Source organism: Lissotriton helveticus, chromosome 8, assembly GCF_964261635.1.
Source record: "Lissotriton helveticus chromosome 8, aLisHel1.1, whole genome shotgun sequence".
Taxonomy (NCBI): domain Eukaryota; kingdom Metazoa; phylum Chordata; class Amphibia; order Caudata; family Salamandridae; genus Lissotriton; species Lissotriton helveticus.
Window position 1 is genome coordinate 306,430,921 of NC_136069.1, and position 288,358 is coordinate 306,719,278.

General features: G+C 44.7%; 1 protein-coding gene across 1 annotated transcript; it reads right to left on the reverse strand.

Annotated features, from left to right (window-relative positions):
• Nucleotides 1-30,736: 30,736 nt before the first annotated feature.
• Nucleotides 30,737-192,984, reverse strand: GJA3 (gap junction protein alpha 3). The gene is made up of 2 exons (XM_078655977.1): nucleotides 192,880-192,984; nucleotides 30,737-32,240 (listed from the first exon to the last, which is right to left on the reverse strand). The coding sequence occupies exon 2, from the start codon at nucleotides 32,221-32,223 to the stop codon at nucleotides 30,922-30,924; it is 1,302 nt and encodes a 433-aa protein (XP_078512103.1). The 5' UTR covers nucleotides 32,224-32,240; nucleotides 192,880-192,984; the 3' UTR covers nucleotides 30,737-30,921.
• Nucleotides 192,985-288,358: the final 95,374 nt, after the last annotated feature.

Genomic DNA, 288,358 nt, shown 5'->3' on the forward strand with positions numbered 1-288,358 from the left:
CTCTCTGAGTTTTTGGCACAGTCATTCGAGCAATTGCTGCTATTCTTTCTGGGGTCAACCTTCTCCCTTCTTTTGACAATAAGTGACCCAAGTAAGTTACTTCTTGGCAACAATATTGCAGCTTAGAAGGTGACATCTTGTGATGTAGGTTACATAAATGTTGCAATAACGACACTGTAGTAGTTTTACAAATAACCTCGGTATCAGCAGCCACCAATAAGTCGTCAACGTACTGAATCAAAGCCGCACCCGTCGGTAACTCAAACGCATCAAGTTGACTCTTAAGGGCTTGACTGTAGATTGAAGGACTCTCACAGTAGCCCTGTGGTGCGCGTTTAAATCTAAAACTGCGACCACCCAATGAGAATCCGAATATGTCTCTGCTTTCTGCAGCGATCGGAATACTAAAGAAAGCATTCTTTAGATCGATCACCGTAAACCAGGAGGCAGAAGCTGGAATTAGGGTCAACAAAGCCATGATGTCGGGAACCACAGGAAACTGTGGGACCACAATTTTATTCACCTCTCGCAAATCAATCACGAAACGATACACAGGAGGTTTAGATGGATCGGTTCGTTTCAAAATCGGTAACACAGGACTATTACACACATTACCCCTAGTTTCTTCAATGACATCTTTCTCGATTAGATCATAAATGATCGCTAATAGCGCACGCTCACCATCAAGAGAAATACGATACTGAGGTATACGTGGTAAGCGCACATTGGTTTTCAACGGGACCACATAAGGTGGAATGTCTAGCAGTCCCACATCATTGGGACCCGTGGCCCACAGGGACACAGGAAGAGAACTCAATTCCGGTGGGAACTTATCGATCGCCACGTACATAGGAGAGATTACTCTCTGACCTAGTGTAAGCTCCACTCCCGTAGGAGAGCAGTACAAAGTCGCATATAACCTTTTTAACAAATCCAAACCCAAAAGATTCTCACCACAACCAGTGGATAAAATCAATGGGGCCTCTAGCTCACGTGGACCAATCGTAAGGGACAAAGGGCGAGAGACAGGATTGCTAACAGGGGCGCCAGAGAATCCAATGGAAACATTCGTTAAGCCAGACAAAGGTGCGCCAGGGAGTTTAGAATGCATGATGGAACTTTTTGCTGCACCAGTGTCCAACAGAAAAGGCTCAACTACGCCAGATGTAGCAACTGCGACGTAAGGCCCCTTCTGATCAACCGGAACTGACACTACTCCCTCTCTTTGTCGGTGGCTGTCCTGGTAACGGTCATCTGCAACAATCTCATGTTCAACGTAATAGTCGTCCACATGATACTGTGCAGATCTATCGGACCTCGTGTTTCGCTGGTCAAAACAATTATTCACATCCGATGAAACAGGAGTACGCTCATTTTGATTTTGAGGGGCGCCCCGACCTCTACCTCGAGACGTCTGTTGGGAACCACCACGACCACCTCGTGCCAAAACAGGGTTATAGCGGTCTCGTAAAGCAGGACAATTAAATTTAATATGGCCTTCTCCCCTACAATATGCACATTGATTATACCCAAGCATAGATCTAAAGTCAGAGGAGTCAGAGCGTGACTGTATCCTAGAAGACTGTGCCTGCGGTCGATATTGATGTTGCGAATCATTCTGATTCGAACGCGGAGGATACGCTTGTTGCAACAAAACCTTAGTTTTAAGCTCTTTCGTTTTCTTATCGGAACGATCACTTTCTTCTTTTTCCCTATTTTCGTAGTACTGAGCCGTCGCTAGAATTTGAGCAGTGGTTGAAACAGCCCATGCACTTTCTGAATTTTTCAATTTGTTGCATAGCTCAGGCAACAAATTTAACACGAACTTATCAACGAATAACCGCTGACCTCCCTCAGTGCTCATGTCCTGACCACTATGATCGATGAATGCTTCCTCAAATCTAGTAAAGAAATCCGAGACACTCTCGTCTTTCTTTTGCTTACAAGCCGATAGTTTGTCCCAATTCACCCTCATTGCTGGCATAAGCGTTTTCATGAGCGTGATTATTCTTTGGGGCAGATCCGTAATTAACTGCTCAGGCTTAGCCCCACCAATTTGTCGTCCATCAGCCGCAATTATTGTAGCCCAGTCGCCGCCTAATTCAATTAAATGATTCTCTTGGCGAATTTTCGCCCAAATTGGTTGTGGCACAACATTACCAAACAGCATATCGATATCAGCAAGGTTCATAATAGAAGCCTCCACCAATTGGGACAACTCCTTATAATAACCTGCCGGATTCTTGCGCGGATCAGGCAAGGATTGCTTCACCTGCAAAACTTCTGATCGTTTCCACGGGAGGTGTATCCAAACTCTTTGGAAATATGGCGGAACCACAGGATTAGCTTGCGGATCACCTGGCATCCAAACTGGCGGAACCTCTCTCATAGGATACTGACCAGCGCTTGCTTTCGGGGTATCGGAATCATCATCAAACGACACTCGAGAAGGCACTGTGGACCTAAAAGCCAACAATCGTTCTAATGCGCGTCGCACATCTCCATCTACTATCATACCATTCGAGAATTGACTCTGAAGTTCAGCCATATCAGATGGCACGTCATCTAAATCATCATTATCCCACTCTTCTCTCAAGGAGTTGCACATTTCTTCAAATACAAATCTCTGTGTTGGCTCATTAAACTGAGAAAATGTATCAAACTATGCGCGGGGTATATTTAGCAGGGTGTCTAACCCATTTACGCGCCATATTTTCCAACGTCGCTCTCTCTCTCCCACAAGGGATTTGACTTCGTCTTTGAGAAACGTCAGAGATATCGGATGGAAATAACGATCCAGAAAGTGGAGAATAGAGGTTAGCAACAGAGTTAGGAATACGATTACGAACGGAAGGAGAAGAAGAAAGAAGAACGGGAGCTACAATATTAGAAGTAATCGTAGAAACAGTTGGAGTAGCAGCAGGAACAATAGACTGAGAAGATACAGGCAAAGAAACAGGAGGAAGAGGAGCAGGTAGAGGAACAATAACAGGACCAACAACAGGCTGACCAGCAGCCGCTAAAGCAACAGGAGGAACTACAGGAGCGGTAGCACCCTGTGCATAAGGAGGCGGTGATTTCAACAGATACCCTAACAAAGGATCCTCTTGTAAATCATCATCCTTTTTATCAGAAGTTGAAGATAAAACCGGATAACATTTATCCCCCCACATGTGATGCAGTCTAGTTGAAACTTCCCTATCTCTTTCTGCATTACCTTGACGATGGTGCTCTGCATCTCGCATTATCGTAACGATACTACTGTCCTTCTTATCTTTCTTTTGCTGTTTGATTTCTTTCTGCCTGGCTTCTTTGCGCCATAACCGAAAGGAATCGAACATAGCTGGCCTAGCTTTCTTTTTAAATAATTTCGCTTCAAGATTATCTAAAATCTCTGTGTCATAACTTCCATGTGGTGGCCAACTGAGCACACCATCATTTTTTGTATAACAAATCCAGTATTCGTTATATATAATAGGGCCCACACCATGTCGACTATAGAGCTCATATATCGGAGTTCCAACTGGGGGTATCGGACACGAGTCCTCCAGCCGGGAATCCATTGTATTACATCTGAAGAAACTAAGGAAACTACTATGGCCAGGCATCGTGCACACTAACCTAGTATCAAACTTCAAGGGTTATCGAAGTACAAAATCTTCGTGAAATACAAAACCCTCGGTTTTTGGCAATTGCAACTGTCAAATAACAACTTATAACCAACAACTTAGGACCACAAACGTAATGGAACCATGCATACAACTTAGCACCAACCACAACTTAGGACACTGGGAGCGACCCACCGAATACTTAACTGAGAGCACAATGGCGTCACCAGGAAGGCCCGTCTATCGTCTCGCCATACAAAGGACTACGCCAGGCGCCAAAACAGGTCGACAGTCAGAGCATCGGTCCGTCGCAGCCGTCAGGAGGCGGGAATCTTCGCAGGAAAAGTCTTCGGACCACTTATTTCGACAACTGGATCGATGAAGCGGGGTGCACCTTCCCTCGGAGATTTCACACGAAGTTCCTCACGATCGTCAGGCTTTGGACCGGTACCACTGATGTCGCCCCACGTTGGGCGCCCACTGAAGGACTGGGCTACTTAAGGCCCAGCGGTGCCAGGGGACAACACCTAAAACCTTCGTGGGATACCTGTTCTGGCGTACAATTTGACAGAGACACGGGAGACTTCCTTCGGCGTCAAAGATCAGAGTTTTATTACTGCAGGGATACAGAAGTCACTCGAAGTACAACAACGTGTAGGTTCTGAGAGTCTGCTTCAAATTGCATATGTGGATCGCTCCTTTTATACAAGTTTTCGTCATAGAATAACATTACGAACAAAAGGTTACAACTCGGTTCCCACAGTAAACTTTAAAAGGCTTCATTCATGGCGTCGGAAACCCGGAACATAATTACAGTAACATTTGCCGGTTCCCAACTGTAAAAGCACATTATCCCTTCGCTAGGCACATTCCGCTCTGGTTGTAAACAGACGAGAGGGAGAGACAGGAACAGGTGCAAGGAAGGCAGACAACAGTAGAGGAAAGAATGTGGGGGTAATATCGGAAGCATGATCACAGGATCAAAGGATTCAAACTTAGCATATGCAAGGCTGAATCAATAGCCCGCCGTGGCACGATTACCCTCGAGCGGAGCCATCTGCCTTTGCAGTGACATCCTCCAGTGTCATAAAGGACGCACCAAAGGGATATGCTTCATCCGCAAAGCTTGGGAATCCCAGGGTCATAAAGCGAACATTTTCACTTCGCTGGCTACGTGAGGGCAAGAAACAAAATGGATGCCGTATCTAAAATGGAACCCAAGGGTTCAAATAAAGAAACACGAAAATAAGACGAACCCTTCCAAGTAGTGTAGCGAAAATGCGTACACTCACTAAACTCGTCATTTACGGTTCGTAGATACCAAACTCGTCCACATTCGTACTTGCCCAAAACATCGTATCGGTCCTTACAGAACCTCAGGACTAAAGTTAGTTCCTGGTGCTGAAAATCCCATTCAAATCAATTATGATGTTTCTATTGATGTTGTTGATAATTCTGAAGAGAATGATGTTTCATCTTTCAAAACAAACATTTTAAGTGAATTTTCAGATGTGTTCACAACACGCATTGGTAAGATCACAAAGGTAGAGCATTTTATAAAACTAAAGGAGAATGCTATCCCCATTGTACATAAGGCCAGGCCCATTCCTTTAAGCGTGAGGTCTGATTTGAAGATCTTACTTGATAAATTAGTAGAAGAAGGGATCATAACTCCCACAGACTCCTCTGAATGGGTGAGTCCCATTGTTATTGTGCGCAAAAAAGATAATTCGATTCGTTTGTGTGCTGATTTACGCTCACTGAATAAAAACATACTAGTAGATTGTCACCCATTACCGAAAATTCAAGATCTTTTATCAAATATTTCTGGTGCCACTTGCTTTTCCATTTTAGATTTAAAATCGGCTTATCCCCAAATTCCTCTTTCCACTCCTTCCACTGACCTCACGACCTTTATAACACCCTTTGGTGCATATAAGTACCTCAGGCTGCCTTTTGGCTTAGCCTCTGCGGCTAGCGTCTTCCAGAGGTTCATGGATCACATGTTGGCAGGTATTACTTCAGTTCAAGCTTACCAGGATGATGTCCTGATTTTCTCTAAAAATCAGAATGAACACATCATTACTTTAAGAAAAGTACTTGAGAAGTTTAAAGAATTTGGAGTTACACTGGGTGCAGATAAGTGCAAATGTATGGTTCAATCACTAGATTATTTAGGACACACCATTTCAGCTTCTGGAATCAGTCCCAAATTTTCCCTCACAAAGGCTATTGACGAAGTGGTGGTTCCTCATACCAAGGATTTACTTAGGTCATTTCTGGGTATGACAGAATACTATTCTAGATTTATATCGAACTATGCACTGGTTGTCCAACCACTACGCCTTTTACTTAAGAAAAATGTTCATTTTACATGGAATGATGATGCACAAAGGGCGTTTGAATTAGTGAAGAAATTAATTATTCAAGCTCCTGCTTTGTCTCCATTTTCACCTGGTTTTAAATGTTTATTATCAGTGGATGCGAGCCAAAAAGGACTGGGGGCAGTCTTATCCCAATGGGTAAATGGGAAAGAGAACACTGTGGGTTTCTCTTCCAGATCTCTCTCTATTGCTGAATCTAACTACAGCACAATAGAGAGGGAGGCTCTGGCTTGTACCTGGGCTGTTGAAAAATTTAGAACTTTTATTTGGGGCACACAGTTTGAAATTTTCTCAGACCACAAACCTTTAATTCATTTATTATCAGGAAATGGCACAGGTAAAGCGTCATCAAGGCTGGTAAGATTATTGTCTCGCTTGCATGAATATAATTTTATTATCAAGTATATACCAGGTGGTCGTAATGGTAGAGCGGACTGTTTGTCTAGATTATCATTAAAAGATAGCTACTTGCCCACAAGGTTTGATGATGTAGAAAGTGTGGTTGCCACTATTGAGGATGTTATTTCTAACCTTCCTCATGTAACAAAGGAAGATTGGTTAAAAGCTTTTGTAGAGGATTCTACTCTTCAGGCTGTTAAGAACATGATTGTGACTGGCTGGCCTAGAGAAAGGTCCTTACCATCTACTTTGAAATCTTTTGCACAAGTCAGTGAAGAACTTTCTAGAGTAGGAGGTTTAGTTATGCGTGGAGATTTGGCAGTACCCCCTGTTTCTTTACGAAAAAGGATTTTTGACATAGCGCATGAGGGCCATTTAGGCATAGGAGCAACGGCTAGAAGATTAAAAGAAAGTTTTTGGTGGCCTGCTCTAGAGTCTAATGTTACTGATTGGATAAATGCCTGTGGTACATGTCTTGTCTCAGACAAGCACTGGAAGATTGCGAAACTCCCTCTACACAATGTACCAACACCTGAGGAAGCATGGGTGAAATTGGCTCTAGATTTTGCAGGCCCGTTTGATCTCCTTCCTAATGATAAAAAATACATTTTGGTGTTAGTAGATTATTACTCAAAATGGGTGGAATTTGAGTTTTGTTCTTCAGCCTCATCTGCTTCTGTGATTAACTTCTTGACAAGAATTTTTATGACTGAGGGTTTTCCCAAAGAGTTGGTCACGGACAATGGTTCACATTTTACCTCATCTAGTATAGAACATTTTTTGTTGTCTCATGATGTCAAACATTTAAAAGTTGCTTTGTATTCCCCAGCAGCCAACGGTTTAGTTGAACGCATGAATAGAGTCATAAAAGAAGGGATACAGACAGCTTTAACTGAGAGAGTTCCTGTAGATATTGTTCTAAAAAAAAAACTTTGGGCATATCTTGTTACCCCACACACAACATCTGGAGTTTCTCCCTTTAGACTTTTGAGGAAAAGGGAACCCAATGGTACTCTGTGTCCTTCATGGATCAGGGATTTGAAGAAAAGTGACAATTCATGTTTAGTTTGTAAAGATAAAGAGAGGATGCTCAAGAATGTTGCTTCCAAACAAGCTGTTCAAAAGAAATATTATGGTGGCAGGAAATGTAAAAATGATTCTGATTTTGAAATTGGAGATTGGGTGTTAATTAAGTCTCCAATGAAAGTCAAGAAGGGTCTCTCTAGGTTTTCTCTTCCTGTACAAGTTTTAAAAACGTCAAAGGGATCTTTATTCCTTGGTCAAAGAGGCTGGTGGAGTAAAAGAGTTTTGGTGAGGTTGACACCAGATCAAGCTAAAAGAATTATTGAAAAAAAAGAAGTGTTACAAGATGATTTACACTTTTCACATTTCTTGGAAGATTTAGGCATACAAAGTGAGTTTCATATTGAACCGGTTTCCCAAAACACAAGTTTGCAAAATAGTTTAGACTGTCAGGTTCAACCTGCTCCTCCTCAGGATCAGGAGTTAGGAAACTCTTCAGTTAATCCAACAATTTCAAGTTCTTTAAGTAATGATCTGGAATGTACTGAACAAATAAGACCCACACGTAATTGCTCTTTTCCTTCAAGGTACAAAGATTTTTATTTATCTTAATTTTTGTTTATTTGTGATGTGAAGGGTGATGTAATATGTATACATGTACACGTGCAGTTGCACGCGCCATTGTTTCCTTTCAATTCCGACTTCATGCGCACACTTCTGTTAGGTGCGCATGAAGTCTAATGTTGTTAGCATTGTATTATTATTGTTTAAAGATGCATTCTCGTGAGGGCGCCCTGACTCTCTGGCATGGACGGTTGTACTTGTCAGTTACCGTTCATGCTCCGGAGAGAAAGGACGCACTCCCGTGATGTTCAACAAGCTACTGGATTAAATCTACTATTTTACCTGAATACTCTCTGTGGATTATTTCCTGCCTTAAACAACACCTCTTTACACCCACGGATACAGCCGGGCAGGGGGAGAGGAGCAGTGTCAGTGGTAGCGGCTCCCACGAAGGCCTATCAGGGGCCGCAGAAGTCCTCTAGATGCCACCGGCAGTGGTAATGGCAGACACCCCGCCCGTCTCCAAAGACATAAGATGGCGACGGGACAAGCGACCCGGGGACCGGATGTCGGGACCAGCGCTCTTCCGTCCCCAGAGATGCCTACAGTCCAGGAGGGACTCCGCCACTGAGGGCAATCGTCGGGCTAGGCTCTTACCCCGTAACAGCAACCGCCAAACAGGGCCGCTCCAGGGCAGCAGACACACAATGGCTGGCACCTTCCTGCCAGATGCCGCAAGCAGTCTCTCCCCAGGACTCCGCCAGGAATATTAGTGCGGGCCCACCACAGGGCCGATTCAGCCCCCGCTCTGCCTTTAATGCGCCCGGGACTAAGCTGCTACTGTCCGTCCGCCGCCCTCCAACTGCAGCCGTACAGGGAGCGCTCCAAACTCCGCTCCACAAAATGGCAGGCACGCTCCCCTGAGTCGAGGCTCTTAGCTTCTTTCACTGCCTGCACCTCGATTCACCGGCCAGGAGAGTCCACGGAGATCCAGGATGTGGCCAAGGCTTGTCTGCAGGCAGTCGCCCCCAGGTAAGATCTCACCGGCGCTAATTCCAGGCTATAAATTGCTTATTCCGCCAGCAGCAGCCCGGAGCCCCTAAAGCGTGCGTCTCACTCCATCCGCAGCGAGACCACGCCCCCTCCTAATATGTATTTTAAAGCACATCGGGTCATTAATCCCTTGGCTGCTGGGGTAATTCCCCCAGGGTGCGGGGGGGGGTTCGCGGGCCGCTGTGCTCATGACGAGCTCAGCTCGTCACAGACCCGCCCACTGATTAATTCTCCCGCACAGGCGGGGAATTAGCCGGGAGGGCTGCAGCGGTTATGACGAGCTCAGCTCGTCATAAGCACAGCTCCAGTGTGACTCATGACGAGCTGAGCTTGTCATGAGCATGGAACGGGTTAAAGTTGGTTAACCCTCATCGGGATCATAAAAATATTAAATGGTATTGTGCATCTGCCCCAAACCCTATCTCCAAACAATTAGTTAACGTTGGGACAAATGTCATATTTAATAGCAAACTTGATCATCAACATTGAACACAACTTGAACAACGTTTAAATACAATTTCAAAACGGAGCTTGTAGGCACTTACATAACGAACTGTTAGGAAATGATGTGGTAAAGTGTGCCTTTTGAAACCCCTTGCTTCAGTTTAAGAGTTCAAAATTGTGTAGGGGTCTTTATCAGTAGGGTAGCCAGGGTGTCAATTGCCATAGTGCAAGGAAAGAAATGCCCCCCACAGCAGCTGTATGACATAAAATAGAGCAATAATCAGGGTTGAGTGGGCCTCTGGGCCCTGGTGCCACTGTGCCTGCTGCAACCCTGGTCTTTGTATGGTCTCTCCTTGGAAGTTAATGGTGCATTGTAAAATGCAGGACTGTCAAATTGCTCTCCCTCCCATGATTAAACTCACAGATGCTGACCCCTATAAATTCCAGCCCACCAAAGTACCGACAAATAGGCTTAGCAAGAAGAAGGGACGTCCTGGAAAGGAGGGTTGCATGTAGGGACCCCAACAAAAACCTGCGGCACCCTTCTCGCCCCTGTCGGATTCTGCCAACACATGAAAGCCGGTATGCACCAGTCCTATGCACCATGTCTGTGTGACCCCATTAAGGAACTTCTCAAGCGTGACAGCCCATTGAAGCCCAATCAGACACTGTCCAGCTGAGATGTCAAGCACCTAATAATACCTGTCCACGTTAGACCACCAGACTGACCAACATTGGTCTGTCAAGGCAGTCTCTCTTGGACAAGTTTGACTCGGACGTCATGTCACTTCTAGTTTGTATGCTACAAAAACATATAAAGAATACGATGAATGCATAATTTGTTAGTTGTGGAATCGAAAAACAAGTTTTTGTTTTGCAATTTCCTTGCTTCACCATAATGTATTAGTCTTCACAATTTATATTTTCTGTCACCCCATCGAAGGCGTCGTCTGATAAAATTGTGAGTATTTAGTAACAAGGTGATTTCAAGCAGTAAGGTGCGAAGCAGAGTTTTGACCGGAGCATTCACAGCACATCGCCTCCCTCTTCATACCTGCTCCGACTCCAGCTGGGCTGAGCCGACTCGGATCCCCGACAACGGAGTGGAGTCTGGACTGGACCTCTGAGGGAACATCGTTGTGACAGTAGAGGAAGGGCTCAGCTGACTTTGGACGTCGCATGGGCACGTCGATCTGTCCCGCAGCGGATTCATCTTTCGGCGGACCTGTCTTTCAGCGGATTTGTCTTGATTGAGCCCACGGATCCACACGGACCAAGCCTCCTCACACAGGGGCTCCCCCGGTCGAAGCCGCAGCCTTGCCATGCCCCCTCGGGCATGATTCACTGCAGCACCTATACAATTGCTGGGGTCCTGCATGTGGCACTGTATAGCCGTGGCATTGTGATTTGTCCCGTAAGTATAAGCGAGGTGCGGATGGGGCCCGCAGCCCGTATCTGCCCCCATCAGGCCTGATAGCAGCGTTAATGCAGCCAGCATCGTATCCGCATCGATATGCTTTGTCCCATACATGGGAACGAGGTGCGGATGAAGCCAGCAGATCGACTCCGCACCCCCATGCACAACTGACAGCGTAGAGGCATTCCATGGGATCTATTGTTATCCTTTGGATATGTTTTTTTTGGATATGTGCACTTGTGAGCGAGGTGCACTCCATTTGGCACCACTTTTGCTATCTTCGGGCAGCATCTGCTTTGAGATCCAGATCTGCAAAATGGCGGCCCACATAAATACCATTGTTTTGGGGTATGCCTCCAGCTTATTGTTGCTCTAGGCAGAGAAATTTATCGACAATCTAAGGAATCACAGGATAAAAATTGAAAAGGGACTAAAAACTCCAATAGAGCCACTGAAAGTGAAATAGGACTATGTTGTATATTTATCCTTCTTTTATTTCTTTTACTCCACCACAGTTCTTACCTGTGTCATCCATTCCAGAATGTATATGGCTCTGTCTCCTTCTAGGGTTCTAGCTGGTGACAGTTTGTGCCTGGCCAGCTTGTGTTGAGGTTGCTCCTTCTGCTTCTCTGCAATAAATCCTTATTGCTGCATCAGTGGTCTTCACTTCATTTACCACAATTTCTGGCGACGTTACTTGCTGGCCAGTACCACCAAAGACCTCATCTTGATGTCCAATTCCAAGATTTGTGATGGAGAACAGATTTTAGCGTAATTTCCTCAACGAGAAACGAACCTACAGCGTGCTGGTCTCGTCGACATCCTTTTGGTCTCCTTCCGTTTTAAAAAGAAGACACCTGTTGAGGTAATTTACTCAATTTATCTTCTTTGGAGACTGCAGCTCGAGCGCACCAGCGCTGACGTCATCCAAAACCAGCAGGTCGAGCCCGGCGCATGACGGACTGGTGAGGTAGTCACGAGAGTTGTCATTGTTGTCAAGGGGACGCCGGGGGAGTCTACGCGTCAGCCGAAGACCTCGAGTGCTGTTGCCTGGTTACAAGCAGAGTCGGCGCGTGAGTGCAAGACGCCAAGGGAGACGCAGTGACGAAGAACTGTTACCTCGTTACCAGCGGAGTCAGCGCGTCAGCACCTGCTTACCAGCGAGGCGCCGAGGGAGACGTAGAGACGCACCAGTGGAGTCAGCACGTGAGTCAGTGAACGCGCGTGCAGCGTTGTTGACTCGCGTAACCAAGGAGACGTCCCTTTGTGCGTTTCAAGCCTCACTTTCAAAGCACCTTTAGCCTCGTTTTCAGCGGCGGCCATCTTATCCTCTATTTGCCATTCAAGCCTCATTTTCACCGCAATCCAGCCGGCTTGGGCTATTTTAAAGCGGAATCTTTACCGTTTTAAGTCAAACTCCTGCCTTTCCATCATATTCAGCTGTTTTTCGTCATTTTTAAAGCGGATTATTTCTCTTTCAAGCCAAAATCCTAGTCCACAATCCTGGTATCGTTTTGGACTTTTGTATAACAAGAGGTATGTTACTTTAATTCCATACTGTGTTCTGTTGTAGAAAAGCAAGGTTATTTTACTATTTTGTCTTTCCTTTTCTGCATAATCAAGTCAACATGGCACAACAATTTATAGTAACTTTGCCTCCTCAGTTTCTACCTGAACCTGGTGTACCTGAGATACCTTGGGAGGATTGGTACATCATGTTTGACAATTATTTGGAAGCGCTTGATGGACAGGAGTTTTCACCCAAAAGGAAAAAGGCTATCCTTTTGAGCACCTTGGGCAAGGAAGGGCAGAGAATTTTTAGATTCCTTCCTATCACACTTGGTGCTGGTGGACATGATTTTGATGAATTTAAGGAGGCAGTTGATCGTCTGGAGATCAGGTTTGCAAAGGAGGAGAATCTGATCATGAACCGCTATAAGTTTTACACACAACACCAAAAAGAGTCAGAAACCATAGATGACTTTGTGGCCAGACTCAGAGAACTTTCTATAAAGTGTAAGTTTGGTTCTATGAATGACGAGCTCATAAGAGATCAATTGGTCGTCCAGTGCTCAAGTAAGAAAATTCAAGAGCGGCTATGGGCAGCCAAAAATCCTAACTTGAAAGACGCCATTGATCTGGCCAAAGTAATTGAGGAGTCTAGTAAGTGCATGAAGGTCCTTGATTCGCACAAGTCTACTCCTCACCAAGAAGTTTCTGTAGTCACCGACAAAGGTAGCGTTGTGGGTTGTGAACATTGTTCTGGAGACAGTGTTGCGGTAGTAAAAAACAGACCCAGACCCTCTGTCAACTCTGTCAAGAAAACCTCAGTGAGCAAAGTCTGCAACAGGTGTGGCAGCAGCAGCCACTCTTCCGACGCCAGGTTTTGTTTTGCATCAAACAAAGAGTGTTTGAAGTGTGGGAAAGTTGGACATTTTTCCAAGATGTGCAAGGGCAAAGCTAGACAGAGAGTGAATATTGTTGATGACTACTACGCTGATGATTCCAGAGTTGAACCTGACAGACTCTTGGTCATTGATGATGTTGATGTCATTTGTGATGATCCAAGACAAACCAGACCCAAAGCCATCTTCAAGATTGACTCCCACGAGGTGTTGTTGATGGTTGACACAGGTTCTCGACATACCATTATACCCAAGTCTACGTTCGATGCCTTTTGGGAAGGGGTGAAATTACAGCGTAGTGATATCTCACCTAAGGGTTTCAATGGCCAGAAGATTGAAATCCTGGGTTTCTTTGAATCTGAGATTGTTTTTGAAAAGAGGTCCATTTTTGGGAAAGTTTATGTTTCCATTGATGGCCCGCCTATTCTAGGTTGGGTACATCAATATGACCTCTACATCGTCATTAATCCTAGGGCAAAGAATCAGATTATGGTAGTTGACGATGACTCTATTGAATTCATTTTGTCTGAATTTCAGTCTGTGTTCAGGGAGGAGTTGGATGAACTTCGGGGGTATGCCCATCTCATTAAGTTAAAGAAGGGTAGTCTGCCTGTGCAACATCGGGTAAGGAGAATTCCCATTTCAATCCGGAGTGAGGTGAAACTCTTGATTGAAGAGATGCTTCAGTCTGGAGTAATTGAGCCTACAGAAGCTTCAGCATGGATTTCGCCCGTCGTGATTTCTAAAAAATCAGACGGAAAATTGAGATTCTGTGTGGACCTCAGGTCCCTAAACAAGTGTGTCGTTGCGGACACCTTCCCTTTACCCAACATCACGGAGATGGTTTCCACTCTTCAGGGGGCGAGATATTTCTCAAAACTCGACCTGAAGAGCGCCTACCATCAGGTTAAGCTCCATGAGTCCTCGAAGCATCTTACCGCCTTCATCACCCCAGAGGGCATCTTCCAATTTACTCGTCTTCCCTTTGGGTTGATTTCGGCGGCGAGTGTCTTTCAAAGATTGGTCAGCGAAATCTTTAAGGGAATCAAAAATGTAGTATTCTTCCAAGACGACATCTTGGTCTTTGGAGAGTCCGTGTCTGATCACAACCTTGTTCTCAGAAATGTTCTACACAGAATTTGGGACACTGGCCTTACACTACGTAGGGAGAAGTGTTCTTTCCTTGTGGAGAACATTGAATACTTGGGGCATGAGATCTCAGCCAATGGTGTCAGACCCAAGAAGAACCTTCTTGATGCGATACGCTTAGCTCCTTGCCCGTCTGACAAGGACCAGTTGCGGTCATTCATGGGTTTGATCGAATACTACTCCAAATTTGTGGAGAAGTTCTCAGAGAAGACCTTGCCACTGAGAACCTTATTGAAGAAGGGTTGCAAATTTTCATGGGATCCTGAAATGGAAGCTTGCTTTAATGACATTAAGGAAACTATCTGCAGTGCTAAGGTTCTGGCACCCTTCGATACTGCCAAGATCTCCACTTTGTTGGTGGATGCCAGTGCCTGTGGCCTCGGTGCAGTTTTACTTCAGTCCCACAAGGAGGGTGACAGACCTGTTGCCTTTGCCTCACGTACCCTTTCAAAATGTGAACAGAACTATTCTGTTATAGAGAAAGAGGCGTTGGCGGCTGCGTGGGGTGCTCAACATTTCCGTCCATATCTATGGGGCACACGCTTCAACCTTAAGACTGACCATAAACCCCTCATCCGCATTCTTTCCCCTGGGGGTGGGGCATTTAGTTCACCAAGGTTGGCAAGATTAGCCTCTAAACTCCAGGAATACCACTTTGATATTTCTCACATTTCTGGGTGGAGAAACTTCCAAGCCGACTGTCTATCTAGGTTGGCTGTTCCTTCTGGTTCTAATGTTGGCTTCAGTCTGGAGGAATGTGATGCGAATGTTGCTTGGATCGATGATGTGCTTCTTCTTTCTGAGAGCTCTTTCTCTCGCTCTGAGTGGGTCGATGCCATGTCTAGAGATACTGTGCTACAGGAAGTCATCCAGCTTATTAAATTGGGTTCACGGAGAGAGAGCTGTCTCCACGTCTCTGTCCGTCCTTTTCTCAAAGTAATTGATGACTTGTCTGTGTGCAGTGACAATGTCATATTGCGTGGTGACAAATTTGTGCCTCCAGCTGACTTGAGGCCGAAGCTCATCTCTCTAGCACATGAGGGTCACCTTGGCCAAACCCTGACGCAACAGCGTCTCAAGCTCAACTTCTGGTGGCCCGGTATGGACTCTATGGTCTCCTCATGGGTAGAGGAGTGTTCCACCTGCAAGATGGGTGAGAAGAGACTTAAGGTTTCAGTGGGTTCTGAAATGGGTGCGCTGCAATTCCCCGAAATTCCGTGGCACACCATCTGCTTAGATTTTATAGGTCCCATTGCTGAATTACCTCTTTCCCAGAGGTTTGCTGTTGTCACTGTCGACTGCCATTCTAAGTGGTTGTCTGTGGAGTTTCTCAAGGACATCACTACGGCTACTACCATCAATCACCTTAAGTCTCTGTTTTTTAGAGAAGGTTTCCCTAATGTACTTATAACCGACAATGGCACACAGTTGGTTTCGCATGAAATGCAAGCCTTTTTGTCTGGTTGCGGAATTTCCCACCATAGGACCTCCCTCTACAACCCTCAGGGTAATGGTCTCTGTGAACGCCTTAATAGATTGGTGAAAGGCACCGTTCAAATGGCCCTCTCGACTGGTTCATCTGTCCCTTACCTTGTTAGTGAAATGGTTTATGCGTATTGTACCACTCTTCATGGTTCCCATTCCAGATCCCCTTTTGAGATGATGAGGGGCAGGGTTCCCAGCACCAAACTCATTCCCTCTTGGCTCAAAAATTTGGTCTGTCAGTCGCTTTCAGGTGACTTTTCCAGTGTGGTCCCCAAGCCTTCCGATAAGGGCTCTGTTCTTCCTTCCAGTAAGGTTGCTTCTAGGTGTAGTTCTGCAAGTCAGCTTCAAAGGGTCCCCTCTCGCAAGTCTTGTGATAGTGATCGACCCTCCACCAAGGTTGTTGCTAGCAAAATTGCGAAAGGTGATCTTGTCAAGGTGAAGTCCGGTCGTGTTTCTGGTGGGTTGTCCAAGTTCCGTGGCCCTTTTCTCGTTAAGATGGTCTATCCCCACTATGTTGTTCTCTCCAATGGGGAGAAATGGAACTTAAGGAGGGTTGCCCTCTATCAGAAAGGTGGCGTTAGCCCTGTAGTTGGTTCCAGTTCTGTTCCTTTTCCTTTTCCTGTTCAGGATCTTTCCTCCTCAGGGTTCATGCTTGTTCCTTCTCCGGATCAGGGCCCTGTGGTTCCTACTCCTGTTAATGTTTTGACTAGGGGTGATGGTGGAGGGGATGCTCCTGATCCTATTGTGTCTCTTCCCAATTCCACTGCTGATCTCGTTCCCAACTCCGTGACTGATTATAATCCCAACCCCATTGCTTCTTCAAGTTCCTCTTTACCTGCCATCAGACCTCAAAGGAGCCACAGGCCACCTACTTATTTGAATGATTTCTGTTGTGATTAGTTCTTTAGAGGGGTGACGTGTATTCCTTTCAATGCCTATTGGTTGTGATGGTTTCATTGCTTATTATTACCTATGTTTTATATTTATGTTTGAATGCTTATTGTTCTATGATGCCTCCAATTTTTGCCTTTACTTTAGGAATTCTCCCGTAGTTTTGTGCTAAGTTTCCTTTCAATGATATGCACATTCTTTTGAGTTAAGTTTCTTTTCTTTTCTTTTGTTTTATTCTACGAGAGGAGATGTGTTGTATATTTATCCTTCTTTTATTTCTTTTACTCCACCACAGTTCTTACCTGTGTCATCCATTCCAGAATGTATATGGCTCTGTCTCCTTCTAGGGTTCTAGCTGGTGACAGTTTGTGCCTGGCCAGCTTGTGTTGAGGTTGCTCCTTCTGCTTCTCTGCAATAAATCCTTATTGCTGCATCAGTGGTCTTCACTTCATTTACCACAGACTACTCTTGGTTCAGCCCAGTTAATGGTGAGAGAGATACAATGCTTTCTTTCTTGCTTTGATATTCACTCCCAATGAGGTGGCCATCTTGGACTGACTCCCTCACAGTGGACCAGCACCTGTACATTTCTAGTATACGCCAATTGATCTCCCTATCTACTTATACAGTTCAGAACCTCAATGTAAATTTTTATCAATTTGGCTTTATGCTCTGTCCCTCTCTTTACTGCTCCTGCTTCACCCCCATGACACGGTGCACATACTACGTTACTTGAACCAACCCCTACCCCTTCCTCCACCTCCCTTCCCTCTGCCCAAACCCAAGCCACCCCACAGTTGCTCCATCACCCTCCTTCACGTCCCCCAAACTTCCCAAGCCTATCACCTCCTCACAGGATTGACCCTTTCTCGGGTCACATACACGCATATCATCCCACAACATCCTATCCCATACTAACAAAGCTTCATCATGGAGCTCACAGGCGCACATACTTAACACCGTCAACTACCCCCCCAACCTCTCAAAAAAAGCATCCAAACGCTTTAAACACAATTTGATAAAACTACACCCTGAAACACCCATCTCTGATCCCTACTTCTCAACAAACAAAGGGCACATAACCACAGATATCATCTTCCACACTAAAGAGCACAATGGAGGAAAGCGTTTCTAGCTATATTTTCGATCTCCTCCACTAGAAAAACCGCGTGAGGTCTTATTATTTCTATCTCCCACTCCAAAATTTTCAAAGAGACTGCAACCATCACCATCTATAATAACGGACCATTCTCATGCAATCAACAGACCGCAGCGTAAACCTGTTGGATAATATCTTCCCCATTATCAAAGAACAAGTGATAAAGCCCCAAACCCCTCCCCAGGCAATGCACACATTCTAGCACACCGCCAAATTCTTCCTCTAGCCACGCTCCACTATTATTCCGACTAATACGTACACCTGAACTCTATGCTACCCACTCCCCGCTCGACTCACCCTTTGGACACTCCCCCCTTCCTTCTGCACCAGTATTTACACCCATCACAGACTCACACACCACCACATTAATATCACAGTCATTAGCTACAATTAAGCTCCCCTCCCCCACTAGATTCCTCCATAAGACACTTCCCCCTTACTGCTGCACCAGCATTTACACCCTTAACAGACTCAGCATCCTCCCCTAGAAAGAACATATCTCCCCCATTGTCATCACTACCCCTTGTAAAACCAGCACTCCCACGACCACTGCCCCACAACACACCGCTACGCCTCCTACATCCATTCCCCATTCCCCCATTGTCACCACTACCCCTTGAGAATCAATCACTCCCACGACCACATCCCCACCACACACCTCTACGCCTCCTACACCTGCTCCCCATTCCTGTACACCCATCCCCGATCTGGAGCGGGAACCAGATAGGACGCCCCATAACAACAACAACCTAGAAGATGTGCTTACCACCAACGGGATGTATGTACACCTCCCACACCCATAATACATCCACCAATCTTGCTCCCACCCTCACCAGACCCCAGATTTGATGAGATCATACTCTCGCTATGAAAAATCAAAGAAGAACTTCAAGCTCCATCTGAGGTTCTTCTGAGCAAACCCTGGAACTCTAGACATACTAAATCAAACTTTCACTTGACTCACTCAGTAGTCACTCCGAAATTTTCGACCCCCAGATGGAAATCAGTTCCTTTTCACAAAAAATTGACCCGCCCAATCCGTAGGACCAATCTGCTATCGGAGAAAGATTTACTCACTCTACTCCATTCCTATGAGCCCTGACACCAAAATCACAACACTATGCCTTCAGAACATCCACCCAAATTGGCTCCCATCCCAACTATTCCCCCCCAACACTCACAGACCCACTAAACACAACCCTAGAGGCATCGTCAAAACAACCTTAGACAAGTTCCCCTCATTCAGGAACCCAATACATCCCACATCACGCCCCACCTTAAGTGTACACTACTAAATTGTAAATCGGCCTCAAGACACGCAGCCGACATAGCTGACCTCATTCTCACACAAGAACCGGATTTGCTCATTTTAACTGAAACTTGGTTAAAGGAATCCTCTCACACATACTAGTACCCCCGAACTATGACATCATCAGACTGAATAGAATTGCTAAGACAGGGGGTGGTATCGCTTCCATACACCGGAATAATATCTCAGTAAACAAATCCCTATCCCCTGTATTCCCTTCTTGTGAATACATATGCCTTGACATCACTAGCAATGGTAAACCAATATGCTGTCTACACACCTTTTATCACCAACCAGGTGATAACCTCACTTTTACCGAACACTTCATGGACATAGTTTCAACTAATGCCGAACATCAAAGGACCCAAATATTTCTCGAAGACCTCAATCTCCACTGGAATGACCCCAATGATGCAGTGGTCAATCGTCTCAGAAACTTCCTCTCTGACCACGAGCTAACCCAAATTTGCAACAGCTCTACACATGATAAAGGATCAATCCTTGATTTAGTAATCTCTAAAGGTAATTCCATCCAGCTAGATATGATCCATCCATGTGATTGGTCAGATCATCACATCATCACCTTCTTTATCAATGAAACAGTGAAATTCAACGCGGTTCAACCCACAAGACCTAAAGTATGGAAGAGGGATATGAAAAACATTGACCCTAACATAAGTACAACTCCCAGCTACAACTTACTTCTTCCTCCTGAAGGGATATCCTATGTGCATTATCTCACCAACCACTACTTCAATTCCATGAACATGATTCTAAATGAGGTTGCCCCTCTTCAACTGAAGAGAGTCTCCACAAAAGATTCTAAGCCTTGGTACAATGGAAGATTAAACTAGGACAGATGAGCCCTAAGTATAACTGAACGCAGATGGAGATCAACTCCATCTGCCAATCAGCTCAAGATACTAAGATGCTGCTGCCTCTATGGACCAAGATAATAAATAACTCTTTACGCCAAGGTTGCACATCCCTGACACCCTCAAAGCCGGGCAGGTATCCCCATTCTAAAGAAACCTACGGCTGACCCTGCAGACTTAAACAACTACCGCTCTATATCCAACATCCCTACCTTTGCCAAACTAATAGAAAAATGTGCACACCTCCAAGTTGGTAAGACATATTGAACATTTTAACCTACTCAACAAATACCAATCAGGCTTCCATGCATGTCACAGCACTGAATCAACCATGACCCATATAATTGATGATGCTCTACGAATCCTAGATCAGAACGGAGCCTGCTTACTCATCTTGCTAGACCTTTCCTCGGCCTTTGATACCGTCAAACACAATAACTTGATAGACCTTCTGAAACACAGAATGGGATTATCTGGATCAGTTCTACATTGGTTCACTTCGTTCCTCCAAAACAGATCACAACGATCATTGTCCAAACCCGTCCCGGTCACGTTAGGAGTCCCACAAGGATCTTCACTTTCTCCGACGATGTTCAATTTGTTCATGGAACCACTCACTGAAATTCTCGACTCGTTTAATGTGCAATATAACTTGTACGCTGACGACACACAACTATACCTTAAGATCCATACCCTAGAAGACATCAAAGCGCTCAACACAAATCCAGGAAAAACTCAGACCTGGCTGGCAGAAAGCCATCTAAAACTGAATGCCCTCAAAACCGAATTTCTCCTAATGGCTCCTCCTGACCAAGATCGCTGGGAATTACACTGGACAGAAACCTCAATATGCAAAAACACATCAGAAACGCAACAAAAGGAGCAAACTTTCAGATACATACTTTGAGAAAACTGAAACTTTTCCTGACGGAAAAGGACTTCAAACTGGCAGTACAAGCTCTAGTCATCCCAAGAATTGACTACGGGAGTGTCTTTCTCTGCGTTCTTGCCCAAAGCTGCAACGGCCCCTCTGAGAGCCTCAATCAACGCTGCAGCAAGACTTTTCACTGGCTCCAAAAGAAGCTCCCACAAATCCCCCTGACCTAAAATCCCTTAATTGGCGACCTTTTGAAGCCAGAATACATCTGAAAATAGCATGTATGACATATAAAGCCATTCACCACAATGCACCTAGCTATCTGGCACAGAAACTGGCACCCTCATGTGGGGTCATATCTTCAAGAAGGGCTAAAAACCTTCTACTGACACCGCAAAGATTCAACAAGAAGAAAACATATACCCGAACCTTTTCAGGGATGGCGCCCAGAATATGGAATGCTCTACCCCTAGAAACTAGACTTAACCCCTCTACGGCATCTTTCAAAAAAGAAGTGAAATCGCTTCTCATGGCTAAATTCACTTGAGCATGGACTACTGTTATTATGCTACCCAACGTATGTTCTGCATGGAACCTTATAATGTCTACTGTCCAGCCAGGTTTCCTGGATACTGTATCTATATTTTGCTTGATATGCATTGAATGTTTTGTTATATACCTTATACCCATGTATGTATGATAGGATGTTTATACTAGCATTGACCAGCATTGAACCTTATGTTATTTACTTTGTATTTATGTAACTAAGACACTTACCTTGTAAAGCGCTCTGATACCCGCAGGGTTCTGGTGCGCGCTATCTAAATCTTTCAAATGAATAAATAAATAGATGCATGGACGTCAATTCACCAAAAATGCCAGGCATAATGGAAGTGACTTCACATGCCCCTTAACGTTCACTTTCACTTACACATACATATGCTTATAAATACATAGGCATTCTCACATACACACACACTCACACATACACATACACACACACTCACACACCCACACACACATACACACACACACTCTGCCTACACATGACGTTCACACATACACACACTCAAAACTGAATATACATACATTTAAAAGCATTTTTTTTACTTACCTCAGCAGCCTGGGAAAGTCATATTCCAGCTATTTGTACTCCATTGTATTAAACTAATAGCGAGTAATGTAATATTATTCACTATTACTGTAATAAAAAATTTATAAAAAACGAGGTGAGTGAAGCCCCCATCGACGTCCATAAGGATGAGCTGCTTCTGTTCCTGCCACTGATTTTGACACTGATGGTGCTAAGGGTAGCAAAGGCAGTGCCAGGGGTCACAAGGGACATGCCAGGGGTCGCAGCAGCGATTCCTGGTGAACCTAAATGATACCCATGAATATATGTTTAGGTGAAATAAGTAAATAAAATGTTTGAAGCCTTTCTTCATGTTAAACGTTTTTGTGTTACAATAGATGTAGAAGCAAACCCACATCAACCCCACCTCAAGAACCTCCACTGACCCTCATACAGAAAAGATGCCAATTCAACATGTTGATACACGCCTACAGCAGTGGCGGCTGTAAAGTAAGACGATTGGAGGGGCAAGAAAATGGGTTAATTCATTAAAAAAATACATAAATAAAAATAAATACATAAAAGATATATGCTTTCCGGAGACATGTCCTTCTCGCTCCGGTCGTCTTCTTCTCCTGACATCATGTCCAGCTGGGCTTAACCAATCCTGGCACTGCTCTTGTGCTGTTGAGAGTAGTGCCAGAATTGGAGGGAGCGACCTCTCTCACTGCTCCCGAGGACACTGGAGGTTTGTGTAGGCTCTCACCCCGGCTGTCTTGGACAGCTGGGTTGAGAGGTTCATAGTGCGCATGTCAGGCTGGCCGTCGCAAGACAGCTGGCCGAAGGTACAGGCGCACTATAAACTAGTGCACAGGCAGCCCACCATGGCTGCCGCTCAGCAAGCCCGCCACGTCCTGACACTCGGTTCAGGATGTGTTGACGGAAAATAAAATGGTAATGAATTAACTACTTTACCATTTTATTTTTCGGCTCTGGGCCAATTAAGTGGGGCAATGCACCTCCGCTCAAACGGAGGAGCTGCGCCTCCACTCAAACGGAGGAGCCACCCTTGCCCTAAAAGGCCCTCCATGAGCAAGGACCAGCATACATCAACTACTGCCTGAACTTTCATCAACCTCCCAGACACCTACGCTCCACCTCCCTTGCCCTCACTCCCCACTCCCCACATTCGCCTAAAGCTACATTGGAGGATGCTCTTTCTCCTACCTCGATGTCAAGTCCTGGAAGAACCATCCCCTTCACCTCCGAACCACACACTCCCTCCATAAATTCAGAAAGGGAGTCAAGACATGGCTGTTCGACTGATCCATTCCTAGCAGCCAGAGGACAGTGCCTGGATACCCTAGGGGTGAAAACCACGCTCTACAAATCCGGATTAATTGATTGGGAAACTTATTTAGACCTCAGCACACTGACCGCTGGGTTGGCAGAGGTCCCTCTTCCAACGGTCCAGTAGATACCATCCCACCATATTTTGGTTACCTCATCGTATATGCTAGTAACCTTTGCCAAAAGTGCTCCAAACAACATGGCAGGAGCTCTTTCCATGATAAATTAATGCCAGCCGGGCTACAAAAGCAATGCATGTTATGATTTGGTCCTGCATATGCAATACACAGTTGTTTTTTGAAAGTTGTTATAAGTTTTTGCTAAAACTCTAGAATCTTCTACTACTGTTGCCTAGCTGTAAAGTTTAGTTTCAAATTATTTTATGTATGGTGAGGTAAATGTGACATGCTTTCAACAAATGTCTCTCTTTAGCCAAAACCTATATAGAAACCAATACTACAAGTACCAGAATGCAATGTGCTGTTGGTTCCGAAAGAGTGGTGAATTTGTAGCACGGTGATAGGGCAGGTGCTACTCTGGTAGCTATGCCGGCCAGCAACGTATTCAAGTTATGCCTTGTCATGACATAAATGCTATTACACAACTTACAATGCAGTGCAATACGTGAATCACACATCCAGATTGGTGGTCAGATTATGCCGGGATCTGAATACAAAGGCAATTTGACAGTAGAAGCATCAAACAATAATGGCTGCAGGTCCAACGGTTTGTCAAACATAATGTATGTAAACTGAAAATCTGTACATTTAAAATTCTCTTTATCTGTGGATAGGGAACATCGTTTTTGAAGAATCCTTATTCATGATGTAGATTTGACTGTGAGGGTGTACCATAATGTTTGAATGATTCCCTAAGGAACTCCAAAGGTGGGCTGCAGCTGTTTGATTTCGCAACAATTTCCCAAATTGTGTATTGCATAGTTTGATCCTGAACTCATGTTGTTTTGTTTCTTGTTGAAGATTGTGAGGGGCTGGTCCCCACTCCGTTCCTTCTCAGCTAGCTCCATAAATGCTAAGTCCCAGAGATCAAGAACACCATAATTTTTTGTACAGATGTTGGACTCTTGGAATCAATTGTTGGGCTTGCTAGAGGCAGCAGGTTATTTTTCTTTAACATACACGAGTCAACGCTCCTTCCTGATGTGTTGCTGTTTTTGCTCTCGATGTTGATGCAGGGCTTATCTTTTATTGCTGGTGTCATTGGAGGGGGCAGCCCTGTAATTCAATTATTTTTTGGGGTAAGAGTGGGCCAGAGTCAATGAAAAAGGTAAACTATGGGGAGGCCTTCAATGTTTCTTTGGAACATGTGCTCATGGGCAATATTAACCTTCGCCCTTCCTCAACATCTTTTATTTTGTATTATTTTGATGGGTCGACGATTGTTTGTTTTATTCTCTTCCTTGGATGTGTCTGAGGAAGGACACTAGTTTTCCCAGATCTCATTATTCCTTAGTTTTATTTTTTTTTATTGGGATGGTTTAGCTAGCTTCTTTTGGTGTGCAATTAGTGCTAAATTCGTCTTATTACTGGTCCTAATCGCCCAGTGGCCAGTGGAAGTTCAGTGCCTCCTAACAATATAATATCCCCTGTGTCTCTAAGAGGGCTGTTTAACCACTTTCCTCTTATGTAAGTCAGCTATATAAAGCTAATTGTGCTAATAAAGCCAATACTAGATCGGCCACAGTAGGCTTATAAAGCACAGCCCAGTTAGGTACTTTGGATTCTTCTGAGGCTTGTTTTTGTTGGCCAGAAATCAAGTAGATCCAAGGCATGGTGCAAAGGCCATGTGGCTGGCACTAAGGCTGGTGGGAAAAGGAGTCTCAGACTAGTCTGAGGTCCCAGTTCCAACTGAGTACGCTGGATGGAGGAGTTTCAGTGGCCAGGCGGATTTTAGTCGGCTGGCTCAAAGTTTAAGCTAAGAAAGGTCCTTTCCCCCCTCTCGGAAATGGCAGACACTGGGACACCAAGTGAGCACCAAATGGCATATCTCGGCTGTGTATCTGGATGTGCACAGAGGTGTGGGGTGGTCAAAAGCAAACTGCCATGCCCTGGGGGTGTTTTGCTAGGTGGAGAAGCCAAGAGCACAAGCCACACCAGAACCTGGTGCAACCCTGACTGCTTCCATGCAACACTGCCTGCAGTCCCCCCTAGCGCTGCTCAACTCACCTCCGCATCTAGTTCCCCCTTCTTGCTCCTCCGTGGGTTGAAAAATGCTGCAAACCAAACCAACTCGACAGCACAGTGCTGCTTTTTTGACACAGGCACTGGCAATGGCTATAGCACAGGCTTAATGTTCATGAAACTGGAGCTGAGCTGAGACCACTGCCCGTGCCAGCAAGTCTCCATGGCACAGCACTTCTCTCCTCCCCTCCCCTCTTTGAGAGTCGTTCTGCATCTACGTTGTTGCTTACTGCCTGGTAATCTCGAGAATGGATGCAATGGAGCCTGCATGGATGAAAGCATTCAGGCGCTTCAGTTATGAACCAGGAATATGGGCATTGCCAGTCCTGCTTGATTTAATGGCCTCTGCTACTTAGCTTCTATTTTCTTTTCATTCACCAGTGATCACCTTATGAGTGTGGCTCTTTCTAAGTTCTAAGAAAAACTTTCTTAACTTTATGATTTTTTATTTATGTTCTTGTTTTTCTTGTTTCTTGAAAAATACAAAATATTGGATAAAATAAGATAGGATGTTTTACATGTACGACTTCATGTTTTGCACTTAACGTACCCAACTGTCGTATTACAGAATTAGAGGGTGGACCTTGAAGAGCCCCTGTGTTGAAGAGCGGCACTATTGTGCTTCTTTTTTATTTCAAATACTTGATTTAGACAATCAAGTCCATTAAAGGGCGAAGTGCCAAAAAAGTGACTACAAAGTAGTACACATTTTTGATAAAACAATATAATATTTAAAATGTACCTTTTCGATAGCATATCAACTAGAACGTTTTCACTTTTAACGATAGATTGCAGCACCTCTTAAGGTGATCATAACGTGAGAGTCAATGCACTTTCCTGATGCAGCCATATAATTTAAGCACACTATTAATAAACTGAGAATACCATTCTTAAGCAGTAAGAACATATACATGGACCAGAACAGCAATATGGTCTAAAATAGGTTTGTATCCAGTGTACAGGATCTAAAAGAAAGGATGGCATATTACGTCGAATGCATTTGTGTCTCTTATTGTGTCTGGCCTTTTGTAAAGCCAGCTGAATTCAAATACCTATACGTGCTACATAGTATCCCATTGCTTATTTGGGTTGGAGTGTGTACATTTCTTTTATCGTGTTCTTCTGTCCTCTGGTAAACCAAGTCACCCTTGCTTTAGCATTAACTATTTGTTGCCCTCATTATTAGGATTTGTTTTTATCATTAAGATTTTTTTTCCAGCAGAGTGGGCAGCAAGGCAAAACACTTAATTTTCTTTTCACTTTCTTTCCAAGACGCAGGAAACATGTCCGGCACGCAGCACCATCCTAATTTGACCAACTGCTGCTATTTAGTGCCTCATGCCATCTCCCCAGTATCGTTGGGATGTGGGTGCCTTAGCAGCCCTTACATATGATACACAAGTGTCCCTCACATGCAGCCATGCTGTTGAGAACGGTGAGATGTGCATTGTCGAGATAAGGACTCACATGTGCACTGTGATGCCAGTGAACATTTTAAGGTTGGAGTGAGGCTGTGGCAAATTGTGTGCAAGCAACGACATTTAGGAGGTAGACAATGCAATAAAAGAACTCTAATTCAGTGGGAAAAATGTCATAAATTAAATGGGCACTTTCACTCCGATATGCATTTCTATTTACATTATGCTCAATTCATTAAGTGTATTAAGCACAACGGCACCTTGCAACAATCTTGGAAATATCCTTCAAACACTCTAATCAAAAACGTTGTTCCCAGCAGTCATGGTAAAACATTTATTTTACATTGTAGCTCTTCTGGTGTGTTGTATTCATTAAAAAACAAAATTGTGCCATTCTGTACATCTAGATTCTAAAGCACAATATAGAAGTATTTTATAATTAGTTGGTGTATCATTTTATTTATTTCATCATTAAACACACTGTGCTATCCCTTCACAATTTCAGTTGTACTTTTGGGACATTGTTGATTATGCTTTTACCTTGTTTTCCTCCTAATAATAGTCATACATAATTTCGATGGGATGAGCAGCGTTGACTGACATTTGTGCCTAACTCACCATTAAATGTAAGAGGCAATAATACAGTACAAAATTTTTATTCAGTAACAATTTGTAAACATTTGAGGTAAATTAACATTTACATCAACTTGTCCTTACATAATTTAAAACACAAGGCACTTAGTTGAAGACAGTATGCTGATGTTTGTGTATATACATCACTGGCTAACCAGAAATCTCAACTTCTATTGTGAAAATATGCAATGGGAGAATAACAACCCTCTGTGTAACAGTAACCTCTGAGTTAAGATTAGCTTGAAAACAAGTTTTTTGATAATGAGAATTTCTGTAAATGATAAACATTTATCTCAGGGACATTTTAACTAACTAACTTTTTCATCTAAACACAACTAGCTTAGCTGCTTATGTAATCATTTTTTTCAAAAAATGTAAAATGTCTCGGTTCATTTAACACTTAGTGTTCTTTACACGCATTCCATTTGACGTTTAACCTTAATACCTATATCTCAGCTAATTACCAACATAACATCCAAACACAAAAAAATAAAGAGTGTCATAAAATGGCGCCTGGTTTGTGGTCAGTTCATAAAAATAGGACTTTTCACATTTTATTCTGTAAGCATGTGTGAAAACTAAGCCCTTAATTTTAGCTTCTGTTACCCTACATTTATAATCCAATCAAAGTAAAATATTTTCTAGTGGTACAGCACTAGATGTAAAACAAACCAGCATTTTATTAAAAATTATTTTGGTGTCATCAGTCTGTTAAGGATGTGTTTTGTCATTTGCTTTTAAAAGTGAATGTAAACTTGAAAAATGTTACACATATGCCATGATAGTTCACAAAAAGATCTGCTGCAAATGAAACACATTTGAAGGAAAACAGCCCATTTATTTTTCTATGCTAACGGATTACGTAAATATGAATATTTAGTTATTGAGAAAGGATTTAACAGTTCATAAATAGTGGCATTGTAAAATTACTGTTAAGACCTGTTTTAAAACAATGCCACATTAAAAAGTTGTGCTAAAACCTAGAACTATTTCAACAATCATCAATTATTGGAAGAACTATTTGCATGAACTGAATTATAATTGTGCATATGAATGGAACATAGTCATTATAAAGAAAGTATTCAAAGTGCAGCTCTTTCATGATTTGTTTTAATAGTTATAATTTTGCCTAGGTGAACACATCAGTCAAAGATTCAAACTAAAAGAATGTTCTCAATATTGTCCAAATGTTTTAAATAGTAACTTTCAAAAGCAGATTTAGTGGTTTGCATTTTCTGATGATTGTGAAAAACAACTATGTGAAAATGTAATATCTGTCATTGCATATAGTCAATGTTTTTACCCTGACAAATATTGGTTCTTTTCTAACCAGAATTATTTTTACTATAATACTGGGTTTAGTGTCCATTGAAGTGAAAAGTGTTATTGTTTCTCCACTTTGTGACAGCTGGTCAAGTCTAACATCTATGTTCATGGCTTCTAAGATCTGAACAACAACTAAAATCCACAACTAGTCCTCCAGGATATCTTTATTGTCAACCTTTTCAATTTATACTATTTCTATTGGACCACATTAAACAAACTCTTATTCGTTCCTGGAAGCTCATCTTGGAATAGCTTGGACCTTTCTCCTTTTATTTGGAAATTGAATTTTATGCAGGTTTGTGATGCATTAGTAATTTTTATTTCAGAATCACAGTATCGAAGACAATCCCTTGTGCTGTTATCTGACATAGACTTCACTGTGAAAATGGTATTGCTGTTAAACAGGTCATGTGGTAAAATAATTATTACCAAGTTATACTGACACTGACTTTTTCGCTGGACTTAGTTGACTGGCAATAACTTTGTCTTTACCATCTTGCATTTACAAAATTGAATGTACAAATTAGCTGATAAAATAAATAAATAGTGACTATTCACTTCTTAAGGCATGGTCTGAAGTTCGAAAACATATGTTTTTGTATAATATGGCAGTTTAGACTGTGAATTGCATTCACTGATCATAACTACATTATTGCCGCTTCTCAATCTGATTCACATGTTTAATACTTGGATTAGACCTGTATCATTTATAATTCATTAGATGACTACTTTCCAGAAGTAGCATATCTGGAAAATTGGTATACCTTTAACGGTAATGTCTGAATACAGTATATGAAATTGTTTCCTTTGACTGATACAGTAGTAACATTCACTGCACATTTCTTTTCTTACATTTCAGTATGAGATTGAACACAAAAGTAAAATGTAGTTTTAAGTAGTTTTTTTCTATTAATTACAATAATCTCAGCAATGGCATAAAAATGAGGAGGCCCCACCTAGAGAATACTTGAAAGAGTCCCCCACGCTCCTTACCCAGTCAGGAGCTCTCAGGCTAGCGGCCCGCCACCTGTGTACAGTGCTGGACTGGGCCCCCTGGTGCTCGGGGGGTGGGGGGGCGCACCGCAGGGGCTGCAGGGTTTAGTGTTACACCACTGCATCTTAGAATGTGATTCTGTTGTAGGAAATGCAGTCAGCGGTATATTTCTTTGTGTGGTACTATATCTGTAAACCTACCTGCCTAGTGGATGCTCCTTGTTTGCGTAATAGTTCTGCTTAAAATCACAAGTGCCTTAATGCAACATGTTTTCTCCTATGTAATTAGGCTTCTGAAAAATAATGAGGGGTTCCCTTTTTATACCCCCTTGTGCAATTTCTGTGGTCATTGAAAAAAAAATGTTCTTTTAAAGGTAGAAACATATTCAATTTTATCGGATTAAGGTGCATACTTAAAGGTCTGGAAAATAGGCACTTTTCTTCAGTAAGAAAGCCTTCTTCAATATCAAAACAAAGTAAGCAACATTGCTTAACTTTAAATGAATAACTGACTCCTTGTTTATCTTATTAGTCCATGCCACATGTTGCCTGCCACAACTATTCAGATGTGCCACACTGTCAACAAGTGAACATTTTTAAACATTGGCGGTACATTTCTTTGTATGACACTTTATTTATTGCAATAGTACTTACATGCTGCTAGCCCTCTGAGTAAGTGCCCCTGAATGGTCACATCAGTCTGAATAGTGTGCTGTCCTATAAAACTCACTAGGTGTTAGAACAGCAAAGTTAACATTTCTAAAACTGATCTCCCACATATTCCCTGACATGCCATCTTCTTTTCAATTTTCAGTTTATATTGTGTTTTTCAGTATTCCCAGTGTGTTTCTTCTTTTAATATAACTGGCCGCCACAGGATCATAAGCTATACTGCCAAATCATCTGACCGTGCTCTACTGCCACCGGATTTGCTTACCCTGCTTAATCGCCGTGTATCTAAGAGCACCGGCGGCTCATGCATCTCCACCTCAGTGGTCACTGGTCCATTTTCCATCTCTAACTTCCCACTCAGACTGCTGCTGCTCCCACTGCTGACAATCCCCATGGTCAGGCCACTGCTTTCTTTTCCCAAGCTGCTGAAGGCATTAGTAGAGGCACTGACTGAAGAGCTGCTTGCGGTGTATGTAGAACCAGGTTTTCTCTCCCGTGTTTGTTTCTCAGCTGCCATGTTAACCCAGTTCTGCTCAGCTTCCAGTGCTTGGTGGTGACCACAGCCACCATAATAGGAAGTTTGGAGATGCTTCTCCACAAGTGGTAACCTTTTGAAATCTGGTGGAGGGGCTCTGGAGAATGCTGGGTGTATCATAGCAGAAGGCACAGATGCAGGGGAGCAAGATGCCTCGGTATAGTAGGGTGGATATCCCATGGCCAGATGAGCAACTCGAGGGGGTGGTGACACTGGTGCGTTATTATTAAAGGCCTGGTCAGGGATGTACTGGTTAGTCATGCCCTGCTTGAGCTTTTTCCACCCTAGGTGATAAATCTCTAACATGTTGAGCAAAAGAGACACACAAGCCACTACAAGCATGAATATAATAAAGATTGTCTTTTCAGTAGGCCTGGAGATAAAACAGTCCACAATATTCGGGCATGGCCACCTGTTACACCTATACAGGGGCTTTAACTCAAAACCATAAAGGAAGTACTGTCCTACAATAAAACCAACTTCAAACAAAGTTTTGAAAATTATATTAAAAACATAAGTGCGTAAGAGGGCTCCTCCTATCCTGATTTTTCCTCTTTCATCTCTAATAGGAGGCTTTTCTTTTTTTTCACCTCCCTGTTTTGAGAGGAGCTCTTTTTCCTCGCTGTCTTTCATGCATTTCCTGAGTTCTTCCTCCTTTTCTTTTTTCTTCTCTTCCATTCGAACAATGTGTAGAACATGGCCCAAGTAAATAAGAGTGGGAGTTGATACAAAGATAATCTGAAGTACCCAAAAACGGATATGGGAGATGGGAAAGGCTTTGTCATAACAAACATTTTCACAACCAGGTTGTTGAGTGTTGCAAGTAAAGTCCGACTGTTCATCTCCCCAAACTTCTTCTGCTGCAGCTCCTAGGACCAGAATCCTGAATATAAAAAGTACGGTCAGCCAAACCTTGCCAATAACTGTAGAGTGTTCTTGTGCATTCTCCAATAGCCTCCCCAGAAAGCTCCAGTCACCCATTATTTCTGGAGACTAGTCTAAAATATAAATAAGGACACAAGAAAGAGTGAGAAATTAATACATAAAACAATACATTAAAAGTCTTACAATAGCTCTGTAAACATGCATCACATTATCCTCAAACAGATATTTCAAACTGTTAGTGTATGCATATATGTGCCAATAATATCCCATTGTTAAACTCAGTTCAAAGGCATATCATTACAGTGTAATTATAAGTGTGAGGACTAAGTAATACCGTGCTCCTCTAGTGACACTGGATATTTTTGAAGATAGGCTTTCTGTGCACATGACACTGCCATGTGCAGTGCCCAAGGGAAGAGGGTCCCTCATTTTGAGATATAACTTGAAGCACTTGCCTAGCATATATAGTGCAGAAGGTCTACTGAATGGCTGAACCCCAGATAATCCAGATTGACCTGATCACAAAACCGTCCACAATATGATCATTGATGTTCTGAGCTCTATGGATCTTCAATCCCTCTCTTAAATTAAACAAACGCGAATCTCATGAAGACCATTAACAAACCTGTCAAACACAATCTCCCCTTGGAACTGCTAAGTGTTCATCTAAAATTTGGTTGAAAACCGTCTATTTGGGTAGTAAACCCATCAGAAACAGCACAAACAACAAAAAGGGTGAAAAGTCATAAACATTCCAGACCATTGTACTGACAATCTTTAACCACTAGTAAAGGATTAGGGATTTGGAGAAAAAAGTTAGGCTCTCACAAAATCGTGATGGTATGAACAGACTGAAAGTCCCAAAAAATAAAATTAACATCTGCTATAAACACAAATGCTAACAAATTCAAAGCCCAGAGGTCCCTTGAGACAAATAACCCAGGCCCCATCTTTGGTACACTCAGACCATTATCCAGTTCCCTCCCACCTTCACATATTTTCTATTCTTAAGAAATAGCTTCGGATGCGAAATTGCCATCATCAAATCTTAACTTATAGCTATCAAATCTCATAACCTCTTCGTGATATGCTGATTTGTTCTTTCAGAGAAATTGATTAATTTACGCTAATAAATATCATATCCTCCTCTAACATTCGGCATTTCATGAGGATCCCATATCAAGCAAATGCACATCAAAACGTGCAGTAATTGCTTGCCACATCAGTACAAGCATAACCAATGCCCCTCTAGGTACACACAGAGTTGTATTACAGCACGAGGAGGGTCAAGCTTCATTCTAATAGTAAAAACAAAGCTACAAACAATAAACATGGTATGCATCCAACTACAAACGGACATCAGCAAGCATAACCTTCTTCAAAGCTTCCATCCTGGGTTTTAGTTGAAGAGTAGAATGGAGGAAGCAACCTTGCATATCTGATTGTCTTCTAAGAATAGATTCTGTATCTTATAATTTTTCTCAGGCGTTAGACTGAATCTGGAAATTTTTTGAGCAGTACCTCTGCCTGTCGATAGGTATTGACTTTTGGCATAGTGTCTGTGTCGTGCGTGGCAAAAATGACGTGCGTCGTGCATATATAGTTGCCACCCCAACGCGCTGACACCAGCTCTTTTCTTTCCATGTTAGCCAGCGCAGGTCCGGAGAGAGCTACCTCTAGTTACGTTTTGACTGACTTTGTCTCAACATTTTCTCCAACCCATTTGTGAGACTTTGTCTCCTGGTGTGCTAGGGATGTCCCCTAGAAAATAAATCCAACGTCAGATGATCCTGCGACGATCAAGTTCCTAGTCATGTGGAAGGTCCTAGGACCACTCAGGGAGCCACTGTTGACGCTCGTCATCATGGTCAAAGTCTTTGCTGGTAAGTCCCACTAAGAGAAAAACTCCAAGAAGCTGAAACAGTCTTCGACTACACCGCGCTAATCCAAGTCCTAGGACGAGGCAGGGGAATGACGACACAAGTCGAGGCCTCACTCCAATAGTTTCACTGGGGGAGCCTTTACCTGAGTCTTCCCCATGCCTCCCGGATCTTCCCAGAGCCGGAAAACCCCACCCAACTCACAGAGTTCTATGAGACCAATCATCTCATATATGGACACATCCACTCCTCCAGAGAACCTTGGGCCTCCTGGGTTTGGAGGTAGTCCCCACTGGATTCCCACCTGCGGGTTCGCCCTAGGTGCAAGTTAGGCACCTTGGATCTGGTGTCAGATCCTGGGTTTGGAGGTAGTCCCCACTGGATTCCCACCTGCGGGTTCGCCCTAGGTGCACGTTAGGCACCTTGGATCTGGTGTCAGATCCGGAGCGGCTCTGCCCATGAGACCGCAACCTTCTGGGGTATGGAGCTAGAGCGACGTGACACAATGATGACTCCCGCTCCAGCTGGCACAATGCTTTCTGAGTTGGTGGTAGTGCCTTTTGCCTTTGATAGACCTGGAGAGGGAGACTACTGGGAGGCATCTCAGGACCCTTTTGGCTACCCTAACCCCCTTGATGAACGTGAGAACAACAGGTATGAGCAACTGGCAGATGCTAAGGGTTTGGACTACACTAGATACTGGCTTGGTTTTGATCCCATTGTGACTATGGAGGCAGGGACTTCTTTTGTGATGGTTGATAGAAGTTTGGCTGCGGTCGTGGACCTTCAGCTGCCCTCAGTGGCGGTCAAGACTAATGTCTTGACAAAGGTGCATCTACTTGGAGTCTTCCCCTTTGAACATCTCGTCCCATTCAATGAAGCCTTTACAGACATCCTGCTTGGGATCTGGTCCAAGGCCTGCACAGGGGCTCCTGTGCACAGGACTATTGCCCACTGCCATTTCCCGCTCCTTGGAATCCCAGTTTCCTCACCCAGCATCCCACCCAGGAGAACTTGGTGACCCAAGCCTCTACCTCTGTGGCCAACCTTGCCACATTCCCATTCACTCTCCACTGGATAGGGAATCCAAAACGCTGGGCACCTATGGCAAGAGGATGTTCTCTTCCGCCAGCCTAGCACTGAGGTTGGTGAACACTGCCTTTTGGACCAATACACCCACACTGATTAGGATTGGGTATGCTGGTGCTGCCTATGGTCTTGGAGGAGGCCCAGTTCATACTGTCACAGGCAATTGCAGATGGCAGAGACATGGCAAAGATCACCATTTGCTGTGGACTGGACATGATCGACTCACTATGTATAGCAATTGCATTGTCGGTGGGACTAAGACACCATGTCTGTTTGAAAACCACTGACTTTTGGGGGATGTCCAAGCTTCCCTTATCTACATGCCAGTCGATGGCTCCCGCCTCTTTGGTGAAAAGGCAGACTCAGTGCTGGAGCACTTAAAGGACAGCCGGGCTACTGCCAGGTACTTGGGCCTCTCCATCTCCCCCAGTCAACCCCACTCTACGTTTCGCCCCTTCCGTCGCTATGGTAGGGGCTATCAACCTCGTCACTTTATGCACAGCCACCAATGCCAACACGCTTCCCAGACTTTTTGTAGCCGTGAACATGGTTCCCACAAATGTGGGACCACCAGCCAGAGGTCAGCCTAGTCTGTCACTGTCCCAGCAGCCACAGCCTTCAAACCCCTTAGATCATCACGGCCACCCAGTCAGTTGCAGGATACTCCATCACCTGTCTCACTGGCAGTCCTTTACATGGGACAAGTTGGTACTCCAGATCATCAAGCAGGGTTACTCTAATCCCTTCTTGGCAACCTCGACAACCATGTCAACTTCTTATGACCAGCTGATGGAGGACCACCTCTCCCTATGATGTCAGGAAGTTTATGCCCTTATGACCATAGGAGCCATCAGAGGATCCTAGCATCAGAAATAAGTTGTGGATGCTATTCTCGCTACTTTCTGGTGCACAAAAAGGAAGGAGGACACTGCCGCATTCTAGAACTTCACCTTCTCAACTTCTTCCTGAAGAAGGAGAAGCTCAAAATGCTCACAGTAGCTCAGGTCACGTCTACCAATAATACAGGAGATTGCATGGCAGTTTTGGACTAGCAGGATGCTTACTTACACATCCCCGTCCTGCCTGCCTACAGGCGCTACCAGCAGTTCATGGTGAATCACGAGCATTATCAGTTTTCTGTGCTCCCTTTCAGCTTTACCAGCGGCCCTCAGGTGTTCACCAAGGTGATAGCGGAAGCTGCAGCACATCTGCAGAGGTCAGGGGTTCCAGTGTTTCCTTACTTCGATGACTGGCTGTCAAACCGGCTCACTCCAGGCAGCTATCTCTGACATCCTGACTATGGCAAATCTCCTACAATAGCTGGGGTTCACTATTAACGTATCAAAGTCACACCTGACTCCCTCCCAGATGCTCCCTTTCATCAGAGATGGTCTGGACACAGTGCAGTTTCGGGCCTAACCTCCCAAACCGTTAGTCCAGAATGTTCAGTCTATGATTCTGATGTTTCAGCCTCTATCCTGGATTTCGATGAGACTCACTCTTAGGCTGTTGGGCCTCATGCTGCATCTTGCTGGTGATACATGCCCATTGGAATACGCAGGCTCTGCAGTGGGACCTCTAACCCAGTGAGCATAGCATCAGGGGAATCGCTCCTACCTGGTCCAGATTTTAGAGGGAATTGCAAAAGATCTGCAGTGATGGCAGACACACCTCGATTGAGTGAGAAGCAGATCCCTCCTCCTTCCCCAGCCAGAGCTAACTATAGAGATGGAAGTGTCACTCCTGGGCTGGTGTGGCCATCGAGGTGAAGATCAGAGGCCTCCAGTCTCTGGCAGATTTTCAGCTTCACATCACCCTGGAGCTGAGAGCAATCCAACTAGCATTGAAAGCCTTTCTTCCTTCTATCAAGGGAAGGCTCGTTCAGGTGTTCACAGACAACACGACTGCCATGTGGTATTGCAACAAACAGGGCTGGTGGGATCGTGGACCCTATGTCAAGAGGCCCTGCATCTCTGGACATGGTTGGAACATCAGGGCATTTTCCTGGTGGTTTAACACCCGGTGGGCTCTCTGAACGTATGAACTCAGCCGTCGATGCATAGCGAATCAGGAACAGTGTCTTCATCCAGAGGTAGTGCAAGGTCTCTTCCAAGACTGGGGAGAACCTTGGTTGGATCTGTTTATTACCACAGAGAGCACGCAATGTCAGCAATTCTGTGCACTGGAGTTTCCAAGGCGACTCTTGTTCAGAGACACTTTTTGTCTAAGGTGGAGCTCAGGCCTCCTACACGCCTTTACGCTATACCACTTTGCCTAGAGTTCGCAAGAAGATCAGGAAGGACCTGTCTCAAGTCATTCTTGTGGTGCCAGATTGTACAAAGAGAGTTTGGTATCGCAAACTGCTTAGCATGAACATCAGTCCTCCCATCAAGCTACCTCTTTGACAGGATCTTCTGTTGCAGCAGTGGTGCAGGGTGTTGCATCTGAACTTGCACATGCTCCACCTTCATGCTTGGAGATTGAGCAGCAACAGTTGACAGCTTTTGACCTTCCTCCCAAAGTCTGCAATGTTATTTTTTGCAGCCAGGCGTCCCTCCATCAAGACAGTCTACACCTGCGTTTGGACAGATATGTGACATGCACCATGTGACATGTGACCGGCTGCAAAAAAATTGAACTGAAGACTGTAGGACGTAAATTTGATTTTATCAAGCATTACGAGGGTCTGGCTATATCGAGGCACTTTTTAGCCAATGAAAACTTTTTTTTAATTTTAGTGCTCGCTCTCACCTTTTAATTGTTCTGGTCCACACACTTGCATTTTAAATTGAAAATACTCACACGCTGCTTTAGCGAGAAGCCTGGGTCGCTGTTTTCTTCCCGCCATCTTGAGTGAGGAGGTCGCTCAGTGGTGTCGTTTGGGGTAGCGCACTAGTGCAGAGCCAGGTTTTGGCATGTGTAGGCCTATTTAAACGGCCTAATGCAAGCGCGCAGCCTGCAAAAAAATTGAACTGAAGACTGTAGTAAGTGAATTTGATTTTATCAAGCATTACGAGGGTCTGGCTATATCGAGGCTCTTTTTAGCCAATGAAAACTTTGGAAAAATAATTTTCGACTATTTTTTAAATTTAGTGCTCTCTCTCACCTTTTAATTGTTCTGGTCCACACACTTGCATTTTAAATTGAAAATACTCACTCGCTGCTTTAGCGAGAATCCTGGGTCGTTGTTTTCTTCCCGGCCGCCATCTTGAGTGAGGAGGTCGCTCAGTGGTGCCGTTTGGGGTAGCGTACTAGTGCAGAGCCAGGTTTTGGTGCGCGTAGGCCTATTTAAACGGCCTAATGCAAGCACGCAGCGGGCGCGCCGATGGCGCGCCAGAGGCAAGCCCGTCTGCGCCCGTCCGCGCACCGGCCGTGCCAAGCGCTAGTTATACTGCCCGACCTGATCCAGCTCAAGGTAGGATAATTTACTCTAAGGAGTGCCTGCTTAATATTGGTAAGAGGGAGGGAGGAGGTGAGCCTAAACCTCCTATAATTACTAGGGAGAACCATAATACCTTAAACTGCGGGCTACTCAAATGCAGATCCCTGGTAAAACATCATACATAGATCTCCAGCTTGGTGGAGGACCTGGACTTAGATGCCCTGTTTCTTACAACTGAAGTGCTTTGCCACGTAGAGATTTATTCTCTCGCTGCCGATCACCACGGGATCGGTACTGAATTTCCCCCGCCGGATCCATTGACCGGCCCAAGAATTATACTAGCGGCGACTGAATGCACGCCAGCCCTGGTTGATTAGATCTCTGCCACCTGCACACTGCCTCAGATCGGGCTCGAGCCTTCCGCCGCCCATGCACTGCACCTAACCCAAGTCCTGATGATGATCCCGATTTAAAGTGGATCGAAACGCCGTCGACCGTTCAGCGCGAACATAGGCAAAGTGGTTCTCGAACAACACCAGCAAACCATATCTAAATGAATCCTTAATATAATTGTTGAACCACACTGTGTCCTCTATTCACTATATATATTTACCATAAGTCACTACGCGCCGTCCTCGCTGATTATTGTCACTTGTGTCGCTACCGTGTTTTTCACTCACTCACACTGAGCACCAAGTACAATTTGGGTTACCAATATTTGTCTTAATTTGTATATTGCAGTGCTGTAATAACTGCAAATTACCCTGCTTAACCTTCTTCCTTTTTTTACATTTCTGTATTAAATATGATGCCAAGTGCACATACATGAAAACAAAAAGAGTCTCCTTATCTCCTTATGATAATGTTGTATGCATATGTTGCCTAATTGTCTTTGAATTAGACCAGTTGGGATACCATATGTAATTCTCATACTGTTTCTTACAGAGACATGGACTCGCACTGACTCGTTGGTAGAATTGGGCTTTGCCTGTCCGGAAGGCTTTAAAATCTTTCACAAACCCAGAACAGTGTGGAGAGGGGGAGGAGTTGGGGTGATCTTCAAGGAAAAATGGGATTTCTCACCCTTGGAGATAGAGGCCGTGACAGGGATAGAAATATTGGGCTTCTCTTTGCAGTAAACAAAGGGGAGGCTAGTCACGGGTATGGTATGTTACAGACCGCGAGGATCAGATACTCAGTATCAAGTACTGTTCGACTTTATCACCGACCTTTCCCTAGCACATTCCAGAATGATTATATTAGGGGATTTTAACTTGTGGGATAATGCGACTCTAGGTACTCACCTGTGAGAGTTGAGCCATATATGCGAGAACTGTAATCGCAGCCAGCTTGTTCAAGAGCCGACACATCAGGGAGGGCACTTGCTAGATCTGGTATTCGCTAATCAGACGGATACCAAGATAATCGACATATTACCACAAAGCTGGTCGGATCACTTTTTAGTGCATTTTCACATCTTAATTCCCCGATCAAAGACAAGAAATAGCTGCCGGACTACTTTCCGACAGGGAAGAGAATGGGCCAAACTAACCAATAACAAGCTTTACTTGACACCTCCTAACCAAAATTTGTTTGCTTCATCTAGCTCCATTGAGGAAAACTATCAGGAATACTGCAAGTATATTGACAGATCCCTAGATAAGTTAATACCCATTAAGAGAATAAAAAATAGGAAGAAAGCCTCTGCCCCTTGGTTAAGTGTGGAATTGAAAGCCTTACGCTCTAGCTGTAAGAGGGCGGAGAGAAAATGGAGGCGAAAGTATGTTGATGTAGAAGGAACTAAAAGTAGCTCAAGCCTGCTACAAGGAAGGCATTGCGAAGGCCAAATCAGAGTTCTTCGCTGACTCCATTCTGCAGGCTCCAAATCGTACTAAATCACTGTTTAGCATCGTGCAGAATCTCTCACATCCAACTTGCACTAGCAACTAGGTGGTCGCCTCACAGACACTCTGCGACTCGATCACGATACACTTTGAGGAAAACGTCAGTAAGATTGTGGGCGAATTAGGCCCCAATAATATTAACAACGGGGACGATCGGATTAGAAGATCAGGAGAAGAATTTATAGCAGTCTCCGGTTTGGAAAACTTCCAGGTTCCATCGGAGGACCGGTTTAATGAGCTGGCCTTGAGCATTACATCTGGCTCTCCCCGGGACCCCTTGCCCCATAGAATTTGGAAAACATCTGGCAAGGAGACCCACCCTTGGTTGCACCAAATTTGCATCCAATCTCTAGAAGAGGGAGTAGTCCCGGAAACTTGGAAGAGGGCGATAATTACTCCACTGCTCAAGAAACCCTCCCTTGATCCCCTGGTTCCAGCTAATTTTAGACCAATATCTCTCCTACCCTACCCAATTAAAATCCTGGAAAAAATCATTAGCAAAACCTTGTCTGGATATCCAGAGGACAACCTCCTACCAGACAAGGATCAATTTGGCTTCCGCCCGGCCCACAGTACGGAGACTGCCTTGGTCACCATTATGGACAACCTTCGGATGCGAGCAGACAAGGGAGAATCTTCCGTTTTAGTGCTACTTGATATGTCGGCCGCATTCGACACGGTGAACCATACAGTACTGTTGGAGAGATTACAAATGATGGGGGTAAAAGGATGTGCTTTGCAATGGCTACGCTCCTACCTAACTGGAAGGCAACAGATAGTATCACTGCCTCCTTATGAGGCGAGCCAATCTTCAGTTGCGCACGGGGTTCCGCAGGGATCGGCGATTAGCCCTATCCTCTTTAATATATATCTGCGTCCCCTGCTCTTTTTGATTAAGTCCTTCGATATCGACCTAGTCAACTACACGGACGACAGCCAATTGGTGTTTTCCCTGAAAGGGAAAGGGGCGATATCGATGGACAAGTTTCAAGAGTGTATGCGCCATCAAGCAGGCTGGCTCAGGCAGAACTCCTTGCAATTTAATGGAGGGAAAACAGAGGTGCTGTTCTGTCCTTCCTCTAAGGTGCACCAATCGTTAATGCCAGACTTTAAGCTCACGCCAGAGGACGACCCCCTGACTCCGGCCAAAACTGTTCGCAACCTGGGAGTACAATTGGAAGATAATCTCCAGATGGAATTCCAAGTTAACAAAACGATCAATGTTTGCTTCGCGTTGTTGCGAATGCTACAGCAGATCCTCCCGCTCTTGCCCAAGGACATGCGCTCCCTGGTGGTACAAAGCGTAATTCTCAGTAGACTGGACTACTGTAATGCTCTGTATTTGGGAGCACCACTGTACATCATACAGAGATTACAGAGAGTGCAGTCTACGGCAGCTAAACTGGCTCTGAATAGGCAGCGGAGGACCTCTACGACTGCTGCTTTGAGAGATCTACATTGGCTGCCTATCAAGGAGAGGATTCGTTTCAAGTCCCTATACATCGTTTACAAAGCAGTTCACGGCATGGGCCCTATTCCTTTACGGGAAAGATTTTCTTGGTATAACCCGTAAAGACAGCTCCGCTCTTTCAATGTAAACTTGGTAAATACGATCAGCTTTGAGAGAGCCTGGATGGGCGGTAGAGCCTTTGGCGTGGTGGCGGCTCAACTCTGGAATGATCTTCCCCAGTCCATGAGACAGTCCCACACGTTAATTGGCTTTAGAAAGCTGGTGAAAACCTGGCAACTCCCGAGGGGTGATCTCTAGCTCCCACACTGTAATGACGGGTCGGTTTCACTGTAATACCTTCTGAAGTTCTAAGCGCCAGGATACCCGTAGGGTGACAGTTTTGCGCTATATAAGTGCTTGATACATACATACATACATACATGGTGCGTATCCAAGAATATTGACCTTCTTTCTGCACCATTATCCCAGGTTTTACTGTTCATTTTTCTCTGGCCCAGCAGGGCTCTGGTTTGGGCACTGTTAAAGGTTACTTGTCAGCCATTTTGGCTTTCTTGTGGTTGCAGGACCAAACTTCTTTGTTTAAGTAACCCATTGTGACTCATTTCCTAAGGAGACTCCGCCATAACCGTTTATTATGCCCCAATGGGACCTCAAGACATTTCTAATGTGTACGCCGTCCAAACCTCTATACAATTGTTCACCTTGTTTACTCACCATCAAAATGGCTTTTCTGGAGGCCATAACATCAGCCATGAGTGCCAGTGAGCTACAAGCACTTTCCTCGCACCCTTCGTACACAACATTCTATCCCGACAAAATGCTTCTGCGAACCTTTGCCTCTTTTCTCTCAAAAGTGGTGACACCTTTTCATGTTGGCCAACATATCACCTTGCCTACTTTGTTTGCCCCGACTCACCCTTCCAAAGAAGAGGAGAGACTCCACCAAATGGTTGTCATTCTACATTGATGGTACCAGAGATTTCGTGATGGAGGATCAACTTTTCATTGGGTACATCGGGGAGCAGGAAGGAAAAGCTGTGAAGAAATTGACAATCGTATTGGCCAATAAGCAACCCCCTGAGGGCTTGTGTGATCATTTCACTAGTGCCAGGGCTGCAACCACTGTGTTAGCTCATGGAGTCCCTGTCCTGGACATCTGTCAGGTGGCAACATGGGCATCTCTGCACATGTTCACCAAACACTACTGCCTGGACAGTCAGGAATGTCATGACGTCCTCTTTGCCTGTCCTGTCCTCTGGGACTTCTTGGTCTAAATTTATTCTCAGACCACCTCCGGAGAGGTATTACTTACCTTCGATTATACCTTACCTGGTAGAGACACTTTCTACCTGCAGATTCCTTCCTGACCCTTCCATCCTCCCCACGAACGGATTTCCCCACACAGGGCACCCTTATCAGGTCATTAGTGCTGCACACAAGTACATCATCAACCTATGTTGCTCTGCGGTTCTAGCGTAGGAAGGTCGTGAAAACTAACTGATGGCTGGGGTGGTGCCTATATAGGCTCCGTGCATTTCACTTTCAGCATAGACGCCTACCGACGTGGAGCCGAATAATGCCACCTACTGGCCCACAGAGATACTGCTTGAAAAGTTTCCAGACCCAGTCTGACGCTTGGGGATAATTATAAGGTAAGGAATCTGCAGCTAGATAGAGTCACAACCAAATAAGCTTCTACCGAAGGTAAGTAACTTGTTCAATAATACCTACTTCTGAATTAGCTTAACAAATGCAACAAGTGGCAGGTACAATGAATCGCATGTAGCCCCACAAATATAAACATGCACAGTGCACACTCTTTTAGTATCCAACACTCTGGATACTTCTGCCATGCAGACCCCAAAATTATATAAATGTAATGGTGCATCCAAAATTAGACCAATATCGAAAAGAACAAAGTCCATTTAGATCATCCAATTTGCTGTGTTTATTTTGTATTTTTATATTCCAAAATACACTTGTACTTTCAATTTTTCCAAATGTTACAGCCTCAGCCTATGCGATTCGCCCACTACAGTACACTTCGTCAGGGCATTCAGATTCTATTGATAAAGATCAATTAAGTTTCCCAAGGGCAGCAATTAAAGCCCCTATAGTATTTTCAATCCCAGAGTCCAATTCCTCAGTGGGAAATTTTAGGATAATAGTCATATGCCTAGACCTCATATCCAGGATATGAGGTATAGGCACACAGCTTTTATCTTGAAATCGCTGCCCTTGAGAAACAAAACGCATTGGCTGAGGCTGTAACATGTGGAATACAAAAACACAAGAGTATATACACTTAAGGAAGAAACACAGCAAAGTGAATGATCTAATTGGACTTTGTTCTTTTCGATATTGTTCTAAATTTGGGTGCACCACTACATTTATATGATGCCTTACTTCAGATTCAGCTTGACCTCTGACCAATATTTAGTACTGTTAATCAATAGATGCTTCTACATGGACTCTGCATGCACATGGAATGGGTAGGATGTTCTGCAGTGTTTCTGTTCATTTCTTAAAGGAAAAGTTTAATTTATTCGGATGGTTTTTTTGAGACCCTCTTCACTTCTGCTATGTAGAATATTATCATGTAGGTCAACACTGTCTCTCTCGATTGTCAATCTGCATGTGTAAACACATGGAATGTTTTTGAAGATCCTGATTTGTGAAATGTTTTAATAAATTCTTTGTAAGGTTATTGCCATGTTTTTTCATCATCCGACTGTTTGGTTGTTTTTAAAGCAAATTCTATTGCATTTATTAACAAGGCTAATATTTGTAGTGGAATTCTACTTTTTTTTCAAAGTCGATGCTGTTGAATATTATAACAAGGCTTGCAACACGTTTGGTAATGCAAGTAGTTATTATTCAAAACTCCATCACTCATCTACAGGTGAAACACACTTCAACACCAACCAGTCACAGCTAAGTTGACCATATAAGCTGAACTCACATACCAAATAACATTTCCGTCTGTGACTATGTTGGTGAACATGTTTGTTGTTTTGCCTCTAATTTTGTGGAATAAGTATTTGAGGAGGAAGAGTTTACAGTCAAAGCATTACCATCCTTGGCATGTCCAGAGAAGCAGTCATTGCCAGATACCGCTTCTCACCTGATGTGATCCTAGACATGGTTGCATACTGAGAGCAGGACCTTGATTCACCCACAGCCTGCTCCTACGCTATCCTGCCTTTGTCAAAATACTGGCTGTACTCTATTTCATGACCACTGGATCTTTCCAGAGTGTCAGTTCTGGAAAAGTTGACATCTCTCAGGCAAGCCAATCTCGATGCTTGCATCTGGTACTGAGATGTATCAGCAGAAGAGTGGACAAGGTTATCTCGATGTCACACTCACTGGTGACAAAACAAAGAGTGGTAAGGGAATTTTACATATTTGCCCACTTCCCTCGTGTGCTAGGTGGCATTGACTGCAACCACGTGGCATTTAAGCCACCTCACCAAACAGCACACCTTTTACTCTATAGATACCGCAGGCACTCAATGTGCAAGCTGTCTACAATGCAGTGGGCTGCTTCACTGATGTGTGCACTGCCTTTCCTGGAAGCACACACAACATCTCCATCTACTGGCAGTCACCACTGGCAAATCAATTGGTTGCTAGGGTTTTTTCTTTGACTTGTGACAACACCTCATACTAAGGTTACATGTGTGTCTGGGGGTGGCATCTCAAACATACTTATTAATCACTAACAATACAATACACACACATTACCCTCACACCCACTAAATGTTTTAAGCATGATGTATTACATTATGAATACAGTCCCCTTTTGTATAAATCCACATATCTTTTATTACAGATGATGAAGTGTATGCTTTGTCTCCCCATTAACGTATGTCCAACTGAACTACCTCTACAGAGATACAGTAAGGCACACATACGTATATGAGCAATTATTGAAAATACTTTTGGGGTACTTAGGTCGCGATTCAGGTGTCTTGGCTGTATAAGAAGTATTGGAGTACTCCCCAGAGGTGTGCAAGATTGTTGTGTTTCACAACATATGCAAGTGACGGGTCTTACATATAGATCTTGACAATGATCTACACCCACATCCCAGTATCTGGGCTGGAGCATAGAATGGAGATCAGAGGATTCAGGAGTGGGCTTGGCTAGTTAACTATTTTTTGTTCAGGTGGTCTGGATGTAGAATATATGTGGGACGACAGTCTCTTGTCATTGATTAATGGTTGATTACTAATACACTGTCCATATATATATCATCCTGAGACAACTTTTTATTTTACGTAATGTTATCAACAATAATGCTATAGTCTAGTGGAAAAATAATTTGCCTCTTCATTACTATAACATTCAAACACTTACATTAACAACACTTAAGTATAAACTATCACATAGTACACTCATGCTTTAGGTCAAACATACTAAAAACGTGCTTAATGCACATACATTAAGGACACAAACATTCCTTGTTATGAATTTTCTGATCCTATCACTTGTTTTCGTTTTTCTGTACATCCAGGTGTTTCCCTCCTGTCTGTGGAGATGCAGCCCCATTACTGCAACAAACAAGAAATTGCAAACATAAAGAAGACGTTAGCCATTCTGTGGTCGTTCTGAGCCATCCACTCAACAACACAAAACCATCCTCCTCCATCCTTCTGCTCCTTTCCATATTCTAACCCCCAATGTGGCTGAGGGTCAAGATGAGAGGGTCCCCCAATTTCTCAATGAGGAATCGATGATTATTTGTACAGGACTCCACAAAAAATACCTTCATCATTGTGAGGGAAATGCGGTGCCGGCCTGAATTTGGCACAACCTTGCCAAGCAGAGCAGTGGGTGTCTACACCCGACGGGGAGGTTTTGCTGTAAACTTTGGGAGAACATTTGCCGCTATCCCACATTAAGGCCCAGGATATTATTGGCTTGTCCTCACAGCCACATTCCTGGCATCACCACATTACACTACTGTACAGGATGCTATTTAGAACAGCCAGGCCAACCCTCCATTCTCAACTGGAAGAGTTTGAGCAGTAAATGATACTGTAAGTGTATTTTTTTTAATATTCATTTAAGTGTTCCTGCATTTTGACAGTGGTGCCCTGCCATATGTTCACTTTGAGCGCGTTCTGGACTTCCATGTTGTATTCCACATGTGTTTGTTGTACGTTATGAAAGGATTGCAAGATTTTCAATTACTAAGTTGAATGTATAGTAGGAGATTTGTTTGGCTAGACTAAACATTTAAATGCTTACAACTTAACAGTTCAACTACAACTTCAACATGGGGGGGCATGGACCGCCGGGGTATGATGGCGGATTCATCTTAACGTTGCTCCACCACCCACACCCATTATCCGTTACTTTTCTGCACCCGGGAGCGACATCCAGGCATAATCGAAGCCCTTTCCACCTGTCTGAGTAAACCGTACTACCCACGTGCAGAGGAATAGCTTGCAGTGGCCGGGCTGCCATTGCTGTAACCTGATGGCCTGAGGCGAGAGGCATGGAGTGGCTAGGGACCGCAGGTGACGGTAGACTCCGTCAGATTGAAGGCTACATTGACACCAGGTGGTGCTGACGACAGACGAGAGGCGGTGGACGAAATCGCCGCGAGCGGCCTGGATGCCGCCCATGAGGCATGTCCTGGTGACTGTGGAACCGAGGAGACCGAGGCGCATCGAAAAGGGCCGCGGCTGAGGTCTGCATGAGAATTGAAGCGGCCCTAGGCTTGGCGCCCGCTCCTCCCCTGCCTGCTCCTGACCGAGCCCTCCTGCTATATTCGGTATGCACTCACCGGCTGACTCCCTGAACTGAGGCGGCTAAAATCTAGTGTGTTGCAGATGCGCTGCTGTCTTGCAGCAGGGTGGCTGTGACATGCTGGAGGAGGCTGCGACTGAGACCATTCAAAACATTGAAGAGGAACCAAAAATTATAAAGGAAGGATTAAGGGTTTTACCTTCCAAAGCTCCATCATATTTGGATATGGTGACCGGGATATAAGGAATAAGGTTTTGTAATTAATTGCCAACATTTCCTTTCTTTGAATAATTGGGCAGAAGAACCACTAAAGAAGGTTCAAGATATTGTCTCACTGTTATTTGTTAGTGTTTTTATGTATGTAGATATTGTAGATATGTATAAACATACATGTTAAATGTGTATATATGTGTAAAAATAAAAGAGAATTGATTTTCAAAAAAATATATGGTTTTACTAAATGAATGATGCAAACCACCTTTTTGTCTGTTTTTTTTCTGATTTATTTAATTTTAGGGGTGGTAATTAGATGAATGAGTGTAAAATCATAATTCGAGATTGATTGAGTTCATTGAGTATATAAACTCCGAGGATAGATAGTTAATGGTATCGGTCCTATTTAATAATTATTGATAAACATTACCATAGGCATCATTTGTTTATTGAGTGTTTTATCCCAGATGCCTTTTTGGTTTATTGGGTTCCCCCTGTGTTGTTGGTGATGCGACTGAGACCTGGGCACAACTTGAGGCGGGTCTGTGCCTAGATGATGACCCTTTTCCCGCCCGATTCAAGCGCTCTGTGGGTGCAGACGGGGATCGAACGGGACCTACCGCCACACCTGGAATATTCTTTGCTGCGGGCTTCCTGACCGGTAGGGCTGCCGAACGAACTAAAGGTGCCCTGTGACTATTTGCAGTTTTTTCTACAACTGGTGGATGCATCTCATGGGTGCACCCAAGCTGGCCAGGGCCTGGATTTTTCACCTTGGGGGCCCCTATCTGAAGATTGGGCACTGGGGAGATATCCCTGTGAGGATCATTGCACATTTAACCACAGTGTCTGCTGCACAGCAACTATTCCCTCCCATTGACAATGCCATGACTTTGCACTTTATGCTGCCTTGTGATGCATTGACTGATACTGGCTGCTATTGACTAATATTGCATCTGCAGTGCCACATGCTCACCTGCACATAGTGATATTGTTCCCCTGGCTATTGTAACTCTCTATATTTTTGGGGACCTCACAGCACAGAGCAACGTGTGCTGTAGTACAACAAGGCTAGCTGGCGTGTAGCAGCAATTGAATCTGTACATTGAATACCGACCCTATTGTGCACGCTGTCAGTGCTAAGGATACAGACAAACAATGGTCCAATTGGGAAAAGCAACAAGAGGCATTGGAGAACTGAATATATCAAAAGATCTCCTACCACTATATGGAGGAGTAGAACAATCTTGTAGATTCAATCCACAGTTACGAGATTAGGGCAGCAGACAAGATTTCAAAAATAGAAGATTACGACACATACATATAATTGCATTTCTGAAACTTTAGTTGTATCACTTATAAGTCAGTCTCAAACAACATTAGTATTTACACATTGTATCGAAAACTCTGAGCTCCGCAAATCGATAAAGTGATAAAGATGAGTGCTCAGAAAAGATGCTCATGTGGATAAGAAGTAGAAAATGTAAAAGAAAATAGGGAGGGCCTCTAGACCATTTCACAAATCACATTATTGTACTTGGAAGCCTGTCTGGTATACAATTTCTATATCACATATATTGCATTTGGAACTGATCCAGTTGTTAAGTTACTATTGTCACTCTGCACAAATATCCAAACGCAAACTATCCAGGCTTAATGAAAGAGTGTCGACGTTATGACCCAACACTTGGGGAGGGAAAGGAGCCACTGAATGTCTCAAATGCGGGTATTTATCAGGTCTAGGAAGGTGAAGTGACCTGGATGCCAAAGTCATCCAACTGAGAAAATAGACCCGTTGAGCAGCCGCGGCCGGTAGTGGGAGTACCGGCCAGGCGGTGACGTGGGGAGGGGGAGAGGCAGGGTGGAGGGTAGTAATGTATGGATTATGGATTTTAACAGGTAAGTAGACATATAAATAAATACAACGAATTTCGATGCATGCACTGCAACACCAAATACGATGCAGTGCGCGCAACGAAATTCGTTTTCTTTATTTATATGTTTACTTTTCTGTTTAAGTCCATAATCCATACATTACTATCCCCCACCCTGCCCCTCCCTCTCCCCACATCACCGCCCGGTCAGTACTCCCACTACCGGCCGCGGCTGCTGAGTGGAATCAAGGCTGGACCACGCGGCTAAGCTGAATTTGAAGGCTTGTGTTCTCCCCATTATGGTCACTGTTATGACCATATATTAAAGAAGAGATCGTTCGCCCATCCGAGTGGAGCCTATGGGCCCTTCTGCTTCATGGAATTATCCAGGTATATTTTCTCTTGATATATTCAGTTCCCCTATGCTTTTTCCGATTGGACCATTGTTTGTCTGTATCATAAGTTACCCAGGTCCTTCGGGTTAATTTTGGGTTACCCCATTGTTCCTTGACTACTAAGTCACTGTTAAGGAGGTGAACACACGTATAGCTGCTTGGACAACAGAGGTGTTACAAAGATGGGTCGCACACGCGGCACTAGCTCCGGGGCCTCCTCATACTCTTTGTCAACAGTGGACTCCCAGAGCCAGCCCTCTCCCCCTGGGGATAGATTTGCTGCAGTATTGGAGGGTATTGAGCGCTCTTGTGTCTCATTGAATCTAAAATCGATAATGTGGTGGCGGATCTCACCCTGATTCACCCTGACCACAGAAAGCTGACTGACTGAGTAGCAGGCAAGGAACAGACACTCTCAGTGAAGCAACCAGTCACTGAATTGGTGGAGAAGCAGCTGTGAGACTGTGAAGCCAGGATTCAGCCCCTGGAGGACAGAGTAGAGGATGCAGAGGGATGCTCGAGGTGCAATAATGTTCACCTCAATGGTCTCCCAGACGGAGATGAGAGCCAAGATGCAGTGGCATTCATTGAGCGGTGGCTCAGGGAACTATTGCCAGAATCCTCCCTGTCATCATACTTCACTATTGAGAGGGCACACCGCATTCCCTCGAGGTGACCTGCGCCGGACTCTGGCCTCTGGCCGTTCATTTTCAAAGTCCCGCACTTCCAGGACAAAGACTCAATATTATGTGAAACTCGGAAGCTGGAGGAAGTCAGAATGCAAAAATACCAGTGTGATGTTTTTTCCTGAGTATACCCTAGGTCTACAACACCAACACAGTTCTTTTCTAGCAGTAAAATAGCAGCTCAGACAACTGGATATCCAGTGCTTCTTACCCTTCCCAGCGAGACTATATGTAGTGGCCAGAGGTAAATAAAGGTTCTTCAACACACCGCAGGACACCTGGGACTGGCTAGAGGCATCTGGGTAGTTTTCAGGTCCCTGTCCGAGTGGCAGGAGAGGAGAACAGAGTACTGTGGGGAAAGCGCCTGGGCCACGCTGACACCAGGGAAAATGACATCCGGCCAATCAGATAGCAGTACCGAATTTGGAGCAAATCATCAGGTAGCGCAAACAAGCTGTTCGGGAGGCAGAATGGATCTCTGACCATACTAATGGCTCCGATAGGGGTGCATTATCCACTCGATTGTCTGGAGACAAGGAATCTTCAGTAGCCTGCCCATCGGATACCAACTCGACAATTCTGCCAGACATCACACCACAGATGTCAGATGACATTATTTGAGATGTAATCTATCACCAACTACTGCACGTCCTCTGCTGTTCTCGTAATTTACTATTCACATGTACCTCTGGATCCGCATATTGTCTCTGATTGGAGAGGGTTAGTTCTGGGGGCGGCGGGCGGGAGGCTCTCTACTCCTTTGAGCGGAGGGCCCCAAAGGGTCTTGTCACTTGATTCATGACCAGTGCTTAATTTGAGCTGGTGGTGTCTGGTGCTCGGCACCAGCACTTTAATTTGAACACAGAGGCTCGTGACAGTCTGCCACAAGTTGGTGCTGTCTGGCTAATTTAGAGAAGAGCACAACATCAGTTAATTATTAATTCAATGTACATTAAAAAAGACTAATACCAGTCACCCAAGGCTTTCTTATAGCTTTGGGAGCCTGAAATAGTCAAAACTGTCACACCTGTAGGAGTGTGATGGTTAGTTGTTGTGTTGTTACTATTATTGACAACATGCCGGGACAATGTGTGATGCATACTGCAATGGCATCCTGACAAGAGCCCTGGCACTTATTTGTTCACAATTTAAGCACTGTTCATGACTAGAATGCTTCCTGGGATTTCACATTATCTTAACTGTGTTGGGGGAAGCTATTTTTAATTGCTCTGGGCAGCCACTAACCCTCTTACCCCTATTTCTGAAGGGGTCATTCTGTTCAACAAAGTTTGAGCCTTGGTTTGGACAGACCATTTTTAAGGCCTGCTTTTTTGGTATAGACAATATGCCATGATGGCACAAGCTTAAATATTATGTTGTTTAGATTCTGCTACGCATGCTCCTAGTGGACCCTCGTCCTAGCTTTCCAATGTAGTCAAATGTACACTCTCAGATTTAGGTGTTTCACACTCTACTACACAGGCATAGCATGACACCTCAATGTATTATCACCTGGAATGTTCGTGGTCTGTGTACCCCATCCCGTCAATACGCAGTATTCTTGTATCTCAAAAGACATCATGCCCAAATTGCCAAATTGGAAGAATTAACCTAACGCACTCAGAAACATCTAAACTGTAACGAAGATACGCCTGTGGTGTGTTAATCTGGATTCGCCCGGGTACTCTTTTCTTGGCAGAGGAGGTGGTGACAGACACCGAGGGCATGTACATTTTTATCAGATGAAGGCTTGATGGTCGTGACCTCCTGTTGGGCAATATCTATGCTCCTAATATTGATCAGGGCTCTTTCCTACAGTCGCTGTCACAGAGACTCACTAAGTGGTGTGACCTACTGTGGTTGATAGGAGGAGACTTTAATAGCATCTTAGATAAAAGCTTAGATCACTCCTTCCCCCCTACAGGATATGAGCCTCTGCTAATGTCTCTACGCTGAGGGACTGGACACATCAGTGGGTATTAGTGAACATATGGAGATTCCACAACCCCATGACGCGAGTATACTCTAGTTACTACCACCCATATGCATTACATGTTTGACTAGACAGGATTCTGAGCACACCCAACCTACTACCCTCCATCATAAGTCGATTACTTGGGCCGCACCCATTCAGACCACAATGCGCAATACAGAACTGTTGCATGGGTCATCCGACCTTCCCCGGTTCCTTACCTGGCGCTTACAGCCTCCCATGCTGGAGGAGGCCCCCTTTCCGCAACTCCCTCACTACCGCTATTATTGAGTATTTTGAGCATAACACTTGCACAGCCTCATCGGCTCAGGTAGAATGGGATGCACTAAAAGTGACATGGAGGGGATGCTGCCTGGTCTGGATTGTGGTATGCAGAAGCAAGTGGAAGATGAACTGTTGAAGGTGGAGTGAACTCTGTTGGTCCTTGAGATGCGCACTCCTGCCATACCTTTTTGTGATTCGGATCTCACTGCAGTGAAAAAAACACATACAACTCTACTCGAGCGGCTGCGATGCCTGAATTATGTGGCACACTCAGCCAGGATACATGCGACAGCTGACTTTTTGAGATCCCTTCTTGTCTGGCTAATTCGCCAGGAATGACCAGTGCGACCCATCACTGCACTGAGATCTCCTAGAGCCGAAATGTGCTATACACAACATGAAATTCATGAGGGGATTGTACTCCATTACGCGTCGCTTTACAAATCAGCGCTGGAGGCGCCTGAATCATACATCAGCTCTTTCTTGGCCCTAGATCAACCCTTAGATCTTGATACTCCCATCACCTCTGCTGAGATCCGGGGTACGACGCACGCCCTTGCCAATGGGAAGGTGGCAGGCCAAGATGGCTTCCAATCTGAATTCTATAAAGCATATGCAGATCTTCTTATCCCGCACCTTCAACGGGTGTATGACGAGGCGCTCCTTTCTTCCCACTCCCGGACTCTCTCTGCGAGGCTACACTTGTCTCCTTACCTAAATCAGATAGAGATGCTACCCAGTTGGGCTCCTGGCACCGGCTGGCGTTACTAAATGCCGATTACAAAATCTTGGCTGAGGTGTTAGTGGAGAGACTGGCACCATTAGTACCCTCTTTGATACATGGTGACCAGAGCGGGTTTGTCTTTTAATTTGCAGCGTCTCCTTTCACTAGTGCAATACGCTACTCATGCCTGGCCGCAATTGGGTTGTTTAGTACTGGATCTAGAACAGGCATTTGACACTGTTGAGAGACCCTACTATTTTAAGGTACTACCTAGATATGACATTGGACCTAGTTTTATTCATGACAGACTGACCTTACAGGTCCCAACTGAAAGTCTTGTCTCGGAACTGTTAAAAGTATGCAGAGGCACCAGTCAGGGCTGCCCCCCCCCTTCTTATCTCCTTAGCTATTGAGCCTTTGGCCTTGGCCATATGTGCCTCGGCAGAGCCATGGGTGAGGATATACACACAATATCATTATACGACGATGATCTATAGTTGTACGTCAAGGATGTCTGTTTTGTCCCGGATGTCATACCAGACAACCTTAACCGTTTTTCTGCGAGTCAATCCAGACTACTCGCCAACTGTTGGAAGCTCTGCTTGTTTTCCTTTGTTCCCAGTATACAGGACCCAGCGCTCAAAATTCATTCACACAGACCGAGACCTACTATATGGCAACCTCACTTGGGCACTCACCCCCCTAATGTCGTAGATGCCGTTTTGGAAGACGCTTGCTCTCTCAGTAGCAGGGATGGTTGCTTTTACCAAAATGGTAGTGCTCCCGTGGCTTCTATACTATTTTACTAATCTACCGATGTATCTCCCTCCGGTCTTTTTCCGTTTCATTGAGTGTATGCTTCGTGATCTAATGTGGAACAAATCATGATGTGGGGTGGCGCTCCTGAAGCTGTATCTGCCATCGACCAAAGAAGGACTAACAGTACCCAACCTAGAGTATTACTTATGGCATTCTAACACAGGGAGAGGGAATACCACAGAAACATTTCTTTAGTCACGCCTCTTGGACTGGCACACTGCAGCGCCACTGGGGAGACCTTAAGCAAGCACCATAAACGCACCTCACACTTCAGTACCTACATGTCAAGGGCGAGTGGCGTCATCTCACCCGGTGGTTTGCGGAAGCCCTTCGTCTGCAGACTGCCACGGACTTGACTTCCCTGCAACACCCCTGGGAGACAGATTTGGCTCGTCCATGCACACCTGGGAAATGGAATGTGATTCTGGCAAGCCCTAGGCATGTCCCTTGCAACGCTAGGTTCAAGTTAATACAGTAATACATAATATACAGGGTGTATCTTACTCCAGAAAACATTGTTACTTTCACGGGCTGGATGCGGGCTTCCCCCAATGTAGTCATTATGATACTGGTATCTTACATATGTTGTGGTCATACACCAAATTACGGTATTATTGGGAGGGAGTAACATATCATTTAATTGAATGCACCGACCGGCACCTTACAAACGCATGGGAGGTCCGCGTATTGGGCATATTTCCAAGAGATAAGAAGCATAGGCCCACTACTCGTTTCTTGGACCTCTGCCTCATTGTAGCCAATCGCCTCATCATTAGGCGTTGGAAATCCAGCAAACCACCGTCATTGCAGGCCTGGGCACATTCCATCCTTAACTGGGCTAGAGGAGAAGGAGTATATCACCGCAGAGAGGACACATTGGCCTGCGTATATACCCCATTTTGTGCAGTTGGGAAGTGATCTTGACTGCCCTCCAAATTGCATTGTGCCCTGAAGAGGAAGCAGGTGATACTACCGATCTATAACTAGCACCAGACCAAGAATGTTCCCGTAGGCCAGGATTCCATTGTCTGTGAGGCTTACCTGTGTACACATTGAGATATGTATGAAGTGAAACAGAGTTGCTGGCATTTCACTGCAGGCGAACAGGTACTGCATTGAGAGAAAGCGAGCCTCTTTGTTTTCTCCCTTGTCCCCGCTTCTTTCATCTCGCCCTTGTGTTGCTCATTTCTGTCCCCCCTGAGCTTAATGGTTGTTCACAGTTACACAATTCATATATGTTTGATGTCATTGCCATAGAATGTTGCAGAAAATATGGCTATATTCTGACTGGTCACCTTGAGAAGCATCACTCCCTCTTACTTCGAGACGCCCAGGCTAACTACAGCTTGTATTGCGTGGATGTACCCTGGACTAGCAATGTTGTGCTCACTCAAACGTTTCTATTGCATAGTCATTTGTTAAAACCCTTGTAATATTCTTATGTCTATTTAAATGCTGTAACACTATTATGAAAAACTCTTAATAAACAGATCAAACAAAAAAAAAATCACAACTTCAACATTTGGGATATGCTACATTTCCATTTTGTCAAACCTGCTTTATTTAATGCTGAAATGTTGTACCTTTGCTTTACTTACTAGGCACCATATATTCTCTAAAATGTACTATCATTGTAATACAATGTTACACCATTAATAGTTAATGTGTGTAAGATGTTATACAACATCCTTTTCTACTTTAAGAAAATGATTAGGCAAAAGTCTTAGCTCAGTCATTTCTCATTCTTTAAAGGCCTCATTCCAAAGGTTATTTTGAAAGTATAATTTAGTAATATTTAGACGTTTAAGAAAATGAGTATGTAAACATTGAATAGCTATATGTTTGGTAAAGACTGCACAATATCAGCTCTTGTATTTAGGGACGTACATTTATATATGTTATTGAACATATGAAAGCGGACATGGCACGCCAAGGATCACCAGAGCAGGACCTCTGGCATGGAAGAAGATCCTCACCTGCAAGGTGGGCACAACAACTTTCCACCAGCAGCGAGGGGGGTACAATCTGCCAGCAGAAAACTCAGGACAGAGGCTTAAGAGGTGGATGTGGACCCATCAGCCAGGAACGAGGCAGATCTCGTGGCTCCAACAGCCTTACAACAACCAGAGGTGTCGGATGAGCAGCCCTAAACATATGGGCCTACACCCACTTCCTTCTTAACTCCTTAGGCCCACATACAGCATCTGGAGCTGCACAGGCATCATCTCCACTTCCCAGGACCTGCTCAGAAGAACACCAGCATTTAATGGACACTTCAGCTCTCAACATCTCACAGCTCTCTTGTGCAGCCCACGCCCACTCCCTTGCTTCTGAATATGTGTCCTTGGCTGCTGTCAAGTAACTCCAATTGGAGAGTGTCAGGAAGCAATCTGACTGGATATCCGGGGCTCAGTTGATTGAGTGCTGAACTGTGTTAATAGATTAATGTTGGAATTTCTTTTTCCATTTTTGAAAGTTGAAAGCAGTTGAACCTTTGTGAGTTTTCGATTACCTTTCCCTATGTTAGGGTGAGGTGCGTTGGAATATTGCCTCAACCTCTTTGTTTATATATGTTAAGGAACAAAAAGTGTTATTGATTAGATCTTGTATATTGTTGCCAGTGTTGGGAGCCAATCCAGGCCCCTAGTGAAGTAACACAGGTCACCTTAGATAGTTTTCTTTAAAACAAATTATTATCAAGGGCAGGTGAGACCATCAGGTCAAAAGTGAGGCTATGTGTGCCAGAAACCTTGCCTGCCCAACTGTCACCAAATATAGACTTCCCTAATAGTACTTCCACCCCGTCCATCTTCCTTCCACATAACATCCCAATGGGTCCCTCTCAATTATAATGCTCTCAAATGGCACTTGACGGTCGCACCCCCTAGCGTAGCCCAAGTTGGCCATTCGAAAACGTTTCCTCCACCAGAGTTTTTGAAATCTCAGGTCTTCCCCTGTCTCTAGTCCGCTTCTTGCAAGAAGGCCACAAGTGTCTCTCGCCTTCTGAGATGTTGATGAATAGAGGGGCACGTTCCGGATGTTCCAAATCTTCGGACATTCCTTGTGAGAAACGTTAGTTTTGCCATCCTGGAACCAAGAACGGGGAGAAAATAGGGGGCGGCAAGTCACCCTCCGTTGGGAGACCCTCAGGCATGCTGCAAGAAAGTTACGATGAGAAGCTCAAATTTAACAACAGAGAATCCCAAACCCCCAACATTTGGCTGCCTGAACAGTTAACTAAATTCTTAAAGTTCACAATCCCTCCAATGCAACAGTCCAAGTGTTGCAGGGTACCTGATGTGGGGGTGCGAGCATATGGAGTGGTGCTTACCATGCTGTATCGAGGTGGTGGTAGAGAGGACCCAACATCAGTTACATGATCCAGTGCAACCTCGGATCTTGAAAGGGGTGGGCTTTGGTTTAGTTGCAAATGCCAGTGAGCCAGATGGTTATAGCAGGCCATTGGCTGTTTGTGGCATAACAGAGGGGAGGAGAGTAGACGATGTACTCTGCCAGGCAGTTGCAGATTCTCCATCGGAGGAGGCTTCAACCGACTCGTTTGTGATGCAGGCTGTGGCAGGGTCCTGAAGATGTGCCACTACAGTGAAGGCCGAGGTCCTCTTGTGGTGTACTTGTGTGGGTGAGGGCACCCCAGAAACACTGGCAGTGTTTGCGTGGACTGCTTTGGCCTGTTTTCTTCTTGGCCGGGAGGGACCCACAACAGATCTACGTGGTGTAGGGTCACTGTTGTCTGGTGGAAGTGTACGGCCATTTTTCAACCCAGTCCTAGGCATCCCCTGGCTCCGTTAAGAAGTTTATTTTTCCATTCAACAATACTTTAAGCTTTGTGAGGAACAGAAGAGAGTACTTGAGCCCCTCCTCTCACAGCTTGCTTTTGTATACCTGTAAAGGATACTCTCCATCGCTGAACCGCCATGGTGTAATCCGAAAAAAGAAGGATCTGTGTGTTGTCGAATATGATGCGGTCTACTCATCAGGCGGTTTGCAATACTGTGTAACAGTCTCTGAAGTACAACAGATTAGCCAACACATGCCTTTAAGAGGGCACCAGGCGAGCGAAGGGCACACAGTAGGCACCCTGTGCACCCATTCGACCGTGAAGTGGGGGCAAAGTCCTTCAGGTGCAATTTGTGTGGAGACCCAGGCTTCAAAAAAGGCAGTGGAATCACTTCCTTCCGACCCCTCCAGGAAACCTACATTTTGGATGTGGTTATGCCTGAAGATGCCCTCCAGGTCATTCAGCTTCCCCCTCCAGATGCCAATCAGTAAGATCGCCTACCTACTTGGTGAGGGGAGGGAGTTTGTGGCCGTAATTCAGAAATGGGATACTCTGCCCCTTTCTCTCTGTCTGAGAGCTTCCTCTGGTCTTCGTGCAGTAGCCCCAGTTCTAGGCTATGGCACTGACCATGCCCCCAAGGTCCAGTCGGGTTGCTGTAATGGCATTGAGGATGGTGTCAAGCTTTCCCCTCCCTCAAGGGAGAGGTGTGGCGCCGCGGCCAGGGCGACTGACGCTGGAATCTGGGGACCACGGTTCGATCCCCGGCTCCGGCGGCAGGTTAGCCCAGCACCATGTGACTCTGGGCAATAGCTCGCTTAATCTTCCCGACGGCCCCCCCAGCGCCTAGAGACCCTTACGGGTGACTGTGCGCTTTACAAATGTGGACTTTACTTTACTTTACTTTACTCAATCTGCGTCTGAGTGTGTTTGTTCCCTTTGGGGCAGGTGAAAGCAATGCCACCTCTGCAATTGCAGCTCCAGTACTGGGTGCACTGGAATGGGTCTATCCTGTTTTGTGTCATACCACGGTTGTGCGCTCACAGTGGCCCTGTGCGTTAACCTGCCAGAAAGGGGGGAGGGCATAGTTGTAATTGGTCACAGGGGGAGGAGCGGGATGATATTCAGGCCTGTTGTTCCCCCGCACCACTCTCCTGGTCCAGCAACACCGGGGAGGCATGTGCAGCCTATCGATACTCCTTCAGGGCTGCTCGCCCTCAGGGGAGGACTCCTCAGGTCCTAGTGAGTAGTAACCTGGTCCATGTGCTCCCAGGCGAGGCAGATAATCTGTGGGTTGGTGGTGCAGATCAGTCATTGGACCTTGTCTACATTCAACTGGGGGGAGAAAGAAAAGGGGGACAAAGTTCAGGCAAAGAGAACAGGGAGAGCACTTGTAGTAAGGGGGGACTCAAGCCCAGGTGTCAGGTAATCCCCCCTCAGGCCGTCATCACCTCTCTGGAACTCACTTTGCCCCCTACACGAGTGGGGGGGAGAAAGGCAAGGCCCCAGCTCAGTGCAGCCACTGTATACTCCTTGCTGTGGGCTCCATCTGCTCCAATGAGCTTGGAGGCCCGCTGTTGGCTCTTCACCACCGCGTCTACCAGGACCACTACATAGTAGGTAACTCCACCTAATGTGCAGTTCAGAGTCTTGAGGGGGCTCCTGCCATCACTGTCAATTTATTTGATGTGTACCAAACAATGTGGGTATGTGTGAAGGAGAGATATGAGTGAGTGACTGCAGGTTTGCTTTCAGTGAGGGAGGACTTTGGAATCTTAGCTGGCACAACATTAGGGTTGTGGGAAGGAGGTAGCCCATGTAGTAGGTTGGTGTGTATTGTAGAGAGGACATCTTTGTTGATGGGGCGGGAGGTTAGATGGAGACATGATCCAAAGAAGCCTCACAGAAATGCTTGTATTGTTATCTGGTGTGCATGATTTTGTTCAGGTATATATTATTCGCTTATACCCTCCATTGCTGAGGTCTGCGACTCAGAGGTGGAAATCTTCGCAATGGGTGCAGATGTCTCAACCAACTGAGCAGAGTGTAAATTATGGTTGTACAATTACTAGTTGTTAGTTTACGGTCATATTTTATGTTTATTCAGACAGCAATCCATAAACTGAGGGGTTTGAGACATTTATGTCTGCACCTTGTAGTAAATGTAATCTTGGAAATGGTGAATATCCTATAGTAGTATATGTACAACAATGCGGAAGAGTACATTTACATGTGTTAGATTTACTCATGTGTAAGTTTATCTTTGTTAATAGGCTCAGGGAGTTTCAGTTTGCAACCAGGGAGTTTGCATAATTTTTCGGTATTCACAAACGGTGGACTAATGACACACATAAGAGACGAAAAATGCAAATACTGAATTGGTTGGATGAAGTCCATTTCTTGGTGGACCATGAGACACAAAACAAGGACTGGGCAGAATTTCAATTATGCCAAAGTAATTAGAGTAATTTTGGTAACACTGCATTATTCTTTGATGCAGAATTACTGATAATAAATTGTGCCTTCCACAAGAGCTCATTTAGCGAAAACGAGCAGCTGCTCATGCTGCTGTTAATGTTCTGTTGTATTTAGCTATATTTTCTTAGCGAAGAATGCATCCTTTTGTCCAATTGGACGTGAGGGTGCATTTTGCACTAAGAAACAAGCTCTAAATGTTGGGAGTAAATTGGAGCAAAATCCTACCCCAAGTTGACATTTAACAAGCGCAAGTGGGTGCTCGTGCTTGCTATTCATGTTCTGTTGCATTTAGCACTATTTCTAAGCGCAAAATGCATCCTCGCATGTATTTTGGACCCAAGGGGGCATTTTTTAACCATTTAAATAGAGCTAAATGCAGAATTTCTCTTCTGGCATAATTCTGTGTAATCTTGCTGAATTTGTGGGTATTTCCACATGATTATGCTATACGGAACTACGTGAGTTATGCCCACCACTTCACAAACCATCTCACTGGGACATATTGAATCTCAGTTTGTTCTTTACCACTTTTACATCATCTTCGATATTACAAACAATTGCTAAACACCATACACTAGGGACAAGCAACACACACCCCGAGGTCAGCTTGGACAAAGTGTACATATTGATGGAACATTGAAAAGAACATTCAGCCGGGATTTTCAGGGCAAAACCTGCTACTTGATGGATCATAAGGACATATTCTTCCTCAAACACAGCACCTCAGTGGGACATTTAGAGTGTGTTTTTGCACTAAACCACTTTGCACATGCACAGGACAAACAGCACATATTCTAAGGTTGGTGAGGGTGAACTCCACACTTTCATGGATCATAATTACACTTCCTTTGACAAATACCAGCACCTCAGGGAGGCCTTCACTTTGCAGTAAACCATTTTGCACAACTTTCAATGTTGGCAAACTAGGAATAAAAAACAAGGGATAAACAAAACACAAGCAAAGGTCAGGGTGAGTTTGACGTATTCCCTAAAAACAAAACATCTCACTTGGATATATGAAGTTTCACTATGTTTCTGTTGACAAATGACAGAAATACAACATACACTAAAAATGCACACCTCAAGATCACCTCACACTAAGGCAATAGAAATTCAAATTTGAACAAAATAATAAAAAAGATGCATCTTTTTTTCAACTAAATTGGTGGTCCACAAGCATCTGTTATGGTCTGATTCCCTTCCTGTACCTTAGGAGTTGTGGTTGTGCTTTTTTCCTGAGTGTGTGAGGAATGCGTACTCTCGGTTTTCCTTTGCTGCTCTGTTTTGGGTGTTTCCTTTCCTGCCTCTTTTTTGAGAGTTGCGCCTTTTTCTAGGCTTCCCTCGTGGGATCGTGATTTGGCGCAATCGCAGTAGTTTTTTTTTTTTTTGAACAACAAGAGGAACTGAGATCGGACGATATTTAATGGGGTCCAGTGTACATGTCCAAGACTAGAGCACACAGAAGGATACAAAGTTCCCCAGGGAAGAGAGTATTACAGTGTGGAGAGGGAATAAGACGTGCAGAGTCCAGGAACGAGGGAGGTTCCTTTGTCGGAACTAGAGAGCCTCACACACCCAGAGCGTTGGGTGTGAAACACACCCTGACTGTAGGATGTCCAGTTTCATCATCGGCTCACTGCTCCTCGTCAGACCGGCGCTGCAATGTCTGACGGAGTGCCGGAAGGCACCCTTTTGGCGTAGTTCTTTTGTTCCTTGCCGATGGTGTGTGTGAGTGAAAAAGAGAGGAAGTGTAGTCGGTGCAGAGTGAGTGTATATTAAAACAGGGTAAGCAGTCCACAATGGGTTTTATTGACGTGGCTGATTCCCTGATTAAAAGGGGTGAGAGGGGAGCTAGAGACTGTGTAGGGGTACAGAAAACTAACTCAACCCCCTGGTGTGGTCAACATGTTTCTCGCCAACCGGCGATTCGTCAGGACCAAAACAGGGTACTACACGTAAAAAAAAGGTGATACAATGCTCATTCATAAAGTAAAAAGCAAATACAACCTCACTGGGTCGGGTACAAAGAGGGCCAGGGGGTCCTGCTCTAGTTAGGCGAACTAAAGGTAGGAGGAAAAAAAGATTAAAAGAAAGCTAGTCAAGTCATATCTCGAAATTGTGAATATACATTGAGATAATGTAGGGTGACTTGTAGTCAATGCTCTCCACACTATAGGGGGTGTCAGGGGGGAGTGCAGGGGAAACATTCATACCGAGCACTGGGTGGATGACAATTTTCCTTTATAATCGGTCTGGGTATGGCGCGACTATTATCCCTCATTGAGGAAACCGGAGTGCAGTGAAAACACTCATCTAAAGTGTCTAGCCGAATCTGTCCATGCAGCACCCATTCCTGGGAGAAGAAAAGGAAGGTTCTTACCCTAAGGGAGAGTAACACGGGCCTCGCAGTATGCTCCCGTGAGGCCAGCGCTGTCTGGTGGGTATACCTGCAGGGTATGGAAGGGAAGAAATGAATTATGTATAGCAGGATACAGGGTAGTTGACTAGTGCCTGGTAGTCGAGGCTCCCCAATGGGGGAATGGGGAGGACCGGGCTCAAGCCAGAGCAAAGCCATGTGGAGGGCACAGGGGTGAACACTCAGTGGCCCTCCAAGGTTAATAGGCCCAATACCACGGGAGCAGTCATCGGGTAGGCAGGGAGACGGAGCCTCTGTCCGGGTGGGGCGTCTGCATCTCAAAGGAGCTCCCAGCGCGGGGCACAGCTCACACACCCAGCATGCCACACCGTATGCTCACAGGCCGTGAGCGCCAGTCTAGACAGCGCCGAAGTGCAGCGGGGCACCGCGCAAGAAACAACCCCCAGAGTGCAGCCTCAGGAGCGTGAGTGGAACCGGGGACAGGAGGGCGCTCCCCACCTCCTCTGAACCGCCGGCAGCAATGTGACAAATGGACGGGAAGCCCGGACGGGGCTGAGGGCCACCCCCGCAACCGCCTGGGCTGAAGTGCTGCCAGCGTATGAGGTGTGTGAGGCTCTCTAGTTCCGACAAAGGAACCTCCCTCGTTCCTTGACTCTGCACGTCTTATTCCCTCTCCACACTGTAATACTCTCTTCCCTGGGGAACTTTGTATCCTTCTGTGTGCAATCGCAGTAGTTACCATGGTTGGCAACAACAAGTATATCATAGCCGCCTACCAGCTCCTCGTTGCTTGGGTTCACATCCAGCTCCTGCCCCGGAAGGATTCTTGCCGTTAGCATTCCGCTGACGCTTTCTTGTTATTTTTTCCTTGCCCGAATCTCCTTGGACTTGCTTTCTTACCAATTCGCGACTGCCTTTTCATCTCTGTTTTCGTGTTGGAAGATGTTTTCTTCCTTCCAAGGATTTGAACCTTGCAGCATGTAGTTGTTTTTTTTGATTCCCTGATACATTCCTGTTTTTTCTAGTACTCGTTATTTCCCAGTGCACTGGTATTTTATGAGGTTCCTGTTACCCCCCTTCAGATTAACCTTAGAATCATTCCTGTTTTTTCCTTTTGTTTTGGGTGTGGGTTTTTTGCCTTGCGGCTTTTTGTCGCTTCTCTGAAATTCCCTGGGCATCCTAGGAGTCCCTCCTTATCTGAGAACAGACTTGGTGCTCTCTCCCTTTCCAGTTTTGGTGGATTGTTACAGTTGGATTTCCTCAGAGTCCGTGTATTATACAAAAAGGGGTTGAGCTAGTTCAACACTGTATTCACCGTTTTCCATTTCTGTGATATTACATGAACGAATTGTTGTCTGTCCTTTTCTTCCTTCTTTTGAAGACGTTGTGGCGTGCCTGGTGTTCTGTGTTATCCAGAGGAGGGCATCCCAGTTATCACCTCTACCTGCCCTTGTTTTCTTTTCTTTCTGCCTTTACCCCGGTGCATTGTCCGCTCGTGTCTGTTCTCTTTTGGGCATAAAGGGTCTAGGCATAGGATGAGTGATGGGCCATTCTTCATTCCTGCAGTCCCTGGTTTTCAGGTGAGTGGGGTCGGAACAGAAACCCAAGCCCATGACATTTAAGCTGCCTGAACGAAGATGGAGCGGGATGACTCCAATCCCTTATCCTTGGGTATGGGGGTGGGTCGTACCCTGCAGGATCTAGCACTAGCCCTTTCCACAGTCCAGACCGAAGTATGGGATTTAAGACAGGAGAATCAGGCCTTACATTTATAACTCAATGCTTATAAAGCCAGAGATAACCCCTGGGGGGCAGGATCTTGGGACCACACCTAAAACACATGTACCCCTTGTACAACCTGCAACTTTTCATCATGATAGGTCTGCTAGTACTAGTGGTAGTTCCCCTATTGCTTTCACTGTCAATATACCTGTATCAATAGGTGGGGTGCCTGGTCCATTGTCTAAGGAAGAAAAGGATAGGAGACGGGCACATAATCTCTGCTTGCAATGTGGGAAAAGCAGACATTTTGCTTGTGAATGTCCAGTTAAAGCATCTGTTTTGCCAGCTAGAAAAAATGTGGCCTTTATTGAGCAATTGAAGACACCAACATATCAGGAATCGATGGGCAACACCAATCCCTATGATGTTGCTGGCTCTGTATCAAGAATGCCATGTAATTTTACTATATCGGTAACCTTAGTTATAACTAATAGTAAGAAAACCACCTTTCCCATTTTACTCGATTCTGGAGCAACAGGGAATTTCATGGATATCTAGCTAGCTATGAAACCTGATATCCCTTGTATCCATAAGAAACTGCCGGACCCAGTGAGGGCGATTGATGGTACCAACCTTTCGTCTGGGCTGATCGCAAAGTAAGCTGAGCCCCTCACATTGATATGCGATAACAGTCATTCAGAAACCGTTAGTTTCGATCTCATAGACGTCTCTACCTTTGTATTATTCTTAGGGTACCATGGTTACAGTCACACAATCCCAGGATAGACTGGGCTAGACATACCGTGACTTTGGACTCCAAGAATTATTTTCAACATTGTTATCAGGAAGCCACTGATTTGGGTTTCTCCTTTGGTTTGTGCTTCGGGCTCTTATGCTGAGGTTCCTTGTGTTCATTCCCGTACATGGAATATTCCGATGTATTTGATGTGGTCATGGCCAGTGTTTTGCCACCACATCGCAATTTTGATTGTCGTATTGATTTGGTCCCTGGTGCCACCTTACCCTGTAGACGGATCTATGCGCTTTCTGAGCCTGAAACACAGCATCTGCGGGTCTATTTGGAAGAGAGGCTGTCTTCCAGATTTATCCGGCAGCCCTCTTCTCCTATGTATTCTCCCCTCTTTTTTGTGCCTAGAAGGGGGTAGTTACGTTCCTGCATTGATTATCGGGCCTTGAACAAGATGACGATTAAGAACAAGAATCCACTTCCTTTAATATCTGTACTGTTGGATCAGTTGCAACATGCCACTATGTTCAGTAAGTTGGATTTGCGCGGGGCATACCACCTCATTCGTGTCCGTGAAGGAGACGAATGAAAGACTGCTTTTCGGACTAGGTTCGGCTTGTTTGAATATTTCCGTCTTTGTAATGACCCTGCAGCTTTCCAATATTTTATCAATGAGGTGCTATGGGATTTTTTGAATTTCAGCATTATTGTGTATATCGACAATATATTATTGTTCTCTAAGAACACTTTGGACCATGATTTTCCTGTGAAACAGGTGCTGCAGAAGTTACGTGAGAACCATCTGTTTGTTAAATTGGAAAAGTGTACATTTCGGATATCTCGTGTAGAGTTTTTGTGTTTTATCATCTCCTCAGAGAGAATTCAAATGGACCCGAAAAAGACAGAGGCCATAACCACATGGCCAGTTCCGACATGTGTTAGAGATATCAAGGTCTTATTGGGGTTTGCCAATATTTATCAGCAGTTTATATCCCATTTTTCAGTTATCATTACGCCCATCACATTGTTGAGGAAGGGGGTTTCTTTTCAGTGGACTATGTCTGCTCAGCTTGCCTTTGAGACCCTAGTGGAGATGTTTTCAACTGCCCCTGTCCTGAAACATCTGGACCCGACACTTCCTTTTTATGTGGAGGCAGATGCGCCTCAGTACACAGTGGGTGGGGTCTTGTCTCAGCAGGACATCGACTCAGGGCACATGCAGCCTATAGCTTTCTTTTCTAAAAAACATTTGCTGGCTAAACAAAACTATACTGTGGCCGAGAGGAAGCTGTTGGCTTCAAGTTGGCCTTCCAGTAGTGGAGGCATCATTTATGTGGAGCAACACACTCTGTTACAATTTATACTGACCATAAAAACTTGGAGTTCTATTGCTTCGCTCGGGCTCTGGCTCCACGGCAGGTGAGATGGGTGTTGTTCTTTAACAAATATGACTTTACAATAACGTACAGACCCGCTACCCAGCAAGTAAAGTCGGATGTCCTGTCTTGTAGACATGTATTTCCCTTGTGTGATGCCGCTCCTCCTGGCTAGGTGACTATGGTACCCAAGGAAAGGATGATTGGTTGCTGCTCCTTTGACGAATTAGTGGTTGAGTTCAAGGACTGGTTAAAATCTACTGATATGACTCCTTGGTTGACTGATACCACTTTTCAGTTGAGGGATGGGGTATTATACCATGGCTCTCAGTTGTTCATACCCCCTGAGATAAGGAACAAGGTATTGACTTGGTGTCATTCTTCTTCTTTGATAGACCATCCTGGAATCACCAAGACGAAATAAATATGCCTTTGTTATTTTTCGTGGGAGACGTTGTTTCACAATTTACAGGTGTTTGTTTCATCATGTCCAGTGTGTGCTATCAATAGAGCTTCACATACCCTTCCTGCAGGTCTTTTACAACCTCTACCTGTTCTTCCTTCTCCTTGGCATACTATTAGTATGGGTTTCGTTACAGACCTACCCAAGGAAGCTGGGTGTTCCTCCATTCTTGTGGTAGTTGACTTATTTACCAAATCCTCCCATTTTGTTCCTTTTCCCAAACTGCTCACTGCTAAGGAATGATCTGAAGTTTTCATCACACTTGTGTTATGATTACATGGCATTCCTACAGCCATTCTCACTGGCAGGGCAGTGCAGTTTGTGTCCCATTTTTGGGATGAGTAATGTTCCTCCTTGCAGATGGTGCTCCGTTTGTTCTCAGCTTATCATCCACAGACGGATGGGCAGATGGAGCATACCAATCAAATTATGGAGCAGTACATTCGTTGCCTCCTTACCTCACTCACTGGTAGCTGGGTGAAAGCGCTACCCATTGCAGAGTTTGCCTATAATAACAGCCTTCACTCGGCCTTGGGTATATCTCCTTTCTATTGTTCTATGGGTTTTTATCCTAATGCTATTCCTATCCAGTTCCAGCTTTTGACTCTTTGAGTCGTGCCCTAACCGACATTCTGGAAAAAGGCCCAAGAGCACTTTTTGACAGCCAAAAAGGGGATGAAAGACAAGGTAGACAGACATCGTCATACAGCTCCTTCCTATGTCCTGGGAGATAGGGTCTGGTTGGCTTCTAAACATTTGCACCTGGGGGGTCCCAGAAAATTGCAGCCCCGATATGTGGGTTAATCAGGTTGCTATGAAGCTGGAATTACCCGATGATTACCATATACATCGTGTATTTCAAACTTCTCTACTTAAACCCTATACTACCCCCACTCTGGCTTTGCCCCCACCCTTGTTGGTTAACAAGCATGAGGAGTTTGAGGTGGATGCCATTCTTGACTCCAGGTGGTGTCAGGGTAGTTTGTTTTATTTGGTGGATTGGAAGGGTTACCCCCTGAGGGCCGCACATGGGAACCCGCTAGTTTTGTACATGCTCCCCGCCTGGTTTGTCTTTTCCTTGCACGTCACCCTTTGAAATCCCGTCTTGCTGTTTTTTTTTTAGTGGGGTACTGTTCCGGTCTGATTCCCTTCCTGTACCTTAGGAGTTGTGGTTGTGCTTTTTTCCTGAGTGTTTGGGGGATTGCGTGCTGTTGGTTTTCCTTTGCTGCTCGGTTGTGGATGTTTCCTTTCCTGCCTCTTTTTCGCGAGTTGAGTCTTTTTCTGGGCTTTCCTCGTGGGATCGTGATTTGGCGCAACCGCAGTAGTTACCATGGGTGGCGACAACGAGTATTTCAGAGCAGCCTCCCAGCTCCTCGTTGCTGGGTTCATATCCGGTTCCTGCCCAGGAATGATTCTAGCCGTGCGAGTCCCGCTGATGCTTTGTTGTTATTTTTATCTTGCCCGAACATCCTTGGACTTGCTTCCCTACCAGTTCGCGGACTGCCTTTTCATCTCTGTTTTCGTGTTGGAGGTTGTTTACTTCCTTCCCAGGATTCAGACCTTGCAGCATGTAGTCGGGGTTTTTGGATTTCCCGATACATTCCTGTTTTTTCTAGTACTTGTTGGTATTTCCCAGGGCACGGGTATTTTATGGATATCCTGTCCCCCCCCTCATTTTTTTTTGATTAAATCTTTATTTCAGACACCATTCAAAGGAGACAAAAACATAACATATATTATACAAAACAAATATAATTGATGTAAAATTTAGAGTTTTATCCCCCCTCCCTGGATGTCCCAACCCCCACCCCCCTACCCAGCCCCTTCCCGTCCCTCTTGATCCCAAAAAAATTACTTTAATGCCCTCTTTACCTTTAGTTACCCCCATAACAAAAATCATAAAAATTGCCAGAAGGCTACCTAAATTCATTAAACAATTTTGGCTAGCCTACCTGGTCTTAATCCATTCAATCAGCTTCCTCGGTAATTCATCTAGTTATTGGCGCCCATATTTTAAGACCTTTTTTTTTGCTCTAAGCTGTGAATAACATAATCCGGTTTCGTTCGACCATTTCCTGGTTACTTACCCCCAGAACTATCACTTGGGGGGTAAGCTGAGGCAATTGCCTATCTAAGTTATCAGAGGAGTGTGTTTGGGGCATGTGGCAAACATATGCACACTATCAGTAGCTACAATTCCATATCAAGAACAGTGTATACCTGAGGACCCCCCCATCTAAAAATCCGTGCTGGTGTAACATAGAACTTGAGCCAAGTTTTAAAACACTGTACTTGAAGATTTGCCGAGATAAATGCTGTCTGGCTTAGTAAAAGGGAATCTTTGCATTCCCCTATCCCTGCTTGTAACAGATTCTGCCACCAATTTGTGTGTTTTGATAAATAATCCCCCATTTCCTTGTTAAGTAATTTATATATTGTGGACAATGTTGGGCGAGCCCCAAGCAACGTATCCAGTAGAGGGATTTTACTACAGCTAATTACCCTCTGGGTCAGGAAATCCCTTACCTGTAATATTTAAAAAAGTGGTTGTTCCCTATCCCAATTTTTTCCTTAATTGTGTCAAATAAAACAATTTCCTTGTCTTCCATTAAATCTCCAATATGCCTTACACCTCTTTCAGCCCATATTTTCATATATCCATCATGAAATATGGCTGGAAGTAAATTATTATTAACTAAGGGGGAATATCTATCAACTCTTCCGAAATTCAGTTTTTATTGGACTGCAGTCCAGATCTTGAATGCTCCCAGTAATATCTTGAATTTAACCCTTTTAAAATAGGCGAAATCAATATGTCGCATGAGACACCCTTTAACCTCCGCCCTGTATATTAACTAATGTATGGAGACATTAGATGTTTCCCTCGTAGCTCCGCTGTCTCTTCTCAACAGATCAACCATCTGTAGCAAAGCTTTTGCCCAATAGTACAGTTGAAAATGTGGGACTAACCAACCGCCACGATCTCTAGGCAGAGTCATGTATTTTAAAGCTCTTCGTGGACGCTGCCCCGCCCACAACAATCTAGAGATCAATTGGTTCATCGCTAGAAACCATGATTTACTTATTTCCACTGGGATAGCTCTTAAGAAATATACCGATAGATTCATCAAAGTCCCGTTTTGCGAGTCTGTAATAGCGATTATTAAGGAATCGCTATTACAGACTCGCAAAACGGGATTCAAGTAAAAATCGCAATTTATTTTGCGATTCCTACAGCTTCCTTATTTGCAATTAGCTAATTGCTAATCGCAAATAAGGAATAACTCCCCATTCATTCCTATGGGCCTAAAGGCCCATAGGAATGAATGGGAAGACATATCAATGTGCGAATCGCTATTAGCGATTCGCATTTTGAGTTTGCGATTTCAAGGGTGCAGGGGTGTCCAAAGGACACCCTGTTGCACCCCTGAAATGATCTTGGATGCTGGTGTTACGCACACACATGTCCCAAGGACATGTGTGTGTGTAACATACAACTTTGAAAAATGCACTGAAGTGCATTTTTCTAAGTTTCCGCTATTTACCACGAGGTTTGACTTCGCGGTAAATAGCGGCCCAAAATTGCGAATTCGCAATATTTCAAAGGTTCATGAATAGCATTTAAGGAATCTCTAATTGAGATTCCTTAAATGCGATCGCAATTAGAGAAATCGCAATTATTTGCGATTTTTCTAATTGCGAGTTCATGACCCATTGATGAATTCCAAATGCCATTTTTGCGGGCGCAAACGGCCGAATTTTGCGATTCGCACCGTTTGCGCTCGCAAAAATGCTTGATGAATCTATATGCTATGGAAGAAATAGCATTTTAATTACGTTGCTTCTACCCAGCACTGTGAGATGTAAATCATTCATCCTATTAAAATCTGTCTTAGATTTCTGCAGCAGTGACTACAAAATAATATTGACAATTTCATCTATATTAGCGCTGAACTTGACCCCTAAATATCTGGCATTCTGAACTACTCGAACATCTTCCAGGTCTATTTTATCGTTCCAGACAATTAGCATTTTGCTTTCTTTGAGAAGATTCCCTGAGCTCTTGCCAAAGTGATTAGCTTCTCTTTCTATCTCCGTGATGGCCTCCCGCGGGTTAGGTGTAACTATTGCCAGGTTGTCCGCATAGGCTAGAATCTTCGTGTCTCCTCCTCTGGTAACTATAGCCTGAATCTTTTGGTTCTCCTCTATCTTCCTGATTAAGGTATCGATGTAAATAGCAAACAATAAAGGAGAACATGGGCACTCTTGACTCGTACCTCGTGTGATCTTAATTATACCGGATGTGGAGCCCATCATAGCAATTCTGGCAGTATCCTCCCGATACATACTTTTAATAGCCCCAATAAACCCTTTGTCCAGGCTTTTTGTCCCCATAATTACCCACACAAAGGACCCGGTGACCCTATTGAATGCTTTTTCTGCATCTAAAAGTATTAAAGCCATAGGGTCTCCCGTTACCTTGGTGAAGTCAAATAGGGCGACAGTCTGTCGAATGTGTTCGGTCATTCCCCGGCCAGGGACAAATCCATGTTGAAAGAGTGATACTAATTTCTTAATAACTGAGGCCAGCCTATTGGTGAGAATTTTTGCGTAAATCTTTGTGTCGCTGATAACCAGCGTAATTGGTCGTATGACCCCAATTCATTTATAGGTTTGCCTATTTTCGGAAATACAACAATATTAGCTAATTTCCAAGATTTGGGGGTCACCTCACCCGATTGTGCTCTACGGAATATCTGTAACATCATTAATAATTAACTGTACCCTCATTTTTTAATAAAATTCCACTGGTATCAGATCCGTTCCAACAGCTTTCCCCAGTGGCAAAGAATCAATCACCGCTTTCACCTCTTTGATTTTTATCGGTGTTTCTAGAATTTCTTTCTCCTCGGGGAAAGCTGTTCAAGAATTTGCCCATTTAGATATTCCTCGATCTCTCGGTCCCCTATCTGAATGTCCTCTGTATATAGTCTCTGATAATTTTTTTTGAATGCAGATAGAATAGCTTCTGCATCAGTCACCATGTTGGCATTTCGGCGATACGGGTTTGTACCACTTTTTCTTTCGTGCGGACTGCGAGCATGTGACACACCCTTTCATTGCTCTTGTATGCCTTGCACCTCCTTCAGAAGATTAACCATGGACTCATTCCTGTTTTTTCCTTTTGTTTGGGGTGCAGTTTTTTTGCCTTGCTGGCTTTTTCCCTGTGTGTCCAAAATTCCCAGGGCGTTATAGGAGTCCCCCCTTATCTGAGAACAGACTTGGTGCTCTCTTCCCTTCTGGATCAGTTGTTGGTGGATTGTTACAGTTGGATTTCCTCAGAGTCCGTGTATTATACAAAAAGGGGTTGAGCTAGTTTAACTCAGTATTCACCGTTTTCCCTTTCTGTGATATTATATGATTCTTAACGTAACACAGCTTTTTATCTGAACTAATTGTTATCTGTTCCTTTCTTCCTTGATTTGAAGACATCGTGGCGTGCCTGGTGTTCTGTGTTATCCAGAGGAGGCCATCCCAGTGATCACCTATACCTGCCCTTGTTTTCTTTTCTTTCTGCCTTTTCCCCGGTGCATTGTCTGTTCTCTTTTGGGCACGAATATGGTCAAGGCATAGGGTGAGTGATGGGACATTCTTCGTTCCTGCAGTACCTGGTTTTCAGGTGAGTGGGGTCGGAACAGCATCCAAGGGCACTTGGAGATTAGTCCCACTCATTGTCATCTTTAGCATCGAAGCAGAGTGTGGGTTGACAAATGTTGCAGATCACAGGTACATTGACAATGAAACCATCTTAACAGTTGTTGGTTGGGACAACAGGCTCTCTATCCTGATCCACCCTCTGTGTGCTTGCATTGCGATTGCTGCAACAGAAGCGGAGGAGGTAGCACCATTCTTTTCCTCCACACTGTGGGGTGGTTAGTGAAACCACGCTTACCACCTCCATAGTTTCGGTCAGTTCTCCCAACACTTTGTCGGCATACACTGTGTGCAATGTACTTCCTGTGACTGCATACCTGTGTGCTAAAAGGTAACATAGATTCCTGTGTATTACTATAGTATTGTTTTATATATATGTATCAAAAAGTATTTAGCATTGTATTTTATAGACAAATATGGATGTTATTTTATTAGTTTGAAGTAATCATTAGCCTCTAATATGCTTGCAAAATGTTATGGCTTTAGTAGGCCTAGAAACCACTTTATTTGCACTTGTGAGTCTGAACTTTTCTGCAAAACGTCAGTAGTGCCAGTTAGTAGCAGGTTTTTGGGAGAATAATGAGCTCAGAATTTTATTCATGCTATCTATCTTCTACTCAAGGATGTCTTGTACTTCCTTTGGGAGAAAATCATTCAGCCAGCTCATTAAATATGTTTTTGCTGAAAGTGACAAGTTTCTGACATGTGATTAGGTACCCAGGACTTGTATTGAGGGAAAACCTATATAAACTGCCCTAAATGTTATTTATTTTAGCATTGTGCTCCAACTGACCCTTTTGTAATGAATGCTCTGTTCATGTGAAATGACAAGTGCAATTTTATTATTTTGCTTTGCTGCTTGCTATTTGTATTATTCGCTAGTTAGATTTTAGGATTCCCGATGCGTTGTGTTTTATCTTTAACAGTTTTAAATGCTTTCCCATGCTTTAATGCATCACCATATGCATAGCTATGTACATATTCTGGCATTGGATGTTTCACATCTGGGCATGGTGTGCAACAAGACGACATCCCAAAAATTATGGGGGTCTTTTTCAGATAAGCTGTAAGTCCAGCACCTGTTTCCGCAGCCACAAGAGCATCTTCCTCAACACTCCTGTTTCCAGTAGCCCGTTTACCTATGGGCTTCCCCACTATGAATGCAACACACAGCATCTACACTGTTGATGACTCTTGGCAGTGCAATAATATCCAGCAATTATTTTTTTAAATATATTTATTTTTATTATTTTATGCAACCCATACTTCGAAGTCGTATAGGCCAGTCAGAGAGACGTCAGTACATAGCGTGCAAAACAGTACAGCCCTCACTAAAACAACTAATACAAGAAAGACCTCGACATGGAACCCACCAGGGCCTTAGATATCACCTTGATCAGTAAGCTGTGAACCATACATGTTGTTATGTTTTGCTGCACAGAGTCTTTTACACCATCTTCTCAGCTGTGGCACAATTGCCCATGCCACGTCTTCAGCCTATCAATGACGGAAGAGAAGCCACTCGCCATGAGTGGGCAATGTCTCTTTTGGTGATATAAGAACACAAAGCTCCCTAGTATCCTCTGGTTTCTGGAGTCCACCCACCCATTTTTTCAAACAGGGCCACCTTAGGGCCTGGCACTGTAGGTTGTTCAAACACCTATCCAGGGCATTATAAATTATCTCCCAACATCCCCAAATCAGATGACATCCCTAAAAGTACATTGCTGTTGACCGCAGCATGTACAATCTGAGCTTTTGGACCTGCCCATCTTCCACAGTGTCCCTGGCCTTAGTAGACCCTATGGAAATAATTCATTGTATAAGGTTGAGGTTAGAGGCGATAGCCGGAACTCTGGCCGCCATTTTGCCTTCCTTCCACTCACTGTCATCCAGTTCTCCTACTTTGTTAGTGCAAGCGGCTTTGAGTTCTGTAAGTGGATCAGGAATATTCACCATTAGGGACCGGTACATCCTGGAGATCAGCGTGCACCTCAGGGTGTTTACCAGTAATTTTGCCTTGAAGGGATTAAACTCCGGGGCCTACTCCAATTCCACAGCATGCATCGCCAGGGCATAGCAAAGTTGAAAATACCTGTAAAATTGGGAATTGCTGGTAGGATGTTAGGTGACCCAAAAACCCAGACATCCCCAGGGTGTGCAATGCCTGTATGCTCCCAGGCCCAAGACCCTTGACAGACATGCAACTTGCTTCAACCAAGTGCCAGTCTGTAATGGAGTCTGATTAGTGAATTAGTGCAACCACCTTTCTAGAAGTAAGACTGTGCCTGCCTCTTGACCAACTACTGTTGTAATGGTTTAGTTGCACACCCTTACTCCACTGGCTTCACCTTTTATCCTAAGGCTGGTCTTAGTGGGCACCAGGTTGTAGGGTTTTGATTTGGGCCCTGGCTCTGCTCATGTCCCATGTCACTTGGGGCACCAACAGGAAGGATCTGTGGCAGGCAGCAGCTACCTACATATTCAGGTGCTTGGCCGCATTGTGGCTCCAAATAACTGCCGGTGTGTCCCCAGACCTCATTTCATGGCCTCCCAGCAGTATTCATAATAAGGCAAGCTCCACCTGATACAATGGATTGCAGTGCCGTCTCAAGTTAAGCAGTTGCTTCACACATAGCGGAAAGGGGGAGTGTGGCGAAGAGCAGGGAAAGACTAGCAGCAGTACTTGCATTAGTCCAACTTGGCCATGCCTTTCCTCTGGTTAAAGCGGGCAGGTAATTCCCTGGAGCCAGAAGAACGCTGTACCATGCAGCCTCCCTCACCGCAGCTTCAGACACTCCCTTCCGGCATTCAGCCGACATCCACACCCCTGGACACATTGGACTGGCAGCAGACTGCCTAGGAATACCAGGATCCCTCTGTAAGCCTTTGCATTTCTGGCGACCGGCTGAACTTAAGGGCTGCTTTTCAAGATCCACAGACCAAGTAGCAGGAGAAGTCTGTTCCACCTCCAGGGGCTTTGGAGGAGCCAGCTAGGGATAGATCCACGGTATCCGGCACGTCAGACAATCGTTCTCTCAATCGATTCCCGGACTCCTTGGCATGTATGTCAGGATGGTTGTGGATATTGGGACATGGAACGTAGAAGCTCTAACTAATGGTAGTCACCATTTTGCACACAATCCACTTCCTTCCCAGCAATTACTTCTTTATGTAAAGTTCTGGCTTCTCACTTAAATAACCAACATGATGTTAACGTGACAACACTTTAACCCCTTCCGTGCTCCCGTCGGCCGACGGAAGCACTCCCTCCCCAGTGCTGCCAACGGCCGACGCAGCCCCGCCCACCCTTTAGAACGCCCGCACCACGGCAGAAAAAACGCCGCGGTTAAGGCGTTAAACCCTACACACATACATATATTTTAAGACAAACGCACATAACATACAGTTGACACTGCAACATCAAACAATTTTGACAATTAAAGATTCTGAAACAGCTCATGGGACATTGACTAGAAATTGTACTCAAGCAAACAATGTTACATTTTCAGAGAGGCAGCAATACAACAGAAGTTAGAAATGTAGTTTCACTTTAGGCAGACCTCTTTCTTAATTACAACTTAGTTAAAAAACATATGTTCGTAAATATACTTTGGACACACACCTAAAATTATGCTTATACATTTATGATATAGCATTAAGTTAACAAAAATAACTTGTTGCAAATTGTAATATCAAAGAACACTTCCTAGTCTAGCTTCTGACCTATGTAACTCTTCAGTCACATAGCGCCATTGCAACAGAACATGGGAATAAAACTGTTGTTTGTCCTTTCATGTTGCAAAGCAAATATAGCTGAAACCCTAAAAGCAATTTCTATTCTGAAATTGAAAATCCATCAACATTTTGTATGAAAGTTAGTAACTCAGCTGACTGTTCATAGGGCTCAGGTTTATGAATTAGGGGAGGGTGCAGGCAGAATAGTAGCAAAAAGATTGTGTCAGAGGGAGAATGTGAACCGAATATCTAGGATATGTGATCACAATGACAAGGTACTGGAGTCGCCAACTGATATATTTTGAAGGTCTTTCGCAGATTCTATGCTGGTTTATATTCAGATGAAGTAAAAATAAATATAGCAGGGCAAATGGAGGAATTTCGTGGCAATTTAGGGACTAATAAAGTTTCAGAGGCTGAAAATTTAGCTCTAGCAGCAGACGTAACTTGGGAAGAGGTGGAGGCAGCGATCTTTTCGCTAGCTAGGGGCAAAGGAGTCGGCCCGATGGTATTCCACTTGAATTTAACTTGTTGAAATTGCCGAAGGACCGTTCTGTGTTGCTGGCCATACCTGGGACAAAACTCATTGCAAGGATCCGGCTGGTGTCTCCGTGGGGGCTGTAAGGTGGCAAGGGACGCTTTTTACCAGCTGGCTGTCTCCCTCAGATCTCTGCCGCTGCATTTTCCATCACTGCGTGCGGCCGCCGAGGGGGGAGACCACAAGCCCCACCACTCCCCGCGGCTGACCTCACCTGACCCCGCCCACCAAAGGATTTCGCGCCAGGAGGCGCTTTAAATCGGGGAGAGAGGTGCTGAGGAGCGGGTGCTCCTTGTTGAAATTGCCGAAGGACCGTTCTGTGTTGCTGGCCATACCTGGGACAAAACTCATTGCAAGGATCCGGCTGGTGTCTCCGTGGGGGCTGTAAGGTGGCAAGGGACGCTTTTTACCAGCTGGCTGTCTCCCTCAGGTCTCCCCCGCTGCCGCTGCATTTTCCATCACTGCGTGCGGCCGCCGAGGGGGGAGACCACAAGCCCCACCACTCCCCGCGGCTGACCTCACCTGACCCCACCCACCAAAGGATTTCGCGCCAGGAGGCGCTTTAAATCGGGGAGAGAGGTGCTGAGGAGCGGGTGCTCCTTGTTGAAATTGCCGAAGGACCGTTCTGTGTTGCTGGCCATACCTGGGACAAAACTCATTGCAAGGATCCGGCTGGTGTCTCCGTGGGGGCTGTAAGGTGGCAAGGGACGCTTTTTACCAGCTGGCTGTCTCCCTCAGGTCTCCCCCGCTGCCGCTGCATTTTCCATCACTGCGTGCGGCCGCCGAGGGGGGAGACCACAAGCCCCACCACTCCCCGCGGCTGACCTCACCTGACCCCGCCCACCAAAGGATTTCGCGCCAGGAGGCGCTTTAAATCGGGGAGAGAGGTGCTGAGGAGTGGGTGCTCCTTGTTGAAATTGCCGAAGGACCGTTCTGTGTTGCTGGCCATACCTGGGACAAAACTCATTGCAAGGATCCGGCTGGTGTCTCCGTGGGGGCTGTAAGGTGGCAAGGGACGCTTTTTACCAGCTGGCTGTCTCCCTCAGGTCTCCCCCGCTGCCGCTGCATTTTCCATCACTGCGTGCGGCCGCCGAGGGGGGAGACCACAAGCCCCACCACTCCCCGCGGCTGACCTCACCTGACCCCGCCCACCAAAGGATTTCGCGCCAGGAGGCGCATTAAATCGGGGAGAGAGGTGCTGAGGAGCGGGTGCTCCTTGTTGAAATTGCCGTAGGACCGTTCTGTGTTGCTGGCCATACCTGGGACAAAACTCATTGCAAGGATCCGGCTGGTGTCTCCGTGGGGGCTGTAAGGTGGCAAGGGACGCTTTTTACCAGCTGGCTGTCTCCCTCAGGTCTCCCCCGCTGCCGCTGCATTTTCCATCACTGCGTGCGGCCGCCGAGGGGGGAGACCACAAGCCCCACCACTCCCCGCGGCTGACCTCACCTGACCCCGCCCACCAAAGGATTTCGCGCCAGGAGGCGCTTTAAATCGGGGAGAGAGGTGCTGAGGATCGGGTGCTCCTTGTTGAAATTGACGAAGGACCGTTCTGTGTTGCTGGCCATACCTGGGACAAAACTCATTGCAAGGATCCGGCTGGTGTCTCCGTGGGGGCTGTAAGGTGGCAAGGGACGCTTTTTACCAGCTGGCTGTCTCCCTCAGGTCTCCCCCGCTGCCGCTGCATTTTCCATCACTGCGTGCGGCCGCTGAGGGGGGAGACCACAAGCCCCACCACTCCCCGCGGCTGACCTCACCTGACCCCGCGCACCAAAGGATTTCGAGCCAGGAGGCGCTTTAAATCGGGGAGAGAGGTGCTGAGGAGCGGGTGCTCCTTGTTGAAATTGCCAAAGGACCGTTCTGTGTTGCTGGCCATACCTGGGACAAAACTCATTGCAAGGATCCGGCTGGTGTCTCCGTGGGGGCTGTAAGGTGGCAAGGGACGCTTTTTACCAGCTGGCTGTCTCCCTCAGGTCTCCGCCGCTGCATTTTCCATCACTGCGTGCGGCCGCCGAGGGGGGAGACCACAAGCCCCACCACTCCCCGCGGCTGACCTCACCTGACCCCGCCCACCAAAGGATTTCGCGCCAGGAGGCGCTTTAAATCGGGGAGAGAGGTGCTGAGGAGCGGGTGCTCCTTGTTGAAATTGCCGAAGGACCGTTCTGTGTTGCTGGCCATACCTGGGACAAAACTCATTGCAAGGATCCGGCTGGTGTCTCCGTGGGGGCTGTAAGGTGGCAAGGGACGCTTTTTACCAGCTGGCTGTCTCCCTCAGGTCTCCCCCGCTGCCGCTGCATTTTCCATCACTGCGTGCGGCCGCCGAGGGGGGGGACCACAAGCCCCACCACTCCCCGCGGCTGACCTCACCTGACCCCGCCCACCAAAGGATTTCGCGCCAGGAGGCGCTTTAAATCGGGGAGAGAGGTGCTGAGGAGCGGCTGCTCCTTGTTGAAATTGCCGTAGGACCGTTCTGTGTTGCTGGCCATACCTGGGACAAAACTCATTGCAAGGATCCGGCTGGTGTCTCCGTGGGGGCTGTAAGGTGGCAAGGGACGCTTTTTACCAGCTGGCTGTCTCCCTCAGATCTCTGCCGCTGCATTTTCCATCACTGCGTGCGGCCGCCGAGGGGGGAGACCACAAGCCCCACCACTCCCCGCGGCTGACCTCACCTGACCCCGCCCACCAAAGGATTTCGCGCCAGGAGGCGCTTTAAATCGGGGAGAGAGGTGCTGAGGAGCGGGTGCTCCTTGTTGAAATTGACGAAGGACCGTTCTGTGTTGCTGGCCATACCTGGGACAAAACTCATTGCAAGGATCCGGCTGGTGTCTCCGTGGGGGCTGTAAGGTGGCAAGGGACGCTTTTTACCAGCTGGCTGTCTCCCTCAGGTCTCCCCCGCTGCCGCTGCATTTTCCATCACTGCGTGCGGCCGCTGAGGGGGGAGACCACAAGCCCCACCACTCCCCGCGGCTGACCTCACCTGACCCCGCGCACCAAAGGATTTCGAGCCAGGAGGCGCTTTAAATCGGGGAGAGAGGTGCTGAGGAGCGGGTGCTCCTTGTTGAAATTGCCAAAGGACCGTTCTGTGTTGCTGGCCATACCTGGGACAAAACTCATTGCAAGGATCCGGCTGGTGTCTCCGTGGGGGCTGTAAGGTGGCAAGGGACGCTTTTTACCAGCTGGCTGTCTCCCTCAGGTCTCCCCCGCTGCCGCTGCATTTTCCATCACTGCGTGCGGCCGCCGAGGGGGGAGACCACAAGCCCCACCACTCCCCGCGGCTGACCTCACCTGACCCCGCCCACCAAAGGATTTCGTGCCAGGAGGCGCTTTAAATCGGGGAGAGAGGTGCTGAGGAGCGGGTGCTCCTTGTTGAAATTGCCGAAGGACCGTTCTGTGTTGCTGGCCATACCTGGGACAAAACTCATTGCAAGGATCCGGCTGGTGTCTCCGTGGGGGCTGTAAGGTGGCAAGGGACGCTTTTTACCAGCTGGCTGTCTCCCTCAGGTCTCCCCCGCTGCCGCTGCATTTTCCATCACTGCGTGCGGCCGCCGAGGGGGGAGACCACAAGCCCCACCACTCCCCGCGGCTGACCTCACCTGACCCCGCCCACCAAAGGATTTCGCGCCAGGAGGCGCTTTAAATCAGGGAGAGAGGTGCTGAGGAGCGGGTGCTCCTTGTTGAAATTGCCGAAGGACCGTTCTGTGTTGCTGGCCATACCTGGGACAAAACTCATTGCAAGGATCCGGCTGGTGTCTCCGTGGGGGCTGTAAGGTGGCAAGGGACGCTTTTTACCAGCTGGCTGTCTCCCTCAGGTCTCCCCCGCTGCCGCTGCATTTTCCATCACTGCGTGCGGCCGCCGAGGGGGGAGACCACAAGCCCCACCACTCCCCGCGGCTGACCTCACCTGACCCCGCCCACCAAAGGATTTCGCGCCAGGAGGCGCTTTAAATCGGGGAGAGAGGTGCTGAGGAGCGGGTGCTCCTTGTTGAAATTGCCGAAGGACCGTTCTGTGTTGCTGGCCATACCTGGGACAAAACTCATTGCAAGGATCCGGATGGTGTCTCCGTGGGGGCTGTAAGGTGGCAAGGGACGCTTTTTACCAGCTGGCTGTCTCCCTCAGGTCTCCCCCGCTGCCGCTGCATTTTCCATCACTGCGTGCGGCCGCCGAGGGGGGAGACCACAAGCCCCACCACTCCCCGCGGCTGACCTCACCTGACCCCGCCCACCAAAGGATTTCGCGCCAGGAGGCGCTTTAAATCGGGGAGAGAGGTCACGCGTAGCGGGATGCGTGCGGGCTAAGCCCGGGCAAAGGGCGGGCCCTCTGTGGCCCTCAGAGGCCTGAGGAGACTGGGCCCGAAGTCCTGGTCTATTTGCTGAGTAAGTAGTGATCCACCTACTATAGCCCCTCCACTGTTTTCATTGTACGATGGCCACAGCTGCTGCTAGCCCCGCTATTATTGGCTTGGACAAAATTGGGGGCATGTTAAATCGAACTCTGGATGACTATTTTCCCAAAGTAGCTCCTGAGGGTAGTAAAGAACTACTACTAGCAGAGCGGCGGGCAGATCGTCGCCGTTCAATTGAACGTATCAAAAACAGGACTTTGTCTGAGCCTATTATTTCTGTCACCTTGGACAATGATCTGAATACCATACTGTCAGATAATATATCTCTCGACCGCTAGTGTGCCCCTACTATTCAAGGAATGTCTAGCTCCTGCCATTTCCCCTATGCAAACCCAGCCAGAAACACTAATCGTGATACACGATCTCCCTAGCACACCTAATCCTCTCAAAACTATGATTTCACCTACAATCAGGCCGGGGAAGGTAGTAAGAGGCAAACATCTGGGGCCATTGCCACACAAAATACATGGGCCCCCACCATCCAAAAGGAGACGGAAAAAATTGGACTTAAACAAGCCTAGATTAAGTCATACAGAATTTGGGAAGAAGTCCAACTCTGTTACTAACACGACTATGGCAGAACATGTCAGCAAACAAATAATAGGATCTGACTTAACCCCCGCTACACCTGTGATACCATCCTCCCAAACAGCTACAGAGTCTGATATTATCCATATTCCATTGGAAGAAGGACCGCATCCAGCCTCCCCTAAGACTCTTTTGGACAATATAGAATTGATTGTGCGAAGTTACATGCTGGCCATAGCTGAAAGACTCAAGGGAGTGGAACTAAGGCTGGGGAAAATAGAGGTGGATCTGACAGTTATTGGGAATTCTGTCAGGTCATTAGGGCCTCTGAAAGCATTAGAACTTGACAAAGCTTTAACTCCAATACATACCCCCTTAACACACATAGTGGCTGCAACATCCTCCACTTCTACTATTGACAACAATCAGAAAGCAGCTATTTCAGTTGCTTCTAATCACTTGCCAACAGATGCATCATCTGTTAGTAAACCTCCCAATAAACCTAAACCAAAACAGTTAAAAACATCTATGGGTAGACTAATTACAACACCCAACTATAACACTGATATTCCAATTAACACCCAAGCAAGGGAATTAAGTATCCCCACGAACAGACCCCTAAGACCGGAAGAGAACGAGATTAGCTATGAAAGAGGGGGACAGGGTAGGAGACCACCCACGGAACTCCCGCCGGAAGCTCTACCATATGTGGTGGTACTCACTGGGGTTCCTGAACTCTCAAGTGGTAAACGGGAAGGTTACTTTCAATTAAAAAACAAGATAATGCACTGGTTGTCATTGTATAGACCCAAAGCCAGTCATGTAAATGGAGAAATAGTCCATGTCCGTCGCTTATCATGGTTGGGAGGAAGAATAAAAGATATAGGGGGTGATATTGTTGTTGTAAACTTTAGGGACAAAAAAGCCGTTCAATACATCCTGAACTGGCCTTATGGCAACGAAAACAATTGTATTGTACCGCGCCCTTTGACCTATTTTTATCCAAGATCTACAGTATTTCCCCCCCAACATTTAACCAACAATATCCCCTTCACCAATCATTTCTCTAATGTGGAGATTGCCAGGAATCCTGCCTACATGCATCAACTAGCCCCAACTCCTGCGATGCTTGGGTGGAATATTATACCGACTAGCCACAACTTAGGAGAAAATGGAAATATGGCTCACATGATACCATTTACTCCCTTAGAATTATCAAACAGGTTTGAGGTATTCAGTGGCATGGAGGAGTGTGATTGAAGTTTAAAGAGCAGAGAGGGTGTTAGGGGAGTTGAAAATGTCTCATGCACTGTGGGGTATAATGAAGAACTAGGGACTAGTTGTCTAAAGTTAGGCTTACGTACTGTTGTAATATGTGATGAAGCAATCAGCAGTTTGCATGTTGTTTCACCTGCAGTGTCTCTTGGGACAAATGAGGGATCTCCTTTGCTCTCACTCGCTTCAAGTCGAAAAAGTAGAGATGATGTTAGGGGGGATGAAAATGTCTCATGTACTGTGGGGTGTAATGAAGAAAAAGGAACTAGTTGTTCAAAGATGGGCTCATGTACTGTTGCAATAGGTGATGAAGTTAATAGTAGTTTGTCCGTTGCCTCACCGGTAATGCCTCTTGGGTCAAATGAGGGAACCCCCTTGTTTTCATTTGTTTCATGGAATATAGCAGGGGTGCGTGCGAAATTATGTGATCCTGACTGGAACAAATATATGAACACTTTTGATATCTGTGTGCTACAGGAAACATGGGCCACAGTACAGTTGCACAGGGTTGGCTACAAATCCTACCAAATAGAGGCTGTGCCTTCATTAAGAGGTCGTGCATCTGGAGGTCTATTAATATGGATCAGTGTTTCTATCAAAATAGGTATAAAAATGCTTAACACCGATTCTCCAGACATTCTTGGTCTGGAAATAACCACTGTGGACAACAGGGTGATCTACCTCTTTAATGTCTATAACAGTCCCCACTCTTCCCACAAGGAATCACCATGTATAGGGAAGTTAGAATCATTCATGGATACATTAAAAACAGATGTAAGTGTTATCCTATGTGGGGATCTGAATTGTAATTTTGAACCAATTACAGACATAGCCCAATTGTATGAAGATGAGGACATTGCCAATGGAATACCAGCCCTGAATGAAAATAGAATGGTCGTTGGCACTGCACTGGCTCTTCAGATCACAAGGTTGTTAACTTCTCATGGCCTGAGAGCATGTAACGGGTGTATGCCATCTGACAGCCCGAAAGCCCCCACTTTTAAGAGGCGTGACTATGAAAGTAAACTAGACTATGTCATTGTCTCTTTTGACCTGTGGCCTTTTACAGTAGACTTAAAGGTCAAAGAGAGATATGAAAGTGACCATTGCCCTTTAGAAACTAGTTTCCTTCAAAGTATGTTAAAGGGGCTGGGAGCTACAGAGGGAGGCCATAGCCTAGCATCCTTACCTATAACAGACAATATTATCCTTAGTAACAATCGCAGGGCGGTTAAATGGGCCTACATATTGGGAAGAGAGGATTTACTGGCCAACATTTACTGCATCTTTGCAGATACCTTTGACTCATATTGTCCTTATAGCTGCGATTCTAAAGAATTCATTAAATTGCACAAGTCCCTTTTCAGTAAATTATTAGAACTCCTTACAAAAAAACCTAAAAAAGGTGTAGGTACGACTAATGCCAAATCTATAGGTAAACCCTGGTATAACAAGGAATGTCGTCTTGCCAAAACTGCACTGATTGATGCTGTCAAAGGGAAAGGTCCAATAGAAATTAGGGATAAAAGGAAGGCTTACAATAAAATAATATTAAGAGCGAAATCCTCTTGGGATGAGGAAATATGGCTCAGCATGTTAACAGCCGCCAAAAACAAGGACCAGAAACAATTTTGGGAACTTGCAGCTAAGGAGAATAAACGTGAGAAAGGCTCAAGGGAGGTCTATCTAGACGAGGATACATGGGTCAAGCATTTTACATCGCTGTATGCAGCCAAAACTTCAATTGATGTTGCAACAGACGCATCCTCTGCCATAATACCAGTTAACACCCACCCGGTAGTCTTTGACATGCAAGAAACAGAGACAGCAATTGCCATGATAAAAAAAGGGAAGGCGTCTGGGCTTGATAAAATTCCGGACGATCTTTATCTGTATAATGTTGACGTCTGGGCACCCTACTTGAATCATTTATTTAACTGCTTCAGCGCTACCGCGTTTACCTGCTGTGCGCTGAAAAAGTAATAAATGGCTTGTTTGTGACAAAGCCAGCTCGTCATGAGCGCAGGGCAGGTAACGCCCATGACGAGCTGGCTTTGTCATTAGCGTCGAAGTTTTTAATATAGTTGCGGCTAGCGGCCACATTCCGGACACATGGAATGGCGCAGAAATCATTACTATTTTTAAAAAAGGGGATCGTGGCGATCCAGCCAATTATCGCCCCATAAGCCTTTTAGACATAACACAGAAGATATATGCCAGGCACATTTTAAATCGAATAAATTCATGGGTGGAGGAGGAGTCAGTTTTATCTAAATATCAGGCGGGATTTAGGAATAAAACGGGAACCATTGACCAGGTATTTAGGCTATGCTGCTTGTATTGGAAATACGTTATTATCCGCAAAGGTCACTTGTATGTGACCTTCGTAGACCTACGAGCAGCATTTGACCTAATTCCTCGTGATTTACTCTGGAAAACTCTGAATAGGCAAGGACTACCAGGCGAATTGCTAAAACTTGTGATGGGCTTGCATCAGGAGAATTATGCTAAGGTTAGGTGGGGCCCAAACGGGGAACTTACAGACCCAATCCCCATAAAAAGGGGAGTACGCCAGGGATGCGTACTGGCCCCCACACTTTTCTCCCTTTACGTAAATGATATAGCAGCCTATATGGAAAATTGTGACAATGACTCGCCCCGATTGGGGGGGGGAACGTGTTGCGTCCCTCCTCTTCGCGGATGATACAATTTTAATTTCGCAAACGCCACGCCGCCAACAGACCCTACTAGATAGGTTCCAACAGTATTGTATTTTAAAAGGATTAGAAATCAATATAAAAAAACAAAATACATGGCACTAAACCCGCATAAAACTTTTAAAAGGAATTTAATGTTAAACGGTCAAAAACTAGATTACGAGCACAGTTTTACATACCTGGGGGTCCTGCTAGACTCGACAATGGGATGGGGCCCACAACTAGAGAAATCAAAATTGGTGTTTAAACAAAACTGTTTTCCAATATTACAGAGATACAATAAAAGTGTGAATAAGGCAGTCACCCCAGCATTAGAGCTTTTTAGATACAAGGTTCAATCTGCTGCACTGTATGGGGCGGAAATCTGGGGGCCAGTATGCAAGAAAACCTTTGAAATACTGGAGAATAAATTTATCAGGGGGCTTTTAAAAGTTCCCATCAATACCCCATTATTCCTTGATCTAAACATCAAACATACAGATCATCATGTAATATTGAGACCAGTACTGTTGTGGGTCAGATTGTGGACAACCCTTGAACTATCTGACTACAAAAATGGTTTGGAAGAAGTCCTTAAGCTCGATAGTGACAGTAAAATTTATTGGTTCAAACATGTAAAAATCTGGTTAACTAAGCTCGGATTAACACACTATTGGAATGAGCCAGAATCTCTAAATTCAGCCTCCAAGAAAATAGTCAAACTGTCCTTTTGGTCATATGTGAGCCATGATTCTGTGTATATAAGAACACACGGTCCTCTTACAGAAAAATTCCTTATGGTAAAAAATGAGGCATCCTTTGAACAATTTTTTGATGAAATCCAGCCACCATTGGCCAAATCTTTGTATATAAAATTCAGATATGGAACGCTGAGGACAAAGGTAACCGAGAAAAGATGGGGGAAGACAGATAATGACTATTGCACCCTGTGCGCCAACAACCAAAGGGAGGATATTTTTCATATATTGTTTTTCTGCCCTAGCTATGGTAGGGCAAGGAAAAGATGGATAGTTCCCTTGTGCCGCAATATTGGCTCTACTTCCCATAGGGAAGCTGGCAGGATCTTAAGTACGGATACCAGCCAAGTAATTGTGTTTGGAACCAGCAAATTTTTATTGGCCGTATATTTTATTAGATGGAAACTAACTTTTTCATTTTAATTAAGAAAAACTGCTTATCCTGGACTTGTTTAAATCATGAATCATGTCTAGTTAGTTGTACCATCTTAAACTCCTGGCTGTTATAAACCAATTTAATGTTTTTTAACTTGTTTTTTTAAACATTTTAAATATTTATTTAATTTCTGTGATAAATTCAAACTGTAATTTTGTGTGTCCAAATATGATGAAATGTAGATCTTATAATAGGGTGCTCAATTATAATGAACTGTAAGTTCGATTATTGTTGTGAGTTGTATCATGTTATGTTTATATTTTATTGTTATCTTTTATGTTGCAAAGCTTGAACTTGAACTTGAATTTAATCGACCATTTCGCCGTGTTTTAATATCTGAGCTCACGGCTTTATTCTTTAATGCGCAATGAGGGATAGCACCAAATTCATGGAGAAAAACTACGATCATTGTATTTTTAAAAAAGGGTAAGCCTGAGCTCTCCCCCTTATCGTATAGACCGATATCCTTAATTAACTCAGACAGCAAAATATTTTCAGAAATCCTTGCTTTGCGTTTGGCTGACAGTCATTACCCCTCTGGTATCTAGCATCCAACATGGCTTTATCCCAGGGAGGGCCACTGCTGATCATGTAAGAAGGGTTATCACCCTTCTGGATTCGGCACAGGCAACAGATTCAGCACTGGGGGTTATCCTGTTGGACGCTGAAAAGGCGTTCAACAGGGTCTCCTGGTGCTATCTGTGGGAGGTCTTGCAATGGAAAGGTTTCTGTCCAGAAATAATTCAAGCAATTAAGACTTTATATATCAGTCCGGTGGCCACTATTCGGATCTCAGGGTTGGAATACGAAGGATTCAATATAGCTGGTGGCACACGTCAAGGGTGCCATTGCTCTCCTCTTTTATTTGCCTTATATATTGATTTATTTGTGTGCAAACTAAACTCCCATGAGGATATAAAACCAATCAGTTTTAGCGGGGTGGAATACCGAGCATTGGCATATGCCGATGATATGATTATAGTGTCTGGTGAATTAGTAACTGCTATATCAACCATCAAAACCTTAGCAGTGCAGTTTGGCTCTTTTCCAGCGTACAACCTCAATATTGGGAAAACCCAAGTTCTTCATTCCGGGCAAGATCTCCCTGCTGGCGTGGTAGTTACGTCTGAGGCATTGTATCTGGGAATTAAAATTTCTCCTAAAGTGGATGAGATCCCCGGCTTGAATATTCAGTCATGGAGAAGGTTAATACCACTCTGGAACGCTTGGATCACCTACATCTCCCTTGCATGGGAGATGTAATGTTTTAAAAAGGCTTATTCTCCCTACATTTTTGTATATATTCAAAAAAGTCCCTTTGGAATTTCCTAACTCAATGTTTCTAAAATTGGAGAGAATCTGTTCAAGATTTTTGTGGGGGTATCGGAGAACACGAAGGGCCCATAAGAAAATGATTCTTCCAAGAAATCGTGGTGCCTGGGGCGTCCCGCACTTTATAATGTATTATTGGGCGGCCATGATGCAGATTATGGGGCCATTGATCTGGGGGGGCAATGCTCCTATGCTTTTATGTCATCGGCCGTCGATTTATGTGCTTATTAAGGGTGTGGAAGCCAATGACTGCTTTGTGACTATCTTAGAGCCATCGTATTACAAAAAACCAAGGTTTAAGGTTCTGCGGGCAGTCCATAGTGTGTGGGTGCAAATTAACCGGTTATGTAATATTCCAAAACTGAATTATTATACTTCGTTTAATGCCTCCTGGTTGCTACCAGCAATTTTCAGGGACCACGTTAGTTTTAAATGGAATAGAAAAGGAATTTCTTGTTTAGGGGATTTGTTGGATCAAGGAGAGATTATGGTATTTGCAGCGCTTAGAGAAAAGTTTGCCCTGGACAAGGGAGACTTTTTAAAATATTGACAAATTTGGAGCTTTATGGCTAAATTCGGTTCCAATATGGAAACGCAATTTTGTAAAAATGAGCTAATAGAGAAACTGAGAAAAAAGGACCAGATGGGACTTTATTATCAACAATTAATTGCAGCCCTCCCAGATGATCAGGAAAGCTGTCAACAGAAATGGGAGCAAAAGTTTGATGTGGTGGGCATTAATGTAAATAGGTAATTGGAATTTGCCAATAGTGTATTAATGACAGGTAGACATCGAAGCCAGCATTATAGGAAAGTGTCCTGAAAAAAAATAGGTGGGGATAAGTTCAATCGCTGTCGTCTGTTTGCGGCTAACTCAATTCATATGTTTTTTTCTTGTCCAAAATTAGGGGGGTTTTATCATGATTTGGAGGGCTTCTTAAATATATTGTTTAAAAAACATATAACCCTTACGGGTGAACTTGTGATTTTGGGGTAGGCTTGGAGTCTTCATCCACTATTACTAATGATGCTGAAAATGCACTTTTTTTATTATGATGGAAGCAGTCAGAGCATGTATCACTAGCGAGTGGATTAGTTTTGAGCCTCCAACATTCTTGAACTATAGAGCTAGATTGCTGGCTATGTATAGCTTTGAAGAATCAATTTATGGAATCAAAGGGAGAAGGAAGAGAAGAATGGGGGCTAAAATCTGGGCGCCCATCCATGAGTGGATGTTGGGGGGGCCTGGTGGGCTGAATGGCGATGAGTAAGCTAAATAAAGTGCGGGTTCAAAGGATACATGTAGATTTAAATGGGCTCTGAGGTATATCTGCTCGTATTTTGTACTGTGATTGTTTAATTTCTTCTCTTCAACATGTCTGTCTTTTCCCTTTTATTGTGTTTTTATATATTTTTTTTGCTGCTTTCTTTGTTAGGTTTAAAGTATATCATATTCATCTCAAATTGTATGTACTGTTACCTATGTGCCTGGGGGGTTTATAAAGAAAAAAATGTGGGTAAAACAATAAAGAAGATTTTTTTTAAAAAGCAAAGCAAATTATTTCTATTTTCAATAACCTTTAGTTACCCCTGAAGTAGTGGTGACTGGTCACTCTAGCCCCTGTGTGTGCTGTGTATAGCCCTACTTTGAACCTTCGAATGCTGCAGACCATAAACATGCGGAGGAGATAAACTGAAGAGATTGTGGTGCAGTGTTTAAATGTGACAGACATCATCATTGATCATGGACATGTAACCCAAATAATGGCATCTGAATTGACATCCTTTGCCTTATATGTTCTTAGGGAATATCTGCAACGTGCACCGTAATGCACATAATCTATGTCAGACATCCCTAAACTTGCGTCAGAATTTCCAATTTTTGGTATATGAGGACTGCCACTTGACTACTTGTCAGAAGAGGTCCTTCACCCAGATTATCGCCCGAGATTTTGCCAGAGACGGTCTCACCTGCTGCCAGCCCATTTCACAGATAATACAGCCCGACTCAAGACTGAAGCTGATAAAACCAAATCCCTGAGGAAGACCAACTGACTGCTACCATTATGGATGTTTGCCCTTTTGGGGGAATACTTTCTTCATGCCTCCACTGTCAATAAGGTATGCAGTGTGTCTCTTCTGTCTAAGAAACACTAGATTGCAAGTTGTTCTGCCTTCCATGCTCTCATAGTATAGCGCATAGAAGTAGACTTTAGGGTGCTAGGTTCTATATGACATCTTTGATGACATTTTAACAATGCTGCAAATGTTATTTTGTTCTTGTTATTTATAACGTGTTTTGTTGCTGTGTTTTATAATATTCTCTGTTGTTGTTTTAGATGTACTGGAAGCAGATTGTTCCTGTAGTAATACATACTTTTAACTGAAAAGATGTCATTCTTCTTAGTACAGTGTGTGTGATACTGTGAATAGCAAAATAAGGATATTGCTGCTTCCACAATGCCCATGATCCCTTTATAGAATTGTTAGTAACCCTAAAGCAATACCTCTATATCAATTACACATTGAATAGTGTCTTGCAAGGCTACAATAACTTGTTTTTCACATTAATCGCTAGTGAATGGGGCCAAGTTCATCCATGTCACTCGTGGGTGCGAAAGTATACCTTGCAAAGATACGCCAAAGTCGTAACTTATGCCGCACATTGAAAAAGCTTCAAACATACTAGCTATTTAGGGGCATTCACTGAGTTGAAAATAATGGAAACACTGCAAGTTGGACTAGATCATGAACCAAGTTGAAGATAAGAATTATAAAAGCAACGTCTTGTACCTCATTTGTAACATATGTATGCAACCAGTATATGCAACTGATTGACCACTATGTTCTACACTTGCTGTATGTGTAAACTATGCATACTACTCTAGCAGGGGTATAGACCCATACATAAAAGTATAGACATGCCATTACAAAAGTCTTATTTTGTCATTATAATGAGTGATTGAAAGGTAAGGTCCCCCGATTTGCCTTAAAACACTCACAAATATCCTAATTAATCTGAGCCCTTGTTGCTGCAAACAGTCCTGCCACATGAGTGATCTGTAAGAGATAGATGAGAGCTGGTAGTGCAAGCAACAGATTTTGAAGAAATGCAGAAAAAGATTGGTGAGAGCATGGCACCTACCAAGATGACACCCGCTCCAAAATAGGAGACACTCTGGCCAAAAGCGGTACAGCGTATGCGGTGATAATACAGAGCTAAGAATCAGATATATCTCTTTCTCCATTCTCCTCTTGCATGGAGTAAACCCAGCAGGTCTAGCTGTGGAGCCTATTGTGCATAGAGGCCGCTTCTGACAAAGGGGGACCTGGCAGAGGATACTGCACCCAGTGGAACAGAGGATGCCAGACACCTTTCCCATAGTATGCCCCTCTTGTTAGAAAGAAGATTGCCTGGCTGAAGCACTGGACTGGTAGCATATTGTAGAAGCTGGGACAAAGAAAAGGTTGAAGGAGAATGTGGCATCTGGGAGACGTGAATAGGGATAGCAGGCCAATATGGAGGTTAGGCAGGAAGGGTGGAGGTAAAGGGAGATAGTGCATCTGAATTCAGATGAATTGGAAGATTTGCACACAATGCCTTTTAATACAGGGTGCCTACTGAAGGATATTTGGTGGGGCAGAATGACATGATACTAATGAACCTGCTGGGGGTGGACAGAAAAACAATGTGAAGGAAAAAGAGAGTACTGGGGCATCAAAACTTAGTGGAAAACATTCATGAAGACAGGTCCCACTCCCTCCCTGGCTTACAGCTCTCTCTAATTGTGGTGCTGTGAAATATACATTCAGCATATACATATATATATATTTTTGGTGATGGCGGATGGTAGGGTGGATCTACCATCCGCCTTCACCAAGAAAACCTGGAGCCTCAATTTTTTGACACATCTTAAAGCGCTGCACCAATCTCTGGGGCATGCCTGATCTGGCTGTCTAAACCCATAATGGGGCCACAACCTGATTTATGTTGGTGCTAATGATAGTCATGGGAAAAGAGACATAAAATATTCCACAGATTTGTGGGAAATAGACTGCAATTAGTACAGTAAGCCTTAAGCTGGTGAACAATAATTAAGTCACAGTGCTGTAACATTGTCCAGTTATAGGGATACGAGAGAGCACTGAACTGCATAGGAAGTATGCAAGACTGTGACAAGAAGGAAGTGGAACTGGGACAATCCACAAATAAATTGGACAGTATCTTGAGTGCTCTGTAAGAGAAGCTAGAGAAGCATTAGAAAACAAAATAGACACTGAGGTACTAGATGTGGGTCTCTTGAAGGCTGATCAGAAAAAGCTGGCTGAGAAAGTGAAGATCATTGAAGCATCAGGGGCTGAAATACAAACAGTGATAGCAGGTTACTTAAATGGCAGACTTGCTAGAGAGAAACGTATTCTTAGAATATAGAGCTGAGGGCACATAAGGTTGATGATGAATAAACAATATAATGATACCTGGCATTCCTGAAAATGTAGAGGTATAGACCATGGAGTTATAATATTTGGAAGATTGATTTAACAGACAAGTGACGCCAAACTGTTTCACAGTTTTCTTTCAGTTGAATGAGCTCACAGAGTGTCCACTGCTCCTAAGAACACCCTCATGCCTTGATTTGACAAAATGGTTGAACTATTGAACCACTGATATTCTTCAGAACTCCAGAAGCAATGGTCCCCGCAGAATTGATAATGCTTTGGTACTCCTGTTTCCAGATTGTATGTTTGTATAACAAACCAGGTTGCACGCAGATGGAAGTTAACTGGAAACTGGGATTTGTGACTCAGAAATACATTGATGTTCCCGGTTCCAAGTAATAACCTGAAGTACCTATCTGTAGCATAGGGCTCAGTCAAACAAAGGGCATCTCAGAACAGTGCTACAAAAGATTTGAAGATTGAAGATTTGAAGCCTTCCGACCAACATGGTCAGTTTGGGGTCCGACCATCCGATTACGATGTTGGCGGTTGGAACGTAAACTGGCCGGTCATTCCGACTCGGTTCCTACTGGCTCTCAGAGTCTTCCTGCCGGTCAGAACCGCACTGCAAACCCCTATGGATGGTGTTTCTGCTGTTGGAATTATGATGTCAGTTTCCCACTGCCTTTTCGTTCTGGCCTGTTCGACACAGACAGACTGTCGGAAAGCGAATTTGTGGGCTCCGAGCAGGGCCCCCTTGCCTCTGAGGCCAATGGTTGGTGGTTGAGGAGGTACCCCCCTGTAAAACGCTGAACTGTGTGGGAGGCACCATTGGGTGCCTGCCACAGGGTGCAGGTTTTTTACCCCCCCCCCCATTTCTCTAAAAGAGCCTTTATTACGACCGGTTTAGGGCCATAACACAAGCTCCCATAGAGAAAAGTAAGTGTGGACCAAACAGTGTTCGCTCACATTGTAATCAGGTGGTCAGAATCGCCAACCAGAGGTCGGCGGGTTCAGAGATGGCATCGGCCGGGGTCAACTTCTACCAACATTGTAATAAGCCCCTCAGTGTTACTTCAAGAAACCCACTTAACGGGGGGTGTGGCTAGCGGCCAGACAAGATGGCCGCAAACTAGCAGATCTCTGTGACGATAGAGCCCATCCCTGCAAAATCCGTCCACTTATCCTGTAAAAAGTCGGAGCTGTGCCCACGCATCTGAAGCGGACGAACCTCCGGTCCACGCTGCACTGCTTTGTTCGACTGTACCCCTGGGCCCCGCAAAGTGAGACGGCGGTGAAGATTGGGCCCTACTCGCCACGCCAGAGCCGGGGACTAAAGTACACCAGCTGCCCGACGGTGCGGAGCCCCAGACGAGGGGGGTGAACCATAGGCGCAGAGGTGAGGAGACGTGACCTGCCCTACAGAACACCGACAGGGGGAGACAGGGAGGACTCCCATCCGCGGCGCAGCGAGGAATACTGCTTGAGGCCGCTGTGTACTGTGCCGTGGCCGGAGCCCGGCGGCGGGAACATTCGCGCCAAAGCAACCTGAAAACGGCTTTCACTCCGCAGAGGCAGTTCCATCAGGTATGGGTTGGGGGCCCCGGTATATGGACAGAGAAGACACCTATAGAGTGTTCGAACCCCCGGGGGGCCACAAGAGCTATAGCCTCAACCACAAATACCCACAGGGGAGGCGGTGGATCACAACGCTCACCGCAGGACAGTAAATGCTGATCCATAACTGCAGCGCTCCGGCCACTGCGACGTGTCCGCAACGGGCTCTGGGGGCCACAGTGTAGGGCCTGACATCACGCGGTCCTTTTGCTGCAATTGCCCCTCCAATCCACAAGAGAAGGGTCCAGACATATCAGAAAGGGCCCCGGAGTAACCGTGAGTCAGTCGCGGGCCAGACGAGAACGCCCCCGCAGGGCAACGATCAGGGCCCTAGAAAATGAGCGGCAGAGGGCCCAGAGGGCAACCGCCCCCGAGGCTAGATAAGTACGCATATACCAAAGGCAACCCGGACACACTAAGGGAAGAAACACCACGCACCTCGCCCCAGCAGTCCCAGCCCGACACCCAGGCAGCGGCCCAGACCAGATCACCCTCCAGGATGTCATGGCAGCATTGAAAACGATGCAAACTTCCATGGGCTCCATCTCCACTGATATCTCCCTAATCAGGGCGGACTTTGCGGAACTATCAGATCGCTTAATAGGAGTTGAAAAGACGATGTCAGGACTTACGGGAGACACAGCCGAACTTAAACAAAAAATGCAGCAGTTGGAGGATGACAACCGTCTCCTGAAAGCCAAACTCGATGACCAAGAAGGCCGTTCCCGGCGAAATAACGTGCGCCTAGTAGGTGTGCCGGAATCCTCAGGAGGCCCAGCACTAGACCTTTACGTGGAAAACCTCATCCAAAACCAACTCCAACCAAAAGGACTGTCCAATTACTTCTCAGTGGAGCGTGCCCACCGAGTGCCTGGAGGAAAACCACGTCCGGGAGCACCACCGCGTCCGATATTGGCGAGGATCTTTAATTTCCGAGACCGTGACGCCATCTTGCAGGCCGCACGAGTTGCCCCACCACTGAAAACTGATAACTCAGAGGTCACTTTCTATCCCGATTATACAGCGGCGGTGGCGCAGCAATGACGCAGTTTCACGGAAATAAAAAAGGAACTCAGAGCCCGGGAACTGAAATATTCAATGATCTTCCCAGCGAAGCTGCGCATCGAATCGGAGGGGAAAGTATGGTTTTTCGAATCCCCCGGGGACGCGCAAGATTGGCTGGAAGGATAGAGACCAGCGGGAGGGGCCAAGAATCGCGACGCGAAGCGACACAATACATGAAGGGTCGACCAGTGGCCACAACAGACGGACTTCACGACAGAACTTTGCCCCGCAAACACTGACGGATTTAAGTTTGGAACTGGACAACATATATTGCGCAACCACGCTATGGCGCTATTATCCTGAACACGGCCCGGGGTTTACCGTTGACAACGGGGAGGCGGGAGGCGGTCTTGATTGCACTGCAGGTATGTCGCCCTGAGGCGATATGTTGGACTCAAAACGAAGACTACCACAGGTAGGACCTATTATGTTGGCACAGCACCACATGAACACTGTAAGGGGCCAATGGTTTCTTTAAAGTCACAGAAGTCTCACCCTCCAGAATGTTGCAGTTATCTCGGGGGTAACAAGCACTCTGCTCAGTTGGGGTGGTGGACAGTTTGGGGTCCGCCGGGCAGGGAGGCAGGGTGGGGGGTTTAGTTGTTTTTGGCTTAATTTGGCATTATTATATGTTATTTAGTTTATAATCTCTCCATAAATGCTTACGATTACTTACATGGACCATGAGCACACAAACAGGTTTCTTGTGCATAACGTCGAAATGTATGGGCACGTACATACCACACCTCGGCCACGCAGTTCAGAGAAATATTTGTCACATTAGGGGTTTAAAGACTTACGCAATGGCACACTCTGATGGAGGGGTCCCTGGCTCCCAGGCTATGAAATTATCATGCCCGACACTGTCGGTGTTATCCTGGACGTTAATGGTCTGGGGCACAAGATAAAACAGCGTCTAGTTCTACAATACCTGAAGCAGAAGGGCCCCACGGTCGCACTACTTCAGGAAACACACTTAACGGGCAGGGCCTGCAAAGCCCTAGACCAGTGGTGGTTCAAAATGGTCACTCACGCTGAATTTACATCTGGATCCCACGGGGTCGGTATACTAGTCCACAAAAGCTCCCCACTGGTGATACGAAAAACCTGCTCCGATGACCAGGGCCGCTTCACCGCCATGTCTTGTCAATGGGAAGGACGTAGGTACAACATGGTCTCCGTATACATACCCCCGGCACTTCACCAGACCGCCTTCAGTTGCCCACTGTCCCCTCTCCTCTTCGCCCTCGTGCTGGAACCTCTGGCCGCGTGGTTGAGACAGGAGCCGCGAATTCGGGGGATACGATGGGAGGCAGATTGGGAGGACTGGGTTTCCTTATATGCCGACGATGCGCTAATATACCTAACATCCCCGGCAGAATCCCTGAGGGCCCTAATGGACATTCTTACGCAATACGGGACAATGTCCGGATATACCATCAATTGGTCAAAATCACTATTGTATGTGCTGAATGGGCCTACGCCCGAACTGCCTCCGGGATGCACACTCCAAATCGCGAGTAACGGGTTCAAATATCTGGGGATATATGTCACCCCACAGGACGGTGTGTTTATGACAGAAAACCTAATAAAACCCCTTACGCGGCTCAAGGCAGACGTCGGACATTGGCGTACTCTGCCGTTGACACTGCTGGGGAGGGCGGCATTATTTAAAATGTTGGCACTGCCCAGGTTCCTCTATGCCCTCCAAAACACCCCTTTCCTGGTCCCTCTTTCTTATTTTAAGGCCATTTAAGCGGAAGTCACCTCGCTGTTGTGGGACGGTCGACCACCCCGTATTGCACAACGCAAGCTGATACAAAGCTGGTATGACGGTGGCATTGCCCTACCGGATGTGAAACTTTACTATTGGGTCTCATACTTGATGATCATAAATCAGTGGCTGCATGTCCCCCTGGAGGAGCCAGCATTCCGGTCAGACAGGGCCATCCGTCCTGCACAAAACCTGATGAAAGCTCTCTACACTAATAAAAGGAAACATATACTCACAGGTCCCACCGCACACACAATTAAAATATGGCACACTGCGCAGAGGGCGCTGGGATGGGAGGGAGTACTAACACTCGCCACGCCACTTTGGGAGACTCAACGGCTCGGCACCCTAGTGAACACCAAGGGGTTCAGACAATGGGACCTCCTCGGTATTTCAAAGATTGGAGACCTCTGGGTGCGAGGAGAGATGCTCACTTTCACGACACTGCAGGCCAAGTATAATATGGGTGACACAGAATGTTATCGATATTTACAAATTAGGCACGCACTTCAGGGCGCAATCCCCCAGGGCACCACATTGGCTGATTCCTCACCCCTTGAGGATAGAATTCTAACAGAATACATGGACAAAAAAGCTATCTCACAAATTTATAGAAAACTAGTTAATAAGCAACCAGACCACACACTGATTCATCGGCCCAAATGGGAAGCAGACCTGGGAGACATTGACGACACCGACTGGTTGGGCGCACTAGCATCGGCCACTGAGGCGGCGATCCCATCGCGACTCAAGCTGGTACAGCTCAAGGTATTACACCGGGTGTACTACTCCCGTACCCTCTTACATAAGCTAGGGCGCGCACCAGACCCGTTCTTCCTGAGGGGTTATGGGCAAGTCGGGACGTTCTATCATATCGTATGGGACTGCCAACAAATACAATCATACTGGGACCAGGTTGCAACCGAAATATCGGAGGTGGGGGGGGGCTGAGGTCTGGCGAGACCCCCGGTGCTGCCTCTTAAACATCTGGCAACCTACCGACCTAAACCTATCGCTACAGAATTGGGCAACACTAGGCATGACCATCGCTAAGCGGAACATTGCCAGACACTGGGGCTCAGGGTCACAGCCAACATTTAATCAGTGGGGCACGGATATGGACATTGCCATGGTAGCGGAAAAAGCGGTCTACACTCACAGGGGCTGTCCCAAAAAATGGTCCAGAATATGGGGAAAATGGAATGAATCCAGAGGGAATATCTGTGATCCGCCACGCGCGACTTCCACCCCAGAGGATAGCCCATGAACGGGTTCCGGTTTCAAGGGACAGAGCTATAGTTCCACATAGGATGGTGCGGGGGGGAGGGCGCAGAGGAGAACGGTATTGCAGACGTGGGGGGAATGTTGACCTGCCGATATTGATCTGTAATGTGTGTAATGATATGTAAGTTGCTCAAATCATACATAATTGGAGAGGATTGCTGTATAATGATATTCCAGCTGTTGGTGATTGTACAAATGTGAAATGACAATAAAATGTTTAAAAAAAAAAAGAAACCCACTTAACCAAAGAAGAAGCCCTTAAAATATACAGAAGATGGAAGGGTACCTGTTCTCAACAGCTTGTCTTCATATGGAAGGAGAGCCCTAATATGGGTTAGGTCTGAAGTCCCTTATGTGTTGCATAGGGAGCACATGTATTTGAAGAGTAGATATGTAGTGATGGAATGTTGATTACATGATTACATGTTGAACCACTGGCTAGTGTATGAATATATGCACCTCACAAATATCTTCTGGGTGGAGTCTCGACAAGTATGATCAAGTCACTTTGATATGGGTCAGGCACTTTAATTGTGTGCTGAGGGCATCATTTGATTGATCACACCTACCGGGTCAGGGAACGCTGAAAGCTAAAACAGCTTGGAGATGTGTCAGATGGGCATGGGGTTAGACCACACCAGATGCTTGGAGAGTGGCTAGTCCTCTTATTCCTTTCTCAAGGGAATCCTCATTCTGTTCCCATATACATGACAGATACTTTGGATTGGATATTTATTTCACATGCCACAGCTACCTGGTCTGTTCATGTATCTTAAATAACTGGCAAGAACAATCTGTGACAACAGCCCAGTGAGACTGGTATTGCAATGGAAAGGGGCTTCACACATATATACTAACATGGAGGCTGCTGCTAACAGTGCTGAAAGAGTTGCCACTTATGAGTATAGACAATAATGCAAATGCACATTATTTCAGGGAAGACACCAACACCATGAGAGATGACTCGGTGGAGTGGGAAACCTTTAAAGTGTGTATCAGAGGTACATAAATGCAAACTTCCTTAGATGTGCTTTAAATGCTTACTAGAATTAGAAAATGAAATGCAGAAGTCTGAAACCAGTGGGGTAACAAATGTCACAATGAGAAAGGAATTGCTTAAAATCAAGTCCACTTCCATGGCTGAACTAGAGATACTGAGGGTCTATTTGACATAAGGGAATATGCAGCTAGCCAACATATTGAAGGAGATAAAACAGGTCATCGGATTTTCTTGGAAAACTACCAAGGTAGAGGGCAAAATGTTGACCATTGCTATAAGAGGCTACAGAGAGTGATTGTCTCCTCAAAGAATGACATCAACTTAGTATTTCTAAAATGTTATTAATTTTTTTTTTTGAAAACTTTTTTATTGATTTTATAACAAGAAAACAAAAGAACAATACAAAACAAGGCAGTACAATAAAACGTGTCATCACGTGGTCCGTGGGGGGAGTACATAGAGGAATCAAGCAGTAGTGCAAGCAATAATTGGGGGGGGGGAAAGGAGACCAAAATATACACAAAACAACTATATTCCTGCGGAGGAAACGTCAGGTTGGGAGGAAGACAAATCAGCATCAAATTCCGACATTGGGGGAGTACATATATCTCCACGGTATGCGTTCCATTGGGTCCACATTTTCACCCACTTGCCTGGCTTGCCACGGGAAACATACACAGTTTTTTCTCGAAACATGCACCAATCCATGTTTTGTGTCCACCCCAGAAGTGTCGGAGGCTTCTGAGCGCCCCACAATTGGGCAATATCACGCTTGGCCACCATGTTGCCCAAGGTCGCCCAGCGGAGCTGCGCTTGATTGTAGTCATTCGGCTCCCAGACATTCAACAAGCATCTTCGCGCTTCAGGCATTAATCGCACTCCCGTGACCTCACTCATTACTTCATGCACGCGGTGCCAATAACGTATCACAGCAGGGCATTCCCAGATAATATGAAGGAACATAGCCACCATACCGCATCCGCGCCTGCACAATCCATCCATCGAAAATCCCATTCGAACCAGACGGGGGCCAGTCACATACACCCTATGCAAAATTTTCAGTTGGACGAACCGAAGACGTGCCGGGATAGCCACTTCCTTCGGGGAAGAAATAGCGGACTGCCAGTCCTCATCATCGAGTTCTAGACCATCTCTGGTCCACAACCCTCGAAGACTATCTAGTAGATCAGTCCCGGTATTGATCAACTTTTTATAAATTAGCGAGATCGTGCTATCAGGAACGTGACCATCCAGAATCCGATCCTCGAGCGGGGATGCCTCCGGCACGTCCGAGCCTAGTGGAAAAACAGACAAGACCGCATGCCGGACTTGCGCATACCTAAAGAATTCCTTATCATTCAGCCCATACTCAACTTTCAATTCCTCAAACGTCTTGACCCTGCCCTTGATCCATACGTCATCTACCCTACTGATCCCGATCATGTGCCACCGATCAAATCCCTTCGATTGCCAAAGGGAGCCCAGTTTATCCGAAGCATATAGTGGGGTAGCCCGGGTTGGCCTGTCGGCCCATCCCGTGGCCGCCGTAGCTCTACGCCACACCTGCACTGCTGTTTTGGTGGGGCCCGTAAGAGTTTCGCCAGCTGATTTCGCATATAGAGCCCTATTGTAGTCCCCACCGGGTAGCAACCATCTGTCCATCGCAAAAGCCGGGTTCAGTGGGGGAGTGTAGGTGCCATGGTTGATGGCCCCCAATTGAGAGGCCCAGTAATAGCGAAGAATGTCCGGGAGAGCGATGCCGCCATCGTACCAAGGGAGTGTAAGCTTCGAGAGGGCGATGCGAGGACGGCCCCCCCATAACAATTGCCGCTGTAGACTCTCAATCTCACGAAAATATTCCGCTGGCACTACATCAAGCATGTTTTGAAGCGCATAAAGGAATCGGGGGAGCGACATCATCTTAAACAACGCAGCTCGTCCCAAGGGAGAAAGGGGGAGTCTGCTCCAAGTCCCGACATCCGCCCGAAGGCGTCTGAGAGGGGGCAGCAGATTGCGCTCATACCGAAGTGTGGGGTCCAAGGTGACAAAGATTCCCAGATATTTGAAACCATCTAGTACCACCGGAATAGGACAATCACGGGGCAGGAGAGGAGCATCACCGGAGAGAACATAAACGCAAGATTTAGACCAATTTATAACTAAGCCGGAATTTTTACGGAAAGAAGTCAAAACGTCGAAAAGGACGATTAACGACTTTCGGGGCGATGTGAGGTACGAAAGGATATCTGCATACAGAGATACACGGTCTTCAAATTCCGGAGACCATCGAATGCCCTTCATGGATGGTTCCCATCGCAGCCAAGCCGCCAGTGGCTCTAAAGCAAGGGCAAACAAGAGTGGGGACAGAGGACAGCCCTGGCGCGTACCTCTACCGAGAGCAAAGGAGGCCGAGACACGTCCATTCACCACTACCTGGGCTAAGGGATCAGCATAAAGCAATCGAACCCAACGGATAAAGGTGGGCCCAAACCCGAATTTGGAAAGGACCGCCCAAAGATAGGGCCATTCAATCGTGTCAAACGCCATGGTGGCGTCCAAAGACGCCAAGACGGCCGACTCTCTCAATGTCCCCGCTCGCGCGAGGACTCCATGCAAGTGCCGAAGATTAAGTGCCGTATTGCGATGTGGTATAAATCCGGACTGGTCCGGATGAACCAGATCGCCTATAACAGCCACCAGACGATTAGCAAGAACTTTGGCCAGTATCTTGGGTTCAGCGTTTATTAGGGAAATAGGCCTGTACGATTCGCAGCGGTCACGTGGCTTACCCTCTTTATGTATAACCACTATGGAAGCCAATCTCTGGTCAGGAGGAAGAAACCCTTCCGCCAGTGATTCCAAAAACATAGATCGCATATATGGTGCCAGCACATCCGGACGGAGCTTGTAGAGTTCTATAGGGAGTCCATTAGGGCCCGAGGCCTTCCCGGAGCGGATCGAACGGATAGCGGTCGCAACTTCATCCGCCGTAGGCGGAGCTTCCAGCAGGTCCCTCTCAGAATCAGACAAGCATGGTAGCGAGATATTGCGTAAAAGCATGTGGGAGTCCTGCTCCGGTCTATCGGACACAGGGGAGTACACTACCCGAAAATAATCGGCGAACCTCTCAACAATCCCAGCAGGGTCCGTAATACTTTCACCATTCGCGTCAACTATAACAGGAACCACTCGACTCGCGCATTCTCTCCTATCCAACCAAGCAAGCAACTTCCCAGCCTTATCTCCTACATCATACAGACGTCCCTGCTGTTCACGACTCATCTCCTTCGCTGCATCAGTCACCAGAGCTCTGTACTCATGTTGTTTTAGGTCCAACAGATGAAGCCTCTCAGGGGAGACCCCAGCATCAAACTCTCCCTCAAGAACGGTAATTTCAGCCTCAAGACGAACAACCTCCTCTCGTCTACATCTCTTAACATTGCCAATCGACGAGAGGGCCTGCCCCCGAATTACAGTTTTGTACGCCTCCCACAAGGAGACAGAAGAGGATACTGACCCCACATTTTCGGCAAAGTATTGATCAATTGTCTTAAGTAGTTCCGCTCTAATCTTAGGATCACGGAGGTACCATGGGTTGATCGGGGCCACTCGACCCTCCGATCCCCCATGTGCGTTCACAACCAACCACAGTGGGGAATGATCCGAAATACCCCTGGCAAGATGTTTCACCTCCCCTATACGAGAAGCCTGGGAGGAGGGCATCAAAACATAATCCAATCTCGAAAGGCTGCCGTGGGCCCCAGAGTGAAAGGTATACTGTTGTTGCCCAGGATGATGTAAGCGCCAACAATCAGTCAGCCCCAGCGCCTCCATGAAGTCCCCAAGCCAGGATTGGAACTTAGCGAGAACTCGGGGAGGGTAACGATCACACATCCCAGATACTACTGAATTAAAGTCTCCCCCGACTACAAGCAAACCCTCGGGGACTCCCAGAATCACTCTCCCCAGATCTGCATAGGTCGTAGTTTGAAGACCTGGGGGTATGTAAACAGAAAATAATGTAACCACCCTACCCTCACAACGCCCCACAATGACGGCGTACCGCCCTCTATCATCAAGTATAATGTCGTCAACAGCGAGGGGGAGGGAGGACCGGATTAGAATGCCCACCCCTCTGGAGCCAGAAGTGAAACCTGAGTGTGCAATGAGACGATAGCCACGCCTATTCATGGCGTGGCACGTATTACCCAGCAAGTGCGTCTCCTGAAGCAAAACCACATCAGGGGACAAGCGTCTCAGTAACTGCAAGACCACTCCCTGTTTAATTCTGTCTCCCAAGCCATTTACGTTCCAACACAGTATCCGTAGTCCCCTACCCCCCATCCCAGAGTCCACCCTAAGTCCCCCCCCACACCAGCCGCGACACCACAACACAGAAGATCATCAGCATTATGCCTTGAAAAAAATAAAGAAACACATCCCTGAACTTCTCAACCCCCCAGAACAACATCATACCACCCACCCCGCACCCCTGCGTTAGACTCAAAAGCCACCCCAACTCGCAGCGTGCCTGTCGCCCTAACATACAACTAATCTACGAAAAGAACCCCAGAGGAGGAAGTCTCACCCGCCCCTCACCCACACCCCAGTAAGACAATGGAGTAGCAATCATTATCAGTATAGCGTCGAACCACTGCCGAAAGTCAAAACGTTGGACCGGGAGCCGATGTCGCTCCCTATTCCTGCTCTGTCGGGCCGCCCTCTGCTCCACCGGAAGGTTCCGATTGTTCAAATCGCCCTCGTCCCGTAGGCAGCGAGTCCAACCAGTCATTAGCCGCTTCAGGATGGTCAAAGAAAAATGTTCTATCGTTGTGGACGATACGCAATCGAGCCGGGAAAAGCATGGCATATTTCATGTCCGTGTCTCTCAGTCTCTTCTTCACTCCTTGAAATCCCAGCCGCTGCTTCTGGACTTGTTGGGTGAAGTCCGGGTAAAAGCTGACCGCAGCGTTCTCATATTCCGTGGGGCCTGATGTGCGGGAAGCCTGCAGTATCACATCCCTGTCACGAAAGTTGAAAATCCGCGCAATGATGGGGCGCGGAGAGGCACCCAGCTTGGGCGGGCCACCCGGGACACGGTGGGCCCGTTCTACTGCAAAAAACTTGCTCAGGCCCTTGGGCGCCAAATGATTTAGGACAAGGTCCTCCACCAGTAGGTCCACAGCTGACGATTCCGTCTTCTCCGGGACACCGACCAGTCGGACGTTGTTCCGTCGTGCTCGGCCCTCAAAATCGTCCAAGCGACGGGAGAGATAGTCACGGGCGGATCTCAGATTACCGACCTCCGTCTGTAGGTCAGAGACGTCGGTGATAAGACTAGTAGTCTTCAGGTCGAGAGACTTGACCTTTTCATTGGTTTTTGCAAGATCCGCCCTGATTAAATTGACATCTATGGCAACAGTGTCCAGCTTGTGGGTTAGGGCCTCATACTGTTGTCCCATCGCGGCCTTCATCCCAGCAAAGGCGCACATGACGTCTTTCAACGACGGGTCATCACCCAGCAGGGATTCGTCCTCAATGCCGGCCGGGGGCTTAGCCATTCCGCTCGGAGAGCTCTTAGTGAGGGTATATCGGTCCATGACGTTGGATTGGACAGAACCTCCTCGAGCTGCCGGTCTGGTCTTGCGCCTCTCCGCTTCAGGCTTGGTGGCTATCTTAGGTCGTGTGCCCCGGAGGGTATTCTGAGACCTAGTGAAAATGGCTACACTCGATGTGCCCGCAGAAGCCCAGAGAATAGTGAGGACCAATCACTAGGCAAAGAGCAAGAAAGTCCGGATCTCCAAGCAATGTTGCGAATAGTTGAGTGAAGCAAGCAACCAGGGCGACCAAGGCAAGGTCAATGACGTAGGATCGTCAGAATCGAAACCGAAAGTAGAAGACCGGGCAAGGGAGGTTAGCGCAGGCCGTTGTTATTCAATTACTACTCGGCTGGCAGAGCAGGCAAGCCCGGGGCAGTGCCATGGAGCAGGCCGCAAATATTCAAAAATCCATATCTTCGGTTCCCGGAGACCAAATCGAAATTTGCAAACGGATAAGTGATCAGCAGGTTCTCGACCACAAGAGCCCGTCGTCCAAATCAGGATTAGTTGCAGGATAGTCGATGGAGGTGGCGAAGGTCCGGGAGCTCTGAGCTCACGCGACCATCTTGGGTGCGCGCTAAGCTCCTCCCAATGTTATTAATTTTAAAATAAAACACAACATGTAGGTCTAACATATGTTTAATATACAAATAAGACATGGAAGACATGGCTTGGCAGTTCGGGCTGGACTATTCCCATGAGGCACAGGGTCAACACTGATTTGCATATAGCTTTGTCTGAACTGGGGTGGCGAAGCAAGCTAAAGAACAAAGATGGATTCAACCCAGATCTGTGACAGGGGTGGGTGTCTGAAAAGTTTCAGCACTCCGTCCAGCATCTCCTTGTTTTTTGCTTTCTTCTGTATTGTCATACAAACTCACAGTGCAGGGGACATGAACGGTTCGTCTACCACACTGTGCAGCAAATCCCTCAGGTGTCTTTCAAAAATAATTTCAGAACACGAGGGAAGAGACGATCAACATGCACCACGTCCTGGGTATTGCAACAACTGTTTCAAAAATACTGATTGATTCAAATATTGCGTCATAAATATCAGGCTGTAAAAAAGAATTCGGACAAAATATTGAATTTAAGAATATAACTTTTTTAAGCATTTTTATCATTTTTTAAAATACAGTTGTACATATCTTTGTATAATTATTTTGTTGAATTGTATTAGTTTATAAGTATGTTTAACAATTTTTTAGTCCAGTTTCTTTTTTTTACAACATCTGTAAAGATTTATTTTTTTGCTACTTTTATTGGCTTGCTTTTGTGTTTGTCAGGAAATAGGGTGCAATACTTTCTCTACCGACCTGGGAAGCTTGATTCCGGTCCAGGGAAGACATGGCTTGGCAGTTCGGGCTGGACTGTTCCCATGAGGCACAGGGTCAGACTGATTTACATATGGCCATGTCTGAACTGGGGTGGCGGAGTGAGCTAAATAACGGTGATGGATTAAACCCAGATCAGTTGACTGGGGGTGAGTGTTTGTATTGTCAACGCTCCGTCCATCACCACCTTTGGTTTTTCTTTGCTTTTGTGTTTGTCAGGAAATAGGGTGCAATACTTTCTCTACTGTTTCTTACTCTGCAGTGGAAATCATACTACTGACCCTCGCAAGTCCAGCACTTCCTGCATTGTGTTTGCGCTGGAGAGGTTAATGTAAAGTTTGATCCCTCTAAAGTCCACCACTTTGCCTACTGTTGCTCAGACTTGAGTAGGAATACTATGTATGGCGTCCGAAATCTCATACTTTCTCTACTGTTGCCTATTTTGGAGTAAGAATATTAAATCTGACACCTCCAAAGTCCATCTTTGTAACTACAGTTGTTTTCGTTGTAGTGGGAATAGTAACCATGACCTCATTAAAGTCCTACTCTTGCCCTACTGTTGCTTATGCTAGAGTTGGAATAGTGCCTCTGGCCTTCCAAAGTCCTATGAAAAGAATATATACAAACTTAGGGCCTGATTAGGATTGTGGCGGTTTGACTGCCGGATCGCCGGATCGCCGTAGCAGCGGTCGGAAGAACGCCGCCAAGTCGGCAGCATCCCGACTGCCACATTACGATTAAACTGCTGCGCCGATGGTGTGCTGGCAGCGGTCTTGAGATGGTGGCATACTGTGACTTAAAGTGAGCCCGAAGGCAAAGACGCCATACTGCAGCGCTTGCATTATCGTGCGCGCACTGTTGGCAGTCACCCTGTCATGCATGACACACAGTGTGCGCATGACAGTGCAGGCATAGGGGGCACAATTAGGTTTTTAAAATGTTTTTGTAAACATGCATTATTTGCTGAGGAAAATTACTTTATATTCCTCTTTTATTATTTAATACTGTGTACTTGACTATTTGGAAAGTTTCTTTATATTTGAGAATGTAGATGTTATGATCATGTCGTTGCAGTCTTGAAAAAGCAACAGGAGTCACGAAACACGTGTTGGCTATGCCACTAATCATATTTGCTTTGCGGTTCTACTTTTGTAACTGATTTGTTGGCATATTAGTTTTTATTTGTCTTCATACAAGATTAGTATTGTTTGTCTTGTGTATGTGAATTAATAATGGAAACAAACGGTTGATATGAATAAATTTGTATACATTGAACTCAAAAAGTAATCACATTGTGGATTTTGTTTTAGGTGCCTTCTATACTTGTTAGTGATATCGTATTTTTTATAATATTGATATCTTGTGTATATTTTAACGTACTATTCTTTTTTATGTTACTATATATTAAATGGTTATATTTCAATATACTTACCTATTTAATGATGATATTGTTTTTTTTTTATACTTTTGTAGTTGACAATGTTGTAGTGCACATAGAAAATATGTAAAGCCAATATTTTTGTCCTCAATATTTTTTTCACCAATACTTTTGTCTATGGCAGTTTGTCATACTACTGCACGTTGGTCTGCATTTTGTCCACACTTCCCACTCCTTAGGCCTCAAATATCTTTCTCACCCCCTCCCAGGGGAAAGATTGGAGAATTTTCCCACAATATCCCTCAGAGGGCAGAAAGCCCTCTGGATGCCAGTGATATTTTCTTTAAAACATGGGTGGGGGCAATCCATTCCCCACCCCTAAAGCTCCAACATTGTTTCAGGCCCAATGGGGCCAGGAGCATTCCAATGGCAAGCAGGAGGAAATCTGAATTCTCTGGGGCGTAGGTTTGATATACGGACTGTAAGAGCAGGCTTAAATTACATGTTTTCCTAATCTTTATGAGGTAAAGTTCTGCAATATTCAGGAATCAACAACATTCCTACCACCCTGCACTCCCATGTGTGAATGTTTTAACAGAATAGTGCTTTGTAGCTTTTGAATTCTTAAACATGACTTTTTTGTTGTTGTATATAGTGTGCAATTGGCCCAAGAGCATTGGAGTAATTTACATGAGAACCAGATTTTATTAAAAAAACATCAGGTTCTTTTTTGGGGGAAAGGGGTGTATTTTTGGGCACAAGGTGATTAGGGGGCTTATTTACAGACTGCATTTTGCAGTATTCTTAGTAGTTTTAGAACAGTATTACTAAGTACTATAAAACGTTATTCACAAATATGCAAGTGTAAATTTCCACATCCATCTCTCCTGTCTTTTCTATGGGGGACACCATAAAGCATGTAAGTTTTCTAGGTGGCGCACAAGCGGAATGGCCGCGGTTCTCTGAGGCTCCCGCTGTCCGGCTGCTGATCCTGAATGTATCCTGGGCTGAATAACCCTATAAACACTCCACACGAAGCGATTTCGCTGGCTGAAGGGTCGGAGATATAATCGCGCTGCATTTTTGGTGAGATAGGCGCGAAACGAGCTACATTTCATCCGCTTGTTCAGTGGCGCGGATTTGGCCTGCAAAGACGGTGGAGCCTGACAGCGGCGATTGTGGCAACGCGAGTGCTGAGGCTTCCATGTGGTGTGTGGGCAGCGCACCCAAAGCGGTCTGAAGGACTGGGTGAGCGTGCCAGATAACTGGCTAAAGCAGCTACGGGGAGAATCTGCACGCTCCGACGGCCTTGGATGCGTGCTATATCCCTGAAATCGGCACACAAGTAAGGAGCTGCTGTCTCGTTCTGGAGGTGGGCCGCGATGACAAAATGGCGGCGGTGACCGGGACTGTGAGGTTATAGTCTGTCGGGAGGCCTTTATATTGCCCCTGTGGAGGAATTTACGGGGTCCCCGCACACGCCGCATACCTTCGCTGGATAGAGACACTATTTGCTGCCTGGCACACTGGTGAGCGATACCGTCATACTCCATTGCTGGCCGGGCACTGTATATGCTGTGGCCTTTCTTCGCGTTTGCCTCCTGGATGTTGCCGGCTTGTTCCTTGGTGGTGACTCATACCTCTGGTAAATATTGCTCGGCAGTGGAGCGGTGGGGGCACTGCTAACACTTGGGATCTTATTGAACTGTACGGAAGTGGACAGCCATTACCTCTGGGGATATCGCAATATGGCGGCGGATGCTGAGATGGCTTGAGCAGGTTGCGGGGCCTGCTATCCCGGAATCCTGGAGAGATTTGGGGTTGCTCACTACAACTTGCCCACACTTTTACCGTGAACTGGCGGATATCTCCGCTAGCTAAGCTGAGGTGAAGCGGCTTATTCAAATTATTGATCCTTGCTCTATAAGCTGGAGGCGTGAGAATCTCCTTTCCTGTGACGCATAGAGTTGGGCAGTTGGTACTTGGTTCTGCCCTCTCTGCCCCTCCAAGCCGGGATCTGGAGCTTTGGTTGTACTCCCAATATTCTTCCTGCTTCTTCCCCTGGGATACTGGCGGTGAATCCCTGTGGTCTTTCTGCACAGCCTTATATTGCCTACACATAGCAGGACCCCTTTGATATCAACCACATCCTTCCTGGTCACCCACGCCCAGAAGACTGGCTGGTCCTGTAGGGTGCAGTGTACACGCATACACCTGGCATTAGTGGGATCTAACCACACAGGGCGAAATGGGTAGACCAGAACCCAGGTAGCCACGCATTACCTTCGACAACAGAAAATCTGCTAAGAAACCACCTGAGGTAGGGGAGGAGCGACCCGCGGACCTGGGAGGCCTTCAATGCCCAGATACTGACTTACGTACCATCCTTACCAAAATGCGGCAAGGCTTCGCAACCATAGCGGATAAGGTAGACATGCTTCAGACCCGTATGGACAGTATAGCGCATAAGCTCGATACGCATGAGGCGGAACAGCGCATATCTGAATCTGAGGACGTCACTGAGCAGCTAAAGCAGTCACTCAAATGGACAAACTTATGCTCATAATAGATGCCAAGAATGAGGACATTGAAGCACACAGTAGAAGAAATAACGTTCGGATCTTAGGTATTCCCGAAAGTACCAACACGGGGCGCTTAGAACAATATGTCGAGAGACTGTTGACAGCAATAACCGATGAAGGAGCCCTCTCGGCTCAATTTATAGTTGAACGAGCGCATCGATCACTGGGCCCGAGACCACTTCCGGGGATGACTCCGAGACCCATTATAGCGCGGCTGCTTAATTTCCGAGACCGGGATGTGGTCCTCCAAGTGGCGCGGGAGAAGAAGCAGCTCAACTATGATGGCGTCTCATTTACCATTTTCCCAGACTTTACCGCCAGAGTGCAGGAAGAGCGTCGCAAATTCACTATCGTGATGCAGAAGCTATGTCAGGAGCAGATGGATTATGCTCTCTTATACCCGGCACGGTTGCGCATAACACACCAAGGGACACAGACCTTCCACACCACGCCGCAGTCAGTTGACAAATTCCTGAAAACACTAAAGAAACGTAAAAATGTCCGGGCTGATGCTGACGAGATTGATGAGGAGGCGCTGTCTGGAGTGGAGTGAGAGCGGTCAGGCATGATAACACAGGCCCCTTCTCTCTCTATACTTCTGTGACCCCAACGCTTTGGTGAAGGCTGAGGGGATCCTGGAGGATCCAAGACTGTAACGTATATTTGTTATGCTGACTGATAGTTTGTGGGGTTTGAGGCTGATGTTCTTCTGGTATGCCAGACACCCCTGCTGACATTGGGAATCGTTACGACCTGAGGATTTCCTCAGTACCAGCAGGGTTGCCGTGCGCCATCTAGATGGTTACCCCAATGGGAATACCTCTTTTGCTCTTTGGTTTATTCTGGTTCTCAGGGGGGGGGGGGGGGGAGGGCTCGATGCCGGTATGATTGGGATGCAGCAGTGGGAGGGGGGAGGTGCAATTACAAAGGTTGTTCTTTTTTCACAGAGGGGGGTGGGAGGATACGTGCTCGATCTGGGGTCTGCTTATTCGATGGAGAGGTGGCAATAATAATGCCTATACAGCACACCACAGATACACATCAAGTTTCGAGGTATGGCAGGGACAGGGAAAGACTCTCAGTTGAGATTTATATCCTGGAATATTAGAGGACTTAATGACGCTCGGAAGGGCCGGAATGTTATTGCATATTTAGAGCGTCATCAGGTTCATATCGCTATGTTACAGGAGACGCACCTGGCTCCACATTCACACACGCAACTTGCTAGTAAATGGGCGACTACTCGCTTCTTCTCTTCCTACTCCACATACGCTAGGGGTACTGCTATCCTGATTAAGCAAAATGTGCCATTTGTGGTTCAGGGTGAGCTCCTTGATACTGCTGGTCGGTATGTCATTGTATGGGGTCGTCTGGGGGGGGACGCGGTTACCCTAGTAAACTGTTATGCCCCCATAGTCGATACACCTACTTTTTTCACGACGCTCTGGGGTAAGATCGTAGATATAGGCTCCCTACACGTCATATGGGGTGGAGACTTCAACGTTGCACTGATACCAGCACAGGATAGGGCAGATGGGGTCGCACTATACAAGACTAGAGCTAGGGAGGCTTTGATGGGGATAGTGGAGGAGGGAGACCTGACAGACGGCTGGCGATATCTTTATCCACTTCGTCAGGAAGGTACTCACTTTACATCATCGACAGGCACATGGGCACGACTGGATTATTTCTTGTTAACCAGGGGTCTCATTGCAGGATTGGAACGGGCAACACATTTGCCCAGAACATACTCTGACCACAGTCCGGTCATGATTCATCTGCATATGCCGGGGTGGGATAGTCCCAAACCACAATGGCGGTTGCAGCCCACGGCCTTGTTGGATGAGGTCTTTAGGACGGAACTTGGGGAGGAAATTGCTGATTTTTTCCCTCGAAATAAGGGCTCAGTCGACAGTGCTGAGGTCATCTGGGAGGCCTTCAAAGTGACGATCCGAGGCTACTGTATATCGAAGAGCTTTGGCGTCTTGCGTGATATACAAAGAATGATACGTACCCTTGACCGCGAAATGAAGGAGCTAGAGACCCAGATGGTGGGGGGTGAGGTGACACTAGCCCACGCTGAGTTTCGGGCTAAGCTGACGCAATATGAAGAAGAGGCCGCGAGGGAAGCCAAGTTCAGGGGTAGACACTGGTCGGCAAGAAAATACTGTGAGGGTGACAGACATGGCAAGGCGCTTGCAGTCCTAACTCGCAACCCACACTTTACCAACACTGTTCTTGAAATCACTAACTCGGAGGGAAAGGTCTTTAGGGACACTGAGTAACAACTCGGAGATGTCGCCCTATGCTGGCTCAGCGATGTCCATAGGACCTTCTTGAGTGCACCATTTGAATTAGATGAAATCAGGGAAGCAATAATGTCATTAAAGAATGGTAAGGCTCCAGGGTTGGATGGACTCCCAGCGGAGTTCTACAAGACATATATCGATATAATGGCCCCCGTTCTTCGTGAAGTTTTCGAAGAGTCCCTGGGTGAGGGGGTTCTGCCCTGCTCGATGCTGGAGGTCATGATCACGTCCCTCTTAAAACCAGGTAAAAATCCCAGCTCTTGTGATGCATATCGCCCACTCTCCCTGATAAATTGTGATGCGAAGATCCTAGCCAAGGTGCTGGCCACTCGCTTGTCCCTCTTGATGCCCAAAATCATATTGCCAGATCAATTTGGATTTGTCTGTGAGCGTTCCACTACCCACACTCTGCGGACTTTGTTCTCATTGATTCGGACAGTGGCTCCTGATTTCCCTATGGCAGCGATTTTCCTCAACGCTTCCAAGGCGTTTGACTCGGTTGAGTGGAACTACCTTTTTGCCGTGTTGCAACGCATGGGATTCCCTAGGATATTCATCTCCTGGGTTCAGCTGTTATACACACAGCCATCTGCAAAAATACTTATTAATGGTCATTTGTCCCCCTCGATTGATATTACACGCGGCACTAGGCAGGGGTGTCCACTCTCCCCCCTCCTATTCGCTATAGCCATAGAGCCGCTTGCCTGTCGTCTCCGTCAGCTACACCCAGTTGGTGCATTTCGCTGCTTCCAGCGTCAGATTGCTATATCGATGTACGCTGATGACATGACGCTATTTGTTACAGATCAAATTCATAACTTGAATCCCTTGCTGCGGGAGTTCGTTATCTTTGGCAGACTATCTGGGGTACATATAAACTGGAACAAATCGCAATTCTACCCTCTCACTGACGCAGTGTCGGAGTTTTCTCTGGACTTTCCACTGGAGTGGTGCCACTCAGATCTCCGATATTTGGGGATACAAGTCTCCAGAGATAGAGAGGAGACGCTTCGGCTTAATTATGGTGTTGCTATTACCAAATTGACCACTTCTGTCGATTGCTGGCTCTCCCTTCCCTTATCTATGGCGGGTTGAGCTTCACTGTAGGAGAGTAGGGTCTGCAATCCTATGATCACCCAGATTTTTGCTTTTTGCTGCACTGGTTTACGACTTTCCCTGGCTGTGGGCCTGCTAATCAGACCCACAGCCTAGCTGTTCTCTCTATCCAAATTGTACTCAGGTACTGAATTGGCACTGGGCCCTCTCCAAGTCCCTGTACCCAGGGCTGAGGTGTACCCAGAAGTCTCCCAGGGGCTGAAGCATGTATTATGCCACCCCTGGGCTGACTAACTAAACTGACACAACTGGCTGCACGACAGCTGGGGCAAGGTGGTGTACTCACCCTTTGCTTTAGATATAGTATACCTATATCTAACCCTAAAATGGACACACAGATCTCCTATCAGTCACTCCTATGGCAGGCCTTAACAATCCTGAAGGCAGAGTGCTTGGAATCGTGTGAGATGGTGCTCTGGCATGAGCTGAGCCTGTCTGCGACTTTCGGGATCCATCCCTTAGCCGTTTCCGTGATATCGCATACCATATACTCTTAAGTGCATTATAATCCTCGCGGTTATATGCCAACTCTGGTATCGCTTTATCAAAACATGTCGAGTAAGGTGTCATACGAATTGGAATACTAACCCCTCGCCAATTCTGGTGACGGGGTTAGCATTCCACCCTTCTAGAGGGACACGACATGTATGTAACCCCTAACCCCGGTTAAAGTCAGACAGAGCCTTAGCATCCACAAAATGGATGCTGCCACCGAGACACAAGTCTGCCCTCCTGCTGCTGGGAGTCCTCCCAGAGCAGGAGATAAGGACAAAGGGTTTCCTGCCAGGGGCGGTGCCAGCACCGTCCCAGACAGGATTTTGTGTATTGTAGGTAGGCAGGGCTTCAGAGGAAGGTGACTGCACGTGGCACCCCGGTGCTCACTGTGCATAGGCTGGCTTGAACCAGTTCCAGGGACACTCCAGACCCTGTGCTGGGGAAAAGCCCGCCAAGGAAGTGGGTGTAACCACCCCCCTCCTGGTCCCACCCCTAGGGCAGGACTTAGTCGCGTGCCAGCCCCCTTTTCCCAGATAAAGGTAGGAGCAGGCCCCCTTCCAGATTAGATCATCTTTGAATCCTGAAACTACTTTCTACGAAAGCAACTCAAGACTTATTCCTAAGATTTCTCCCTTGTGGCTAAGGAGTAGTCACCCTGCATCCGCAGGCACCATCGCAAGAACACTGCGGTCTGCTGCAAGTCCTTCCTCCGGAATCCGACTGCCCAGCTCGACGAGAACCGGCTTCCCTGGCACCTCTAACCTCTACCCACCTCTACAGCCCAGCTGAGAACCGTGGGTGCGACGAGACATCGAGGGACCGGCCATCTGCAAGACTGCACGACTTCTGCACAGCAAGCCCGCCGAGTAATTTCCTGGTGAGTGCTTTGGGGTCCGAGAAGCCCCGACCCTGAGCAGCTCCAGCACCGAAGTGCAGCCTCCCAGCATCTCCACGATCTGCGTGGGGCCCTTCTGCTTTTTGCTGCTCACCGCGTTGTTTGGCTACTAGCCCGCTGGCTTGTGGCCTTCTGAACGACGCCCGACGACATCACTGCTGCTGGTCTGGTTGCTCCAGACTGGCCCTTGCTCCCTTCCCGAAGAGGAGCACCCTGGACCCTCCTGGTCCACTCCAGACGCCATTTTGAGTCCACCGCGTGGGCTTGAATTAGCCAAGGCTTGTTGCCCAATCCTGGGTAACTTCGACGCCGACAGCTTCATCCATCGTGGGACAGCTCGCCTCTCCATCCTGGTCGCCGACAACGCCTCCTGGTCCGTGAGATCTGCAGAGCCAGCGTCGCCCACTCACCTAGTCGAGGTGACTGCCATCCGGTGCCCTCCTGGTGCCCACTGACTACTGGCTAGTAGTCACGAACTTGGTCCCCTCTGCTTTCAGGTGTCATCCATCTTCCAGATCCAGGCTTGGATCAACTCGAACTATCTTCACTGGTCGCCTGCCAGCATCTTTCTCCCAGGCTCCTGGTCCGGCAACGAGGATTCCCGACGTCCTTTGAGACCTATGCAGCTGCAGCCCCTGGGCTAGGTAACTTCGGCATTTCGGTGCCCCAGCATAGCCTCACTATCCAAGGGTCAGGATCCACTGTCGTTTTCTCCCTACCAGGTCGGGTTCGCCCGTGAACACTAACTTTAGCGTTACTAGCTTCCATAGACTTTGTCCCGCATCCCGCGTGAGAGTGCACACTCTGCACCCGAGTCCCCTAGGCCTCCTAGAAGTAATCTAACGATTCCATAGTCAAGTCCTAGCGATTCCAAAGCCTATTAGTACTGTACTTACCTGCTAGTAATTTCGCATTCCACTTTTAAAGTATATGGTTTTTCGTGCCCCTCGGGCATTTGTGTATACCGTGCTAACTTAAGTATTTTCGTAAGAGTTTTGTTGTGTGCCTAGCACCCTGTCCTCATAAAGAGTACAGGGTTGTTGTGATTCTAATAAATACACTGTTTATTTTCATAACACTTGTGTGGTGTTCTTTCACTGGGTGTTCAAGGGGTAATGTGATGGTAAAACAGCTGGCTTAACACGCCCTCTAGAGTCTTAGCCTTAGACTGCTCGTATCCATGCTACTAGGATAGCTGGTCTATAAGGTTGACTTACAACCAATCATCAATAAGGGTTGTTTGGACTGATATATAGTGATCACTAGAATAGTGAGCACTGCACATCAGGCCAACTTCTCACATTGGTGGCAGCGGTGGGATTTGAGCTTGCTGTTGTTTTACCACACATCTCCTAAGAATATCTTGTGAAAGATCACATAAGTACTAAAGGTACATATAACTTAGCTTAGAATACTCTGAGTTCTACTGAACCAGCTGTTGTAGCTCCTAGGGCCTAGCACACCCTAAACTACAACTCTAGCAAGGGATCAGTAGGCAAACACATAGTGTAGGTAAGTGCACCACTTACACCTCACTAGAAAAGCATGTCTACCCAGGGAGAATCTACTGAGACTCCCCTGGTCAGTGTTGACCCTCCACAGGTCACTTCAAGATATGCAGCTCTCAGTTTTCAGGAGATGAGACAAGTCTGTACCTCCAGGAAACTGAAGCAGGGGTCTAACCCCACCATTCCCTTTCTGATAGGTCTCTTAGAGACATATGATGCCAGAAAGATTTCTCAGTTACATGAGAATATGCCAGCCTTAGAGGGAACCTCTGGGGATCCAGACCTCCCCAACACTGCTACTGCAGTTGAGGAGGAGGATCAAGAGGAACTCTCTGGGGATGAGGTAGACAAAGGTCTTGAGGTAGTCAGAAGGCTAACCAGGGCCAACTTAGACTTACTTGGGCTAGGATCTGGGGGCCCCCCAGTACTAACCCGAAGTGGGCCTAACCTTGGAGTTAGGAGAGATAGATCTCTTTCTAGGGACTCCAATAGATCTCTGCACTCTAATGCCTCTTCCCAGAGGAGGAGAAACTCTCCACAGAGGAGAGTGACTTCCCCTCAGAGAATAGAGCATGAAGCTAGAATGAGACAGGCTGCTCTGAGGATTGAAAGGGAAGAACTTGCCCTGGCCAAAGAAAAGCTTGCTATTGCTAGAGAGCAGCAGATGAGTGGGCTAGCTCCCACTGGTGGCAGCAATCTCCCAAGAGATAAAGAGAAGGGTTTAGATACTAAACACCTGACTAAGATAGTGCCCCCCTTTAAGCAAGGGGATGATATCCAGAAATGGATGGCTGCTTTGGAGAGGGCCTGCACTGTGCAGTGCATTCCCTGAAGTCAGTGGGCAGCTATACTGTGGCTCTCCTTTGATGGTAAAGGTAGAGATAAGCTCCTCACTACAAGAGTGGAGGATGCTAATGATTACCAGGTCCTGAAAAATGCACTGATTGATGGGTTTGGTTTAACCACTGAGCAGTACAGGTTGCTGTTCAGAGACACCCAGAAAACTCAGTCTCAGGACTGGTCTGACTTTGTGGATAGTGCCACTAAGGCTTTGGAGGGCTGGTTGCTGGGTAGCAAGGTTACAGATTACACAGGATTGTATAATCTTATGATGAGAGAACAAATTTTAAACAATTGTCAGAACCAGTTGTTGCACCAGCACCTTGTTGATTCAGATCTGACCTCTCCCCAAGAATTGGGAAAGAAGGCAGACAAATGGGTCAGGACAAGGATCAAGCAGAACCAGAACCAGAACCAGGGTGGTCAGAAGAAAGCAGACCAGAAGGGTAATGCAAAGAGTGAACAAAATGACCAGAAGTCTTCACCAGGTCCCCAACAAACCAAAGAGGGTGGGGGTCAGGCTTCCCAGAAGAAGAAGACTCAAGAAGGCCAGTCAAAAAGGTGGTGCCAGTACTGCAAAAGTAAATCTCACTGGTTTAGTGAGTGCACCAAAAGAGGAGGACAAACTCCTGCCACTACAGCCCCTAAGGCAACTGCACCCCCTAGTACAGTCAGTAGTGGTAGTGTACCTCCCAAGGCATTAGTTGGGTTAACCTTGGGAACTGAGGGGTCTGACAACTTGGTTGGCACACTCACTCAGGCTGTCCTTGTCTGTACAGGGTATATGGATATAACCCCTGAGATAAGTCCCAATACTTTGGGCAAAGACAGGCAGACGCCTTTGATTAATGGCAAAATGGCTCAGGCCTATAGGGACACTTGTGCCAGTGTCACCATGGTGACACCTAACTTTGTGGACCCTGGACAGATCATGCCAGGTACTGATTTCCTGGTGACCAATGCCAGCAATGTCACTACTAGTCATAGTGTGGCAATTGTGGCTTTCTCCTGGGGTGGAGTGAAGGGACAAAAGAAAGTTGTAGTCAGTTCAGACCTCCCAGTTGATTGTTTGTTGGGCAATGATTTGGAGTCATCACAATGGTCAGAAGTGGAGCAGAGGACTCACATGGAAAGGTTAGGCTTGCCAGCACATGTGCTTGCTGTGACTAGGTCACAGGCCAGAAAATGCCCCACTGAACAGGTGCTGGATCCTGAAATTATGGACCAGACACCTTCCAAGAAGAAGAGCAGTAAGGGTAAGGCTTTGCCTTCCCCCTTGCCCCAGGTTGAGGATCAAGTCTCTGAGGAGGCTGATCTGAGAGAACTGAGGGAAACTGAGCCTAAAGAGCTTGAACTTGATCAAGTTGAGTTTCTGGGCTCAGGGGGACCCTCCAGAGCAGACCTGGGGAAGGCACAGTTAGACTGCCCTTCCCTTGAACCCCTCAGACAGCAGGCTGCTGCTGAGGCTGCAGGGAATGCCACAGGTGCCCACAGGGTATACTGGGAAGATGGACTCCTGTACTCTGAGTCAAGAGACCCCAAGCCTGGTGCAACCAGGAGGCTGGTCATCCCCTTGTCTCTGAGAGGTTTCCTTCTCACCTTGGCCCATGAGATTCCCCTTGCAGGTCATTTAGGTCAGACAAAGACTTGGGACAGGCTTGTCTCACACTTTCACTGGCCCCATATGAATGAGAATACCAAGGAGTTTTGTCGCTCCTGTGTCACTTGCCAAGCCAGTGGTAAGTCAGGTGGCACAACAAAGGCCCCCCTCATACCACTACCTGTGGTGGGGGTTCCCTTTGAAAGAGTGGGGATTGACATTGTTGGTCCAATGGAACCCCAGACAGCATCAGGGCACAAGTTTATACTGGTGGTAGTGGATCATGCCACCAGGTATCCTGAAGCTATTCCACTTAGGACCACTACAGCACCTGTAGTGGCAAGGGCCCTAGTTGGAGTGTTCTCCAGAGTGGGCTTCCCTAAGGAGGTTGTTTCTGACAGAGGTACAAACTTCATGTCAGGATATCTGACTGCAATGTGGAAGGAGTGTGGTGTGAACTACAAGTTCACCACACCCTACCACCCACAATGCAATGGGCTTGTTGAGAGATTCAACAGGACCCTCAAAGGGATGATTCATGGGCTACCTGAAACTCTTAGGAGAAGATGGGATGTCCTGATCCCCTGCCTCTTGTTTGCTTACAGAGAGGTCCCACAGAAGGGGGTTGGCTACAGCCCTTTTGAGCTTCTGTATGGGCATCCTGTAAGAGGACCCCTGTGTTTGGTGAAGGAAGGATGGGAGAGACCTCTCAAAAAGCCTGCAACCAACATAGTGGACTATGTACTTGGTCTCCGCTCCAGGATGGCTGAGTATATGGAGAAGGCATCTAAAAACCTGGAGGCCAGCCAAGAACTTCAAAAAGCTTGGCATGACCAAAAGGCTGTTCTGACTGTGTACCAGCCAGGACAGAAGGTGTGGGTGCTGGAGCCAGTGGCCCCAGCAGCTCTGAAAGACAAATGGTCTGGGCCCCACACCATCATTGAGCAAAAGGGAGAGGTTACCTACTTGGTGGACCTTGGAACTCCCAGGAGCCCTCTCAGAGTGCTCCATGTTAACAGGCTCAAGGCATATGTTGACAGGAAGGACATGAGCTTGCTCATGGCCACAGACGAGGGACAGGAGGAAGAGAGTGACCCTCTTCCAGACCTGCTCACTCAGAATCCTGATGATGGATCAGTTGATGGTGTTGTCTTTTGTGGCAGCCTCACTGAACATCAGCAACAGGATTGCAGGCAAGTCCTGCAATCCTTCAGACATATGTTCTCTCTGACACCCAGCCAAACTGATTGGTGTACCCATGATGTTGACACTGGAGGCAGTCTGCCTGTCAAGAGTAAAATCTACAGACAGCCTGATCATGTTAGAGACTGCATCAAAACTGAAGTGCAGAAAATGTTGGAGCTGGGAGTCATTGAGCCCTCAGATAGCCCTTGGGCTAGCCCAGTAGTTCTAGTGCCAAAGCCTCACACCCAGGGTGGTAAGAAAGAGATGAGGTTTTGCGTAGACTACAGAGGCCTCAATGCAGTCACTAAGACTGATGCCCACCCAATACCCAGAGCAGATGAACGTATAGATAAATTGGCTTCTGCCAACTTCTTAAGTACATTTGATTTGACAGCTGGGTATTGGCAAATCAGGTTAGCTGAGGAGGCCAAACCCAAGACAGCATTTTCTACCCCTGGAGGGCATTATCAGTTTGTGGTAATGCCCTTTGGACTGAAAAATGCACCTGCCACCTTCCAAAGGTTGGTGAATCAAGTCCTCACTGGGCTGGATGACTTCTGTGCAGCATATCTAGACGATATTGCTGTCTTTAGCTCCACCTGGGAGGATCACCTGGTCCACCTGAGGAAAGTGTTAGAGGCTCTGCAAAAGGCAGGCCTCACTATCAAGGCCACAAAGTGCCAGATAGGGCAGACACAGGTTGTATACCTGGGCCACCTTGTAGGTGGAGGCCAGGTTCAGCCACTGGAGAGAAAGATACAGGCCATCAAGGACTGGACTCCTCCAATCACCCAGACTCAGGTTCGAGCTTTCTTGGGCCTGACTGGGTACTATAGGAAGTTTGTCAGAAATTATGGGTCCATAGTGACCCCTCTTAATGACCTGACAAGCAAAAAGATGCCAAAGAAAGTTCAGTGGACAGCAAGCTGTCAGAAAGCATTCAATGACCTAAAGCAGGCCATGTGCACAGCACCTATCCTAAAGAGTCCAGATTACTCCAAGCCATTCATTGTCCAAACAGATGCTTCTGAGTTGGGTGTGGGGGCTGTTCTGTCTCAACTGAATTTTGATGGTAATGATCAGCCTATTGCTTTCATTAGTAGGAGGTTGACACCCAGAGAGAAAAATTGGTCAGCTATTGAGAGGGAGGCCTTTGCTGTGGTCTGGGCCCTGAAGAAGCTGAGGGCCTACTTGTTTGGCACTCACTTCACCATTCAGACAGACCATAAGCCCCTCTTGTGGCTAAATCAGATGAAGGGTGAAAACCCCAAACTGCTTAGGTGGTCCATTTCCCTACAGGGGATGGATTTTACAGTGGAGCATAGACCTGGTACTGATCACAGCAATGCTGATGGGCTCTCCAGGTATTTCCACTTAGAGCAAGAAGACTCACCTGGTCAAGGTTAGTTTATTGTCCCAAAGTTTGGGGGGGGGTCATGTAGGAGAGTAGGGTCTGCAATCCTATGATCACCCAGATTTTTGCTTTTTGCTGCACTGGTTTACGACTTTCCCTGGCTGTGGGCCTGCTAATCAGACCCACAGCCTAGCTGTTCTCTCTATCCAAATTGTACTCAGGTACTGAATTGGCACTGGGCCCTCTCCAAGTCCCTGTACCCAGGGCTGAGGTGTACCCAGAAGTCTCCCAGGGGCTGAAGCATGTATTATGCCACCCCTGGGCTGACTAACTAAACTGACACAACTGGCTGCACGACAGCTGGGGCAAGGTGGTGTACTCACCCTTTGCTTTAGATATAGTATACCTATATCTAACCCTAAAATGGACACACAGATCTCCTATCAGTCACTCCTATGGCAGGCCTTAACAATCCTGAAGGCAGAGTGCTTGGAATCGTGTGAGATGGTGCTCTGGCATGAGCTGAGCCTGTCTGCGACTTTCGGGATCCATCCCTTAGCCGTTTCCGTGATATCGCATACCATATACTCTTAAGTGCATTATAATCCTCGCGGTTATATGCCAACTCTGGTATCGCTTTATCAAAACATGTCGAGTAAGGTGTCATACGAATTGGAATACTAACCCCTCGCCAATTCTGGCGACGGGGTTAGCATTCCACCCTTCTAGAGGGACACGACATGTATGTAACCCCTAACCCCGGGTAAAGTCAGACAGAGCCTTAGCATCCACAAAATGGATGCTGCCACCGAGACACAAGTCTGCCCTCCTGCTGCTGGGAGTCCTCCCAGAGCAGGAGATAAGGACAAAGGGTTTCCTGCCAGGGGCGGTGCCAGCACCGTCCCAGACAGGATTTTGTGTATTGTAGGTAGGCAGGGCTTCAGAGGAAGGTGACTGCACGTGGCACCCCGGTGCTCACTGTGCATAGGCTGGCTTGAACCAGTTCCAGGGACACTCCAGACCCTGTGCTGGGGAAAAGCCCGCCAAGGAAGTGGGTGTAACCACCCCCCTCCTGGTCCCACCCCTAGGGCAGGACTTAGTCGCGTGCCAGCCCCCTTTTCCCAGATAAAGGTAGGAGCAGGCCCCCTTCCAGATTAGATCATCTTTGAATCCTGAAACTACTTTCTACGAAAGGAACTCAAGACTTATTCCTAAGATTTCTCCCTTGTGGCTAAGGAGTAGTCACCCTGCATCCGCAGGCACCATCGCAAGAACACTGCGGTCTGCTGCAAGTCCTTCCTCCGGAATCCGACTGCCCAGCTCGACGAGAACCGGCTTCCCTGGCACCTCTAACCTCTACCCACCTCTACAGCCCAGCTGAGAACCGTGGGTGCGACGAGACATCGAGGGACCGGCCATCTGCAAGACTGCACGACTTCTGCACAGCAAGCCCGCCGAGTAATTTCCTGGTGAGTGCTTTGGGGTCCGAGAAGCCCCGACCCTGAGCAGCTCCAGCACCGAAGTGCAGCCTCCCAGCATCTCCACGATCTGCGTGGGGACCTTCTGCTTTTTGCTGCTCACCGCGTTGTTTGGCTACTAGCCCGCTGGCTTGTGGCCTTCTGAACGACGCCCGACGACATCACTGCTGCTGGTCTGGTTGCTCCAGACTGGCCCTTGCTCCCTTCCCGAAGAGGAGCACCCCGGACCCTCCTGGTCCACTCCAGACGCCATTTTGAGTCCACCGCGTGGGCTTGAATTAGCCATGGCTTGTTGCCCAATCCTGGGTAACTTCGACCCCGACAGCTTCATCCATCGTGGGACAGCTCGCCTCTCCATCCTGGTCGCCGACAACGCCTCCTGGTCCGTGAGATCTGCAGAGCCAGCGTCGCCCACTCACCTAGTCGAGGTGACTGCCATCCGGTGCCCTCCTGGTGCCCACTGACTACTGGCTAGTAGTCACGAACTTGGTCCCCTCTGCTTTCAGGTGTCATCCATCTTCCAGATCCAGGCTTGGATCAACTCGAACTATCTTCACTGGTCGCCTGCCAGCATCTCTTTCCCAGGCTCCTGGTCCGGCAACGAGGATTCCCGACGTCCTTTGAGACCTATGCAGCTGCAGCCCCTGGGCTAGGTAACTTCGGCATTTCGGTGCCCCAGCATAGCCTCACTATCCAAGGGTCAGGATCCACTGTCGTTTTCTCCCTACCAGGTCGGGTTCGCCCGTGAACACTAACTTTAGCGTTACTAGCTTCCATAGACTTTGTCCCGCATCCCGCGTGAGAGTGCACACTCTGCACCCGAGTCCCCTAGGCCTCCTAGAAGTAATCTAACAATTCCATAGTCAAGTCCTAGCGATTCCAAAGCCTATTAGTACTGTACTTACCTGCTAGTAATTTCGCATTCCACTTTTAAAGTATATGGTTTTTCGTGCCCCTCGGGCATTTGTGTATACCGTGCTAACTTAAGTATTTTCGTAAGAGTTTTGTTGTGTGCCTAGCACCCTGTCCTCATAAAGAGTACAGGGTTGTTGTGATTCTAATAAATACACTGTTTATTTTCATAACACTTGTGTGGTGTCCTTTCACTGGGTGTTCAAGGGGTAATGTGATGGTAAAACAGCTGGCTTAACACGCCCTCTAGAGTCTTAGCCTTAGACTGCTCGTATCCATGCTACTAGGATAGCTGGTCTATAAGGTTGACTTACAACCAATCATCAATAAGGGTTGTTTGGACTGATATATAGTGATCACTAGAATAGTGAGCACTGCACATCAGGCCAACTTCTCACATTCACTCATTAAAATGGTGGTGCTACCCTGCTTTTTATACCTTTTTTTCAATATTCCCTATTTCAAAACATTAAGATCTGAATTGAGTCGATTGTTCTGGGGGGTAGACAACCGAGGCTTCGGTGATCGGTACTGGCACAACCGTATGACAAAGGGGGGTTTGACCTTCCCGATTTCAAAGTTTACTATTTGAGTGCCCAAGCGCACTACGCCTATCAATGGATGATACCCACGCCCTTTATGCCTCAGCTGGCAGTGGAAGACTAGGTGGCGAATCCTCTTCCCCGGAGTGGCCTTATACAAGGCCTGGCGGCGGCCATAGAGACACCCTTTACGACTGTCACATGTACGATAGATGCACGGCGGCGCATAGCTAAAATATTGTGCTGTACCTTACTCTACTCAGCACGAATGCCCTTAACTTATCATCCTAAACTGGCGCTGCTTCAGGAGAAGCGTTTTCAATTGCTGTGCCCACGCCTTAAAGTGAAAACGTGGGGTGACCTTTTTACTGATGGACAATTCAACGCTATGGATCTATTTTTTAAAAATCACCGACCCACTCCCCTTGATATTTTTTATTACATACGGCTGCGTCAGGGGATGAAGGAGATTTTGCCGGAATACCCCCAGGAACCTGACAACCTGGCCCGCTGCATTTTCTGTTAGGCTCACAGGATGGCTCGCACCTTGTATCCAGCATATATGGACATGTTAGGGCGCTGCGACAGGGGTTTGAAGGGTCTGCCCGATCACACTGGCGGAACGATTTGGCACTTGAGATCACTGACGAGCAGTGGTATTACTGTTGTAACATTACGGCTAGAATCTCTGCTAGCTGTAGCCTCAAGATTATACATTACAGGTTTCTGCAGCGATTTTATTATACACCAGTGAAAAAATTCAGATTTCGTTGTCTGATGATGATAGATGTGAGTGCTGTCACGTGGAAGGTGCTGGTTTTCTTCACTTGTCTTGGGAATGCCCTGATGTTAGGGATTATTGGCAGCAAGTACACGAGGCCCTGGAAGCAATGGTGTGAGAGACTCTGGATGCTAACCCCCTATTAATGTTGGTTGGGTATACATTGCCTGTACCTAAGTCTTATAGAAAATTCCTTGATATCACTCTTTTCCTGGCAAAGAGGAGGGTGGCATGTCGATGGGGACGGGGAAGGGAACCGAAATTTAAGGATTGGCTCAATGATGTTATTTATTGCCAAGAACAGACTGCAATCTTTGCTGAAACACAGCCAATTTCCAGCAGGTCTAAAGACATATGGGGGCCATTGACCACCTATCTTATCTCTCGAGGTGAGAGGGACAGGGACTCAGCATGCGAGGGGATACGTAGCGCCGGTGGTGGGGATCTGGAAGCCCAAATGCACTGCTAGAGCACGATACCTGTTATTTGATGTCCTACCGAGGCCTCATATCTAAATTATATACATTTATGGTTCATTCCCTGCATTTGATATTTCTGTTACTTTGCCACGGTAAACTTCCAAGGGATGTCATTGTATGCTTTATGCCCTGACCCACAATATATGTAATCATATCTGCTCTGCTATGTGTAAGTGCCTTTTTGTCCTCATTTTGACACTTGTTGCCTGCTTGATTTCTTGATGCTGTTTTACCTCATGATATGTATTTTATATGACCTTGTATGGACCACAAGCCGTATTACCCCTGTATGTTTGTTTTTTATTAAGAAAATGATCAAAAATAAAGGTTTAAAAAAAAAAGTTTTCTACTTAGGGTCTAATTACGAGTTCCTCATAATTTTCCGACCCATCTAAACACCTGTTTACGTATGGGTCACAATTGCAAGTGTGAAGGTATTTAACGCATCCAATAAATGTCAGATGTGTTAAATAAATGACCCTTCATTAAGTTTCGGCAGGTCAAATCTGCCTAAATTTAACATGTGAAAAAAATACGCCATTTACTGTCGCATGTGGATTTTGGTAAATTAAACATCAAAATCCACATGTTTTCCCCTATAAACTCATAATTGCTGCTATTTATTGCACCCGATGAACAACAAACCCATAGTATTGTTATTTATCAGGAGCGATAAATGACACCTTAGCTTGTAATCAGGGCTTAGTAGTAAATGTGGGATGGACTGGGGGAGTGGCTGGAAAAAGGGGCATATTTACTATTAAATGAGAGGGGCTTAACAAGGAGTAAGGAGCGGTTAAGAGAGGATTAGGGAGAGGCTTAGGGAGAGACATGCACTCACCCACAAAAAAGAAGCCCATTGCCATTCACAAACTGAACTTCTAAAGTTACTGCAGCCAAAATGGGACCCAAAACAATAGTAAATGAGTGTAGCAAAAAACTGGAGTGAGTCCAGCACCACACATGGTGAGCCGCTGGTACTACGTCTCCCATGGAAAATAATTGAGGTAGGGGCTTTAAACAAAACTCCATAGGAAATAATGTAAAATTCAATCACATTATTAGGAACAGTTAAATATGTAAATAAATATAATTTGAGGCTAAAAAGATCTGTAAATAATACATATTTATTAATTAATTATATAATAGTTTAGTAACTTTTTAATGTAAAAATTAACAGAACATAAATTACTTTTATTTTAGTTGGGACTTTATTTTTAATTTAAACTTCATTAAATAATTTGTATTTAATTTAATATATTTACATTAATTGAAGATTTGATTCAAATGAACAATTCTATAGCATTTTGCTTTTGTTCCATATGTGAAATATACATATGAAATGAATTGACATGAATATGTAACATAAAAATATTCTTACTATTTTATTCAGAATTAAATAAACTATTTCACTTTTCCCTCCCTATATATACGGTTGGAAGACTCCACAATACAGGCAGAGATCTCCATATTAAAAAGGATAGGGAAAAGTTAAAAAAAAATTCATAATCTTGGAAAAAAGTTTTACAAATATTTTGTTTAATAATATTGTAAATGTATATATTTATTTTAAATGTGTAACACAAGCAAGAAATGATACAGGATTATTATCTTAATTTTGAACAAAAACTTTCATGAATTTAAATATATTAAATTTTGGGGTGCGGTGCTAGGCTGCGCAGCGAAATGGCCGCTCTCCAGAGAGAGCACATAATCCGGGAATTATCCTAAACCCACTGACCTTTAACACCATCAAAAGTGTGTGCCCATACGCTAGAAATCTTCGGCGGAGTACACGGAAACTGATTCTGCAGGAATCACAGCGAGTGGTGGGCCGGCGCTGAGAGGCACCAACTTGCTCTACAGAGTGTCGCTGTGAAGAGGCACCCTGACCCCCTGCCTAACCGTGGTCAAAGAAACCCTGCGAGGCCCAACTGGGCCATCCTGTGGTGACGCTGAACTGCAGCACAGGGATGTGAAAACAACTCCTGAGGCCTAACAGGCGACCTGGGCGCTGCCGGGCCCGTCCGCGATGTGAGGATGCCGTGACAAAGATACGGGGACGGGCCAACTGCCTTGTGTCTCTGCTCCTTCTGCTCTGCTGGTAGTGGGCTTACTCCCGGCCTCCTACCCCCGCTACACCAGAAAAGAAAGACTATGACGGGCCCCATCCAATAAGCAGCCAGCAGGGCGGGCGGGGCTGCGCTGGGCCGTGCTGGGCCTTGCCTATGGGCGTGGAGGAGATTGCGGAGACCCGCTGCGACAGCCGCATCGATTGCCATAGGGAGGTCGGAACAAAGAAAACACTATTGCAGCCGCTTACAACACACAGCCGGTGAGGACTTGGCAAGTTAACGGTGAGTGGACCAGTGACAATGAGAGGGGGTTCGGCCTGTAAAGCAGCCCCCTACTAGTAACTGCACGCTACCATCTGTGCACCTCCTTTTCAATGATAAAAGGGTCCCAGACCCCAAACTCTCTTCTGCCTTCAGCTCTTCTGATCCCTTAAGTCTGTAAAAATATGATGCACAATCAGGCCCTAAATAAACACGAAAGAACTCACGACAATATACAGAGGGCGAGCACCTGAAAATAAGCACTACAGGGCTAACTTAACTGAAACCCAACAGGCCCCCAACCTAGAACCACTGATTAAACGTCATTGCGTTATCTCGCATACTGTTGAAAATAGACCTGGCATAGACAATGAAGCAGTACGGCAGAATATTATAAATTGCAATGGAGCGACCAATCCTTATAAATACACCCGGCATCTGGAGCATTAAGGAGCACTCTGGTCGCAGCTACCCAGCACTGGGAAGCACACCGGGACATGATGGGTAAGCATGATTCACGCCAGTCAAAAATCTCATTTGAAAGTAAATCAACGTGCCTAATAGGAACAGACCAATCACAGGGACAAACTGCGGCCCCCCTCATGAAAGAACAGGATCAAGAGCAGGATCTCCATCTATGCTTGCGGACGCCAAATCAAGCGGTTTAGATCAGCTAGAAGCTCGAGTCTCAGACATAGATGACAACCAAGCAACTACCAAAGAGCATCTACTGAAAATGATTTGAAGCAAGAACTGACAAGAGGGAATTTTATGCGCAATTAATAGTGTTTACTTATCTAATCCAACTTATTAGGTAATCTAGAAAATGCTCTAAGGTGGAGATACAACCCTTGTCAATAGTTGTAATCAAACAGGCATACAAAGTATGACTATTGAACATATAATTCAACAATTCTCAACCTGAGCAAATCTAGTATAAAAAGTCAATAGAGTCCAATCAAGAAATACTGGTTTGCAGTCAAGTATTTTCAAGAATATAATCTTCTTTTACTTCTTCAATAGTTGATATGCAGTCACAACGCACAGTTCTTCAAATCAATTTCGTAGTTTACAGTTATTCTTCAAATCAATTTCATAGTGTACAGTTCGTTGCCAACACGTGTATCGTCCTGCTAATAAGCTTAAGGACTTCGTCAGGGCTAGAAACAAGTGACATATACACTTAGTTTAATGATTACATAATAAACCATAATACAATCATATTAAAACATGGCTATATACTAAATGAACATTATACCCTCATGACCAAACACAGGGAAAACATTTTATAAAAATATAACACTTATCGGGGAGCATGAGTCTGAAAAACTTAACTTTAGAAAATTCTATATGTACTAATACCTCGTGCTATTAAGAAGACATTGAAGATGGTACTATGTATCTCCTCAAGTAAGCCTTGGCACATAATAGCCCATAATAATAAACAAAACACTCATCTCAACAGGATTGTTGCTAAAATGTAAGAATTCAAATAGTGCTAGACTTACCAGTTTGACAAGTAAGATTTTGTGGAGTAGAATTTAAAGGAATGCGTAGTCTCTAGAGGGAGAGTAACCTATTATAAAGGTACATGTTTTTAGTATTCATCTCATCAGTATTTTTAGTACAGTTTATAGGTTATCGATCGATAAAGTCAAAGGCACTATGTATCATTTAATAGCAAAGAATTCTTGCTACAATATATGGCAAAAAACACCCATATTATTAGGTCAAAAAGTGAGTGAAAAGTTTATATAAATGGTTCAAATTTACTATTATATATAAATCTCTTCAACCTTAAAACAAACACCTATAACCGAATTAAGTACCATATATGTCATATTTATATGTTACTTCAAAGTATCAATTATAATGACTCATTCGTAAATTGTATTAACTAAATCGATAACTAAAGACTTGTATTAACTCGGTTTACCTTAAAATTGGTTAGTTCCCTCTTATGTAGTTGCTCGAGGCTTCTAACTAAATAATAACAGGACCTATATAGAAGGATCATATATATGAAAAATTCTCATTAAGGTATACAATACTATCAAGTGATTGATTATAGTACAGCGGTACATATTCAATAGATCAGACTTAAAAATGTACCTTTTCTATACTCGAAAAATCTCCAAAGAGAAATACGGGCACTTTCTTTTATAGTGTAGTCTCAATTATCTTCTTTTTTCATTTCTGTTAAAGGGCGATTTAAATATAAATAAATAATCAATCCTAATCCATAATTGACTCTTTAACAGTATCTAAGTGGAGTGCATCAATGACTCACCCGTGTTATAATCCTCCCGGTCGATATTCGAAGTCACTCGCAACTCGGCGTCTAGCACCCACGCCATGTTGAAATGGGCTATTTATACTAATCACATTAGAAAACGGACTATTGGGGAGTTAGTATCCAACCTAGCCTTAGTTTATGCGCCATGTTGTGTAAGTTCAATATAAAAACCTAAGTGAAAACGGACTAAAAGCGAGGTCCTCGAGGAATCCTATAATAACTAATTTCTTAAAATTAGAGCGTATACAAACCTATTACAGATTTCAATTATTGATCCAAATATATTTCCATATTATAACATTTTTACGAATTTGTTTCCCACTTATGATGACGTAGAGGAAGATTTACTCCTAATATGGGAGAAAGAACTCACAGGGAACTCAATGAGATTAATGAACATACTTATGGAGAATTCCGAAAGAAAAGCTAGTCAAGCAGCAGAGCAGGTTGATACACTGGAAAAAGAAATAGAGGGTTTGAATTTAACAGAAGCCACGAAGAAAAAATGATGCTATTTGGGAAGGAGTACTATCCAAATATGAGGACGAAATTAAGGACAAGAAGGCGCGTAAACTTAAGCGAGATGAAAACGACTACCTTAATGGTAGAGTTTTCACATTCGCTAAAAGATTTGATACTCTGGTTAAAAATGATTTGCAACATAGTGTTAGCAAAACCTCACTGATGAGTGGGATCAACTCTGCCTCATCTAGCAATATATCAGTTAACATTGAGGATAGTAATGCAGAAACACCAGCTAATACATCTACAGGGAGTAATTATTTACGCGAGGTCAAAAGAATACGGAAAGGGAACAAGGAAAGCAATGTACAAAAAGGAAGCCAAGGAGAGGAAGTAGGGGCAAAGGGAAATCAAAGTGCCAGAGAAAGAGTGAACACACGTTCGTGGAGCAAGAACAAACAATGAGAGAAAATCAAAATGATATTCGAATAGTGAACCTATCTAGTTTCCCCCTTACAAATGAAATGAAAAATGTCTTATGTAAAGGTATGAGTTTTTGTCCGGTTACACCTTGTCATTTAACAACTGTCAAGATTGATTTGTATAAGTTTATTCGGAATTTGAAGCTGAAATACTTTTTTGCATCTAATGGTACAGAAAATAAAAAAGAAGCACCAGAAATTGTTGTGGGGACCCTTTGTATACAAGAAATTTGTGATACAGCAATGTTATTGTCCATTTCTGAATGTGAAGAAGATCCGATTACAATGCATAGGATCTTACAGGATCTAGAATATAATACCAATGAAACATTGGATAGTGGTCTTAAACCCAAATCCAAATGGACACCACAACTAGGGAGCGGAAACAATATAGACGCTTTCCATAGGGTAGTAAAGAATGAATTAGATAGTATTGAAAAGAAAATTAATAATCCGAAAAATATATTGTATACTGATAATTTATCTAGTGGAGATCGCAATGCCCTTAAACAATTAACAGCGAATAAAGACATAATAATTAAAAGAGCAGATAAAGGGGGAAATATAGTCATTTTAGATAAGGAATACTATGAGAATGAAATATTGGAACAATTGAATAATGCAAATTTTTATGTGAAGCTGTCCTACAATCCCATTTTTGACGTTACCAATGTAATTAAGGATCAACTTAAATCCTGGCACTCTGAGGGTCTACTAAATGTTGATGAATATAAATACTTGGTAGTAGATAGACCTAATTTCCCATGCCTATACAGCTTACCAAAAATTCATAAACATGCCATTAGACCACCAGGTAGACCGATAGTATCGGGAGTGGGAGGACCTACTGAAAAAATCTCTGAATTTGTAGATACTTATCTACAATCATATGTAGTTAACCTCCCCTCCACAATACAAGATACTAAACATATCTTAAACATCATAATGGATTTGCCATGGGATGATACTATGATTTTGGTGACAATAGATGTTGTCTCCTTGTACACAAATATTCCTCATGAACTAGGATTAGAAACATTATGATATTATTTGTATAAGAGACCAGTAGAACTACTAGACCATTCGAACATGCTCATAGACATGGCGAGAATAATTCTTGAACAGAATGTTTTTCTGTTTAAGACAGATTGGTACCGACAAACATGTGGATCGGCGATGGGCTCCAGATTTGCGCCGTCCTACGCCTGTCTCTTCATGGGACGGTTTGAGGCGGTGCACATCTGGGGCACCCATGGGGCTGAATGGCATGATTCCATCATGTATTTTGGGAGATATATAGACGATTGTCTCCTAATATGGACAGGTGGTAAATCTAAACTCATGGAGTTTTTTGAATACCTCAACATTAATGCATACAACTTGAAATTCGCGATGCAATACAGTACTGAATCCTTAGTCTTCCTAGATGTAGAATTATTTGTAGAGGAGGGCAAATTGAAAAGCAGAATGCATAGAAAGACAACATCATGCAATTCAATATTACATGCAGGTAGTGCCCATCCGAAGACACAGATAAACGCCATTCCTTATGGTGTGTTCTATAGAGCACGCAGAAATTGTTCTAAAGAAGAAGATTTTGAAAAGATGATATTGTATATGGAAGAAAGATTTCTTGCTAGGGGTTATGACAAAAAGGTTCTCTTTAAAGCTAAAAATCGAGCAATGAAATTGAAAAGGTTGGATACTCTCAAACCGAGAGGAAAAGAGAAGCTTAAAAAGATACCTGTGAAATTAGTAACAGGTTTTCATCCCTGGTCACATAAAATATTCAATATTCTCAAGAAACACTGGCATCTCCTTACATCAGACGCCCAAGTCCAAAGGTTTCTTCCCAAATACCCAAGTGTGACTTATAGGAAAGGCAAAACACTAGGCAATATAATTAGCCCAAGCTATCATAGTGATCAAAAAGCGAAACCGACATGGTTACATCAACATAATCTGGGTTCTTTCAAATGTAATAATTGCAGTATGTGTAAAGTTGCAATTAAGGAGAAGAAAGACTTTGAATATAATGGATCCAAAAAATATATAATAAGGCAGCATATTGATTGTTCAACTAAATATGTAGTCTATATTATAATATGTAAATGTCAACAAATCTATGTGGGTAGCACCATTAGAAGTATGAAAGATCGTATTTCTGAACACTATCGAGCTTTTAAAAATATGGATGCAAGACACCCTATAGGTGTACATACAGAAATGTGTACAAATAAAGGCTTTTCCTTTCATGGACTAGAGAGTATCCCTCAGAATGCAAGAGGAGGGAATAGGGAACTCAGAGTCCGACAAGCTGAAGTCCGCCGGATAAGTATACTACACGCAGTAGAACAAGGAATTAATATTGATAGTGAGATGCAATATTTTTTGGGATGATAACACTGCTACACTCATATAAAATATACAGACGAAAGGTGTGAAAAATAACATCTTCAGTATTCCACACTTTATTGGCTCTATATTTATCACGATGAATAATGCATCCTATTATAATGCTCTTATTTCTGAGAACTAGTACATCTGTGCTTATGAATAATATCTAACTGAACCATAGGCATTCATAGAACTAGTATGTTATATGATGGTTACATATACGTAGTAATTTATTACACTACTGGTTCTTGCTAAGATCGCATACTAAGGTTATGATATCATATATAACATACTAAGGTAAATTCAAACTATAAATGCAAGTAAGATGAGCATCTTTGTGTATATATACTGTTAACTAGAGGATAGAATGTGCGCTTCATACAGGGAATTATTACAGATGTAATTTCATATCTAGTGAAGGTCATAAAAAAAATTCTGGAATGATGATATATTTAATGTACATAGGAACCGTTTGTCTAGCTTCTCTTCTGTTTAAATAATCTTAAAATTTTCCTTGCTTTCGTTATTTTAAACAAAAGTACAAAGATAACACTTGACAAATTTTGATATATCGTAGGAGCACTCTGATATAATAGCTAGATAATTCTTGCGACATGGATATCTTGATTTTCATCGGGAATGAAAGTTTATATGGATTTAAATATCGCTGTACTTTTTCCATTGTAATATTCTGATAATTGTATGTTATAATATGGAAATATATTTGGATCAATAATTGAAACCTGTAATAGGTTCGTATACGCTCTAATTTTAAGAAATTAGGTATTATAGGATTCCTCGAGGACCTCGCTTTTAGTCCGTTTTCACTTAGGTTTTTAAATTGAACTTACACAACATGGCGCATAAACTAAGTCTAGGTTGGATACTAACTCCCCAATAGTCCGTTTTCTAATGTGATTAGTATAAATAGCCCATTTCAACATGGCGCGGGTGCTAGACGCCGAGTTGCGAGTGACTTCGAATATCGACCGGGAGGATTATAACATGGGTGAGTCATTGATGCACTCCACTTAGATACTGTTAAAGAGTCAATTATGGATTAGGATTGATTATTTATTTATATTTAAATCCCCTTTAACAGAAATGAAAAAAGAAGATAATTGAGACTACACTATAAAAGAAAGTGCCCGTATTTCTCTTTGGAGATTTTTCGAGTATAGAAAAGGTACATTTTTAAGTCTGATCTATTGAATATGTACCGCTGTACTATAATCAATCACTTGATAGTATTGTATACCTTAATGTGGATTTTTCATATATATGATCCTTCTTTATAGGTCCTGTTATTATTTAGTTAGAAGCCTCGAGCAACTACATAAGAGGGAACTAACCAATTTTAAGGTAAACTGAGTTAATACAAGTCTTTAGTTATCGATTTAGTTAATACAATTTACAAATGAGTCATTATAATTGATACTTTGAAGTAACATATAAATATGACATTTATGGCGCTTAATTCGGTTATAGGTGTTCGTTTTAAGGTTGAAGAGATTTATATATAATAGTAAATTTGAACCATTTAGATAAACTTTTCACTCACTTTTTGACCTAATAATATGGGTGTTTTTTGCCATATATTGTAGCAAGAATTCTTTGCTATTAAATGATAAATAGTGCCTTTGACTTTATCGATCGATAAACCTATAAACTGTACTAAAAATACTGCTGAGATGAATACTAAAATACATGTACCTTTATAATAGGTTACTCTCCCTCTAGAGACTACGCATTCCTTTAAATTCTACTCCACAAAATCTTACTTGTCAAACTGGTAAGTCTAGCACTATTTGAATTCTTAAATTTTAGCAACAATCCTGTTGAGATGAGTGTTTTGTTTATTATTATGGGCTATTATGTACCAAGGCTTACTTGAGGAGATACATAGTACCATCTTCAATGTCTTCTTAATAGCACGAGGTATTAGTACATATAGAATTTTCTAAAGTTAAGTTTTTCAGACTCATGCTCCCTGATAAGTTATATATTTTTATGAAATGTTTTCCCTGTGTTTGGTCATGAGAGTATAATGTTCATTTAATATATAGCCATGTTTTAATATGATTGTTTTATGGTTTATTATGTAATCATTAAACTAAGTGTATATGTCACTTGTTTCTAGCCCTGACGAAGTCCTTAAGCTTATTAGCAGGACGAAACACGTGTTGGCAACGAACTGTACACTATGAAATGGATTTGAAGAACAACTGTAAACTATGAAATTGATTTGAAGAATTGTGCGTTCTGACTGCATATCAACTATTGAAGAAATAAAAGAAGATTATATTCTTGAAAATACTTGACTGCAAACCAGTATTTCTTGATTGGACTCTATTGACTTTTTATACTAGATTTGCTCAGGTTGAGAATTGTTGAATCATCTACTGAAAATGGACAGGGTCCTAGCTGTAATCAAGGCCAAAAATGAAGACCTTGAAGCTTGCTCGAGGCGGAACAACCTTTGCATCCTAGGAATCCACTCCTATTGACAACTTGGAGAACTATATTACCAACATGCTCAAAGACCTATTCGATGAGCATCTGTCCCCGGTATTTATAGTCGAATGGGCACATAGATCCCTAGCACCCAGACCACCTCCGGGCGCACCTGCTCAGCCAATAATTGCATGCTTACTAAATTATAACGACAGAGACACAGTGCTGCGCCAGGCGAGAGAAAGAGGAAAAGTGCAATATGGAGGCAATATTGTCTCCTTCTGCCCGGACTTCGCCATCGTAGTCCAGGCAGCACAAATAGACTTCCAACCCGTCAAAAAGCTCCTGCTACAAGCTAATGTCTACTATGCCTTCCTGTATCCAGTGAAGCTGCGGGTGATTTACGATAGAAAAACCCATCACTTTATAACCGCAAAGCTTGCACTCAATTTTGCCAAAAGTATCCTTGCAGACACCCAGAAAAGACCCCGGGGACATCTGGAGGATCGCAAATGGATGACAATGATAAGGAACATTTTCTCCCGATTTCCCAAAACAAAACATGGGAGTTCTCCTTTGAGACACTGAAGCAGATGGACTCCTCCCTATGCCCACAAGACCTGCTCTGCTACAGACTAAGAACTTGTTACATTGAACTTTGACTAACTGGCCAGATCACCTGGGTGTCAATTACTGCTTCAGTCACCCAGCCTTACCCAGGCTGGGGTGTACACCGGCTCACCTATGCCCTCCGGGATGAGTCCCAGACGATGGACACTACAGGTTTTCGATGAGGGTAAAGAAGGAGGGAGGGAAGGGGATACTCAGCCAAGTTTGGGGGTTGGAGTGGGTGGGGGTACGTTTTGGGATTGTTATATGTTTCCGTATCCTCTATTAGGATGCACTCACACCTCAGAGCAGGCCCCTATTCTGCTTTTCCCTGTACCTTTCTCAGTTGCTAAATCAGCGAGAGCACAGAGCATAGACATCTGCTCCTTAGACATTAGAACATTCATACATCATTACTGGATAGGGCTATCCGGATCATACGTCGCCATTGCTTGGCTAACAACATTAATACATCGCCCCAACACAGTCCCATGACTACAAATATTAGATGCTTAACATGGAATATTAAAGGGCTTAATGAAGCACATAAGTTTCAGGCCTTATATAGGGGCTCATTACGATCGCGGTTTTCCCGCATCCTCCGGGCCGGCGGAAGCCACCGTCGGCCCGGAGGATGCGGGAAAACCGCTGCGGACCCACCAAAGACCCACCGCCACATTAGGATGGCTGGTGGGTCCTGGTTTAAGTCCGCCGCTTTTCCGCCACGGTCGGCTTACAACCGCGGCGGAAAAGCTCTAATATGGTGGCGGTGTCTCCCAGACACCGCCAGCCATATTAGGATGTGGCCATAAAAATGCTTTTGCGCGGCGGGTTTTCCGCCGTGGAAAAGCATGTGGGACTTCACTGCGGGGGCCCGTTGCGGGCCCCCTGGGTGAAGGGGGGGTGGGGGGTGCACATGGGGGGGTACCTATGGTACCCCCTGTATTTGTATGCAGAAATCGGCAGGCACCGCACGGTGGCAGACGCTTTCTGCATACAAATGCAATGTATGCATTTTTACCATTGCCGCAATGGTAAATATAGAGGATGTGACCGCCAGGGTGGCGGTCACATCCTAATTTCACAGGAGGGCACTCCGCAGGCCATGCGGAGGTTCCCTCCTACTCGTAATGAGCCCCTAAGTTAGGAATTAGCATTTTAAAAACCTTGCAAATTCACTTAAAAAAACCATAGGTTTCAGGCCGTATATAGTTAGGAATTAGCATTTAAAAAACCATTGAAATTGATCCTATATAGTTAGTTGTACTAACTATATTTCGCGCACCCGCAATCCACTGCTGTTGATGTCACATATTACATCATTCATGACATGGTCAGTGACATCACTGATGAGATAAATGACATCACTGATGACATCACTGATGACATCTCATTTGACATCACTGATGGCATCACTGATGACATCATCCAGTGACTGTGTGTTTCTGTAAAGTTTAAATATGTAAACGGCCCCTAAGTACCTACCTCCATTAGTTTCTCTGAAAGGATGCTGTAGTAGCAGTGGTTGGCCATGTGTGGTGTTAAACTTACTACTTTTCTTTTTTGGCAGTTGTAACTTACACATGTAAATTTGGCTCATCCGGTCATTGCGGAGGCGGAGAAGTGGAAGTCTACACTTCTGAGTAACTTTACACTCCAATTTTGTAAATAGCTAAAAGCAGCCTAGTAACTCAAAAGTGTAAGAGTAAATTACATATGTAATTTAACGATAAGTATTATTTACCTTTGTGAATAGCCATCAGTGATTTTAAACATGGTGCCTCAGTTCCAAAGTCAGTAAATCTGACCATTTTCCCACATTACCCGTGCTCATGAAATTTCTACGAGCTTTTGAAAAGAATGTTTCAACACACTGGAGTTTAAACTTAACAGAAAGGTGCAGACCATTCAGAACTCGGTGGCCAGAATCACTCTGAGCCTTGATTGCCGTACTCATATCATACCACACCTGAAGGACCTCTACTAGCTCACCATACACAAATGAGCACATTTCAAACTCCTCACCCACACTTTCACTGCACTACTTAACACTGTTTACCATGTAAGGGCCTCTCCCAGTATAGTGACCAAGGTTTTTACAGTGTTAAAAGAGTGAGTGGGGACATCTCACAAAAAGTTACGGACTGGTCTCACACACCACCTCAGACACCTTGGGGTACGGTGAAGCCATCATGTAGCTGGGGAACTCATAATCACAAGTGTTCAGCCCATGTACTCGTCATGGCTTCTGTGCGCACTCATGATATCCCAGGGTGAACTTTGATACCACATCCACTCAGGCAGATATCCCCACACATGGGTTTAGTGCACCCTTCCTTTGGGATGTAAGGCCTGCCATAGTGACTTACCTATACCACATGCAGTGTTTTGCTGGCATGGCACTCAGGGATGTGTGCCATGTCGACTCTTTGGTGTTCTCTGCACCAAGACATGCAGGCTGCGATGGCAGTTTGCATGAGCTTGGTGATGAGTCACTTAGTGTGGCACAATTTGTGTGGCAGTCCTTTTTAGGTCCAACACCCAATGACCAGGGGTACCATCTATTTGTGGCATGCATTAATCCTAGAGGTTACCAATTGTGGAACAATCATACAATTTAGGGAAAGAACACTGGTTCTGGAGACCTGGGTAGCAGGAACCCATCATACCTTCAGTCTGCACCACATACCAGCCATAAAGTGGGGGTAACCATGTCAAAAGGGGCACTTTCCTACAAGATCTTAATGCAGAGGATGATCCTTCTTGAAATAATAATAATAATAATACAGGTGCTTGTAAAGCGCGAACAGCTACCTCTGGGTGAGGTGTCCCGGCGCTAACGAGTCTTTCAACAGCGAGCGAGTAGCCAAGAGAAAAATCAAGTTTTAATGCATAAAAAGCCAAGTTTTTAGGAGCTTCCTAAAGCTGGCTTCTGTCATGGCAGATTGGATGGCAGAGGGCAAGGTGTTCCAGAGTTTCGCCGTGCCAGCCGAGAAAGACCTGCCTCCAAGTCTGGCTTTCCTCACACGCGGGATAGTTAGCTTAAGCATAGAGTTGGATCGCAGCTGTCGCTCTTGGTGATACCGGGGGAGTCGAAGTTTTAAGTAGTTGGGGCAGGTACCTTTTAGCGCTCTGAACGCCAAGGTTAGCACCTTGAATTTAATTCTGCTTGCCACTGGGAGCCAATGTAGCTCATGCAGATGCGGAGAGACATGATGCTTAAAGGGAATGCGATTTATCAGTCTCGCAGCCGCATTCTGCACGATCTGTAGGCGATGCACCAGATATTTGGGTAGACCAAGGTAAAGACCATTTGAGTAGTCCAGTCGAGATGTAATTGTCGCGTGGACAACCATTTTGCGACACTCGACTGGTAGAAGAGGCAAGAATTTTCGAAGATTTCTAAGTTTATGCAGGCAGCCGGCGGTAAGCTGTTGTATGTGCGGCAAGAAGGAGAGATTCTCATCCCATCTTACTCCCAGATTTTTTGCATGGGTTCCGGGAGAAGGGGCTGGGCCCATTTCAGGCGGCCACCACAAGTCCGGGGGGGGATGTTTATGTTTTCCAAAGAATAACACCTCCGTTTTGCTAGTATACATTTTAAGTTTATTTGTGTTCATCCAGCTAGCCACGTCTCGAAGACAGCCCCTGATTTTACTAAAAGCTGCCTCCGACGTGTCTTTATAGGGGAAGACCAATTGCGTATCATCTGCATACGAAATTGCCTTTACCCCCCATTTAGCAATCAGAGTGAAAAGTGGGGCCAGATACACATTAAGCAGCAAAGGGCTGAGTGCCGACCCCTGCGGGACACCGCACCAAAGGCGTTTGGGTTTAGAAGAGAAGGTGCCCAGCGCCACTTTCTGGGACCGATCTGTGAGGTAGGAGTGGAGCCAACTCAGTGCCTTGTCTCCTAGTCCTATGTCCTTCAGCCGCCGCAGCAGTCTGCTATGATCCACCGTATCAAAAGCAGCTGATAGATCCAGGAGCACCAGCATAGCTGATGCTCCTGAATCTAAGGACCACCTGATCGACTCAGCAACCTCAATAAGGGCCGTCTCGGTGCTAAAACCGGCCCTAAAGCCGGACTGTTTCATGTAAGGTGCCTTTTTCTTCAATGAAGCTATTTAGCTGACGTTGGATCATCTTTTCGAGCATTTTTCCAGGGGCTGCTAGAAGGGAGATGGGTCAGAGATTGTTCAGGTCGTCCGGCGCGCCATTAGGTTTTTTTTTTCAACGGGAGGAGCGTGGCCTGTTTCCAGCAGTCCGGAAACGTGCCAGTTTCAATGGACGTGTTCCATATATGTAAAAGGGGAACTACAATTGCATCCGACATCAATTTCCAAAGTTTGGGTGGGCATGGATCATCAGGTGCCCCTGATTTGCATTTTAGTATTTCTTTCAGTGCCTCAGTGAGGGTGATAGGATGAAATTGATTTAAAGAGGTAGCGGGTGGCTCAGTATCTCCCAACTCAGCCATAACTGTGGGCTCGGGGTCCGTAAAGGTATCATACACTTTTATTATTTTTGTGTCAAAGAAATCTGAGATAGTTTCACAGAGTCTTGCGGATGGGATGATTTCAGTCTCAATGGCTCTGGGTTTAAAGAAAGATTGAACAATCTTGAAAACTTCTTTACTTGATTGCTCCGCCTGCTGGATGGAAGTCGCGAAGAAGATTTTTTTGGCTTTTTTTTATGGATAAGTGGAGGGCATGAAGGGCTTTTTTATAGCTGGTTTTGGCTGAATCACCATAATTTGCTCGCCAAAGGCGCTCCAATTTTTTGCATTTGCTTTTTTCGGCCATCAGCTCAGGGGAGAACCACGGTGCAGAGGGCGATTCTCTGCGCGACGTAGCTATTCTGGCCGGGGCGAGAGAATCCACTAGGTTGCCGATCCAACAATTCATTGATACTGCATCGGAGTTTACATCAGAGGTTAGAGACAGGGGATTTTCTAAAAGAGCCGGGCATAAGATGTCCGCTGATAAATTGTCCCATTTTCTCCGCACATAGGAGCGTTTCCCTGTAATCTGAGATTGAGAGGAGAGTGATATTGACAGAGTAATTAAAAAATGATCCGTCCATAACAATGGTATCGGAGATTTAGCTTTTGTATTCAGTATGTTGGAAAAGAAAAGGTCCAGCATGTGCCCCGCCCGATGCGTGGGGCCCGAAATAACTTGAGTTAGATTGGCAGCTTGCAGGGTTGCGATAAGGTGAGTAGCCTGAGGACAGTCTGGATTGTCGGCATGAATATTAAAATCACCGGCTACGATACAGTGCGGGTGGGCTAAAGAGCTTAGGACTATAAAGTCCATAAGCTCACGCAGGGATGACGCCGGGCAGTCTGGGGGTCTATAGATGATTAGACCTGTTAGAGACAGTTGGGGGGTGATTTGGAGGCAGAAGTGTAACCCCTCTATACCCGGAAATGTGGTAGGAGTGGAGGACAACAATGTGTATTTATCATTGTAGATAAAAGCCACTCCGCCACCCCTTCTGTCTTCCTTTCTATTAGAGAAGCTAAGTTTAAAGCCGGGAGGAATTGCTAGCGAAATGGATGCCATGTTATCTTCGTTGAGCCATATCTCTGTAAGGCACAAAGCGTCCCATTCAGAGTCCGCTATCAGCAAGCATAAATCATCAGCATGCTTGGGGAGGGATCTACAATTAAGTAGCCCGATCCTAAAGTGAGTAGTGGAAGTGTTGGGTGGTAGTCGGCTTGCTGTTTTGAGAGGTGTGACTGTTTGGGGAGAGACGTCGCCAAGTGACTTTTGGCAGCCTGAGCAAACAGGGGGTAGATCCAAATTAGTCAAATTGAGCTCAGGCGACTGACAAGGAGTGGCGACGTTCAACGACCGTAGCTCAGCACTGGTCCAGACAATCCTTTGGTTATGTGAACGGGCACAGGCAGCATGGCTGGCGCTGGGCGCGATCCGGTCGCGGACGGGCGCAGACGGGCTTGCCCTAGGCGCGCCTTCGGCGCGCAGCCGGCGCGCCCGCTGCGCCCGTCCGCTGCGCTTCCGGGGGAAGCACATGTTTTTATGCTGGAGAGGGGGCGTGGCGTGAGGGTGGTGGGCGTGGCCGCAGTCTTCCCCTCAACCAGCGCAGGTGTGTCAAATCCCTCGTGAGCGCTGAGATCGGCTCGCTGGGAAAGTGCACGTAATAGCAGCAGTAAGTCTGTTAAAAACACAGAGTTATTACACCACACAGCTAAAACTTAAGTTAAAAATCTCCCGGCTTTTCGCCTCAGGAGCTGACAGGACTCTGAACGCGTTTGTAGATCAGCGCGCTCTTTTAAAGCTGCGAGGAGAGGGGGCGTGGCCTGAGGGTGGTGGGCGTGGCCGCAGTCTTCCCCTCAACCAGCGCAGGTGTGTCAAATCCCTCGTGAGCGCTGAGATCGGCTCGCTGGGAAAGTGCACGTAATAGCAGCAGTAAGTCTGTTAAAAACACAGAGTTATTACACCACACAGCTAAAACTTAAGTTAAAAATCTCCCGGCTTTTCGCCTCAGGAGCTGACAGGACTCTGAACGCGTTTGTAGATCAGCGCGCTCTTTTAAAGCTGCGAGGAGAGGGGGCGTGGCCTGAGGGTGGTGGGCGTGGCCGCAATCTTCCCCTCAACCAGCGCAGGTGTGTCAAATCCCTCGTGAGCGCTGAGATCGGCTCGCTGGGAAAGTGCACGTAATACCAGCAGTAAGTCTGTTAAAAACACAGAGTTATTACACCACACAGCTAAAACTTAAGTAAAAAATCTCCCGGCTTTTCGCCTCAGGAGCTGACAGGACTCTGAAAGAGTTCTTTTCCTCACTGCTTTGCCTTTCTGCGCATCACAGTACCCTATGAAGGGCTGCACATCCAGTCAAGTGTCCTTAATGCAGTCTAGGTAATACCCACCCCCCTAGGATCCCTTCCGACTGGGAGAGGGAGTCCAGTCTGAATGGCAGCTTGAGCGTGGGACATGTGGATAAGCATAGACGGCCTGCATACCACACCCTTTTTGGTCAATGTAGGGGAATGAGAATGACTTGGTCCTGGTCTTAGCTTACCTTTCTCACAATCTCAGGATTCAAGAATGCAAGGAGAAACTCATAGTGCAGCAGAAAAATAATTTTTTCAACTGAAGAGCGTACCCCAGTGTTCCACCCAATGGAGAGCAGAAACACTAGCATGGAACATTGCCCGAGGAGGTGTATAGGTCCCCCGGAGGAGTTCCCACTGGGCCAAGATATGCTGAACTACCTCTGGTAGAATTTGCCACTCATGGTTGGAAAGAAAAAAGCTGACACAAGCTGTTGGCTGTGACATTCAGAAACCCCAGTAGGTGATTGTGTAGGTTAACCAGATGCCTTGGCAATGTGCCCAAAACCACAGTCTCAACGTGTCCAAACACAGAAGATAAGGGCCTACCCCCATTGCTTGCTGACATGCCACATTTCTGCCATGTCGTCCATCAAGATCTGGACAGACTGACCTTGGATGGAGGCGATGACGGCCTTGAGCGCCAGCCAAATTGCCCGCAGTTCCAACAGATTGATGTGAAGAACATTATCTTCTGGAGGTCCAAGACTTCTGATCTCCAGGTCCTGGATGCATCTGTCACTACCATTGGAGGGGGAGTGAAGGCCATCCAGAAGCTGAGGGTTGCCTTATTCCCCCACCAAGCCACTTCCCTGCAGCGCTGGAACATCATGATGGAGTGCGACAGGACTCCCCTTTACTGTAGCCACTGCCTGTAGATGCAGCACTACAGGGCCCTCATGTGCCAGCATGCATGTGTTTCTAGTGGAATTAGGGAAGCTAGCAGTCTGAAAGATATCAGTATCCTCAGTACTGGAACCATCCTGCCTTGTTGAACTGATGGCACAGTTTCCTGGATGTCTACAGTCCTCTGAGATGGAGGAATGCCACGGAGAAGAGTGGTTTCTAGTACTGACCCAATGAACTGGAGTCATTTAAAAGGCCTCAGGTGAGATTTGGGCCTGTTGATCTAAATGCCCAGGTCAAACAACAGGGACACCAGTGACTACAGATAGTAAGACACTACCTCTGGTGACCCGGCTTTGATCAGACAGTTGTCAAGGTATGGGAAAATAGAGATGCCCAGACTTCTGCGGTGGGCCGCAATCACTGCCATCACCTTCCTGAAGACTAGAGGTGGCGATGTTAAGCCAAATGGGATTACTGAAAACTTGTGGTGTGTAGAGCCCACCACAAACTGCAAATGCTTCAGATGCTACCATGGATGTGGATGTGGAAATATGCATCGTGAAAGTTGAGTGACACCATCCAGTCTCCAGCTTCCGCTACACTTGGGCTAGGGTCAGCGGGGCTTATTCACAGAACTAACTTACAACAAAATCCTAAACGTACTACTTTTGGTATTCACAGAAGGCATTTAGTAGTCTTAAATTAGGATTTTGTCTTAAGTTAGGGTTTTGTCTTAAGTTAGGATTTTGTCTTAAATTAGGATTTTGTCTTAAATTAGGATTTGGTCTTAAATGAGGATTTTGTCTTAAATGAGGATTTTGTCTTAAGTAAGGATTTTGTCCTAAGTTAGGATTTTGTCTTAAATTAGGATTTTGTCTTAAATTACACTTAAGACAAGCTTAAGTTAAACTTACATTTAACTTAAGACAGAATCCTAATTTAAGACAAAAGTAGTAAGTTTAGGATCTTTTCGTAAGTTTGTTCTGTGAATCGGGCCCTGAATCTTTAACTACTCCTTTGTGTAGAAGTTCATCTCCCTGAGGACCAGGTTCGGACACAGCTCACCATCCTTTTTGGGCAAAAGTAAATAATGAAAGTAACATCCTTGTCCTTTTTCCTGCTCTGGTACTAACTTCACTCCTCCTTTCTGCAGGAGTTCTACCATTTCTTGCTGAGGGGTGGCAAGATGTCCCAGAGAGGGGGAGAAAACTAAGAATGGGATAAAGGGTGTAACCTCGTCCCACTATCTGAAGAACCCATTGGTCCAAAGTAATTACCTTTAAGGCCTCCAGAAAGGAGGACACTCCATGTGGGTCTGGTGAAGAGAGCTAATGCTGGTTTCCAGGGACATGAGAGGAGGAAGAGGCGCCATCTTCCTGGAAAGGCTGGGACCATCAGGGAAGTTGCTACAGTTGGATTAACAGGTTGAGAAAAAAAGAGTTAACAGAGGATTCTGCGCGCTCCACAAGAGGGATATAATGAGAGAGAAAAATCAGATGCAATGTGCAGATAGGCTATGTAAATGAATGAAAACATATTCTGTTTTTTAAAAAAATGTTGCCGTAATTGTATTGAAGAGTGTTAATAATTTATTCCGTTATTATTATTATTTATTGTAGTGACCCCCGAAGAAGGGCCCATGGGTGGCCCGAAATGCATTGGGTTTTTATAAGAAATAAAGACTGCTTGCGTTGAACATTGCATTATCCACATTCTTTCGAAAGCCTGGATTGGCACTGTTTGAATTCTAGAAAAATGAAAATTGGCATTTTTACCCGGTCTGTGGGTTTGGATGAAAGAGTGATAAATAATGAATAAAGAGAAAAGAATAAGATTAAGAGAAAAGTTGGAACACAAAAGTAATGGCTCAAAAGTTTGGTGAAAACATGCACGCCAGAGGCGGCATGAAGCTGTGCGAATGGTTTTTTTGGGGCTACATGGTAGTCCCATCACTTAAAAGAACATTGAAATGAGGAATGTTCTGAGGTCTGTACCTGGTGTCAGAAACTCCGGGAAAGAAAGCTGTGAAGTCAGACAACCAGGAACCTACATAGACAGTGCCGATGGCGCTAACAGCACTGGTGTGGGCGACTCAAGGGTCAGTTCCCGCTGCAGTTTGATAAAGTATTCAATAGGAAGATTGTTACCACTTCACTAAGATTTTTAAAAACAATTCAACCATAGTTGGGTCTGCTAACATACTTCCAAAAGTAGAATATCCAATTCCGCTGCTTTTTGACATACCCGACTTACTAGTGGCTCTGGAAATAAGCAAGAACGGGAAAGCCCCAGGCCCAGATGGGGTCCCAGTGGACCTATTTAAACACAACTTGGACCTCTGGGCCCCTATTCTCACCAGGGTGTGTACAGCCGCCGCAAATGTGGGACTACTAAATTCCTGGACTAAGTCTATCATGGTCCCCATTTTTAAAAAAGGGGACCGCCAGGATGTGAAATGCTATCGCCCCATCTCATTGCTGGACTCACTTGGCAAGGTTGTTGGGAGAGTAATCCTTGAGCGACTTCAGCAATGGGGTGAGGAGAGAGGCATTATTTCCGATCTCCAGTTTGGTTTTCGAGAGGGGTTCGGAACGGTAGAGCAGGCCCTCAACCTCAGTCTGATTATGGGTAAATATATACAGGCAAAGAAGAACATGGTCTATATGGTCTACGTAGACCTGTCCGCAGCTTTTGATTGCGTTTCGCATGCAAAACTATGGACGGTCTTAAGGTAAATGGGAGTGGATTCCCCCCTTTTAGATTTTCTGCGGGAACTCTACTCTAGAGCCTCGGCAAGAGTGCGCTTTGGCCTGAATGGAGAGCTGACGGCATCTTTTGGAGTAGAGCGTGGAGTCAGGCAAGGGTGTGTCCTGGCCCCCTTTCTTTTCTCATTGTACACCAATGGCCTGGAGCCAGAGATGTTGAGGGGGGCCCAGGACCTCCCACGTGTAAAACAGCGCCTGATTCCCGCTCTGCTCTATGCGGATGATGCTGTCATTCTCGCGCGCACACCGCGCGAATTGCAGAATTCTCTGAATAGATATACGACTTTTATGGGCGGTCTGGACCTTCAAGTGAACGTCAAAAAAACGTTTGTCATGATATCAGGTACTAGGAAAAAAGGAGTAAAAGACATCTATTTCGACAACCAAAAACTCGAGGTAACTGCCCAGTACCCATACCTTGGAATCATGATAGACTAAAGACTGACATGGAAGCCAGCAGTAGAGACAAGATGCCATTTGTTCAGAAGATCCATAGCGGCCCAGATGAGCTTCTCCCAGAGATTGGGGAGGAGGGCACCAGTGGAGCTATTGAAAATCTATAGTGCCAAGTGCCAGGCCATTGCCCTGTACGGAGCGGGAGTCTGGGGACACACAGATACCAGTGCCCTCCAGGTAGCAGAAAACACTTTCCTAAGAGTTCTTTTAGCCACCCCGAGAGGCACTTCAACCTATGCCTCTCATTTGGAACTAGGAATTCCTTACCTAGAGGACTTGCTCAAGATTCAACCATTGATGCTGTGGCGGTGCATTTGGACTTCTGTCAAAAATGCACTGACACAGTCAATTGTAGCTGATACAATGGCTCTTGACCAGTCCTCAAAAGTAAAGTGGCTCTGCTACATTAGAAATTTCTTTAAAGACCTTGGTCTTGTGAAATATTATTTCCAACCAGAGTCCATAGTTGACCTTCCAAAGAGAGCCCTAAAGCAACTAGCCCTCGGTCATTTAGAGACATTGAGATTGACCTCTGAGTCGTCAAAACCTTCGGTTCTCCATGCGAACCTGGTTCAGACAACTTACGGCATTCAGCCGTATCTAACCCTTCAGGTCACCACACATGAGAGAATGTTGATGACAAGATTCAGATTGGATACTTTTTTTAGACTGGTTGCTTTCCCCGCGAATAACAGCTGGGACTCAAGCCTTCCCTTATGTCCATGTGATGGGAAATCTAACCAGTCCAATATACATGTTATCATGTTTTGTAAATTCCATCATCCACACAGGAAAATCTGGCTACTACCAACACTGAGACCTTGGGGCTTTAGACAATGTCGGCCTGCAATCCTTCGCCTCCAAATGCTGGAATCTGAATCCGTCTGTTACATTGTCCTTAATTTCTTAAAATGTATTATGAAGCATAGGAAAAACCTGTAAAAAGCACCTTGGAATTTTACCTCGACGAACTGAAATGTTCTGATATTTTCCTTTTAAATTTATAAAATTGTCTTCGTATGAATTTCTTTGGAACCTATTTTTGTAATTTGTATTTCTGTGTAAATATGTAAATTGTATTTTTTAAATGTTCATTTTATGGTTTTCCTTTGTGAAAAGCCGAATAAAGAAATTTATATACCACAGGTAAGTAACTTTTTCGGCTCCCTCCCCCCAGAAAAGTCTTTTTGTCCAGGGATTGTTAACAACTGTGACACATTGGGATGTGGGTTGACTGGGGTGTTAGCCTTGGTCAAGCAAAAGCCACAATCCCTCGTGGGGTGAACCACAAAAAGTCACTAAATTAACCTGTGCTCAGCCCTGGATAGCTTGGCACAAAAAGCAGTTAGGCTTAACTTAGAGGCAAAGTGTAAAGTATTTAGGAAGCACACAAAAAGTAATACGGTGAAACAACAAGAAAAACTTTAGAAAAATAGAGTAAATTTTACTAAATTATTTGACATCAAAACAACAAAAATCCAATCAGTAGAACCGGAGTTATACATTTTAAGTTTCTTTGTAAAAACTAGTGCATAAAATATCAAAGCGCCAACCACTGGCATCTAGTCATGCAAGACCTGGTCAAAGTCGAGAAATATTGCCAATCGCAATAGAGTGTGGGTCAGACAAAAGAAATGGATTGGGCCCATTCGGCGCTTACCTTCGGACGTAGAAGAAATTCTTTAAATAAATGTTCTGAGAAGGTAAAGATCAGCAGGACAAGGCTGCGGACGATGTCTGAGGAGGGAGTGTCATAGTTGGGGAGTCACTGGACGAAGTAGGAGGCTGTAGCCAAAGAGAGTTCCAGGAGGCCAAATACCCATTTGCGAAGGACTGCTGAACAGGATTTGCTGCTGGGGAGAAGAAGGTAGTGGGAACTACTGTGAAGTCAGGCCGACCAGTGATGCACCTCTGGCAGAGCGACAAGCAGGTTGTTCCCAGTCTTCCCTCAGTTCTCAGAACAGTTTTCAGCCAAAACCTTTCAAAGTCCCAAGTTTTGGATTTTGGCTATCTGGGCCCTTTTAGCACCACCACCAAGGCTCCAAGACTGGAGGAGCACCACTTGGGGAGTTAGGACTCACTCAGGTTGGGTCCGGGTGTGGTTTCATGATGGTGGGAGCTTTATATGCCCCTGTGGCTCTAAACATAAGGCTAGCAAATGAGCCCTTGGAGTCACACCGGAAGTCCATTGTTCAAGTGACGAAGCAGGGCTCAAGGAGCAGGGCAGGTCTCTAAGGACTGAAGGCAGGCTCCAGGCAGGATAGTAGTCCTTCCAGGTACAGCAAAGCAGTCTTGTGGAGTACACAACAGGCCACAGTAACAGGTAGTCCTCCAAGAGTACTTCTTCAGGCCCAGAATGTGACCTGAAAAGTTTTTTGAGGGCACTATTTTAATACCTGGTAAAATTTGAAGTAGCAGAATTTTCTAGATGTTTCTCTGTCATGTGCTTGGAATTTCCTAACTCTCCTGCCCTGACTCGAAGCTAGCTGCAGATTCAATGCAGTGGCAAAAATTCCTTTGCGTCGGCCCCAGGATCGCCACCTCCCCATGGCTTCATTTACATAGGGGGGCCTAGGGGCCCCCCAAGCCCCGGGGACCACCACTTCCCCGGGGCTCAAATTATTAATATGCGTCAGGGACTCGAGCCCCCCCCACACTGCCCCGGGACCACCACCTCCCCGGGGCACTTTCTATTCAAATTCGGCCCCAGGGGCCACCACCTTTGCCAATGTTGGGAGGGTGGGCCCCTCCAGGAGCTCTTGATGGCCCTGGGGACCGCCACCCACCCAGGGTTAACTCTATGATGACGTTTTCCCCACACAGTTAACATATTTTATACTATTAATTACTGTTCTAATTATTGCAAAATGCATTTTCTGGGTGATTTTACACATGCCAATGAAAAGTGTCACATTTACTGAAATTCACCACGGTCTGAATGCAGAAAATTTTAAATTATATGAGAGTGGTCATTTTATTTTAGCAAAATTGTATTGGTATTTTATTTTATACTTCATATCCAATAACATGCACCATGACGAACATTATGCTTGCATGAATGGCAATATATTGTTGGAGCTCTGTAATGTCAACATGTCCATTGACATCTCAAACGGACACCCTAAATAGACTTTCGCGACGTGATGTCAATTTCTCTATGGAGAACTGGGAAGGAGAGAGAGAAAAAAAGAGGAGAAAATAGGAAAAAAGGAGTGGAGAAAATAAAAATAGGGTGGACATAACTAGACTGATTAGAGTTGGACATTTAAAGTGTGTCACAGGTTGTTTAGAAAGTGTATATGAGGTTGGAGCCCGGGCCAATGTATGGTAGGACAACACAACTCCCCTAGACACCTGTGGCAAGTCATTGGGCAGCAAGGACCACAAATATAATTTGCACCGTAGAAAAGAAAACTATTGGGATGACATTTCTACTGTGAAAGATGCCTTCATACTCTCCAGTATAGCATCCTATGCCAGAACTATGGGACATTTACAGAGACCTTTGGTTTCATCTTGGTGAAGGGTCTTGCTTTCTAGTTCTGCCCATTTCAAAAGGGCGCTACGCCAGGCCAGTGGGGAGAACAGGGTTTTAGCCTTCTAGGTAATCTTAATGGAGTGTTTTGCTAGGAGGGCCAGATTTGTCCTGTGTGGTCATCCAGGCCAATAAACGTCCAGCCCTATACCCGTCTGTATGCATGCGTTTAGGATATGGTAAGCGGTCAAAGTGCTTAAGTCTCTCCATCAAAGTGGCCCCATGGGCCTTAGGCTCATGGTACATTTCTCGCAGGGCGGGAGTGCTGAAAATATTATTGCTTGATGCAATTTCTGTTTCAAAATATTCCAATTCAATTATCTCATGAACTCCTGAGACCTTATGAATACAGTCAACCTGGGTGACCACTTTAAAAGAGTCCCACTGAATTGACCTAGAGGTGACGGACCCCTCATTGACTTCAAAGTAATCTTGAATGTGGGTTGCAAGCGAGTTCTGAAATGGGGGTCCTCTAGCATAGTTTCCTGAGAGCTGCATGTTTTAATGGGAGGCAAGGGTTTCCCTATGTGAGGGATGAAGTAAAGGGCCTGGGGATTGAAATAGATCTGCCTAGGTAATCTGACAAGGAGAACCTTGGGCAAAGGTGTACTGAAAATACGATCCAATCAAAGCACACATATAAATAATGTGGAGAGGATTGATAGGCATATAGCCTAAGCCCAAGGTTATGCTGTATCCAGGCGTCTATCAATGTACTGTACAGGAGTCCGTCAGTGACTTAGCATTGCCTACCATGGGGCATGAGGAAGTGGAGGGTGAGAACTATTGAGTGTGGTGTCTACATTGAAGTCTCCTCCTAGTACCCATGGGAGGTGTGTGCAAGCTACAGTATGCCCCAATACGTGGGCCAGGAAAGCAGGTTACCACAATTTGGGGAGTAGATACTACCAATATCATCTTGCATGCCTTCAACCAGAATAAACGTATTCTCCTGGTCTAAGACTGGATTTGCCGAGCACAGGACTTCAGCTGGCACCTACATCAATGCCAGCCTGACAAATGCAGAGTAAGTGGTGAAAAAGATTTGCCTCTGCCATCTTTCCTGGAGTTTAGAACCCTTCGTGCACTTGGTGTGTGTCTCGTGGAGAAAGCGCTGGTGATGGAGCAAGGAGGAGAAACTAAATTTTGTGTACCCCTTGTGAAGTCCTACTTCAATAACAATAATATGAACTAATGGAATGACGTGTGGAACTAATCAATCTAGAGTACAAATTGCACCTACACAAGTACACGGGGGAATTAACTTTGCTTATGTTGCAATAACAATTAACTAATTATGTGATTTTGTCGTGTCCTAAACTAATAAGCAGCTTTGAAATAATAAAATGCAGCATAAATGTGCTTTTGTTTACGTATTTGTGGCAGAATCCGAAGGATAAGTAATTATATTACGCCTAAATGTCGCTCATCTGCTAGGTAACTACTAATAGGGAAAACCTTAGTAAGGGCGGAGGTAAACAGAAAGGCTATTTTTCTCAAATTAACGTCTATTTTGGGTTTGTTTCTATGATAGTTCCCATAGTGGCCCGTGAGGCCTACTAGGACATGACTGCCTCAGTAAACTGCGAAAGAAAGATGAACAGAGCATGTGCAGCCCAAGCCCGAGTCTGAATGCGAGCTGCCTGTGCCGGAATGAAGTTAGTTCAAGGATAGGCTGCCCTGGAAGTCCAGATGACTGCCAAGTATGATGAATGCTTAAGCTACTGAACGTGGGAAAAGACTCTGAAGTTGCGAACTGAGAACAAGACTAGGACGGACATTTCCGTAAAATAATAAGCCCTTTGGATTTTAGCTGACTGAACAGGAACTAAATTTTGTAATGATGAGTTGATGCTCATCCACCCCAAAATTGTCCAATCAGAACTCGAATTTATGTTGAAAGTTACACTTTTAGATAGATAGGGCTAGTGAAAAAGGTATAAAAAGTGCTGATTTTAGTGAGGAAAAAAACTCCTTTTCGATTTCCTCCAGAGCTGCTGTCCGTATGCTGATTTTTCCTGAGATGTAAGACTTTGAATAATTTTCGATTTTTCTGAATGAGATTTGAACTTTAGGTGAGGTTATTAGTTAGGGAAAAAGGGAGAAAGAATGAATTTTGGGAACTATCGGTCTTTTGCTAATACTTGCATTTCTGAAATCTAGATAAAATGTCTATTTCTGAATTTCCTGAAAATAAATTAAATTAACTGTTTTTGAAATAAAATCCTTATTTTCTTTAAATGTCGTTTTTGAATAAAGAAAAAAATAAAGTGAATAAACTTTAGACATGCTAAATTTGCTTTTAATAAAAATTAGATAAATGGAGAATTAAGCTGGTTTTAAGTTTTCCGACACCTAATTTTTTACTAAAAGATCAGTCGACCACAGTGGTGGCGTGTCTAAATAAATGTTTTGTTAATGAAAAACCATGGTAAACTCATTTAAACTGCAGGTGTAAATAGAATAAATATTCAGATATAGTTTAGACATCCCGCTATGATACAGCAGCTCTCCTTTGAATTTCACTGATCCATGGAGTAAGGTGTAAGTGTTTCTAAGTGACTCGCAGTGTCACGGGCCCCACTGTCAAGTATATGTATGATTTTTTATTTCAGGGAAAGGTCTCATGGTTTTAGAAATTATTACCGGAGAACCGCTGCAACAGTAATTAGCTTGGTAGCAGAGCTATAGAATTAGCTAGGATTATGTATAAGGTGTTATATAAGGGTTTTTGATGTACAGAATTATGACTAACATCTGTTGAGTTTGTATTACGTTATATGTAGTCCTGAAAAGGCTTCCGAGGATTGCGTGAAGCTGGTCACTCTGTCTGAAGGCAGAGGAAGTGTGGCAATGGAGTCGCACATCGCATAGTCTGTTTCAAAAGGTAGTATCGTCGTATACTGCGGTGGTATCGTCGTATATCACAAGTGGTGTTGTTGCACATCACTGGTTTAGGGACTTTCCGTATGAAAGCGAAAATGTATAGCGAGGGCAGTCTATAAAATTTTGGCTTTCAAGTACAGGGATCATTGTGTATCCTGATTTAAAACTTACTGCAGGGAGAGTAATAGAGCTTAACCTGAGCTTGTGAGAAGGATAAAGTAGAGGAAGTGGTGCTACTTTATTGGCGAGTGTAACATTCTGTGGTAGAGAAAAGGTAAGCGCTGTCTACTGGAAATACAGAATACTTGTGCGATTGAGAAAATTCTATCACTTTATTTAGCGAAACAGACTAATGGAGTTGTTTTGTGTAAGTTACTAACCGATTTTGTAAAATATCTTGTAAATACGGCTTCTTGGAAAAATCTTGTAAAGGAGGGGTCAGTCGGCGCTGCAGAAGCCGGATCGCTGGTGACGTCAAAAGTGTTGCGCTGGGATTGGTCCACGTGACCAAGACAGGGCAAAGAACTGATTGGTGTATCACAAAAAACAGCGAAACTATTGGTTAAGCATTAAGGAGACGTATCTTGTTCTAATTGGTACGCTAGTGTAAACCGCGCTGTGATAGGTTGGTGTTACGGAACAGCAACAGGGAAGTACGCGATCTTTTGAAAGACAGGGAATTTACAGAAAAATGGATTACTATTACTGAGAGGAAAATGTGTTTGTGAAAGACAAGGCGATAGTCACAAGAGAGGGAAAATTGCTTCCTCCGCCGAAAACGCCTGCTTCCTATATGTTGTCAAAATATGGTTACCATACGTGTGTTTGGTTAGAGAATTGGGTGAGATATACCAGAAATGATGGTGTGCTAGCTTTCCCGGAAGGAGGATCTTTTGATGTGGCAGTTTTGAGAAATTTGAGAGAAAAGATGATGAATCTTGACCCATGACCCAGACCAACTCAGTTCGAAGCTTTAGTTGAATGGGAAGATCAGATGCATAAATTAGAAAGCAAAAGATTGAAAGGACATGTCACAACAAGAGGTAGATTTCGAAATTTATGGGGAGAGACACAGGAGAGTAGAATGCGCAGATGGAGAAATGCTGACATGTGTGATGGCATGTTTCCAGTTAGATTTGTGGATGATTATGAAGGGCGAAAATGCACAGAAAAGAGGAAAAATATAGAAGCAGGGAGAGAAGGTTATGGTGACAGTGAATCAGAGGATGCTGTGCTAGAAGGAATATTAAATAGGAGACCGCCACCATATCAACTAGGTTCTTTCTGGACTACACCTAATGCTCCGCCCGTAGATGAAAGAAATAAAGAAACCCCATGACATTTTTTAATTTTAGAGATGTACCCGAAAGAGTAGAAGTGAGATATAATCCAAGTACTTCAATAACAGAACCAAGACTTACTGGTACTCCAAAGCAAAATAGTGAGCGAGAGAGCATAAATAGAGTAGAAAATCGAGTTGAAGAACAAACAAGTACTGATGAATATATACGTACTACAAATGCGTTGACAGAGAAAATACAAGTATTAACGAAAAACATAGAAGCAGTAACAGTCCCAGTAACGATAGGACCTGTAATTCCTGTGTTTGAAAACCAAAGGATAAAGGAACCAAGTTTGACAATTTCCTTTGTAACAGAGTTTGCAAAAAGTGAGAGGAAATATTTATCCAGATTTGTCAGAAATTAGACAAACATATAATGTAAATCCGCCTGATTTAACTTTCAATCAGAGTTTACCCTACAAATATGCAACTGGAGCAGAGTCTGATTCTGCTACACCTGAAAAGAGCGTAGAGAAAATAGATTTAACGCAGACTCCTGTAGGATCATCAGAGCAAGAATTAAGTGATTGGATTAAAACTTTGAAATTAAAAGAGCATGAACATAAATTATTGGATGTAGCGAGATTAAAAGTCGATATGGAAGAATTAATTATTGGAACAATTGGAACAGATAGACTAAAAACGTACCAAGATGATGAACTCATGTTCATGTGTAAAAGCATAACATGGAAAGCGAAGTCTGTACATGATCAGTTAGAGGGATTGGCAAATGAATTTGAAATAGAATCTGCAAAGAATAAAACATTGCAGAAATCCTATAGAGTGGATTATTCAGAAAAAGACATTGAAAACATGAATACTGCCGGAAGGTTAACTCAAATAATAGAGTTGATTGCGCTGTTACGCAGATGGGGAGATGTGAATAAATGGAGAGTGAAATGGGCAAAGAAGAAAGAGGAGGATAGTGATAAATCCACATTAGCGTTTCCAGTCAGAGAAAAAGAAACAGTCATAAATGAGTTCCCTATGAGAGAAATACCTGGAGGAGGATATGTACATGTACCATGGAGAAGACATGATATATTATCATTTACAAATGATTTCCCCAGATTGAGAGAAAAGCCAGTAGAATGGTATCGACAAGTGGATCGATTTGTGAAAGTTTCAAAAGTGTTATGCGTTGATCTGGATGGATTATTTGACATAGTTGTGCCAGCAGATTTATGGACTAAATGCAAAATATCGGTAGATTGGCAAAGGGAGGAATATCCTCGAGACAAAGTGACAGGTGCCCCATCTCCAGATGTAATGCGCAAATATGCACAAGTGATTGTGTTTTTGAAAAAAAAATTCCACCAAAAGAGACAGATTGGGTTAAAATAGACAGAACTACACAGGAACCAAAGGAATCTGTACATGCATTCTATTAAAGATTATTGTTGGTGTTTAAACAATACAGTGGATATGACGAGTTGAGCGAAAAGGACATGAGTCACTTTGTATATCGATTTGTGTATGGACTAAGACCACGAATTGGAGACATGATCCGACACACCTTGATAGGATGGCAGTCGAGCACTGTAGATGAGGTATTGAGAAAAGCTAAATATTGCAGTGAAGAAATTGATGCAAAACAAAAGAAATTAAAAGAGAAAGCTATGTGGGCACAAGTGAAGGTAGCAGAACAAGTAGCGCAAATGGACAGTGAAAATGTTGATGCAAGTCAGGGAAACCAAAAGGAAATTTTCCAAAAACAAAATTAGTAGGAAACATAGAAGAGATGAAGAAAAAGTTCCCTTGTCATAACTGCGGCAGAATAGGGCATTCGAGAAAAGAGTGTAAGTATCCACCAAGAGTTAATTCAGAAAATACATCATTGAATCCACAGGTGCAGAATGAGGTAATTCAGCAGCAACCGCAACAGCAGTAGATAGTTACTCAGCAAAGTCAGGTGCCGCACCGCCACTTCCACACAGTGTAAACCATCAGAGATACAGTGCAGAGAACAGGTAAATAGATCACCCAGAGTGAATGTGAGTCCCCAGTATTGGTTACAAGAGGAAGGTGGGAGTGAGTCGGATGAAAGTTTCTGACGGTGCCTGAGAGAGGAAGAAGAGTGTGTGCTTGGAGCCACTCTTGAGGTAGATCTGTCTGGTCCATTTGTGAACGGAAAAGTGAATAATGTAGAAATAACCTTCCTAGTGGACCCTGGTGCTATCTGTTCTACTGTTAGATCAGTGGAAGTTCAAAACCTTCCTCTCTCTGGAGATCACATCCAGGTTGTAGGTGTAGCTAATAGACAAATTAAAACCTCTTTGACACAACCAGTTGAAGTAGAAATTGGAAATTTTTAAGACATGCACCGATTTGTGGTGTGTGATAGTAGCCCCGTAAATCTGTTAGGACGAGATATTTTGTGCAAAATGAACTGTGCCATATACTATTCACCAGATGGCATAGAACTGCAAACCCCAGATGAAGATAGCCTGTATAAAATGACAATGCTTATGATTGAAGCAGAGCAAAACAAATTGTTCCCTGTGTTTGATCGAGAAAAGATACCTGATGAATTGAAAGAGGTAGTGAAAGAGAAAGTGTGGGATTTCACAGGAGAAGATATTGGGTTGATGAAAGATGTAGACCCTGTAAAAGTCTCTGTAAAGGAAGGTGCAAATTACGCAAATATTCCTCAGTACAAAATGACTGCAGAAATAATTGAAGGAATAACCCCAGTGATAAACAAAATGATTGAACAAGGCATATTGAGAGAATAGAGAGTAGTCCTTGTAATTCACCGATTATGGGATTAAAAAAGCCAAATGGAACATTTAGAATTGTACAGGATTTAAGAAAGGTAAATAAAATAGTTGTCCCATGTTGTCCAATTGTACCAAATCCAGCAGTGATTTTATATCAAATTCCCCATGATGCAGAATGGTATACTGTGATTGATTTTTGAATGTATTCTTTACAGTTCCATTGTACCCAGAAAGCCAGCCAATTTTTGTGTTCAGATTCGGAGATCGTATCTTGGCATGGTGCCGAATTCCTCAAGGGTATACTGAAAGTCCATCGATCTTTAATCAGTTAGAAAGTTTGAGCATGCCTGGAGAGTCTGTATTGGTTCAATATATTGATGATCTCCTAGTGGCATCAAAGACAAAAGATGCATGTATAACAGATACTATTGCATTGCTGAATCATTTAGCAGAAGAGGGACATAAAGTGTCTCCATCTAAATTACAATTTTGTCAAAAAGAAGTGCAATATTAGGTCATAAGATTGCCAAAGGAATCAGACAAGTCACAGCAGAAAGGATTAAAATGATACAAGGAATGCAGCAACCAAAAACTAAAAGACAAGTGAGAATGTTCCTAGGAATGGTGGGTTATTGTAGACAGTTGATTAGTGGATTCTCATTGATTGCAAAGCCATTACAAAGATTAACCAGAGCAGATATCAGAGACCCTATAGTTTTGACCAAAACTGAGATGGAAGCATTTGAACAGTTAAAAACTAGTTTATGTGAAGCTCCAGCTTTAGGGATGCCCAATTATGAAAAAGAGTTTGAACTGTACTGCAGTGAACGAGATGGATGTGCATTGTCAGTACTAATTCAGAGACATGGAAAACTGAGAAAGCCAATAGCGTATTTCTCAGCTGTTTTGGACCCTGTTGCATAAGCATTGCCAGGTTGTCTGAAAGCAGTAGCAGCTACAAGTGTCAGTCTAGAACAAAGTGAAGGAACAGTGATGGGATTTCCTGTAAGAGTGTATGTGCCTCACTCTGTGGAGATTCTCCTCACTAGAACAAAAACACAGTACTTCACCAACAATAGGATGACCAAGTATGAGAAAATAATTCTGGGAGCAGAGAATGTGACAATTTCTAGATGTGTAAATGTGAATCCTTCCACATTATTGCCTGATACCATGGAAACAGAAGTGAGAAATGAGGTTGATCACAAGTGTTTAGACGTTCTTGAATACTGTATCAAACCAAGAACAGACATCAGAGATGAGCCATTGCCTGAATCCGACTATGTGATGTTTGTCGATGGTTCGTGAGAGAACAGATGAGGGTGTTTTGAGTGCAGCATATGCTGTCTGTACAGTGGCAGATGTATTGGAAACTTCTTGTCTGAAAGGAATTCGTTCGGCTTAAATAGCAGAGTTGATTGCCTTGATTCGAGCATGTGAGTTAGGAAAGGAAATCAAGATAATCATAGTGACCAATAGTCAGTATGGTTTTGGGGTTGTCCTTGACTACGGACAACTGTGGTCCCAAGAGGTTATTTGACTTCTGCAGGATCCCCCATACGTAATGCAGAGTTCGCGAGAATCTTGATAGATGCGATTCAAGTACCTGACAAAATAGCTGTCGTGAAGTGTGCATTATAAGAAACAAACAAGTGCCTGGGCTCGAATTTCGAGTGGACTGTTCTTTATTTGATAACATTCCATAATGAAACAATCTAGGGAAAAGGAGAAGCTAAAAATCCCAATTTTGCATCGTAGGTACCCAGCTCAGCCCTGAGGAAGAACCCGGTCAACTCAGACAAGGGTTTGGAAACGCGTCGGCTGCATGGCTGTCCCAAGGAAACCATGCCTTGGCTGTCTTAGGAATTGAATTCCACCACTCACACTAGGGCTCGTCAAGTTTGACTCTTTGAAAATAGTAAAGCAATAAGCCCAATGTGACAAGTAAGGATTATATTGAGAATACACTCTGGTGTACCAACTTTTAATTCATTGTCTGAATTATTGTTTGTATTTTATTTACGTTCATATACATAATCAATTGTAGAATTTGTCATATTTTTTTGTGAAACAGTCGTTTTTTTGTTACAGGTGTGTGAAAACCTTTGACGCACAATTGATGTATAAATGCAAAAAATCATAATGAATTGTATGAATTAATACATGAGTTTTGCTACTTCAAAAAACGAAACTCTGTGGCTGTTATCAAATAAAGAACAGTCCACTCGAAATTCGAGCCCAGGCACTTGTTTGTTTCTTATAATGATTGATTGTCCAGCCCGGGACCGTAGGACAAAACCCCTCTAGTGTAAAAAGTCGTGAAGTGTGCAGCACACAAAAAGGGGGATGACTACATCACCCGAGGTAACAGGTATGTAGACTCAATTGCAAAGTACTGTGCCAAAAATTCGGCCTCAATTAACAGGGACAGAGAAAAGGAGCATGTTTCAAGTCCTTTAATGCTAACAACTGTAGTTGAGACTTAGCAGGAAGTGAGGCAAATGCAGGAAGAAGCTCATGAGGAAGAGAAAAATGGCTGGTTAAAAGCAGGATGCAGACAAAGGGAGGAAGATGAAATCTGGGTTTACAAAGATGAAAGACCAGTAATGCCCGATAGAATGATCTCAAATATGGCCCGAATGTACCATGGTCAAGCTCATATAGGAAGAGATTCTATGCTTCGCCTATTTAGACAGACATGGTATAATCCTAAATTCAGGATGATTGCTGAGAGCTTGTGCCAGAGATGTCTGGTATGCAAACAGTTTAATCCAAACAGGAGAACAATTGTAAGTTTGGGAACCATAGGACAGGAGGGAGGTCCATTTACACAAATGCAATTGGATTTAATTGAGCTTCCGCCATGTAACAGACTAAGATATGTTTTGGTGATCATCTGTTTGTTCTCCCAATGGGTAGATGCCTTCCCCACGAGGAGGAATGATGGGCTAACTGTTGTGAAGTTACTCCTACGGGAAATCATCCCTAGGTTTGGCTTCCCAGTGACGATCGAGACTGATCGTGGCCCCCATTTTCAGAATGAACTCATGCAAATGGTATGTGAAACACTGGACATTCAACAGACACTGCATTATGCTTACAGTCCTGAGGCTTCAGGAGTAGTTGAGCAGGTAAATGGAACTATTAAGAACATGATTGCAAAAATGTGTTTGGCAACAGGACTGAAGTGGCCAGATGCCTTGCCACTCGTTTTGATGACCTTAAGAAGCATACCTGACAGAAAAACTGGATTCAGTCCACATGAAATTCTGATTGGTAGAGTGATGAGACAGGCATTTGTACCAGCTGATAAATTGTTGACAATAAGTGATGACATCATACTGGATTATTGCAAAAATCTGTCTGACGTGGTGACTTCGGTGTTTCATCAGGTGGGAACTGAATCAAACATCAAAGAGAAAAATCCAGCACATGACTTAGTTCCTGGAGACTGGGTGCGTATAAAGGTGCACCGCAGAAGAAACTGTTTGGTGCCTCATTGGCAGAGACCACGACAGGTCATTTTGGTTAGCACCACTGCAGTTAAGTGTGCTGGAGTAAAAAAATGGGTACACGCAAGCCATACTATTTGTGTGCCTGAACTTGCAAATCCAAACGAAGAAGGTGAAAGCACAACTGATTCTGACTCTGAAGGTGAACCAGAGAGAGGTCCAGATACTGAAGATCGACAGGAACGTCGATATCTGGAAGTATCAGATACTAGCTCTGCGTCTGAAGGAGAAGGAGAAAGTCTTGAAGTACCGAATTGTGAAGATCAATCTGAAGATCGAGAATTGGTAAAGACTGACACTAGTGAAGACACTGAGCAAATTGAAGATAAAGGTGATAAGGGAGAAAACTCTGAAGAACAGTCTGAAAGCTCTGGAAGCAGGAACGAAGATCCTGAAACTGGAAAAGAAGGAAAAACTCACGATAAGGATGAGATTCCAAGTACCAGCTATGGAGATGTTCCTAACAGAGTGAAAGAACTGCCAAAAGAGAAAACTGACTCTGAAAAAGGAAAAGACATCGTAAAGTTAATTGTGAATGAAACTGTCGAGGACACTGAAAGTGAAACTGACGACAGTCAAGATGAAATTCCATTAAGAAAGAGTTCAAGAAAAAGGGCTTGGAGAGTGGAACATAACACCACGGAGCCTAAGACAAAAAGAGTTTGTAAAGGAGACAATTGGCCTAAGGGAAATGATGGACTGAGATTCAAACTGGTTAACAAACAAAGAAAGCCAGAGGAGCAGGTTAATGAAATAACCAGTCAAAGAGAGACATTGGGAAAGAAAATAGAGGTTGTCCAAAGGCCAAAAAGAGTAAGAAGACCAAATCAGAAGTACAAATCATCTGGATGGACCTACATCGTACTACCTCCAATTGAAGAAGTTAACAGCAGTCAAGAGAATCTGAACTGTATAAAGACAAATGGGAAAAGTGAGTAAAAGAAATTAAAGCACCGAGAAAAGTGGTAATCAAATTAAAAGATAAGGTAGAGGTAAAACCTGAAATCCTGTTAGAAGAGAAGGCATTGTAAGTGAAAAATAAAATATGTGACACAAGGTCGAAGAAAACCTGTTAGAAAATTAAAGCTTGTAGGTGACACAAGGTCGAAGAAAATCTGTTAGCAAACATTGCTGTGTAAAAAAAAAAAAAACTACTAATAATCATAAGACAAAATGTTCTATTTTCAGAAAATGGTGTAGATTATGTCTAATATGCACTGGATTACTAATATTGATATGGATAATTTTAGCTATTGTCATTCCTTTCCAGGATAACTTAGTAAATTTAAAACATAATGTAAGTTCAGGTGAACAGAATGTGGAATCAAAGTCTAACAAGCAGCATATATAGGCCAGAAATACATCCTGATAGCTCTATTAGTGACTTCACCAAGAACACATTTTCAATTGTTAGGAAAATTCTGTATTAGGAGAGACAACACTATGTATGACAATTATTTTTTGGGAGCAAGTCAATGTAAAGATACTTACAGAATCCAAGGGGGTTGGGGATTTAAAGGAGGAAATGATCCAGTTTTTCCTGATGTTTACTTCATTTGTGGAAATAAGGCTTATTATAGATTACCTGACCACTGGTATGGTACCTGTTATGTGGGCTTGGTCTTTCCTAAAATCTTTCATGTATATAGAGGTACTAATAGAATCCATGAAATAGGTAAACCTTTAAGTCGTAGAAAGAGAGAGAGTGTCATAGAAATAATAGGTGATGTTTTTGGAGCACTGATACCAGCAGTGGGAATATCTTTCAATGCAAATCGAATTCGAAGATTGTCAACGATAGTGGATCGTTTGTCAACAGATACAGCAGGTGGATTCCTAATGGTAAACACCGAAATGATTGCTATGAGAACTATGGTAATGCAAAATTGTCTTGCACTTGACATAATATTAGCAAAAGAAGGAGGAGTTTGTGGAATTTTGAAGGAACAGCACTGCTGCACCTACATTCCAGATAAAAGTCAAAACATTGAAAAGTACATCACAAATATTACAGAGTTGCATAGAAAAAATTTAACCACTGGAGGTTGATGGTATTCTTGAACGACTTGGTAGAAGTTTTACAGCAGTTAAACATTGGTTTCAAGAAATAGGTAGTTCAATTATAGGCAAAATATTAATTCCAGTGGCAGTCATAGTATTAGTTATTTTAGTGATAAGATTATGTTGGATATACAGAAAAAGATGGAATGTTAGAAAGTCATTATAGAAGATTATCCAAGAAAAACGAGAAAGGGAAAGAGAAAAAGGTGATATAGAAATGGAAGAGTTCTGAGAAAAGATTTTTAAAGAGGCCAGAGAAAAGGATACTAAAGTATAGAATATACTAATCTGAAGAATTTGAAACATATTCTGATAAAAATTTGCAAAAATGTTGGGAAATATTTGGTGATAAATCACCAAAGGGGGGAGTTGATGGAGCAAGGAGGAGAAACTAAATTTTGTGTACCCCTTATGAAGTCATACTTCAATAACAATAATATGAACTAATGGAATGACGTGTGGAACTAATCAATCTAGGGTAAAAATTGCACCTACACAAGTACACGTGGAAATTAACTTTGCTTATGTTGCAATAATAATTAACTTATTATGTGATTTTGTCGTGTCCTATACCAATAAGCAGCTTTGAAATAATAAAACGCAGCATAAATGTGCTTTTGTTTACGTATTTGTTGCAGAATCAGAAGGATAAGTACGTATATTACGCCTAAATGTCGCTCATCTGCTAGGTAACTACTAATAGGGAAACCCTTAGTAAGGGGGGAGGTAAACAGAAAGGCTATTTTTCTCAAATTAACGTCTATTTTGTGTTTGTTTCTATGATAGTTCCCATAGTGGCCCTTGAGGCCTACTAGGAAATGGCTGCCTTAGTAAACTGCGAAAGAAAGATGAACCTTTGCATGTGCAGCCCAAGCCCGAGTCTGAATGCGAGCTGCCTGTGCCGGAATTAAGTTAGTTCAAGGACAGGCTGCCCTGGAAATCCAGATGACTCCCAAGTATGATGAATGCTCAAGCTACTGAACGTGGGAAAAGACTCTGAAGTTGCAAACTGAGAACAAAACTAGGCCGGACATTTCCGTAAAACAATAAGCCCTTTGGATTTTAGCTGACTGAACAGGAACTAAATTTTGTAATGATGAGGTGATGCTCATCCGCCCCAAAATTGTCCAATCAGAACTCGAATTTATGTTGAAAGTTACACTTTTAGATACATAGAGCTAGTGAAAAAGTTATAAAAAGTGCTGATTTTATTGAGGAAAAAAACTCCTTTTCGATTTCCTCCAGAGATGCTGTCCGTATGCTGATTTTTCCTGAGATGTAAGACTTTGAATAATTTTCTATTTTTCTGAATGAGATTTGAACTTTAGGTGAGGTTATTAGTTAGGGAAAAAGGGAGAAAGAATGAATTTTGGGAACTATCCGTCTTTTGCTAATACTTGCATTTCTGAATAAAATGTCTATTTCTGAATTTCCTGAAAATAAATTAAATTAACTGTTTTTTAAATAAAATCCTTATTTTCTTTAAATGTCATTTTTTAATAAAGAAATAAATAAAGTGAATAAACTTTAGACATGCTAAATTTGTTTTTAATAAAAATTAGATAAATGGAGAATTAAGCTGGTCTTAAGTTTTCCTACGCCTAATTTTTTACTAGCAGATCCGTCGACCACAGTGGCGGCGTGTATAAATAAATGTTTTGTTAATGAAAAACCATGGTAAACTCATCATTTAAACTGCAGGTGTAAATAGAATAAATATTCAGATATAGTTTAGACATCCCGCTATGATACAGCAGCTCTCCTTTGAATTTCACCGATCCATGGAGTAAGGTGTAAGTGTTTGTGAGTGACTCGCAGTGTCATGGGCCCCACTTTCGAGTATATGTATGATTTTGTACTTCAGGGAAAGGTGTCATGGTTTTAGAAATTATTTCCGGAGAACCGCTGCATCACTGGCACACAGTATGCAGAAGGGTTGACCACTTTATCTTATATAGTAAGGTGGGCCTGCTATTTAAGGAGATTATTTAGGCATTCAACACCTTTTAATATCTTTTTAATATCTTTTTTAGATTTCTCCTTTTGTCATTAATTTGATTTTAACTTTTGCTAATCATCAACCTTAAGTATAAAACACATTGGCATAAAGGATACCAGGGCAGTTACCTATACAGGAGAATCAACATATCACGGTACACCAACCTTTGTGCTTGGAATCCAATGTAGCGCTGCTCTCTTCCGTCTCTCACCACCTCCACCAGTGACCACATACATAGGGATATGAGGGCCAGCAGTAGAAACGGGGAAAGGGGAATGATACAAGAGAGAATGTAGACACTCAGTACTCCGTCACTCTGACTCATCACTTCTGCTGTTGACAGATGTTTACAGGATGTAGTGGATATCTACAAAACAGGAGATAGCTTATGTAACTTGCCTTACTGTAATATTTAATAGATATACCTTCGCAATATCTCTGTGTAACTAACTCTCTGTGCTGTTGGCTCAAAACCTATAATGCCTGAAAACTAAACACACATGAGTACCTCAAATATATGTACCTTGTCTGTAGAACTATAAAGTAACCAGCAATGTTAATATTATATTGTTCTCTAATAGTAGAAATTAGGTGTGATACTCATAAATACATGTGCAATATAGTTAAGCTGAAGAATCTATAGTGTTCCATCACAGGAACAACCTTAATAAAGGGCAACAACCACCAGTCGTAGAAGAGTTCATATAAATGTTCAGGAAATAGTTCTGAGCTCGATTTTATCAACAACATGACATTTGAATACTTCTTAGTATTCCCAAAATACATCAACATAAATGCATAGGCAGCTGTTGGTCTGAGCAAGGAAATCTGAGATGCATGTTGCGAGATCCAGGCTGCAGCAGCATGTATCACCATTGCCTATCAAAGACGCCGTGGGCCAAAAGGCGAAGTTGTACCCAGATGTTCAAGATTGCCTCCATCTCTCCAGAACACGTTCATAGTTATTAGAACATTGGAATGTGGAGCACTCCATTTAAGACAATGGAGTGCTCCGTGCTTCTACAGGCTGGTAAAGGCCCGCAAAGCAACATTCCAATGTTGTTTTCACAAAGGCTCCGAGAGGCCTTTGCTTTATTTATTAGAACATTCTGCCCTTTTGTGGCAGAATGTTCTAATAGCCTTAAAGCCCTTTGTAGCTCGCCTATACCGGCTATTAAAGTCCTGCTCCCTTGTTAAAGGCCCTCGCCTTCGGCTCAGGCCTTTATCGTTGGAGCTGGCCTTTAATAGCCGGTATAGCCCACTACGGCAGTCTATAAGGCTATAATAGCCTACAGGGAATTGTAGTTCATTTGTGTTCTGGGTACATATGCAGCATCAGTTCAAAAGCCCGACACTCTGTGATGACTGACAGCCTTTTCTTCACTGAAAGAAAGAAAGACGTATGAATGGGTAGAAATTATTGCTACTCTGTGCTCGACCCATACCAAGAAATAAGTAGTGTCTCCAGCTCCAGTTTCTGACACAATATTATCTTCAATTGTTAATTTTTCATTATACACAAATATTTAGAACAATTTTTGTTATACAAAAGATTGAGATTTCTGTACATATTTTATTGGATTGCACTTTTTACATTTATGTAAATACATGACACATCTAAACATATTGTACTAGCAAAGCCATTCCTTCACATTTATATCCCCCCTAAATTCATATTCACATGTGGAACCCTTCAAAATCTTGTATCTAATTTTGTCTGTTAGGACCATGGTATCAACAGTTTTCTTGATCATGACAAGGCCAGTTCCTGTTTTGTGGGGCATCAACTTTGTATACAGTGTTCAGCAGGATATACTTATCGCCTTCATCAGTTGGTCCGTCAAAACTGACTATCATTAAAATCAATTGTCAGTTATTTTATGTAGTCTCCTATCAAATTTGATGAATCTTCCTTTGTTAGCATAAAACTGTTTTACACAACCAAAATATACATTTTCTTGGTTTAAACAACATTTTTCTCATGCATACCTTTTGATTGTTTATTTCATGTATTTTTTATAGTCCTCATTTTACAATGTACTTCCTCAAAATCTTGGTCCTCGTAGCTCCATAAAAATTGACCTTTTCCCAATTTCTCAACACAACTTATTATTGCCCCACACTGTAGCTTATATTGACTTGTTTAACAGAGTGGGGCACTTTACATCTAACCTCTCTATCTGAAAGGTGGACCTTTAACCAATTCTTGATGAAAGTACCTTTCAAGTTTTGTATCACCCCATAAAGTGGTTTCTCTTTCTGGCCTTCAAGCATTTCATGGTGCATTAGGTACATCAGTGGTTTCCAACCTGTGATCCGGGGACCCCTGGGGGTCCTTGTAGCCTCCTGAGGGGGGTCCCTGACTATTTAGAAAATTAAAGAATATTAGGTGCTTGAAAAGTGTATATAAATATAGAAGCTAAATGTACATTTGAAAATTTCAAAATGTACTGTAAATGTGAAGGAATTTAAAATTGGAGGCTTACAATTAAATTAGAATACTAAGATTGATTTGTGGGAACAGTGCAGGTGTATCAAGCAGAATGTAGTATTTACATTGAATGGCCTCAATTGAATTGTTACAAGCTCCAACCTTTCTATTAAAATATTTTTTTCAATTATATGTGTTTGAGAATGAAATAAAATGTTTCATCATTTGTGTATTGGTTTGAGGAATGCTTTTTTCTCTGTAAATTGTGTGTATTGTTTTGCATTCAAATCATCGACAATACTTAGGCCATGGTCCCCAGCTTCCAGTAATTACTCAGTGGGAGGGTCCCTGGGTTCCAATAATGATTCAGTGGGGTCTCTGGGTTCCAGTAATGATTAAGTGGGATCCCCAGATGTCAAACTTTTGGGAGCCACTAAGGTACATGATTCACCTATAGAGTGCTTCCATTGCAGTGCATGGGCTGTTAAAAACCTTTTCACTGTAATAGAGGCACATAATGCACGTTAAACATCAGTGTCTTGTAGGAGTATGGATGGGTTTCCCGTGCATGCTCAAAATAATTCAGCATGCATCTACTCTCATTTGCTACACAAATGTATACATATGCGAACTCAATGAAAGGCAGTCATAGATCTGCTGACCGTGTTTGGTGTGAGCTTTTTCCACATATAAGGTGTATCCATAAACTCATACTGCAAATATTTTAGATTTCTTTAATCCTAAGAAGAGCGTACTGTGAATTTGTGAATGTGAAGCAAGCACTATGATGGAAATATTTAATTATTTTAAATAAAAGTTAAAAAAAAAAAATTGATATTCTTAGCCCCGGGATACTCTATTGAGTAGCTGTGCACTTTATAAATCTATCTTAACATAACATAACATTAGCGCCAGGATACTCTATTGAGTAGCTGTGTGCTTTATAAAACTATCTTAACATAACATAACATAACATTAGCGCCGGGATACTCTATTGAGTAGCTGTGTGCTTTATAAATCTATCTTAACATAACATAACATAACATTAGCGCCGGGATACGCTATTGAGTAGCTGTGCTCTTTAGAAATCTATCTTAACATTACATAACATTCTTTGTGGAAGTTGTGAATGCATCTCATGCTATTATTTGTAAATGAAAGGGGTATGGTGGTTAGGCAGTGGCACAGCAATGTGGCCTTTGGAATTGGACCCAATCCCGCTGCAATTGGGCCTATGCAGTGGCTCTGTGCGAGTAGAGAATACGTCTCTTCTCTCTCTGGATTCAGTAGTAGCCAGTGGCCAGCAGGCACCACTTAGCTGCTGCAGTAGCTTTCGAGATACATAGAACCGTTGTTCATATAGAGGGCTAGCTTAAGACCAGACATCACTCCCAGATACAGCACTGAATTCTCTGGTAGACCACAATAACATGCCACTTTTTGGCAATGGTCTCTCATACACCGGCCCGTCATAAAGTAGGTTACCTAGGACAGTGGACCTTGTACTCGGGGTGCTGATAAAAGTGTGCGTTGCTCCCAGCCCCACAGGTTAGATGGATAAATACACTGCACCAAGGTGAGAAAAAGGTTGAAAAGAAGCTGTGTTTCTTTCATTCCTACTAGCAACTGAGTGTGCTATTTAATTCGGGTAAAATACCAGCACAAAGAGCACTTTTAGTCAAATAATATAATTAATCTGGTCCCCTTTTCAAGTTAGCAGAAAACATCTCTGACCCTTTGTTGATGTGTTTCAGAATTGTTTCTATGATGATTTATTAATAGGTTAAATCTCTGAAGCAATCGATCACTGAGACTAGGTTTAAAAAAAAAGGAGTGAACAGGACTGGTGTAGGGGGCCTTCCTTGGTGATAAGATATGTAGTTCTCTCTCCGGGAATCTTCATTGAAAATCAGAAGCACTGAATTGTCCCGCCCACATGCAGTTCTTTCAAAGTCACATCCGCTTCACCTTACTTTAGAAAAGCCAAGAGACATATGTGATATACATGTTACAATTTACAGCCTTAAATAATTTCCAGACTCAAAATATATCCAATTTTTCCCCAAAATGCCATCCCTTTTTACAAATTGTCCAGAATGCGGGCAAAAAATATCTAATACAGACCAGCACAAGATCTGCATCCTTTGTTTGCCAGACTGTTATGACCCCCAAGAAGTGTCGTCACTGCAAGACTCTCCAGGCACACTTTGAGGGAGAGAGAAAAACTTGCCTCCATGGCCAGGTGGAAGACCACAAATTACAAGATTCCCTGGCTGTAGAGAATTCTGGAGGGCGAGGATAGACTTCTCCTTCTACCAGTGCCCCTAAGTCACACTCTGAGAACTCCCGCAGAAGGAGATCCAAAAAGAGGCAACTTGAAAAAATCAACGCTCCTGTCCAATGTCCAATGTCGAGGTCATCAACGTTGGGAAAAGGTACAGCACCTACCTACTTGCTGTCAAGGGCTGGGTCGACTTTGATAACGCTTACGCCATCAAGGAGGAGCGCTCCGTCAACATCGAGAGCTACCTTGATGTCGAGACACCATATAACGTTAAGAACTTCTCAATTGAGACATGGTTCAAGGTTGAGATGTCTGCCAAGCTCTTTAACAAAGACAACAGGGTAGGTTTTATGCATAAAAGCTCACAGTCTGCCATCCAGACCAACATTTCCAGTTACCATACTGGATTTGCCAATACCTCATCAGGTTCTGATTAGATCTCCTTCTCCTACAACCCATCTGACGCCCCCTGCACAACCACCCCTTCCACCTATACATCCGCCACCAAATCAGCCAATCACTCCTTCTCAGCCACCAAAATCTCATATGGCAGTGTCATCTCTGATGAGGCGCCCTTAAACGTGCTTACATCACACCAGACCTCGCTGCTATAGGTGTAGGTCATGCTCAAGATCTTGCCATTGTTGTTCCAGATGATCACACTCACTGTGAATAAGATAAACTTCCTTCAGAATGAGATTATCATCATCTCGTCGTACTACTTCATCTTCGGGTCTGTACTTTCCTACTCTGTCATATTCTCCTCCACAGAGAACATTTCCTATAGATGAAATGAATACCTTCCAGGAGGTTCTCATCAGAGGAGCCAATAAGTTCAATATTGACTTACCGACTACCACCTCTACATCGGATTTTTTTTTAATGCTTCATCAAAGGTCCACTAATAGGCCACTGCTACCGTTGTTACGTGGTTTGGTGGAGCCTGCTACAGCCCATACTCCTGAAGCACCCCCGATGCGGAACAACCCCCTAGCAGCTCCAGTGGACTGTAAGACCAGCCTCAAGTCCCCCATACCCAATCCCTACTCTCCCTCAAGAATAACCGCCCTACGCACCCCAAGCACCACACCCCTCCACCCCAGTCCACGACCCAAGCAGACGTCTCAACCCAATCCGAGATCCTAACTGACCCCAAAACCCAATACAACCACAGCATCTCCCAGAAGCTACTCCCCCCCCGCCCTCAGGAGGGGTCTCACTGCCGCCTCACCCGTATTGAAAACCAAATCGACACTATAATTCAAGGCCTGAATCAAATCCTCGCCAACCTCTCGACACTCCAAAACACCCACCCAAAGTCCCTCCCTACCCCCCTATACTCAAGCCCCCCCCAGACCAACTAACTCTCCACTCCACACCAACACACACACCCCCTCCTCGACCCATGCCTGGAGACCCAACAGAGCGGCGAAAGCCATGACCTGGGACGAAGCCCTCGAACTGGCCGCCTCTTACACAATCCCCACCACCCACCCCCCTCAGTCCTCTATACAGGTAATCACCGGTCTTAGAAACGACTATCCCCTCCGCAAACCCCCTAGACCCCCGATCTCCCTCATCACCATCCCTACCGAACCTATAAAAAAAGACTCTCCCCGGACCAACTGCATGCTCACAAATTGCAGATCTGCCACCAAACACTCTACAGAGCTAGCAGAGACCATCCTCAACCATAACATAGACATAGCATTCATCACGGAGACCTGGCTAAATGACTCCTCCCCACCTATCCTAGATATGCTTGTCCCCCCAGGCTATTCCATCATCAATAAAGATAGGAAGGACCAAAAAAAAGGCGGAGGCGTGGCAATTATCCACAACAACAACCTCTCAGTGGTTGAAACCGACACCTTTAACTACAACTCCTTTGAATGCCTTACGACCAACATCAAAACCACCGACAACCATCTACTGCAATGCCACCTACTATATCATCCCCCAGGTAACAACGCCACGTTCACGGGAACAACTTTCAAACCTGATCGCCAACTGCTCTCTCAAAGAGTCCAACACCCTCATTCTAGGAGATCTTAATCTACACTGGAATAATGAGAACAATGCCACAATAAAATCCCTAAACGAACATCTTCACTCCAACAACCTCTCCCAACACTGCTCAAAAGAGACGCACAGCAAAGGGGCAATCCTGGACGCCATCATCGCCCGGCATGATGCAATCTCTATTGAACACATCCTCCCGGTAGATTGGTCAGACCACCACCTAATCCTATTCCACCTCACGTAACAGATCCAGTCTCATCCCCCCATCGCAGGCCCCCCCCCCATGGTCCAGGAACCTATCAGAAATCAACACAACCAAACTAGAAGAAAGAATAGCCTCCTCCCTGCCAATCCCCGCAGAAGGCCTCTCAGCTACGGAACTCATCTCACATTTTAACACTACCACGTCCGCCATCCTAGACCAATTGGCACCCCTAAAACAAAAAAAACCTAGGAACATCCCATCGAGAACCTGGTTTAACAAGGACATCAACGAGGAAAGGAGACTTCTCAGAGCCACAGAACGCTACTGGAGAAAGAACCCCTCCTCTAGCTGTCGCGAGGAACTCAAAGCAATTAGAAGAAGGTACAAGAATCATATCAACAGCGAAAAACAAACTTCTTCTGCAATGCGCTAGACAAGGCAAAAAACAGGCCAAGAGAACTCTTTGACATCATTTTTTATTTATTTATTTATTTATTTGATTTATATAGCGCGTAATCACCCCGGGGTCTCTAAGCGCTTTACCATGTATATGCCAAACAAATTCTACAGCCGATTATCAAATTACAGCACACCCCATGCTTGCTGGAAAAGCACTGTTTTTAATTTTTTCCGAAAGGGCAGCAAGTTGGATTCCTTGCGCAGTTCGGTTGGTAAACTATTCCAGACCGCTGGAAAGATGTTAGAAAAGGCGCGACCACCAAGGGTGGATAATCTAAAACGTGGTTGGGTTAGAAGGGTAGCATCTGAGGAACACAGCCGTCTACCGGGTTTGTATGGGGCCAGACGGGTTTTAAATTAACAATATGAGAATAACAGCCAGAAACAATCGCAAAAGGAAGAGTTGACACCTCTCGACATGGAAAGTGGCGACAAGGAAACCACTGCAACTACTGGTATGGAAGACAACACGACTCATTCACCCCACACCAACACTACGCAAAGTTCTTCTAGAAAAGCACAAAGAAGTTATCCCACAAAAATGATTGGGAGAACACCGAGTAAAGAGGAGGAACCGAACAGATGCAGAACCGACAACAGAGATAATGACATGAATAGGGGTCCTGTGAGGAGAAAAAAAGTTAAACTCGGAAAAGCAAAACTAGGTCACAAAAAGAAGAGGATGAACAAGCCTAATACCTCATCCCAGACGCTAAGAGAAATTAAAGAACTTCAAACCCAAGTAGACAATATTCTAAACACAGTTCAAGCAATGAAAAAGATGCTGGAATTGACAATAAGCTCTCACACTAAAATCGAACAGCTCCGAGATGATTTTATTAGTGCTCAAAGAAAGGGAAACATGAGGGCAATGCCAGTACCATACAAACCAAACCGACCTGAGAGTGACCTTAAATACCTATCGGATGAAGAAATACTATCCTTACTAAGGGACTATGAAACAACTGACCTGGAAAGAGGGGAAGATATTAAAACAGTTCAGATTGATGTGAATAGAACAACAAAGCTAAATGAAAGGAGAACTAATCTTAACAACTTACGGCAAGTCCATCTAATCGACGACACACAGAACACTGAAACAAGGAAAGCAGGGAAACCTTTGAAATGCCTACTTCTCAACTGCCGGTCCGCAACAAAACATGCATCAGATATAGCTGACGTCATCATGAACAAGGAAATTGATGTAACAATCCTGACAGAAACGTGGCTATCGGAATCCTCCTCACCGTGTATGGACCTACTTGTACCCCCGCAATATAATACAGTGAGACTGGATAGACCAAAAAAGATAGGGGGTGGGATTGCCTGCATCTATAGATCGGAAATAGAGGTCATCCAAGAACTAACGGAACCACTCGAACACTGTGAACACCTAAATCTCAAGATTAGATCAGCAGAGAATCAAAGATGTAACCTGCATGCGATCTACCACCCTCCAGGCAATAATACATCTTTCATAGATCAATTAATGGAAATCATCACTACCAACTCCAATGCCGAAACTAACATTGTTCTAGGAGACTTTAATCTACACTGGAATGATAAAGATGACAAACAGGTCAATGCTCTTAAAGACCTTCTAGAGGAGCTAAACCTTAACCAAGCATGCACACAACCAACACACATGAAGGGAGCCACGTTAGACTGGATAATTTCTAAGACTAACATCACCTCAATTACAGCAATTGAGCCATGTGACTGGTCAGATCACCATGCCATAACCTTCCTGATAAACAATATGAAAAATACCAAAACCAGACAACCCACCAGACACAAGAAATGGATGCGAGATACCAAAGATCCGAATATGAACTTATTAATAGAAAGTTGTGAGAAGAACCTAAACCCACCAAATAATATGCTGAAAATGGAGGATCTTACGAATCATTACACGACAACAATGTCGAACATAGTCAATACCACAATGCCACTAAAACTTAAAAGAACAACAGAGAAGATCAAAAATCCATGGTTCAGTGAAACACTGAATGAAGCAAGGCGGAAACTGAGGCAGGCGGAAAGAAAATGGAGACAACACCCAACAACGCCCGAACTGAATACGCTCAGAAGAATCCGGAGAGAATACAATAAAAAGATCCTAAACTCTAAAAAGGAATTCATTAGAGCCGAACTAAATAATGCCAAAAATAGGCCGCGGAGACTATTCGAGATATTAAAACAGCAATCTAATAAAGTGGCCAAAAACTGCTCAAGAAACGACAAAAACTCAACTAAGTTGCGAAGAGTTCTCATCTTTCTTCACAAACAAAGCTAATACTCTGGAAAGAGAGCTCAGAAAAGAAGCTGACGACATTGATAATACAGACAACCTTACACCGCAAACAGCTAATATCACCTCAGATAACACCCATATCACAAAAAATATGGCGCATTGGGATAACTTCAAGATACTCGACCAAAATACCGTCGCCAAAACACTATCAGACATCAAACCCAACAACCACTATAACGATCCACTCCCTTCAAAGTGCATCAAAGAAATAAATCATATTGTGATTCCCATTTGGACGAAAATAATAAACGCCTCCCTATCCCAAGGGACCCTTCCAGATTGCCTAAAAACTGGTCAAGTCGTTCCCATCATCAAAAAACCCTCAGCTGACCCAGCAGATCCAAATAACTTTCGCCCAGTGACCAACATCCTGATTCTTGCCAAACTAATTGAGAAATGTGTTCAAAACCAATTAAGCCAACACATCACTAACTTCTCGCTACTAGACGATTGTCAGTCAGGATTCAGAACAGGACACAGCACAGAGACAGCGATCCTTCATATTGTCGATGATGCGCTACAGGCATTAGACCTTAACCAGACATGTCTCCTTATCCTCCTAGACTTATCTTCAGCATTTGATACGGTAAATCATGAGAAATTATTGAACAGGCTCCATGACAGGATGGGTTTGTCAGGAAATGTGCTAAAATGGTTCGAATCATTCCTTCAGAATAGAACGCAAAGATTTTTGGTCAATCAATCACTCTCAACATCAAGCCCTAACTCCATTGGAGTCCCTCAAGGCTCTACGTTATCTCCATCACTATTTAACCTTTACATTGAACCTCTCAGAGAAATCCTTCAAAATTCAAAAATATCCTATCACATGTATGCGGATGATACACAGATTTACATCAAGATAACATCCATGGAGGACGTCAAGAGAATGAATGAAGCCTTAAAAATATCATTACAATGGCTAGCTGACAATCATTTGAAACTAAATGCACAAAAAACTGAATTCTTACTAATTACACCACCAAAGAAACAAACAGAAGGGAAAGAATGGTGCAATATGATAACAGCGTTAAACTCTACCCCTACACTAATAGGTTCAGCGAAATCATTAGGAATCACGCTTGATGAGAACCTAAACATGAAAGCTCACATCAAAGCTATGGCAAAAAGCGCACGCTTTCACCTGAACTACATTAGAAAAATGAAACCATTCATATCCAAGCCGGATCTCAAACTGGCAGTACAATCACTAGTCATCTCAAGGATTGAATATGGATGTACAACGCTTGCAGGGCTCCCAAAAATATCAACAGCACCTCTAATTGCATGTCTCAACGCAGCGGCAAGACTGATAACCGGATCGAGAAAATTTGACCACATATCACCGCACTTGAAAGCATTAAACTGGCTACCTTACGAAGCCAGAATCCAGTTAAAAATGGCATGCATGGGGGAGGAGCCTAGCTCGCGACCGAGATGGCCGCGCTTTAGCTCGGCTCCGTTCGCCCGCCTGGGTTTTCACATTTATCCTGCTGTAATCCTGCCCCGGGAAGCCCTGTTTGCTGAGTGGTGGTGCTGCGACGCTTTGCAGGCACTTACCTCTTGTTCCGGTTATCCTGGCTGCAGTAGATCCGGTGCAGTGCCCCCGATTGTGTTTGGGTGTCGGAGACGGACTGGCCTGGATCTTCTTGCCGGCTCCCGGGCCAGACGGAGCCTGCGGATCTGCCCTCCGGGGCGCGGAGGAGGTGGTCGAAGGGCCGTTGTTCGTGTGGACCGGAGGTCCTTCCTGGCCGATTCCTGTGGGGAGGAGACCTATGGTGGGGGCGCTGCCTTCCGTGGTCGAAGCTCCTCGTGTGTCTGGCTTGATCTCCCTTTGTCCTCCGGTCCGGCCATTTTGATTTTGCCGCCCGGACTCGGAGAACGGGACCGGCGGCGTTGGGTGGCCGGCGAATCCCTTTCTTCTGGTGGCCCCCCTTCCTGCCCGGGCTGCTCTGTTGCCGATCGGCGGGACTTTGTTTGCCTTACTGCCGCCTCGGCGGAGATTTACTGCCGCGCTGCCTTGTCGGACTCTCAAAATGGCGGCCGACTCCGAGTGTCTTGACCGGGCCTGGGCGAGCGCTGGGGGCCCGCCGCATGGCCCGGGTGCCCGATACTGTGAATGTTTCCCTACACTTAAGGAGTTACTGGGCACCCTGCTCTCCTGGCGGTTCTGTGTGACCGCGCATATCCTAGCTTCGGAGATGGTTCCTCACGGCGGGCCTCCTGGGCCCCCACGGCCAGATGTGATTGTGCCGCCGCGGGGTGCGGCTGGAATTATCCTGGCGGAATTGGCCCCGGCTCCGTCCGCGTATGCTGCTGTACGGAACTTGATGGCGCCTCCTCCTCCTGCGCTACCTTCGTTCTCTCGGGCCCGGGAGCTGGATTTTACTTGGCCTGGCCTTCATGACTCTCCCGCTTCCTTTCGGTCGCTGCTGCCCGGCGATGTCTCCTGTGCTGGCCCAGATGGGTCGGTTCTTCTGGACATATCCTTGGACTTGTGCCTGCATCGTTTGCTACACTTCGTGACTTTCCTGGATCGTCCGTGTTCCACTTTACGTGCCTTTTCCGGACTGCCGTTGGATCTTCCTGCTGTCTGTCTCCTGTTCTTCGTAACCTGGTCCTCGCTGGATCGGACCGTTTCCACTTTGGACAAACAAGGACAGGGCTAATGTATGTTGGCGTCTGTGTGCGGTAGTCTTGCACTGGTTTGGATGGTCAACCTGCTCGGTACGGTTCTGTGTGATTGACTGGTGACCCTGGACTCTAACCCGATGTTCTTTGGCTTCCCGGGGACTTGGCTCCTCGACTCAGGCGGGTGGCTGGGTGCGTTTACTCCTGTCTCCCGGCCCTCCCCCATGTATGTCTGTGTGTGTTTCCTGTCCCTCGTTTCCTTCTCTTCCCTTCCCATTTTTGTCTTTGTTTCCGACTTAACTTTCCTCCGCTATCTTTCGGGTTCTAATTAGGGCGACAGGCACGCTGCGGGGGGGTAGGCCGTAGCCTTCTGCAGGGGTGCAGGGTGGGCTTTAGGGGTGGGTTGGGGGGGGTCTGTCCGTATTGGGGGGTCTTTTTCCTCCCTTATTTCCTCTCTTTTTTGTTCTATGGCTCTTGTATGTTCACTTTTTCCGGGACTCCGTCTCCTCCTGTATCCCCCTGGGGAGTTTCTGTGACTTTCGTATTCCGGTATGTATCTGATTGTAGCTCGCTGGGTAATTCGGTATCGATTTTTGCTATGTCGCTTGCCGGACTCTATTATCCTGCTTTTACTCCTGGGGGTGCGTGGTTTGGTGGGAGTCCCTTCTTTCGTTCCCTTTTTCCCTCTCCCCTTTTTCCTCCTTTAGGGGGGTCTTTTATTTTGTTGGGATGCGTATCGTATTGTCCTTTATTATGTGGGCCTTTTTGATCATGTCTCCTCATTTTGGGTGGGGGCGGCGACGGGTAGGGGCGGTTTGATTGATGCCATTGTCGTTTCTTTATATTCTGATTACGTTTATACTCTTTGATAGCTATGTTGGTTTGGCCTCTTTTGTCATTCTGTGACCGTAAGATGGCGGCTTGCCGCGGCCCCTCCCTGGTTGTTTTTTGCACGGCCCATGATTCTTCTGTTTCCCCACCCCGCATTAGAAAATTAACCTTTTATTGTCCTGTTCTTGCTGATTGCTCGATGCTCCTATTGTTTCTCCTGTGCTCCTGGTGACTTATCCTGTTGAAAATTTGTTTTTCATTTACTACGTTGTCTACCATGTGGTGGCCAGCCCTCGTGGGTTGTAGGCCCGTATTTGTGAGCTTTCTTTGTACAATAAAGGTTTTCAAAAAAAAAAAAAAAAAAATGGCATGCATAACCCACAAAGCGATACACCACAACACACCTAAGTACCTGGCTCAGAAAATTAAAATATCCGGAGGAAACAGACCGGCCAGGAGTGCAAAGAAGCTGGTGCTGAGACCAGCCATCTTCAAGAAGAAGAAAACATACGATAGAGCCTTCTCAGGAGCAGCACCAAGGATCTGGAATTCACTTCCGCCGAGCATAAGAAAAATTCCAGACACTAAATCCTTTAAGAGGGAAACAAAGAGCTTCCTAATAAATAAATTCCTTTCATAGGCTGGGCCCTGGTCAATAGGACACTTGCAAAAGGATTGAAATCAAAAAGCTACACAAGTGATAGACACTGGGGATATTTTAGCCAGACTCAATTATATATCACATCTTATATATATTTTCTGTATAGCTATTAATGTAAAAGTTCAAACTGTGTCATACCATGTATATATTTTTACTATATAACGTCTAATGTACAACGTCTATCTATTACTACTTTATATACCTACCTCTTAATATTGAAAAAATCTACAAACTTTAATAATTAAGTTCCTTCCATAGGCTAGGCCTTGGTCTATAGGACACTTGAAAAAGGATTGAAAACAAAAAGCTACACAAATAATAGACACTTGGGATATTTCAACCAGAATCAAATATATATCACATCTGGTATATATTTTCTATATGACTATTAATGTATAAGTTCAGACTGTATCACACCCTGTATATATTTTTACTGGATAACGTTTACTGTACAATGTCTATCTAATGTCTATAACTACCACATTTAATGTAAAGCGCTCTGATACCTAAGGGTCTTGTTCGCGCTATAGAAAACTCTTAAAAAATAAAATAAATACAAATTTAACTTGGCGCCTTCCCATACAGGGCTTTGTGTGTAATGCAAAGCCCTTTGAACAACACCCTCTGTTTGACGGGCAACCAGTGGAGTTCACGCAATAAAGGAGACGCCTGCGTTCTCCTTGGTTTCTTAAAAATCAATCTTGCCGCATCGTTCATAACAACTTGCAGATGATTCAGATGTTTTTGTGGAAGCCCTGCATATAGTGAGTTGCCATAGTCCATCCTGGCTAGGATCATGGCGGATACAGGGCGCCTCAGGGTGGCAAAGGACAGAAGTGAGGAAATTTTCCTTAGTTGTCGAAGGAGACCAACACACGTGACCACCACTCCTGAGACTTGCTTTTGCATCGTCAAACTCCCATCCAGGGAGATGCCCAGGCTTTTCACTACTGCTGCAGGTTCCGGAGGCGCTCCTAGTTCTAATTGCCAAAACTGGTCATTCCAGGGGTTGCCCATGATCGTGATTGGCAACACCTCGGTCTTATCTGGATTGATTTTCAAAGAATTCAGAGACATCCAATTAGCTGTAAATCTTAGGATATTCTGCATTCTTGCGTGTGCACCCGGACAATCTTCCATTTGGATGATGATTTGGGTGTCGTCGGCATAGTTGTATATTTGACAATCCATCTGGTTGAGAGCCGAAATCAGGGGTTGTAAATAAACGTTAAATAAAAGAGGGGAGAGGGCAGAGCCCTGTGGTACACCACAGGTGATTGGCACTGTGGTTGAAGATAAGTCTGCCAATTGAACTCTCTGAGTTCTCCCTTGGAGGAAAGATGAGAGCCAGACAAGTGCTGTGCCCTGGATGCCTAGGTCCCTCACCCGCAGCAACAGTTGACTATGACAAACGGTGTCAAAAGCCACGGAGAGGTCTAGTAGCACCAGGGCCCCAGGGAGTTTCTTGTCAGCTCTGTTCCTTAGCTCATCCAGGATAGATAGCATCACTAGCTCTGTGCTATGATGCGCACGGAACCCCGCCTGGTTTTGCTCGAGTGAGACATTTTTCTTCAGATGGTCAGAAAGATGCGTAAGGACATGCTGCTCCAGAACTTTGGCCAAGAATGGTAACTGCGAAATAGGCCTAAAGTTCTTTAGATTTTTAACGTCCGCCCACATCATCAAAAAACAAACATCCAAACCGTCCACTGTCCATGCCCAACCCTCCAAAACCCTATGTGATAACTTTGTCACCTTCTTCAATGAAAAAATAGCCAAGATCGAACTATCTCTAGACATCAGCCCTCCCCCGATTGCCAACATCGACCTAACAACAACAGAACCCACCTCTGGAGACCCCACCTCTATCGCCTGGTCCTCCTTCGACCTCGTCCATGAAACCGAGATCCTCAATCTAATCTCATCATCCAAACCCTCATCCCACAAACTTGAGCCCATCCCCTCACAAATGGCCAAAGACCTCAAACTCACCCTTGCTCCACTCTGGTGTGAAATCATCAACAGCTCCTTAAAAACTGGCATCATCCCGGACTGCCTCAAAGTCGGCCAGGTTACCCCCCTCCTGAAGAAAACAGGCCTAGACCCCAACGACCTAAACAACTTCAGACCAGTCTCAAACCTGCCCTTCCTAGCTAAAATCCTAGAAAAATTTGTATTACGCCAACTCAACAATCAGCTCGACAACATCAATCTTCTTGACCACAACCAATCAGGTTTCAGAAAAGGCTATAGCACCGAAACCGCAATCCTGAGCATAGTAGATGACATCCGCAACTCCTTTGATTCGGATCATTGCAGCCTACTCATCCTCCTAGACCTGTCAGCGGCTTTTGACACGGTTGACCACAAGCTCCTCATCAAGGCCCTCAAAGAACGAGTAGGTGCGGACGATATAGTCCTGCAATGGTTCGACTCCTTCTTTCAGAACCGCTTCCAAAGAGTCAAAATAAAATCCTTCACATCCGACCCTCTCCCCGTGACCAGAGGGGTCCCCCAAGGATCCGTTCTTTCCTCTCAACTGTTCAACATATATATATGGTACCCCTCACCATCATACTGAAGAAAGCCAACATCCCTTTTCATCTCTACGCAGACGACACACAGATCTACATAGAAACCACCTCCTTTAACGACATTCTAAGGCTCAACAACACTCTCAAAGAAATCCAAGACTGGCTAGGGGCAAACCACCTCAAACTCAATCAAGGAAAAACCGAGATCCTCCTATCTCCAACAAGGACGATAACCCTCAAATCACTGAATGGGTGAAAGCTATTGACGCTCTCAAAGGAAATCTCACCCTGACTAACTCGGTAAAATCACTTGGAATCACCCTTGATCACAAACTAGCAATGACGAGCCACATCAAGAACTCCGTGAAGAGCTCCTTCCTCAATCTGAAGCTCCTCAACAAAATCAAACCACACATCCCGCAGAAGGATCTCCAACATACCACCCAAGCACTGGTGCTGTCCAGACTGGACTATGGATTCGCTACACTATCCGGCACAGCCCTATCCCACCTAGCGCCACTGAAAACCACCCTCAATGCAGCAGCTAGAATGGTCTCAGGTGTAAAGAAATTCGACCACATATCCCCCGCACTCAAAGATTTAAAATGGCTCCCAGTGGAAATGCGCGCCAGCTTTAGAACGGCCTGTCTTACACACAAAGCCTTTCACACAGGGAAACCGGAATACTTAGCCTCTAAACTCAAGAAAGCGGGCAATCCAGAAATCTCAGAAGTTCAAACTCCCTACTACTCATCCCCCTGAAAACCCGGAAACAAAAAACCGCAAGCCGCTCTTTTGCTGGCAACGCCCCAAAAATTTGGAACTGCATCCCAGTGGACATCAGAACTACCCCTTCCTTTCCAGAATTCAGGAGCCGTCTAAAAATCCTCTACCTCAACCATGCATTCCCGAACTCTACCTCAACAGCTCACCCTGTAACTCTGACTACCTCAAAGTCACTACCTCAAAGCCGCCCCTCAGGCGCCAGACAACTCTGTTAATCTTTGAACTTGTATGAATCTTTGTTGCTGTATTGTTCCCCACCTGTTTCCTCCAGATCGACTGTAAAGCGCTCCAATACCCTCGGGTCTGGCCAGCGCTATAGAAAACTTCTAAAATAAAATAAATACATTTATTTCTGATACCATCTTCTGGTAAGGCTGCCCCATCCTATCTGTTGGAGAATGGATTATTGGGAGGGGTAAGTATGCACCTACCCCTAGCAATAAGGCCACCCCACAATATAAGGTCCAGACAAGGTATCAATACATTAGCCCCTGGTTCGACCCTTGCTAGCTGCTTGCGAGCTGCTTGCGAGCAGGCAGGCTTAACTCAGGAGACTGGTATGTAAAGCATTTAAATACATCACTACATTACATAAGTACGACACCATACTCAATACAAATCTCACACAAATTTATAAAAATAAGAAATATTTTTATCTTTAATATGACACCAAAACAACATAAATCCAATATAGGAAACCGGAGATATGAATTTGTGGAGATTAACCACTTTATAGTACTTAAAAACATATAGCACCAACTTGAGACATCAGTACCATACTATGTATGCAGCTCCTTTTCCTGGTTAGTGTGAGGTGCACTTTAAAAGGTGCACCTGGCGTTAACCAGGAAAAAGCACCGGATTATAGTGAATGTGCTAGCCCCAGGGTAGCCGCAAACGTGCACTGTCCTGGGAGCAGCACATTCGCATGAAAAATTGAGCTGCTGTTTTGAAGCTGCCCTGTGTCTTACAGTGCAGGCGGCAACCCGCCTGCACTTTGAAGGGGGAATTAGAGATTCCCTTGCGGGCGGGTGCAGCTGTGACTGCACCCACCTACAAGGGGATGTCTGAAGGGTCCAAAGGGCCACCTTCACCCCCTCCAGAGGCTGTAATCAGTGCACCTCTTGACAGCTTCTTTGCCTCTGTGCCGCATCCGTAATACGGCGCAGACGCAGAGGCAAAGGGATGCCTTCATTTGCATGGGACCATGCCCCCATTGCAAATGAGGAAACGCCCTATAATGAAAGAGCTGGCACTTTATGCGCACCAGCTCTATCGCTATTACAGAAAGGGACGAACATGCAACTGCGGCCCCTTCTGTAATACCAAAGTGCCCCTTGGGCGTGGAAAGCGGGTGCAAATGCCCGTTGTGCCCCCGGGACTCTCCAGTTATACAGTCCCTGGTCCTACTTGACCGGGACAAAATCGAAGTCAAGGCCAACTGCCATGGAGCCCTGGTTGAATAGAATAAGCGGGAGGCCCCGGTTAAAATGTTACCTTCAGACTTAGAAACCTTTCTGGAGGATTATCCCTTGAAGTCGTGTGGTCCCCTCCAGCAGGCCGATTTCAATGTCAACCCCTTCCCCATCTCTGGGAGAATCGCCATCCCCACACGTATGCTGGCAATTCCCTGGGACTGCCCACCAGTGGCGGGCTTCTTTGTGCAGAAAACATTCTTGCTCTTCTGTCCTGGCTGCGAACTGGCAAAACACTGACCTGCCTTCATCAGGTCGCAAAACATTCCTGCCCAAGACTTCCCCTGATACTCCCTCTTCTTGAAAGTGGTTTGGCTAGGGGTCCCTCCCCCATGAACAAGTTTTTGTGGATATTGTTAGGACTCTTTCTATTGTTGACCTTCTTTTCCCTGCTTTCCCCTGGGGGAACCTATCTTCCCTTCTTCTGATCATCCCCATGGTGCTGATGGGAAACCCAGGCTCTCAACCACTCATCGGCTATCTCCCCCATCTCTTTAGGGCTAGTCAGCTTAGCGTCCAGTAGGTATGTGTGTAACTTCTCTTGTGAACAATGAGTTAGAATGTGCTCTTTCAACAATAAATTGTACACCCCCTCAAAAGTGCTCACTTGGTTACTATTAATCCAGCTCTCTGGTGCCTTCACTGAGATGTCAACAAATTTCACCCAGGACTGTGTGTTAAATTTCTGGGTGTCTCTGAGCCTCGTCCGGTATTGCTCTGGGGTCAGACCAAATTTCTTGAATAAACATTGCCTCATATGGGAGAAAGATTTTGCCTCACCCCCTGTAGGGTCAGGAGCCTATCCCTCCCAGCTACTGGGATCAGTCGCACAGGAGTGAACCCCAACACTTAGAGTGGGACTTTCTCATCTCAAGGGCCCTCTCAAATGCAGTCAGCCATTTGTCCATATCATCACCCTCGGGGTGCATGGGAACTATCCCCTTCGGAAGCCTGGAATTAAACCCACTGCCCTTGGGCATCTCAGCATTTTCTTAATTATCGCTAACACCATTTCTTTTAATTTTCACCTCCTTCCACTTCTCTCTAACTAGTTCTAACCTCTTCTCTTTCAGGGCATTAGAAGCCAACTGAGCCTCAGGCTCTCTCTCTCTAAAGGACATCAGGGGGCCTTGTTCAGGGGAACCCGTCCTTCCATTAGCTGGATGTATGAACCCAGTGCTAGAAGAAATGGAAAGGTTATCATCATCCCCCTCCTGGAGGTGGTTAGAGGGGTCACCCTCCCCTTCCTTCTCTGGAACTGTCTGTGCCCAGGCATTAAGGGACCTAATCAACTCTGCCTTCCTGATCATGCTGCTATTAGGTAGCTCCTTGGACGTACACTGAATTCTAAGCCGAGGCACTGTGAGTTTGTTCAGTTTAGCCAGCTCCAGCTCCATGGAATCCCAAGTTTTGGGTCTCAAAAACTTTACAAATCATCAATAAAACACATTATGAGAAATCAAAAAGATGGAATAAAAATTAGTTTTAGTCCAAATTTAAACAATTCAAAACTCATCAGTTTTGTTTTAAGTCAATTTAGTGAAATTCTAAAGATCTTAACTTACTTTACTGTATTATATAATTAAACACAAGCCTGTATCCACACCGCTGAACACCAATTATGTTGGAGGATGGGTTATTGGTAGGGGTACATATGCACCTACCACTAGCAATAAGGCCACCCCACAATCTAAGGTCCATCCAAGGTTTCAATACATTAGCCTCTGGCTCAACCCTTGCTAGCTGCAGGTATGTGAAGCATTTGAATACATCAATACATTAAATAAGTAAGACACAACACAAAATAAAAACCCCACACCAATTTATAGAAATAAGAATTATGTTTATATTTAAAATGACACCAACATTACAAAAATCCAGGATAGGGAACCAGAGATATGAATGTTTAAACATTAACCACTTTATAGTGCCTAAAAACGGTCCTGCTTGACCGGGGCAAAGTCAAAATTGTGCCTCTGACTTAAAATGTTTGCTGGAGGATGTTCTCTTGACATCGTGCGGGCCCCTCCATGCAGCCACTTATCACCTCATCAAAGCAGCCGGGCTAAGCATAGTTAGGCTGACCAATCAGGAAAGGCTGCTTGAAGGCTGGATTTTGGCTCACAAAAAAGAAAGTTCTATAACTTCTTTTCTGTACTAGTTATGATAAGGTCAACAGTGTTGGATTTATCATTGCCCATCTTTTAAGCCTTTTAGCCCCTTCCTAGCAATATTTATACTTATATAAAATATTCCAATATTAGCCTATTGAGCTAATGATCTACAATGGGGGGAAACAAAATTGGCTGTTTTCCCCTCACCAGGGCATACAAAACATCTTTTATAGTGTCCCTGCTTATAGTTACATGGCACCCCTCCCTTTGGGCTCCTAGGTGAGACCTTAGGGGTGACATATGTAAAAATAAGTTAGATTACCACTTTGGAAGTACTTTTAATTCCAAAGTCTAATGTGGATGTCATTTACATTTTAAAGACAGTCTGCAAAGCAGAGCTGGCTTTAAAAATGACAGAAGGCACATAGTGGTGCCCACTACAGTGTAGGAAATGTACTGGGCCTCTAAACCCTCCTGCCCTATTATATACTAGCGATTTATAAGCAGTTTGAATGCCCTATTATTCACTTTGAACTTACAGGGTCATTGCCAATTGTAATTATACCAAATGACCATGTACCTTGTTCATCAGAGCACTGGCCCTGGACCTGGTTAGCAGAGACCAGGGCACAGCCAGACACAGTTACCACCAGTATCAGTAAAACAATGGGGGTGAACAGGGCCAAAATGGATGACTTTCTCACACAACTTTCCAAAGAAGTACAAGCCTCTGAACAGAATCCTTCTTTTCTATGTGCAGATCCTGTTCCAGACTCAGTTATAGTTTCTGCTGCCTATTGTTCAGACGGATATTACAGCAACCATGTAGCTCGTACCCAGGGATCTCAACATTACAGCGGTCTATCTACCAGGAACCCAGAATGCTGAAGCAGACCCTCTCAGTAGAGTCATACAAGAAAATCACAAATGGGTAATAACATATTTTCCGATTGGGGATTTCCTCACATAGATCTTTTTGCAGCTGGAGAAATCAAGAAATGGCCAAGCTTCGTCTTGAGGTTCTACCAACCAGTCACACTGGGAAATGCCCTATGGATTGACTGATCAGGCAAATATTTTATGCCTTCCCTCGGATCTCACTTCTGCCAACAGTGAGCATCAAGCTGTCACACATGAAGGCCAGAATTATTCTCATTGCTCCAGAGTGACCCCAACAGTGGGGTATCTCCTTCAGTGTTCACACAGGAAGCTGTTGTGCAGACCGGATCTTCTTCAGAAGTACGGAGGCCAGATTCAACACCCCAACTTTCACTTGTTGAACTTGGCTGAATGACTCCAGAACTCATACAACATGGTCATTAAACCTCCCTCAGCAATACATGGATGTGCTGAGAGAAGTCAAAAGACCATCCACTAAAGATTCTTATTCTTTCATGTGAAAGATAATCTGCATCTGGTGTTCTCAGAATTATTTCAATCCTCTTACTAGTCAGGAAGAGGCTGGTCTTCCACACATCCTACAATTGGCTAAAGCGAAACTGCAATTCTCCTCTGTTAGAGCTCTTCACACAGCAATCACAGTTACTGAAAATGCCATTAACAATGTCCTTTTATAGGAATTAAAAAGGTATATTCTACTCTCAGGAGACCCTCTCCTCCATAGGAGGCCTCATGGGTCCAACCTTTCATAAGGCTTCTCTCCAACACTTATTGTAGAAAGCTTACTTCTTGGTAGCCATCACTTTTGCTCATAGAATTAGTGAGATGGAGGCCCTACCTACACATGAACCATACACAATATTTCAAAGAAACAGGGTAATGATGAGGCCCCATCCTCAATTCCTTCCCAGAGTAGTCTTAGATTTCCATGTTACTTAAATTTTTTCTGAATGATTCTTCTCCTGGTGAGAGATCTCTCAATACCCTTGATGTTAAGAAGGTTTTTAAGTTCTATCTTGATAGATCAATGTCTTTAAGAAAGTTTTTTATACTATGGTACTTTACGGACTAAATTTGCCACTTCTAAACAATCCTTGTATACGGTGTAATTTTTTTTTATTGTATAGTTAGTTAAAACCATTACAATATACCAAATACTAAAACCACATTCCTTTACGCACTTTATACATAAAATACATATTGTAAAAATAAAAATAAAAAAATAAAAATAAAAAAACTCTCCTAAGTAGAAAAGATAAAAACACAGCTACAGTGAATTTCCTAGTTGAATTAATAACTTGTGCACAGTAGTTTGGGTTACAGATTATTAATCAGCCAAAGCAGTTTGCGATATCAGAGTTCAGGAGTTCAGGTTCAAATTGGATTTTTAGATACATTTTCAAAGTTGATAACAAATTTAATAATTCTACTAATGAATTGAGGATCTTCTGAGTCCATCACATTTAATATAGCGGAACGGCATGTACGAATACCTTTTGCGTTGTATAGATGGATTGTCTCCTGCATAATCCTGTGTTATCAGAAGTCTAACAAACCCTTGCCTGGTAAATCTAGAATGCATTCCACCAGGGGCAAGACAGCTACTGCTGCATTACTTAGAAACATCCCACTTGCCAAGATTTGCAAAGCTGCAACTTGGAGATCGGGTCACAAGTTCACACATTTACCAGACGTTTACAAGACATTGTAGACTTGATTTGGATGCTAAGGCTGATGCTCAAGTATGAGAAGCCTCTCTGAGGAACTTATTTGCCTAATTGTAGTATTTACTTTTTATCTCCTCCCTTGCGGAATAATTGGGGATGAGCTTGCTAATCAATTCATTGCTTATGATTATCAATGAAGATCCCCTGAAAGATAAGGGATTGTTTCTTACCTGTAATCCTGGTTCTTTCTCAGGAGAATCTCCATTGAAATCATAAGCAACTATGCCTCCTCCCCGAAGAAATAGAAAAAAGTATGAATTATTCTATACTTCTCATTCGCTCATCAAAAAGAACCGAGCGAAGTGCCACCTTCAGTGCATGATGGGACACTTAAAGGCACAGTGGCCTATTTTAATTTTTTAAAATGCACCAGGCTATACTGCCACATTGCTTTGTATTACCCTATCTCTCACTTTACAACAGAAGTAGAAAGCGTTTGTGAAGGACGTTTTTAAAGTAACTTTTCATTTTACCTAAGTGACTTTTAAGGATATACCCCATTTTTCCTTCTACATTTATAAGTAATTTATTAAGATTGGCAAAAAATACTGTTTTATGGGTGCAAAAATTAACAAGGATGTCACATAAGTCTCCTGGCCTTTCTGTAGTAAGGCGAAGTGGATGTGACTTTGAAAGAACTGCTGCGGGGACCCTCACATGGACGGCACTATTCAGTGCTTATGATTTTATTGGAGATTCCCCTAAGATCGTACTAGGATTTCAGGTAAGAACCATTTCTTACTAAGGAAGAGAGTGAACCGGCCTGCTTGGTTGAACTGGTAAAAGTGTGCGTCGTTAAATACTTCTAGTATACTGTGTCTGAAAAAAACACCTTACCTCGTGATAATATATGTTGTTTTCAATAACCTGGTATGACTATTATAACTTCAATATGTATGCTTGATTAAAACAAACCGGAGCTTCTTAAGATCACATTGGTGAATTAGTTTCCTTTCTTAGACCTCCTGCTTTCTGTGGCATTAACACTGTAAGCTAAAAGATCTGACCAATAACCAAAAGTGACTCCTCATTGAATGGTAAGCTTGTGTGTGTGCACTAATGTGGATGGTTCCGTGGGTGAAAACAAGATTGGGTCATTGGGTGGAATCATTGATAATTCCTTCCAAGCTGTCACTTATTCATCTGTACATGCACTCGGTCAGTCATACTTGTATTTATGTATCTATTCAACCACCCATCGACTCATTCTTGCATTCACCCACTTGCTTCTTCACAATACCATGTACACAAACTCGCCAATCAACGAAGAACCATACTCAGTTAGAAGCCAGACCTTTTGGCATTGTCAATGCTTGTTTAAAATGGGTAGAAGAGGCACTAAAAACCTCTTTCCTCCATGCTTTTTAAATGCTGTCCAGCTGGTGGCTGTCTAAAATTTCCAGTTCCATTGAAATTCCCCATTATCCTGTTCTTCCAAACTTCAGCAGCATGCTATTTTTTGTCTTACTGTTGAACTAAAGCAATTTTTAGCTCAGCAAAATTTACGAACCTATCACAACCAGCACCCCTACTTTTCATGCAGACAAGCTCACTACCTCTCGTGATTCTTTGCGCATCCGTAGCCTGGACACCATCAGACTGCAGACTTAGGGGCCGATTACGATGTTGTTCTGTGATACGAAATCTCAGAATCCAATTTGGAACCTATGTTTCCGACCGAATCGTACACCTTTCCAACAAACCGATTACGATGCCAGGAAACCGTTTGGGCTGTCGATTCGGTTCCGAAAGGCATTCAAACCGCCCGAGTCTTTCGGAGCCGAATCGTACAGCTCTGTGGACACGGTTTCCGAGCGAACGATCACGATGACTGATTCGGACAGCCTTTCCGATACGGGCTGCCCAACATGGAACAGCAGTCGGAATCTGACTTTAGGGGCCGTTACTGGCCCCTTCACCCTGAAGCCTCTGATTGGGGCCTGTGGGTGTACACAAGGGACCCCTCTTTCCAACCATGCACAATGTGGCAGGCACCATGGGTGCCCGCCACAGGGTGCAAGGTTTTCCCCATCCACCCCTTTTTTCAATGGAAGCCTGTGTTCTTGTTCGGAACACAGGCTCCCATTGAAGTCAATGCAAGTCTGACTGAACGATGTTGGGAAACATCGTAATTGGCCGGTCGGACTCGCAGAAACCAATTCGGTCAAGAATTATTCCACAAACCGATTCAGTCAGAAGAGTTTCCAAACAACATCGTAATTGGCCCCTAAAATGTGTAAAAAAGAAAAAAATGACAACAGACATTTTCCATCTATGCACTCAGGATCTGGAACAACCTCCCTGTGCCCATCGGAACCGCCCCAACACTACTCCAATTTATGGACTTTTAAAATGCTCACCTCTTTAACGAACACTACATTACAATGCGTTAAGCTTCCACAGCTCAGCGCCCTCTCTCTTATTACCAACCTTGATGCATTTGGACCACGCACAGTGCTCTGCTGCCTTTTTGCTAGGTTTGCGCTACAATAAATACCATATACATACATACATGCATACGTACATACAAAAGGCACTTTTTGTATGAATGTTTTTTAAGCTGAAATATTTTCAGTGTAGAAGTCTTCATTCTGTTGTCGTAAATACCTGAGCCCGAGTTCAAGACTCTGGGGCCAGCATTTCTACAATCACAACAGAGAATGTTTTGCTTTCTCTTCATTATTATACATTCATAGAGTAACAACAGTGGTACTTTAGAAGCTTATGAGGTTGCCAATAACATACGGAGGCCCAACTCTTTCCCCACTCCCCACCCTTCACCCTTCACCGTGCTCGACGGCTCTGTACTCTATCGGATTCATTTAGTCTCTGCTGTTTTTAAAGCTAAACACACTAGAAGTTCGAACGGTATGCATGGTGCTGACAAACAGAGATTACAGACTGGTATCTGAATTACCAATGCCAGCATCACTTTTTTCCAGGAACCATGCATCTGTTACCTGTGTCTCTGGTTGGCTGTGGATACCGTTTTCATTGATTTACATTGCCCGACCTTTTTTGGATGAAGTCCATTCCCTCCTCTCCTCTTTTTCTGATCCTTGATCCAGACTAGCCTATGGTGAGAAAAGGAAGTTTATTGTTTATTGAGGAGGCAATATTTGGTCTCTAATGTGCAAGAAATACACCATGAAATTAGCTACTAAAGTGTTACCTGGAGTAGTCTTGATACCTATGCCTGAGTAACATCCTAATATGCTCAAATTATTGAAGGGACAGCTTTTGAGAAAATGCACACATGCTAACAGTCCTTTGTCATATTAGATACTCAAAGATAGGAATCAACAAATGTTGCCATCACAAAAAAACTCTTTTGATATTTATTTTTCAATGGAAATCAGAACTGTCCCTCCAAAAATGACGGCTTTGCTTCTACCACATATTACCACCGTGATATAAAGTTAAATGTTTGAAATAGCAACAATACTGTACCACCATTCCATCGTCCAGTAATAATGAGGCATGCATCTACTCTAACAACCACTACCCATTGCCTCAGTTCATCCCACACCATCAACACCAGATGGCCTCAATCGCGCCGCTTTGGCCGCGCATGCGCTAACGAGTAGTGCCGACTCGTTTACCATTGCGCATGCACAGAACTAGCACCCCAACGCGCATGCGCGGTAATAGCGCACTACAACACGCATGCGCATGCGCGGTAATAGCGCACTACAACGCGCATGCGCAGATCCACACCACGATCGTGACTAGCGCTCGCGAGCGCACTGACCCGGTTTTTCGAGTCTTTTCACCCTTTCCTCCAAGAATACAGGTGCAAACAATTTAACAATCAACTAACAGTATAAAAAGCTCACTCCCAGAGCCATTCCCTACCGGTGCAGCGAAGGAGGCAGTACAGGTCTACGGCAGGCTCTGACCAAGAACCCTGTGAGTACTTTGATGGTTCTTCAACTCTGGTAAGCGTTTTCTCCCCCACAGGTCTCTCTCTCTCTCTCTAAAACTTGTGGCAAAACCCATGTTTTTACTCCACAGGGTCAACCCATGCCACTTCTCTAACCATGAAGTAGCACTTTTGACAAACTAGCGTAAGAATGAACTCTTATGTTTTCCTCTTGTACCACTGTGCACTATAAATGTACAATTCGTGTTTTAGCCACCCCACTACCGTAATCTAGTGCGAACCCCACCCTAATGGTACCACCAATACCATTACACCATAGCCGCTCATAGCCAGCACCTACACCGCTATAGAGCCGGCAACCAACTGTATATAAACCATACAGCCAAGTGACTCTAACCTTTTTCCATGTATGTTTTGTCCTTGTCCTATATGTTACATGTAAAGGTGTTTTCTTGAGATGGGAATCCCCCACTCACACATAGAAAAACACTTTAGGGCGTGTATACACATAGTCTGGATATACACCCACTAGTTTTAATTGCACACACCCTTTTTACCCGTCCTGAAGAAAGCCTGCATAATCATAAGGCACTGGCTGAAACATGTTGACACACCCCAGGATGTGGGAGGTCGTAACTCGCCTCTAACCTCCAATAGCCTTATTTTTAACCGCTGACGGTGACCCAGCCAATAAAGTGTGTTTGCCCTTGGGCACTGGGATCCCCGCCAAGCCGTTTTAAACTCACATTCCATAACAGTCTTCACCGCACACACAGCGACATACCTGCTCCGCTGTCTTCAGGCGTCGAAGCACACCCGGGACACGCTAGGTGTCACTGGGTGGGCCCGATGATGAAGCATGCCACCAACTAGGTTGGTGGGTGAGGGCTTTATGAGCACACCTACCAGGTGCCACCAACCGTTGACGAAACATACTTGAGTCCCTGATAAATTAAAACAATTTATTTATTTTCTTTTGGTAATTTGGCTAGTCCATTTTTGATTTACAAAAATGAAATAGCAACAAAGCAGTTGCTAGGGAGTCAGTCTGAAGCAAAAGTTGTTTTCAGGCCTACACAAGTTTAAAAGTTCCTTTAAAGAATTACAAACTTTGATGTTAAGAAGGAGAGCTGAGAATGCAACATCAGGGTGCCGTTCTCGAGCTAACAGCTTTTAGTAAAATAAATAATGTTTCATTCATTATCATCGAGTTCTGTTTATGACATTTCCAAAACCTTTTGCTTACCTAACTAACAGAGAATCTCATAATTTCGGAACAGTTACTGGTTCCCTTCTCTTTTGTCCACTTTGTATGACGTTAAGAGTTGATCTGACTCTATGGCCCAATTTATATATTGGCCGTATGTATACTCCAACGCAACAGCGACGGTGTATACATACCGCCAATATGAAGGTCCGTCTGTGTGATTTAAATGAACCTTCAGTCTGGCCATGGCAGAGACTACTCTGTCTCTGCAGTGGCTAAACTTCTCGGACGACCCTAGGGAATAATGGCTATCGTAAAAACATCTACATATCCACCCGCCCAATTTGGATGGGCGGACATAGAGTGATTTTTTTCAGAGGCGGCTGGCATGGCCGCGGGTGACGGGGGCAGGCGCAGTGGGGGCTAGGATGGGCGCTATGTAAAAAATGTTTAAAAAAAATTAACACTTACGTTGCCGCTGGGTCTCGCATCTCTGCTCCGGCTCTCCTCCGTCGGACTCCAGGAACAGGAAGCACAGCCAGGCTCCCCTGACCAATCACAATGCTGCAATGCAGTGTTGTGATTGGTCTGAGCATCGTGGATCGATGCTCAGACCAATCTGTGTCTGGGCCTGCGCATGTTCTCCCCGCAGGCTGTAATGCAGCCTACGTGGAGAACAGGGAAAGTGTGCATGACTGTTTGGCTGGTGCCAGAGGGCCAGCCATACAGTCATGTGCACTTAGGAGTAGGCAAATCACTCCTCCACTGCCCTACTCTGAGTGCAGAGCAGCCCTGCCTGCCCACCCGCAAAGCAGCATGGAAACATAAAATGATAATAACTCAGTTATAATTTTATGTGTCACTGCTTAAAAGCAGTGGGGCAACGCTCTTCAGCCATAGCGGAGGAGCTGCCACTGGATTTATTTATGCTTTCTTACCGCCAGGTAAAATATGGCGGTAAGGAACAGTAAAATCATTATAATGCTCCCCCCTGCCATGGGAGATGACTCCCATGGCAAGAGGAGCATCATATTTTTTCTTTTAGAAAAGAAAATTCGATTTTGATATTCTCTTGCTGGAGATTACTCTGTGCTAGAGGGCTCCATCCTGCTGCCCGAGCCTCGTAGCCCCCAGTAATAAGCATTTGGCAGGAACCTTCATCACAGAGGATCCAGGCAATGCCTATGTGGCGGCCATTTATAAATTAGGTGGACGGCCACCATGGGGACAGTGTAATTTACTCCATCCCCACAGCAGAATAGCTGGCCACCTGCCTACATTTAAATCAGATTCTAAAACATAATTCATGGCCATTAACAATACGTGCCCCCATGGATTATGAAATATTGAAAAAGATTAATTGGAAATGGCAGGCTCGTTAACGTAGTTGGTGTGTACAATTATAAGATCCTGTGCAATTCGCCTTCTCCTAAAGGGTTGTATGGCAGTAGTTTCTTCAGGTCGAAGTGGAGGTTACAAATTGATGAGTACTAAGGACACTAATTCAATGGCTCACACACAAAGTCACAAAACAGGTATCTAATTATTAGCATCAACGTAGGACGTAGGACACCTTTAGTGCGGGTATGTAGCCAACATTGTCTGAGTAGGCAGGGAAGGCTGATTATAATAAATGTCATGTTGCTGTTGTGCTTGTAGAAGGTGCAGGTGCCTAATCATGTAAGAATATAAAGGTTAATTGCAAATGTTTATGAATTTTTACCATAAGGCTAATATGATAAAAATACCCCTTAACAGGGAGGCTTGAGATCTTAGAAAGCATCTTATGAGAATATACCACAATATTACTATACAAAAGAGAGAGGTGGGGGACCAAGGAGCTATTATAAGGTCCAGTGTCCATGCTCCTATTTTAAACTGATTACCAAAAAGGGACACTGTTCCTAATGCAGGGTGCAAAAAGTCACCAATGCATGAGGGTGCTAATGTCACCCATATATGAAAAAAAGAAAGAAAAGGGGAGAAGGAACAGAATCTCTAGGTAAGGGGACCCACAGAAAACAGGGAAAACATTTTGTGTCCTCTGTTGCCCTCACACACCTCGAAAGGTGTCATGCTTCATCATCGGGCAGTTGCTCCTCGTAGGGCCGGCGCTGCAATCCCCTACGGGTCCCCCGAAGGGTCTCTTTATCGGAGATCTTTTGTAGGACTGCCGGATGGTGCATGTGGGTGTGCGGGGGGGTGTGCGGGGGGGGGGGGGGTTGTGTGTGGTGGGTCAATAGGGTAATAAAATGCGTGCTAGTGTAAAGTGAAATTCGTAATGGGTAACCATGCATGCAATTCTTCTAATCATGTACCCTGAGCAGACTTAACTGCTAAATAAAATCTAGCCCCAGTGGCATACTATGCCTGGGTATAGAGAGACATAGGTCAACATGTTTCGCGCCTGCGTCGCCTTAAGGGTCGTTGGCGCTTCGTCAGGACCAGAATTAAAAGTTGTAAAGTGCACGTGATAAATGGATTAAAAATACCCTCATAATCGATCAGGGCGGGCAGTAACCTGTATGCCCAACATCTGGCTACAGCTGCATGTTTGTAACCGCTCCTGGTCAGTACCTAGGAAAGAACAAAATGGAATATACATTTAAATTAAATTTGAATTCAAATCAAATCCAAATTTGAGCACCAGGAACACTTTGATGCCACATCATGTGCCACCACTGTGTGCACATGCAAAAACATGAAATTATCAAAGATAGCAGGCGCATGAGACACTAATTCACACCAGGAATATTGGGGTGTGGGGATGTTGTGGGACCCGCTTATATCCCTATATTCTATAACAAAGTATCTCAACCACTCTATGTCATAGTGCTCTACAAATCTTATCAAGGAGTCAGTGCCCTAGAGATGTATTGCCTTGAAACAAGCTCACCTCGTTATATTGAGGAGAACGATCCGTTGGCGCCAGGCAATGGACTCACCCACAAAACCGGGCTGTGGAAATAACCAACCAACGGGAGTTAACAAACAGACACGGGATGCCCAACATCGAGCGCTCAAAAAGTCACGGTACCAGAGTCCCTACGAAAGGGATTTACTCACATCTTAGTTTGGGTGCTACCTCCTCCTCACCTACCCCATCATTGCGTCGGCCAGGGAAAGTCGTGGCGCTCCCCAGTAGCCTTATAACCAGATCACAAGGGTCAGGTGTGCTGGGCGTCTATCCTATCCGGGACATCCTATTCGGTAACTAACGTCAATGCGCAAGCTTGGAAGCTCCAACGTACCGAGCATGTGCAAAAACTCGAGTTAACTAATCCCCCACGCATGTGCAGTTTATATGCTCTTTTTGGTAGTGTACTCTTGCAAAAATACCTAAGCAAGCCGTACACTCATAAATAATGTGGAAGCTCAACCCGGTAATCACAAACCAATGGTTCCAGATAAAAATTAACTTAAAATGTTACTCGTGTTAAAAACCAAAGGTGCAATAGTAAGAGCTGCTCAAATGGGTGCAAGTCCCGCTTTACTGTGCGTCTACTCCGTGAGTGTGGTGGGGGTCCCAATTGTTAATGCCTGCAAAAAGGAATAAGAAAATTAATACTATACACTACATCGTGTCAAAGTAATTGGGTACAAAGGGCTAGAGTGAAAATGTCACTCACGGTGCAATTGTCTTCATACCTCCTGCCTCACCCATATAATTTGGAAATCAAATACCCAAAAAGGTTGCCAAATAAACACACATACGGTTTACATTGGCAAACCATGCTGGCTGAAAATTGGGGGGTGTCCCATGCGCCTGTAGAAAGGAAAAACTAGACAAAGGGGATAGAATGGTCCCTCGGCCGGAAAGCCGTGCTTAAATTACTATACAAAAGAGAGAGGTGGGGGACCAAGGAGCTATTATAAAGTCCAGTGTCCATGCTCCTATTTTAAACTGATTACCAAAAAGGGACACAGTTCCTAATGCAGGGTGCAAAAAGTCACCAATGCATGAGGGTGCTAATGTCACCCATATATGAAAAAAAGGAAGAAAAGGGGAGAAGGAACAGAATCCCTAGGTAAGGGGACCCACAGAAAACAGGGAAAACATTTTGTGTCCTCTGTTGCCCTCACACACCTCGAAAGGTGTCATGCGTCATCATCGGGCAGTTGCTCCTCGTAGGGCCGGCGCTGCAATTCCCTGGCCGACGCAATCATGGGGTAGGTGAGGAGGAGGTAGCACCCAAACTAAGATGTGAGTAAATCCCTTTCGTAGGGACTCTGGTACCGTGACTTTTTGAGCGCTCTATGTTGGGCATCCCGTGTCTGTTTGTTAACTCCCGTTGGTTGGTTACTTCCACAGCCCGGTTTTGTGGGTGAGTCCATTGCCTGGCGCCAACGGATCGTTCTCCTCAATATAACGAGGTGAGCTTGTTTCAAGGCAATACATCTCTAGGGCACTGACTCCTTGATAAGATTTGTAGAGCACTATGACATAGAGTGGTTGAGATACTTTGTTATAGAATATAGGGATACAAGCGGGTCCCACAACATCCCCACACCCCAATATTCCTGGTGTGAATTAGTGTCTCATGCGCCTGTTATCTTTGATAATTTCATGTTTTTGCATGTGCACACAGTGGTGGCACATGATGTGGCATCAAGGTGTTCCTGGTGCTCAAATTTGGATTTGATTTGAATTCAAATTTAATTTAAATGTATATTCCATTTTGTTCTTTCCTAGGTACTGACCAGGAGCGGTTACAAACATGCAGCTGTAGCCAGATGTTGGGCATACAGGTTACTGCCCGCCCTGATCGATTATGAGGGTATTTTTAATCCATTTATCACGGGCACTTTACAACTTTTAATTCTGGTCCTGACGTAGCGCCAACGACCCTTAAGGCGACGCAGGCGCGAAACATGTTGACCTATGTCTCTCTATACCCAGGCATAGTATGCCACTGGGGCTAGATTTTATTTAGCAGTTAAGTCTGCTCAGGGTACATGATTAGAACAATTGCTGCATGGTTACCCATTACGAATTTCACTTTACACTAGCACGCATTTTATTACCCTATTGACCCACCCCACACAACCCCCCCCGCACACCCGCATGCACCATCCGGCAGTCCTACAAAAGATCTCCGATAAAGAGACCCTTCGGGGGACCCGTAGGGGATTGCACCGCCGGCCCTACGAGGAGCAACTGCCCGATGATGAAGCATGACACCTTTCGAGGTGTGTGAGGGCAACAGAGGACACAAAATGTTTTCCCTGTTTTCTGTGGGTCCCCTTACCTAGGGATTCTGTTCCTTCTCCCCTTTTCTTTCTTTTTTTCATATATGGGTGACATTAGCACCCTCATGCATTGGTGACTTTTTGAAGTTACCATCTACTTTCAATCCAACCACGGTTGGATTACCAGCCAAAGTTGTGACCTTTGAGGAAGCCGTTGAACATGACTTGAGACAGCTGTATCAACAACCAAATACCCACTTTGTCAATTTGTCCAAAAGAGAGCAGGAGGCAGTAAGGACATTGTCGAATATGGAAACCCTGGTAGTGAAACCAGCGGACAAGGGTGGGGCGATCGTACTGATGGACTCAGACTCCTACCGTGACGAATGCCTACGCCAACTAAATAATACGAGGGCTTACTGTAAACTAAACACAGATCCAACAGAAAGACTCACCACAGTGATTGGCCACATAGTGGAGGAAGCACTGGCAGAGGGTTGGATCACCCACAAGGAGTCTCAATATCTGTGTACAAAGAACCCAAAAATGCCGTACTTTTATACGTTACCAAAAGTACACAAGACACAACGGCCACCGCCTGGTAGGCCGATTATTTCGGGCATAGGTTTGCTACTCGAACCCTTGTCTACCTTTGTAGACTTTTTCTTACAGCCAATTGTGAAGGAGATGCCAACCTATCTCAAGGATACAAAAGATGTCTTGAGGATCCTCCCTGATATTGAGTTTGATAAAGAGATGGACCTTTTAGTGTCATTTGACGTGGAAAGTCTATACACTTCTATCCCACAAACAGAGACGTTGGAAGTGGTTGAAGATCTGCTCACCAACAGAGATCTAAACTCTATTACACCCGTGAGACTCATTATGACTTTGGCAACTTTGGCCATGACTGAGAACTTTTTCCAGTTTGAGGAGTCAATCTATTTGCAGGTTAGCGGGACCAGTATGGGGAGTGTCTTTGCTCCTAGTCTCGCTAATCTGTATGTTCACAAGTTTGAACAGACACACATATTTGCAGACACCAACCCACATCTTCGGTGTCTGCGTATGTGGAAAAGATACATAGATGACATCCTAGTAATATGGCGAGGTACTGGTGAAGAACTCAGTCAGTTCCATGTGTGGCTAAACGAGAGGAATCATTTTCTCAAATTCACCATGGAATTTGACAAACATCAACTACCGTTTTTAGATCTTTTGATTTCTTCATCAGGAGGGGGACTACAATCAGAGTTGTATCAAAAGCCTATGGCAAGAAATTCTCTGTTAAATTACGAGAGTTTCCACCCCAAAGCACTTAGGGACAATTTGCCCTTTGGGCAATTCCTCCGGATCCAAAGGAATTGCTCAACCAAATTGGCTTTTCGCGAACACTCTAGGGTGCTCGAAAAGAATCTACTGGCAAAGAAATATCCCAAACACCTGGTCAGTCATGCCATGAAAAGGGCTTCTAACAACAACAGGGAAGATCTATTGGACTTAGCAATCCCGAAACCCAAACAAGATAGAATCACCTGTGTTAATACTTACAGTACATATTCGAACCAGATTAAAAAAATCGTACATAAACACTGGAAAATTCTAAATACAGGCACAGACACTTTACCTCTCCCTCTGTTTGCCTTCAAGAGAGGACAAAGTTTGAAGGACCAGCTGGTACATACCAGACCCAAAACAGGGATTCCACGGGCAGTCGGTACATTATGGGACATGCCGGCAGTTATAGGACATCACCCATGTGGAAACTGTGCTGCGTGTCCCCAAACTGCAAAAACAGTTACCATCGATATCGGCACCCACAGACCATGGCAATTGAGAAGGTTTACGAACTGTAATAGCTCGAACCTCATTTATTTAATCACATGTCCCTGCAAGAAAAAATATGTAGGGATGACAACGAGAAAAATTAAGCTAAGAATCTCTGAGCATAAAAGCTCGATTCGTTGTGCCAGACAAGCAACGAAACTAACCAATCATTATATAGAGGCAGGACACCTACCCTCTGAAATGTTTTGGACTGTACTGGATCAACCCTGGATTCCTCCGACAATCACGGACATCTCCAAATTTCTGTTTAATCGTGAGCAAAAATGGGTGTTCAGATTAAAGACAGATATATCAGGGCTGAACGAAGATATTCCTTGGATGGCGCTCTGATTCTAGTCAATTCTACCACATCAGACATGATACTCCAACATCCTGGAAGATGGTGTGAGATGTGGTGGTCTTAGAAATATTTAATTCTGTCACATCCGTTAGAGTTCATTGAACCCTCTATAGTTGTTGTTCTGGTTTATTAAAACATCTTTTTGATTCCAGATACGGGTTATTGGATTAAGCTTGTTTTTGAATTAAGCCTTCTAAATTGCATCACGTCATTGGCTTTTGCCGTGATGCGATATGATACGAATTGTGAAATATTTATTCACATCACTTTGAAGCATTATATATTCGTTGTCAATTGGAAATTCTAATACTCTTGCCATTTGTTAACTGCTGATAGTAAGGCTCGAACTGATGGCCCCGGGCAACTTGAGAAACAAAAACTACATTTCCCGATTGCCCGACAACGGAGTGACCTCATCACGCTAAGCGCGCTCACGGTAGACAGGAAAACAAACACAAACGTATTTATTTACCGCCGGTGCACCAGGTCGTCACCTCCCCATGAAACAGCTTCAGAGGGACGACCGGTGTACCGACGGAAAGGTGAGGCTCTTATACTGAGTGGACCGAATGTATTGTTTACATGACTGTCCTAAACAGCACGAATGAATGAGTTCGCCCGACCTTAAAATACAGCGTTTTCGAGCATTTTCGAGCATTTTTTGTAAAACTGAGCGGGCTAAAGATATTGCTTGGTTGTTTTAAACAACTGTGAGTATGTGCATGGGACCTTAAAACTAACACTATGGTCTCGAGGCATAGCGTGAGGCTCCAATACACCGCGTGAGCTAAGGGCATGGTTGATATGGCTATTCTAAACAGCATGTGTGAATGTGTCCTCTGCACCTAAAAACTATTTCAATGGTTCTGAGATAGATTGTTACACGTAACCATTGAATGGGTACTGTTAACCATAGAGCGACGATCTTTACCATATACGCTCTATAAATATTGCCTTGTTGAAAGTGACATATAGAGAGTGCGGGCACCGGAAACTGCTTGGGAGAGTCTGGTGTGAGTGTGAGACACTAGATAAAATACTATCTAATATAAATCATCTTTATTTTACTGTAGCGCGGTGCACCCACTACCTGAGCTGGCGCCAGGTGAGGTGGGGCTGTTCCTTCCCAACAAATGGGTGAGTGAAATCCTTTTGTAAATTAAACGGATTGAGTGCCTTATTTAATTAGAGGTTAAAATCAGGGGTGTTATTTTTAAACAACCTCTATTACAGTCAATGACCAATGTAATCACTACTGACTGTTCTTTCCACGTATGTATCCATTGATTTATTTATTATCATTATTTTTTCACACAGTTGGGAGGACGAATACTCTTCTCCACATCAGGTGATATTTTTTACCTTTTAATAGCAGTAGCACTAATGGTCCTGAGGAAGCAGCAGGAGACCTAGAGGCTCCAACGACTGCAGAAACATGTCGACCTAATATTCTCCATTAGTAGTTATTTGTTGCACTACTACATGCACTGTTTTTATTGATTTGGGAGTGTGTAGGTATATATTAAAAGTCCGTTTCCCACATTACTACCCAATTTTAGAGCATTTTTCTCTTCATTCACTTTATCACAAATCACTTTTAAGCACTGCTATTCAGTTCCCTACTAGGCACACTTATTTCACATCTGGAGCACTCTCCCTTGAGATACCCACGAACAGGTTATCTCATCTGCCTGTTTCAAGAGGTATTCTACCTCCAAAGAAGTGAGAGATCCCAGATGATGAAGGGCGGTCTCGATAGAGGACTGATGGGAACTCGTTTACTTTGATTAGTATGTCCCTCTTAGATATATTGTTTTGGATACATAGTGGAAGTTTGACTCTCTGCTAATTTTTGTTGGTGTTATGATTGTCTAGGGGGTTTAGCAGTTAGGGTCGTTAAATTATTTCCCCTGGGACCTTATTGAGTGTATTTTGACTTTTTGCACTCTGCATTAGGAACAGTGTCCCTTTTTGGTAATCAATATACCACAATATACCAGAAAATATACCACTCAAGGCATCACACAACTTAAAACGTTCAGGTCCTTTTGAAAGAAATAAAGGTTTTTCATATGTTTTTTTTATTGGTTGCTTTTTTAATCTAGATAAATAATTAGTTTGAATGAATGTATTGATTCCAAAAAGTAGTTGTCATGGTACAGTAAGGGAGTTTGTAGTTTGTTTTCAACATAATCAATTTGTGGTTAAAAAAACATAACCATATAATCATTGAGCCATTCATAAAAATCAATTGACTGCTGACAAAGGATTTCAGTAGCCTTCAATGTTTCAAGAATAATCACGTGATCTGTACTGTTCATTAAATAACACATGATATTCTTTAAAAAGGTTTTAATGATTGGAATTCTGCCCCAACTAAAATTCACCATAAGCTCTTGTAAAATAGTATGATCATACAAAACATAGCTTAAATAATGGTACTATATGGAACCTTGTGCTGTTTGTTTGGACTGTCTAATACATTTGCTATGCTATTAGTACATCAAGGTTTGGTGCACAAATTGCAAGTACCCTTCAGCCTGCACCAATACCCTTAAGCTACAGTATTGTTTTGCTACCCAGATAATGGACCAAGTCACCAGATGGCTCGCATTTACTCTATCCCTAGCAGGACGTATCAGACTTCTCGAAATGATAATTATACCTTGCCTTCTCTATCTCTATCTCAATGTCCCATTACATCTCAACAAAACGTTCTTCCGCACAGTAAAAACATAATTGAAGCACCTGATACCAGACATATATGAGACCCATTAAGGTGGCACCTCGCCCTGCAATGTGAGAAACCTGTAGCAATGTCAGCGATTCTGAATGAACCGCCTACCACAGCTAGGCAAAACAAGAATTAGTCAATAATGCATCCCACAAATACCCCATACAGGGTGCCGAAGTGTTGTCAACAAGAATTTATACCAAATTGAGTCTTTTAATGGTTGATTTTAATTGAAATGCATGTTGTAATGTTGCATGAATAAGTGATAAATAAAGAATTTTTTTTAAATGGTACACTCTCTGTTAATAAACTAAAATATACCAAAAGGATAAGAGGTAACACACTTCCAAGTCAAAAGTGTTTACGTTTCAGTCCAATTTCCATGTAGTGTACAATTTAGTCCATGATTCTCATTTTTGTTAAACAAGTTAGAATTTATTGTTCTTTTTTCTTCTTTTCACACTTGAGTATCCAATAGTAAAACGATGCAGCCCATGCATTTTGCCCCAACACGAGGACTTCTTCTGGGCACCACAACTCTTGTGTTGAGATCCAATACCACATACAGAGTAATTAGGAGACTAATCGTCTTCGCCACGTTTTGTTGCGTGCTTCCATGTGTCATCCAAAAGCTGTCCACGATCCAATTACACGTTTTCGGTAACCCTTAATACCTTGAAGAATCATGTGTGTTCATTTTCAATCAAAGCTCTGCATGTCTATTCAAGAACCGCAATCACATAGCCAAGAGTAGTACTTTGGCAGCACCATCCCGGTCTGCTGCGTCCTAGTTCGGCAGACCGCAATGAAATGTGATTCTTTTGGATTATTTGCATTTCATTTGTGGCCATGTGGCAGCTGGTCATTTGAGGTGGGCAGTGCTGACAAAACGAAATCTGTGAGTGACTAGAGTGGGTGGTGCATGGAGTTATCTAGCCTAGCTGCCACTACCAAACTGAAATATAGCTTTACTAAGAAATTCATTTATATAGTATCAAAGCAAATTTAGGGAATCATGCACATGATGTAAATTCACAAACATAATTTCGAGGAGAGCCTGTTGTGCTACCTGCCAGCATGGCTACCACATGGTACTTTGGTAGGAAAGTAAAACTGAAAGTGCCTAGCTTCAGCAGATGTTGATTAGAAATACATTTATCGCAACATTTGTTTTTTTAGTACACTTTCCTTTTCTGCACAGGTCTAGACAAGGGAAAGTGAAGTTTTAGGTCTTTTGACCTATACTTCCCTCCTAAACCTGACATTAAACAGAGACTTGGACCATACGAGGCATGTGTTTAGGGGTAAAATATCTGGATGCTTGTCCTCTTGCAAGGTCCATGCTTCAGATTCCCCCCGCTGGTCCTTAAACACTGCCCATCTCCTCTGTCATCTCACCATCAGAGATATCAGACAAACCCAGCTAGTGCTACAACATTCCATGTAAGTTATGCTAAACCTTAACTTGTGCACAAACACTTCCAGAAGAAATTCAAAGATCTCTCCACCATGCCATAGAGACTGTTTGTCTCCCCATGTATAACACAGACAACTCTCAAACAACCCTGGTCTACCTTCAGACACTGTGCATTAGCTCTTAGAGAACCTTGGAATGCTCTCAAAGACTTTAAGCTAAACCAGTATTCAAAAATGCCCATTCGGTTTTCAGACATACCAGCCACATAGAAAGACATATTTATTGTTTGATTAACTAAAATCATCAACAATATAATAATCCACAGCAAAAGCTATTTTAAAAATATTATCAAACAAAGGAATACAACAAACACTTCCCTGCCATCATCTTAAAAACATATAAAAGTACAGAAATTCATAGGCTCATGTGGAAATTTAAAGACAACATTCATATGTACTATTCATAATTTAATTAATTCTACCCACTACCCCATTGCTATTCATAAAGTGTGTGCCTACAATAAAAAATAAAAAATTCTCCTCAAACATGTTCGTTGTTTTTTCATAGCGCCCAGCTCTGCTGCATACCAGATGTTCGAATGGCCACGGGTTCTCCCTTGCTCATTCGGCTTCAAGGACATGAAATGATTCACTAAACTTAGAAGGAGAGTACATTTTCATTTTCATTTTCACATTGCGGATTACTCGAAGTATAGCTTAGCTAGCTTTGATATACTTTTATCCGTAATCATAAAGCCTAATTGAATGAGGGTTCCATGTTGTTTTGTTCAATCTTGGCGCCTCTTCCTTCTCTTAATTGTTTAAAGTTTGGCATTTTGACTATTCCTCCACTTTGATAGCCTGAGGAAGATGGTTGCTTTCTTTTCCATTCATTATTTCAAAGAGACAACCAGGCGGATACCAGTGTATAGTCAACTAGATTTCCCTTTGAGGCCACAGAGTGTGATGGTTTTGAGTGAATGTCAAAGAGTATATGGCCATTCAAATTAACTACTGGTCTCCTGAAAAGCCTATGCCATAGACTATGATCCAACCGGCCATTAGGCTTAACATTAGATTCCATAGGAGGTATGCTCCATTAGTTTGGTGAATCCTTCATTGTATCTGGGAATAATAACTCGTAGTCTAGAACACTGTTCAAGTCACCTGTTACCAATAACTCTAAATTGTTTAGTAATGGTAGTTGAGTTTTGAGATGTTTTAGTAGGGGACTTTGAACAGAGAGTTTCTGAAAGGTGTCAGGCTGATATAGATTTTGGACACCAATAGTGATTTGAAGTTTATGTGTCCAATGAATTGGAGTTCAGTTAGTAAAATATGGTTAGATTCAATTGCTAGGATCATTGCAATGTGTTCCAAACGAATGCTAATTAGAGTTTTCAAGCCCCCTGATGAACCGTTTCCTGAGAGCTTGACTGCTGGATTGAACCACGTTGGGCAGTTTTGTATAGCAAATCCCTCCCTTTCCCATGTTTCCTGTAGACACACAATGTCAAACTCTTGAATAAAGTTTTGTACATACCTCCAAGCTGCTTTTGTTTAGCAACCCCTGCAATGTTCCATTACAAAATGGAAAAATTCCGGCATTGAGAGACATGGCTTTCCAGGTTTGTTACCCAATGTCAGGTATGCTAAGCCAAATGCGGGGGTAAGAGAACCTGCAATCCACGTCCAGTCCTCGCAAGAGTATTTCTGAGGATTGATTTTGGTCTTAGCTTTTCCCTTATAGCTGTTGAATTTAGTTTTTTGGGCAAATTACGTTACAAAGAAGGATTTGTGGAGTAGTGTGGCTCACTGGTTAGAGGCAGCAGGCCTGAGAGCAGAAGTCAGCCCGGGACCAGGGTTCAATTCCCGACGCGGCAGGGTCGTGGACCTTGGTCAGCGGACTTGATAATTCTCGCTTCGGTGCTTACTCTAATCAGGGGTTCCACTCGGCAACTCTGGGCATTAGCTTGCCTAATCTCCACAACGGCCCCACCAATTCCGGGGATGCCTGGCTCCACCTTGGGGACTCCCAGCAAGGGACCATCCCACAGGGAAAGCCAGGACGGGTTCCCCAGAGTTATACAGCGCCGGGACGCCCCGTTGCTGGGGCAGCTGTGCGCTTTACAAGTATACTACATTTACATTTACATTATGCTAAGGGGCCTCGGCTTCTATGCTTATGCCCTATTCCAAAAACAAATGTTTGTTGCTAAGAGTCAGATTGGCAATTTCAGTAGAGGACAAATAAATTCTAGTGGATTCAGATGACGTCTCCCCTAATTTCGAGATAAATTCCACTGCTGAATATCTGTTGGTTTAATTGTGGCAAGAGCTGGTACCACTGAGAATAGGTAGAGAAGCGTGCCTCCATAGAGGACATCATATGGGCTTTCGCTGGTGTACTGAATAGATAATTACCAAGTTGCTTTGACTGTGCCAGTCCTGATTTCTACCCTGGGGTATAGGGGAGTCTGGACAGCAAGCCTCGTGCTGAGCCTCTTTCATCATTTAGCCATAATCTAATTTAGTTATGAGAAGCAGTGATTTGAGTGAGGATATACCTGGTGGCCTCCTGAGATGTTGGATTGAGACCTATCTTTAGGGGATGGGCTTTACCTTACTATTTGATGCTTTGTCGCCCTTGGTTTTGACAATGTTGATCTGCTCCTCCTGTTTCCAATTGCACCATTGCAATGCAGGTTCCAGATGGGCTGCTTGTACCCGGTTGGTACTCCCCAGTTAAATGACACTGAATCTCTTTGGATTCTGTCAGTTTTTACACCAGGGCTGCTGGTTCTAGGGCTTGCTGTCCCTTTCACTTCTGTTTTTTTTGGAAGGTGTTTAAGGCCAGCTTTAGAGGGAACTTTCATTGCAGGTTCCTGAGGACCTTCGACCTTTAAGTTTGGGAGCTGTGTTGGCAATAATTCAGTAGGAACATCAATTTTATTGTTTGCTTTGCTGATTTTCTTATTGCCGTTAGGGAGAAAAAGTTTGAAAGATTTGTTTTTCTAAATTTCATTAACTTTTTCCAAGACAAGCAGTTTGGAATTTCTACAGCCGACTTGTTTTCATTGATGGAAGCTGGATTAACTGAATTAAAATTTGGATTTTTACTTTCCATACAGTTCATGCTCACATGTGGAGGTCCAGACCTTAGACTTACCCAGTTTGGGGCTTTGGGGTTGCTCAGGCAGCACTTCAAACTAATGGAAAGATTCATCTGTATTAGGAGCCTCACTTGAACCCTGCTGGATCAAATAAGGCACCGTATTCATGTCCGTTGATCCCATTGAGTAATCCTTTTTTCAGGAGGGATTAGAAAGTAGCCTTACCAACATGTGGCATTGAATCTTTTACCAGGTAGAGACCATTGTACGTAATACGCTCTGTAGCATTCCAAGCTTGTCTACAATTTCACCATAGAAGCAATGATTGGTTCCTTGCGAGGGTACTCTGTCTGAATTGTTTCCAGAGTGAGCTAATTTTTTGTCGATCCCTTACAGTTGCTCAGCAATTTTTGCTACTGCTTTCTGCCTGGAATGTGTAGACCAGCTCGACCACTTTCACGCTTTCAATTTCTTTTGGATTGTCGATGAGTCACATATCTCAAATTCGGCTAATCTCCCATTGCTATCGGGCTCACGTTCTCTTAAAGGCTGATTAACTGGGTGGAGCGGAGTCGAACCAGGCAGATTCCAAATACAACTTTCACTTCACTTGGACTCTCACTAAATGGCTGCTGGTCTGCTGCATGGTTGATTAAAAAGTACACTTAGGGGGGGCGTGGCTAGCGGCCGAGAGACATGGCCGCCGCTTAGAGGAGCTCCGGGGAACGGGACGCTCTCCTATTTATCCTGACACTAATCCGTCGGCTTAAAACTGCCTAAAAGCACCAGACGAGGTCCGGAGGTGAAGCGCTACCCGCCGATCCAACTCCAGGGCACAGGCGTGCCATGAATCGAGCGGAATGATCATCGCGCCGAGGGGCCTGGAGGAGAGTCTGAGGCCGCGGACTAAAGTAGTGAAGGCTGCCGGCTTTGGAGGCAGGCCTGCTGAGCTGAGGGAAGGACAGGCGCGAGGTGCTGGGGCCGCGGTCCGGGGTGAGTGCGGGGTGCATTAACGCCCTTCGCCACCCGCGGATGCGTGCGGTGCCCCTTGCATAGACGCCGCGAGGAGCGCAGGCGGAACCTCCGGTGGCGGACTGGGATGGATGGCTGGCCCTGTCTGCGGCCGCCATTTTACCTTTGAAAACGGCCTGATTCGACACACACGGGAGAAGCGGTAAGCGGCCCATTGTCCAAGGCGCTACTGCTGGCACTAACCTCCGTTTACCTGCACACCCCCCTGGCACCTGCTGTTACAACTCCCTGCTACCTACGAGACAGACATACCGGCCCGGGCTGCCAATCACGGTGTGGCGCAGTGTGACACTACGGCAAGACACTTTCAGTGTACAGCTCCAGGTACTGTCTGGCACACCAGCTGCAGCCAGATTCTAGGACTGACGGAGGGTGCGGCACACATTCCCTGATTGATAGCAACCTATCCGGGTCCAACCTGTGCCCCTGGCGCTAAAGGTGCTGTTGGCCATCTCTCGAGAGGAAGAAAACACGGCCGTGCCTATCCTACACTACGTCAACAACTCTGCTCCCTGATCGACTTCTACACCAGCATAACCCCACCTGGGGGTCTCAAACATCGACGAGATGGGTGGTAGAGGGCCACGTGCTAACCAACAGAGTAAGTTGGAACAATATGCCTACACAAAAGATTTCCCGCCGCTCCCAGACAAAACTGACTACCCGAAGAAAGACGCAGGGGCATCCGGGGGGCCTAAAGTCATGCTAGAAGATATTATGAAGGCCCTGAATAGTGTACAGACGACGGTGGGCTCTATATCCTCCGATATCACTTTCCTACGGGCAGACTTCCACAAAATGTCAGCTAGGGTATCGGATGTTGAGCAGGCGACTACAGCCCTTACTAAAGACTCTGCTATCCTGAGTCAGAAAGTCAAGCGATTGGAGGAAGAAAACAAGAAGATGGCGGCACAGCTTGATGATCAAGAAGGACATTGCCGCCGCAACAACGTCCGAATCATGGGAATTCCGGAATCGGAAGGCGGCCCCGCAATGGACCTATATGTGGAAGAACTGCAGCCGAAATGCCTTACTGCCTTCTTCTCGGTGGAACGTGCGCATAGGGTGCCGGGTGGGCGTCCGAAAGTGGGTGCACCTCCACGTCCGGTGTTAGCCCGTATCTTTAACTTCAGAGACAGAGATGCTATACAACAAACAGCAAGGGTGGCACCGCCAGTCAGAATCCAAAACTCGCTCACCTCTTTCTTTCCAGACTATACGGCAGCTGTGACGGCACGGCGTAGGAGTTTCCTGGAAGTAAAAAAGGCGCTATGGGCCAGTGAACTGCCATACTCCATGGTATTTCCGGCTAAATTGCGAGTTGTGGCTGATGGAAAGACATGGTTCTTTGAATCGCCGGAGGCGGCCCACGACTGGTTGGAGGGATGGAGAGTGGTAGGGAGTACTGGCAAACCGCATAAAAATAGACGACCACGTAGCAGACATTAGAGCCCGGAGAAGAGTGACCATACCCAGGACACTGACAACCACGCCCGGGAAGGGCAAGAAGACGCAGTGGGCTGATCCTGCTGTCTGTGACGCACTGGAGATAACAGGAGGGGTAGTTGGCCCCCAAGGACGTCCTTGGGGGGCAGCTACCCCTCCTATTACCTCCAGTAACTACCATACAGCAGGATTGCTGAGACTTGGTAAAGGCCACACACCCCTTTCTCCACCACCCTGCAAATGCGCCTTCAAGTGCACTACTAGTAGGGGATGAAGTCCCGTTAGCTATTGAGGATCCTTAGGGGCCAACTACCCCTCCTGTTACCTTCAGCAAGTCCTACACAGTAGGTTTGCTGAGAAGTTTTTGGTGGCCACGCCCTCTTTCTCTACCACTCTGCAAACACGCCTCCTGGCACACTACTAGTTGGGGGAAGAAGTCTACTTGGCTCTTGAGGGTACTTAGGGGCTAACTAGCCCTCCTGTTACCTCCAGTAAGACCCACACAGTGCTGAGAGATTGTCAGAGGCCACTCCCCCTTTCTCCACCACTCAGCAAACATGCCTCCTAGTGCACTGCTGCTTGTGGGAAGAAGTCCACTTTAGTCTTGAGGCCCTCAGGAGAGAAAAGGAACTCCTCCCCCCACCAGCAATGCACCGAGAGGCACATTTGGAGAGTGATGGAGACAGGGGGCGTCAACTCTCAGCAATCCCACTGTGTGGGGCGTACTGGAGCTAACAGGAGGTCTTGTTGGCCTCTACGGACCCTCTGCAGCCAAGGGGACTTCATCCCCAAACCAGGAGTGACCAGGAGGCGCATTTGCAGTTCAGTGGAAAACGGAGGCTTGCCCTCGGGTGAGTTGCCAGTTTTTAAAAAAAATTTTTAGAAATTGAGGCCACATGACCCCCTTGTTCCCCTGATCTTTTTGGGCCCTGGGGATCCCATCCCATGGGGCCTGACACATTTTCTTTCACACATTATAACGGGAGGGGGCGCACGTCCCCCCTCCCGGGGAGCTGTGCTTTGCTCTTTACACACAGGGTACTCTTGTCATGTAACTCCCTGCGTGTGAAAAGCAAAGTGTGCTCAACTTCTCGCTTGCTCAAAGTGGAGCACACTGTTTGCTATGGCATAACGGGAGCAGTGCTTCCGCCATGCCATAGCAAACTGCAATGTCCTAAGGTGGGCACCCCAGGACACTGAAGGAGCCGGCCCTGGGGGGTGGTGGTCCATCTAGGGCTCAAGGAGGTGGGCAGCACCCCCTCCCATATTTAAATTTGCCCCGGGGAAGGGATGGTCCCAGGGGCCCGCAACGGACCCCCTTAATTATTGTATTTGTGCCAGGGGGAGATGGCAGTCCCCGGGACACCCGGGGAGGCCCTGCGGCCTCCCCGCATTACTCAGTAAAACAGTGTGCCCCGGGGAGGTGGCAGTCCCCGGGGCAGGTGGGTTCGCGAGGCCCCAGCATACTATTGAAATTAGCCCGGGGAGGTGACGGTCCACGGGCAGGGGGGTCTGTGAGGTTCTGTTAAATATTGATATTAGTCTCATGGAGGTGGCTGTCCATGGGGCGGGGGGTCTGTAAGGCCCCCTATATTGTTTTAGTTATCCCCAGGGAGGTGGCAGCCCCTGGGGTAAGGGGTTCACATGCCCCCCCCCCCCCAATATTAGGAAATAGTTCTGGGGAGGTGGCGGTCCCCGGGGGTGTGATAAACCCTAGGACGGTGGCCTGTGCACCCCCATCCCTATAATTAGCATATGCTATTTTAAACCAAGCGCAGATTCACAGCAATATTTTAAAAAACATGTTTTTTTACCCGCAGCAGGTCCCTCAGAGCTCCCCGACCATATCTGGGGGGGTCAGGGGATTGCTTCCCTGCCCCCTTTTCTTTTTTTAAACTCTTTTCCAGGGACTCATCTTTAAGCTAAGTCCCAAGGTGGCAGCCAACATTTCCTGGTTGAAGTCATGACAGCCAATCAGATTTTGGTAAGATTCGCAAGTCCACTGCAAGGACTCGTGTCCCCACATATCCATATTTTTAAATATAGATATCTCAAAAACTACTGAATGAATTTACCAACCAAATCACAATAAGCACGCTTTCTGGACCAATATCTAGCCTTATGCCAAATTTGGTGTAATTCCATTCAGTAGTTCGGGCTGCAGTCATGTTCAAAAAATGAAAAATCCCCATAGACTTAATATGGGGAAAACCCCTTATATGTTTGCCTTCTATTTTATTGACTCTCATTTAAACTAGAAATCCATGCTCGAGTTTTAACTTGCCTACCAGGTTTAATAAAGGTCCATTACAAAATGCATAACTTATAGGCAAATGAACAATTGTTTGCCCTTCCCATTTAACTGTGTTTCCACTTGAAGGATTTGAAAGAAACTAAAAATATCAGGAGTAAGTTAAACATTATAAGTGCCTTCCATGTGTTGTGCAAAGCTTTGAAACTGTGACAAAGTTGTAAGCAAATCAATGTTAAAACTGAAATTCCTTCAATGTGCACAACTATTAAACCACCTTCCAAATTTCATACAGATTCTTTAAAGAGCACCAAGATTAGTAGCGCTTAGACATGTTTTTACCGCTTTTTAACTTGCCCCCTCTTGATGCTTCTATACAAAACCGACCACATCCATAGTAGATTAGACATGCTAAATGTCAGGCAAATGTGATTGGAACTTGACAAATGATGTCACAGTCATTATCAAATTGACACTTGTTTTCTTATTTTCTAATTGTGCCCCTCTTAACAGCTCTGAATTACAGTAAAAAAATACTAAGAGTAAGCTAAAAATGCTAAGAGTCTGGCAAATTCTGAGCAAATTCTTCAAAAAGCACTGACATTATAGGCAATAAAAAAACATCTTATTAAGTGTCAATCTATCTCTTCGAGCCCTTGTAACACCTTCTTCAATAATTGATACCTCAAAAACTACTGAATGGAATTTTCACTCCGTCAAACAAAGGCACTGTCAGTCCGTTCAGTGTTTTTTCTATAGTAGAGAGTAAATATGTTTTTCTATTGTAGAAAATAAATATTCTTATGGGAGTTGAAATATGAAATTCGGCCTTTCTGAACAAAATCTGTTAAGACAAACTTAAACCTAATACATCATTTTGGAAAGTTTTGTACAGATATATTAAACAACAACCCCAACATTCTTAATGGCTGTTGTTTACTGTGCCAATTATAATTTGTGCCCTACCACACACTGCTTATGACCTCACATATTACATCACTCATGACATTATAAAACAATGATTTTTCTGGATCAGAGACGACAATTTCCTATGGGGATTACTTTCCATGAAAGAGCCGAGGTAGATTAACTGTTTTTGGATTGTTTTGTGCAGATTTGTCAAATATAAAAATTACAAAAGCCTTTTAAGAATCCAGTGTCATTTAGCAGCTCAGCCTTGATAGCACTTGGTAATCCTATGCTTAAAATCTTTTGCTGTAAAAATGGCAAAAGGCTTTGTCAATCTCTAGCTTGACGTGGATGGCACTGTGTTAATCCAATGAATGCTTAAAAACTCTACTAGAGAAACAGACATTTGAGGTGAGCAGATTCAGTGTGGATAGTGTTGTAGGGTGCTCCATATGAAGGAGCTGCTCTGCATGTGAACTTGGGAACTGATCCAGCGTTATTCCTGTTTTTTGCATAATGTATGTGGCACTCAAAGCCTGAAAGAGTATTGTATTGATTTGTATTTATATCATGATCATGCCTGGGAGTTTTTGATGTAAAATAATGCAGTGGTATAAAATTACATATTTCACAGGCAATAGTTAAATCTTTCCATGTTCCACAGAAATTACATCTTAATTGCAGTCTCCCAGGGGTGTAGACTGAATTGCCTATGTAGTAAGGGGGGGGGGGGGAGGGGATTATATAAAATACCCTCATGGATGGTGCAGATGCCTTGTGGGCATAATCAAGAGCAGTTTGAATGTACTGATAACTGACATATACCTGAATAACGAACTCAAGGTTTCAAGAGGGAAGAACAGTATCAGCAACCAACGACATATGATTCTGGAAATTCTGAAAATCAAAAAAAGCCAACAACCTGAATCAGGTATTTTCGTGCGTGGCCCCTAGACTCTCAAACAACCTGCTTGAAGTGAGGACCAGCAAGAACCTTCTTCACTTCAGAAGAAACCTGCAAATTCACGTATTCAGAACCTATTTATAAATACTTTCTCCTAGACAGTGTCTACTCCTTTCTGATCCTATGCGGCCAATGTTACTTACCTGTTAACCTTCTTCATTCATTGCACTTTTATATGTTTTCTTTAAAGTGATCTGCTGCCCATGTGGCTAGGTATGCATCTTATAAAGACTTAAAATTAAATATACATTATATTGGCAGAACAAGGGAGAATATCATGGCAAATTTGCAGAGGGTTGTGCATTCATACAACTTTAGACCATTAGGATAAAACATCCTTGGAGGCTCAAGATCTCCTAAAGCATTTTATGAGAATATACCAGTGACAAACTGCACATGGCAGCAAACAACATAAAATGTTTTTGACTCCACCACATTTTTGTAATGGTCCCGATTGGAATCTTCTTAATAAATAATTGGAAAAAATGCATGGTGTTAGACCTGGCCCTCTCTGCAGGGTCAAAACAAATTCACCAGAAGATTCTGAGGCCTCTGGACAGGATTCAAGAGCGAAGAAACACACCTAAAACTAGGATGCAGGCTTCGCGCGCACCCAAGATGGTCGCGTGAGCACAGGGCTCCCGGACCCTCGCCACCTCCACTGATTATCCTGTATTTTATCCTGCTTTGGACGACGGGTTGCTCATGGCGAAGCCCTGCTGATCACTTATCCGATCTCGAAAACTGTTTTGGACTTTGGGGACCGGAGCTACGGACCTTCGAATTTCTCGGGCCCGCTCATGGTGGTGCCCCGGGCTATGTTATCTCTGCCACCCGGCCAGTAATTGAATAACAACGGCTTCCTGGATTCGTCTGAGCTCGGCAGTCACTTTCGGTTTCGATTCTTGTCCGGAGACCTGATTGACTTTGCCTGTTGTGCGGCTGGACTTGATTGCCCTTACGCGCCTTTCAACGTTTGACGCCGGACTATTGTGGCTTTGGGCTTGGAGAAAGACGTCTACTCTACCCTCCTTGGTGCTGCAGATGCCTCTACAGTAACCATTTTTACCCGACACCAAGCGGCCCTCCTGGGTCCGGGATCTAAGATGGCCACCAGGCCAGAGGGTGAGAAGCGCAAAACCAAGCCGGGTGTCCGAGGAGGCGCTGTACAATCGAATGTCATGGACAGGTACACCCTTACTAAAGGATCACCGGGTGCAGTGTCTAAACCTTCGACCGTAGCTCAGGAGGACCCCTCGATTGAAGAGGAACTCTCGTTACGAGACGTCATGGGCGCCATTTCTGGAATGAAGGCTACGCTGGGACAACAATATGAGGCCTTGTCCCTCAAGTTGGATACGGTCGCCATAGATGTCAATTTGATCAGGGCAGACCTGGCGAAAACGAATGAAAAGGTCAAATCCCTTGATATCAAGACTTCCAGCCTTGTTACCGATGTCTCTGATTTGCAAGCTGAGGTCGGGAATCTGCGGAAAGCTAATGACTATTTCTCCGGGCGGCTGGAGGATTTTGAGAGCCGTGCCAGACGAAATAACGTTCGCCTGATTGGTGTGCCGGAAAAATCGGAGGCTACCTCGACGGACCTCTTGGTGGAAGACCTGGTGCTGAACCACCTGGCACCCAAGGGTCTGAGCAAGTTTTTTGCTGTCGAGCGTGCACATAGGATCTCTGGCGGCACGCCTAAACTAGGTGCCAACCCACGTCCCATCATTGCGAGGATTTTTAATTTCCGGGACAGAGACGCTATCCTGCAGGCATCGAGACAGTCTGGTCCCATCGCCTTCGAGAACTCCAAGGTCAGCTTTTATCCGGACTTTACCCAACAGGTCCAGAAACAGAGACTGGGGTTTCAAGGGGTTAAGAATCGGCTGAGAGACAGATCCATGAAGTACGCTATGCTGTTCCCGGCTCGCCTACGTGTGGTGCATAATGATCTGACCTTTTTCTTTGACCATCCTGGGGTTGTGAGTGACTGGCTGGATTCGCTACCTGTGGATCAAGAACATTCCGAGGGTTTTGGTCAATCGGACCGTGCGGAAGGAGGCCTGCGGGAACAAGAATAGGGACCAGTATCGGCTCCCGCTCCCTTATAGTTGACTTTCAGCTGTGGCTAATGCCGTGACGTTATAGTTTGCAAGTATTTGGTCCTTTCGGGGGTGGGTGGGGGGTGAGTGAGTCCTTCTCCTTCTGGGTTTCTTTTCGTAGACTAGTTGGGTGGTAGGGCGACAGGCACACTGCAAGTTTATGGGGCTTTTTAGTCTTCCGCAGGGGTGGGGGGTGAGACGGTTAGGGCATGTTTGGGGAAAGGGGGGTTTTGGTTTGAGTTTTATTGTTGTTATTTGCAAGGTGAAGACAATACGAACTCCTGTTTTTGGATGTTGCGTAGGATGTGGAGCGGGGGTGGGGCTGGATGCGGGGATGGGGGGTAGAGGACTTCGAATATTGTGTTGGAATGTAAACGGGTTGGGGGACGGGATCAAGAGGGGTGTAGTGTTACAGTTGTTGAAACGTTTGTCTCCTGATGTTGTTTTATTACAGGAGACGCATTTGCTCGGCAACAAGTGCTATGCTCTAAATAGGCGTGGCTATCGTCTTGTGGCGCACTCTGGCTTCACTTCGGGCTCCAGAGGGGCGGGTATTCTAGTCCGGACTTCCCTCCCCCTGGCCATTGATGATGTCATGCTTGACGATAGGGGAAGATATGCCGCCATTGTTGGTCGTTGGGAGGGGAAGGTTGTTGTTTTGCTTTCTGTATACGTGCCCCCGGACCTCCAAGCCACCACGTTTGCCGATCTGAATGGGGTTATCCTGGGACTTCCCGAGGGCTTGCTTGTAGTTGGTGGTGACTTCAATTCCGTGGTTCTGGGTTGTGTGATCGCTACCCTCCCCGGGACCTTTCGAGGGCCCAGTCTTGGTTGAGTGGTTTTCTGGAGACCCTGGGGCTAACTGATTGCTGGCGCTTGCTCCACCCGGGGCAGTCGCAGTATACTTTCCATTCTGGTGCCCACGGCAGTCTCTCGAGACTGGACCATATTCTTATTCCCTCTTCCCAAGCCTCCGCCATACAGGAAGTAAAGCATCTTGCACGAGGCATTTCGGACCACTCTCCGATTTGGTTAGTTGTGGATGCACAACGGGGTTCGGCGGGCCGCGTGGCTCCGATCAACCCCTGGTATCTCCGGGATCCCAAGGTCAGGGCCGAACTGATTAAAACACACGATCACTATTTTGCTGAGAATGTGGGTTCTGTTTCCTCCCCAGTTTCTCTGTGGGAGGCTTACAAAACTGTCATTCGTGGCCAAGCTCTTTCTTTGATCGGCAGCGTCAAGTGGGCCAACCGTGCTGAGGTGGTTCGTGTCGAGGGTGAAATCACTGCTCTGGAGGGAGACTTGGAATCTGGGGTCACCACGGAGGGGCTGCATCTGCTGGAGTTGAAGCAGTATGAATACAGGGCTCTGGTTACGGATGCTGCTAAGGAAATGGGTAGGGAGCAACAGGGACGTCTGTATGATATGGGTGACAAAGCTGGTAAGCTGCTTGCTTGGCTGGATAAAAGGGAGAATGCGAGCCGGGTTGTTCCTGTGATTGTTGCCGCGAATGGAGAAAGTTACACTGACCCTGTTGATATTGTTACATGCTTTGCCGAATACTTCCAGGAAGTGTACTCCCCAGTGTCTGATAGATCCGAACAGGACTCCCACTTGCTTTTACGAGATATTGCACTTCCCCGTTTGTCTGATATTGACAGGGGCGCTTTGGATGTGCTGCCTACTGTGGAGGAGATTGCTGCTGCCGTCCGTTCGGTCCGATCTGGCAAGGCGTCGGGCCCAAATGGACTTCCCATTGAGCTCTACAAACTTCGCCCAGATACGCTAGCCCCGCACTTGCGCTTGATGTTCCTTGAACCTTTGAAGGTGGGTTCCCTCCCCCATGACCAAAGACTGGCCTCTATAGTCGTTATTCACAAGGAAGGAAAACCACGAGATCGCTGTGCCTCTTTTAGACCTATCTCGTTGATTAACGCCGAACCTAAGATCCTGGCCAAAATGCTAGCTACGCGTTTGACTACTGTCATAGGGGACTTGGTTCACCCGGATCAATCCGGTTTTATACCGCATCGCAATACGGCGCTTAATCTTCGACGTTTGCATGGCGTCCTAGCGCGAGCTGGGACGTTGCGTGAGCCCGCCATTTTGGCGTCTTTGGACGCCACTATGGCATTTGATACAATAGAATGGCCGTACTTGTGGGCGGTTCTTGTAAAGTTTGGTTTCGGTCCGGAGTTCATTAAGTGGGTAAAACTGCTATACACTGATCCCATGGCTCAAGTATTTGTTAATGGTCATGTCTCCGCCCCCTTCACACTTGGCAGGGGTACGCGACAGGGCTGTCCTTTGTCCCCGCTTTTGTTTGCTCTCGCCTTGGAACCACTGGCGGCCTGGTTGAGGTGGGAACCGTCTCTGAGGGGCATTGGATGGAATTCGGAGCTTGAGGACCGTGTGTCTCTCTATGCGGATGATATTCTGCTATATCTAACGTCACCTCGAAAATCCCTCATTGTTTTGTTTGATGTCTTGTCATCTTTTCGCAAGAACTCGGGTCTCGTCATTAACTGGTCGAAGTCCTGTATATATGTCCTATCGGGAGACACTCCCCTTCTGCCGCGAGGCTGCCCCATCGCGGTCGCGCAAGACGGATTTACCTATCTAGGCATCTTTATCACTCTGCAGCCTGCTCTGCGTTTTGACCGAAATCTGCTGCCCCCTCTCCAACGCCTCCGGGCAGATGTTATTGCTTGGGGTAAACTGCCTCTCTCCCCTCTGGGAAGGGCAGCATTGTTTAAAATGATGTCACTGCCCCGTTTCCTCTACGTATTGCAGAATACACTTGACATAGTGCCAACTAAATATTTTTGTGAGATTGAGAGCTTGCAGAGGCAATTGGTGTGGGGGGGAAGATCTCGTATTGCTATTGCTAAATTGACACTCCCGTGGTACGATGGTGGTATTGCTCTACCTGATATCCGTCGTTACTATTGGGCGTCCCAATTGGGGGCGATAAATCATTGTATGTACTGCCCTTCACCGAATCCAGCCTTCGAACTGGACAAATGGCTTTTGCCTGGGGGTGATTACTCTAGAGCTCTTTACTCCAGACCTGTTCCCCGGAATGTAACGGGTCCCACCAGGACAGCCGTCCAAGTATGGCGCCATGCCTCAATGGCGTTAGGCTGGACTGATAAATTGACTCGCGCCACTCCACTGTATGCCTCCGATCGGCTCGGGTCTCTTTGGCAATCGAAGGGATTTGATAGATGGGATTTGATAGGTATCAGCAAGGTGAACGACGTATGGGCTGGAGGGAGAATGAAGACGTTTGACGAACTGAAAACTGAATACGGTCTGAATGATCGCAAATTTTTTCGCTATGCCCAGGTCCGTCACGCGGTCCTATCTGTTTTCCCCTCGGGCACGGACATACCGGAAGCGTCCCCACTTGAGGACAGAATACTGGACGGGCACGTCCCGGACAGTACGATTTCGCTCATTTATAAAAAATGGATTAATTCCAGGTCCGATCTCTTGTGTCGCCTTAGAGAGAGTTGGACTAGCGACGGACTAGAGCTCGACGATGAAGATTGGCAGGCGGCGATCTCCTCCCCCATAGAGGTGGCCATCCCGGCGCGCCTCAGATTTGTACAGCTCAAAATCCTTCATAGAGTGTACGTGACTGGTCCCCGCTTGGTACACATGGGCTTTTCTGTTGATGGCCTGTGCCGGCGTGGTTGTGGTCTCGTGGGCACATTCCTACATATAATATGGGAGTGTCCCGAGATAGTGCGATTTTGGTCTCGTGTGCATGAAGTGATGAGTGAGGTTACGGGTGTGCGGTCGGTGCCGGAGGCTAGGAGATGCTTGCTGAATGTATGGGAGCCGAATGACTACAATGTACCGCAGCTCCGATGGGTGACCCTGGGTAATATGATCGCCAAGAGGGATATTGCCCAATTATGGGGTGCTCAGGGACCGCCCAGGGTTCGGCAATGGAAACAAAACATGGATTGGTGCATGTTCAGGGAAAAAACTGTGTATATTTCTCGAGGTACGCCCCGTAAATGGGGGAAGATATGGACTCAATGGAACTCTTACCGTGGCGATATATGTACCCCCCTCTCCCGGAATTGGATATCGACCTGACGTCCCCACAACCCAATGATTCCTCCACTTGATGCTATACATTGAACCGTTGAACTGCTGTTGCTCCCACTGCCCCCCCTCCGAGATTCCTTACTGAGATATTGTGTGACCACTTGTACACTCTCCCCACTCCTCCCACATGATGCAACCCTGTAAAGAAATGATGTCGTCTTATTTCTCTTTGTTCCTTGCAAAGTTGTTTGTGTTCTTTAAAATTAATAAAATGTTTTAAAAAAAATAAATAAAACTAGGATGCGTTACGACACAAATTAGGGTGGACAGGCTTCCTTATAAACTGTGGGAAATTGCATCATAAAGCAGGCATTGGCATTTTAGATTGGGAGAAACTGGTAGGAGAGGAAAGCAGAGCAGCCATTTTAAATTGGGTTGGATATTTTCTGTGGTGGGAATTCTGGCACCCATAATTCCCCAGGACATGAGGATAACCTAGTAGCTGCCCCCCAGCCTGGCACCCCCAGAGAGAAGAATGGCGGTAGCAGATATTGTACTGAAGGGCTGGCTGCCTACAAGTAAGGTAAGGCAGGGAATGCGGCAGCCTGCCGGCCTCTCTCCATGCACTGCGCTCTCCGCCCGACTGAAACATCCTCAGAAACTTGCGCTTTGTCTTGGTGCGGCAACTGTAGATTTTCGACTTCCATTTCGGAGACTACGTTCAAAAGTAGAAATCTGCACTGCGGCTTCGACCCAAGGCTATCCAATGAAAATGCTCCTTTCTTGGACTTCTCCTGCAGTCCGATGGTAAGAGCTGCCTTAAGGTATCATTATTAATCTGGTTAGGTATTCTACAACTGGTGTTTGGTTGCTCTATTTAAAGTTCCGTTGCATATTTTTTAGTTAAAGCGGCCTTGCAATAAAGAATGTGCATCTTGCCATTGCTTCTCGTTAACCTTCTTTTTAGTAAGGTTGTTGCAGGTATGTGCTGCTAATCTGTCTCTTAACAGTTTCGTTAAAACAGGTACACCCATATTTTTCCTCACACCGTTCAAATTTATATCCAATCCCATTCATTGTAAAGACCAGCGTTAAATATACATAGTGTGATTAAAACACTAAAATTATGCTGTCTTAAAACGTAAATGAATAAGAAAACATGTAAGATACTGAAATGTATACCTTTACATATTAATTGACCCTGAAAATGTATCCTAAAAATAGAAGATTGAAAGTACTAGCATTAATGCAACACCTTCCAATGCAGCAGGGAAAAGCTAAGACTTGCCCCTCTGCTAATACCTGATTAGTTTCAATGCGGAAAAACACTCTACAAACTTCTATATGACAAACTGAGCAGGGCAGGAGTCATATTTTCCATCTGTAATGGTCCTAAGGCATTAGGACTTTTTGAATAAATTGACAAATATCATTAGCAATATCTAGCATTACCTCACCAGGAACTGTGCAAGGATGTTTGGCGCTCCAGGCAAACAATGATTTATTTGCTCCTGGTGATTTTTCCAGCCACCAAAAAAACAGCACTTCTGTTGTTTTTGGAATTTACTGCAACTTACTGTGCACCATAAAGTAAGCAACTTTGCAATAGCCTGTGTCGGACCTGCACTAGACATTTTAATCCACCATCAATTCAAATAGTTCTCTTGCATAACCTAGACTTATACAGCTGGTAGCTGTTCTTTAAGGCACTACATTATATTTTTATAATGTGCTAAGTCTCATTATGTAACATCAATACTTCTCCAATGGCAAGAAATAATAAAATAGTACTCAAACTAATAGTTGCCGAACAAAAAAGCATACAGGCATGAAGATTGTGTAATGGACAGGACTCAATATATCTCTTACTCCCACAGACACTGCTGTGCTGGGACACAAGAAGACCTCTTTAAGTCCATTATACACATGGCAACAGTGAAGGAAGTCTTCAGAGAAAATCCTGCAAAGATAAACGTGGTACCTTGCTAGTTAACAAACTCAATCCTCGATTTTTGGGCAATGCATGAGCTATTTTGGAATTTTCTTCCCACTGTTAGCATAGTAACCATGGCCTAATATATCCAAGCGTTTAGAATGCCTTTGGCTAAACAAAACAAAAAAAGGAGGGCTGGTTTTAGGTTTAAACATGGAATCTGGCTGCAATGAGGTCAGGTCTTCAACACACATGTAAAGCTTTGATACATATTTTGTAATTTGGGAAACAGCAAAGAGGAAGATTTAGAAAATAACATGGGGGGAATTTAATTCTTCATTTACTGCATTGTAGACAAGGATGTTTAAAAGAGAGAACGCTAAAATAACACTGTTTATAGGTTAGAAAATGTGGTATGTCGTACCTAAATTGGGAGTTGCCATGTATGCTGAGCCATATCAAACTGAGCTCCAGGAAATCCAATAAAAAGAGAACATCAGAAGTGAAGGAGATTTATTGTGATGTTTGAAACTGCACATAAAGTATCTCAGTTGAAATATTAATTTATAGATGCACTCTGCGGAAAAACTAAAATATGAACATATGAAAATGCTTAGTATCAAACAAACTTAGGCAATTATATACATGGTAGAAACTCATAATCATATCCACGGAGTTACCAGCGAGCAAGGCTATCAGTTAACACTGTGGGTGGAAAGCAAAACTGAAAGGGGCTTTTTTACTAGATTGAATTTTAATTCATTGTATATTTAATTGAGTATTAAGTAAGTAGTGTTTTTTTTAACTTTGTTCTAGATTTGAAATATATATATATATATATTTATTTATATATGTCATATATATATATATATATATTTATATATGTCATAGCCATTTTCCTCAAATACAAATAAAGAATGCGGCACGCCAGGGGATAGCACAATAGTTTATTGTGCACACAAAAAACGACACGTTTCGGCAGTGAGCCTTTGTCTAAGGATACAATGTGCTTGTTGCCAAAATAAATAGTTTTACAGTTCATGAATATAGACAACACACTTCTTACAACGCTAAACCTGATTTATACAATTATAACTTAACAAAACTGAAAATCATAATAATCTTGATTTCGAATCATGATTAAAATGCATAAACTTACAACCAAAATTTCATGTTATCGACTGTTATCTTCATTAAATTTGGATGGGATTATAATTAACAAAGACAACTTTATTGATTCAGACTGCCCAGTATCAATTCAAATAAGGATACTCTATCATTGACTCATTGATATTTGCAATATATATAAAATCATACAATGACACTTTGTAAGCATTATAAATTTGATGTTGAGTATGCAATTCCTTTAAATTGATTGGTTGTCCGGAAACTTTATTAGTTGCCAATCGGCACATTTCGGGTCCCTGTTTTTAATATGAAAACTTTATTAATTTCTTCGTATGCATTAAAGAATCATAAATCATTCAAAAGCAAGTTTATGCATTTTGATCATGAAATAAAAAGCAGCAGGAACACAAGGTTGATAAATAGAAAACATGGCTACACACATCAATTAAGTATGGAAGCTTCTCAGGGCATAACTGACACCAAAAAAAATCATTTTTGAAGTGAAATCGGCTTTCTTCAGAACTAAAATTGACGTAGTCAAAAATCGACCTTAGAAATTTTGTGAAAATATCAGGAAGACCACCAATTCTGTCAATCATATTAGGATGAGCAACCCAATTGAGGAATTATGTCTCATGAGTCTTTGAGAGGAAATAAAAACAATAAGGAAACTGCCTACTCTCCCTCCAATATGACCTAAGGGTATCTATCTGGTTATCCTTCAGTGAGGTCACCCGGAACAATTGTACCGAAACAATAATAACTACTAATCTGCTTCTTCACTTTCAAGTCCAGATTCCAGGGATGATTATTTTTTTGATCTGAAACATTTTGTGCATGTTTGACAGCAAATCAAGACAATATAAGCAGACAGCAGCTAGACACTGTCACACTCAGGCTGGCCTAAATCAGATCAATGGGACTCTCTGGCCCAGCAGTGCAAACAGCAACAACAATAAACAATACAGTAAAACAAAACAATGATGCAACCACCAGCAGCACCACATCCCACCTTGATCAGGATACGGTTTGCAGCACGCCTCCCATCACTCCCATCCCACCTGCAACAGTGGCATGATTATGCTGTGAGTGATCTGACTTCGAGCTCAAGAGAGCATTCCTGCTGGGAGCATGGTTCCAAATGCATACCACAAAACACTGCCCACCCTTCCCATATTTTGTAATATTTCTTTGGGTATGCCCTTGCTATATAGATATGGCTCTCCAACCCCAACTACGATCTATGTCCCCCTTTCCAGCACTCGAAGGAGGGGGCCCAGGTATCCTTCCATGATTTCACAATATCCTGTTTGGCAATTGAAAGCCGCAGCCAAAGCAAGACCCGCTTGTATCTGTTGCCATTCACCCACTCTGTGATGTGCAACAAGGCGCACTTGCGGGGTCCTTGATAAGGTCTGTCCCAACATCCCCTCTCAGAAGGGAACCAAGATATCACAGCTCCAGACTGTGTGTTGAAAATCTCCTGACTCTGTCTGACAGTGCAAGTAGCAGGCAGATTCAATCAGCCCCCTTCTCTGCAGTCTCTCCCTTGTTAAATAGACCTGGTGTAGGTAGTGCAGCTGTATCAGGCAGTATTGGGAGGTCGCCTCTCATTGAGATGCCAGTGCCACCCTCCAGTCCTCATCCATAAGGGGGAGTAAGTCACGAGTCCAAACCTCCTGAAGGGTCCCAAAGGCTTCTGGGTCATTGAGGACTAAGGACCGACAGACGTTGGAAATCTTGCGCAGTGGAAGGTCCGTCAGGAGTATTTTTCCATCCAGTGGGCTGAATTTTTGGATATCATCCAAATGTGCAATATAGGTTAAAACGGCATGAAGGAGTTGTAAATATTTATAAAATTGGGTCTGGTGGAGACATGCTCCCCTTTGAAATCAGCGAAGGTCCTAAGTGAATTGTCTTTAATTATGTGTTCCACCCATCAGATGCCAATAAGGTCTCAGCACTAGGACCCCCTACACCTTAGAAACCTGACACATGTCGGTGTCCGCACAAAGAGGAGTCCCCAGTGTAAGTCATCCTGTCCAACCTACTGACACTCAGCTACTTCCTTCCAGACCTTAGGGCCACGCAGGTAGCCGGGTGGAGATGTGGAGGAGCCATCCCCCAAATTATAAATGTTGGAGAGGCGTCTCACCCAGTGCTCACCTCTCCATCTGAATCGTAAATATCTCTGACTTTCCTTCACCATAGGTATCGTGAAGTATGAGTCTTTTAAATCCAGTTTCACTAACCAAATATTTCAATGTAACGGGTTCCACCCTAAACTGCCATCGGCCGAACATTAAATAGGGGTTGGCATACGTATTATTAAAAGAAAAAACTATAGACTTAGAGGCATTAAGGCATAACCCGGACAATTCTCCGAACTGCGAAAACACATCTGCTATTGTATGCATACTTGTATGCAAGTCTCGAAAATACAATAACTTGTCATCTGCATAGAGTGACACAGAGTAGATTGTGCCATCCATGGGAATGCCATATGGGACCATAGTCTGCCGCAAACATTGGCCAAGATGTTCGAACGCAAGGACGAACAGTAAAGGTGATAAGGGACAACCCTGACGCGTCCCGCGATAAATAAAATACGCTGGCGATATAATCAAACCCGTTTTTGCACGGGCTGTGGGGTTAGTGTAGAGCAACTTGATCCAATTACAGTATGCTAGAGGCAGCCCAAACTTGGACAGGACAGCCAACATACAAGGCCAGCTCAGAGTATTGAAAGCTTGGCGTATATCCAAGGATAAACAGCCGGCACGAGGAGCATTTGCTGCGTCTGCATACAGGATAGCAGAGAACCGGTGAATATTTAGTGAGGTGCTGCATTTGGGTACAAATCCACACTGATCTACGTGTATGAGCTGAGGGAGCATGGATAATAGCCGAGATGCCAGGAGTTTACCGAGTATCTTATACTCCATATTAAGGATTGAGAGGGGCCTGTAGGATGTGAGCTCGAGAGGAGCCTTATCAGGTTTCAACCAGGAGGTAACCAATGCCATTCTAGTTATGCGGGGTAATGTACCTTCGGCTAGGGAGATAGTGTAAAACTGCAGCAATTTAGGGATCAGTGCTGTGGCGAAGGTCGAGTAAAATTCAATAGGTAGCCAGTCAGAGCCCAGAACTTTGTTACGAGCTAGTGACTTGATCGCCATACGAATCTCTGCTATAGTAATCGGGGCTGCCATGGTCCGGGCATCAGAGTCGGAAATAACTGGGAGGTCTATCTTCGCAAGGAAACACGTGATAGTGTCTGTCATGTCGTACTGGGGAGCAACATATAGGGTGGTATAGTAGTTTGGAATGTAGAGTTTATTTCAGTCTAGGTGGTGACTAGCTTGTGTTGGGTAGTATTGAGTGCCTATATGGGAGTGGGGTTTCTCGGAGGTGCAATTTATTTTGCCAATAAGGTGCCGGCACGGTCCGCCTCAGAATGTGTGCGTAGCGTGTATACATTAAAGTCAATCAATCGAAGACGTTCTAGCAGCTCTGCATACTGAATCCTAGCTGACTTCAATTGTGTCAAACCATCTTCGCTCTCCTGAGCCGCCCTCTCCTGTGCCTGCAACTCCCCCTCCAGCTCTGTGAGGTCTTGAACCGTTTCCTGTCTACATCCCACTAAGGAGCTCAATGAGACACCTCGGATCATCACCTTAAAGGCCATTCCAGGAAGTGAGTCGTAGCTGTACCCTCATTAAGTGTGAAGTATGTAGTTATGGCCATATTTAATGTGTCTCTGTATACCTGGTCCTTCAAATGCATGGGTTGCATTTGCCAAGTCGGGATAGGTGTGGGAAGACGCTCCCATTGGATTGTTAATTCTATGGGATTGTGATCTGAGATTGTCTTGCCTAAATAAGTACAGTCTGAAATTGACGATGACAGCCCAGGCGAGCATAGAAAATAATCCAGGCGCGTGTGTAGCTTGTGGGGGTAGGATAGAAGGAATATTCACGCATATCAGCATGTTGGGACCTCCAAATATCTACTAGAGTCCATCGCCGGGCCCAACGTGTCAGCGCAGCGCAGCAGCTTGGGAGCGCGCAGCTGTGTTCGACAAGGGAGGGTGGGACCGGTTCATTGATACATCAAATACCGCATTCAGATCCCCTCCTAATAACCATGGATAGTGTGACCAGTCTGAAAGTGTCAGGAAGAGCCAGGTCAGAAAGGCATCTTGATCTACATTTGGTGCATAAAGGGACACTAACAGCACTTGTGTCCCATCTAAAGTTCCCCGTAGGAGCACATACCGCCCTTGCTCATCAATCCTACTCTCAGTAAGAGTAAGAGAGAAGGGGACTCTAAAATTGGCCCCTGCAACGCTGCTGCGGTTTCGTGGTGTCAGAGGACAGTAGGTGCGTTTCCTGCAAATAAACTATTTGGGCCTTGTGGCGGTGTAATTGTGCTGCTATGCGATGGCGCTTGTGATTTGTACCCATGCCCCTGACAATCCAGGAAATGATAGTGTTGGATTCGGGAACAGCCATCATCAGGCCACTGTGGTGGTACCCCCCACTCTGGGGCCACGTTAGTTTTCAGCCAGTTTTCGATGTAAGTCGTCGGGTTTGGGCCCTCCTGTCCCTCCGGGAATCCAAAAATTCTAAGATTATTTTGTCGGGCCGGACCTTCAGCATCATCTGCATGAGTCTGGAGGGAGTCGATCTGTTGTCGCATCTGCACTATTTGTTCGTCATATTTTAACCTTTTTTATCTATAAATTGAAATAATTTTTTTTAATTAAAATATATTCACATCATTTTAATTAATTTTATTAATTGTTTTTAATGATCATTAATGCATCATAAAAAATTATGTTTTTTACTTTAGATGGGAATGTGTTTTTCATTGAAATGTTTAATATAATTTAATATATTTAAAATAGTTAAAGATTTAAATCAAAATTAAGTTAATATTGTAAAATTTATAGTATGTTCTATTTTAAAATAAAAACATAACATTAATTTGCATAAATATTTAACATAAAAAGTGTTCTTACTATTTTTTCTGGTAAATAAACATTTTTTACATTCCCTGTTCTTTACCATAGGGAGACTCCACAGTTCGGTGGAGATCTCCCTGTAGTAAAGTATCAGGAAAGTTAAAAAAGCTTATTAAACTATAATATTAGTTAGTAAATATATTCAATTGGTCTGATAAACTGTCAATCACATTTGTTTTCTGCCCGTCACAACACTTGACAGTGGCACAGCCCAGTATACTCACTAGCTCCTTTCATTATGCATGACTGCACAAAGCCTTTCCATATTGTTCACAGTCCTGTAAAAATAGTTTCCTTCTTTTCAGCGCCAAAGCTTTTATAAATTTGTTTTTTCCCTTTTATTTTTCTAAAGTTAACATTAAATACAGACCAGGTATTTTGCCTTCTTTTTGCGTGTCCAGTTAGATTGTGATTTATTTTCAGTTTTTTCAAAAAAGTTATAACGTTTAACACTGTAACTGCCTGCGTTTTGAGAGTTTGGTTAGGTGGCAATTTATTCTAATTTCCTTCACAAATAATAGTGAAATGAGTATCACAACAGAAAGGCTTGTTATTTTGAAAAACATCACTAGTAAAATGGCGACTTCAGTTAATGATATTTTACTTTAAGACTTTTAATGTAGGCAATGACAGCGACAGCCAAGTAGTCACATTGTTTCTTTTTCCCTTCTTGTGTACCTTTAAGCTTGTTATAAAAAGATATTCATTCTACAGTCTGCCAAGGCCAGACCAATTGGCTTTGCCAATGCTTGTTTAACACTCAATTACTGGACCCATCATCTATCCCAGCTCTATCAAGCATTTTAAATCAATACAGAAACTTATGTTACCAAGTTTCTTCTGAATATCATTTCATTGAAAGAAAGAAAGAACTCCTGATATCTCTCGCCAGGGGTAAGATAATACAAGGGATCTCAATAGCTCAAACGTTTAGCAATCACAGGTCTCAGTGGTGCTCATGGAGGTTATCTGGATGTTAGAGTTCTGTTTGCCCATTCAATCAATGACAATGACGATCGACGTTCCTTGTCAGATATTTCTGTGATCAAGCTGTCAATGTATACTTCCTTTCTGCCCATTGCAGTTGATTTCGCAAGTCCAGTAATATGTATATTGCAAAATCTTGACCTATATTGTAGGTTTTCCTTTTTGATGCAGATTGTCTCTTGAGTTGTATTCTAGCAGCTGTAGCCTTTCATTGATAGCAGTAGATCTCTCTTGTATATCATTCATAAATTGTTCTGCTCCACCTAATCTGGTATTTTGTTGGTCCACTCTTTCCCCCACTACTTCAGGGCAAGTAGTCAGTTGTATTGTCTATTTATTGCAAACAGTTTTTCTTTTGGAGGAGGATGGTTTTCATATCTTCCTCTTAACCTTCTGTATTATCAGTTGATTTGTGAATCTCGATTTATAAGGTTCGCAGTAATTCATCCCTTGAAGAATCGCTTTCATTTCAAAGTTCATTTTCCACTGTTTATTGTTACTTTTACCCATGTTGTCAATATTGTTTGGTGCAGTGTCCTCCAGATTGTTTGTGTTTTTTATTTTATTTGTATAGGGCCGTAGGACAGTTCTTAACTGTAGTGCTATCTAGCCTCTGTAGCTTATTTGAACTGCGGGCCTTCATGCTGCATAATCTATCACTTCATTTGAGATGCCGCCCTGGCCTCATAGTCCACTCCACAGTCAAATCAAATAGAAATAGAAATCAAATAGAAACAGCAAAGTCTGACTTATGCAGGATGGAAGACAGACTGCAGTTTTATTCATGTTACTTCCAGTCAAGTCTTAACAGTGGCATCTTTAGGTTTATCATAAATGTGATAGAGGCTTTCACTGCACAACACAGGGTGTTGTCTATTGGAATGGCAGCATTTGACATCTGTTAATTGTTTTTAGGTCAAGCCTAGGGAGCGCGCATTCTCTGTCTGAAATCCCGCCTGCTGCTTGCCATTGGTTCACTACTGCATTGCTCTTCTTTCGTGGCTCCTTATTGGTTGTTGCTTCCGATACATAATTTCCATTTTATGCTGAGGAGCACCGACCAACTACAGTTTACTTACACTGTAAGTGTTTATATGGAGTCCTTTAGGGATTACTTCTTTTTTTTCCTGCTAACCATGGCACCCACTTCATGGACCTCCAAGCGCATAACTTTAATATGCATGGACGCTGTGCTTGATGTTTTAGCACAGCACCCGCTTTCATGATGATTTTTTTATTACCATGGCGCCTGCTTCACAGGCTGCCCCGCACATGTTTATGATACATGTACAACTGGTTTACATCTGAATTGCTAAGAGGCCCTGCTCCAGACACTGAATACACATTGCTGGTTGGCAGTTATCAACTATCCAACTGCAGGCAATGATGCAGCCTCCAGGAGCAGGAAGACTTGAGTTGTAATAACTGTGACTTCTTAGCAGGGATTAGACATCTGAGAAGGGGACACTACTAGTTGGCACTTTTACAGTTCTTCCTTTTGAAGTGGAGATCTCAAATGAGGATGTTAGGAGCTGAAATCATTCATGTCATTCTGGGACTTGGGAAAAAACACCTGCCTCAATGCTGGAAGAAAGAAGACCCAAAGGCTCCTGATCCTTGCTGGCACTCAGGGACTGGAACTGCTCTCCAGGAGGCAAGTGGTTGTCCTTCTGTTGCTGTTACAGGGACACAAAAGGCAGAATGCTCCCTGGCAGCAAGAAGGGGCATCTGACCACTGTGGATAGAACCCTAAATGACCCTTGACTGCAGGGAGAAGTGGTGCCTAAAAGGCTGCCCTGGGAACTTTTTCAGCAATATCTTTAAAAATATATATCTTTGATTTTCTTTGTTTCATACACAATGAATCAAACAGTGCATAAAGGCACAAACATGCACCCAGCGGTAAATATTAAACTGCTAAGGAGGCATGCACACACCCACACCCAGCCGTTCAAATAAAGCAGGCAGCAGCATGACATTTCCATGGAAAGGAGGAATTACATTTGTGACTAAAGCAACCCCCCTACATATAATGCAAAAAAAAAATTGTTAAGGGAGTCACAGCTCTCCATAAGAAGTGTATGTCGTACCCCCATACCTTGTGAAATTTGCCCAGGCACCCCCTGCTCTTGTATGTGACCCTCTTGACTGCCATATATAGATCCTTCCCTCTCTTCCATTCCTGCAATATCAGGGCTTCAGGCGCACCAGTACCATGCCACGTCTCACTTGGCAACCACCACCCCCATTTTTCAGCAATATCAGACATTTGCACCTTAATATTTTTGTCTACCTCCAGAGGTTTGAGCCATAATGTGGAGGCTTCCCTATGGAGGTTTCACTTTTAGCAGGCAAGATATCTAGGTTTTTCCTGCTCAAATTTTGCCCCAAAGAAAAAGGCTTCAGCTGAACCTCACAGTAAATGAATCCCAGGCCTTGTGGAGCCCTGTCTGGTTATAGCTTCCAGCCTTGCGCTACTGAAGGATTTAAAAAAAAAAAAAAAAAGGGCTAAATCTAGAGGGAACAACTTGGACAGTGGAGAGGAGCATATCCGCTCCAGCAGCGACCAGGCATCTGCGTCAACAAAGTTCTACTTTATCCTGCTAAAAGATTTTTCTACAAAGCTGAACGATTCACTGGAAGCTTGACAATGATTGTGGCTTTGTTCAGAATGGAAGGCACTGGTGAGAGACAGTAAGTGTCAAATGGATATGCATGGTACCATAAATAGACACCCCAGGTTCTCCATTGAAAGCAAAAACAAACCATGAGTAAAGCAATTCAAAATCCATGGTCACATAAATATAGTTAGGTTTCAGTAAAGCATGGGGCTACTGCCTGTACCAAAGTGAGTAGGATGGGACCTAGTAAATGTAGTGTCTGTATTACGAACCATTGGATAAACCTCTGCAATGAGCACAACATGCTCTGCATTCTAGCCTGCCCATTGTGAACTGGGGGTAATGGTTGCCCACCTGGATGGAAAATGGGACTGCCTTGCCCTGTGTAGCCTAGTGTGTAATATGCAGATGTGGCCAAATACACATTTGACAGACATGGGACTTGTAGGGAGAGAGTTATAAGTGACACTGACAGACACAGGTCAGTAAAGATCTTACCTAGTTAGGCTGGCTTGAGAGCTGTCAATTGTCTGTGAAATTCACCAACTTGCCCTCATGGTCAATCGCGTCACAGGGATCTGAGAAGACAGCTTGAACATTGCTGTTGAACGTTCCTGAATGTGCAGTGATGGAAACAAAAAAATGGACACATATCATGAGCGACAGAGTATAACTTTAATGCTGTTCAAATGCAGGCAATAAATAAAATTACATTTGTGTACCCTCATATTGGACCTTGGAGGCACCACAGGTCACGTTGCAGAATAATTGTTTAGGGCATGTTCCTGGGTGTTGTAGTGAGTTGTGATAAAGCTTCAGAACATAGATGGTGGTTTGACCTTCTTTCTATTGTATATGTGAAAAGAAAACAGTGGATTCTAAATGGGTGCATTCCAGCTCAGTTGTAGGACCACAATGTTCATATCCAGAAGGGAGGCCAGGTTTGCCCTGGGAGGTGCAGCAGACTAGAGAGGGGTAAAGCACTTAAAATATCAACATGTTTTACAAATGTTTACATTTTTTAGCTCCTTGCAATTGTAAGGGCGGGTGGCCTTTAAGCAACAACGGCCAAAGAAACAACAATCGTTTCTTGCATTATGTCATTATTTTCTTGCATTGTTATTTTATTTCATGGCATTTTCTAAGTGTGTTTCTGCACTACAACCCCATGAAATCGCAGTGGGGTCAGTTCACAAAGACATTTCTAAGTATGTGAAGTAGTACTAGAGGACTACTTCTTCATGTTGGCCTACCTGACTTGATTGCTTGGCCCAGAAATGTTCAACTCTCTGCTAGTAAAAGAGCAAAGAGGGACTAGTTCTGCTTTACTTCACATACTCATGCATGTCTTTGGGAATTGGATCATTACATTTTCAGCCCTGCACATTCATGAGCTCACGCTGAACTACATTCTGGTGGGGATTAGACATTTGGTGAGAACAATTAGTTCCCAGTTTGCAGAATGGCTATCATCTAAGGAGATCTTTGGGATGCCTGTTTGTCAGGCCGCACTGGGGAAGTTTATGTATCAAACCATAGATGCAGGATTACATGGGATGACTGATTTATTTAAAGTGACTATCAGAGGTTTATTAAAGAATTAAATTCTTCATTAGACATTCCTGTGTTTAGTGACAAAAGTCTTACTCTGCCTTCTATGGTGCAGTGTTCTCATGTCTGAAGGAGTTATCTAAAACCTTTAGAGCTATTTAAGTGCTGTACAAGGTATGCAGTAATGAAGAATGCCGTGCCATAGAAACCAGGATCATTCAAAAAGAAAAGTCGACTGTTCCATAGGGAAAAAATATCTTTGTGGTCCTACAATAAGAAAAGCAGTTGAACTTAGAAAGTAATTGTGATTGTGGGGGATTTTGACATTATGTTTCTTGAATTATAAGTCGGAGAAAGGCTGATTCTCAGTGTCACTCCAGCAAGAATGATTGGTTTGCTCACTTTACTAAATAGCACTGCCGCATACATTAACTATAAAACATATCAGAGTTAGTGCATGGCCTGCAGACAGCAGATTTCGGAAAGATAGGTCAGTAATTGCCTCTTCTAGTTTCCAGGCACAGTTTTAAGCATTACATGCTAATTTGGAGATTTTCGCAAATTAATGCAAGCGCTATTTTTATTTATTTATGAAGTTTTATATAGCGCAAACATGACCCAAGAGGGTATCAGGGTGCTTCACATAACATCGTTCAGATACATTAGAAGGTAGAGGGTAATATACATACATTCAATTAACAGGTAGAGTGTGGTAGGTACGATAACATGTGTTGAGAACCAGTAACGTGATACTTAAAGTCTTAGGATGTGAATGTGTTCATTAGAAGCATTTTCACTTCTTTTTTGAAGGAGAAGGAGGAAGGGATCCTGCAAACATCCTGCAAACATCTAGTGGTAATGAATTCTAAATCTTCGGTGCGATACCTGAGAAGGCTCTGCAGCCAGTTCTGTTTACGTGGAATGCTTGTGGTTTCATGAACGGAGAAAAGCAATGTGTAGATGTCTTCTGTCAGTTCCACCCAAAGAATGGATCATGGTATGTCTCATGGTTAATGATCTTTACTCAGTTGAAATAATAGCGTTGAAGAAAGTGAGGAGCGCCCCAACCAGTAAAAAAAAAGAGGCACGGTTCCTAATCTAGACATAGTCGCCATACATTTTTTTACTTTGTGCTGTAATTCATAGTCAAATATACAATTGCATTTTTTCTATTGTGGTTCCTTTTGTCTGGCAAGATGTTGCCCTCAGTGTAGAGAGTGACCTTTTTACTAATTTTCCATAAGCTATGGCAACAAGGTAGGTTTGACTTTAATGTGCCAATGCATGCAAACTGTTTTTGTGAATGCCTTTTTCCTTGCATTACCACATTAAAGCAAGATCTAGTAGCTTTGTAAAAGCATGTTAAATTTTAAAGCAGCTAGATTGGCTGATTACAAGGAGTGCGGTCGGACTGCCAGAAGCACGCCAGGAATTCGGATCCCGCTGCAGCATCAGTGGGGAAAGCGTCAGTCAATGGATACGGTGCAGAAGCCGGAACAGCCGTGGTGATCACAGCCTGCCTTTCCGCTGACCTTTTCATGGTGGGGATCCTGCCATGACAAAGTCGGCAGAAAGGCAGGGAAGGGTCCCCAAATAGGAACCCAGGGCGTTTTTGTCTCTTCAGAATTGTGGCTGTGGGCACATTTTGTGCCTCGCTATGCCAGCACTGTTGTGCGCGCACTGTGTGGCATGCACAACATGATGCATGGCAACAGTGCACTCGACTTGCAAGTGGCGTTGCACTGCAGCGGCATGTGCTTCAGGCTCTCTTTATGAGACGAAGCATGCTGTTGTTGTGCCACCGCCGCCGGCACACTGCCAGCCCGGCAATAGTGCACAAAGGTACCTTTGATACAATGCACCTTTGTGATTAGGTACACGTACTGGTGTATCCGTACAGGAATGGGTCTATATTGACCATATATTGCAATAGTGCACAAAGGTACCTTTGATACAATGCACCTTTGTGATTAGGTACACGTACTGGTGTATCCGTGCAGGAATTGGTCTATATTGACCATATATTGCATGAGGAGTTGTCCGTTTAGTGCCTGCCTGCCTGCCCTGAAACTTTTTAGGCTGAGGACAACTCAAGATTGACGAATCTAAGGTCTTTCTTTGCTTTTTATGATGACCGTGACGTATCTACTTTGAGCGGCATCTTAATAGGGAGCCTATGGAAATTACGTCTACAAACATAGGAATACACTTACATAGTAATACAGAAGAAGGATTTGATTTAATTTCCTGTAGTTAAGAAGAAAGGATACTCACTGGGACAGATGTTAAATGTTAAATGTTAAATGTTGTATACTTGTAAAGCGCACAGCTGCCCCAGCAAAGGGGCGTCCCGGCGCTGTATACCGCTGGGGAACCCGTCCTGGCTTTCCCTGTGGGATGGTCCCTACTGGAAATCCCCAAGGTGGAGCCAGGCATCCCCGGCGTTGATGGGGCCGTTGTGGAGATTAGGCAAGCTAATGCCCAGAGTTGCCGAGTGGGACCCCAGGTTAGAGTAGGCACCGAGGCGAGAATTGTCGAGTTCGCTGACCCTGGTCCACGACCCTGCCGCATCGGGAATTGAACCCTGGTCCCGGGCCGACTTCTGCTCCCGGGTCTGCCGCCTCTAACCAGTGAGCCACACCACTCCACTCCAGATACATGGATTGAGGAGCCCTGAAGAAGTCCTTCAAAAGGACGAAACACGTTGGCTACTGAGAAGAACAATAAGAAAATAAAGATTGAAGGAATATACATCTGTGTGAATTATCATTCAATGAACGGATTGTTTGTTGTGTGTTCGGACCAACATATTTTTGTAGGTGTACGGAGGTGGCCTGGTTCACAGGTTCAGAGTTATTCTTCCCCAATCGGCTTGGATATGGCAGAAGCTTTAAAATAGTCATAACCCCCAGGCCTGTAAAGGCCGCCATTGCGGTCACGGGCAGTCGCTGAGCGGTAGCTCCTGGTGAGGCCTAGTGCTAAGTCAAGCTGGTCAGATTTTTCTCATCATCTGCATCAGTTGTGGTCCGGGCGTGTTTAGCAGGTGAAAGTGACCTCAGGTATTCCTTGGCCACTCTAGGCATTGTGAAGATTTTCTGCTGACCTCGATGTTCCACATGTAGAAGCGCTGGGTACAACAGGACATAGGAAATGTGCAATTTTAGTAGATGGCGCTTAACTAGTAGAAACTTTCTCCTGGCCGACTGGACCACGACTGGGAAATCAGAAAAGAAATGAATCCGGTTTCCTTGGTATTGGACTTCCCCTTTTCTCAAGCCACCCATAGGACGGCATCCCTATCATAATAATTCAGAAGCTTCGCTATGATGGGACACGTGGGAGTCCCAGGCGAAGGTCGTGTCATGAGTGCACTGTGTGCTTGTTCTACCACCAGCAGTTGGGATAAGTTCTCAGCACCAATTATTGTCTTCAGCGTGCCCTCAATATAGGTTTCCATTTTGCTGGTATTTGTAGATTCCAGACCCCCAATTATGCACAAATGATTGCACTGAGAGCACGCTTCTAAGTCCTCGTTTTTTTCTTGGATAACCGCCGAGACGCACTTCATGTTCAGACTTTTGAGCTCACTGTTTGAATCTTTTCTTTGACCTTAGATATCCTGTGTTCTCTTTCTGCGATACTTGAAGACTGTTTGAGGATTTTCACCGCCATGTTGTCAATAAGTATATTAAGTGTGTCAATCTTCCCATCAATTGATTGCAGGCTGTTCTCCATGGCCAGGAGTGTTGCTTCTGGGGTGTTCCCTTCTGCCGTCCTGGTGGGCTGACCCCATCTGCACCAGCATCTGGTGGTTGTTTCGCTGAGCCTCTTGTTTCGAAAGTAAGTAGTGCCTGCATCCTGTCCGCCTTACCCATTGTGAGCACACACAATCTTTTGCTTCCTGGCATAAGCAGCTGTTGATGCAGTGTAGCCTCGACAGATCACAACCCTATGCGTCTACCGTAGCATCGCACACACCCCACCCGTCCCGCAGTCGTAGTACTTTTTGGTTACTATCAACTGCCCTTCGCACATGACTCATGGACCACCCAGGTGGGAAGGCGAGATGTGGGGGAACCCTCTGCGCTGTTCTGGAGTTGCACTAGTCCTTAGTCACACTATTAACGCACTTCAACTCTTTTGCTCGAGTATTCAAACACAGTCAGAGAGTGTAACAGGTAATTGCAGGCCTCTGATGCTCCTGTCTGAAGCACTAATGTTTACGGTGGCGCAGAACAACTTGGTGGGTGTTCTCGTTTACCACAATATTTTAATTTTTTTGCGACTGGTATGTGGGGCTGGCTCATAGGATAGAGGTTTTCTGTAGCATAAGTCGCAGGCCATCATGTACCATTCAGCATGGGTTCACTACCTGTGCAGGCACCAGCCATGCTGTGTTGTTATCTGGCGTTTGCAGCCTCCCGCAGTTCTAATCAGTGGCTCCATTTGTCCCAACGGATGACTCTCTCTCCGGCGGTGTCCGCGTTAATACTACCACCCTTATGTCAGAATGGCCTGTGAGGATTCTTTGTGGCATCTGCTAGGCCTCAATTTGCATGTTTGGCCCGCTAGGCTGCCCCGTCCCCAGCCGCCTCCGCACGGGGGAGGAACCGCCTGTCCGGTCCCGCTCTCCTCCTCCGCAAGTCTTGATGTCCGATCCGCTTCATGCGACCACCGGCAGACTGCTCGTCGTGTCCTTGGCCTCAGTCACTGTTTCGATGAGACGATCTGAGAGCCACCGCGTCCCATCAGCTGATCCAGATCTCTCTCCCCAGCCACGCAGATCTCTCTTCGACCCCTCAGTTTCGTGCTGCACTGCCCCACAAGATTATTCTCCTTAGACCTCACCAGGTAATTCAGGTCATCAAGGGGGTTAATTTTTTACAATTTAGGGGAGTATGGCCGGATTTATGATGGATTTTTCAAACCAAGCAAGCTGAGCTGCACTTAAATTCAAACCGACCATGACAACAAAGACTAGAGCACATTGAAGGGCAAGATTTCTCAAGAAGGAAATAATCTCTGGAAGTAAGTCCTCTATTTGCCCCGTTTTCTCTTCCACTTCCCTGGACATCCTTGGCTTGCATATATAGTCTTTTCAGCCAAAGCAAAATAGCCTATACCACAAAGTTATTGGGAAAGTGAAGGGGCATGGGCAGCCCTCCAGTATCTAGCAATATCACGTTTGACAATTCAATAAGGGACATGTAATATCAGTTTGTTTCTTCCTGACCCGTCCTATCAGTTATATCAGGATAGCTCTATTGGGGTCTAAGAGAAAGCTGAAACCCATCGCCTCCTGCATTGTAGAGTGGACCGGTGCCCAATACTCCTGAATCTTAGGGCATGTCCAAAGCATGTGAAAGGAGGGCCAACTATCCCCTTGGCAACTGATGCAAATGTCTTTAGGAGATCTAATAATTTTGTGCAGCCCATTCGGATATAAGGTAAAGCTTTATTTACATATAAACGTACAATCTCCATATGGGAAATGTCACATCTCACACATGCCTAACTTAGGACTTCCTTCCGATTTGGCCAGATTTCTGATAGGGAGATACTGGGGAATTACCAATTCTAGCCAGTATCTCCCTGTCAAAATCTGGCCATTAGATGATAGTGTCCCTAGAAATGTCCAAAATGGTTGCAAGAGTGCATAGCCCTAAATGTAACAGAACGCAAATAGCAGCACGAGCAGTCGCTTGTGCTTGCTAAATGTGCTCTTGCTGTAGGATGTTTCCTCTAAATTACTCTTAATTATGCAAGCAGGCTTAATCATGTGATTGTTGATAATTCCAAGTCAAAGAGTAACATGGAAGTACTAAAATTATTGGATTACTCCAGTGTAAATAAAACTACCCCTGAGCCTGGAAATGACCACGAGCACCTAGAATTCATTATTCCTTTGTTGATATTTAAGCCCAAGTCCAGGGATATTTCTGCTCATATTTGCCACTTTATATGGATAGGTGCTAAATCTCAATGCAGATGCCATGGTGGATCATGTTGATGGTATGCTTTGAGGAAGCCATCAGTGGGCAGGGTAAGCTACTGCAATGCTGTGGGAGCATATCATAAATAAAAATATCGCTCCGGTTGGGAGTGGGTTTTTTAGGGTGGAACCCACAAAGTTGAGAGGTTGTGGTCACTCACAATACTCTCCCTGGCCCATTCCTACTCTTGAACCAGTCTGATATTACCATTTGTTAAGGTCAGGGGTAATTCCATTTCCAATGTGGGAATGGTAAGGGTACAGCCCCGAAGTTGGGTGAGTGAACAGAAGCTGTTTTTCCATGGTAATAATGTATGATAAATATATGGCCAGATGTATCGAGGCTTTTTTTGCGTTCGCAGAATCGGCCTGTTTGCGAACGCAAAAATGCCTTATGCAATGTATGAAACTTTTGGCATTCGCAATATGGGTAATGGCAATTTTTTATGATTACCTAAATTGCGAATGCAGTTAGGGAATCACAGTTTGCGATTCCCTAAATACAATTCATGTAGCAATCGCTAAATGCAAATTTGCATTTAGGAATCTCAAATTACCACCAACTTCAAGTTGATAGGCGATTCCTTTGAAAAATGCACAACAGTGCATTTTTCAAAGTGCCATGTGGCACGCAAACATGCCCTTAGGACATATGTGTATGCCATATTCGCACACTTACCTTGTTTGGGGGTGCATCTGGAGGGCCCATAGGCACCCTAGCACCCAAAGGGTCCTAGCATTCGCAAATTTGCGATTACCAATTTGGTAATCGCAATTTGCAAATACACTCCCATTCCTTCCTATGGGCCTATAGGAAGGAATGGGAATGCATTCCCTAGTAACGAATCACAATTTGCGATTCACTATTAGGGAATATTAAGGAATAGCAAACATTTTTTAGATTCCTACATACATTGCATTTTGCGATTCCAAAATAGCGAATCAGTAAAATTCTCTATTTCAGAATCGCAAAACCAGTTCTTGATACATCTGGCTCATAGTTCTGTAAATATTGAACTACTTGTCACCCTTTTACATAATTAAGAGGTGTGGCAGAGGCAGAAATCCTGCCAAACTCATGACACAGTCCCCATTTTCTCCCCTATTTATGTAGCTAGGCAGATTTCAGTTCTTTGTTGGATATTGTGGGCAGTTCATACATTTGCTGGGTAAGATTATTGCAGTAAATTTCAGTAACTGCAATACATGTGATGCTCAGACGATCATAGGCTCTTGAATATTGTTGGGTATTTCCTTTAGTTTGATTACTAAGGATGTTGCATGCAACTTTAAGTTCTGCCTTTCATGCCAATGTCCAATGTGTCAAAATCATCATCAACTCAAAAATATAATAGGACAAAACAAAGGTAAGGATATTGTTTTTTTAATGCATTGATACATTTTTGTGATATTGTATATAATATAGTTTTCTTTAATACAGTTGTAAAAAATATAATTTTTAAATTAACCTAAATGTATTAGTTATTTTATTATTATAAGTTATTAATGTTCATATAACAATTGTTTTTTATTTTTTTAGTATAGTTTCGAATTTCAATTTTTTAAATATTTATTTAAAAAATGAATAAATACATTTGTATTTAGTAGCGCGTTTTTGGTGTGTAGGGGATTAAGATGGGAAGATATTCAGAATATAATTTGTTTTTTTAATCAATTTTTTCAACTATGTTATTAATTGATAATTAATTATATAATGTATTTATTTGATTGGTTGCTATTTTAATTGTTTTATTATACCCCGTAATTTTTGAATAAATTGTTTTTTTTATTTCTTTAATCATTTTTTATTAGGGTTTGGTTTACAGAAGATTAGAGTGGGAAGATATTTTAAAAATGAGGTCTTGTTTTTTATTTTTTATTTATTTTATGTTAAATAAATTCTTGGTGGATAATTAAGTCGGTAAATCATTTAACTTATTGTTTGGTATTTGAATGATTAATTATTCATTGTTTTGTACCCTATAATTAATTGTTCAGTTTATTTAATTATACAGTGTTCAAAAAGAGTTTGGTATTTATTATTTGTTTTAAGTTTAATTGTTTTATTTCATAATTAATGTAATAATTATGCTTCATTTGTAACAACAATTTTTATTAACTTTAAGCTTTTGTTAGTATTTCCTTTTGGTAACAAGGAGGGAACTGTATTTATTTTAAATATATATCTTTTTATCTATTCTTTTGAATTAATTTGTCAAATTAATTTAAAATATTTTACATTCAATGTACTTTATGTATAATAAATATATTTTATTTTGTTGTATATTTAAATGTATTTTTAAAAAAAAGTTTAGGAGTTAGAATAGTAAATTCAACAGCTCTCTAGTCCGACACTTTATCTACGGTTTATCAGCTGGGAGTCTCTCTCCAGTGCTTAAACTGGAATGGGAATGTTATATTTAAAAAATACATGACTTTTATAAACGTAATAAAGTTCTTGCACAACCTTGTACATTTAGTCAAGTAGTATTGATGACATATTCTCATAAAATCACTTTCAGCCAGCCGAGGCCGCTGCAGGTAAGAGCGGTGGGTCCGGGTGGGGGGATTTTGAGAGACGACTGCAAAGGAAAACAAATTATTTATTTAATTTTCCCTCGTAGTCATCTCTTGAAATCCCCCCACCGCTCTTACCTGCAGTAGCCGCGGCTGCTTTCAGCATACTCACCCCCACTCATGGGCACTTTAAACTGGCAACCAAAGTGCATATCTCTTGTGTCTCAGATCATATGGCAAAATACAAAATACATGCAAGTGCATGCACGTGAACAACTTCACTCATGCCTTAATTCATCATTGCTTACTCCCTTCATGAGTATTTTTAAGCATCATGGTCATGATCGAGAGGCACCTCCCTTGTAGTTGCACACAATTTGTTTAAAAGATAATTTATAAGGAGAAAGGCATGTTAATTTCATCATACTTCCAAATCCTATGGTCTGATTGTGGAATCCCTGTTTTTGCAATAAAAAAACCTAAAGTGTCTCCTATTTATATTGCTAACTATTGTCAGAGGTCTAAGATGGTGTAAGTATCTTTAAAAGTCAACATGACACAAGACAGGCCTTTTTAGAAAAAAAAACATTAACATGTCTTTGTCTTTCTTTAAATATTTTTCAGGCCACAAATTTCCATAAAACCAAACACAAGAGGTCCCTGCACTGCAGCTGAAAATCATACAGCTCTAGCTCGGAGTGCGTTTAAAAAATACGGTAAGCTCTTTTGGGGTCATGCATTGAATGACCCAGGAGACTTGCAGTGTTTTTTTTTTTTTTAAATGTAGCTTAGGGCTGCTGCATTTCCTGCAGCTCCCCACAACATTAAAAATTACTTGGTACTGTCCCTGCCCCTTTTAGAGCCATCACCAAGATCCCAAAAATAGTTTTTATAAGTCCCTTGCATGGCATTATGGAGTATTCCCGAGTTGGAGCAGTTAATGTGAAAGTGAAAGCTGCTACTGTGCTCATTTCACATTCTCTTTAGTTTTTTTATTAGTTTTTTTGGTTTGGGGAGAGAACATGTGACCCACCTCACTGAGCCACCTATAGACACTGTGGACCCCATCCCCGGGGACTGATGTTTTTAGGGAAGGAGGGCAAGTAGCCCCCCTCCACAAGCCTTCTGAAGGCCCTCGGGGACCCCATTTTGCATTTGGTTGCACCAGGCTTTTCAGGCTTCTGTATAACTTTCATTTCTACCATTTTACTGGATATCCTTCTTTGTTGTGGACTCTGCTATACATTTGTATATTTTTCAAACTATGTTTGTTAAGGGAGAAAGGCCATACCAGTTTTTACAGCAACATATCACAGTTGCCCATACAACTGATAGACCTATGGAGCATTTGTAATGTAGAGAGTCCTAACAAGTGTCTGGTAACAACTACGTCCCTGTAAAGGATCTCTGGGGAGAAGGTCTCACAGATTTAGACGCTCCATATGTTAACCTGCAATCTGCACTTCTCGGGGTGAAGAAAATTCTCGAGAGAATATTCCAAAATGCAATATGAATGAGAGAAGGCAGGAATATCCTAATGTTCATGAACAATTGCATCTGTAAATGATGGAACTGCTTCTTTGGAATGTCCAAGTGGAGGAAGTGTGGGGGTGAATTGAAAAATGAATACAAAAATGATACGGAGATTCAAAAAGACATATTTTGTTTATGATACTGGAACAACTGATTGTAGATGTCGGATTTTGTGCAAAGAAACCATAAATGTAAATAGCAACAATATAATACTATTAAGAACAAGCAGTCATATATTATAAAACATGTCTTACCCATCTCATTTAAGACCAATAATAGTATAATTCCATAGCATTTACTACAACCTTAAATAGCGTGGAGTTAGGTAAGTACGCCAGAACCTTTATGAAGATGAAAGAGTGTAAAGATCCATGTTTTCATTACGTGCAATAAAGTTACTGAGCCTCCACAATCACCTTGAAGAATATATGTGCAAAAATTAACTTGCTACTAGAAACTTCTAGAAATAAAGGAACTGAGTTGTCAGTAGATGATTACACAAACTTAGAAAATCCTGCCTCATGTCATGATCTGTCTACTAGACATTTTCAAGAATTCAGCAAGAGCCTGGCAGGGCTGTTAAGTGTCAGTGATTAAAAAGTCTTTGGGAAAAACGTGAGGCAATTAGTGGTGTTTGTAACAAATCTAGATTCACCCTTGCAGTATGCCTATTTCCAAGCCATACCACTCTGGTTACCCACCCCAGTAACCCATATAAAGTGCCAATTACAACACAAACGCTAGGGGACGTGTTGGTGGAGTCTACGTTCAGCATGTACAGTAAACACTAGCAAAGTGTAAGGCTGTGGCTGCAATATGGACAAATTCCAACTTGTAAATAAATGAAAATCCCCAAGCCATGTCCACCAGCTTTGGATACAACAGAGAAGGTAAATAAGCATATAAAATGCATGTTTTTTTTAACTTTTACATCGCTTGCCTTAATTTTATACGGACTGCGGGTTGTCCTTAACAAATCAATATTTTAATGACCAAATAAATATGAAACTAGGATCCTGATCTGGACTTATTTCGTGTTAGAAGGCCACTACCTCCTTTCTTCAATATTATAGCAACTGTCTGACTTTTACTCAACTAAGTGGTGTGGCGTATGTAGGAATCCTGCCAAACTCCTGGCATAATCCCCATCATAGCTGTTATTAGCATGTTGTCTTACACTTATCAGAATCACAGCATAATTCAGAAAGTGCTTATCTGGTATGGTGGGTGGTGAAAAGGTGGCAGTGACCCCACAACCTCACAAGCTGTTGGTAGCCTTTCTGTGTTTACATCTCTGAGCCTTGAGGAGTATGCTTTGTTCCCATGTTGCCAGTTGCACATGTTTGGCAGGCTGTTTTGGGTTCAGCCTACATGAGACCTGGGGGGTCATTAGGATGGCGGGCGGACTTAGTCCGCCCGCCATCCTATCGGTATTTGGGACCGCCCGCCATAAGGGCGGGGGCCCCGTGGGGGGATTAGGATGCGCCCACCACTGTGGCGGGCGCATCCTGCATGTTTAGCATTGTGGCGGGCGGTGCTCTCAGCACCGCCTGCCACAATGCTAAAATTGCACATATGCATCTGCATAAACAAAGCGGCATGCACCTCGCGGTGCCTGCCACTTTGGTAATGCAAATGCAGGGGGGTACCACAGGTACCCCCGTGTACACCCCCCACCTGTCCTTCACTCCGGGGGCCCGCAGGGTGCCCCCGAAGTGAAGACCGATGCCGCCACGGAAAGGCATCTGTTTTGGGCAATGCTAATATGGCTGGCGGTGTCTAATATACACCACCACCATATTAAACCTTTTCTGCCCCGGCCGCAATGCGACTGGGGCGGAAAAGCGTTGGACGGTCTTTCCGTCCGCTGCGGTCCCCCCCGGCATCCTAATATGGCGGGGGGTAATTTAGGTGCGGATGGCGGACTGATTGCCCCCGCCAGGCCGGTGGTGGCTACCGCCAACCTGGCGGGTGCAATCCACCCGCCATCCTAATGGGCCCCCTAGTGTCAAAGCCATGGAGTTGAATATCATATATAGTACCATCTGTAAAAACACTAACATTTAACATAGTACCACAGTTGGACATATAAAGATAGCAAAGCCAGCATCATCCACTTTGACAATATCATCATCCTCTTCTATGCTGAAGACACACAATTTATTCTCTCCCTCATGGGCAAGACACCCAGTACCTCTATCAAGTTCACTACCTGCATGACTGAAATTACCCATTGGATGAAGACTAACAGTTTAAAGCTGAACACCGACAAGACTGAAATTGTAATCTTCTGGAAGAACACATCACCGTGGGACTCCACCAAGTGGCCAACAGAGCTAGGACCGCCCCCCACCACCCATGCCAAGAACCTCAGGCTTGTGATCGACAGCAAACTTGAAATTACTGCCGAAGTCGGTGCTGTCACCGCTTCATACTTCCATACTCTGAAGAAGTTGAGTAAGATTTTCAATTGACTAATAATCAGCACCAGTAAATCTGTGATGCACGCACTGGTCACAAGCAAGCTGGACTACGGGAACACCCTCTACGTCGGGATCAAGATAAAACTCATCGGAAGGCTGCAGACCATTCAGAACTTGACGGCCAGAATCACTCTCAAACTCCCACGCTGCACCCGCATCACACCAAACCTGAAAGAGCTCAACTGGCTCCACATTCACAGTCCAACTCCTCACATACACTTTCACGGCACTACAAAACACCACGCATATTTTTACAATTACATGCCTTAGGGAAAGCGACGTTGGACTTCGAAGTCCAATGTTTTCCCTGCTGTTGTGCAGCCTGGAATAGAAATAGTATATTATACCTCTCCAAAGTCCAACGCTGTCCCTAAGGCATGTAATTGTAACAATATGTGTGGTAAAGGAATGCGTGGTAAAAATGTATTTTTTGTAATACCTTCTATGTAACGGCATGCATAGTTCTGATATACAATAATTTTGTGGTTGCTCCTGACATTTTAGCTTAGTTATTATAATCAGGCGTGATCATGTAGATCAATTTAGAGGTAAAGATATTTTTCTACCATAAAGCAATGGTAACAAAAAGGGGTGCATGTGGACTTGCAAAAATTCGAATTTTCTGCAATCAGATGCATACACCTAGAAAAGTGGAAGCATGAATGAAACATTTATCGCTTTGCTCGCTAGATCATGGCACAAAATGCATTATGAATCTTTCTGTTGGGCAGTACAATAGAGTGAGTAATTTGAATGAATATAGGATCGACAGACCACAACATCATGTAGGATAAATTTTAAGCATAGAATTAGTAATCCTAACTGCCCCTGCAACTAAGAATGTTCTACTTGTTTCATTGTGTAACTGGAGCTAACACTGCTAGATAAGCCATACATTGGTGAACTTTTCTGTTTAACAGTATACCTGCGAATGTCTAGATTACTTACAGGTAATCTTCATTACTTTGATTCTTCCTTCCTTGTCCCAGAACTTACTTGATGAAGAGAGTCCTGTCTTTTCTCGACTGAAACGCCATCCAAAAGCTTTCTTTTAACATAATCTCTTAAAAAGGGTGTTACCCAACCCTCCCTTAACATGCCTTAAGTGGTTCCTGAAAAGGGCTGCCTCAGCAGGTACTTAGGGCCCCATTAGGATGGCGGTCAAACTCCTGTCCGCCCGCCACCCTAGCGGTGCCGGGACCGGCTGCCAATGGTGTGGCGGTCCCGCAACGTCAATTAGGATGCCATCGCCACCGTGGCAGTGGCAACCCGCATTCACGATATTATGGAGGGCGGTGCTCACAGCACCGCCCGCCACAATGCTGTGAATGGCCGTTGTGCATTGGCATGCACAACGTGACAGGCACCGCGCGATGCCTATCACCGTGTCCATGCCAATGTTGGTGGGTACCATAGGTACCCCCCAAATGCAGCACCCCACCCCCTTCCCCCTGGGGGCCCACAACAGGCCCCCATAGCAAATACCGCATGCCCTTCCATGGCAGAGTATCCACCATGGAAAGGAATGAAATATGCCACATCATAATATGGCTGGTGGTGCACCATATTCTGGCCCTTTTCCGCCCGGTCACATATCCGACCGGCGGTAAAGCAGTGGACAGTCTTACAGTCTGCCCAGAGCCCCTCGCCACAGTAATATGGTGGGGGGTAATAGGGGGCCATCCGGCGTGTGGTTCACCACCGCCGGGTCAACGGTGGTCACCGCCACACCGGCGGTGGTGATCCGCCCGCAATCCTAATGGGGCCCTAAATGTTAACACCAGGTCAAAAGGCTAGGATCACAAAAGAAACCTCACGGTAGTAAGAACTGGGAGGAGGAAGAAAGAACTGGAGCAATGAATATTACCGGTAAGTAATCTAGACATCCCATTCCTTACTTGAGGGCCTACCCAAGCAACATGCCTTCGTTGCGAGTGCAACCAAACCACCTGATCATAATACATACCAAAATCAAAACACGTGCTGCATCCTGTTTTTATTACAGCATTAAACAATGAAGGATGTTGCAGTAAAAAAAACGCCCTGGTAGAGCCACTTATGACAATGATACCGCCATACCCAAAGGTCTCATCAAAACATAAGTGGAAAATTAACTTGAAGGCAGCATCAATATTTCTATGATGTTGCTAATTTGGCTGTGAATCTGACCACCAGAATGAGACAGTCTGACCAAAGAGATCACAGAACCCACTCAGCAGCCTAAAATGTAAAAGAGATCTCGGATCACTTCGAGACACGCATGATTTTAAAAATCATTTACTCGAAAGTGATCTAAAACCCACAGTGGTCACAGTAACAAGAACTGAACCAATGCTTAGTAATGTCTGAGATATCTAAGGCAAGAGCACCGACCACTGAACCAGTTTACCAAATAGTAATCCTCAAGTCATCTTCCAAAGGTGCAAAAAGGGACACTGAAATAAAAACACAGATGCATCTTCAATGTGTGCTGCCAGCCTGCTACCCCTGCCACCATACATAGTTATCAACAGCAATAAACACCTTACATTTAATGAATGGTTCAGAATGATGTGAAGGTGCCAGAGAGATTTGTAGAGCTTATCATTTGCCAAACTCGCTGCAAGGTGTGGGTGAGAAGAAGCAGTGTAGCCGTATAGTAGCAGTTTGTTGTCGCAACTGAAACCATGAACAGTGTGTACAAGAAGAAAAAGGTAGTGATGATTGTTGTTGATATTAAAGGATAGGCACTGCCGGTGTGGGCCGCAGATAGACACAGGTTGTTGCTCTGGGCAGGAAGAAATAGTGCTGCATTGTGTAGCACGCGTGGGTCTGTGGATCAGTTTACAGGCAACGAATCTTGAATATGTAATATTTGTAAAGATTTGCAACAATTAGAGCCAATATCTAGACTTAGAGAGAGACACGTAGAAAAGCGGCTGCACAATGAAGCATTTGCGTTATGTTTACTTTATTGGAAGCCAGATACTTTCACTTACAGAATACAAAAGTGGGCATCTCACTGAGCCAACATCTACATAGAAGATCCCTCTTCTGCAGCTCCAGAATGCGGGGTTGGTGGGATGAAGGATGTGGAACCCACCTCCAAAAGGACACCAAGGGGCTGATTATAGTAAACAGGACTGCTCGACAGGCTGTCGGTGGTCCTGACAGAGGCATTAGGATACGACCACACCATGACAGTCGTAATGCCTATGTTTTGCATTGTGGCGGGTGCTGCTGTCTGCAGCACATGGCGCAGTGCAAAATGGAGACACTTTACATATTCCTGCACTGCGTGGCAGGTACCAGCTTAGGGCCAAGGTGGAAGGGGGCCAGCTAAGGGCCCCCAACGTCCCTTTGCACCTGCCTTTTCATGGCGTGTTAACCGCTATGAAAAAACGGGCAGAAAGGGACATCATAATCCTAAGGGCGGTGCCTAGCAGGCACCACCACCATTGTTGGGATTGGAGATACCTCCAATGCACCGGCGGGCTCAAGGAGCCCATTGAAAGCGTTTCGGTCGGTCTTTCCGACCGCCAACCATCTGCCCACCATGGTAATATGGAGGGCGGGATACACGGTTCCGATGGCTGTGGGGCAGGCACCGATGGGCTGGCCACCGATGGGTTGTTGGTGGCGGTCCCACCGTTATCGTAATCGGCCCCTCAGTAACTTTGAGAATTCTTAATAAATTCAATCAGAAAGTGTGATTGTATCCCATCAGAGTACGATATGCTTTAGGAGGTGGTGTTTATTACCGATCAACTTCACAATGCAGTAAACAGGCAAACTAATGTCATTAGGCTGACCCACTGTCCTTTCCTTTATGCTGTGGTGGGCAGAAGCAAAATATGAAAGACACTAAGGGGCAGATTTACTGAGGTTTTTTGCCACGTTTGCACCTCAAAAGTGACGCAAATCGGCACAAAATCTTTTTTTTCCAATTTGCTTTCCAGAACTAAACTTGTTTATCGCTGGAAATAACGCAAAGCAGCAAATAGTGCTGCTTTGCATTACTTAGCACCAAGGGGGCATACCACGGGTGGAGCATGGGTGTTCCAATGCAACCACCCACGTTTTCTGATGCGAACTCCAATTTACTAAATAAAGTAGACAGGATTTAGCGTCAGAAAACTGGACCCTTTTAAGTAGGTGCAAGGAAGGAGAAATGCTTTAATTTCTCCTTACTTTTCTGACTTTGTATGTTTGCTGCACTGTACAGTACACTGAATAAGAGGGAAAATGGTTTGAGGCAGTCTATGCTTTGTATTTTCTACTGGAAAGATACCCGTCCAGTACAAAACCTGTTCTAAACTCAAAAAGACACCCTTGCACCATGGCACAAAGGTGTCATTGTGGTGCACAGCAGCTGATTTCAAAACGGCACTAGGGAAAGGGAGGAGAGTGCCGCATTTCAGTAAATTTGGTGCTCTCAGCCTCTCTCCTTTTTACACAGCACAGCATTTGCGGCTGCTGCACTGTGCTGTGTGAAAAAGTGGTAAATCTGCCTCTTCAAAAGACCAATTAAGGAAGAGGGATGACTGAAAGCCCCTCTACGTATTTCTTTATATACATGTATGTCCATGGATTTTTGGGGAAAATAAAAGGTCTTGGCTAGGGCTGGACTTAAAGAGGGTTATCGTCCTGTTGAAGGAGCAGGCATACATATATATTTTTTTAAAGAAAGTAAAGGTCTGATGTACAAAATATTAGCGTCTCAAAAACCATTTGCAAAATGAATTGTGACCATTAAACTGGCCGTCTTTGATTTATCATGTGTTGGTGATAATTAGTTTGCTAATGAATTTTGCTATTCCCAAAAAAGCGATTTGAAATTACAGATTTTTCAAATTGAATGTACAAAATTTTCGGAAACTTCGAATAGTTGCTAAAACAGCAAATAGCATGTGTAAGTTATCATTGAATCAGGTCATGACTAATGACAAGGTATAAAAGTTTGGCTTATATTCATTGGAAACTTCTACAATGGCAGCACTGTATGCTATGGTGAGGAGAATATACATCATTAGAAATGTGATTTCTGAGTTGTAACCAATCCATTATAGTGTGCCTATCCCTAGACATATTTAAGTTATGCGAAGCCTTCACCTCTTTGCACCTGGTAGTTACCAGCACACAGTAGCAGTGTCTGGGGCATATCTCAGTGTGCTCTTAGTGTGCTCTAGTTAGAATACTGCAGAACCTTCTAGTTGCCATGCTTTAAAACTTTCATGTGCATATGATTTTGCAAACACTCATGCTGATTTACAAGCCACATAGGTAGCATTCTATTCTATTGCACATTTCCATAATGTAATTGGATGCGTAGATCAAACACATATCATCATATGCCCACCGTCAGAGAAGGAATACGTTTATAGGAATTGAAATTGTCTCAAGACTTATCACAGACATTGTAGGATGCTTTCCGGAAAGCACACGATTTATACATTTTAGACATTGTGCTTTGTAAAAGTGGCTAGCTTAAGAAGAGTTTTGAAATGGCCGGTTGCTTGGTAAGTTCACACGTGTAACTAAAATATAACTGTATGTAATTCAAAGTATGTTCGTACAAATTATTAAATATCTTAATTATTCTTACAGCTGGCATTGCACATTTGTTACACCCTTGGATACTAACATCTTACTACGAATCAAGAACTGCAAGAGTAAGGAGTTGCAATAATTCACAAAAAACAAACCCAATCTGTGATTGAAAGGACATTTGGATTACATAATGGGTAGTTTTGATGTTAACAAAGAGCATCGGAGCACTACAGTATGGCCCAAGAACATGTTGCAAAAATAGCAACATTTTTCACAGTATAGCAATAAGGAAAGGGGATCCATCAGGCATTCTTTCAAATGATTCAGCGAGGAGGGTACAACTTTGGTGACCTCCTCACTCAGGACATGATGCTTCCAGGGCTGCTGAAAGCCATGCATGCAGGACTGATGTGCCGAACAATTAGTTTCGAGGTAAAAAAAGGCAAACATATTTTTGATATTTTAAATGTTTATTTAAGTACTATATTTATAAGTACATACACCAATTTTATACTACACAAAAAACAATATGCAATTTCTTGGGCTATCAAAATATTATTTTAAATGTTTTTCAACATAGATGAATGTGTAACATTGTAAAACTTGGTTTCCTTTTTGAACTTCTAACATTAGACTTTTCAATTGGATATGATGTTACAGTTAACTCTCATTTTGCACTTTCATTTCTAGTTGTTTTACTAAGCCAAGGCTCAGATGTCACTTTCTTGTTGACCCATGTTTGATCTGTTAGAGTCTTTACTGTCTGAATTTCTTACTAAGTATGTGTGATTTGTGCTAGAGCTCGGTCTACATATATTCGTTGACGCACCATTTCTACATTCATATTAGAGCTACGCCTGCACATTGTAGTAATAGCTCATGTAGGCGCATGTCTTAGTGTTTCTGTCTGCACCTGTTTGCCTGTGACTCTGCAGATATTGCCTGACATAAGTCTTTCACTGCCTATTGTCAGACATAATTGCCTTTAATATCCTTTAATATAATATTTGACAAGAATATGGTTTTCTGAACCTCATTGAACCTCATTTACCCATCAGCTTTGCTCACAAGTGGTCCTGTATTGTTTATTTTGTATTGTAAACATCGCTTTTTTTAGCAAGTGAAAATCAGATGCCTTGTGTGTACCACGCACTATATACTGTAATAATGCATACCTGCTTGACTGCAAGCAATGCCCTATCAGACCACAGACTGTTGTCTAGATCAGTTTGTAGCAAGTGTTGTGTTAGGAATCTTGTGAAAACACCAGTTACAATTGAAGTTGTAATAGGGACATTAGTAGCTGGCAGCACTGCATCCATGTCTTACTGATTGCCATTTTCTCTGGTGGGAGGACAAGTATCTAAGGTCACAGGTTCTGCCCCATTAAGTCCTTTTATGGCTGCTGTTTCTTAAACTGTGTCTGTGTTTGCTGGGAAGTTGGATCTGTTTGGGGAAACATGAGTATCAGAAGTGTGTTGTTTCACAAGGAATGTTAATACTTTTATCTAGTTACTTAAAATGTTAACATTTTAAAATGTAATGTTCAAAACAACTAAAATAATTTATTTTTGTCAGATGTCTCCGAAATCTTCATTTTGAACATTTTGGTATAAAAAAAACAGTGGACTATATTACCCGGATGTCAATATTAATGCAGACCCTGACATGGATTATTTTATTGAATGTTTATGATACTATGAAAAAACTTAAAAGACTATTTTTGCTTTTCAATTTAAATAAACAAGTGATAAATACGTACCTGTAGTTTTCTTTGTTGGAGCAGATGAGTCTGTAGCTGATTCTCCTGCTACTGTCGCAGGCAGGAGAGTAGATTCAATCAGTTGCACTAAAGGTGAAACAGTTTCCTCAGAGCAGGTCCACTACCTAACACAGTGGACTCCTTCCTTCTGGAGGCTAGTTTTTCTTCTTTTTTTTCGGCCCAAGGTTGTACAACTTTTTTCTGATTTCCTCCACACTTCTGTCTGTCACCTCAACAGCACTATACGAGTTTGGATTCTTCTCCAGATTTGTTTTTGTGGTTGCAAGCACTATTAAAAATGTCCTGCCAAACAGCCTTTCATTTTTAGCCTTGCACTCTTCTAACAAGATGTCTTTGTCATTAAATGTTGACTTATTTAGATGTGTGATGTCATTTTTCACTGCCACTGTTGTCGAATAGCAGGATTTTCTAATTCAGAGGAATCTCGAATTACTGTTGGGTATTCATAATTTAGAAAGACTGAGCAATAAGAAATCGCTATTTCGAAATGGTTTACCTTCGTGCATACTATTTTGTGATGTACAATGTACCATTCCTTAAATTCGCAATTTCTGATCTCAAAATATAATTCAATCAATCAATCAATCAATCACAGACATTTATAGAGCGCGCTACTTACCCGGAGGGTCTCAAGGCGCTTGGGGGGGGGGGGGGGGTGTGCTGCTACTGCTCGAAAAGCCAGGTCTTGAGCTTCTTCCTGAAGGAGAGGTGGTCTTGGGTCATGCGCAGGTCGGGAGGGAGGGAGTTCCAGATCTTGGCGCCCAGGTAGGAGAAGGACCTTCCTCCTGTTGTCGTTCTTCGGATGCGGGGGACGGCGGCGAGGGCGTGACTGGCTGATCGGAGGTGGCGTTTGGGAGCGTAGAAGTTGATGCGGTTGTTGAGGTAGCTCGGGCCTTGATCGTGTAGGGCTTTGTGTGCGTGGGTGAGGAGACGGAAGGTGATTCTCTTGTTGACGGGGAGCCAATGCAGGTCTTTCAGGTGTCCGGAGATGTGACTGTGTCGTGGGATGTCGAGGATGAGTATGGCTGAGGCGTTCTGGATCCGCTGGAGTCTCTTCTGGAGCTTCGCGGTGGTTCCGGCGTAGAGGGCGTTGCCGTAGTCCAGTCGGCTGGTGACGAGGGCCTGGGTGACCGTCTTCCTGGTCTCGGTGGGGATCCACCGGAAGATCTTCCGTAGCATGCGCAGGATGTTGAAGCATGACGAGGAGACGGCGTTGACTTGTCTGGTCATGGTGAGGGAGGAGTCCAAGATGAATCCCAGGTTGCGTGCGTGGTCTGTCGGTTTGGGTGCGGTGCCCAGGGCGGGGGGCCACCAGGAGTCGTCCCAGGCGGAGGGCGAGGAACCCAGGATGAGGACTTCCGTCTTGTCTGAGTTCAGTTTCAGGCGGCTGGTCGTCATCCACTCGGCTACGTCTTTCATCCCTTCGTGAAGGTTGGCTCTGGCGGCGGCGGGGTCGTTGGTCAGGGAGAGGATCAGCTGGGTGTCGTCAGCGTAGGAGATGATGTTGAGGTTGTGTTGGCGTGCGATGGCCGCGAGGGGGCTCATGTAGACGTTGAAGAGGGTGGGGCTCAGCGAGGATCCTTGAGGGACGCCGCAGATTACTTCGGTGGCCTCTGACTTGTACGGTGGTAGGCGGACTCTCTGTGTTCTTCCGTCGAGGAAGGAGATCATCCATTCCAGAGCCTTCTCCTGGATTCCGACGTTGCTGAGGCGCTGCACTAGGGTGCGGTGGCAGACAGTGTTGAATGCAGCGGAGAGGTCTAGGAGGATGAGGGCCGCTGTTTCTCCGTTGTCCATCAGGGCTCGGATGTCATCGGTGGCAGCGATGAGGGCGGTCTCGGTGCTGTGGTTGGCTCGGAAGCCAGACTGTGAGGGGTCGAGGGATCCATTCGTCTCGAGGAAGGCGGCCAGCTGTTTGTTGACGGTCTTCTCGATGACTTTGGCTGGGAACGGGAGGAGCGAGATGGGGCGGTAATTCTTGAGTTCGGTGGGGTCCGCTGTAGGTTTCTTTAGCAGGGCGCTGAGTTCGGCGTGCTTCCAGCTCTCTGGGAAGGTGGCGGTGTCGAAGGAGGTGTTGATGATGTCCCGCAGGTGGGGTGCGATGACAGCGTCGGCCTTGTTGAAGACGTGGTGAGGGCAGGGGTCGGTTGGAGATCCGGAGTGGATGGAGTTCATCATGCGGACGGTGTCCTCGGTGCTGATCGGAGTCCAGGCGCGGATGGTGGTGGTGGGCGGTGGTTCGGTCGTGGCGTGCGTCGGTTGAGCGCCAAAGCTGTTGTGAATGTCCGCGATCTTGTTGTGGAAGTAGGAGGCGAGGGAGTTGCAGAGGTCTTGCGAAGGGGTGATGTCGTTGTTTCCGGCGTTGGGGTTGGAGAGCTCTTTCACGATGTTGAAGAGTTCCTTGCTGTTGTGTGCGTTGTTGTCCAGCCGGTCCTTGAAGGCAGTTTTCTTGGTGGCGCGGATCAGTTGGTGGTGTTTCCGGGTGGCAATCTTGAGGGTGGTCATGTTGTCCGGTGTTGGTTCCCTTCTCCAGGCTTTCTCGAGGGCTCGGCAATTCTTCTTGGAACTCTTGAGTTCGTCGGTGAACCATGGGGCCTTCTTGTTGCTGGGTCTGCTGGGCGGGGTCCTCAGTGGGGCGAGTTCGTCCGCGCAGCTGCTGATCCACTTCGTGAGGTTGTCGGCGGCCTGGCTGGGGTTCGCTGAGCTGGCGGGAGGGTGCTGGCTTAGGGAGGCGGCGAGCTGGTCGGCTGTGATCTTGTTCCAGCTTCTTCGAGCAACCTGTTGCTGGTGGTGGTGGATCGTCGTTTTTCTGAAGGTGAAGTGGACGCAGCTGTGGTCCGTCCAGTGGAGTCCCGTGGCGTGGCTGAAGGCGATGTCTTTGCTGGATGAGAAGACGGCGTCGAGTGTGTGTCCGGCGAGGTGGGTGGGGGTGGACACCAGCTGCCTAAGATGTAGGAAGCAGTCCCACTCCAAGAAGTTGCTTGACTTAATGTATTGTCAGCTTTACCCTTAAAAAAAGCTTTGTGCTTTGTTAAGTGCTTTTGTCTTCGACTTCATCAGGACATAATTCATGAATTTGCCAGTGCACCAAGTGAAAAGGTAACACGTATGCAGACATAGTGGGAGCATATGTTTCAAGTAAATCATTTACATACTTTCCTATGTAAACATTGATGTATGCTGGTCTTTGTAGTTTACTGTTTTTTTGTATAACACTAGTTTCCTATCAACTTGGTTCACTGGCAGAATCATGAGCTCTGCCCTGAAGAAGCCGAAGACTAAAGGGTGACAACTTTCGAAAGGACTAGTGAAATGAGTAATAGTGCTAATATATGAGAAGCTGGAATGTCTGGCTTTTCACAGGTTGCAGTTCTATTTCTTCCCTGGTGGTGTCGAACTGAGAATATTATGAAGAGGGGGAGTGTGCGCAGCCGCCGGACAAGATGGCTGCCTAGCCCGGGAGCTCCTCACGTCGGCAGACGACCGGAGATATTTGGCACCTGTTTTTTCACAATGTTTACCACGAAAACAGGTGTTTTACACATCAGAGAGCAGGTTGAGCCTATAGAGCAGCTCCAATGGCATTTCAGTGATTTCTGTGACCTTTTTCAGGTCTTTTCTATTTTTCCTCACTACGGCGGCTATTTTGTGCATCTGCCTTCCAACTGAGGAGATTATCTGCTACTGCCTTTCTTCTAATGTATTGCCGCAGGAGCTTTTGCCATTTCATTCTGCTACCTTTAAGGGTCTTTTATGACGCTGTGTACTCCTTTGGCTTCCCTGCTGTGCTCTACATAACCTACATGAAGCTCACCACGCTGAGGTAATTTTTTCTTTTTTCTTCCATTCTTGATTAGTCTGCGACGCTGTACCTTTTCTGACATTGGAGGGTGGTATTTGTTGTTTTCGACCATTTTTCCTTCTATTTCTTATGGTCAAACTTCTCTACACGCTTTATGGGCAGACTGAAAAAACTTAAGGTGTCAACTCTTCATGCTACAACCTCTTCACAGAAATTAACGTTGTTCTTAAAATCTGCCAAACCCAGCATGTCATCCTCATCCTCTTCATCAGCTAAAAGCTCTTCAATGGGAAACAACAGTTACAACGCAACTTTTACAACGGACTACTTTTACAACGCTACTATTACAACGCAGGATCTTTTACAACGACTGCCTTTACAACGCATGGCATTACATAGCAGATGCTATTACAACGCATGCCATTACAACGTAAGTATAGGTAAGTTTATCTTTTTTTAATCATTTATTTAATTTGGGTTTAGGGGTATAGGGGTATTTTAAGGGTTCAGGGCTAGGTTTGGGTTTTGGGGTACAGGGGTATTTTTAGGTTTCAGGGCTAGGTTTGGGTTTTGGGGTACAGGGGTATTTTTAGGTTTCAGGGCTAGGTTTGGGTTTTGGGATACAGGGGTATTTTTAGGTTTCAGGGCTAGGTATGGGTTTTGGGGTACAGGGGTATTTTTAGGTTTCAGGGCTAGGTTTGGGTTTTGGGGTACAGGGGTATTTTTAGGTTTCAGGGCTAGGTATGGGTTTTGGGGTACAGGGGTATTTTTAGGTTTCAGGGCTAGGTTTGGGTTTTGGGGTACAGGGGTATTTTTAGGTTTCAGGGCTAGGTTTGGGTTTTGGGGTACAGGAGTATTTTTAGGTTTCAGGGCTAGGTTTGGGTTTTGGGGTACAGGGGTATTTTTAGGTTTCATGGCTAGGTATGGGTTTTGGGGTACAGGGGATTTTTAGGTTTCAGGGCTAGGTATGGGTTTTGGGGTACAGGGGTATTTTTAGGTTTCAGGGCTAGGTATGGGTTTTGGGGTACAGGGGTATTTTTAGGTTTCAGGGCTAGGTTTGGGTTTTGGGGTACAGGGGTATTTTTAGGTTTCAGGGCTAGGTTTGGGTTTTGGGGTACAGGGGTATTTTTAGGTTTCAGGGCTAGGTTTGGGTTTTGGGGTACAGGGGTATTTTTAGGTTTCAGGGCTTGGTTTGGGTTTTGGGGTACAGGGGTATTTTTAGGTTTCAGGGCTAGGTTTGGGTTTTGGGGTACAGGGGTATTTTTAGGTTTCAGGGCTAGGTATGGGTTTTGGGGTACAGGGGTATTTTTAGGTTTCAGGGCTAGGTTTGGGTTTTGGGGTACAGGGGTATTTTTAGGTTTCAGGGCTAGGTTTGGGTTTTGGGGTACAGGGGTATTTTTAGGTTTCAGGGCTAGGTTTGGGTTTTGGGGTACAGGGGTATTTTAAGGGTTCAGGGCTAGGTTTGGGTTTTGGGGTACGGGGTATTTTAAGGGTTAATTAAAAAAAAATAACTTAAACAAAATTACTTAAATTAATAAAATTAAATAAAGAAATTAAATTATTATTACTTATTATATATTTAAAAATGATATACTTACCTATACTTACGTTGTAATTGCATGCGTTGTAATAGCATCTGCTATGTAATGACATGCGTTGTAAAGGTAGTCGTTGTAAATGATCCTGCGTTGTAAAATTCACGTTGTAATGGTATGCGATGTAAAAGTTCCCGTTGTAACGTCATACATCCCTCTTCAATAGCATCCTTATCTACTCCCAAGAGAGTTAAGCAGGACCCCCCCTCCTGAAAAATCCTCTTCTCCCATTTCTCTTGATGATCATGTTTTTCCTGGAGTTTGCTGATCTACTGAAAGTTCTCAACGCAGCGAAGGCCAAAAAGCAACTTTTTTGGCAAAGTTGTAAAATCTTTATTTCACAGGATGTCTCAAGAGCTCCAGCTGCCAGGCGGAAGGAGTTCCTGGATCTTCGTCCACAACTACGTTCTTTGAGAGCCCACTTTGGTTTGTTTCATCCTTGCCTCTTTAAAGTAACATTCCAGAATAAAACCTCCTCCTTCGCTGCTCATGCAGAGCTACGACAATTTCTCCATTTACATTCTCCCAGCTCAATGGAGACTTAAGTCGCTTTATCAAAATGATAGACTTTTGAGTCAAAAGGTCCTCCTCCTGCATAGTATCCTAGTGTTTGAATGCAGTTTCTCTTATGTATTAATAGGCTTACTCTTAATGTTTCTTTATGACCCTAGTGGTCTCCGTGATGATTGACTAATCTTTTTCTTTTCAGGTTTCTTGATGTTCTACATCCTAATCTTTTACCTTGTTATGTTCCGTTTGTCTATTGACTCATCTCCCTTGTTGTGCCGTTGTCGACTCTTCCTCATTTGTTCATCTTCATCAGGTATGTGTTTACAGTTGTCATTGTTGACATGTACTGTCTCTCTTTTTCTGATTTTCTCTATTTCCTTCCTCACTCTTCTTCCCTCTGCCCTTATTTTTCTCCCTTTTTCCCTGATACCTCTTTTGATACTTTCATGTTTGATGTACCTGTTTGTCTTACAAGACCGATACTGTTTATATAGTTGCACTTGTTGTATTATTCAGAGTTGTTTCTTGGAATGTTAAAGGAGTAATTAAACCTATAAAGGGCCAGAGAATTTTATCTCATTTAGCTAAATATTCCCGTGACCTAGTTCTTCTTCAAGAAACTCCTCTTTCTGAACCAGAAGCCTTGAAGTTTAAAAGAGGTTGGGTGGGTTCAATTTTTGTTTCTCCTTCTTCAAGTAAGAAAAATGGTGTCATTCTTCTTTGCCCTAAGAAATTAAAGGTGATAACTGTTTCTCAAGACGTCGATCCTGAAGGTAGATGGCTTTTGGTAAAGTTTATTATTAATGATGTTCCCTTGACTATTTGTAATATTTATGGTCCTACCCAAGCTGACAATTTCTTTTGGGCCAATATTTCCCAAAAATGTACTCAATATGCTGATGTTTTTTTTTATCTTGGGTGGTGATTGTAATCAAGTAATGGACCCCTTTATCTCCTGTTAAATTTATTCACCACAAAATGCATAAATAATTCCTTTATATCTGAGTGTCTTCTGGTGGACGCATGATGAATCTGCAACCCCTCTAATAAAGAATTTACTTTTTTTTCCCCTTCACATGGTTTTCTTTCTAGACTGGACCATATCATTGTTTCTAAATTACTCTCCCAAAATCTTATCACTTCTTCCATCAAACCAATTGTAATCTCTCACCATGCCTCTGTAATTACTGACCTCGATCTTCTCTCGGTGCATTCCAAATCCAATAGATGGAGATTCAACAATTCTCTCTTCCTCAATCCTGACTTTACATCTTCCTTTTTGACTTTCTCTGAGGAATATTTTGAGGTTCACTCAGATCCTACTATTTCTCCACAATTACTTTGGGACACCTTCAAATCCTCTGCTCAAGGTCATATCATTGACTTCGTTTCTTGGAGAAAAAGGTCTCTTCTTAAAAAACATCAATCCCTTTTACTTATTATCAAATGATTGGAACATCAATATTATTATTCTTCTTCCCCAGCAAATTTAAAAGATTTTGTACATGCATAATTAAAGTTTAACTACATTTTCACAGACAATGCCTCTTCAATTCTACTTCGAAGTAGTGCCAGCTATTACGGTAATCACAATAAAATGGGTAAGCTCTTAGCTAATTATCTGAAAATCCGTAAACAGTCCCATATTTTAGATTCTGTCAAAAATGATAAAGGTCCTCCTGTTTTTAAAGACTCTGAAATTCTACCTGAATTTATTAGGTATTACCAATCTCTCTATACCCCTGAATCTCCACCCTCCATCTTTGGTAAAAGCGTATTTACAAAACTCTAAGATCTCCTTGATACTCATAGAGACCTTTCATTCTTGGAGGCTGACCTTTCTGTAACTGAAATCCTTCAGGCCCTTCAATCTCTTAAGAAAAGTAAGTCCCCTGGCCCTGACCCATTCACAGTTGAATTTTTCTCTATTTTTTGAATCGTATTAGTCCTAGCTGTTACATCTTTATCAATTTTTATATGCACCTGTTTCTACTGGTGGTTGCTTCCATGAAGCTACTATCTGTCTCATTCCTAAAGATGGGAAGGACCCGACTCTTTGTGAGAATTACAGGTCTATTTCCTTAGTAAATGTTGATTATAAAATGCTTGCCAAGTTACTTGCTTTACATCTCGATCCCCTCCTTCCTTTAATGATTGGGAAGGAACAGTCAGGGTTCATTAAGGGAAGAACTACCTCAGATATTTCTAGATTTTTCTTTAATGTTTTAAACAAGGCTTCTTCCCTTTTGCACCCTCGAGCAACTATATCTATTGATGCTGAGAAAGCATTTGATCAAATTGATTGGGCCTTTAAATTGATTGGGTATCAGGGAAAAAGGGAGAAAAATCCCTTCCATGGCATGGGTTGGGTCCTCACTTTATCTTGTACATTTTCTTACTCTACCAATCTCCCATGGGCTTCGTTTTACTTAATGGGAACATATCTAGCTATTTTCCGTAGGCCCGTGGGGTCCGTCAGTGATGCCCTTTATCCCCTTTATTATTTATGTTAGCTTTGGAGCCTTTCCTCTCCCGCATTAGAAATAATGCTGACATCTGTGGATTTCAGTATGGAACTGATCGTCAAATCTTTGCGCTTATGCTGACGACATACATCTTTTTATCTCCTCGCCTGAACAGTCTGTTCTAGCTCTTCTTCAGGAACTTGCTTCATTTTCCTCAATTTCGGGTTATAGGATTAATTCTGACAAAACTGAAGTTATGCCCCTTAATAAGCTTACTTTTAGTCATTCTTTCGATAACACAGAGTTTCATTGGAATACTTCCAAAATTAAATAATTGCCATCTGGTTTACCTCTTCCATTATTGGTTCGGTTTCAGCAAATGTAAAAATATGTCTAGATAAAGTTGACAAGCTCTTCTTTTCCTGGAATCTCCTATTCCTCTCCTCGTGGGGTCATTTGTACTCTATCAAAATGATGGTGTCACCCATAATTTTATATACACTTTCAATGATCTCAGTTAATATACCTGCTTTGTTCTTCAAGAAATTGGCTTCTAAACTTTCTAGTTTCCTTTGGAATAAAAAAAAAAAAGGCCAGTATCTCCCTAGCTTCTCTTAGGAAGGCTAAACAAGATGGTGGAGTTAATTTTCCCGACTTTTGGTTATACCACAGAGCCTTCTGTCTCCGACAAGCCTCTAGATGGCTTTCTTTGATGCGATCCTTGTCACTCCCTTATTGTTGGACATTGAATGTTCTTTTCTTTCTCCTTTTATCCCTCGTGAAGGTATAGCCTTCTCAGCTAAAACCTCCATAACTTCCTCTTCTCTTTTTAAACATACTTGTAATATTCTAAAACCAATTTACCACTCACAGCCTGCAATTTTGGGAACATTTGGAGACAAACCGGTATCATTTGATTCAAGGACCTATCACTAATAATGATCCTCTACCCTTTTCACAATTCCAACTGTTATTCAAATGGCCTCGCTACTTTTTACCTAAATTTCTTCTTCTTATAAATATTCTTCTCAATGTTCATTATTCTTTACCTGACACTCTCCCTTCCCCCTCTTCTCATTCCTCCCTTGGTTGAGTTCTCACCTCTGTTCCTAATGCTTTACCTATTTATAAACTTCTCCACTCTTTATCTTGTGCCAGATCCAAATCTAAGCTAGAATTGCAGTGGGAACTGGATTCGGGATGTACCTGGACTCTCCCGGTTTGGAATAAAATGTGGACAAACGTTTTAAAATCTCAAGAACTGCCTCCACTTCCCAAACTTTATTTTTCCTCTATCATAGACTTTACTTCACTCTGTCTCTGCTAGCAAGATTCTCCATGAACTCCCCTCCAAAATGTTGGTCCTGTGATCACCAATTTGGCGACCTTATGCTTATGTTGTTCCATTGTCCCCCTATAACTTCCTTCTGGGATAATATTTGTTCTCAATTATCCCTATTATTCCATCTAAATTGACCTTTATTCCCCTTGACTCTCTTTTTGGCTAGTCTATCTGAAGATATCCACTCACCACACAGTAATTTACACTTGTTAGATCTTATGCTAGCTCTTGTCTTTCAACAGATTGCTATTAATTGTAAATGTGCTTCAATTGACTCTTATGTTTTATTACCATTACTGAGAGAGATGGGCCACCGGCAATGCCGTGTGGCTCTGTTAAGTATTCAATGTTTAGATAACCATTTATGTGTTGCAACAACTATTTTGTTCTTGAAAAATGTGATGCGTAGTAGAAAAAGTATGATCACATAAATGCACTTTAAGATTTATGATACTATGAACTTTGAATCCCTTGCTATTGATGAATTTTCCTGTGCGCCATTGAGAACTGTAAAATGAACTTTAATGGATTTTAATGAAATGTTTTAATGTACACTTTTATGATTGCTTTTAACAATCGAATAAAGTCATATTTAATTTGATTTGACTCTTATGTAGCCTGGTGGAATAAAGTGTGTCATTATCATAGATTAGATAATGCCTTCTCCTTTATATATTTTTCTTCTGCTGATGTTTTATATTGGTTACCCTTGACCTCTTTTCTGGATGAGGTTGCTCATAAATCTCCCAGTTGTACTTCTTCTAAAAATCTTAAACCACCTTGATTTTCCTTTATTCTGCCATGAGTTCGAAATGTTGTTACTCCTCGTTCAGATTTTTTTATATTACATAATATTATGGTTTTTTTTTTTAATAGTTTTTTAACTACTGTTAACTTTGTCTTCCTGTCATTTATTCCCCTCCTTTCCCTTCCTCCCTCTCCTCAGTATAGTTTCAAAATTGTTAAACAGCTTCAATTCTTATGCTTCTTATGATTCTTAGTTTATTGTTTTATCTAATTCTTGTAACTGTTTCTGGTTATGCCATTTTTTCTGCCTAATAAAACTGCTTACTTTGAAAAAAGAATCTTATGAAGAGTATCCCGTTGCTAGTGCTCCCACCTTGTCCTTCCTTGGTGTTGTCTCCTCTGTTCTGCTCCAGATAGCAGAAGTCCCATTGCTTCCCAAATGGCTTTGTTTAACATTTCTCCCTCAGGCCAATCACACTGGCCATGGCTCTTTCACCTCCATATGTATGTTTTGAACTCTTCTGCTGTCCTCACTTTGAGGGGCATCTTCTGATGGGCACGCAGTGGGTCTAAGGGGAGCTGTGGATGTTTGGTTATCTGATCCCAAAATAACTCCTTGACTTCAAAACTTTGTGGGTGAAGCAGGTCATGATTGTGCTCCTGCTTCTAGACCTGCCAACCAGTCCAGAGTTTCAGCATCCTGACTCATGGACCGGTGCCGTCACTGCAGTGTCTGCGCCGTAGTTCCTGAAAAACACCTGAAAGAAAAAAAGACTTAGAAAGTCAGACAGGTACTGTGCATATGCTTGCTCGTGTGACCTACATTGAACCCTGCTTTTGATGACTTTAACCAAAACAGAATTGAACTTGAGCTCCAGCAATAACCTATAAACATGCACAATTTTGGTGAGACAACCAGAGCAGATTTTGAGTAATCCTTTGTGCAGGTTACTAAACACTCTGGTTGTAACACAGCCGCATCTGGGTTCAGCAAAAGGCATGAATATAACCAAACATTCAGAAGCAAAAGTGTGGAGAGTGAAGACAGCGACAATGGCTGTGTTCCATTGCCTGACACAGAGTGAAGAAGGGGGACACAGCAGTCAACAAAGAATCTCTGTTTTTCTGTCATTTTGTGTCTGCTTCCGCCCACGTGCATGTACCAATCGCCACACTGTCACGCTGTGGTAACCGGTTCAGGCTGGAGAGGGTAGAGAAGATATGCAGCACTCCTGTGGGACTCCAGGCACTCTCCAGATTAGTTCCCAGATTGACAAACAAGTTCCCTTCACCAGTGCATTCTAACTCAAACCAGTGTGACAGATGCTTACCTTCTGGGATGGGGTGTGCCCTGTGTCATCTTCAAACACAAGGAACATGACCAAGGAAAGAGAAGATTTGCTGGATCCATCTGCTAAAAAAAAAAAGCCGCCCACCTCAATTTCAAGTCTTTTCCTCCGTGCTCAAAAGAGGTTCCCTGCTTATACAGACAGACAACACTACAACTGTGCTTTATCGGAACAGCCAGAGATAGGCAGGATCCACAGCTCTGTCTCTGGAAGTGAAGAGAATATGGAAATGTCTGAATGCCAAGAATTTGCTTGTCACAGCACTTCACCTTCTTGTTGTTCAAAATGTAGAAATGCACTTTCAGTAGGTTCTTTAAAGGAAACTATGAATGGTTATGAAATGCGGCCCTGCTGCAAAAAATCTTTTGGGAATGGCGTTCCCATAGATATTATTATTAGCAAATATTGAAAAAAAATGACGAAACTGTGTCTCAATGATTTACCAATCTGATACCTAATTTCAGCTGGCATTATCAAATGTACCTACCCCAAGATTCTGAAAATTATGAGCACTAAAATGGCCATGCCAATAGAGGGTCAACAAGCTTCTTCTCATTTCAGAACATCCGCACAGGAAATAGTTTGTTTGACAGATTTTACCCAGCTTGTCAGTTTGGATTCTGAATTGATCCACATGAGTCTAGTGCAGGACAACATGGAGATTTGTAGAGAAGCCACACCCCCTTTAACCAAATCCTCCTACTCTTTCAACTGGAAGAGCTTCTGGGTCTGTTCTAATCAGATAGACAAAGAAACTGTACTTGAATGTGGTCTTTGTTTCGTTAAAGTGGGGCTACAGCTTTCTCCATAAATGTACCTCTCACAGCTATTAATGCCTACATAAAGTGTTCCTCAGGCTCTTACATAAGAGAATGGTGAGGGGTGGCCAGACAAGATGGCTGACTAGACATGTTTTCTGTCTGCTCCCGTTGTGGAGCTTTATAGCCTTTATCATCCTACACCCACTAATGCTGATGAGGCACTGCTTTTGTCCTGCTTGTTCCAGGAACATGTTCTGTCCAAAGTGTTATCCTGTGCTTCATTATCCAGCTCCAGATTTCCTGAGCCTCCCTGGGAAGAGCTAGCAATCATGTGCCCCCTTGTTTGTCACATAGTACATGCTGATAGTATTGTCTGTGCAAACTAACACTGATGCATGCTCTTCTGATCTGGAGACCATTTTCCTTTGATTTGTAGGTCTTGACCAACACCAGCCCTCTAAGGAGGCATCCTTGGTTATTACGACATAAGGTATTTGAGGTACGAACGAGAGGACATCTGAGAGATGGTTGGAGGTGTGATCTTCACCAGATTAATGACTGATCCTTCTGTTTGAATCCATTATTTGTGTAGCTCCTCCTGTAGCGGTCTCATTTTCAGGTGTGCAAAAGGGACCAGATTGATCACAAAATAGCTAGGAGTGATATTAACAGACACACTGAAACTGACCTTTTTCTCGATAGTCTGAGAGCTAGCTCCTTGAGTCCTCATTGTCAGTCCGGGGGTAGAAAGGCTTTGTCTTGGACGGTATCCAAAACTGCTCCCAGTAATATTATTCTCTTGGAAGGAAGAGTTGATGATTTTTGGTGCTTGACAGTGAGGCCTAATCTGTGGAACAATGTTAGGTAAGCTTCCATGGCCTTTGATGCTTGATATGTTTTAATTATCCAGTTGTTGAGGTATGGGAATACCTGATAACCATCTTTCCTCAGAGAACCTGCCAAAGGAGGCAGGCATTTTGTAAAAATATGAGGAGCTGACTTGAGGCTGAATGGGAGGACCTTGAACTGCTGTTTAAGTATGCATCCTGTTTATCAAGGGTTGTCATGTAGTCTCCATGGTCAAGGACATGCAGGATGTCTGGAAGGGTTACCATGAGAAAGGATTCCTTTCCTAGATACTTGTTTAATTTTTAAATTTTGATACATTCCAGGGTATGACCGTAGGTGATACGGTTCAATACCCATCTGTCTGATGTTACTTGCCACCATTGGTGGGAGAAGTTGGAAATATTTGCACCTACAGCTTGTGAAGTATTGGGGTAACCGGCACCAGAGGGAGGTGACTGTTAGCGACTGATGTGTCAACCCTGGGGGGGGGGTCTGTTTTCTTCTGGGTCCTTGCGTATTATAGGCCACTGCTGGAGGTGGTCGATAGGGCTGCTGTTGGTAAGATGACCTATGCTGTTGCTGGTAGGGCTGATACTGCAGAAAGCACTGATATTCTCCTAAATATGAAGCAAAATCTCATCCATGTGCTTCCAGAAAGGCCACTTTCTGACACTGATGTGTTCCCAATGATTTTGCAGTGCCAATGTCTTCCTTGGTGGCCTTTAAGGCATAGTACATGTGTTTACCAAATAGGGCTTCTCTGTCATAGGACATGTCGAGAATAATGTGACTGTACCTCAACCTGGAAATATGTTGCTTTCAGCCAACCTTGCCGCCTTAAAACTGTGGCCCCTGCCAGCTGCCAAAATCCAGTTGCAATTATGTCAATAGCACAATCAATTATATCAGAAGATGTTCTATCCTTTGTTACAGGATCCTCTTTGCCTCCGATCTTTTGTCCTCTGGCACCAGGTCAACGCGGGTACTGATATAAGACCACATTTGCCTGTCGTATCAACACACTATGGCCAGTGAATTGGCTGCACGAACAGTGATGCGTACATAGTCAAAAATCTTTTGCCTATATTGTCCTGGCACCTGCCCTCCTTATTTGGTAGAAACAAGAAAGGTGTGGAGGGGTTTTTGAACCACCATGAGCCAGCGCTGAGTCTGGCTTTGGGTGTCCAACTAAGCAGACAGGTGAATCTTCTGGTGCCTTGTATTTTGTATCTTGGCGCTGATAAATGGCCGTGACCATTGCAGGGTTCCTCATAATCTTTGTGCCTTCTTACCATAAGTTAATCTACATTGGGGGTGGCTCATACCGATTTCTTTGTAGGCTCCTTAAAATCATAAAGAAAGCAGTCAGACTGTTTGACTGATATTAGTAGTTGAAATGTCTTTGCCAGTCCATCAGATTTTGAAAACCTCCTATTTCATCTGTTGGTGAATCTACAGGTTGTGGTGCAAGAGGAGATGAAGTGGGAATCAAATATCTGTCCCATTTGTCATGGGCGGATTTATTGTCTTGAATTTCACCCTCTTATCTGCCATCGTCCTATGATGGGAGATCATCCTTATGAGGCGCTGCGATGTTTGATGCAGGAGTCATCCTGGGTGTCAAGGGTGGATGGTAGGCCTTGGTGTCTTGGGAGACAGAGGTGAAGCACTTGGCTGTGTTAGTGATGGTGCTCTTGTGCATTTAGAAACCTCTTATGGTGGTCTTTCAAGTTCAACATCCCCTTTAAGTCTTGGAAGAGTGATGCAGTTAATTGCACCATACCTTGACATGAAGGCAAATGGGCATATTGCTGGAAATACTGCTCATATTTTGTCTGTTGTGGGTTTACGTACACCTCATAATAGTGCTCTTCTTCATCCTCCACTTCTCGATACTTTAATTGGAGCTCAGACGGTCTGTGGGCTGTCCCGAATGGGCCATGATCATCTCACTCCTCCACGTCCAGATGATGACTTAGGGATAAAGGAGACACTTTGCTTAGAGAGGTGTGTTCAGGTAAGAGGGTTGTTTTTTTGCTTTAAGTGACGTTTACCGTGTCATCGACGATGACGTAATTAAGACTGTAGTTTCAGTTTCCAACTGCTGGGGCTTTTTTGTGACCTTCAGCACTAACAATGTTATTCTTGTCGAAAGTATCATTGTTGAGGATTGCAATGGTGTAGTCGACAGAGCCTTCATGACAATACTATCTTCGTCAATGAGAAAGACGCTGACGATGAGATGGAAGGTTTCGTTGATGTTGCTGTCATCAACGCCGACATTGAAATTGTCGAGGATGGTGTTCTCAACAGTGAGGTGGTTGTTGTTGAGATTTTTACAGCAGTTTTAGGCTTTGTCGTTGATGGTTCTTAGGAGGACTTTGGAGGAACTCCACACTTTACAGAAGGTGAAGAGGGCTCACTCATAGACATTTTTGAGAAGATTTTCTCCTTTTTCTCCATTTTAGAACTGTCCTTGACAGACTCATGTTGAGTCTTCTTTAGGGCCTTCCTGGACTCCCCTGAATCCCCTGATCACGGGACCTTTCCCTCTTATGTGACCTTCTTTGAGAGGTTGAAGACGTGTCACTGTCTTCCTCAGAACTGGGAGAGCTTTTAGATTTCGCTTTGTGCAACCACAGAAGAAGCCTCTCCTCCCTATCCTTCAAGGATTTAGTTGAAAAGGTGTTACATATTTTACAGTCTTTTACCCTATGCTGAGAGTAAAGGCAGTAAATAGGGTCCTTGTGGGGGCCTTCAGCATGAAGTCTTTTCTTCCTACATGTAGTACAAGGACTGAAAAGCCCTTTCTTAGATGGCTCAGACATGGTAGTAGAAGTAAGTAGGTTTTGCAATTCTGGTTTGAAAAAAAAACTGAGTATAGCTCAGGGAGACTACCTTCACACAAAGTGTGGTGGAAAATCTGAGGGGGTCAGCCTCTGTTGTGAGTGTTGTAGAGGGTGATGTTGCCTGACTGGTTGGAGTTTGGTTCTTTTTTTAAAAGGTTATGGATAGGCTATTAAAGTGATTGTTCATTGCCATTATTGATAATGTACTGCTTTATTATGGTACAGTGGGACTCCCATTTTGGCAACGGGGAATGATTCAAGCATGTGAATCTATGATGGTTCCATAAACAGGTCAACATTCTAACACAGGAAAAAGAAGGACCTCACAAAAAAGAGGGCATTGATGGTAGAGCCCTTACATCTGGAGCAGTATTTAAAGAGACTAAAGGTAAACTTAGACCAAAAGTCTAATTTTACTACTTTTTGGTATTCACAAAGGTAAACTTAGGCCAAAAGTCTAACTTTACAACTTTTCGGTATTCACAAAGGTAAATTAGACCAAAAGCCTAAAGGCCAGATTCACAAAAGTAAACTCAGACAATTGGTCTAAACTTAGAGATCTCCACCTCATAGTACTCATAAATGCCCTTTGTGAATTCCCAAAGTCGTAAACGTAGACGTTTAGACCAAACATCTAATTTTACTTTTGTGAATCGGGCCTAAAATTTACTAGAAGTAACTTACCATTGTGAATACTGAAAAGTAGTAAAGTTGGATTTTTGGTCGAAGTACACCTTTGTGAACACTGAAAAGTAGCACAGTTAGTCTTTTGGTCCTAGTTTACCTTTGTGAATACCAAAAAGTAGTAAGCTTACACAAAAGTGTAAGTTTACCTTCATGAATCGGGCCCATAGTGTTTGAATTTTTCCAATGATTGCTCCAAACCAAAGATAGCAGATTTGTTATATTATTCTGAACTTTAGTTTTTCTTGTGGGCCAGCTACAGCCCTTTATAGTAGAAAGGGTGTTTGGGGGCTGGTCACTGTAAGTACATGCCAACATTAAATTCTGGCATGAACTACTTTTAAATACTGGGCACCCCACTATGTGGGGAAACAAGACCTACTTAATTGTGACTTATTTAATGTTTAAAAATAGGGTTACCTGCAGTTTTAAAGGTACAGGAATCAGGCTACCCGGATAGGCCCGAAGCTATGTTTTCTTTACCAACATTTGCTGCAGTCCACAGATTGCATTTACCTTTTCCATGCCATGTGTGTATTTTCTTACAGCATATACTATGCCCTTATTGGAAAGTTAAGTAGGCTCATTAAGAGTGATCAAATGCTACCTTATTTTAAGGGTCAGACCATATACACTGGGTCCTGAAGAGCAGTGCCAAGTGTGCACAGAGTTAAAAAACCTTCAAGCCAGTCAGCAAAAAATGGGATTGACCATGCAAAAAAGAGGCACTTACAGTAACCAAAGAAGAAAAACAGTTTTGGCATCAGTGTACATGTGGTCAATCATATCTGAATGGTTGCATGTCCTTACATCATCTGACAATGGAAGGTCACCTGGAGGATCAAAAGTAAACGGGATCCCGTTAAAGACCTGGATTCCGACTTGACTACAGAGAAAGTATCCAAAGCAATTGCCTCCCTACAGTCCAGGAAAGCTATGGGCCCTAGTGGCCTTCCAATTGAACTTTACAAGGCAAATGCTTCCATGATCGTCCCATTCCACATACGGATGTACGAGGAAAGTGTGCACAAAGGTGTGCTGCCCAAAACGCAGAGACTTGCTAATATTGTCTTCATACACAAAAAGGGTAAACCACCGGAGCAATGCAGCTCATACAGACCTATTTCCCTGACTCGGAAGTCAAAATATTAGCCAAACTCCTGGCACGTCGTCTCTCTCTGTTTCTCCTTAAAATGATCCATCCGGACCAATCTAGCTTTATGCCAACAAGGACACCGCTTTGAACCTACGACACCTTTATGGGGTCCTGGGTAGGAAGAGCTACAATATGGGAAGATTAAGCAGTCATGTCACTGGACGCCTAGATGGCATTCGATATGATCGAATGGCCCTTCCCATTTGCCGCTCTTGAGAGATACAGATTTGAGGATATGTTCCTATCCTGGGTGCGACTTCGAACCACTGGCCTGTATCACGATTAATGGGGTGCGATCAGCGTTGTTCGTGTTGCATAAGGGAATGAGGCAGGGGTGCCCGTTATCCCCTTTACTTTTTGCTTTGGCTCTTGAGCCCGTGGCGACGTGGATCAGGGGGATCCCCTCATTAGAGGCCTCAACTGGTCGTTGACTCGATGGACAAGATATCCCTCTATGCTGACGACATTTTGCTTTATCTTTCTGGGACTCGTTCTTCCCATCCATCGTGTCCTACATCTTTTTGCCCTGTTTCAGAAGTATTATGGCTATACTAATAACTGGGACAAATCCTTGGTGTATGTTCTGAGCGGGGAACGGCCGACCCTTCCTTTAGGCTGTGAGGCCAAGATAGTTGAGGATGGTTTTGTGTACTTGGGTATATATGTCACAGCTAATCTGACAGATTTTTATGATTGCAACTTCGCCCCTCCTCTGCGCCGGTTCCGCGCTGATGTGCAGCACTGGAAGACACTGCCCCTCACTTTACTGGGCAGGGCCGCCCTCTATAAGATGATGGCTCTCCCCAGATTTCTCTATGCCCTACAGAACACACCTAATTTGGTTCCGCCACACTATTTTAATGGCATTGACACAGAGGTACGCTCCTTGCTCTGGAATAATGGTACCCCCCGAATAGCTCTGGCTAAACTTACAAAAAACTGGTATGACGGTGGTATTGTCCCACGCCCATCTAAAGTCATTATTGGGCCTCTAAACTAACAGTTCTCAATCACTGGGTGCATCAACCAGGGCCTGATCCTGCCTACAGAATATACAGGCATAATATGCTTCCCGGCACTTATTACCGGACACTATATGGGGGGAAGAAAAAAGTTCCAAAATACACTCCCACCTCCACCATAATTGCTCTTTGGCACTCTGCAACCGCCGACCTGGGGTGGAGGGACAAAATCACACAGGTCACCCCATTGCTTGATTCTTGTCAGTTGGGAATGCTATCCTCCCAATCCGGATTTGACAAATAGGACTTGATAGGCTTCACAAAGGTGGGCAATCTCTGGGCGGGTAGCAAGGTGATCCCGTTCAGCGATCTCCAATGGGATTATCAATTACACAATGGAGAAACATTTAGATACCTCCAAGCCTGCAGAGCATTGCAAAAAGCTATACCTTAAGACGCAGACTTGCCGGTCTCCTCGCCTCTAGAAGACAGATTGTTAGATGATTATCTTCATGAAAAGGCCATTTCATTAACTTATCGCAAAATATTAAATAACACACCGGACTCCTTGGAGAAAACGCACGCAGAATGGGTGAAGGATGTTGGAGACATTACTGATGACAACTGGCAGGAGACCCTGGCTTCCCCCCACGAGGTGGCGATACATTCCCGATTCAAACGTATTCAGCTTAAACTGCTACACAGAGCTTATTACACCAGTTCAGCTCTTGTCAAAATGCATATCTTCGGCTCCTTAACATGTCCCAGAGGGTATGGTCAACCAGGGACCTATCTACACCAATGGTGGGACGATTCTCCGAACATACTGGGGAAAGTTCACTTCAGCGATGTCAACAATTTGTCATAAGGCTCTGGAGGTTTCACCTCGCCCCTGTCTTCTTTTTTTGATTAAATCATTTTTATTGTATTTCAAACAAACAAAGAGGACATGACATCGGTTTTACAAGATGCAGATCGGGAGCACGCCCCCAGTTGATTTGCGGCCTCCCCCCCCCCCCCACAAGAAGCCAAAGTGGTTGAGTAAAACATTGCGTCCATGTGGGCGGGTGTGGGCCGGAAAGGGCTGGTCACGTACCAAACAACCCCCCCAAAGTTCCCTTTCCCACCCCCGACCCCGCCAACTCCCCCCCCCCCCTGCCTCCTCCTCTCCACCCCCCCCCCCGGTGTGGGCAAGTGCTGCAAAGTTACGTGTCAGTATTTCAGGCAGTGGGACTAGAAGCGGGGTACCCAGAAGCTGTCCGGAACTCGTCAGCCAGCCTGAGGACTTTGAGGTACTTCGGGCAAGTCAGCTCGTTAAATTCCTCGGCCAGCAAGTCTACCAGGGGCTGCCAGGTTTCGAGGAATGTGTCTTGTGTCTGGGTTAGGGAGGCCTGTATCCGTTCCATTCCCATCATGTAGCCACCCGGTGTGTGTGGGTTTGTGCGATGAGCCCCACAGCGATAGTATATGTTGCGTCGCTGCCCCCATTGCTAATCCCATTTGTTTGCCTCTGGGCGATTTAAGTGGGAAAGTGATTTTGTTCGGCAGGCCTAGCAGTGTATATGCCGGGAAACGAGGGATTTCAGTGTCAAAAAACTTGTCAATGTCCCTAAGCACGTGGACCCAAAATTCTTGCACCTCTACGCAATCCCATAGTATGTGGGTCAGACTGCCCGGGTGACCACACCCCCTCCAACACAAGGGGTCTCGGCGTGGGTTACCCTGATGCAGTCGTGCCGGCGTTAGGTGCCAATAATAAGCTATCTTGACTGCCGACTCTTTGCTAGCGACGTTCTTAGCAGTGTGATGTGCCCTGTAATATATGTATTTCCACTCCCTGTTAGTGAGGGTGCGCCCCAGTTCCCATTCCCATCTCCTCTGACCCGCCGAGCGCGATGTGGAGGGTATTAGGGGGCATAACATAGCATACAGTTTCGTGATCGCCTGCTTATCCGATTTCTTGGTGTGGAGCCACTTTTCAAAGGGAGTAAGGTGTCTGCTAACCTGTGGTAACATGTCCCTGCTCTTGAGCCAGTGACGAATTTGGAAGTACTCGAAGCGTGGGAGCTGTGGGAGCGCATAGGCATCTTGCAGCATCGGCAGCGTCATGAAGCCCTCGGGGTCGAACAGGTGACCCGCAGATCTGCAGTCGGACGATCGCCATCGGGGAAAGGATCCACGAACCATGCCCGGTGTAAAGGCCGGATTGTCGAAGAGGGGCGTCAGGGGTATGTGGTGAGGCCACGGGCCACCGCCACTTTGTCCCACACCTGCAAGGTAGTGCGAGTGATGGGCGATTTTTTCATGTATGCGGGCCGATCCTGTCGCCTCAGGAAGGGAATCCTCCACAGTGGCATTTGGGCCATGTTGCAGTCCTGAAAAAGCCATCGCTTCTCAGACTCGGGGCGGTTCCATTCCAGGAGGTATCTGAGTTGCGTCGCCTGAAAGTATCGGAAGAGGTCCGGAACTCCCAGGCTTCCCACCGACGCGGCTTGACTTGTGAGGTCCCTTCACAGACGTGGTCGTCTGCCCGGCCAGACGAACTGGCGGACAGCGTCCTGGAGTTTTGTGAGTAGGCCTATAGGGGGAGTGACTGGCAGCGTCTGGAATAGATATAGGAACTTCGGGAGGAGAGACATTTTGATTGCTGCCACTCACCCCAACCAGGAAAGTGAATGTTGTCGCCATCTCGTGAGGTCGCCCATTACTTGGCTTAGGAGGGCACAATAGTTCTGCTCCACGGTTTGTGCCGTGGACGGCGTTAGGGAGATGCCCAAGTATGGCACGGACATGCTGGAGGAAAGCCCCCCCCAAATTACGGGGAAGTGTGCTGGTCGCCCTGGCATTTCGTCCAAGCGGCAGGAGCAGCGACATCCCTACATTCATCTTAAACCCTGACACCTTCCCGAATGTCTCCATTTCCGACAAGAAGGCCAGGACCGAATTCAGAGGGTCCTCCAGTGCTGCGAGGACATCATCCGCGTAGAGGCTAATGGTCTGCGCCTCCCCCCCAAACCTGACGCCCGCAATCGCAGGGTTGTCCCTGACCTTCTGTGCGAATGGCTCTATGTAAAGCTCAAAGAGCAACGGGGAGAGGGGGCAGCCCTGTCTCGTCCCTCGTTGGATGGTAAATGGCGTGGAGCACACCCCGTTTACCCTGATAACCGCTGTGGGGCAGAGTAACATCCAGCCACCCAGGCGCGAAAGCGCGCCCCGATTCTGAAGCACGTCAGAGTAGCGGCCAGGTACCCCCAGTCGACCCGGTCAAACGCTTTCTCTGCGTCGACCAAAAGTAGAACCACGACCGAGTCGTTGAAGTGGGCCTTATCGATGACATGCAGTAGGCGTTTCGTATTGTCTGCGCACTGTCGACCAGGGACAAAACCCGTTTGGTCCGGTTCGATGACGCCAGGGAGGCAGGGGCCAAGTCTCGCAGCGAGGATTCCAGTAAAGAGCTTGAGGTCCAGATTGAGCAGAGATATGGGCCTGTAGGCCGTGCAGGTGGCAGGATCTTTACCGGGCTTCGGTAAAACTATGATATCGGCCTCCAGCATATCGCGGGGGATGGAGCCAGGGCCCCCAAAAGAGTTAAACTATCTGACCAGGACCGGGGCTAACAGAGGGCAAAATGTTTTATAAAAACCCGCCGAGAAGCCGTCTGGTCCTGGGGATTTGAGCGGCTTGAGGCGCCCTCTCGCAGAGATGACCTCGTCCGTCCTGATCGGCGACTCGAGGGAGCATGCGCTCGCCTCTTTAAGGGCCGTGACATCGGCCGTGGCGAGATAGGATTCCGCAGCCTCTCCCTCCCGGGTAGTCTCCGGGGCATATAGTGATGCGTAATACGACCGGAACGTCGCGGCTATCTGCTCGTCGTCTGTGTGGGCCTGCCCCGTGCTATCCTGGATAGATGCGATGGTCGAGCGCAAGGCCCTGGCCTTGAGTTTGCTAGCTAGTAGGCGGCCCGTCCTGTCTCCCCCCACGTAATAAGTGTGTCGTAGACTCAGTGCCGCGTATTCAGCTCGATCCAGGTTGAGGCTCGCTAGCTGGGCCCTGGCCGCTTTGAGCTTAAGCCATATCCTCGGAGCCCCAGTTCTACTATGGGCTCTTTCGAGTTCAAGCACCTGGTTGGATAGATTTTGCCTCTTCTCTCGTCACTCCCGCGCCTCGTCCGCCGCGATCTCTATTAGCTCCCTCGCACCACCGCCTTCAACGCCCCCCACAATGCCGCCAGGGATACATCTGCCGTGTCGTTCGTGGCCAGGTACTCCGTGATGCGCGCATTAATTTGGTGCGTTACCCCTTTGAGGTGTAGTAGCGCCTCTTTAAGGCGCCACTTGCCCTTCCGTACTTTTAGTTTGGGGATCTGAACATGTACAGTTAGCGCATCGTGGTCAGATAATGCCGCAGGGACGATCTCGGTGTCCGTGATCAAGGCCACCACTTCCGCCGATCCCAGAAAATGATCTATCTGGGGATATGTGTGGTGTACATGGGAATAGAACGTATATCCCGGGGTGTTGGGGTACCTTGATCTCCAGACGTCTACGAATCCCCTACTCTCCAGCCATTGCGCCCCCTCTGTGGAGATTGCACCCGTGGAACCGAATCTCTGTCCTGACCTGTCTTTGTGGGTGTCCATTACTAAGGTGATGTCGCCCCTGACGAGCGTGGAAGCAATGTTGGGAGCGAGTGTATCTGCTAAGGCCCCGGTGAGAAAGGATTCCTGCTTGGTGTTGGGTGCGTATATGGAACCTATCACGGCTGACCACCCTCCTACCTGTATTTTGTACGCAAGGAGCCTCCCCTTAATGTCCGCAACTTTGTCCCCCACCGTGCCCCTAAAGTGACACGCAAACAGAATGGCCACCCCCGCCTTCTTCTCAGTGGTGGATGAATAGTGTTGTGTCGGAAATGCCCTAGATCGCATGCGGTGCCAGTCCCTAGGCAATAAGTGTGTTTCCTGTAGGAGACAGACCTCTGCCCCTGAATGCTCCAAAAAGGATAGGACCGCCCTACGTTTAATGGGATTGTTCAGCCCCTTTACGTTGAGGGAAAGGATCTGCATAGTGGGTTCTGCTGCCCGGGAAGTGTTAGCGGTCATCCCATCCCGCCTAGCCATAATGAGCTGTGTCTCCTCTCCTGCACTGCCTGCAATGCACCACACCGGAGCCCTCCCCCCAACGCAACCCCCTGCCATCCCCCCCAACTGCCCGACCTCCCGAACACCCGAACTTCCCTTACCCCCTCCACCCTCTCCCCTGCTCTCCCCTCCCCAACTGTGAATCCCCACCAAACGGTCATTGTCCCAGGCCTATACAATCTCAGTCCAGGCCTGAAGTAGAGTTACGAGTTAAGGGAGTGTGTGGCAGAGGCGACCCCATAGGCCCCCCGTCCCACCCTCCCGACCCAGTGCTAAGATAGTGTGTGTTGGTTCCCCATAGATGCCGCATCAAGTCCCATTTTTCGTGTCTTTGGAGACCTCCTGTATCGCTGCTGCGTGTTCTTGAGCCATGGTCTTGGGGTCCGGCTTGAGACTGCTTTTGGGTGAGCGCTGGCGCCCCACACGCTGCCATCCATCCCCCGACGTCCGCGGGGAACTCGGCTGGGAGTTTTGCGTGGATGAACCCTCCTCCGTTGCGTCTCCCTCGGTGGCGATGCCCAACAGTTCACACTTTTCCCGTAGGGACCTGAGCTGGTGGAGGGCCCCCTTCCATTTGAAAATGAGCCTGAAGGGGTGGACCCAGGAGTATGGGATTCCATTGTCTTGCAGGAAAGTTGTGGCCACTTTGAACGCTTTTCTCTTCTGCAGTGTGATCACCGACAGGTCTTGGAATAACCCGACCGGATGTCCTTGGAATTGGAGGGGTTGCTTTTGACGCGCCGCTTTCAGAATGCGTTCCTTTAAGGGCTAGTCGGGCAGGAAGGCCAAAATGTCGGGTGGAGGAGCCGGCGCGCTGCGCGCCAGGTCCACCCTATGTGCTCTATCTATTCGGATCTCGAAATCCTCCGGCTTACCCAGTATTTCCCGAAACAATCGCTGCAGGTAGATCGTAACACTGTCCCCTTCCGATTTGGGTGGCACACCCCGGACCCGTATGTTATTACGTCGTGAACGGTTCTCGAGGTCCTCAGCGTGTGCTTGCAGGTCTGTCTGTTATTCGTGGAGCTTGATAATCTCCTGTTGCAGGAATTCGACCTCTTCGCTCCTAGCGTGCTCAGTGTCTTCAATCGCCGCCACGTGCTCTCCGAGGCCGTCAACATCGTGACGCAGCTCTCTGTGTTCGCCCGCCATTTCCTGCTTGAGGGTTTGGAAGTCTTCTCTGAGGGAGTGGAATAGGGACTCCATGAAAGCTTTTGTGATGGGGCCCCTCCCCCCTTCCGCTCCGTCTCTTTGGGGTGATCCGCTGCTGTTGGCTTGTCGGGGCTCTTGTCTCCTTTCGGGGCGCCTTTAGCCAGCATGTCGTGGATAGTGCGGCCCGCTCTGCGGCTCGTGGTAGCCATGTTTTATTGCGCGCGTGGTCCCAGCGCACCCCGTCGTGTCAGCCCCCTCCTCCAGTGGGTGCACTGCCGAGAGCGGGCCCAAGCAGGAATCAATATGGTCAGGGGAGGAGGGCAAGTCGTCCCCGAGGCAGGACACTCGTGTGGGCTGGGTTCACTCGCCACGCACCGCAGTGCTGCCGCAGCGCTGCAGTCCCAATTCTGGTGGGCCCCACCAGGCTCCTCACCGGGGGCTCGGTCAGCTCTTCCCGGGCGTATGGCTCTCGGTAGTCCGGTGCCGCTCTACTCTCCTGCGCAGGGGGGCCCTGTGTGCTACAGCGCAGCCTGCACCTCCCCGTCGGGCCCACACCGGGGGCTCGATTGTCACCCCCCGACCTTTCAGCCCTCTCCGGCCTGGCGCAGCCCTCTTCCCCTGCCCGGGGCTCCCTGTGCTGCAGCGCAAACAGTGCCTTGACAGTGTCCTTAGGGTCTGCCACTGACTCTGTGCTTGCTTGGGCGTGGGATGGCACGCTCCCGGCCCCCTCGCAGTGCGCCAGAGGACTGCCCCCGATGGGCCCTGCTAGGCCTCCCACTGGGGGCTCGAGTGGACGCCCCTCGAGCTCCACACCCATATCAGCCCAGCGCAGCCTTCCTCACCTCTTCCGGGGCCTTGAGTGTTTCTTCTCCCGGTCGGCTCGGCCGCACCTCGCCGCAGGCCTCCCGCTGATGGACTCGCGGTTCGCCCTTCACTCTTCCATTGCTCACCTCCCGTAGTGGCAGAGTGGCGTCCCCTTCGATGCTGGTCCACGGCTTGTGGCGGCCCGCCCCAGGGGACCAAGCCGTCCGCGATCACTCGGCGGGTCCGGCCGCCATGTTGCACTCCGCGGACCGGGGACAGCGCTCTCGGCCGCCAAAGGGCACGGGCGTTTCACTTTCTCGTGCCCGGCCGCTCCGAAGCTTCCTCTGTGTGCTCCCCAATAGCGGGCGAAAATTGCAAAAAACACAGTTGATGGACAGAATGTAGAACAATGTCATACATTCACCCCAGTACAAGGATCTGGGCCTAAATCCATCGTTGTTTTGCACTCCACACCACCCTGGGTTAGACACTGGCTATATGCAAATCAGCTCTGACCCTGTGGCTCATGGGAACAGTCCAGTCCGAACTACCAAGCCATGTCTTTCCCAGACCGGAATCAAGCATCCAAGGACCGGTTTCTGGCTATCAGCCTTCATCAGCCTGGATAGCTTGACTTCAGTGGTGTGCAGAGCCTGGGACTCACGTCTGAGCATACCCAGCCCACTCGGGGTGAAAATTGCAAAAAACACAGTTGATGGACAGAATGTAGAACAATGTCATACATTCACCCCAGTACAAGGATCTGGGCCTAAATCCATCGTTTTTTTGCACTCCACACCACCCTGGGTTAGACACTGGCTATATGCAATCCAGGCTGATGAAGGCTGATAGCCAGAAACCGGTCCTTGGATGCTTGATTCCGGTCTGGGAAAGACATGGCTTGGTAGTTCGGACTGGACTGTTCCCATGAGGCACAGGGTCAGAGCTGATTTGCATATAGCCAGTGTCTAACCCAGGGTGGTGTGGAGTGCAAAAAAACGATGGATTTAGGCCCAGATCCTTGTACTGGGGTGAATGTATGACATTGTTCTACATTCTGTCCATCAACTGTGTTTTTTGCAATTTTCACTCCAATAGCGGGCAGCAATCAAGGTGATCGGGGGGGTTAAGATGAGCAATAATGGGGCGCTAATGAGGGTTAGGGACGAGGAGCCTCACGATCAGACGTCTCCTCAGGTCGCCATCTTAGCCACGCCCGCCTCTGTCTTCTTAATATTTGGGAGGCCACCGACTTGACCAGAACTGAGAGAATCTGGGTCTCCCTGGGTTGCATGGTTGCAAAGCAAAATATAGCCAAGACTTGGAAGGGGATGGCTGGGCCATGATTCAGTGATTGGGAGTCTGTTATGGACTGGTGCATGCAAGCGGAGAGGGTCATATACGAAGGGAGGGGCTGCTCACGAAAATGGTCAAGAATTTGGGGTCATTGGAATGAGAGTAGAGGGATGACATGTACACCTTCTAGCGACGCTCCCCCTTTTTCTGTGGACCAGGACATTGAGTAATATATTGCTTATTATGTAACGTATATGACACGTGACTACGTTATTGATCCCCTGGGTTGTCGTAATACCCATTGTATTTCTGCACTGAGACTGGTGCAAACAATAGAAACTATACTGCACCTGTATTTTATTATTTTCTGTTTGTTTTGTCCTTATTATTTGTCTTTGCAATAAAAAGATAAAAAAATAAAAAAGTAGAACCTTATATTAAATGAAAAGAGAATATTGAAACATTGGAAAATTATTTAGAGGCACAACATGGCTTGAATTGTCATCCATGCAAAAAACAAATAAACAAATATAACAGTTTTGTGCTTTAATTCAAGTGTGGATAGCAAGGAAGCAGTACTTAATGATTTTTATTGTGAGGCGGTGAAAAGCTTAGAAACAATATTGCCACCACTGTTACCAATGGCATTAAAAGATGCATGCTTTATACATACTCACAGGAATACCATGAAACTATAGTTTTGAGTTTTAAAGTGTGCCAACAAAAAAAAGACAGTTGTTGGTGTTGATATTATACTAGGAAACAGTGGCTGCTCCTCTGTTGGAGCAGAGGAGTGTCACCCCACTTAAAATCCCCCAAACCACTCTGAAAAATAAAATGGTAATTTATTACCATTTCATTTTTCATCCCTGCCCCGAGCCAAGCTTCAGGAGGGGGGCAGGATTGCCGCTGAGTGACAGCACCAGGGAGGAGGGTGGGCTATCTATGCACTTCTGTTAAAAGAGTGCATGTCTTTTTGGCTGGCCGTCTTGAGATGGCCCGCCACACATGTGCACTTTAAATATCTCTAACCCAGCTGTCTTAAGACAGCTGGTGAGAGTCAGTGCAGGCCTCCAGGGTGCTGTGGAGCACCAATTGAGGCTGCTCCCTCCTATCAGGGTACTGTTCTCACAGCATGAGAGCAGAGCCCTGATAGGTCAAGAGGGTTCCAGGTTCCAGCTTCCAAGCTCCTGTGAAGGTCCACTACTGCTAGAAAACTCGTATCTGGTTGTGATGTTTTTTGACTTTTACTGTGTGTTCTGGATTATCTTGATATTGCTGTGGTTCTGCCCCCACATCACACACTTGGAGGCAATGAAGTCTAGTTTGGCAGCCAGTCTGAAGTTATATTTCTGGGATGCCCCTCAGAGGCAGAGTATATCCTTGACTCTAGATGGATGCTGCTAGCAACAAAAGAAGTATGAAGGACCAGGAGAGGGAGCGGAAATTTAGAAAGCAGTTCAGTATGCTTCTTGTTTACTTGTCCCAGGGCTTAAAGGAAGGTCAATGAGCTTGGAGCAGCAGACAGAGAACAAACACTCTGACAAGGACTCTAAGCACTCATGGAAAATATTTTTGCTACCTTTTCTATAAAAATAGGCAGCCTACCGGCAGGCTAAATTGGGCAATTTTTGTAGTGTGTTATTTTAAAAAGAAGCAAATTATATATAAAAATGGAACACGGACCACCAAGTAAGCGCTTTTGAGTTTAATCCACTGAGTTGGCAACCATGACGCCTTTCAACCCCGGAGGGCCTTGATCACATGACGCGCTCATCAGTCAGCACATGATTTTTATCTAGTTTTTTCTTTTCTTTTTTGAATTTTAAAGTGACAGGTGCATTTAAACAAGTGAAACGAAAACAGTGACTATAGACATAGAAAACAAACTATCTTTTTTGTTTCTTTGTTGTTACTGTCCAGTGCTGTCATTTATAAATTTAGTTTTTGCACAAATAATGCGTAAAATACATTCTCATTCACATTCTCTGGCTGATACATTTGTAACAACAGATTATATACAGTTCACAATAAAATTACATTGTATCGTAAACAATTAATATTAAAAATCTGTAAAATGGAGAGACTCATTTTAAAATGCATAATGTGCAAAATTAGCTAAATACAGTACAGAATTTCTCTGGCATCCAGAGTGAGTCCACTCTGAGCCCTGAATAAAGTGCTTTTCTTTGGAGCTATCTCCACTGTAATTTCAATGTAAACAATAGCCCCTGTTGTGCAAACTTATCTATATCCTCCTATAAAGTGCAAGTGTTTGAACATCACCCTATTGTTAAAATGTATATAATAAAAAAACGATCATTGTAAGAATATTTACTTAAATGTTTTTTGACTGTTCAATTGAGAGACTCTAGCAGTGTTTTACCAATTACGATTGCTGGTAACTTTCATATTGGTATAAATACCTGGGTTAATACTAATGTATCTTTCTTGCGCTGTCTGCGAAACATTTATAAACAAGTATGAAGATCCTCAGTCATGTTGAGACCCCCAGGATATTTGGAGTCTATTTTTAATTTAGCCTAGTATATTATCGCTGGTATTTTTTTTCCAACATGCATAACGTGCTCTAGATAGATTATGAAATATGTTTTTGTTATTAGTTGTAAAATATTCATGCTTCGCTATGTGACGGATATATTCTTGTATATAGTTTATTTGTCTTTTATACCTACAATGCACTAATGTCTTTTATATTATTATATATTATACTACAAGTATAGCACACAAAAATATTTTAGACGTATCTTCTAAACGCAGATGTTAACTATAGAGCATAGGTCTTCAAACTTTTGGATGCCGAGAACCCCCTGTCAAACAATTTTAAGCGTAAGGACCCCTTCCTGACAAAACTTTCTAGAACTTGGTCCTCCTCATCATTGTTAACTATCGACATGATAAACGCCCCCAATTCCCACAGTAAATCATTTTTACATTGGGTAAATAAATTAAACAGTGTTTAGCAAACCAAGGGTCAGTATGAGAGTATGGGGGCGTGGTTAAAGGTGTGGCTAAAACAAAAAGCCTAATTTATGAGGCATTGGCGTAGGGCAGCGCCACAAGTCTTCTTGCTGCGTTGATCTACACCAATATGAAGGGGCAGGAATGCACCTTATTTATGAAATATGGTGCATTTCTGTCCTTTCCCCCTGCGTTGGCGCACAAATTGCTGCCTAATGCCAACATAGGCTGGATTGTTTTTGTGCAGGAAGGGGCACCTTCCTGCAAAAAAAAAAAAATCCTGAGAGTGGTTTTCCTCTTACTATTTGTGCTGCAGAATGCAGTACACATAGAAAAAGGAACACACATAGAAAGAGGAAAACCAAGTCGAAATGAAAACATTACAACTCGTTACGTCAGCTGTGCGGAGGCGTAAGGTTTTGGTGCTGCCCCAGGTTTACATGGTTTTACAAATCTGGGGCAGTGTCAAAATCTATGGGTGTTGCGTGAGAACACCCACTGCAATGCCTATGAAACACCTACTTGATATAGTGTAAGGCAACGCAGTGACTTGCATTGCTTTGTCTTACTCCATATCTATGAGGCCATGCAAAGCCACGCAGGGTGACTTTGTGTCACCTCATAGATACGAATGAGATGCTTGTGCCGCCAAAGCTTAAAAAAAAGTGACGCTCCGGCAGCGCAAGCATCTCATAAATCAGCCCCAAAATATTTTGTTAGTTTTTTAGGTCTTTCACCATCAGGTAGCTACATATAAAATAATGGGTAGCTCAAATGAAATATACATTCTCTCAATGGGAAATGCACTGTAGTACATTATGAAACCTCTTTTATTTAATGCACTGCAGAGGTCTGTGTGTAACCAGATAGACACAGAATTAAATTTGGTTGAAACAGTGGAGAATAGTGACATGTGTATTTTTTGTGCTATGTGGTCACAGCCTGTAACAGAAAGCACAGTGAATGTGTATGTCGTTATTCTATTCTTGCATTACACACATTATAATAAAAACTCCTACAAACTGTGCAACTAGTTCTAGGATAAATGGAGCTTCCAGCATGTAGGTTTGAGTAATATAATACCATAAGTAATGTTTTTTATTTTTGTTGCATACCTGTCCCTTCGACGCCTCCCTAGGGGTACTCAGCACTGTGTAAATGCAGTTATGGTTAAAAGCATGCACTTCACAGCCCAGTTGTTAACTCTTTGCACCACCATGCAAAAAAAACACATCTCTACCATCACAATGCTTGGCGTTATTCAAGCAATTAAAGCCAGAACCACTCCCAAGCACTCTTTTCATTTGCAGATTAATTCCTAGCGCACATTTGCATGTCATTCAGGCAAGCAGGCACCCTGGCTAGAAGACTTACTTGAAGGATTCTTTTAGCAGGCCTCTTCGGTTTACAGCACATGAGACTCAATTAACATCAGTTAAAGCTTTTTAACGATCTGAATGAAGGGTCCAGGGCGTTGCCTTTGTCCAAAAGGAAAAGCGCATTTTGCATTCCAGGCAGAAGTTAGGCCTGGAAATGCGCAACCCCCTTCCCAGGACTCCACGGCCCAACTGGGGGTCGCGCCCCACAGATTGAAGACTGCTGATCGAGAGCATGTGCTTCCCTACACATTAGTCAAATTCATATTGGCTGGACACACTCCTATGACATCACATTCAGATTTACAAGCCAGGGATGATGTAAAGTTCCTGAGGTGTAAATACATCTTATGTAGGCCTGACTCCATCTTAGTACATGGAGACCGCCATCTTTCCTAACTTAAACAATGGAAGCCACCATAGTCCCTGATTTATGCAGAGTCATTGTCACGTCTTCTTGTTAACGCAGATGTCGCCAGACCATATCATTTTAGGAACTGAGGTATTGTCAAGTTCTAAGATTAATGCCGTAGATACAACATCTAAGGCAATACTTGTCTGGGTCAAATGTCTCCTCCTCACCATGTCAAGGTTAAATAAAGAACATATTCAGACATATAATCCGAACAATGTAGTCTGAATTGACGTTCTTTTGCCTTATATGTTCATAGGAAACCATCTGGGATGCATTCCTTGATACACATAATCTGTGTCAGACATTTCCAAACTTATATCAGCAATTCCAAATTCTGATTTAGTATGTAAGGACTGCCACCTGACCACTTGACAGAAGATGTACTTTGCCCAGATTATAGTCCAAGATTCTGACAGAGACGCTCTCACCTGCTGCCAGCGCACTTCACACTTTGCAGATGATACATCTCACCTGAAGACTGAAGCTGATAAAGCCAAGTCCGGGAGGAAGGCCAACAGACTGCTACCACAGTGGGTGTTTGCCCTTTGCAGGGAACACTGTCTTCATATCTCCACTGATAAATACATCCTTTGCTGTCAACAAGGTATGCAGTGCAT

Coding starts and splice junctions, on each gene's coding strand:
- GJA3 (XM_078655977.1), bottom strand. CDS start 32,223: ATGGGTGACTGGAGCTTTCTGGGGAGGCTATTGGAGAATGCACAAGAA.